The sequence below is a fragment of the Cervus canadensis genome, chromosome 13 (genome assembly GCF_019320065.1).
Source record: "Cervus canadensis isolate Bull #8, Minnesota chromosome 13, ASM1932006v1, whole genome shotgun sequence".
In the NCBI taxonomy this organism is placed as follows: domain Eukaryota; kingdom Metazoa; phylum Chordata; class Mammalia; order Artiodactyla; family Cervidae; genus Cervus; species Cervus canadensis.
The window spans coordinates 4,548,919-4,837,276 of NC_057398.1; the positions used below are offsets into that span (position 1 = coordinate 4,548,919).

The following is a 288,358-nucleotide window of genomic DNA, read 5'->3' on the forward strand; positions in this document are numbered from 1 at the left end:
ATAGAGGCATGTAGTGGATGGGCAGATCTAGGAACTGAATATATTCTGACTTTGCAGAAATATGAGTGTGAACATGGCAATGTCAGTGCATAAAACTCAGTAAAATCAAGGTAGTTTAACTTCTAATATGAAGAAAGGAAACAATAGGTTTAAACATAGAATCGGCATAATGAGATTTGCATTTGGAAAGGTAACCCCAGTGGTCACGTGGCAATGACTGGAAGAGGGCAGGTGAGAAGCATGGAAACCGTGAAAAGGACATTGTCCCGGCACACGAGAGAGCTGAGGGGCCCAGACTGCATCAGACAGTGGAGACAGCAAATAAATGAAAAAGCATAAAAGTAAACCAGACGTATTTAAAGGGCCAGTGTAGAGACTACGGCCACAGGAAAGCTCTGTTTTCCAGCTTGGGCATTGGGATAATAGTAATGCACCCAAAGAAAGGAAGAACATAAACAAGGCTTCCCAACAAGCAGCAAACACTGTCTTCCAAGTCAAACACACTGAAATATATGCATTTGGACAAACAGTAGCTTTTGTAAAAATATACAGGTGAGCTCTAAAAAGAAGGGGGAATGTCCATTTGGGACAGAAATCTCGGCTTCATGTGGGGGCCTGATTCCAATCCCCCCCGAATTGGCTACGGGATGCAAATTGGAAGCAGGACTCCTGCTCTTTAATGTGGATAGAGAGCTTCTGGTGAGAGACAGAACCCAGACCTGCCCGAAGGGTGAACCTATATCAGGCTGAGGTTTCAACATGGGGCGCAAAGTTTTGAGCCAAAAATCTTATTAAAAATAAAAGGGAAAGAGAGAAGTACTGGTTCGTAAATAGGAAAATCAATGGCACAGTGAGCAGAGCTGAACAAGAACTGTTATGTGGGAAAGCTGAAACTCACAGTTCACACTGGGCCATGGAAGGCAGCCTCTACTGAAGATGACCTCACAGTCTGAAGCCACAGATCAAACTAGAAGCCCGCTGCCATGAGAGACAGCAGACAAGACAAATGGGAACATTCATACTCAGAAGACTCCAAGAAAAGGGGAGCTGTCAGAAGAGACTTTAAAATAACACTGTAAAATGTCTATTTAAAAGTTTTTAAAGAAAAAAGAATGTATGAGTTTCGTAAAACAAGATATCATAAAAATCAATTAGACATATTAGAAAGTGAACCAAATATAAATTCTAAAAATGAAAAATAGTCATTGAAATAAAAAATTCAACTCACAGCTTAAATGGTAGGTGACGCTATGCTCAGCTAAATAGATGGTCCAGAAGAGCTCACCTGTAATAGAGCAGTGTGAGACAAAGAGATAGTCCAATGGAATGAACACTGAAGAGATGGGGAAAGTCCTATTCCAGGAGAAAGAAGGAAGAAAATAAAATGGAGAGGATATAATTCCTAAGAGCTCATGGTATATAGTTTTCAAATATGAGAAAAAAATATGGCTCCTTGAATTTAGAAAAGCCCACTGATTCCCTGCAAGATACGGTATTTAAAGTGCATCGAAAAAAAAAAAGAATATAAAACAAAGTGAACAAAATAAAATCTTAAAGTTCAATATTTGTCATCAAAGTTAAAAAGTCTACAGGGGAATGACAGTAAGAAGTACTGAAGACTTTTTATCAATAAACTAGATGTCATAATAAAAGGAATATAAGAGAAGATGAAGGTGTGTAGATAGACATAATAAGTATGGTTTTAAAATATGTTCAGTTTGAGGTGCCCACTCAGAACCAAGATGAGGATATGTGGTAGGATCTGGAAATACAACTCCGGAACTCATGACAGTGGTTCTTTTTGGTGGAAAGGACAGGTACCATATTAATGTACAAACATCATTGCGTGCCTATTGTATACCAGACACCAGAATCAACATCAGGGTCACTGCTCTTATGAATCTAATCAGGGTCACTGCGCTTATGAATCTAGGGAGCAGATGCAATCTAGTGAGAAGAAGTACTTCATCACTTAGTTACTTGAGATTTAAAATTGATTTAATAGAGTGCAAACAGTGCTGGTTATCTTCAGCTGATTACCTGCTCTGGATTGCAGATTCTTTCCTAGACACTGCGTGTTTATGGGCTCAGTTGCTCTGTTGTGCCCGACTCTTTACAACCCTGTGGACTGTAGATCGCCAAGCTCCTCTTCCCTGGGATTCTCCAGGTAAGAATACTGGAGGGGGTTGCCATTTCCTTCCCCAGGGCATCTTCCCAACCCAGGGATCAAATCTGCAGCTTCTACATTGACTGGTGAATTCTTTACTTCTGATCTACCTGAGAAGCCCTCCTGGACACTAGCTTGTTTAAAACTCACAGAATCTCCACAAAGTATATGAAGTTATACCAATTTGACAAGTGAGTGATCCAGGTCAAACATATAATAAGTGATAGAGCTCAGATCCAAACCTAGTTCTATTAACCTACTGTTCTTAATTCTTGTTATAACAGTATTTATTTAATTACATAAGTAAATTATAAATGTATTCCTATAAAAACACTCTAAAGAATGTTTCATGAGTACCCATCTCACACTCTTCTCTAGAAATAACCATTGTTATTATTTGTGAAGATTGTTTTATACCATTCTAGGCCACAGGTTGACAGATATATAGATTATTGATTGATTGGTTGATAGAAAAGTTATTTGGCTTCTTTTCATTATTTTTGTTTAAATAATGATATTATAGCATGTGTATTATTATGCAACTTCTTCCTCTCATTCAACAATATGTCTTGGGTATTTTTGCACATTATTAAATCTATCTAACTCACACATTTTTTTTTTTTTTGGTCTCCAGAGGGTTTCACTCTTGGGTGCCCGTGCTGACCACACACTCACTCTCGCCCTTGGGTGCCCGTGCTGGCCACACACTCACTCTCGCCCTTGGGTGCCCGTGCTGGCCACACACTCACTCTCGCCCTTGGGTGCCCGTGCTGGCCACACACTCACTCTCGCCCTTGGGTGCCCGTGCTGGCCACACAGTCAATCCCACCCAGGCCCTCCTCTCTGGATACCCCTCTTGGGGACCCTCTAGCCCCAGAGCCCTCAGCCTTATCACCAGGAGCCACAGGGCTTACAGGATCCAGTTGGTACCTAGATACAAGGGACTTTTCCAGCATCTGCGTGCACAGATCCATGCAGACCTGGAATCTCCTGCATCTAAACTAGCTCCAGACCAGGAGCAGAGGCTCCACCTCCAACCTAAGGCAGCCAGGGTCCACAAAGGACCAGGACCTGGCCAGGGAGGGTGGCGGCAAGGAGAAGGTGGCATTCAGCTCTCTGACTCACACTTTTTAATGCCATAAGGCAGTCCACAGGATGGATGTGCCATAGTTTAATTTTTTCATTTTCTGGGCATCAATGCTGTTCTCAATTTTCTCTATGCAAACAATAATAAAATAATCATTTTACACACTTTTTTGTGCAAATGCACAAGAGGTTCTCTAGGGCAAAGGCTTAAAAGCAGTAATTTTAGGTTTCAGCGTATCTTCATTTTTAAATTCAACAGATAGTTCACAAAATGAGGAGACCAACTTCAACTTTTCTCAGCTGTATGTGAAAAAACTTATTTCTTTACATTTCCCCAACATTGACAACATCAAATGATAAAACATATATCTAAATATCGGTGGGAAGGGGAGTGGCTATATGAAATAAGATTGGATATTTATTGATAAATTCTGAAACTGGTTATTAAGTATATGGAGGTTCATCATATTATTTATTCTACTTTTGTATAGATTTTTAAAATTCATAATCAAAACTTGAAATTTTAATTTGTATATTCTTCATACTTAAAAAAAAACTGAGCATCTTTTGAACATTTGTGTTTTCTCTTCAGTGATTTGCCAACCCACATCTTGCTTGTTTTCTATTAGCTTTCTTAAATTTTTATTTATTTTATTGATTTCTTTATAAAGTTGAATGTTAATTCTTAGTCTCCTATAAGTGTTCAAAGTATTTCTTCCTTTTAGGTTTGTTTACAGTTTTTTCTTTATGAAGTTTTAGATATTTATTTAAAAATTTGTCTGCCTTACACACATTTATCTTATTTTTATGCCCTTTTGTTTTTATCTTATAGAAGAAAAGGCTACAAGATTACTCACATAGGATGTTATTGGTATCTTATTCCAATATTTATTTTAAAATTTAAAAATGTTTATTAAGTGTTCTGTTTTATGTATTTATATGCAGTCCAATTTTATGAATGTGAAACTTATAAATCTAACTTTATTTCTAACTGGATCACCAATAGTCAAAATAATTTCCTTTGTATTTCAAATTTGAAATCATGTATAAAATTCCCATCTGCACATGAAATTGTTTTGTTTCACTATCCTTATGTGTATTCCTTTGCCAATGAACTGAGTTAAAATAAGTTTGGTATCTGGTATTATAAGCATGCTGCAGTCCACGGGGTCACAAAGAGTTGGACACGACTGGGCGACTGAACAACATATACCTTGACAGTGGGAAAGAATCTGCCTGCTGACGCAGGAGATACCAGGAACTCAGGTTCAATCCCTGGGTCAGGAAGATCACTTGGAGGAGGGCATGGCAACCCACTCCAGTATTTTTGCCTGGAGAAACCCATGGACAGAGGAGCCTAGCGGGCTACAGTCCATGGGGTTGCAAAGAGTCGGACACAATTGAAACCACTTAGCACTCACTCATGCATGAACTTGGTAACAAACGAAAGAATCCTAGTGAAAAACCTGCTGGCTTCATAAGCTGTTAACAAAAGATCAAGATCAACAAGGACTCGTTACATGGCTGGATAAAAATATTCATGACTTTTTGTCTGAAATATTATTGGCTTTAATATTTGTTTTCTAGGTATAAGGAAATCTTTTCCTTTAAGCTAATTATGACTTTACAGTAATTTGATAAATTACACCTTTGTAAGCAGATTGAATCACTGACCTTTTCTCTCTACCTGATCCTCCCAGAATTTGGAAACTCTTAGTGAGTATTCTTATCTTTATAGCAATAAAACTGTTTGCATAAGTTCAGTAAGAATCTGTTCTTCTTGTAATAGGACAAACTGGAAAGACTGACTTTGACTGGCATGTCATATTTGAGAATATGCATAGAATCATATGTGACCAGCTTTAAAGAACTAAAGTGTACTTTATGGAGCCATAAATTCCCCTGGGAAAACACTCTGCTACCCTGCCTACAAGGTTCCCAGCAGCCTTACCAGGTAAATAAGGAAGGCCACTCCTGGTAGGTACAGGAATATCAAAATATTTCAGGGACATTGAGAAGAGAGGAGTTCACCCAAATCTATAGGTACTACAGGTGAATTTGATGGCAAGTCCTTGGCATTGCTTTCCTGGCCTTTATTGGCCTCTCAAAGTTTAATCTCAGGTTCCTGATGAGAAGTTCAGGGCATTCAATTTAAAATAATCTATATGATTAATTATACTTATCTAAATAATCAGACCAAGTTTATTGAAACCGGACTCATTTTGCAAACAATTAATCTTAATTTGGCTATAGTGGGTAGAAATGAGGGTAATTTTAGAGAGAGAAAAATTTTCAGTGGATATTAAGCTCTGGTGCTGTTATTTGTCTTTGAGGTAATAAATATGTAGTAAATACATTTCAGGTGGTATATAAGCATGATACATAGACTGAGAACAACTCAGGGAGAAGGATGGCTTTGCAAGGGAACAAAGTCGGAGGCAAGCAGAAGCTTCCCATCAGGGATACAGGGTGTAAACCAGGGGCTGAAGACTTTCAGAGAGGAAGAATCCATTCAGGACTCACTAAGTCAACTCTACTCCAGTAAAAAGAAGTATAGCCACATAATTTCCAGATGCTAATTGCATGTTCATAAGCTGTGTGCTCAGTTGTTCAGCCATGTCTGACACTTTCCAATCCCATGACTGCAGCCCAACATGCTCTTCTGTCCATGGGGTTTCCCAGGCAAGAATACTGGATTGGAGTGAGTTGCCATTCTCCTCTCCAGGGGACCTCCCCACCCAGGGATTGAAACCTCGCCTCCTGCACTGCAGGCAGATTCTTTACCATCTGAGCCACCAGGGAAGCCCTGGAGACTTTCAGAGAGGAAGAATCAATTCAAGAAACACTAAATCAACTATACTCCAATTAAAAAAAATTTTTTTTAAGTATAGCCATGTAATTTCCAGGTAACAATTATATTTTATAAGCTATTTTTCAATATATGAAGCATTTTATACTCTCAACTTCATAACAACTCAGATTTGAAAATATTGTTCTACCATTTTATGGTTGAGAAAATAGAGACTAAACAATATAAAGTAAAAAATGCCTGTCACTTATTTTAAGAAGTCTGTACATCTACAATGAGTATTAATCTTTCTCTCTCTCACTATGTAGGAGTGTTGTAGTTTAAAATGTTGGAATACATTTCAAAGAAGAAGTGGGAGAAAAGAAACACTAGCCCTTAGTTGTTGACTGAGAGTGAAGAGTGTGGGAGAGGGAGGCATGAAGAATGATCCAGGTTTCTGGCTTTGCAAACTAGGATGTTTAATGAAGACAGTGGAGTCAAAGAAACATGAAATTATTTTTTAGTTTAAAGGTTAGGCAATGTTGAAGTTTAAAAGAATACAAAAAAAAAGATTACACATAAAACTCTTGCTAGGAAAAGCACACATGCACATACACACAGTAGGAAACAAATAGGATACAAATAAAGCACACAGCAGGCAGCAGAACCTATGTTTTCACAAGCTTACATGGCAGATTGTTTGGTGCAACAGTGGAGCTAAGTAAGGACTCATGCCCAGAGTTAGCATGTTCCAAGTCCCTCCGTTCAGAACAGAAATTCAGCCAGTGGTCGTGCCACGAGGCACTGGGCTAGACCACAATGGGGAGAATTCTGACATGATCTACGTAGGTAAAAAGTAGAGACATTACTTTGCCAACAAAGGTCCATCTAGTCAAAGCTATGGTTTTTCCAGTAATCATGTATGGATGTGAGAGTTGGACCATAAAGAAAGCTGAGAACCAAAGAATTGATGCTTCTGAACTGTGGTGTTGGAGAAGACTCTTGAGAGTCCCTTGGACTGCAAGGAGATCCAACCAGTCCACCCTAACCATCCTAAAAGAAATCAGTCCTGGATTGGAAGGACTGAAGCTGAAGCTGAAACTCCAATACTTTGGCCGCCTGATGCAAAGAACTGACTCATTGGAAAAGACCCTGATGCTGAGAAAGATTGAAGGCAGAAGGAGAAGGGGATGACAGAGGATGAGATGGTTGGATGGCATCACTGACTCAATGGACATGAGTTTGAGCAAGCTCTGGGAGTTGGTGATGGACAGGGAAGCCTGGCGTGCTGCAGTCCATGGGGTCACAAAGAGTCAGACACGACTGAGCCACTGTACTGAACTACTTTGGGTATTCAGGGCCCCAAACTCATGGACTCTGTTCAAAACAGGGACTCAGGCACAAAGTGAAAAAGGGAGACAAATCAGCAAGACCAGGCAGAAGCTCAAATGTGCTGAAAAGAGTGAGAGGAATTAAGGTGAAAGAATAAGCTTCAGAGTCATATGAGAAAACACTCTAAGGCAAAAAGACTAACTCTTGTTCCCAACTTGCAATGCTTTGGCAAAAATGTCTGTAGCTCCTTCGGCCTGAGTCTGCATTTTCAAGTTCCCCAGTGAATAGCTGAGATGGCCAGAGCCAAGCAATTGACTGACAGGTGAAAGGATCCTTGGTTCTCCATTAATTTAGGCCCATTTGACATGGGCTCTTCCTTACAATTACTATTGCTCATTTACAACCTGGCTCTGAACCATGACAGGTAATGAGTCGGTAAATAGTTCCCTTGGCTAGACCCTCGTCTAAGAGCTTAGAACGCACATGTTATAAGTAACAGGTAACCTAGAGGAAATTATTGGCAGAATACTTAATCCCTCAAAGGACAGGTGACAACTTAGGAGAAGAGGTTGGAATAGAGTAAAACCATGGTGATACCTCGTCATGACAATAAGAACGGCTTAACTTCATCAGGATAATACCACTCACACAAATGGATTCTAATAATTCCCCCATCCTGTCAAAGCCAAGGGAGACAGAACCAGGTGCTCTACCAAAGGAAGGCTGGGCAGTGCACCTGGATTTGCCATGCAGCACAACCAAGCTTCCCCAAATGGAAAATTGACAACTTCTCCAAGGCAACTCAGGATGAAGATGCTGCTGTCAAATGAAGGGGAAATGGATGCAGGCCACCAAAAGAAGCAGATGCCCATTACAAACCTAAAGAGAAATAGTAATCAAGAAGCCATGACAAGGCTGAGTATCCTTAAGAGCTTTTAAACTATCACAAAATCCAATGAATAAATCCAGTAAATAGTCACACGTGAAAAAAATTACTCCTCATTGAAGACAAGACCCATCACAAAATTGCTGGATATATTAAAATTTGTGTTACTGAGTTCTGCAAAGCTTAATTGAGAGATATTTTCTAGAATTGCAGAGAAAACACAAATAAAAACTTGCAAAGTCACACAATAAGATAAAGGCAATTATTTAATTTATTGGCATATATGAACTTGCTTTATTCAAATTCTATAATTGCCTTTAGAGATTATTACATTTCATAATGATATATAAAGACATCTTTTTATTGAAGTATAGCTGATTTATAATATATGAGCTTCTGGTGTGCATCCAAGTGATTCAGTATATTTTGATTATACTGGAATATATGTTTCAAATATATATATATTTTTAAATGGTTCCCTGAGTTCAGGTTGCAGTCCTGATTCTAGTTAATCCTATGTCCCTACTCAGAAATTAAAACAGATGAGGCCCTTTTGCTCCCTGTCCTCATTCAATTATCACCACCACAGAAAAGCAGAAATAGCAACAGAGCCTGGGATTTGAGTAGAAGAGACAGTATGGACAAAAAAAATTCTATTCACATCATGAATCATTGTGACACTACTAAGAAAAGAACATGAGCAATTCTGACAAGCTCACCACTGACATCAATATTAATTTCTAAAATCCTTAGTGGACTAAAACTTTCAGCACCCTCCAGTATTTCTTTCTTCTATCCTGCTATAAATAGTGATTCCATAGACTTGTGTGTGCACTGCTCAGGAGGGAGGGAGAAATCATACAGAGGGAGTCATGCGCTAACCCTGGTCTTCAAGGGGCCTGGGTACCATCCCAGGAGAGTAACTGTAAGGTTCCTGAGCCTGCAGACTCTCCAGGAGGGTTTTTGTTTCTTTGTTTGTTGTTGTTTTTTTTCTAATCAAATATATGTGCTGCGGCTTTCTTCCCAATAATTATTCTTGTATCTGTAAATAAATGTATTTAATGGGTTGGCCAAAAAGTTCACTCAGGTTTTTCTGTAACATCTTACGGAAAAGCCTGAATGAATTTTTTGGCCAATGCAATGCTTCTCTATGGAGAAGAGAAGGGATGTGTGAATTGGGAGGCTGAAGAGAACAGAGTGGAAGTTCAGATCCACAGCCGGTCCATAGTTTGGATCCATAGCTGCCCGAACCGTTTTCACCATTTGCATCCCTAGGACGTTTGGAGTGAGCTCTAAGATGATTTCTGCACCCAAGTGCTTAGGACTGAAAAAAAATCCCAAATCTCAGATTTATGGTTGCAACTTCACTGGGCTTATCTGCAAGTGGTAATAGAAGTTCTCAACACAAAGAACTGTTAATTCTCTTCAAACTTGATAGTTTTAGAAAATGTAGTAGAGCCTTAAAAATTCAAATCCACTAAGAAAAAAATCCAAAACAAATGAATTTAAGGGTGACTTTACTTTACCAAGTGAACCTCTGCTTTGCAAAAAAAAACAACCCATATACTATTTTCCTTCCAAAAATGTTAGGGTTTTTTTCCTTCTTTATAAAACACATTTCGTGTGATATATGGCAGATGTGAGCACTCAAATCCAAATTCTTTTGTTGTACCATTCAAAATCATTTGTCAGTCCCAAGTATAAATCATGTTTTGGAAGAACAAAGACAAATTCACCCAATTACTTACATTAAGAGCCCATATTAAGACTGGTATATACCACCACGAATATAATGAATTATAACATAATGAGACAAATATTTTAAAACATATCCAAAGTACTGTGAAAGTGGGAATGCAAAAGTGATTAATTCTGCCTGAAAATTCAGAGACAACTTCCTGGAAAGAGGTGCCATTTTAAGCTCAGAAGGGATACTGAAAGGTATGTCTGGAAGAGTGGATGCTGCAGATTTTGTGACCTGGAATGTCGTGCCAAGGAGTTTGGAGGGTCAGTGAAGGATCATGAGGGAGTAATGTAATCAGATGAGCAGTTTAAGTTTAAGGATGATAATTCCAGCTGTGGCATCATCTGGATAAAAGGGACTGTGGGAATTTGAAGCAGGAAAAGGGGGAAGGGGACAAATTATGGTCTGTAGAGCAATTCTCAACAGCTGCCTATTTTTATGTCACCTGCAAGCTAAGATGGGATTTTACATTTTCAAATAGTTGAACATGTTAAACGGAATAATATCTAACATATAAAATGTAAAAAGTATATAAACTTCAAGTTTCTGTGTCCATAAATAGAAGTTTTATTGGGACGCATACGTAGTGTCTATGGCTGACTGCACTCACAGTACCATGGCAGGACTGAGCATTTACAACACAGACTATGGTCCACAAAACCGTATTTATGATCTAGCTTTTTACTGAAAAAGCTAATGTCTGAACTCAGGTATGAACAAACTGGATGGCTAGGTCCACTACGAGTTATATCCAGAAAGATTCTTCAACCAGCAGTAAATCATCAGCATCACTGAAAAATATTCCTGTTTCTAGATATTAACCTAGTTCAAGTTCTGGGGACTGATAATAATCCAGAATAGAGGAAAAGATCACTACAAGAGAAAACCGGGTAAACTGGCAATAAGCAGATAATCTAAAACCTTCCTTCTTCCTAACACCACAATACCAACTGAAAATGATTAAAAAAAAAAAAACATTAAAATACTGGAAACCTCCACATTACACTGAAGACTTAGGGAGGAAGCTAGGTCTAAGAAACAAATTACAAGCAATTTTTAACACAATGTTTTTAAGACAATATTAAAGAAGCCAGGGAGAATAGAACACACAACTTCCATTCCGGAGAAAGTGGTCTTAGTTAACTGGCAGGAAATAATTAAAAGAGATATTCTGAGGAACAGAGATTAAAAGCACAGCCAGTCCTGTCTCTAACTCCGTCTCTATAACTTCATTTACTAAATGTGTATTTAATGAGTACTGTGTTCCAGGCAATTACATGACATTGTGCAAGCTTAACATCTCTGAACCTGTTTCTTTTTAAACAGATACTTACAGATCTGCTGTGAAAATCAAATAACAGCCAGTCCCAGCCCTCTGCAACAAGGACGACAACAAACACATCTGTAGTGTTTCCTGTGTGCTCAGCATTGTTCTAAGCACCTGATATATTCATTTATCTGAGTCCGCACGACAGCATTTTACAGACAAGGAAACCACAGGGAGCGAGGTTTAGTAAATTACACGAGGTTCCACAGTGGTGAGTGCAGAGCTGTGACTGCAAACCAGACGGTCTGTGCCAGGGCCATGTTCTCAACACTGGAGTGTCTATTCAGATCAAATAAAGTAGGAAAAGCAGCACAATGTCTGTTTTGATTGTTCAGTAAGTGTGGCTATTTACATATTTTATAGAATTTCTTTAATCACGGAGGTGAGGGCTACCAAGTGGACAGACTGGAGGATAGATGGAAATCACTCTGCTTGAAGACCTTTCTATCAGGGGCACTTAGAGAAGCTCGTCAGGAGAATCAAGGGAAAGAAAAACCTCATCACACAGAAAATAACATGGCCAGGAAGCACTTCTTACTAAGTGGGGGCTCTTCCCTGATGCGAAAAGCTGCCTCCCACAAAGGAGGTGCCCCGAATGGAGGCTGGTACAAAAGTCAGTTTGGGGCTTTCCCTAGTGGCTTGGTGGTAAAGAATCCACCTGCAATGCAGGAGACACGGGTTCAATCCATGATCCTGGAACATTCCACATGCCGTGGAATAGCTAAGCCCATGAGTCACAACTATTGAGCCTCTGCTCTAGAGCCCGGGAACCACAACTGCTGACCCCACACGCCTCAACTACGGAAGCCTGAGCACCTAGAGTCTGTGCTGGGCAGCAGGAGAAGCCACCACGAGAAGCGCGAGAACCGCACCAATGAAGACCCAGCACAGCCTAAAACACATAACTAATTTAGAAAGTCAGTTCAACTCAGGAAAGCTAGTGTCCAGTCATGGAGCATCACCAAACACAGGGATGAACAGAGAAAATGCTTCTCTGCCAGAACCACACAGCCCTGTCTCTATGCCCCTAATGCTGCTGAACTGGTACAATTTACATCGAGCAACCCTCCAAAATGAGATCTGAAAGGGGACAGTAACAGAATGTCCACAAAGCATCAAGTCAGGGAGTTTTATGTAAATACTAGTTTCTCTTCTCGTATTAAAAGATTAATAAAGAAAAAAGGAAGGAGTTTTGCACTATCAAAAAGTGGGAAAAAGACCTAAACAGACATTTCTCCAAAGAAGACATAGAGATGGCTAACAAACACATGAAAAGATGCTGAACAAACGCTCATTATTAGAGAAATGCAAATCAAAACTATGATGAGATTTTTTTTCTCACAGCGGTCAGAAAGGCCATCATCAAAAAGTTTATAAACAATAATGCTGGAGAGGGTGTGGACAAAAGGGAACGCTCTTGCACTGTTGGTGGGAATGTAAATTCATACAGTCACTATGGAAGACGGCATGGAGGTTCCTTAAAAAACTCGGAATAAAAACACCATATGACACAGAAATCCCACTCCTAGGCATATACACTGAGGGAACCATAATTGAAAGAGACACATGTATCCCATTGTTCATTGCAGCACTATTTACAATAGCTAGAACATGGAAGCAACCTAGATGTCCACTGAGAGATAAATGAATAAAGAAGTTGTACTACATACACACAATGGAATATTCAGTTAGTTCAGTCACTAAGTCGTGTCCAACTCTTTGCGACCCCATGAATCGCAGCACGCCAGGCCTCCCTGTCCATCACCAACTCCCAGAGTTTACTCAAACTCATGTCCATCGAGTCGGTGATGCCATCCAGCCATCTCATCCTCTGTCGTCCCCTTCTCCTCCTGCCCCCAATCCCTCCCAGCAGCAGGGTCTTTTCCAATGAGTCAACTCTTCGAATGAGGTGGACAAAGTATTGGAGTTTCAGCTTCAGCATCAGTCCTTCCAATGAACACCCAGGACTGATCTCCTTTAGGATGGACTGGTTGGATCTCCTTGCAGTCCAAGGGACTTTGAAGAGTCTTCTCCAACACCATAGTTCAAAAGCATCAATTTTTCAGCGCTCAGCTTTCTTCACAGTCCAACTCTCACATCCATACATGACCACTGGAAAAACTATAGCCTTGACCAGACGGACCTTTGTTGGCAAAGTAATGTCTCTGCTTTTTAATATGCTATCTAGGGTGGTCATAACTTTCCTTCCAAGGAGTAAGCATCTTTTAATTTCATGGCTGCAGTCACCATCTGCAGTGATTTTGGATCCCCCCAAAATAAAGTCTGACACTGTTTCCACTGTTTCCCCATCTATTTGCCATGAAGTGATGGGACCAGATGCCATGATCTAGGTTTTCTGAATGTTGAGCTTTAAGCCAACTTTTTCACTCTGCTCTTTCACTTTCATCAAGAGGCTCTTTAGTTCCTCTTCACTTTCTACCATAAGGGTGGTGTCATCTGCATATCTGAGGCTATTGATATTTCTCCTGGCAATCTTGATTCCAGCTTGTGCTTCTTCCAGCCCAGCATTTCTCATGATGTACTCTGCATATAAGTTAAATAAGCAGGGTGACAATATACAGCCTTGACGTACTCCTTTTCCTATTTGGAACCAGTCTGTTGTTCCATGTCCAGTTCTAACTGTTGCTTCCTGACCTGCATACAGGTTTCTCAAAAGGTGGGTCAGGTGGTCTGGTATTCCCAACTCTTTCAGAATTTTCCACAGTTTATTGTGATCCACACAGTCAAAGGCTTTGGCATAGTCAATAAAGCAGAAATAGATGTTTTTCTGGAACTCTCTTGCTTTTTCGATGATCCAGTGGATGTTGGCAATTTGATCTCTTGTTCCTCTGCCTTTTCTAAAACCAGCTTGAACATCTGGAAGTTCACGGTTCACGTATTGCTGAAGCCTGGCTTGGAGAATTTTGAGCATTACTTTACTAGCATGTGAGATGAGGGCAATTGTGCGGTAGTTTGAGCATTCTTTGGGATTGCCTTTCTTTGGGATTGGAATAAAAACTGACCTTTTCCAGTCCTATGGCCACTGCTGAGTTTTCCAAATTTGGAATACTACTCAACCATAAAAAGGAATGCATTTGAGTCAGTTCTAATGAGGTGGATGAACATAGAATTTATTATACAGAGTGAAGTAAGTCAGAAAGAGAAAGATAAATATTGTATTCTAATACATATATACAGAATCTAGAAAAATGGTACTGAAGAATTTATTTACAGGGCAGCAATGCAGAAACAGACATAGAGAACAGACTTATGGACATGCGGAGAGGGGAAGAGAGGGTGAGATGTATGGAAAGAGTAATGTGGAAACTTACATCACCATATGCAAAATAGATAGCCAACTGGAATTTGCTATATGGCTCAGTCCCCTGTTTGAGGGGACTCTGTATCAACCTAAAGGGGTGGGATAGGGAGGCAGATGGGAAGAAGGTTCAAAAGGGAGGGGACATATGTACACCTATGGCTGATTCATGTTGAGGTTTGACAGAAAACCACAAAATTCTGTAAAGCAATTATCCTTCAATAAAAAATTTAAAAAAATAAATGAGCTATCAAGTCATGAAAAAACAGAGGAACCTTAAATGCATGTTATTTAGTGAACAAAGGCGGTCTGAAAAGGCATAGCTGAAAAGGCTACGGGTGGCATTTCCATATGGCATTCTAGAAGAGGCAAAAACTATAAAGATATTAAAAGCAACAGTAGTTTCCAGAGAAGATTTTGTGCAGTACAGAATTTTCAAGGCAGTGAAATTGTCTGTGTGACCCTGTAATGCTCTGGGGCTTCCCCAGGGGCTCAGTGGTAAAGAATCTGCCTGCAGAGTTTGATCTTTGGGCTGGGAAGAGCCCCTGGAAGAAGGCACAGCAACCCACTTCAGTGGGAGGGCAGAGCAACCCACTCATACTGAAGTGGGAGTCCATACTCCCATGGGCTGAGGAGGCTGGGGGGCTACAGTTTATAGATAGCAAAGAGTTGGACACTACTGAAGCAACTGAGCACGTTCACGCAGGCACTGCAATGCTACATGATATGCATTTCTCAAAATCTGTAAAACTACAACACAAAGAGTGAACTCTGGTGCAAACTATTGATTTCAGTCGGTAATACACCAATACTGGCTCAACAATTGAAACAAACACCTAGTAAGGGAGAAACTGTGTTTGTGTGTATATAAGTGGGGGCACTGAGAATACCTGTATTATCTGCTCAACTTTTCTATAAACCAAAAATTGCCCTAAAAATAGAAACTATTTTTTTAAACCTGGAAAAAAAAGGTGAATAAAGAAAGAAAAAAAGAAGGAGTTTTGCAGTATCTTTAAATAGTGAACACAGACATTTATGATTACTGTAATTATTAAATATTAATTATGTAAAATTATTAATTGTATTTGTATGATCCCTAATAAGGAATCATGAAACATTAACTAATATTAGGGCCAATCCTCTTGGTTGTTTTTCCACCAGATTCCTAATTTTCTTTTCTGCTTGAGATTTCCTGTTCACTGTGGTTAAGAGCACAGAAACCTCTATCTTAAAATCTTTGCTCCAAGGACTATGAAAACCAGCATGCTATAAATGTACCAAGCTGAGAAGAAACCCAGAAGTGGGTATTTGTTTGTCTCCAGAGATGGAAGTGCAAAGTATTATACTTGTAGATACTGATCACAACTTGACATCATAGCCATAAATATTTCCAGTGCCTCCAAAAACTCAGTACAGAGTACACACAGGGAAGAGACCTCATAGCTCATTCCCTGGGATTAACATTCACCAACTACTTTTACCAACTCCACTCTTGATGGGTTCTTCCAGTCTGGACTTTGCTATTTAGAATGCCAGAGCGTTGAGTCTGCTTCTCTCACCTTGGTTGATCTCCCTGAATTTAGATCCTGACTTTCTACCTGTTCCCCAAAACATCAGTCTTCTCTGACCTCACCGTTTCGACCACCTACATCTATCACATCACTAGCTTTATTCTATCTGGAAAAATCTTGTGATGCCTTTTTTGAAAGCTCCCAACACTCCAGAGTGCAGGAAATAAGACCTCATACTCAGAATGTTGACCTTCATAAATACTATTCATTACTTTCAATAGTTCTGCACTATTTTCTATCACATTGTTAATTATCAATCCACAGCATTCAAAGAACTGGTGGTTTACACCACTCTGCTATCTAATCATATTTCTTGCTCTGCTTCACTCAGAAATGTTCAAAAACCCCATACAGGCACCATATATTCACAAAGTAAACAACTCAGCCATGCATATACATGTATCCTTTCTCCCCCAAATTCTCCTCCCATCCAGGCATGACATTGAGCAGAGTTCCATGCGCTATATAGTAGGTCCTTGATGGTGATCCATTTTAAATACAGCAGGGTGTATCTTATGTTTCTTAATTCTGAAATTTAAAATTATAGTACCTATTTAAAAATTAGATTAACAAAAAATTTCATGATCTATTCTGAGAAACCAGCTTTACCTGTGGCCTTTAATCACATTTTGCTTTAAAAAAAATAACATTTTGTTTTAATCCTGTGTTTAATTGCTGTGAAGACATTTCAATCAATAATAAAGACACAAATTACAGGTTACCTAGCTGGGGGATTTCATGGCTTGGCAAATACACAAGCAATGCTAAGTATACCATAATTTAATCCTTTACCTGCTTTTTTCACCATTTACTTTAACATCAACTTCAAAAACATTAAAATGTAATGTAATAAAAGTGTTACTATTATGAGAGAATTTTTAAGGCTTAGCCCAAGCCTCACCTCCAGGAGGCTCTCACCTGTTTTACTCAGCTCTCCACTTTTGGTGGGCTTTTTCTTTTTCTTTTTTTTTGTACTTAAAATATTTACTACACAATTTAGAGTTGGTTATAATAAGCACCAGTTATCTAACACTTATCCTGACCCTGTATGTTAAGTAGTATTGCCCTACTTTACAGATAAGGAAACTAAGGCCCAGGGTCGTTAATTAAGTAATTAAAAAAATTCAAAATCAGGTTTGTCGGACTCCAGAACCTGGATGCTTCCCACTCAGGTATATTTTGTTTTGTCTAACTTCTAATTATTTCATTTGCTCATTTTGTAACAAGTTAGCAGTAAGTTTTCTGCAGATAGGAAAATTGGTGGTGCTTAGATTTATAGTTCACAGACCAAACCTGGGAACTTAATTATTCTTGATAAAATGCTTTTACATGATGAGGGCATATTTTATTGAAAATTGTGATGTTTGGAAAATGAGCATTTTAATATACATTTATAAGTAAAATGTGCAAATATCTTTCCAGGCTTAAAACATGCAATTTTTTATTTCTATTAACGTGGTAATCTTTTGGTGTCACAAGATTTAAAAATGGCAACACTCACAAGAGTTTATAACGTTTATAACTACTACGTGGTTAACAGTAGCATATTCTCCTGGGCTTATAGGCTTAGCATTGACCAAAGCACCTATTCATGGTCAACTAGATTATTAGTATTTAAGGTGCAGATTTGTGTGATGATTGTTATTCTCAGGTTCCAAAGTTTAAGCTGTTTTTCTTTAACACGCACACTTCCCCTGAGCATTTTGCATTTTACAGACCAAGCAAACTGATTCAGAGAAGATGCTGGCTACCCTCTGGGGAGCCCCTGAAAGCAATGGTGTGTGGTACAGCTCTGCTTACTTTTGATGAATTCCTCCATGAAGAACGTGTTTCCTCTGCTTTGCCTGGGGTTGATACCACCAGGGAGCAATTCCACTGTCACTGATGAATGCTAGCTAGGTCAGACCTTGTCAGTGCAAATGAAAGTCTTGTGATTAGTATTCTGTTCCTTCTTACTAATGAACCTTCTAATCAGGAAATCTGTCTGTACTTATCATCATCTTCTAACTGCTAAGTGCCCTTGAAAGGTTAGATAAGTAGGAAATAGCACCACTGGTTTGGGGTTTGTTTTTCTTTTTTTCCTTCTTGCAATATGCCTTTCAAAATTAATTTGGTGCTTGCTGTTTAGGACTCTCAGGATTAGGATGGATCAACATTTCGACAGTGTCAACCTTGGTTATATAATTCCAATATGCAAACGGAAGTCACCAGTACACAACAGTTGTCTATAAGCATAACTAGAAAAATTTTTGGAAACATTCAAATTTTGAGAGGACTATTCTGACAGTAGAAGAAGTATTTAAGAGTATTTGTACCAGACTTTGCTAGAAAAACATTTAGTTGGAAAAATTATGAGTGAAAAAGGATTGGCACTAAAAAGAAATTTTTTTAAAAAAGGGGGTGACCCTGAGGTCAGTGTTTAAGGAAAAGTTAATATAATTCGAGTAGTTTTCAGCTTAAACTCAAAAATGTATACATTCTTAACTGCACAAAGATTTATTTGTGACTGCTCCTGATCAATTGCGTATCTCATTAAAACCAAGACATCATTTGTAAGGTGCATCCTTCTTTGGTGGCTCAGTGGTAAAGAATCTGCCTGCTGATGCAGACACGGATGGGTTTGATCCCTGGATCAGAAAGATCCCCTGCAGAAGGGAATGGCTACCCACTCTGGTATTCTTGCCTGGAGAATTCCATGGACAGAGGAGCCTGGCAGGCTACAGTCCATGGGGTCCCATGTGTCGGACATGACTTAGCGACTAAACAATCACAACAATCATTCTTTCATATATCACTAAGAAGGAAAAACGCTGCCAATTAAACTATGACAAGGTATTGATTGCAAGTCACATCAGAGATGTTAAAATATAGAGGAAAATACTTCTTAGAATTGTTGAAATAAGTATCATACAACAATAAGTATATGAAAGATATGGACACTAAGAGCAGGAGTGCAGATAACCCTCTGTCAAAGTTTCACCTTTCCTAACCAACATTTCAACCAAATCTGTATTCACCAGGGCCTAAACCTGAAGAGAGTCTATCTGAATTTATACATCCTTAATTATTTTCATGTTGATTGAGCAGGTATTGTACTCAGCTCTATTGATAAAGTTCTAGTAATTCATTCTGTTATGTGATCTGGGGGTCAGTACGTTTTTATAAAGGATCAGATAATAAATATTGTAGGGCTTTGAACCATAACAGTCTCTGATGTAACTACTCACCCCCGGCCACCATAGCTCAAAAGCAGCCATGTACAATTAAAACTTTACTTACAGACACTGAAGTTGGACTTTCATATGGTTCTCAGGTGTCATGAAATTTTATTCTTCTTTTGCTCTTTTTTCAATCACTTAGCAATGTAAAAATGTTCTTGGGACCTCTTTCAGGAAAATGGAGTAGACATTTTCTCCTATTCCTTCTGCTAATGACAACTAAGAAACGTGTACATTATACATACGAAGCAAACTTAAGGAGACTCTGAAAGACAGAAGAAAGCAGCCTGGCTACTGGACTTCAGGCTCTAGAAATGGGACTATGATAAGCTCTTTAGGTTTTGGGGGGTGGTTTTTGGCCCTGTGTATCCCAGACTTGAATCTGAAGAAGTTACAAACTCAAAAATGCTGATGGATGTAGACAAATAAAAGTTGAGCGAAAGCCTGCTTTCTTTAGCCAAAGATTAGGAAAGAGGCAACCTAGTAAGACAGACATGTCACTATTGATCAGGTGAACAATAGAAGGAAGTACGATAAACAACTCGTGTCCACCAATTTGGTAACTTAGATAAAATGGAACATTTCCTTTAGAGACAGAATATACAATATCTACACAGGAAATAGTAAATTATCTGAATAGGCCTATATCTAATAAAGAAATTAATAATCTTCAGACAATCATCTTCAAAATATAAAAGTGCTACACCCAGACTGTTTACTGGTAAATTCTAAAAAACATTCAAAGAAGAAATGATACCAACTGTCTACAACCTCTGCTAGAAAACAGAGAGACTACTTCCTAATTCTACGAGGCCAATATTACACTAATGCCTAAAACAGGTAATGGTAGTAGAAGAAACCCTTCTCAAACACCGTATGATCCAAAGATCACTCTGAGAAAAATGGACATTTATTAATGACTAGACTTTCTGAATAAAATCATTTTTTGGTGACTTGACTGGGGCCATGAGTGAAACTTGGGGATATTCTTTCTATTTTATGTTAGGCTTATCCTGAAGCCATACCCTTGTGGCTTATCCTCTGGTTCTAGCTCTGGTTTAGGTTGGAATTCTTGACCTTATCACATAGTTTTGATCCTATGAGCTCTAGTGCAAACATGTTACAGACAGAAGTAAGGTGGTGTGACTATAGCCTTATGTTTTATGGTATTTACTTGAGAAGTAGCTCTGTACCCATTGCGTAAGAATGATCTGTATGGCTTTTATTTTCTTTTATTGCCTTATTTCACTGACTAGAACTTTCAGCACTATGTTGATAAGAGAAGTAAGAGTGGGCATCCTTTGATTTGCTCCTGAGCTTCTGGTGAAAGCATTCCATCTTTCATTATTAAGGGTAATGTTAGTTGTGGGGTTTTGGGTAGATGTACTCTATCAAGTTAAATACATTTCCTTCAATCTCTATTTTTCTAAGCATTTATATCATGCATGGGAGTTAAATTTTGTCAATAGCCTTTTCTGCATCTAATGATATGCTATATGATTTTTTTTTCTTTAAGCCTTTTAATGTGGCAGATTACACTGATTTTCAAATGTTAAAGTAGCCTTGTGATGTGGAATCAATCCCATTTGGTTATGGTGTATAATTCTTTTTACATATTTTTTTGGATTCAATCTGTGAGTATTTTACTGAGTTTTTTTTGCATCTATGTCCATGGGATATATCGATCTGTAGTTTTCCTTTCTTCTAATACCATTACCTGTTTTAGGCATTAGTGTAATGTTGGCCTTGTAGAATGAGGAAGTAGACTCTCTGTTTTCTAGCAGAGGTTGTAGACAGTTGGTATCATTTCTTCCTTGCGAGTTGTTTCTACCCTCTGGTTCTGTAACAAACTACTCTAGAACATAGGTACTTAGAAAGACTATCATTTATCTAGTTGTGAGTCTGAGGTCTGAACCACTCAGCTGTCTCTTCATGCTCAAGGGGGGGCTTGCTCAAGCCCCCACTGCACTGGGCTGGTGGTTTGGCTGGTGGGTAGGTGACTACGCCTCAGTCACATGACCAGTATTTGGCATATTACTCATGGGAGTAGCACGGGTCCCGGGCCTGCCTAGTGTCCGTCATCACAGCAGGTTAGCACAGGCTGAACCGCAGGGTGCTCACAGGATTCCAGGAGCAGCGGGAGAGCCGGCCACAGAGCGCTACATACCTCAAGCCTCTGAAGAGCTGCCTTTGCTGGGTGATCAGCTCTTATTACCTCCACCAGATGCTGACGCCTTACCCGCCTGCCTGCCCCTCAGCATGAGGAACCTAAAGTGCCCAGCTGGCAACTGTAGTGGAGAGTTGCATGAGTGCTCAGTCATGTCCAACTCTTTGTGACTCCACAGACTGTAGCCCGCCAGGGTCCAGTATTCATGGAAAATTTTAAGTCAATAATACCAGAGTGGGTTGCCACTCCCTTGTCCAGGGGAACTTCCCGAACCAAGGAAATCAAACCCACGTTTCTTACATCTCCTGCATTGGCTGGTGGATTCTTTATCACTGAGCCACTTGGGAAGCCCATAGTTGGACCCAAGTGCAATTATTCCCCCTTTGAAATGAGGTCCTCATATTTCAGTATCTCAACGTCACAGGGACAGAAGTACAAGTCCCCCAACTGAAAGGTGGTCAGGCTGGGCCGCTCCTGCTTCCACTCTCAGTTCCCATATACTTGCCCACTGGGGACACAGAACCACATGTGCTCACTGGTTTGGAACAGATGCTACTTCCTGGAGGATGACGCTCCACTATTGAATTGTTTATTGAGCTGACTTCTTCAGTTCAGTTCAGTTCAGTCGCTCAGTCGTATCCAACTATTTGCGACCCCAGGACTGCAGCATACCAGTCTCTCCTGTCCATCACCAACTCCCGGAGCTTACTCAAACACACATCCTTCAAGTCGGTGATGTCATCCAATCATCTCCTCCTCTGTCGTCCCCTTCTTCTTCTGCCTTCAATCTTTCCCAGCATCAGGGTATTTTCCAATGAGTCAGTTCTTCACATCAAGTGGCCAAAGTATTGGAGTTTCATCTTCAGCATCAGTCCTTCCAATGAATACTCAGGACTGATCTCCTTTAGGATGAACTGCTTTGATCTCCCTGCAGTCCAGGGGACTCTCAGGAGTCTTCTCCAACACCATAGTTCAAAAGCATCAATTCTTCAGCACAAAGCTTCTTTATAGTCCAACACTCACCTCCAAACATGACTACTGGAAAAATCATAGCTTTAATTAGACAGACATTTGTTGGCAAAGTAATATCTCTGCTTTTTAATATGCTGTCTAGGTTGGTAATAGCTTTTCTTCCAAGGAGCTGTCTTTTAACTTCATGGCTGACCACCGAAGAATTGATGCTTTTGAACTGTGGTGCTGGAGAACACTCTTGAGAGTCTCTTGAACTCAAAGGAGATCAAATCAGTCAATCCTAAAGGAAATCAATCCTGAATATTCATTGGAATGACTGATGCTGAAGCTGAAGCTCTAATACTTTGGCCACCTGATGCAAAGAACTGACTCACTGGAAAAGACCCTGATGCTGGGAAAGACTGAAGGCAAGAGGAAAAGTGGGTGACAGAGGATGAGATGGTTGGGTAGCATCACTGACTCAATAGATATGAGTTTAAGCAAACTCTGGGACATAGTGAATGACAGGGAAGCCTGGTGTGCTGCAGTCCATGGGGTCACAAAGAGTCGGATACGACTTAGTGACTAAATAGCAACAACAGGGTCTATTGTCGTATTAGATAAATTATTACCATATATACACTTTGAGAATCCCTCCCATTGGAAACCTGACCTCTCCTTGGCTCAATGGGTTTGAAAATGGTTCAAATCCAAAAACTGGAAAAGGAATCATGAGTATTTTTTGAAGTATCTGGCTTCAGCCTCTGGTCATCCATCCTTGATTTCTTCTCATTGTGTAGACTGAGCAGTGTCCATGTGGGCTGCCCATTTCTCTTGCTTCTTTGGGGCCCCATGTATCGGGAGCCACAGCTTCTCCGTGGGTCAGTTCTGACTGCCACTCAAACCTTGCTCCTCTTTGCCATGACTGCACCCACCTGATTCCTAACTGCTAAGCACAGCCATTTAGTCTCCACTGTTTTAGGGGGTCATCCCCATTAGTAAAGTTCTTTAAAAGTGAAGTCTCTGACTATTTCCATTGTAACATAGTACCAAAAACAGTGGCTGAAAACTACACAAACTTATTCTCTTGCAGATCTGGAGGTCAAAATCCAAAACAAGTCTCACTGGGCTAAAATCAGGGTTCGCTTAGCTGCATTCCTTCAGAAGGCTCTAGGGCACAATCATTTACTTGCCTTCAGCTTCCGCAGGTTGCCTGCATCCTTGGCTCATAACCACTTCATTCCATTCCAACCTCTGATCCCAAGTCACACCTCATTCCCTAACCCTCTTTCTCTCATAAAGACCCCTGTGACTTGAGTAGGCCCACCTAATTAATACAGGATCAGCTCCTCCTATCAAAATCCTTAATCAAATCTGCAAGGTCCCTTTTGCCATGAAGGTTACATCTTCGAGGTCCTGGGAACTAGGTCCTGAATATCTTTGGGAGGCCATTATCATGCTTACCTGGGCTTCCCAGGTGGTGATGTGGTAAAGAATCTGCCTAAAAATGCAGGAGACACAGGAGCTGTGGATTCAATCCTTGGATTGGGAAGATCCCCTGGAGAAGGGAATGGCATTGCACCCCCATATTCTTGCCTGGAGAATCCCATGGACAGAGAAGCCTGGCAGGCCACAGTCCATGGGGTCACAAAGAAGTCAGACACAAATGAGCATGCACACATGCATGCTATCCTGCATACCACAAACAGCCTCTTGCTCTCCGGCCTGTGGAGGAGAACTACTCCTGAGACTCTTTCTCACCCACTTATCCCTCACTGTGGACCAAGAATCTTTCAGGCCCCCATGGAGCCAGCCCCTAGTGGGCTTCCCTAGCGGTGTATCCAGTCTAGCAGGCCCACTATGCCTAGTCGTTTGTCATCTGCGATGTCAGTTCTGGCATTTCCACCTTGCTTGTCACGGCTGCTCGCCTTCTCCCTCGTACTAATGCCGACCTTTCGGCATGGACGCATTGCTTCCCAGGGTTCTTGCTTGTCTGTATCTTGAGAGAGCGTTTCCATATTGTACTTGATCCACTTTACGATATACCCCTCTTTGGTTCCAGCACCCTCAGAATCCAGTTACAGGCTTATTCTCCTGAATAGACAAGTAGAAAACCGTATGAGACAAGTCTGGCAGCAGACAAGGTGGAGGACACTCTTCAAATTTTAAATGCAAATTGTGAAAGCATTGGTAATTAGATGGGGAGGAGACAGTCCTCTCCTACTTGCATTGGGCAAAGGTGTTTTTTCCTTCACATAAAGCCCTCAAGGGCATTCTGCCCTGTCTCATGAGTACAAATTTAGAGGTAATACAGACAACTCAGTGTATCTGCTCTCAGCCTTAGGATCCTGTCACTACAGGACTGACTATCTTAAATTTTACTCTAATTATTGAGGGTTTGTTAAATCCTACCCACCTGTGCTATCATTCAGGTAAAACCACAAATTGAGTACACAAAGTAAACCTTGTGTCTTATGTAACACTTTATGTTCCTATGTATAAACTTTACTAAATGCTCTAAAGAAACCTAACCAACAGTTCTCCTGAATCCTTGAGGACACTGCAGGTGTCTTTAATCACCATACAATGTTCTACTTTCCATATGAAATGCCCCATCCATTCCCCTCCTCACCTTTAGTCTTAGCTCTTCTCTGAAAATTATCTTCTTATCAAATTCATCTCATTTTAGATATTGATATACTGAAACTAGTGTCTTGTTGCTCTAATTTATTTAAGTCCTGGATTTTAGGTGACATGGACTCACCATCAGATACAAGTCGCTGAGGAATAAGAAGCAGAGGGCAAATGCTGAGGAGGATACACGTCATCCTTCCTACCTTTGTTTCACTCATTTTTTCACGCCCAGTATGTCTTTACCTAAGTGTTTTCAACACTTGTGTGCTCTCCCAGCACATAGTTTTAGGCCATTCTGAAAGGAGTTAATCTGAGGAGGTGGGAGAGAAAGCAGAAGAGCCCACTGGGGGCTTTCTCTTTTGTTCTTCCCTCGTGGAGGCAAGACTGCGAATGAGCTGGACTCTCACTGTAGGAGGTGAAGTGAGGGAGGGCATCAGAAACAGAAACCTAGGCTCTAAGCTCATCTTCCCTTTTATGTGAGGCTGGCTGCCCTGGCCCCGCAGAACTGGACTGACGGGACATTCAGAGCTGCTCAGCTCTGCGGTGAGGATTCCCACTCCTCACAGACTCAGGCTGAGTCTGTCCTAATCCATGAAAATGTATTTATTGGTAATATAGATAATTCAGAGAATTTGCTCTCAACCTTAGGATCCAATGGCTCTGATGGTAAAGAATCCGCTTGCAATGCAGGAGACACGGGTTTGATCCTTGGGTTGGGAAGATCCCCTGGAGGAGGGCATGGTAACCCACTCCAGTATTCTGGCCTGGAGAATCCCCACGGACAGAGGAGCCTGGCGGGCTCCAGCCCACAGGGTCACCAAGAGTCGGACACAACTGAGTGACTAAGCACACTTAGGATCCGGTTGCTACAGGAGAGCCCAACAGGTCTAGATCTCATGCTTATTTTGCAGTCAGCTCACAAAGTCTTAGATATCATATTTGTATAATTTTATGTACAAGAAATGAATTTCAGAGACAAATAGCTGAAGGAAGGTGGAAGTATTTTCTCCAAAGTATTCCATCTTAGTTGCTCATCTGCTAGTGAGAAAGTGTGACTGTCTCCTTTCATTTCCTGAGAGCCATTAAAGAATTTGAATAATGAGATGAACATACAGATTAAAAGTTTTGAACCACAAACTGTAATTTTGCTTTAAAATATTCGTGAAGAATATTATTGTCAAAATCCTTTTTAACTTTTTGTAACAGACTGAAATAAAAATGTGATAAAGAATCCATCTGCCAAGCAGGAGACACTGGCTCAATCCCTGGGTCAAGAAGATCCCCTGGAATAGGAAATGGCAATTCACTCCAAAATCCTTGTCTGGAAAATCCCATGGGTAGAGGAGCCTAGTGGACTGCAGTCCATGGGGTCGAAAAGAGTCAGACACGAATTAGCAACTGAGCATGCACAAAAACAAAATTAAAGGTTAGTTCATGAGTTTATAAATGTATGATTTTAAAATGAGCTAGGAGGAATTCCCTGGCAGTCCAGTGGTTAGGATTTCATGCTTCCACTGTAGGGTGTATGGGTTTGATCCCTGAGTGGGGAACTGAGATCCCATAAGCCATGCAGCATAGCCAAAAAAAAAAAAGGAAGCTAGCTAGGAATTGTAATCTAATTATTCAGTACTTTACCTAATAACTGAAACTTTTTATAAAAATATTTTATTAAAAAGCTATGATATCTCCTGCCTTTGTCTTGGTATGCGAACCAGTACTAAGTTGTTGGTGGCATATAGTACCTGCTTTCTATGATGGAAAACAAAATCTAATTAATAGCAGCCAAGACGCTTGCTCCTTGGAAGAAAAGCTATGACCAACCTAGACAGCATATTAAAAAGCAAAGACATTACTTTGCCAACAAATTTCTGTCTAGTCAAAGCTATGGTTATTCCAATAGTCATGTATGGATGTGAGAGTTGGACCGTAAAGAAAGCTGAGTGATGAAGAATTGATGCTTTTGAACTGTGGTGTTGGAGAAGACTCTTGAGAGTCCCTTGGACTGCAAGGAGATCCAACCAGTCCATCCTAAAGGAAATCAGTCCTTAATATTCATTGGAAGGATTGACGCTGAATCTGAAATTCCAATACTTTGGCCACCTGATGCAAAGAGCTGACTCACTGGAAAAGACCCTGATGCTGGGAAAGACTGAAGGCAGGAAGAGAAGGGGACGACACAGGATGAGATGGTTGGATGACATCACTGACTCAATGGACATGAGTTTGAGCAAGCTCCGGGAGTTGGTGGTAGACAAGGAAGCCTGGTGTGAATCGGACATGACTGAGCAACTGAACTGAACTGAACTAAATGTTTATACAGGGCTTCCCAGTTAGCCACTAGTGGCAAAGGACCCTCCTGCGAATGCGGAAGTGAAGAGAGACATGGTTTCAATCCCTGGTTGGGAAAGATCCCTGGAGTAGGAAGTGGCAACCAACTCCAGCATTGCTTGGGTAAATTATCTTGGTCAAGTTTTTTGATCAATATGGACTTTATCTTTCTCTGAAAAATACAGGGAGTATTTAATTGATTTTGAAGGAATATTCAGCACTATATGTCATTTTTTTGGGCATACTCTTGGCAGACATGGGAGTGAATTTTTTTTTTGTAACCTACAGGACAAACCATAAGTGAAGAGAACTAGATATAATCAACACCTTATCAGACTGAGTTAATTTGCTGCATGATGATTCTCTCCCAAGACTGAATCTAAACCTGACTGTAACGTCTATCTTAAAACCTGTATATAGTGAGGTCATGCATGTCATGTGTTCAGTTGTGTGTGAATCTCTGTGACCCCACAGACTGTAGCCTGCCAGGCTCCTCTGTCCATGGGATTCCCCAGGCAAGAATACTGGAGTGAGTCGCCATTTCCTATTCTCGGGGATCTTCCCAACCCAGGGATTGAAGTAGAGTCTCTTGCAGCTCCTACATTGGCAGGTGGATTCTTTACTGCTGTGCTATATATATATATAGTGAGGTCATAGAAAGATAAAAATAAAGAATTTGAATGACTACTATGAATTGTTTCCTTTGGAAATTAACTTGGTTAAAAAAAGAATTAAAAATATTAAATTATTCAATTTGATTTTAATATTAATTCAAAACGATACATACACCCCTATATTCATATATCAGTTCAGTTCAGTCATGCTGTCATGTTCAGCTCTTTGCGACCCTATGGACTGCAGCTCACCAGGCTTCCAGGTCCGTCACCAACACTCAGCACTTGCTCAAGCTCATGTCCATCGAGTCGGTGATGCCATCCAACCATCTTATCCTCTGTTGTCCCCTTCTCCTCCTGCCTTCAATCTTTCCCAGCATCAGGGTCTTTTCCAGAGAGTCAACTCTTTGCATCAGATGGACAAAGTATTGGAGCTTCAGCTTCAGCATCCTTCCAATGAATATTCAGGACAGATTTCCTTTAGGATTGACTGGTTTGATTTCTTTGCCGTCCAATGGACTCTCAAGAGTCTTCTCCAACACCACAGTTCAAAAGCATCAATTCTTTGGTGCTCAGCTTTCTTTAGAGTCCAGCTCTGACATCCATACATGACTATTGGAAAAACCATAGCCTTGACTAGATGGACCTTTGTTGGCAGAATCTTAAATCCTGTATGATGTTCTACCTCCCATAGACCTTTGGTCATCTTCTCACCTAGGAAGTTTCATGTAATTTCCCCAAACATTGATTAAACCTCAAGGAAAGGGGCTTAAAGCAAACTTCATTTATTCTTTTCCTTAAAGTAAGAGGCTGGTGGCAAGTTTAAAGAGAAGTCGGCAGAATCAAGGCTTGTTTCTGAGCAAAGAGGAAATGCTGGGAATCCAGAAAGTTAGTGAATTTCTTTATACAAAATGACTGTGTCATACTTATTCTTTACTGCCAAATCATGTTGCTAATCTTATAAAAATACTTTTAACTTCTTTGACCTCAAGAAGAGTACACTATAGTACTCTTCCTGGCTATACAAAGGGAAGTAACACTTGGCATGAATTAAAATATTTTAAATGGACAATGGTAAAAAACAAGTTGCAAATTATTACCCTGTGTAGAACAAGCTTTGCAACTAATTTTAAACTATGGGAAGAAGCAATCTTTAAAGAAATGATGGTGTAGAATTAAGCAAATGTATCACTAGCCCAATAACATATTCAAAATTAATATAGCTGAAAGGATGTAGGGTCACATCTGCTGAGAAAGGCTGTGGTTGGGTATTGACTGAGGATTGACAACATGGGCTTTTAAACCTTGCAAAAATCCATAATTGGTAATATGATTAAAGATAGCGGCCTGTAACAGAAAACCTCAAAATAGAGGCTTACAAGAGACAGAAGTCCCTTGCCTCTCTTGCTCTTCCTCCCAGCATCTTGCCTGAAGGTCTAGAACGGCTGCTCAAGCTCTCGCTGCTCTTCACGCAGACACTGCAAGGCTGTAGTAAGCAGGAGTAAGTGTCACAAGCCACAGACCTCACATCTTAAGAAGTCCCCCTGGAAGCCCTACCCAACAGTTACACTTACCATTTCACTGCCCACCTGGTCACAAGCCATGCATCTCTGAGGCTGCATGAGCTGAGACGATGCAGTCCTTTCCTCCGAGTGGCGATCTTAGTGTCCTGCCTCAGGCAGGGGAGGAGAGAAGAGCCCCTGGGGTAGACAATGAAGAGGCTGAGTCACCATTTCTCCAAGTCATGATTAAGGGAGCTCTACCAGATTTGGCCAAGGAAAACCATAATAGTTGATGGACATCTTTGAGACATTAGCTGCAAAGCAAAGTGCCTGCCTTCAAGTATCTAAAATAAAAATCAAGACATTGCTATTTGGGTAGCAGGAGTTGGCAAAGACAAGTCAAACATAGCTATTAAACAATGATCACATCTGGGCCATGCAGTCAGGCCACCCAGCTTGGGCTGTGGTAAGTATAAACTTGGGTAAATCATAAGACAATTCATATTCCTCTTCACTGAAGTTGGGGAAAATGTTACCTATTTGTTGAGGTTGCTGTGAGAACTAAATAAGTTAAAAACAGAAAGTTAATCAGTACAAAATTCTGCTGAGACACAATTGATTGGTAATCAATAAATATGGCTGTTATTAACATCTATATTTTATTAATGTTATATCTAAGGCACACATTAGAAGCCTTCATACTACATGAAGGCATATAATGAAACAAAAAATTAACTAAATGAACACATTTATTTTATGCTTATTAAATATATATTTAATTTTAGACCACACATTATTACTGCACATAGTCTAATAATCTATATTTCATAGAGAATTTTAAATAAATACAGACTGCTAAAGAAAACCACCACAAAAACTTCACAATAAGTAGGGCTGTATTTCTCTTTATTATGATTTATTAGCATGCATTTTTGCAGTATTAAAAACCAAGAAAGTCATATGTAGTATCCAAAAAAGAGAATAAAAAAATACACTTAGCTTAAAAATCACTTGATCCTAATTAAATCAAAAGTATATTATAGAATAAAGCCCAGATTCCTATTAGTGAAATTGCATTTATTTAAAGTTTCATAAAATCTACACTGCATTCCACATGGAAATAATCATATCTCTGATATTCTTTATAAAGTATACTCATTAAAGGAACTGTGGAAATACTGATACACTGAGGAATTGCACCCTCCAGTGGGAAAAAAAGTGTTTATCCATAAAAATTTAGTGTGCTTCTGCAGTGCAGGTTTAATATATTCAAAAGAATTTTTACCTAAAAAATTTAATGTAACTGTGTTTTATGACCTTCATTAATGTATATCAACATCTATTTATTTCCTCTGGGTTCCCAGGAAGTTGCTCTGAGTTTCAGAATCTATTATGTAAATAGGCCATTAGATTCTGAGAAAGTAAAAGACTTTCAAAGCAAAAATTTTAAAAGAAAAGTAAAAGATAAAATTGGACACACACGCATATATTGGATGTTTTCTAGAAGAATATCCTTTACTCTGTGTTTAATGTAGAAATAATTTAGATGTACTATACCACATCACCAGACAAATATTTCATTCCTCTTCAAAACATGTTTGATTTTTTCAATGGGAAAAATGTGAATCACTGATTGTAAAACTATTCTTTTTCAGAAAGAAGTGAAAGGCTGAGCACATCTCTGTGATTTTCACTATAGTCTGAAAAGCATACAAGCTGACACCAACAGGATTTAAGAGGTATGCTTTGACTCCAAAACTGAACTCATCCCATGATATTCTATGTCACTCCTATGGTTATCAACCCCTTGCTCCATCTTTTTCTGTTTCTCATGAATCAACAGCACACTATCAAACCAGGAGAAGGTATCACCTAAAACTGAGGTCTTTTTCTTAACTGTCATCTCTCCTTGAAATGCCTCCCTCCTTTGCTTTCTTCTCTCTGCTGCAATGTGACCTCTAAAAATCTCCTTTATTTTCCCGATTCTTCTCTAGCCTTGCCTTACACATCACACACCACACACACTAGGCAAAATGAAAGCCTGATGACCCAACTTGACCACCTTCCATCCCAACACATTCTTTAGAGGATTTACAAGTCTCTTCCTTGCAGATGGTCATGCTAAGCAATAAAATTCTCATTCCATGTTACCACTTTGCCAAACAAACATCTGATGTCCTTGACAAATCAACTTAAAGCTTTCTGGCAGAAGAAAGCAAACCGGATCTTTGTTACCCGAGGCTCTTACAGCACAGGGCCTAATTCTGACACCCTCCATCTCCTCCCTGCTTCTTTCATCTTGTCTCGTATCAGAAACCCTTCTGGAGCCAGCATAGGCATTGAGCTGTCAAGTATGATTTGTTCTCACCCCTCTTGAATACATTCCTCAACCTAATTCAGTGTGTTGCAGTTTCCAGGTTTAACTTCTACTTCTTTAAAGTGTTAATCCACTTGTTTTACTTATTACAAATATTTCTACTTTATTTTACTCAGTTCTTTTTTTTCATCCTTTAAAAATGTAACCCCTACTCCCTCAACTTTTTTTTAAACTTAAATGTAGTCGATTTACAATATTGTGCTAGTTTCGGGTGTAAAGAATAGTGATTCAGTATTTTTACATATTATATTCCTTTATAGGTCATTGGAAGATAATGAGTAGAATTCTCTGTGCTATATAGTATATCCTTGTTGCTTACCTACTTTATATATAGTAGCTTGTATCTGTTAATCCCATACCACTAATTTGTCCCTCCAGGGGTGAAGGTTCTGCCTTCCTGTGCAGGAAATGCAGGTTGGATCCCTGGCTGGTAAACTAAGACCTCACATGCCTCAGGGCAACTAGAGAAGCCCATGCACCACAATGAAGATCCCTCATGTCGAAACTAAGACCCCACTCAGACAAATAAATAAACGTTTAGGGAAAAAAACAGGATGCTTTCCTGGTGGCTCAGGTGGTAGAGAATCTTCCCACAATGCAGAAGACCCTGGTTCGATCCCTGCATTGGGGAGATTCCCTGGAGAAGGGCAAGGCAACCCACTCCGGTTTTCATGACTGGAGAATCCCATGGACAGAGGAGCCTGGTCACAAAGAGATGGACACGACTGAGCCATTAACACTCTTCTCCTTCCTTTTACCCTTTACCCTTTAGTAAGCACAGATTTGTTTTCTGTATCTGTGAGGCTGCTTCTGTTTTGTATATACATTCATTTGTATTAGTTTTCAGATTCTATATATAACTAGTATCATACAATATTTGTCTTTTTCTGACATTTTACCAAGTATAATATTCCCTAGGTCCATTCATGTTGCTGCAAATGGCATTATTTCATCCTTTTATGGCTGAATAATATTCCATTCTGTATGTCTACTACCTCTCCTGAATCCAGTCATCTGCTGATGAGCATTTGGGTTGCTTCCATGTTTTGGCTATTATAAACAGTGCTGTTATGAACACTGGGGTACATGAATCTTTTCCAATTATTGCTTTCATTTTTTTCTGGATATATACCCATCACTGGATAATACGGTAGTTCTATTTTCAGTTTATTAGGGTACCTCCATACTGTTTCACATAGTAGCTGTACCAATTTATATTCCCATCAACTGCTCCAGTATTCTTGCCTGGAGAATCCCATGGACAGGGAAGCCTGGTGGGCTACAGTCCATGGGGTCGAAAAGAATTGGATACAACTGAGCAACTATCACACAACAATTTACAAAGATTTCATTTCCTCCATATCCTATCCAACATTTGTTATTTGCAGACTTTTTGATGACAGCCATCTGATAGGTGTGAGATGATACCTCATTATGGTTTTGATTTTCATTTCTCTAATAATTAGTGAAGTTGATCATCTTTTCATGTGCCTGTGAACCACCTGTATGTCTTCTGTGGAAAAATGTCTATTCAAGTCTTCTGCCCATTTCTCAATTGGATCATTTGTTTTTTGAGTCTGAGTTGTATGAGTTGTTTGTATATTGTGGAAATTAACCCCAGTCAGTTGAATCATTTGCAAATATTTTTTCCTGTCCCATAGGTTTTCTTTTTGTTTTGTTGATGGTTTTCTTTCTTTGCTGTGCAAAAGCTGTTAAATCAATTATTACAGGTCCCACCTGTTTTTTGTTTTATTTCTTTTGCCTTAGAAGACTGATGAAGAAAATATTGCCGTGATTTATGTCAGAGTGCTTCCCCTGTGTTTTCTTCTAAGAGTTTCATGGTTTCATGTTTTACATTTAGGTCTTTAAACTATTTTGTGTTTATGTTTGTATATTGTGTGAGGAAATGTCCGAAGAGATCCATATATTTTATTTCCCTCCCTCACATATTGTGTTTTTGATGTCATTATTTTGCATCTTCATGCTTATCACTTTACTGTTCATTGTAGTTATAGTTGCTTTCACAATTTTGTTTTCTTTTTTTAAATCTACATACTGGCTTATTTAAGTGATCTTCAATCCTTCTATTTGCCCTTCCTGTTGGGATTTTCCTTTTCCTATAGATTTTTGCTTCTTTTCCATTTAAAGGGAACCTAAAGCAATCTTGAAAAAGAACAAAACTGGAGGCATGATACTTCCCGATTTCAAGCTATGTAATCAAAGCAATATAGTATTGGCATGAAAACAGATACACTGATCAATGGAACAGAATCAAGTCCCCAAAGTAATCCTGTGCATGTATAGTCAATTAACTGACAAATGAGCAAGATATACAATGGGGGAAAGACAGTCTTTTCAGTAAATGTGTTGGGAAAGCTGGACAGCCACATGCCAAAGAATGAGACTGGATCCCTTCTCTTATACTGTGCAAAACAATAAACTCAAAATAGATTAAAAACTTAAATGTAAGACCTGAGACCATAAAACATTTAGAAGAAAACAGATGGCAAACTCCTTGGAATTGCTGTCAGCAATGATTTTTTGGATTTAACAAAAGCAAAAATTAACAACTGGAACTACATCAAATTAAAATCTTCTACATAGCAAAAGAAACCATGAGCAAACTGAATAGTCAACTTTCAGGATAGGAGAAAATATTTGCAAACCACTTACCTAATAAGGGGTTAATATCCAAAATATACAAGGAACTCATACAATTCAAGAACAAATAACCCAATGAAAAAATGGGCAAAGGACCTATACAGACAGTTTTTCAAAGACATACAATGGCTAACAAGTACATGAAAAGTTGCTCAAGATCACTAATCCTTAGGGAAATGCAAATCTAAACCACAATGAGATGTCACTTCTCATCCATTAGGATGTTTATTATCAAAAAGACAAGAGATAATAAATGTTGGTGAGGATGTGGAGGAAAGGAAATTTTTGTACACTGTTAGCAGAAATATAACCTGATACAGCCACTGTCAAAAACAGTTTGGAGGCCCCTCAAGAAATTAAAAATAGAACTACCATATGATACAACAATCCCACTTCTGAGAATGTATCCATAGAAAGTGAAACCATTATCTCAAAGTAATATATGCACTCCTGTGTTCACTGCAGTATTCAAAATAGCCAAATTATGGAAACAACCTCAGTGTCTGTAAACAGATAAATGCATAAAGAAAATTTTATATTTCTTTATATGTATTATTCAGCCTTAAGCAAAAGAAGGAAATTCTGCCTTTTGCAACCTAAAGGCATCATGCTAAGTGAAATAAGCCAGACACACATACAAAGACAAATACGAATACTGTCAATACATATTACCACTTACATGTGGAATCAAAAAAAAAAAAAAGGGTCAAACTCATAGAAACGGAGAGTACAAAAGCAGTTGCCAGGGCCTGGGAAGTAGGGAGAAATTGACAAAAGGGCACAAACTTTCAGTTTTCAGATGAATAAGGTCTGAGGCTCTAATATACAGTATGGTGACGATAACAACATAGTGCTGTATGATTGAAATTTGCTCAAAGAGTAGAACTTAAATGTTTTCACTAAAAAAGTAATGTGAGGTGATGGATGTGTTGAAAACATGTGAGGTGATGGATGTGTTAATTAACTTGATGGTGTATTAACTTACAATGCATATGCATGTCAAATCACCACATTGTGCATTTTAAATATACTACAATTTTATTGTCAATTATACCTCAATAAAGTTGAAAAAAAATTTTTCTTCTAGGTAGCAGAGAAGTCCCCGAGACTATATTAAGTTTTCATAGCCCTTGTGTTTTCATAAGGTGACAATGACAAAGCTTTCTTATTCCTTGCTAAGCATATGTGACACGCTTTGACTTTGGAGTCTAAAGACTAACAGCCTGTAAGCACTACGACATTATCTGACACATTTTCTTTATGGTACTTTTTAAAAAACTTATTTTTCCTCATCAAAAAATGTTGTTGTTGTTGTTCAGTCACTCAGGCATGTCCAACTCTTTGTGACCCCACGGATTCCGTCTCCCAGAGTTTGCTCTGTCTCCCAGAGTTTACTCCAACTCATATCCATTGAGTCAGTGATGCCAAATATACATGTTTATAACAGAAGAGTTGAAATATTTTTTTAAAAAATTGAAGAAAAGAAAATATATCACGCCACAACCTATAGAGAATTTCTATTAATGCTCTGACACATTTTTCCAAACTTCACTCAGTATAACTTTTTTACACGTGACCATCCCATGTGAACAAAAAGCACTCTTTTACACATAAAAATTATATAAGCATTTTCTATGCTGTTACAATTTAAAAAATGAGTATACCATTTTTATTTAATGTAATTTATATAAAATAAAAGTTAACCTTGTAAACCATACAATTCAGTGGTTTTTCAATTCCTGAGTTGGGAAGATCTGCTGGAGAAAGAATATGCTACCCACTCCAGTGTTGTTGGGCTTCCCTCGTGGCTCAGCTGGTGAAGAATCTGCCTGCAATGCAGGAGACCTGGGTTTGATCCTTGGGTTGGGAAGATCCCCTGGAGAAGGGAAAGGCTACCCACTCCAGTATTCTGGCATGGAGAATTCCATGGACTGTATAATCCATGGGGTTGCAAAGAGTCAGACACAACTGAGCAACTTTCACTTTCACTTAGAGTATTCGCAAAGTTGCACAAGTAAACTTACAATCTCATTTTAGAACGGTTTCATTACCCCAAAGGAAATCTGTGCCCATCAGCAGTCATTCTTCTACTCCCCTTTTCCTTAGCCCCTTACAACTACTAATCTACTTTGCTTTTGTGAATTTCACTATTCATTTCATATAAATGGAATTATACACTACGTGGTCATTTACATTTCACATTTTTCACTTAGCAGAATTTTTTCAAGACTCTTATGTTATAGCATGTATCAGTACTTTTTTTTCCATTTATTTTTATTAGTTGGAGGCTAATTACTTTACAATATTGTAGTGGTTTTTGCCATACATTGACATGGATTTACATGTATTCCCCATCCCGATCCCCCCTCCCACCTCCCTCTCCACCCAATCCCTAGATGTCCATCAGCAGATGAATGGATAAGGAAGCTGTGGTACATATACACCATGGAATATTATTCAGCCATTAAAAAGAATTCATTTGAATCAGTTCTAATGAGATGGATGAAACTGGAGCCCATTATACAGAGTGAAGTAAGCCAGAAAGATAAAGACCAATACAGTATACTAATGCATATATATGGAATTTAGAAAGATGGTAACGATAAACCTATATGCAAAACAGAAAAAGAGACACAGATGTATCAGTACTTTAATACCTTTTATGACAAAACAGTATTAAACTCTATGAATAAGCCAGACTTTATTATCTATTTATCAGCATGGACATCTGGGTTGCTTCCACCTTTTGGCAATTCTGAATAATACTGCCATAAACTTTTGTGTACAAGTTTTTGTGTGAAAATGAGTTTTTAGTTTTCTTAGGTATGGTTAGATAGCATTACCGACTCAATGGACATGAATTTGAGCAAACTCCAGGAGACAGTGAAGGAAGGACAGGGAAGTCTGGCATGTTGCTGTCCATGGGGTCAGACTTTGAGACTGAACAATAGGTATATACCTAGGAGTGGAATTGCTAGGTCATATGGTAACTCTTGTAATGTAACTCTTGTTTCTCTTTTTGAGAAACTAACAAAACATTTTTCAAAGTAGGTGCCCCATTTCATGTTCCCACCAGCAGTGTATCAGGGTTTCAACTTCTCCACAGCCTTGCCAATGTTTGTTATCTATCTTTTAATAATGACAATCCTAGTTGGTGTGATGTGGTAGGTATGTAACTCTGGTTTCAATTTACATTTCTATACAGACTGTGACACTGAACAACTTTTCATGTTTTTATTGGCCTTTATATATCTTCTTTGGAAAAATGTCTATTCAAATCCAATGTCCATTTTAAAAACTGGATTATTTTGTTTTTTTATTCATAAAGTCTTTAAATAGAATCTGGATACTAGATCATCAGATTTACCATGTGCAAATATTTTCTCCCATTCTTAGGTTGTCTTTTCACTTTCCTGATAGTGTCCTTTCTTTCTGGTACTTTTACAAGATAGAGAGCTTGTCACTTTCCAACCACGCTTTTCTTACTTTTTAAAAATCTCTATTTTTCCCTGCAGAAACTAAGAGGGAGCCAGCCTGCAAATCTGAGTGCCAGCCCAGCATCACATGCAGAATTTTGAAGGGAAGACTTGAAGTTAATACACAATAACTTAACAAATGGCACACAGGAAAGTAAGAGCTCCTTATCAACTGTAAACTGCTTTTTTTTTTTTTTTTAACAACAACAACAAAAAAACTTTAGGGTTTAAAAAAAAATAAGTGGTATGGTCCAGGGGTTAAGAATCCATCTTCCAGTGCAAGGGGCACGGGTTCAATCCCTGGTTGGGAAACTAAGATCCCACATGCCACCAGAAAACTAGGCCCCAACTACTGAGCCCACGCACTCTAAAGCCTGTGTGCCACAACTAGGGGGAAGGCTCTGTGCCATGATGAAGAGCCCATGTGCCACGAGGAAAGATCCCACACACCACAGCTAAGACCCAACGCAGTCAAATATGTAAATAAGTAAATATTTTTTAAAATAAGTTTTCATTTTACTGATATCTGTTTTTGGTTGTTTCCAGTCTTATAATCTCTGGAAATTTTTTTTTTGGGGGGGGGCAGGTGCTAATTTCTTGAAATTAATGCATAGATCAAGAATTTTCAGTTTTTCTTCTAGTGTGAGCATTTAAAGTTGCCCTCTACATGATTTCAGCTATATCACATTTGTTTTGATATATATTTTTATTATTATCCAGTTCAAAATAAGTTGTAAATTATATTGTGATTATTTTCTTTTATCTCTATTATCTATTTCAGTTCAGTTCAGTCTCTCAGTCTTCTCTGATTCTTTGCAACCCCATGGACTGCAGCACGCCAGGCCTCCCTGTCTATCACCAACTCCCGGAGCTTGCTCAAACTCATGTCCATAGAGTTGGTGATGCCATCCAACCATCTCATCCTCTGTCATTCCCTCCTCCTGCCTTCAATCATTCCCAGCATCAGGGTCTTTTCCAGTAAGTTGGCTCTTCACATCAGGTGGCCAAAGTAATGAAGCTTCAGCTTCAGCATCAGTCCTTCCAATGAATATTCAGGACTGATTTCCTTTAGGATTAACTGGTTTGATCTCCTGACAGTCCAAGGGATTCTCAAGAGTTTTCTCCAACACCACAGTTCAAAAGCATCAATTCTTCCAGTGTTCTTGCCTGGGAAACCCCATGGACAGAGGAGCCTGGAGTGCTAGTCTGTGGGGTCACAAAAAAAAAAAAAAAAAAGAAAGAAAAAAAAGCATCAATTCTTCGGCGCTCAGTTTTCTTTAGGCTATTTACTATAGGCTTGTTGTTGATGTTGTTGTTGTTGTTGTGTAGGCGATAAGTCCTGTCGGATTCTTTTGTGACCCCAGGGGCTGCAGCCTGTCACATTCTTCTGTCCATGGGATTTCCCAGGCAAGAACACTGGAATGGGTTGCCATTTCCTTCTCCAGGGGATCTTCCCAACCCAGGGATGGAACCCGCATCTCCAGCTTTGATTGGCAGGTGGATTCTTTACCGCTAGCCATCCAAGTATTAATGAATTTCCAAACATTTTGGGTTTTCAAGTTATCTTTTTTGTACTAATATGATAATGTTATATATATAATTAGTATATAAAATATTATATACTAGTTATTATACTCTAGTATATAAAATATTTTATAATAGTATATACTTGTCTTCTTATATATGTAAATAAAATAGTACATATGTACACACATATGGATAGGTAGGCATTTATCAGTATATAAAATATATACATAATTGAGTACAGGCATACATATTTGAATTTGCTATATCTTCTTCATGGATTGAAGACTGTATTATTATTACATGGCCTTCTATCTTAAATGAATCATTTACGCCTAAGTCTACTTTGCCTGATATTAATATAGGTACAGCAATCTATCTTTGGTTAGTATTTGCATCGTGTATCATTTTCCAACTATATACTTTTAACTTTTCTTCAAATTTAAGCAGTCTGCAGTAATCAAGTTTTTGTAGTAATGAAGTCTATAATAGCGAGTTTTTATCTTTTTTCATTCAGTCTGTTAATCACTGTCTTTTTAATTGAATAATTTTTTCAATTTCCAGTTAAGTCATTAATTATTATATTTGACTTTAGATCTTCCATCTTACTACATTTTTCTATTTGTTTCAAATGCTGTTGCTCTTTCTCTTCTTCTTCTTTTTTCAGTGTTCAACTTCCTTACCTCTATTAGCCTACTTATTAAACATTTATTTAATTTTGCTTTTAGTAGTTACCAGAGGTTATAATAAACACCTTTGAGTTATTATAGTTATATATAAATTAGAACTTTTAACACATGCTGAGTCTGGAGCTAGTGAATCCTCTCAAGATTGGCTTATTTCAACTAGTTTTTATCTTTCTTCTCATTTGAAGGATTTTTTCTAGCTTAGCAGTTGTCTTCTACAAGCATCATGAAGATGTCTTTGGGCTTCAAAAACTTCTACTGGGAAGTCAGCTCTTGGTCTAGTTTTGCTCCTCTAATGCCAATACTCTTTTTTTTCTCTCCTGCATGCGTGCCCGCTAAGTTGATTCAATCACGTCTGACTCTGTGCGACCTTAGGTACTGTAGCCTGCCAGGCTTCTCTGTCTATGTGATTCTCCAGGCAAGAATACTGGAGTGGGTTGCCATGCCCTTGTCCAGGGGATCTTCCCAACCCACGGATCGAACCTTCATCTCTGTTGTCTCCTGCACTGGCAGGGGGTTCTAGCACCACTAGCGCCACCTGTGAAGTCCCTTTTTTCTCCTATGGATGCTTTAAAATTTTTTTCCTTACTTCCAATTTTCAGCAGTTTTACTATGACGTGCCCAATTTTACTTTTCTATGAACTTATCTTGCTTGGAATTCCTACTTTTTCTTGAATCTCTGGCTTGATATTTTTCATCAATGGGAAATTCTCAGCTATTCTTTTTAAAATGCTACGTCTTCCTCATTCTCATTTTCCTCTCCTGCTGCTGTGGTTCTATTAAGAATATGTTTGGTATTTTATGTGTTCTAAAGATTTCTTTTCCTCTTTTCTGTATTACCTATTCTTGGTTTCTTTGTGTTTTTTTTTTTTAATATTTATTTATTTTATTTATTTATTTGGCTGTTCCCAGCCTTAGCTGCAGCATGTGGGATCAAGTTCCCTGACCAGGGATTGAACCCTGGCCCCCTGCATTGGGAGCACAGAGTCTTAGCCTCTAGACCACCAGGGAAGTCCCTCTTTGTGTTTTATTCTGGATATTTCTTCTGATTTATCTTTTACTTCAATAGTTTCTCTTCAGTTCTTTCTAATCGTAGGTTAAACATACCCAGTGTTCTTAGATTTACCTATTATATTTTCCTGTTCTAGAATTTGTATTTGATTTCCATTTTTTGTTTAAAATTTCAATATTCTCTGTCAATTCCTTGAACGTGTCACTCATAGTTTATTTCTTGTTGCTGTATTGGTCTAATAAGTTCATTTTCTTCATCTTCGGTGGATCTGTTTTATCTGTTTTGTCTCTTACTTTTTTGGAAATAGCCTTTGTATGTATAGGTGTGTGTTTGAGGCTGGATATTATATATTAAAACTTAACAAGTTAGGAATTCTTTGGTGGTACAGATTATGACACCACACTTTCACTGCTGAGGGCCCAGGATGGATACCTAGTCAGGGAACGAAAATCCCACAAGTCATGTAGAGTGAGGATGATGTCATCATAATCAAGACAGGATTGGTTTTGCTTTTGGCAGGCAGGTAGGCTAAAAGAAGGAGCAGTTCCTCATTGTCTTTCTCAAATAAGGAAAAAAAAATGTTAAGAGCTTCAGTGCATGAAGACTGGTCTATTTCTGGTACATTCTTACTCATAGGTTGGGACTGTCAGAGTTCCAGGTGAAAACATGGGGTGTTTATTAGGGTCCTTTTTTTGTGAGCTTCCCTGGTGGCTCAGATGGTAAAGCATCTGCCTGCAATGCAGGAGACCTGGGTTCTAATCCCCGGGTCAGGAAGATCCTCTGGAGAAGGAAATGGCAACCCACTGCAGTACTCTTGCCTGGAAAATGCCATGGATGGAGGAGCCTGGTGGGCTACAGTCCATGGGTTGGAAGAGAGTTGGACACGACTGAGCAATGTCACTTTTTTGTGGGAGGGGTCCTTTAATTTCAATGTTTATCTCCCTGCCTCATGGCTCTGTCAAGGATCTGCTCGTGTTGTCAGTCTCTCAGTTGCTTCTTTCCAGTCAGTAACTGCTTTCAGGGAGAAGCTCCCCACCAACGCCAGATCACCTCTTTGAGCCTCTTTTTCTTGCAGTCCAGGCCCTCACAATTCCTCATATACAACCTTGGTAGCTATGCCATGCATTCAAAACAGTAGCTTTTGTCTAAAAAAAAAAAACTGAACTAGCTGTTTATAGCAAGACAGTTGGTTCCAGCTACTTAATATACCATTGCTGATACTGGAATTCTTCCATGTAAAATATTTTTAAGTTTATATAGTTGATTTAACAATTTTCTTCCCTTAATTGCTTCTAAATTCTGACTCATGGTGAGAGAGACCTTCACATTTTACTGTTATTTTGTTATAGTCCTTTTATGGGTTAGATTTTTAAATTTACATTTTTTATTCATCTGGAATTTATCTTTATTAGCTGAGGTTATATACAACTTACTTTTATTTCTGATGCCTACCTGTTTATCTATTTTCATTTATTGGACAGCCTTATATTTTTGTCACAGACTTGAAACTTTACCTTTTTAAATAGTAAACTGACCTGTGAATTTTGATCTGTGGTCTTTCAACTTTTCCATTGTTTCCTTGCATGTCTGTGTGTCTGTGACATGTTTTAATGACTTTAATTAAGATTGTCATGCAATACTCTGTATAAATTTAAGGTATATAATTTGATCAGCTATATGTATACACTAGTGAAATTATCACTAAAATCAAATTTTTCTTGTGCGCTTTCTTAATCTATATATATTCTGGTGCCACCTGCTGTGACTAAGCAAAAACTGTCATTTTAATCTGTAGTTTGTGTAGTTTTTTGATAAATCAAACCATAGAATATACTCATTTTGTCTTTTATTCACAGTTATTTTGAGATATCTGCTTTGTTGCCTTTGGCATTAGTTTGTCCCTTCTTACTGCTAAGTAATGAAAGCGTTAGTCACTCAGTCATGTCTCACTCTTTGCAACCCTATGGACTATAGCCCGCCAGGATCCTCTGTCCATGGAGTTTTCCCAAGCAAGAATACTGGACTGGGTAGCCATTTCCTTCTCCAGGGGATCTTCCCAACCCAGGGATAGAACCTAGTCTCCTACATTGCAGGTGAATTCTTTACAATTTTTGTAGTTTGAGACTCATCCAGGTTGTTGGCCTTTGGCATTACTTTGTTCCTTCTTATTGCAGTAATAGTATTCTACATATTTGTTTATCCACTTGCCTCTTATTGGACATTTGGGTTGATCCCAATTTGGGGCTATCATAAGTAAAGCTGCTATGAAATTTTGTATATAAGACTTTGTGTGGATATAACACTTTGATTTCTCTTGAATAAAGATGGAATGGCTAGTCTATATGATGTGTGATTTTCCAAAATTGTTCAACTGTTTTCTAAAGTGCTTATACCATTTTACATTTCGGGAAGAAGTGAATAAAGGACTTCCCTCGTGATTCAGTGGTTATGAATCCACCTTGCGATGCAGGGGATGTGGGTTCAATCCCTGGTCTGGGAACTATTGAGCCTCAACTATTGAGCCCTCCCACAACTAGGGAGTCCACGCGTGGAAAATGAGAAAATCCTGCATGACGAAGCAAAGATCCCAAGAGCTGCAACTAAGACTGGTTGCAGTCAAATAAATATTTATTTTTTAAAGTTAATGAGATTTCCAGTTGATGTATCATCATCAGTTGGTGTATCTATCTTCCAGCTGAAACATCTTCATCAACACTTGATATTATCAGTCAAGTATAGTTATTCTTATGGATGTACCTCACTGTGGCTTTAATTAGAATCTCCTTTAAGATGCAATTTAAAGATAATACCTTTCACATATTTATCTCTTTTCAAGAAATGTCTGATCAAGTATTTTACTCATTTTAAATATTTTTTTTTTCCTTCTCATTAGCTGTAATAGTTCTTTTTACTTGGTGGACATATGTTTTTCAAATATATTCCCCTCATCTGCCTTTTGATTTTCTTAAATATGTATTTAGCTACACTGGGTCTCAGTTGCAGCATGTGGGATCTAGTTCCCTGACCAGAGTTCAAACTCCAGCCCCCTGCATTGGGGGCACACAGTCTTAGACAATGGACCAACAAAGAAGTCCCTTAATCCCCATCTTTACAATATGGACTCTTCTAATCTATGAATATGACATATTTCAATTATTTAGGTCTTCTTTAATGTCTCTGAATTGTGTTTTAGGGAGAGTGCTCAGGTATTTCATATTCCCAGGTATTTTATATTTCTGACGCTGTCAAATAACACCTTTTATGACTAAGTTTATTTAAAATGTTACATGCAGGGTACAGAATAGTTGTTCAATGGATATTCAGTGAGTAAATGAAGAAACACATTTTCATTTTCAGAAATAAATTTGTGAAACAGCCTTTTAAAGGATGTTGAATTAAGACCATGACAGATCAGCAAAAGGAAGCTATAGGAAAGAGGTTCTCAAGAGTGTAGATTTCCTTCTGTCTTCGCTTTCTGGCTCTGCGCTTTCCTTGTGGGCACCCACCCCACTGCTACTTCCTTTGACAAAGACTTCTGACACCTTAGGGACCTGGATGTTGGTGCCACATGGTTGAGGAAAATACGAAGGCATTATTTTTCAATTTCATTTTCCTATTGTTCATTGCTAGTGTACCAGTGACGGTTCTCCAGAAAAACAGAACTGACAGGATAGATAGATATTCTAAGGAATTGACTTGCATGGTTGATTCTTGGGGCTAGTAAGTCTGAAATCCATAGGACAGGCCTATGGATAGAAGTTTCCATAGGAAACTCAGGTAAGAGTTGATGTTCCAATCTTCAGTCCAGACACTTCACGGCATCAGGCTGAAAACCCAGGCAGAGTTTTCAGGTTGAAGTCCTGAGGAGAACAACTTCGCTGGAAAGCTCAGTCTTTGCTCTAAGACGATCCACTGACTGGATGAGGTCTAACAAAGATTCTCCTTGACCAAATTTTAATCAGGCTCCTCTAAACTCCCTTCTCAGTTAGGTTCTCACTTTTGAGCTTCTGTACTTGTCTCTGCATTCCTCAATTATCCAGCTAGGTCTGTTTAGGAGGAATACCCCACCCTCTATATATCTGATACCTGGTTCCTTAACCTCTTCCCCAACCCCATCCCACCAGGTGATGTCTAACCAATCCCACCTGCCTACAACCAGAATCCTGTTGGGTCAGTTTAGCCAAAATCCCCCCACACCCCGCGTTATCTCTCGGCAGTTCTCCATCCACTGACATGCCTGCACCCCCAGGCAGCTCCTGGTCTGCAAATTCCCACTCTTCCTGGTCTGGAATTGAACCCAGTCTCTACCCACCCCAGGACAAAATCCCACTGAACAAAGTTTGCCTTACCGTTAACAAGTGTCAGGAATAACTTTTCTGTACCAGGTCCATCCAAAGGGGAACCGGGAACGGGTTCTGGAAAACCACACGACTAGGACCCTCTACTAAACGTGTAGTCTTCGGGGGACCAAGCCCGGCATCACCTGGGACTGTGCTACAAACGCACAATCCTGGACACTGGCCCCAAAAGTTAGTCTGTGGACCTTCTTTTCTCCTTGTTTCGGCTTTGTTTCCTGTCCTACCAGCTGTATGCTTATACGTACACTTTTCTGTGGACGGTAAGAAGTCAAACACTAATTTTAGGAGCAACTGCGTTAGCTGCGTCCGGCTGGGTTCTTCAGACGCGGTGCGGCGTTGGCAGAGACGCTGTCGCCAGCCGCTGAGGGGTCGCCAGCCGCTGAGGGGCCGCCGCGAACTGCCCCAGGCCGGGAGGACGCCGTCCGCTCGCGCCGCGGTGCCCCCGCCCAGTCCTACGCAACTACGCCTCGTCTTCTCCTCCGCCGGTCCCCGCAAGGCTGTCCCCCAGGGCCAGACTGGCTCGGTCACAGCGGCCACAGAACCGCCGCGAAAACCTGGACTAACGGGCTCGCGGTGTAGTCGCTGGTGTCGCTCAGGAGCGGGGGCATCACGGAGTATGCGCGGGGACGGTGAGCGCGCACACATGCGCAGGGCCGCGCGCTGGGTGGGGGCGGTGTCGGGCGGCAGCGAGGCTGCGCGCGGCTGACGTGTTCGGTGGCCGCGGCGGCGGCGGCGGGGCGACGGCAGGGGAAGGGCGGGCGGGGCCGGGGGCTGAACCCGGAAGTGGCTCGGCGCCGGAGCGAGCGCGCCCGGAGTGGAGCTTGGCGGCCGGGAGCCAGCGGGGAGCCCTGCGTTCCCGGGTAAATGGACGCGCGGGGCATCCGCGCCGGGAGCGGGTGGGCGGGCGGCGGGGGGTCGCCCTCGGTCGCGCGGTCTCGGCCCGGCAGGGGTCCGGGGAGGCTCTGCTCTGGCGGTCGTTCCCCGGGTGACCCCGACCTCCTCTCCGTGCCGCTCCCGGGGCAGTCCCGCCGGGCGCCTCCGGCCTTTGGACGCTCGCCGACCGGGATGAGGTGCGCCTCACGGCCCGGGGGAAGCGTGTTAATGGTGGGCGGGGAGCGGGGGGTGGAGAACGTGGGTTCCGCGGCCGCGACGGCCTGAGTGTCAGCGCCCCGGCGCCCTTGCATCGCGAAGGTGGCCGCCTCAACCTGTTCCCCGGGGGACGCGGGGGAGCCTCCCTTTCTGCCCCGTTTCCCGCTACTCTGTTCGGGAATAGGGCCTGCAAGGTGTGCCCTTCCTCCTTCAAAATTATTCTTTTGTTGGCTGTCTTTTTCTAACCCGGCCCTCCTCGTTCTCCGCCCTAAAATCTCAGCCACGAATGAGTGGAAGCGGTGACTTTGTCATTATTTACTTCTCGTTTAGGAAGGATTTGTTGACAGTACCGCGAGTGATTTAGGATCGCTGGGCCGTGGAGTTGTTTTACGTGGTTCTTACTCTCTTCTTCACAGACCATGCAACCCTCGGGCACGCCCCTCCAGAAGCTGTGATCCCAGACAATCTTGTTTTCCTTCATAAATCTCTCAAGACACTTATGAAGTTTCTTGTTCTGAAACCGTTGTACTGCAATGAAGAAGAGGAGAAAGGTTACTTCACATCTTGACGAGAAGATCCATCTAGGCTACCATAAAGATTCCCCGGAAGGAAATGTTGTAGCGGAGTGTGACCAAGTAACCTACACTCATTCCACAGAAAGACCAGCTCCTGAAGCCCTGCGCTGTTATCAGGAACTTCCTCCCTCCCCGGATCAGAGAAAACTTCTGAGTTCTTTGCAGTACAATAAGAACTTGCTGAAGTATTTGAATGATGACAGGCAGAAGCAACCGTCTTTCTGTGACTTACTTATCATAGTAGAAGGAAAAGAATTTAGTGCCCATAAAGTTGTCGTTGCTGTTGGCAGTAGTTATTTCCATGCATGTTTGAGCAAAAATCCGAGCACGGATGTTGTCACCCTGGATCACGTAACGCACTCCGTTTTTCAGCATTTGCTTGAATTTCTTTACACATCAGAATTTTTTGTGTACAAATATGAAATCCCTCTTGTTTTAGAGGCTGCAAAATTTCTGGATATTATAGATGCAGTTAAGCTGCTAAATAACGAAAATGTTGCCACTTTTCAGTCTGAGCTAACTGAAAAGTCATCACCAGAAGAAACACTAAGTGAATTAACTGGAAGACTATCAAGTAATCATCAGTGTAAATTCTGTAGTAGACATTTTTGTTATAAGAAGTCTTTAGAGAATCATTTGTCGAAAACCCATAGGTCCCTTTTATTAGGGAAAAAACATGGGTTAAAAATGCTGGAGAGAAGTTTTTCCACAAGAAGATCAAAACGGAATCGAAAGTGCCCTCTTAAGTTTGACGACACCAGTGATGATGAGCAAGAAAGTGGTGATGGGTCAGACAATTTGAATCAAGACAGTTTTGATAAGGAAAAGTTAGATAGAAATGATTCTGAGGATCCCGGAAGTGAATATAATGCTGAAGAAGATGAGCTAGAGGAGGAAATGTCAGATGAATATTCTGACATTGAAGAACAGAGTGAAAAAGATCAGAATGATGCAGAAGAGGAGCCAGAGGCCGGTGATTCTGTCGGAAGCATTCATGAGGGGTTAACCCCTGTAATCATTCAGAACAGTAACAAAAAAATACTGCAGTGCCCCAAATGTGATAAGACATTTGACCGCATAGGTAAGAAAAAAAAGCTTGTTTCTTGTCTCTAATAAGAAAAAAAAGCATGTTTCTTGTCTCTAATAATTTACTTTTTATGGATATTTTAAAGGTGATAATTAAAAACTAAGCTTTGAAAATAACTTTTGAAAAGTATGGAGGGTATTTGATTTTTGATCTGCATTTTATCCTATTATGATAAATTTGTTGTGACTCAGGAATTAAGTATTTACATTAGCTTTTATTTTCTCTTCCTCATGCCCTGGCAGTAGCTCATTAGTTCCTGTGTTTAGTATGAAAAATTCCAGAGTGTCATTAATTATGAATGTAGCATTTTGATTTATATGCTAATTTAATTTCATTTAAGTGCTATTTTTGAGTCATCATAGAAAATTGAAATAGGTCATATTGTATGTAATTTAATAATTCCTATACTGTTTCCCCTTGAGCGTGGTAATATGTGAGTTATAAATATAGTCACTTTTCCAGTATCCAGTACTGTTTAGAACTGGGATGTTTCAGATTAAGAATAGTTAAGGATAAAACTAAATTACTAAATGTAAGAAATGCCTTCATTCTGTAGGCAGAGACTTTAGGAAGTATCCTAATAGTATTCTTGGGTTATTATAATAATAAATCAATTTTTTCTTTATTAGAAAAGCATGTGTATGAAAAGCATATGAAAAGTGATATGAAAGTGAAAAGCATATGAAAGTAAAAGTGTTAGTTGCTCAGTTGTGTCTAACTGTTTGCGACGGCATGGACTATAGCCCACTAGGCTCCTCTGTCCATGGAATTCTCCAAGGAGGAATACTGGAGTGGGTTCCCATTCCCTTCTCTGGGGATCTTCCTAACCCAGGGATCGAACCTGGGTCTCCTGCATTGCAGGCAATCACTGAATATTTAATTTCAAGAGAGCTTACTTGCTAGTAAAATAATTTTTGGAGGTGTCTTATATGGACTTTATAATGTGAACTTTAAAATTGCAACAGTTCACCTATTTACATATAAATGGGAGTTATGAAATTGGGGAATATATTTTACCACATAGAATGAAAAAGAAACAGGTAAGTATTATTTGACCTTGTAAAATTACTTATACATTTAATATATCCCCATGTGTCCCTAGTGGGTCAGATGGTAAAGAGCCTGCCTGCAGTGCTGGAGACCCAGGTTCAATACTTGGGTCAGGAAGATCCGCTGGAGAAGGAAAAGCAACCCACTCCAGCATTCTTGCCTGGAAAACCCCATGGACAGAGGAGTCTGGCAGGCTTCAGTCCATGGGGTTGCAGAGTCAGACATGACTGAGCAACTTCACTTCACTCATTTATGTTATTGACTTAGGAGGAAATTGGTTAAATAAGGTATTGGTAATCATTTGCTCTCAAAACTCAACAGTGTAAACTATGACATAGCAGTAGGTACCTTTTTTTTTTCTTTTTTATGCCTTTGAATATTTTTCTCTAAATTAGAATGCTCTTGACAATCCAACTGAATAATTACTCATTGCTATTTTTACTGTGTTTAAATTTCTGTACAAATGAATAGAGTAACTTTTTGAGCAACTAGTCAGTTGGAAGAGTGTGTGGATACAAGTAGCTTGTTAAACTAAGGCTGGTAAATGTTCTTGTAGAGCTGTGAACATGTACTGTGAGCATTACAGGGAACAGAAGAACATTCTTGAATTGAGGTAGCTGACAGTATTTCATCTTTCCAGTTGATTCTGCTTTTTTAGACTTTGTATTCTTATCACATGCTTCCTGTATCATACCTTGTTCTCAGTCGTGCCCAGTTGCTCAGTCGTGTCCGGCTCCTTGCCACTCCATGAACTATAGCCCGCCAGGCTCCTCTGTTCATGGGATTGTTCCTGGCAAGGATACTGGAATAGGTTGCCATTTCCTTAATTTGGCCTAATTTGATTTGAGATGTGTGAGAGCAGGGTCAGTCTGCCAGTGGCATTGTGGGCCCAGCAGATAGATATCAGGCTCTTGTATCCAACACTGGGCCTGTGGGATGCATTGTGAGCAAGGGGTTCTGTGTTCAGGTAACACAAGGAAGACGATATTCAATCTCTGTTAACACTCTCAAATTCTCTAGCAGAGAAACCTGTTAATTTTACTTAACCTGTCATTTTCTTAGATAACTTTATCACGGGACATTTGGAAACCCCCCAGAAACTAGAGTTCTGTGCACACTATTTGGGAAAATACTGCCTAAGTTAGGGTCTTGATGTACTAAGAAGGCATTTTTTGGCTTTTTGAATAAAGGTTAGTTCAGATAATCAGATAAATGTGGGAATCAATAGATGACATTGTCAGCTTATTTCCAGCCTCCTTTTTGAATGTGTTTTATATTATCCCCCTCTTATTTAACCCCTCTTTTGCTTGGCCTCATTGGGGCTGCTGACTTCTCCCCTGTGCAGAGAAAGAGAGAAGAGATTGAGATTATGATTTTATCACACTGGTTACGAAGCATTGATGTAAGCTGTGATGATGTCAGACTGCCTGCATTTTTGATTCCAGGTCTTATGTGAGTTACTTCACCTGTGTGTACTTTTGTCTCTTCGCAGATAGAATGGATGATAGCTAATAGTACCTTCTCATGGGGGTTACTGTGAGGATTAAATAGGATAATCTTTGTGAAATTTGTGTGAATATAGTATGAAATTACAATACTGTGTGAAATTTAGGTGTGCAGTGAATGCTAGCGGCTCTTATTCATCATTAATATAGTTTCTGAGTGTCTGTACTATGCCAGACATTAAACACCTATGAAGTGATATGTTCTTTGTTGTCAAGAATCTTACAGATTAACGAATACATGCAAAAACAATTATATTATAATAAAGATAATCTTATCAGGACAGGGACAGAGGCTTAGGGGAATTGGGAAAGATTTCATGGAGCAGGTAGCATTTGAGCCGTTTCCTTCTCCAATGCATGAAAGTGAAAAGTGAAAGTGAAGTCACTCAGTCGTGTCTGACTCTTAGTGACCCCGTGGACTGCAGCCTACCAGGCTCCTCCGTCCATGGGATTTTCCAGGCAAGGGTACTGGAGTGGGGTGCCATTGCCTTCTCTGTCAGGGTGGGCAAGTAGGCGTAATGAGAGATGAGGATTGGCAAGTGAGCAGAGGTCATGTGTTGAATGGTTTGTATGAAGTGCAGAGGAGTTTTTATCCAGTAAGTGACAAAAAGTTGAGAAAACAGAGGAAATGACCACCACAGGAGTTTTAGAAAGGTCGGCTGGCTTCAGGGAAGAGAAGGAAGTTGGAAAGAGCAGAGGGTTATTGCAGGCTTGAACTAAGAAGATGAGTGGCATTGGGAACGGGATGCGGGACAGGCTGGATCAGAGCTGTAGGCTTCAGTGGACTGGTGATGGGTAGAATGAAAAGAAAAGGCAGATGGAGGAGACCTGTGATTCTTCAGTATCCTCCTGTATCATCTCTATCAGAAGTCCTCTTTAGGGCTACTTTCCAATAACCCTCATATCACCCACATTTCTTTAGGAGGTTTTTAAAATGTCCACCTAGGATTTTGGTTGTTATTTCCCTGCCTCATCAGATTGTGAGCTGGAAGGTATTGTCTGTTACTTTTGGTTAGTATCCTTCATGATACCCCAGGTCATTTCAAATGAAATAGTAAGTTTTCAGTAAGCTCCTGTTTAATTGAATTAAAGTGAAAGATTGACATCTGACTTGTAAGAAGCCTTTAACTTGCTGTTTCAGAGTGGGTTTATGAGAGGTAACTAATAAGCTCTGGAACCATATGTAGTTTACTAATTTGATTCTCTCACTTTGGATCTCTTATCTTTTTTGATGTGTTTCATAGATGCTCAGAGTCAGACTCCTGATCCATTAGTGTTTTTCCTGAGGCTCCAGCTGTCCTCCTGTCTGCTCATTCTCATGCAGATAAGAGTCCTTTGACCTTTCCCCCTTAAACTGAAAACCTCCGGGTAAAAAGGCAAAAATCATATAGGGAAAAGATGACAGATTGGAGTGAGAGAAAAAAAATTTGGATGATTTGTCTTTTCTGTCCTTCCTACTGGGAACTAAAATATTTCCTTAGATTAAATTTGATCTCTTCTAGAAACAGAAAATATTTTGTAGCTTTTTAAAAAATGTGACTTGTTTAGACTATCCTGACAGATTCTGGTTGGTTCTGAATAGGGAAGAGTTTTGACTTATGGCATAATTCTCTACTTTAAAGTTAAATATTTTAGTGAAGTGTTCTTCATGCCATGCCAAATGAATAAATTTCAGGTATACTTTAAGATTTGGTGTATGAGATATATAATGAGCTAATTTGGTGATGTTTCTCTTTGGAAAAGCTCCATATGAAATCTGATAATAAGTTTGCATGACCCATTTGGAATGAAACCCAAGGTCAAGTTTTGTTACGTGTAAATATGTGTATTCTGTGTCTCCTAATTTGGGACATAATTCATATTGGGATTCAGTCAGAAAAATTCTGTGGATGAAATTTCTCAATATTATGTATTTTCTATTGGTGATCAAGAATGGTTGGGCATAATTTAGTATTCTGTGAAGGAACACCAAGGGTTTTTTTGATGGAAACTTTATTTGATAATCTTGAAGTAAACACTTGATTTATACATTATTATTGAATTCCCCCCCCCACCCGATAAGAAAAGAGATTTGTTGTCTGTGTTTATGCGAGGAGAACCCCCACCCTCAACAACCTACCAGTTGATTTAAACCTGGGATTTCTTTGTACATTTACCTGACTTTGTGGTTCAGTGTTCCCTCAGAAGCTGTGTATCTTATTGTTCAGAAATTCAAAGCCATGCAGATAGCATATCCTGCAGTGCCTGTATGCATAAATTTGAGTTGACATAACAGAAATGTGTTTTTTATTTTAGAGACTCTGATTGTTACAGTGAATTATTCAAATTTATGTATTTTCATAGGTGTCTTTGGACTTTATTGAATTTATTTTAAAACAGTTTTCTTTTTTGGGGGTCAAATCCTGTTAAGTCTTCTGGTCTGTAGGCAAATGAAAGTTTAACAATCGGAAGTAGTTTTCATCTTTAACTGCCACTTATGGCTTTATTATTCAACTACATATAACTTAATTTGCAAGCAAGACTTTCTTGACTCTAAATAAAGGGGAAATTCTACTAATTGTTAATTTAACATCTTCCCAACACAGGTATTTTCATAGAAAATAAAAGGTTTGGGGGAAGATTTTTCTTATAATCTAAGATTTTTATTAAGTTGCTCTTCCCAGTCACTTGGGTAAAAATCAGGAGACTTGAATAGTAGGAGGTTAAGTTAGCTTTCAGTTCTGAGACTCTGTGCTAAGTATGCAGTCAATCAATCCCCCAGTAAGAATAGCCCTTTCCAAAAATCACTTGTAACTTAGTCATTTAAAAATCATACTGTATACTCTTGATTCATTATTTACATAATTTAAAAAGCAAGCTTATGAAAAATGTGAAACGTGAAAACTTTTACAATCACAGAAAATTTTTTTGTTTTAATTCCATAAAATGACCTCTATCTTTGCCAAATTAAAATTGTGGGTTATTAGTACATATTGACTCTTGAGAGTCCCTTGCACTGCAAGGAGATCCAACCAGTCCATCCTAAAGGAGATCAGTCCTGGGTGTTCATTGGAAGGACTGATGCTGACGCTGAAACTACAATACTTTGGCCACCTCATGCGAAGAGTTGACTCATTGGAAAAGACCCTGATGCTGGGAGGGATTGGGGGCAGGAGGAGAAGGGGACGACAGAGGATGAGATGGCTGGATGGCATCACCAACTCGATGGACATGAGTTTGAGTAAACTCCGGGAGTTGGTGATGGACAGGGAGGCCTGACGTGCTGCGATTCATGGGATCGCACAGTTGGACACGACTGAGCAACTGAACTGAACTGAACTGAACTGAACTGAGTACATATTGATAATGTTTGGATTCTGTGCCTTTTCTGATATCCCATAAATGTGTAAAAATGTGGAATCCAGTACAAGCATGCTATACTTTTTTAATTAATTTAATTTGAGTATAATTCAAGCATGCCATATTATAATAGAGAAAGATTAAAATCAACTCAGAAAACACTTCCCCCAAGAGATTATGTTATAGCAGTATTATTCTGGTTATATCCTGCAAAAAAATAATAAAAATACATGCTTTTCCAACTTTTTTTGGATAGTTCAAGGTTAGAAATACATAATTATGCTATATGCATATTAATATGTATGTGCATGTTTAGTTGGTCAGTTGGGTCCAACTCTTTGTGACCCCATGGTCACAAAGGCGCCTCTGTTCATGGAATTCTCCAGGCAAGAATACTGGAATGGGTAGCCATTCTCTTGTCCAGGACATCTTCCTGACCCAGGGATGGAACCATAGTCTCATGTGTTGTAAGCAGATTCTTTACTATCTGAACCACCAGAGAAGCAAAAGATGGTCATACGGTCTGTGCTTAAATACCTTGTGGATTTTTTATCATGTTTTGGTTTTTCTTTGCTTATAATGTTATCCTTCCCTCCTCAATTAAGGGAAATACCTTGGTTCCCTTTCTTCAGTATTGTTATGTAAGTGCAGTGCAGTTAATTTTTAGATAATACACTTTGTGTTTATTAAATTTAATCATATTTAAGTTTAATTAAGTCCCATTTGTTTATTTTTGCTTTTATTCTCATTACTCTAGGAGATGGGTCAAAAAGGATCTTGCTGCGATTTATGTCAAAGAGTGTTGTTCTGCCTCTGTTTTCCTCAAAGAGTTTTACAGTGTCTGGCCTTGCATTAGGTCTTTAATCCATTTTGAGTTTATTTTTGTGTATGCTGTTAAGAAATGTTCTAATTTCTCTCTGTTACATGTCCAGTTTTCCCAGCACCACTTACTAAAGAGGCTGCCTTTTCTACATTGTATATTCTTGCCAACTTTGTCAAAGATTAGGGGATCATAGGTGCTTTGCTTTGTTGCTGGACTTCCTATCATGTTCCACTCATCTATATTTCTGTTTTTGTGCCAGTACCATACTGTTTTGATTACTGTAGCTTTGTAATGTAGTCTGAAGTCAGGGCGCCTGATTGCTCCAGCTCTGGTTTTCTTTCTCAAGATCGCTTTGGCTATTTGAGGTCTTTTGTGTTTTTATACTAAGTAAAATTTTTTGATCTAGTTCTGTGAAAAATGCCATTGGTAGTTTGATAGAGATTGTGTTGAATCTGTAGATTGCTTTGGGTAGTATAGTCATTTTTACAATATTGATTCTTCTAATCCAAGAACACAGTATGTCTAAATGTCCATCAACAGATGAATAGATAAGGAAGATGTGGTATATATGTACAGTGGAATATTACTCAGCCATAAACAGGAGTGAAATTGAGTCATTTGGAGTGATGTAGATGGACCTAGAGTCTGTCATACAGAGTGAAGTAAGTCAGAAAAAATAACGTGTATTAATGCACATGTGTGGGATCTAGGAAAATGGTACAGATGAACCTATTTGCAGGGCAGGAAGAGAGGCAGATGTAGAGAACAGACTCGTGGACCCTGGGGTGGGTGGGAAGGGGAGGGTGGACTGGGAGGTAAGATGCACATATATACACTAGCATGTGTAAAATAGATGGGCAGGGGAAGCCTGCTGCATTGCGCCGGCAGCTCAGCATGGTGCTCTGTGATGACCTCGAGGGGTGGGGTGGGTGGGAGAGAGGCCCAGGAGGGAGGGGAGAGATGTCTGCATGCAGCTGGTTCACATGGCTGCACAGCAGAGACTAGCCCAGCCGTGTGAAGCAGCTGTACTCCAAAAGTCATGTTTAGATACATGTGATAAGTTGGTGAAGGTAGACAGATAATTATGATTATCTTTTCTCCTCAGTGGCCTTAGAATATTTTGTGTTTCATCTAATCTCCATGATACATATAGGACTTGGCATTTTTTTAAAGTGTATGGGTGAAATGTTATACTTTCCTATTAGCTTTCACCTGAAGAAAAATGTTTGTATATATATTTTTTCAGGACAAAGCAAAGCTAAGCTTATCATAGAAAATTACTCTTCATATTTATAGTGTTTTTTTTTTCTTTCTGTTGCCTTTCACTCAGAAGTATCCTTAGTTAAAATTTCTATTTTATGCTACTAGATGTGCATATTCACAACTTTGATTACAGTGTAATAATAATAGCCAGTGTTAATTGATACCTTATAATGGGTTAGAAAACAGTAGTGTCTTATGTGTATTAATTGACTTATTATTATGATAATCCTCTGAAGTAAATACTATTATTCCATTTTTATTTGTGCATATTTTCATTATTCCAGTATTATCTTTTTCAAATAAGAAAGATTTGAGGAAAGGTACTTGTCCAAGGTCAGATAGCCTGCAATTTAAAGTGTCGTAATTCATGTCCAGGTGCCTGGATCCAGGGTCTCTGCCCCTATCATTGATATTGGTCTGCCTCTAATGTGGAATTGTATATTCTAAATAATGATGCAAAAGGCTTTTAGTATAAGATGGCTCAGTGGTAAAGAATCTGCCTGCCAGTGCACTAGAAACAAGAGATGTGGGTTCGATCCCTGGATCCAGAAGATCCCCTGGAGAAGAAAATGGCAACCCACTCCAGTATTTTTGCCTGGAGAATGCCATGGACAGAGGAGCCTGGCCAGCTGCAGTCCATGGGGTCGCAAAAAGTCAGACACAGCTTAGCAAGTAAACATACCACCACTACCATAACTAGGAATATAAATAAAAATTAAGCCAAAATGTATCCTTTATTTCATTTTTTAATTGTTACTTTTCTCTTTGGACAAGCTGTATTAAATTTCTTTTTTTCAATTTTTTTTTATTGAACTATATTTGATTTACAATATTGTGTTAGTTTCAGGTGTACAACAAAATTACTCAGTTTTATATATATATAAATTCTTTTCCATGATAGGTTTGTTAGGTATGTGAGTCTGTTTCTGTTTGTAAATAACTTTATTTGTATTATTTTTAGATTCACCTGTCATATGATAGGTGACTTTGTCATATTTGACTTTCTTTGACTTACTTAGTATGATAATCTTAGGGTCCATCCATGTTGATACAAATGGCAGTATTTCATCATTTTTTTATGGGTGGGTAATAGTTCATTATATGTGTGTGTGTGTGTGTGTATACATGTGTACATACATACAACATCTTTTTAATCCATTCATCTGTTAATGGACATTTAGGTTATTAGGTCCTATAATTTAGGACATTATATTCAGAATATAATACAGATCTCACATTAATATGCCTCCAGGTGTCTGCATTATACCCATGCATTTTGTCATTTCCTTACTTCTCTTTATTCCCTAACTATGTTGGCCTTAGTAACTTCGTGTTAAGCATGCAGTCAAGTCCAGGTGATGTTCTTGTGTCCTAATGTCTAACAAGTTGGAGAAGTCTTGTATGAATGGGCTGTAGCAAAGGATACATTTTGTTGAGTAATGCCAGATTTGTAGTACCCTTTCCAGATTACCTTCTGTGGGAAGAGAGATGAAAATATGTGAGCTATATAACATATTATGTTGCCTTTTGTGATATTTTTAAAAGGTCTGCTAACCTGTAAGTTCCTTTCAATTTGTGTCTGTTAAATGTACTGTTGATCATGAGATTTTATTCCACTGTCTAATTTCAGTCACTGTGTAGTAAATGTACTGAATTTAATTTTAATTTCTGTCTCTTCATAGGGAAATATGAGAGCCACACACGTGTTCACACAGGTGAGAAGCCCTTTGAGTGTGATATTTGTCACCAGCGCTATTCGACAAAGTCTAACCTAACTGTTCACAGAAAGAAGCACAGTAATGAAACAGAATTTCATAAGAAGGAGCACAAGTGCCCTTATTGTAATAAACTTCATGCAAGCAAGAAGACTTTAGCCAAGCATGTTAAGAGGCAAGTATGATCTTGCTTCCATAGTAGACTTTAATGTGCCTTCTAATTTTAATATGTAGTGAGCTAAATACATCTATGGAGTGCTTGTCTCCAGTCCTTTCATTGCTTAAAATTTTCTAGTTGACAAATTTTTTAAGAAAAGAATAGCAAATATTAGTTCATACTTGTGAGGTTAAGTTTTTTGAGGTTGAAACAAAAACAACAATCTATACTCTAGAAGTTTAAGAAACAGCATTTTTATTATCCTTGGTTTTGTGTCTTGGGTTTTGACAAGTATATTTTCAACATATATGATTATACAACTCCAGAAAACTTATTCCTCATGCTCAGCTTTGTCTTTAGTATATAAAAATTTGTGAGAGAATATTTATATTTAACTGAGAAATTAAATTTACTGAACTATGGACTAAAGTCAAATGAGTTGCCTTGAAGATTCTCTGTGAATAGATAGGTTCCTGAATATATTTAAAATGATTACATTTTACTTTTGACTATTTCTGCATAAACTTAGGCACACACATTCATATATTAAAATGATAGCGATTCTTAAAATACTCAAATGTGCCTGTCTCTAATTAAGGAATCACTGCTTGATTCTTATAATCACTGTTAACATGTCAAATAGAGTACTGACTTAACTAATATCATCTTTTCCTAACAGTCTTTTAATTTTTTTTCTTGTAGATTTCATCCTGAAAATGCACAGGAATTTATTTCCATTAAGAAGACTAAGAGTGAAAGTTGGAAATGTGATGTAAGAGATTTTAATTTGTAGTAGAAAACCTCAAATTAAATGTAGTGTGAACTTTTGTGAAAGTAATTAAATTTTAAAGTAATATAAACTTAGCTTATATCACTTTTAGAATCTTTTATACAGTGTTATCCTAATATTTTTGCAAATCAAGCCTGGTATGAGTTACTTTTTGGATGATGGACCTGGAAAATAGAAATCCTAGATTTTATTTTTGTTGTAACCACTATAACATGTTTCTATAGTTGCCTATATAAACCGTGACATTACTGTTGCATACAATATAAAATGTTAGAATTTTCCCTCCACTTCTGATTATCAGTTGCTATATGTCAAACCACCTGAAAACTTAGTGGCCTTAAATTACTGTTTCATTTTCATCTCATCATTTTGTGGGTCAGTAATAGCAGTAGGGCAGGATTTTGCTAGGTAATTCTTCTGTTCCACATGGTTCCAGCTGAAGTCACTCAGTCGTTTTCAGCTGATAGGTGGTCTGTCTGGTCTGGTCTGGTCTGGTCTGGTCTGGTCTGGTCTGGTCTGGTCTGGTCTGGAGCTGCTCCCAAAGTGCCTCATTCACCAGGCCAGAAGCTGGTGTTGGTCTGTAGCTGGGAGCTTTGCCCGGCCGCTGGCTGGGGCCGCTTCCTGGGGCTGCTTGAGCTTCCTTCCAGTATGGCAGCTGGGCTCCAGGAGGGAAAGAGTGTTCCGGGAAGCTGAGGTGAACAGTATCAGGCTTTTTACGGCCTCACTTTGGAAGTCTCAGAGCACTACTTCCAGTATGTTCTGTTGGTCACACAAGCCACTCCAGCTAGGGAAAATTTCAGGGAAGTGGAATCAGTCTCCATTTTACAATGATAGGAGAAGCAATGAATTTGTAGGTATTTTTTATTCTTCCATACCCTCTAAAGTAGTTTTTCATTAAATAGGTAAATACTGTTTAAATGAGTCACCAGCCATCATTTTGTCTTCTTTAGTCCGAGGCTCAGTTTATGTGTATGACAGCGTTCTCACCATTTCTCTGATCTCAGCTTCTAGGAATTGAAGTTAATTATTTGGATCTTATTATAAGATGGTTTTCTTACCTTACTGAGTTTTATCATTCTCACATGTAAAATGATAATAATTGTATCTACCTCCTAGGTTTGTTGTGAGAATCACTTAGCTTTGTGCCTGGTATATAGTACATGCTGTGTTCCAGTTGATGTTTAGTACATGCCATGTTGTTACACCTGGTGTATTGTACATGTGTTGTTATTACAGCAACCTGTCCCCCCACCCCACTTTCTAAATTTTGATGTCTACCAGATTGTTTAAAAAGTTGTGTCTATTCTTTCTGACCACTTTAAGAGATAAACTTTTAAGTAATTTTTGTGAGGTTTTTTTATTCCAATTCCTAATCAAATAAATGGCTAGTATGACATATAATTAATTCTCAAATATACAGTTAATGAATTTAGAAATGTTGACCAGGATTAAGATTACTGTATAATCTGAGGAATTAGCCTATTAGAAATGTAAGATGTTGAAATTCACCTACCTTTAGTACTAATTTAAAATAATTTCTTGCTATAATTCCTCTGGGGCTTCCTTGGTGGCTCAGTCGGTAAAGAATCTGCCTGCAGTGTGGAGACCTGGGTTCATTCAAACCCTGGATTGGGAAGATCCCCTGGAGGAGGGTATGGCAACCCACTCTAGTATTCTTGCCTGGAGAATCCTCATGGACAGAGGAGCCTGGCAGGTTGCAGTCCATGGGGTTGCAAAGCGTCGTGACAGGACTGAGCGACTAAGCACAGCACACGTAATTCTTCAAGGCATTCTTTTTTTTCTGTACAATCAGTTGATTATACTTTTGGTAATTTTCCTTTGGGAGAAATTTCTAACTACTTGAATTTATATGTTTTTTTATCATCAAAGCTTTATATTTTTATTTTAGAGTCGCGTTCCCTCACATTTTATGTGCATTTTCCTTTAGATTTGTAAGAAATCTTTTACTCGAAGACCGCACTTGGAGGAACATATGATTCTCCATTCTCAAGACAAACCTTTTAAGTGCACCTATTGTGAAGAACATTTCAAATCACGATTTGCACGGTTGAAACATCAAGAAAAGTTCCATCTGGGTAAGCAGGTTACTTTTCTAGGAGCATCACAGCCACTGTTGGTGAGCACGTTTTGCTGGGGAGACTGCATCTGTGGGGCCACTTAGGAGGGGAGCTCGTGGAGTGGGGTGGGGTTCTTGGAGATGAGTACACACTGGGTTTGTTTTGTTTTTTGGTGGCAGGTGTGTTCGTGGTCAGAACTGCAATTATTCACAGTTGATTGTCGGATAGGTTTGTGAGTGCCTGGGGTATGCATTTTTGTTTCTTTTAGAAAACCCTCATTTTTCAGAGAGTGCAGTAAACTTAGTATACTTGGAATGCAGTGCTGTATTTGCTGAGTTCTCTCCCTCCTGCTTGTGGCCACAGTGGAGACTTGTGTTCCAGATAGGTACATTTATGACAGTTTAATCCCAGTTATGAATTATCATCATCCAAGTAGCCTTTTCCCTGTCCTATTCACTGTTTTTATTGACAACTTGGATAAAAGATCATATACTTCAGGTTTCATCAATAATGCAGCATGACATAAAGCTCGCAGGGGGACTGGTAGCAGAAAATAAAAATGTAAAAAAAAATCCACTGTCAAAAAAAGTTAGAACAAATTAAGTTAAAATTAATTATGAATAAATACAAAGTTGTCCATACGGGAATGATCTGACTTCCAGTCATTGGGAGTTGCAGAGCTGTAAAATGGTAGAATCCAGATGCCTCAGTTTTCAGACGGGCTTATTAGTAGCAGAGGCTTTTTAGATACTGTCTGAACCAGTAATGTCATATGACTGACAAAAGCAACTGTAGTTTTAAGCTACATTAGTGAAAACATACTGTTCAGAATTAGGAAGGTCATCATCTCACTGATTTTAAATTGATCTGGAACATCGCATTCATTTATGGATACCACATTCAGGATGGATATTGACATATATTCCAGAGGTGGGTAATTATGGCAACATAGGGCCTTAAGATCATGTCATCTGGAAAACTTTTGAAGGACCTTGAAATATTTTATTTGGGAAAGAGAGACAGAACAGCTGTCTTCAAATATTTTCAAGGCTCTCTGTGCACAATGAGGAATACAGTTGCCCCTCAGTATCCGTGGGGGTTGGTTCCAAGACCTCCCCAGACACCCAAATCTGAGGATGCCCAAGTCTCTCATATAAAGTGGGGTAATATTTGCATATAACGTGCAAATCCCCCTGCATGCTTTAAATCATTTTTTGATTACTTACAATACCTAATACAATGTATATGCTAATTAAATAGTTGTAAATACAATGTGGGTTTCCCTGGTAGCTCAGTGGTAAAGAATCTGCCTGTCAAGCAGGATACCCAGGTTTGATCCCTGGGTCAGGAGAATACCTTGGAGAAGGAAATGGCAACCCACGCTGGTATTCTTGCCTGGGGAAATCCCATGGACAGAGGAGCCTGGCAGTCTACAGTTCTTGGGGTCATAAAAGAGTCAGACATGACTTAGCATGTAAACAACAACAAAATACAATATAGATACTATGTAAATGGTTGCCAGGGCCTGGCAAATTCAAGTTTTGCTCTTTGGAACTTTATGGAATTGTTTTCAAATATTTTCTGTCTGGAGTTGGTTGAAATTGCAGATTCTTCAGGGTGGGGTTCAGTGGGCAGGGCACAGCAAGCACACCATACTTTTTCACACATCCTTTGTCTACCTTTTGGTTTGCCCTTCAGTAGAATTCTGTCTTCTCTCCAGTCATTTATTTGGTAAAATCATGGTGACGTTTTGACTCCAGTTAAAGGTCAATATTACTGTAAGAAATTTGTGCTTAATTTTGTAAGACTAAACAGAAATGTACCACAGTACTTTCAGTCTAGACAATACCGTTACATTTTTTTGGTTATGAGGAGCAACAGTATATTTCCAAACCATGAGCTCTTTTAAGTCCTGTTTATTCTTTGAAAGTTTCTTATTACCTCTTTCCCCCCCAAAATTTGGTAGTTAGCATTTTTTACTTTGACCCAGTCTCATTTCAAGCTAGGAGTCGGCCATTTCAGTTTATGAACCCATTGGTTTATTCAGCATTTATTCTTCCAGATGCCTGGTGCCATACTCATCTCTGGAGATCTAGAGATGTACCCTGTCTGCTGGGACTAAATAGAAGGAAAGAGAAAACTGTAAATAGATAATTGGTTGTGTTATATGTGCACTGGTAGTGGGAGGTATGAATTTATAACACAGGTGTTAAATTTAACTTAGTATCTGTTCTTAAACTTTAGATGCAAACTATTTCTTCCTTTGTAGGTCCTTTCCCATGTGATATATGTGGTCGCCAGTTTAATGACACTGGAAATTTGAAACGCCATATAGAGTGTACCCATGGTGGAAAGAGAAAATGGACTTGCTTTATCTGTGGAAAATCAGTACGAGAAAGGTGAGGAATTATCTAAATACCCAGAAAAATCCCAGTACTGTTATGTAGAAATGATCAATGAATATATTTTACAAAGTTTAAGGTAACATAAGATACTTGAATTATGCTTTAATTTGAAACTTAAGGATAAAAGAAATTACATAAAATGTTACGGAAGGTGATGTGAAGTCAGGATTTTCAAATTTAGATGGTGAATTTAACAAGAGACATCATTTTGTCTCTTTCTGGAACCCCACTAAATATAAATTAAAGGTTGTTTGTTCAATCATTCATTCATTCATTCATTTTGAAGACATAAGCTACAAAGACGGTGAGACAGGACAGCAACAGGAGCAGCCCAGGTTTGGAGGCGCAAAAGCAGTATCAGTGGGAACTGACCTAGCAGGTCTGAGGAAGACAGATACCAGAGCCGTTATGGAGAAATGGAGAGCCTTGTCTCCTTGCAGAGTCCACAGAAGGTGCGGGAGCCGGCGGGCCCAGAGGCCTCTGGAACCAGGGTGAAGGGCAGGCGGAGTAAGGAGCAGGAGAGTCAGAACTGCTCTACAAGTGAAGTCAGAGCCGTGGGTTCTCCTCTGTCCCCGACCAGGCCTGCTGCTGGACAGCCACCCTCCCGCAGGGGCAGAACCGCTTGGGGTCACACAGTCGGACACAGAGCAGGGAGCCCCAGACACGGCACAGTACGATGCGCTGCTTAGTGATGTGTGCTACACGGGCAGTAAGCAAAGACAGGAAGACTGACTGACACCGCTGTTTCTGGGAGGGACGTGCGGGAGAGGAGACCAAGGAGAGCACGTGAAAGTGTTGTAGTGACGGGAGTGTTCTCTGCCTCATCCTGCATACCACACTCTTCTTAAACCGTGTGTGTATTACTACTCTCCAGTATAGAGAAGTTCATTACTTTAAAACCATTGAAGTGACACTTTCCTCAAAGAACAAATGGGTACAACGGCAGGAAACTCAGTATGCTACATTTATATGAAAAGCTGTATTTACGAGGTTAGTAAAACATAAAGTATATCTTATACATTATAAATTATTTTTTCCCTTAAAGGTCTTTCTGTAGAAATAAAAAACAAACAAACTGAGAAGGAAAACAGCCTTTCCATCTTTTTACCTGTTAGGGTCTAGGAATAGTTTTCCTGGTGTTGGTGGGCTTGGTGGGGGAAACCCCCTACTGCTGGAGCTCTGCCTCCAGTTCACATTCACCTTCATGCCCACTGGACGTGGGCTGAAATAAAACCAGTGGTCATGACAGGCAGAGGCCCTCCATGGTCAGACATACCATGCTTTCCTTTCTTTCCCCTCAAGATAACTTTGTCTGCCCTTCCTCATCCTTTAGTTTATGTGTGTGGGGAATCTCCGAATATTAGAGCTATAATATAACAGTGGCTACACAGTGACCCATCCACGGTTGGTAGGACTGGAGGATTTAGGACTGGCAACAATTAATATCCTTTACATGGTTTCCCTGTGTAACATTGCCATCTGGAAATGGCAATTGTCTGTGAAGTTTTCTCTGGCTTAAAACATTACTTTAATAAGTTGTGAGCACATATTGGAAAGGAATAGTACTGATAAACTGGATTTCTTATATATTGTTAAACTCTATCCACTAAAATTTAACATCAGTTTTACTGAATTGTCACTAAAATTCAGTAGTGACATTGAGCATTTTTCATTTGTATGTCTTAGACGTTTACATAAGCTATATATTAAATCTTTGAGCAAACCACTAGTAAAGGAAGCCAAAGCTAAATTATTTGCTTTTTTTAAGAAGAGAGACATAATAAACATGTTTGTATACTGGTGCAACTAATCCAATAAAAAGCAGAAATGTTGTAGGAAAAGGGGAACAGTTGACATGTTAGCTTTAACAACTTTTTAGTAAGCTTTCTAGAAATCTTTGTTTCTGTATTAGGTTGGCATTAAGAAATTTGTAGTTGCATATTTATATGTATACTTTTTTTTAAAAATACAGAACTACTTTGAAAGAACATTTGAGAATCCATAGTGGAGAAAAGCCTCATCTCTGTAGTATCTGTGGACAAAGTTTTCGTCATGGAAGCTCATACAGGTAGGTCAAGCCATTTCCCCCCTATATTAAGTAAGATAAAATTCTATTTCCATTTTATACTCTCTTTTCTTAACATTGTGTTAGTTTTTTGATTAATTGAGACATGTTTTGACGTTTGCGATGAAGCAAAGCTGTGCAGAAAACTTTATAGACTTTTGCCTTTTCTTTATGCCTTTTAATATTGTCTTCATTCTGTAGAATGAAATGTTAATATATTTCCTTATCACTAAGAGTAATGCTTTACTGAGTCATTTTTATTTAAATATTTCATTACTTTTCTTTGAATCAAAATTCGTGAAAACTCTGGAGTTCTAAAGTTGGTGTATTTTTTCAGTCCTAATTATCAAAGAATGTTTTTGTTACAAAAATATGACAAAATTGAAAACTCGAGGATTCTCAATTTTAGAAACTTTTCTGAAAATAAGTTGTAACTTAAGTGATTATTTTTACAGCTGAATGCTGACTACTTTTGCAATTTATGAAAAGTTGTTTTTAAATGAATAAATAATAGATGACTACTTATTGTGAAATATGTATACAATTTTAAATCTTATCAGTGTTCTCAGGATTTTAGTTTTTACACTATTTATTATGTCCTGTTTTTAGGTTTAAACAGAATGCTGATTTTACTGATTTTAGTCATAGCAGAATCAACACCTGTTTTGACAGCTTGAATGGAAAGGCTGTTCATTTCACTAGGATGTATACAGATGGAATATTGTGGGGATAAAAACAGCTCAAGTTAAATGAATCCTAATTGTTATCTATGATAACCTTTTATAATCTGCTTCTGGGTGATTATAAAATGAGCCACACTTTATTTGGTTGGTGTGAAGGAAAGTAGTGATGTGTGACTGTCAGAAAGCTGATTCCCTATCGGCTTTGCTAAGTTCTCAGTTGTCAGTGTGTAAGTGGTTCAGTTGTCCAGAATAGGACTGATTCTTAGTGATTTGCTATCATCACACATCCGTCGCTTGTGCACTTACCTTGTTTGTCGACTCTGATTCCGTCCCATTCAGTCCTGCAACACCGGCTGACACCCCTAGACGTCCGGTAGGTTCCCAGAAGCAGGTTAGGAGCCTAACATCAGGAAGGAATATCATCCAGAGGTAGTGGAGTCTGTGCAGATGTTGAAGTGCAGCCCAAAAACAGCTGAGTGGGAGCCCTGGAGTCAGGTGTGAAGTGGGAAGGCCCCTAGAAGTCAGAAATGGAGCAAATAATGATGGGTGAGCGTGGTTGAGTAGCAGCCCAGCTCTCGTTATTGAAAGTTAATCAAGTTTTTCTCCTTCCTTGTCACCAGTGTCAATGGGCTTCATTTTTTTTTTTTCTTTATAGACTTCACTTACGAGTACATCATGATGATAAAAGATATGAGTGTGATGAATGTGGGAAAACGTTCATTCGTCATGATCACCTTACGAAGCACAAGAAGATACATTCAGGTGAGGCGCATTTTGTAATGATTTTTCCAGAGCACCTGAAAAACCACACCATGATTGTGCTGGCTGTAATTTAAATAACTTGGTATATTTGGTCACCCCTTTGTAAACAATGCTGATTATAAAAGCTTTTTTTAAAAAGCATCTTTTTAAGTTTTTTTAAGCATCTTTTTAAAAAGAGACATAATTTTGTGACATGTTTTTTTGGTCTCTAATTTTTAATCATTTGGTTACCCTTTATGATCACAAACTGACTTTTAAAATTTGTTTTAATCAGATTCTCAAAATTTGCATTTTGCATATTATGTGGATATGTGCAGTAATTACCATTGGCACTTTTTTGAATGAAGAAGTCAAGATTATATTTCTCATTTTAATTGGATTTGAAAGAAGCTAGCAAAACTTAGATCCTTCAAGAGTGTTATTGTAATTGGGGTATTGGAAAGTTTATGTACCAGTGAATTTTTGAAACCCTATCTTCGGAAGAGCACCTTAATAGACCTGATCAATTTCAGATCTTTATTCTGTATTTGTTATTTTTATACTCTGGGGATTTCTTTCATATTTTCCTCTCAGATTGATGTTCAGGAAGTGCTAAGAGAGCCACCTTTATGAGCACAATGATGAGAAAGAGCCATCTCTCTGAGCCCAGTAGAACAGGTGATTATTATTATTATTTTAAACATAATTTAAATGGAAAGTGTACAGCAGATGTAACGTTTTCTTAAATGATCCCAATGAGGCAGGTTGCAGTTGTTATTACCACCTTTAATAGATGCTAAAGGTCTGATGACTTTTTCATTGGAATTATGCATTTCCATTTTCAGGAGAATTTTAAATTTCTGATTCTAGAAGTCACATGGTTTGATGGCACGCGGCTGATGAGACTGATTTTTAAAGAGCAGGTCTTTGTAATATGAATATAAGAATAGAGGTGACAAATTGGACTCATCTAGAATTTTCCTTTATGTTTGTATTTTGGCTCATTGCAAATGTAAGAAATCCCCACAGATGAAAAATCTTTAAAAGTAAAGTATAAAGATCTGAAAATGTTCAGGTCCTTTTTTATAAAAAATAAGACAGCCTCATCTTGATTTATTGTATGTTCATTTGAGGTGTTTGATATCCAGACTTATATATTCCTAAAAAAAAAATCCTGAGTTTTGAAGTCCTTTCATTATCTTACCCTGTTACACTGAAAGTCAAGATTTGAAGTCTGCAGCGAAAGGCTACTGATTCCTTCTCCAACTGGGGAGGAGGATTCACATTCCTAAGAATAAGTACAGAGTCACTGAAGAAAGATAAATTTGAGTATTAATATGAGGCAAACAGCCCAGATAAAGGGAGGCAAACAGCCCAGATAAAGGGTGGCTTTACCTTTCTGGTATCTGTTTTCTACCATGGTATCTTGCTGCTGGATAATTTGTTTCTGGGGATAAAAAAGATTGGCATGCATATTATAACAAAACTATTTGGGTCTTTTTTTTTTTTTTATTTAAATATTTGGGTCTTTAAGGTGAGAAGGCTCATCAGTGTGAAGAATGTGGAAAATGCTTTGGCCGTAGGGATCATCTCACTGTCCATTATAAAAGTGTACACCTTGGAGAGAAGGTGTGGCAAAAGTAAGTGAAAAGGCAAAGTTTCTCATCATCATTACCTTGGATAAAGCGGGGTTGGAGAAAAGTTGTCTCATAGTGTATTTTATTTAATCAAGGATAGGTTAATCAGTGACCTTTCTCCAGCTTATCTAGCTTCTCTGCAGATGTAAAGGAATTGAATGTAGCATAATTTTTCATACTTGTTTTCAGTTGATTCAAACACTAGGAGATGGTAGACATTGAAGTGAATGACTAATATAAAATTGTGGCATTCTTTGGGGATTTCATTTATATTTGGTTGCAGTAGCTCTTGGAGAGCTAAGTATAAATGAACATACTGCCTACATTTTGTACTTAATATGACAGCAATTATTGGAAGCTGTTGTCAGAATTTAGATCCCTTTAATGACACTGATAAATGGTACTTTATTGGAACAAGGCATGTACTTTCTTTGAACATCAACTTTTTAATACAATTTAGATATCCAGGCTTGATAACTTGGATTGTGTGAGTATGAGATGTTACAAGAATTCATGTTCTTGGAGTAGGTATTTGGACCAAATGGTCTAAGGTGTCAGGAAACTCAGTGTAATGCTGACCTAGATAATCATGGAACCAGAATATATCTCTTACACGTTCTGCATGGGCTGCTAGGAGTGGGTCTGGAGTGGAGCCTTATGATCATTTCCACGGTGCACTTTTGTAGTCAACCCCCACTTACCCATCTCATTGATTTTTTTTTTTTTGGTCCCTATGATTTTTCCTTCTCATTTTTAAGTAGAAAATAATAATATAAAAGTTTGATGATTTAAAGCTTAAAGTGGTTTAAAGTTGAAAATCTAAAGATATCTTTTTATAGATTATTTGTTGAATATAACTAGAGGAGGAAAAACCAGAGTTAAGGTTGATGCTTAAAAAGTATTTCCGTGTTCATTTGGTGTTCTCTGCTTTTTTTTGTTGTTGTTGTTGTTTTTTAATTAATTAATTAATTTATTTTTTCAGTGGGTTTTGTCATACATTGACACAAACCAGCAATAGATTTACACGTATTCCCCATCCCGATCCCCCCTCCCACCTCCCTCTCCACCCGATTCCTCTGGGTCTTCCCAGTGCACCAGGCCCGAGCACTTGTCTCATGCATCCCACCTGGGCTGGTGACCTGTTTCACCATAGATAATATACATGCTGTTCTTTCGAAACATCCCACCCTCATCTTCTCCCACAGAGTTCAAAAGTCTGTTCTGTACTTCTGTGTCTCTTTTTCTGTTTTGCATATAGGGTTGTCGTTACCATCTTTCTAAATTCCATATATATGTGTTAGTATGCTGTAATGTTCTTTATCTTTCTGGCTTACTTCACTCTGTATAATGGGCTCCAGTTTCATCCATCTCATTAGAACTGATTCAAATGAATTCTTTTTAACGGCTGAGTAATATTCCATGGTGTATATGTACCACAGCTTCCTTATCCATTCATCTGCTGATGGGCATCTAGGTTGCTTCCATGTCCTGGCTATTATAAACAGTGCTGCGATGAACATTGGGGTGCACGTGTCTCTTTCAGATCTGGTTTCCTCAGTGTGTATGCCCAGAGTGGGATTGCTGGGTCATATGGCAGTTCTATTTCCAGTTTTTTAAGAAATCTCCACACTGTTCTCCATAGTGGCTGTACTAGTTTGCATTCCCACCAACAGTGTAAGAGGGTTCCCTTTTCTCCACACCCTCTCCAGCATTTATTGCTTGTAGACTTTTGGATAGCAGCCATCCTGACTGGCGTGTAATGGTACCTCATTGTGGTTTTGATTTGCATTTCTCTGATAATGAGTGATGTTGAGCATCTTTTCATGTGTTTGTTAGCCATCTGTATGTCTTCTTTGGAGAAATGTCTGTTTAGTTCTTTGGCCCATTTTTTGATTGGGTCATTTATTTTTCTGGAATTGAGCTGCAGGAGTTGCTTGTATATTTTTGAGATTAATCCTTTGTCTGTTTCTTCATTTGCTATTATTTTCTCCCAATCTGAGGGCTGTCTTTTCACCTTACTTATAGTTTCCTTTGTAGTGCAAAAGCTTTTAAGTTTCATTAGGTCCCATTTGTTTAGTTTTGCTTTTATTTCCAATATTCTGGGAGGTGGGTCATAGAGGATCTTGCTGTGATTTATGTCGGAGAGTGTTTTGCCTATGTTCTCCTCTAGGAGTTTTATAGTTTCTGGTCTTACATTTAGATCTTTAATCCATTTTGAGTTTATTTTTGTGTATGGTGTTAGAAAGTGTTCTAGTTTCATTCTTTTACAAGTGGTTGACCAGTTTTCCCAGCACCACTTGTTAAAGAGGTTGTCTTTTTTCCATTGTATATCCTTGCCTCCTTTGTCAAAGATAAGGTGTCCATAAGTTCGTGGATTTATCTCTGGGCTTTCTATTCTGTTCCATTGATCTATATTTCTGTCTTTGTGCCAGTACCATACTGTCTTGATGACTGTGGCTTTGTAGTAGAGTCTGAAGTCAGGCAGGTTGATTCCTCCAGTTCCAGTCTTCTTTCTCAAGATTACTTTGGCTATTCGAGGTTTTTTGTATTTCCTTACAAATTGTGAAATTATTTGTTCTAGTTCTGTGAAAAATACCATTGGTAGCTTGATAGGGATTGCATTGAATCTATAGATTGCTTTTCTCTGCTTTAATAATGAGACAGTTATGTATGAAGTTATAACTTATTTTCACTATTAAGACACTCAAATCTTTTCTTTTCTTAGATATAAAGCAACCTTTCATCAATGTGATGTTTGTAAGAAAATTTTTAAAGGCAAATCAAGTCTGGAAATGCATTTTCGGACACATTCAGGTAAAACCTAATGGATATTTTATATATATATAAATATATATATATATATATAGTGTAATTATTCAGAAGTGATAAATGGATGTTTATACTTTGTTGTTCTTGGTGAAATTGGTTTTTTAACTGCCAGTAAAATTTTTACTTATTAAAATTGGTGTCATGAATGGGCATTAGTCTGATCATTCTGTCCCATATTATGTAAGCTTCAATACTTTTGAATATTATTTTGTAGAATTTGGGAACATTTTTTCCATAGGGAATTTATTTAACTTTCAGTTCTCATTTTCTCCTTTCCTGGTTTTTTATGGTTCCTCTATATCTGCATGGCTGTATGAAGACATTTATTTTATTTCCTTATCTTTTAAAAGAATAATTCAGATATGACCTTGCTATTGCTTATCAAATCAACCATTGTATGGTTTTCCTTTTTACATACTCAGTTGTGATGTATAGGTAGTTGTAGCAGAATGATTCACTTTAGCTGCCTTCCAGGACTTGAAAGTGAAAATGAAAGTTGCTAAGTCGTGTCCAACTCTTTGCGACCCCATGAACTATACAGTCCATGGAATTCTCCAGGCCAGAATACTGGAGTGGGTACCCTTTCCCTTCTCCAGGCGATCTTCCCGACCCAGGAATCGAAATGGGGTCTCCTGCATTGCAGACAGATTCTTTATCAACTGAGCTATCAGGGAAGCCCTTTCTAGGACTTATCATTTTCTAAATCTTTCCTTTTTTCCTTTGGCAATTCTACCATATTTTGAAACATAGATTGTTGGATTTTTTTCTTATAAGTTGTCATAGTTCTTATTTTACTTCTCATGTAAATGAATCATTTTTAAAGCTTTCTTTCCTTCTTTTTGGGCTTCCCACGTAGTCGGTAAAGCATATGCCTGCAATATGGGAGACCTGGGTTCATTTCCTGGGTTGGGAAGATTCCCTGGAGAAGGAAATGGCAACCCACTCCAGTATTCTTACCTGGAGAATCCCATGGACAGAGGAGCCTAGTGGGCTACAGTTCATGGGATCGCAAGAGTTAGACCTGACTTAGTGCTATCTTTCTTTTCCTTCTTTTTAAGAAAGAAATCTATTAATACATTTATGGTTGTTTGCTTTATATTTAGGTTGGAATTTGTCAATTTGCTGTTCTGGAAGGGAAAATAATTTATTTCATATTTCTCATATTTAATGAGAATTGGAAATAACTGAATTTGGGCAATTTTAATAGCATAGAGTTACAGTAAAAAATCTATTACTGGGACTTCTCTGGGTCTGGTGGTTAAGTGGTCCCCATGCAAGGGGCCTGGGTTCGATCCCTGGCCAGCAAACTGGGTCCTGCATGCCGCATCTAGGAGCCTGCATGCTGCAGCTAAGACTTGACACGGCCAAATCTTTTTTAAAAATTAAAATAGAAAAAGGAATTTGTTACTGATACAGTACTGTGTTAAACATAAAAGTACATCTCCCTGAAAATGAAAAAGTCATAATTTGGGGGTTACATAAATAAGAGTAAGAAATGAGGAAGCTATATTAATGCTATTCTCAATGCTAGTTATAAATAATACACCTAATAAACTCGTGATTTGAAGGAGATAGTTAAAAGTTAATTTGAAACCACGGACGATTTAAGAATTTTAAAACTATAGGAATTACCTAGAGGAGAGTTACTAAGGGCTGGCTTTGTAACTGCATTAAGTTTTTTTAAAACATTGATTTGTTGTAATTACTTGATAACCAGTGATTTGGAATTCTCATCTCTGGATATCTCACAGTTGGTTAGAGCCAGGGACAAGTGCCTCTGCCCATGGAAAACTAGGGAAATGAGCTCTGTTACAGATTAAGACAGTACTTACGGAAGTTACGAAATGAGATGGAGGAATCATTTGAAGCAGAGGTCCACCTACTTTTTTGGTAAAGGACTAGATAGTAAACATTAAAGGTTTTGTGGGCCCAACATTCCAGATCACAAGCACTCAGCTCTCTGTGGTAACATGAAAGCAGCCACAGACAAGGTATAAATAAAAAGAATGTGACCACATTCCAAGAAAATATTAGTTACCAAAACTGTCATTGTGCTATTTGTCCCCTCTGTTGCTTAATGCTTTTTTCCCTTGTCTTCACTTCCTTGTAATTGTGAAGTATTTTTATTACCCATTTTCCCCTTAGTTTGTTAATTGCATATTCTTTCAGTATTCTTTTAGTAGTCACCTGTAGATCACAATGTGTGTTCTTAGATGATTAGACGCTATCTCAAGTTAGTTCATCATCCCCTTTCAGACAATTCAGAGACCTTACGACACCTCATCTCTCACCCTTTATGCATTGTATGTGTTTTAATTTTACATATACTTTAAATGACATAAGACATTATTGTTTTGTTATTTTGCTTTAAATAACTTGTATTATTTATTTTTACTCTTCACTCCTTCCTGCATTACCATTCTTCGACCTGGAATCATATTCTTTCTGCATGAAGAATTCCCTTTTGTGCATATCTGCTGGCACCAAATACTTTTAGGTTTTGATTTTCTGAAAATGTTTTTATCCTTTTTACTTTATGAAGAACATTTGGCTGACTGTAGAATTTATGTTAGTGGTTATTTTTCTTTTAATATTTTAAATGTCATTTTTTCCTCTTTGACCTCCAGTTTTTGTTGAAAAATATACTGTCAGTCTTATTGTTGCTCAGTTAAAAGGAATTTCTTTTTAATTGGCTGCTTAAGATTTTTCTTTTATTTATTTTTGATAGTTTTTTATAGTGTGCCCAGATGTGCTTTTTTTTTCTCTTTTGTATTAGTATTTTTTGAGATGTGTAGAACTTACTGCATCTATGACTTTATGCCTTTCATTTAGTAAGATTGTCAGCCATTTTTTCTTTCAAATTCTGCTTCTGAAGTATACTCTGTTTTCTTTCTGGGGCTCTGGTTATATGTATATTAGACTGTTCACTTTGTCTTGTGTATCTCTCATGAAAGTGGCTTCCAGTACAAGCTTATGATGTTACAGCTCTATAAGGTGAGAAGAATGACCCAAGCTAAAATGTCGGTGTTAGTAGGGCTCCATTTCTTTCTGGAGTTGCTAGGGAAGAGCCTGTTCCCACTCGGTTGGATTATTTATTGACTTCCAGGAGTAGGACTGAGGTTCTAGTTTTGTAACTAGTCGTAAGTGGAGATCTTCCTGGCTTCCAGAGGCTGGCACATTTCCTGAGTCGTGGCCTCCTCTTCCTGTTTTCAGAACCAGCAGTGTGGGTTTGAGTCCTCTTGTCACAGCTGTCTGACCCCTTAATCTTCAGTTATCACCACTTTTAAAGATCTGTGTATTAGATTGGGCCTACCTGGTTAATCTCCCCACTTCAGGGTCTTTAAGCTTAATCATATCTTCAAAGTCCCTCTCTCCATGTAAGGTAACAAAATCATTCCTTTTGGGGATTAACCAACCACCCTGGCTACTTTAGGAATTTATAATGGTAATAGGAAGGAATAGTAGGAAGTCTCCAACTACAGTGTGAGAATCTGACTCAGGGACAGTCGAATACTGGCTTCCCTATTCTAGATCCTGATCAACTCTCCTTATTTTAATCTCAGGCTATAGACACCAGTATTATGACTTCTTGTTCCAATCCAAAGACCCAGGTTAATCAGAGTTGCTGTTTTAGTTTTTATCCTTCTTGATAGGAAGGCATCAAATGCTCTAGTTTTACAACTTCTTTAGGGGCTATAGTGAGAGCAAGCCTTAGTACCAATAGCCTGAGTTTATCAGGTCCTCACCGTGAGCCAGTATAATGCTAAGCACTATTATGTACATTTCTCCTTCAGTCCTTTCACCAAGTCTGTGAGGCAGGTACTGTTAACAGGTGAGGAAATTGTGCTTGGAAGTTGGGGAGTTTGCTCCAGGTTTGCCTGGTAAGTGGTACTGCTGGAATTCAAACCCAGATCTTTCTGATGTTTGACTTCATTCTCTTTACCAGTTACTATACTGTCTCCACTTTGTGATAGCATGTATTAATTGCTTTTATTAAGTTCTTGTAAGTATTCACATGGAAAATTTACTGCTTAATTAATATTATTGTCTTAACTGAATGTATTTTACAGTTAATTTCATTTGTGTTCAAACAGGTGAAAAACCATACAAGTGTCAAATTTGCAATCAATCTTTTAGAATTAAGAAAACTTTAACAAAACACCTGGTCATTCATTCTGATGCCCGGCCTTTCAATTGTCAGCACTGTAATGCAACATTTAAACGGAAGGACAAGCTGAAATACCACATTGACCACGTTCACGGCATCAAGTCTCCCGATGATCCTCTCAGTGCTTCTGAGGAAAAACTTGTATCCTTGCCGGTAGAGTACTCATCCGATGATAAAATCTTTCAAACAGAAACAAAACAATACATGGACCAGCCCAAAGTCTACCAGTCGGAAGCCAAGACCATGCTACAGAACGTGCCTGCCGAGGTGTGTGTCCCCGTGACGCTGGTCCCGGTGCAGATGCCCGACACGCAGGGGGACCTGGTGCGCCACACCACCACCCTCCCGCCCCCCGCGCACGAGATCTTGTCACCACAGCCGCCGGCCGCCGATTACCCTCGAGCTGCCGACCTAGCTTTTCTGGAGAAATACACGCTTACTCCTCAGCCTGCAAATATAGTTCACCCAGTCCGACCCGAACAGATGCTGGATCCTAGAGAACAGTCTTACCTCGGAACGTTACTGGGCCTTGATAACTCCACTGCTGTCCAAAACATGTCTAATAGTGAGCACCATTCATGAGCAAATCCAAACATTCCACAGACTTCTTCAGTGGCTATGCGCAATGGTGGCCTAGCGCTGACGGCTTTTAAATTAGTGGGGCTGCTATTTTTTCATTTTCTCTAGTTTCTCAAGTCCTCAGAAGCTTTTCCAATCAAGAAAAATATGTATCTCTGTTTACTGAACATATTTGAATATTTCAACCCATTTTGAGGTATATAATATTTGAAATGGACATTTTGTGATTTTTTTTAAAAAAAATTATTTAGTGCTAATTTTTAACTTTTAACTCTTTAACTTTTCAAAACTATCAGCTGTTGACATTATGGGGGTATTTGTTTTTAAACATCAGTGGAAGTTTTTATTCTCCTTTAGTCTCATTCCTCTTTTCTCCTTTCCTCATCTTCCAAACAAGTGTTAAGGAACATGTAGCCTTTAAGAAAGAATGTAAGAGTGTACTGATAATTGCAACTGTTCCTTATCCTGACTTAAGTTTCATGATTATTTCTTCCAGATTTTTAAGAAATGAAATTAGGAATTTGAATTTATAAGAAAGTCTTGAAATAGATCTGTGTTGTTTTTTCATCTGGCCATAATTTCAGTTTATCACTATTCTTTAGTCTTTTGACAGACTCAAGACCAGAAAGCTTACTAATGTAGGATTAGCTTGTTAAATGTAGAACTGAAATAATTAATCCAAATGGTTGGTTTTTGCCTGTGCTTCAATTAGTATGAATAAGAAATGCAAATACAGATGTAGGCATTAAAATATACAAGTTGAAAATGTGTTAAAAGCAAAATATGGCAGTTTTAACTAGATATTTTTTAAAGTAAGTTCACCGTTTGTATTTTGCCATTTATTTCAAAAACATTAACAGTATATCAGCATATATCATCATCTAACTAATTAAAATTCAGTTAACAAGCCACTTTTGGTCTCATTTACCTTGACCAGCTGTAACTCTGGGAAATAGAATCTAGAGATTTTTGTTTAATGATTAGAGCTGGTGCCACACAAATTATAAAATTCTTGTCTAACTGAACTGAATGTTCATTTACTTTAATTAGAGGGAACCACTCCTTGTATACAAATATACATGTAACCTAGATCTTTATTTTTGCTTTACACATAACCCTAATGTCTGTGATTATCCTTAATTTTTATTTTTGTATGAGACAAAAGTTGAGGACTTGGTAAAAGGAAATAGCAGTTGGAGCAAAACCTCACTGATTAAAGTTAAATGAGGAAAAAGTCAGTCAAAATTGTGAAATACCTTAAAGATGTGCACTTTCCATACTCTGAAGTCAATTTAAACTTAAACTAGGATGTTTCCTAGTGGAGCTGCTTGAAGGATTAGAGACTAGGCAGGGTTGATTTATTATTAGCATGTCATTATGTAAACTACTGGAAAATAGCAATTTTAAGAGTTTTCTATTTCAGTTTTGTTTACACTCCTAATTGCTTTAAGCACTTTTTTTTGTGTAAACTGTAAAGTCTGGCCCAGCCCTTGTGAAAAAAAAAAATCACAAATAAAATAATGAAGTTTAGTGAAAAATTTTAACCACTTAATAATGTGGAAACTTGTTTGCTGAAGCACTTAAGAAATAAAGGTACTTTGCAGGAATATTTACCAGACTAGAGGAAATTAAAAAAAAAAAAAAAAAAAAAAGTTGAGAATTGGGGCAGTTAACCAAAGTAGCTCATATAACTAGTAAAGCCAACCTGAGTTTTGCCTCATTTGTTGAAGTTTGGTTATAATTCTCCTATAACTGATAGATACAAGCAATGTATCAATATTCTTTTAAAAGCATTCTTACTTTTGTGTGGAAATGTTGTGTCTAGGGTACTTAACATGATAGAACTTGACTATATGAGGTACTATTATTTTGTCTTTCAAACTGACTTTTAAAAACATATCTCTTTATGATTTTTATCATAAAGACTTACAAGAGTTTTAACTAAAAGACTTACTATGATGAAAAGAAATCATTTCTAAAAATGTACCCTGCCTTGAATATAAAACAATGTAGAAAAGTTTGGACTTACACAAAGGCAAATAGTATATATGTGTATGTGTGTGGTATTATTATATGTTCGGTAGCAGAAAAAGAGGGTGTTGCATTTTCACATTCAAAAGAATACTTTACTTTTTGAAGGTATTGACTTTAGGGTTCTTTTAATAATAATCTCCTAATGCTTTAAATATATAATTTGATTGTAGGAATTGGTTTACAGTATAGAACTTTTCTTGAATACATCTCTTATATAAGGTGAAACATAATTATATTTACTTATTATTGTAGATAACTTAAACTTGAAAAGTAGTTTACTGTTTTATAAAATGCTTTCACAGTTATCTCATTTAAACCTCATAGCCAGCTCTGAAGTAGAAAGGGCATGCTGTATTCCCATGTTAGAGATGAAGAATCTGAGGTTAAGCCTGCATCGTTAATAAGTGGCAGAGCTACTAACAGGCGAAGAAATAGAGCATTAATGAATGCTCTCCAGGTGCCAGGCACTGCATTTTCTCATGTAATCTTAAAAACAGTCTGGGAGGTAGGTGGTATGATTCTTATGAAGAAATAGTCTCAGCGGGCAAGCGAATCTGCTGCCTCTAATCTCCAAATCAGAATATAAGAAGTCTTACAGTTGTGAAAACCTCATGGATTTGGGCAAACTGAATGTATATATATAAGTTTTTGAAGTTGGCACAAAAAATATGAAATGAGGCCTGCTCTTTTCAGTTAACTGTTTGTCACATTTGATTTGGAGTATTTGGGACAAATGCTCCATTAACTCTAAAATCCATGAATTCTGTAACTATACTTAAAATTTTGAATCTTGCAACTAAGGTCAGCCTCATAAAGAATTTTTTATTTTATGAGCATAATTTATTGTTTTAAATTAATGTTGTAGCTGATAGCAGTTAGCACTTATGTAAATTGAATAATTTATCAAATGTAGAAATTTGTTAACCTAATCCATTTTTACTTAAATGCGCCAAAGATTTTTAGTAGGTTTTAAAATAGTTTAAAAGAATTTAAATTCTTTGTTGTTTGAATAAATATTTGTCCAAAGAAGCACAGTTGAAGTCCTAGGATTATGGATTTTCTAAAAAAAATCATTAGTTTGAATACTAAGTTTAAGTGTTTGTGTTTATATGTATTAGAAATAAGAACAGAAGAAAATACTCTGGGAATAGTCATACTGACAAACCAATTACAAGTAAGAATACTCTGTTTTCCTCAGTTTAATTAATTGAATGTTATCTTTTAAGTGGACACTATTAATTGCTAAATAATACTAAGCTTATTTTTTACACTACACTATTAAAATAATTTTGCCTTAGAATTTTTTTTAGGACAAACTGAAGATTTTTTTTGTAACAAACCCCACCTATTTTTTTGCAGCCTAAAATACCATTTAAGATTAGGGTTTATTCTTCATGCCAGCAAGATTTCACTAGCTATGAAGGCAGTGATCTTTGCATACTTTTAAGTAACTTAGTCATTTATTGAAGAAGAGTAGCAAAAATAGGGTTTTAAACTGGTGCTTTATTAAGTGACTTCCTTTAAAGTGATGGTACATCATGAAGTAGGTACACTAATAATTTTCTGTCAACCTTAAAATTGTTAAAACATCTTTGCAGAGTGAGTGACTATAAGCTATTAGTTAAGGGCTAGTAGGTATTTAAATATCATTCATTGCTTTCACTCTGCAATTGACAAGCAAATTAAAGACACCATTAACTGGTGTGTGTCCGTGTAAGTTTGCATTCCCTTCTAGCAGATCATTCTGCTGTATCATTGGTGGAAAGTCAGATGTGGAGTGTCAGCTCTGTGACAGTGTCCTTTCGTCCACGCCCAGTCATCCCTGGATTGAATGCTTCGTGCCTTTTCAGTTCGAGGTAGCAATTTGTAGTAGCTTGGAGTTGACTCTGCTGGCTAGATTGTGCTGGTTAATAAACGATTGTGGTTGTTTTGTTATTGTTATGAGTCTTGTGTTTGTGTTGCCTGCTGGTCAGGCAACAGTATTTTTTTTTGGTTTTTTTTTTTTTTAGATTGCTTTATAATTTTGTAGGGAAACTGGCATCAAGTACTAGTATGATTTTTTTTTTTTTAATCTTTACTATTGTGGCCTTTCTAGTTACTGCACAGCCACTCCTGGGCCTGTCTCTAGATGATCACTAGAGGAATCTGACAAGTAAAATGAGCAGTGTGTCTGCCTCTCCATCTCCTCCCATCTCCCACCTTTTCTTCTGAATAATCCATTACCAAACCACCCTGCTCTAAAAAGCAGCTTCTTTTCTCAGTTTGCCTAAAACTGAGCCAGAGGTGATGGTTTGAGATGAGTCTCTAAAAAGCAGCAACATCCCAGCCAACTGACAACTTGAGTTGATGAACTCAGGAAAAATTAGGACTTTTGAAGTCATACGTGGATCATTCTAAGATCAGTGCCAAATTTTAAATGACTCAAAATGTATTTTTTAATAAGGAGCAAGTCGCATTTCTAAAACCTGTAATAGTGTTAACGGTAAATGTCACTTACTATTAGGCTGAATAATGGATAATGTGAGAATAATTTTCTAGTAATTTCTAGGAACCACAGACAATTGTTTTTAGGTCCTCCCCTTTCTTTTGCACATTCCTCTCTGTAAAGTCTATAGTGGATTTTTGGGGAGGGGGGACCATTCCCTGTTTCCTCAAAAATTATTTCTACTTCAGGTACTTTTATTCTGGACTAGTAGCATGCTTTCTGTGCTTCCTCTTTGGCAGTGGCCTTAAGAAGGCAGAAGTAACAACAGTAGGTCACGTGGAGGATGAGGGGAAGGGCTGGTGGAAGGAGGATCTGCCCTGTATTTACTCTTCATCTTTCAACTTGCTGTGCATTGATCTTGAGTCTTTGACTGTTGAAAAATCCCCAAATAGTTTGAATTGAGCCTCTATAGCCATTCGTATAAAGAGAAAATAAGAATTATATTCAGAGAATAGAGGTTATACAAAATGGATATGTCTTTTTGTTCCGCTTTTCCCCCCCTAACTTCTTAGGTAAAGAAGTAATTTTGGTGCTCTTATAACTGCTAGAGATTCTAAAATATGTCTTGAATGAAGAATATGCACACTTATTGTTATCTCACCCTGCTTGGTATTCCTGCTTTATGATTACACAATTTTTATTCCTTGTAACAATCGGACTTTTCTTATCCCTGTGGATAAAACTGTATTACAGCTGATGAGTGAGGCTGCCAAAAATGAGCACAGAGGTGGGCACTTGGATTATGAGGTTTATGATGAACATTAAAGTGGAAATGCCTTTGAACCCTGTTTCCAGTCTCCAATCTTAAATTTTGTTTTTAATCATTAGAACTTTTAAAAGCAATTACAAAGAAAAATCTAAAATACCGAGATTCATTATTTTGTCAACTGTGTGTAAAGTATCTTGTGAGTTTTATAGATATTTTGACTGTCTTGTGTTTCCTGAATACCAATGTCTTTATAGAAAAATTCAGTTCTCTGTGAAGACTAGGAAGTGTGTTGTATGCTGAATTAGTTCTTTGTGTTGTTTTGATATTTAAATAAAGTTCTTTGGTCCTAATAAAGCATGTCTAGGTTTTATTGAACACATTTTCACAGCATGACAATGCAGAGTGCCTGGCCTGCCTCCTGAAAAAGTGAGTGAAAAGACAGCACATAGAAAACCAATCTCTTGGAGCACAGGTATTAAAATTTTATTCACTTTCATAAGCTAGATATAATTTCAAATATTTTATATGTTAAATGTATAAATCATTAATATTTAATGGTTTTTAATCCAACCAGTCCATCCTAAAGGAAATCAGTCCTGAATATTCATTGGAAGGACTGATGCTGAAGCTGAAACTCCCAATAGTTTGGCCACCTGATGCGAAGAATTGACTCATTTGAAAAGACCCTGATGCTGGAAAAGATTGAAGGCAGGAGGAGCAGGGGATGACAGAGGACAAGATGGTTGGATGGCATCACTGACTCAATGGACATGAGTTTGAGTAAACTCTGGGAGTTGGTGATGGACAAGGAGGCCTGGCATCCTGTAGCCCATGGGGTCGCAAAGAGTCGGACATGACTGAACTAAATTGAATTGGCTAATTAATATATATTCAAACATTAATAACATCTATTATGCTTGAAGCAGCCACCTGCTGTTTTTCCCCAAGGAGTCTTAAGTGCAGAAAACCTCATGGATGGGCTGTCCCCTGTGACAGTGAGGGCCATTCTCACCACTGCCCCTCACTCCCACAACTGTACACTCTGGTCACGGGAGGGGGCACTGCTGGTTTATAAAAGGCACAAGCTCTGTCACAGGACATGCCTGACCTTGCCAGCTGCTGTCTACATCTGACACCATAATTCAGCCTCCGCGGGCAGCTGGTAGCTCAGTGAATTCCACAGACAGGAGTTCATTTCTGCGAAGCATGTCTTCCCACTGGAGTCAGTGCTGTGTGAGACACCTAATTCTCTACTGCTGTGTAACGAATTAGACCAATTATAGCAGACAGTGTCTTAAAACAGCACGCGTTTATTGCCTGCCAGGTCCGGTGGGTCAGGAGTCTAGTGACTGAGCTGGTGGCTGTGGCTCAAGATCTCGCCTGGAGCTGAGGTCAAAGTTCATGGCAATGCAGTCTCTAGAGGCCATCCTGGAGCAGACTTCACCTCCGAACTCACATCTGGGCCAGAGTTCCTCCCCACAAGGTCTCTCTCCACAGGGCTGCATGGTGATAGGCAGCTGGCTACTCCCCCTGCAAAAAATACAAAGAGTGAGAACACAGGATTTAAGCTGCAGGCTTTTATAACGTAATCTAGGAAATAGTATCATCACTTCTGCCACTGTGAACTCCTCTTAAGTCCCCACCACTCAAGGGACACAAATTAAGCTTCCCCTCTTGAAAAGAGGAGTGGCTGAGAATTGAGACAAATTTTGAAAACCACCACAGATTCTTTGGTTCCAGAAGAAGAATTCTACAGGTCCATGGGGAGGTATAGCCCCCAGACTCAGCAAATGCATCTACGCCAGAGAAGACAATACCACCTCATCCATGACAGAAGGGGTTTAACGTAACCCACACACCACAGGCAGCTGGTTGGTACTGGGTAGGGGTGTTACATTGGGGGTTCTGCTTGGCCTTTGTTAGTAGAAAGGAGATCCTGACACCTGAGCATGACAGGTTGTCCTGTTTGCTTGAGTTGTGAACTCCTTCTTGGCCATGGATGCTCTCTGATGGGCATTTACTTGGGACAGAATTTTTTTTAACTTCCTGTCCCTATATTGGGAGGCCCTTTAACATATCTCTCCTCCCCAGACCTACTCGTCACCAACTTTTCATTTTGCTTTTTCCAAACCTTTGACCAGCTGCCCAATCTGTTGGCTGCTGCCTTTGAGTCAGCAGAGAGCCGACTCACATCTTCTCCCTTTTGAAGTGGACCAGATGCATCAACGCAAATCCTGCTCTTGAGAGTGTTGTCATCTACTCCTGAGAGGAAGATGAAGTGTAGCTCTACTCACATCTGGCCTACCACCCACATCCATACATCAGTTCACCTGACTTCAGTCACTCAGTTGTGTCCAACTCTTTGCAATCCCATGGGCTGCAGCATGCCAGGCCTCCCTGTCCATCACCAACTCCCAGAGCTTGCTCAAACTCAAGTCCATCGAGTTGGTGATGCCATCCAACCATTTCATCCTCTGTCGTGCCTTTCTCCTTCCACCTTCAATCTTTCCCAGCATCAGGGTCTTTTCCAATTCATTGGATCTTCGCATCAGGTAGCCAAAGTATTGGAGCTTCAGCTTCAACATCAGTCCTTCCAATGAATATTCAGGACTGATTTCTTTTAGGATTGACTGGTTTAATCTCCTTGCAGTCCAAGGGACTCTCAAGAGTCTTCTCCAACACCACAGTTCAAAAGCATCAATTCTTCGGTGCTCAGCTTTCTTTATAGTCCAACTCTCACATCCATACATGACTACTGGAAAAACCATAGCTTTGACTAGATGGACCTTTGTCTGCAAAGTAATGTCTCTGCTTTTTAATATGCTGTCTAGGTTGGTCATAGCTTTTCTTCCAAGGAATAAGTGTCTTTTAATTTCATGGCTGCAGTCACCATCTGCATTAATTTTGGGGCCCCCCAAAATAAAGTCTCTCACTGATTCCATTGTTTCCCTATCTATTTGCCATGACGTGATGGGACCAGATGCCATGATCTTAGTTTTCTGAATGTTGAGCTTTAAGCCAACTTTTTCACTCTCCTCTTTCACTTTCATCAGGAGCCTCTTTAGTTCTTCTTTGCTTTCTGCCATAAGAGTGGTGTCATCTGTGTATCTTAGGTTATTGATATTTAACCCAGCAATCTTGATTCCAGTTTGTGCTTCATCCAGTCTGGCATTTTGCATGATGTACTCTGCATATAAGTTAAATAAGAAGGGTAACAATATATAGCCTTGACGTACTCCTTTCCTGACTTGGAACCAGTCCGTTGTTCCATGTATGGTTCTAACTGTTGCTTCTTGACCTGCATACAGGTTTCTCAGGGGCAGGTAAGCTGGTCTGGTATTCCCATCTCTTGAAGGATTTTCCACAGTGTGTTGTGATCCACACAGTCAAAGGCTTTGGCATAAGCAATAAAGCAGAAGTAGATGTTTTTCTGGAACTCTCTTGCTTTTTCGATGATTTGAATGAAATCAAATGTTGGAAATTTGATCTCTGGTTCCTCTGCCTTTTCTAAATCCAGCTTGAACATCTGGAAGTTCTTGGTTCATATACTGTTGAAGCCTAGCTTGGAGAATTTTGAGCATTACTTTGCCAGCATGTGAGACGAGTGCAATTATGTGGTAGTGTGAACATTCTTTGGCATTGCCTTTCCTAGGGATTTGATTGAAAACTGACCTTTTCCAGTCCTGTGACTACTGCTGAGTTTTCCAAATTTGCTAGCATATTGAGTGCAGAACTTTCAGAGTATCACCTTTTAAGATTTGAAATAGCTCAACTGGAATTCCATCACCTCTGCTAGTTTGCTCGTAGTGATGCTTCCGAAGGCCCACTTGACTTCGCACTCCAGGATGTCTGACTCTAGGTTATCTGGGTCACTAAGATCTTTTTTTGTGTGTAGTTCTTCTGTGTATTCTTGCCACCTCTTCTTAATATCATCTGCTTCTGTTAGATCAATACTGTTTCTGTCTTTTATTGTGCGCATCTTTGCATGAAATATTCCCTTGGTATCTCTAATTTTCTTGAAGAGAGCTCTAGTCTTTCCCATCCTATTGTTTTCCTCTATTTCTTTGCACTGATCACTGAGGAAGGCTTTCTTATCTCTCCTTGCATGTCTTTGGAACTCCACATTCAGATGGGTATATCTTTCCTTTTCTCCTTTGCCTTTAGCATCTCTTCTTTTCTCAGCTATTTGTAAGGCCTCCTCAGACAACCATTTTGCCTTTTTCCATTTCTTTTTCTTGGGGATGGCCTTGATCACTGCATCCTGTACAATGTCACAAACCTCTGTCCATAGTTCTTCAGGCACTCTATCAGATCTAATCCCTTCAATCTATTTCTCACTTCCACTGTATAATCGTAAGGGATTTGATTTAGGCTATACCTGGTCTAGTGGTTTTCCCTACTTTCTTCAATTTAAGTCTGAATTTTACAATAAGGAGTTCATAATCTGAGCTACAGTTAGCTCCTGATCTTGTTTTTGCTGAGTGTGTAGAGCTGCTCCATCTTTGGCTGCAAAGAATATAACCAATCTGATTTCGGTGTTAACCATCTTGTGCTGTTCATGTGTACAGTCGTCTCTTGTGTTGTTGGAAGATGGTGTTTGCTATGATCAGTGTGTTCTCTTGGCAAAAGTCTATTAGCCTGTGCCCTAATTCATTTTGTACTCCAAGGCCAAACTTGCCTGTTACTCCAGGTATCTCTTGACTTCCTACTTTTGCATTCTAGTCTCCTGTGATGAAAAGGACATCTTTTTTGGTGTTAGTTCTAGAAGGTCTTGTAGATCTTCATAGAAGGGTTCAACTCCAGCTTCTTTGGCGTTAGTGGTTGGGGCATAGATTTGGATTACTGTGATATTGAATGGTTTGCCTTGGAAATGAACAGAAATCATTATGTCATTCTTGAAACTGCACTCGAGTACTGCATTTCAAACTCTTTTGTTGACTATGAGGGTTTGGTTCTCCTTGGACGGCAAACATCCTTCCATTAACCATGCTTTTTATTCCTTTATGAAATATTCAATGAGGACCCCCACCTTCCCAAGGTACAGACTGAGGCAGCATGGGAGGAGGAGATATTACAGGACCAAAGTCATCTTTGCAGGTTGTGAACTCTGGGCCCACTCAGCTCCAAGCTGTTGGACACTGCTTTGATAACAGAAGTTTATTTGTCACAACCAGTGGTTTGGTTCTTTGGATTAGATCCCTGATGGCAAACTTCTTTGAAAAGGACCAGATACCAAATAGTTTAGACTTTGGAAGCCACACAATTTCTCCTGGAACTGTATTGTAAAAGCAGTCATAGATAATGTGTAAATGAATGGGCTCATTTACTGTGTTCCAATAAAACTTTAGTTGTATAAAATCTCAGACTCTCACAGTACCTGACAGCTATTTCTTGCTCATTAGATTTAATCAGCAAACGTCATCAATATAATGGACTGGCATAAGGGGCTGACTCTGTTGGTAAGGGAGGTTTGTGGAAAGAATTACAAGTTCTCAGCCTTTAAAATTTTACCCAAATAAGATACATTTTCACAGGGTTCCACTCTTTCCCCTCAGCTAAGAGGCTGGCAGGGCTGGGTATTTAATTAGTGCTGCCACATTTACCAGAAGATGTGGGCTTGGTCCTTGGCCATACATTCCCTGAGACCAAAGGACGTGAGGGGCTTCTTCAGAGCTCCTGTCCACACATTCTTGTTCTCAATATATGTTCTTAGTGGTACCTTCATTTTCTCTTTCCCTATGTATTCTCTCTAGGGTGTTAGGCAAAACCAGATGACACTAAGCTTGGACAGTGTCCAGTGGATAATTTGAGGACTCAGGATGATGCTATCCCACCCTTTGGATTGTCATGGTGTGTTTCTTGCTAGTAAGAGTTTATCCCTGTGCTCCTCAAATATGAACAACTCAATTCAGAATTCTACCTGAAGAGGCAATTTCCCAAGGCCACTGTTGTATCAGTCAAGGTCACTAAGGAAATAGTTGGCCGTCTCCAATTTACTGTAATTCAAGGAAGCTTAATAAAGGGACTATTCACAAAGATAGGTCTGGGTTGCAGAGAAACAAGCAATAGGGTCTTATCCTGGGCCTAGTGACACTGTGGTGTCCCCACACCCAGATCTCCAATAGATGAGGGCACTTCTCCAGCTACTTGTGACTTTAATGTGGAGATGGAGCCAGCTCAAGGTGGGTGGGGTAGGGGGAGTACCCTGGCTTACCTCTTTGAGTAAAACAGACGTCACAGAGTAAGAAACCGTGGAGGGCAAACAAAAAATATTCAGTATAGTTCATTTTGGGTTTTTAAAAACTGTGCATCAACAGCATTGCTTTGTGAAGAGAAACCTGTGAGGGGAGAACATATAGAAACAAAATGTGTTCCTATCATGTTAAAAAGAGTTGAGACAAATATTTCAGTGACAAGATTAAGAGGGCCTATATTTGCAATGTTAATTTGATGAATAACATTCACTGTACAAAATAATAAATATAAATTAAGTGTATTTAAAAGTTACTGTCATTCACTTAAACATTTTGCTAAAAATGTATGTAGTAGCATTCTCCTTGTGCATCAGTCCTGAAGGATTTTTAAGAAACCTACATAAACACGTTTGATTAAATATCGTTGAGGTAACAGGGCTACTTATTTAACTTATATGCAGAGTACATCATGAGAAATGCTGGGCTGGAGGAAGCACAAGCTGGAATCAAGATTGCCAGGATAAATATCAATAACCTCAGATATGCAGATGACACCACCCTTATGGCAGAAAGTGAAGAACTAAAGAGCCTCTTGATAAAAGTGAAAGAGGAGAGTGAAAAAGTTGGCTTAAAGCTCACCATTCAGAAAACTAAGATCATGGCATCTGGTCCCATCACTTCATGGCAAATAAATGGGGCAACAGTGGAAACAGTGGCTGACTTTATTTTTCTGGGCTCCAAAATCACTGCAGATGGTGAGTGCAGCCATGAAATTAAAAGACGCTCACTCCTTGGAAAGAAAGTTATGACTAACCTAGACAGCATATTAAAAAGCAGAGACAAAAAAAAAAGCAGAAACATTACTTTGCCAACAAAGGTCCGTTTAGTCAAGGCTATGGTTTCTCCAGTGTTCATGTATGGATGTGAGAGTTGGAATATAAAGAAAGCTGAGCACCGAAGAACTGATGCTTTTGAACTGTGGTGTTGGAGAAGACTCTTGAGAGTCCCTTGGACTGCAAGGAGATCCAACCAGTCCATCCTAAAGGAGATCAGTCCTGGGTGTTCACTGGAAGGACTGATGCTGAAGCTGAAACTCCAATACTTTGGCCACCTGATGCGAAGAACTGACTCATTGGAAAAGACCCTGATGCTGGGAAAGACTGAAGGCAGGAGGAGAAGGGGACGCAGAGGATGAGATGGCTGGATGGCATCACCGACTCAATGGACATGGGTTTGGGTGGACTCCGGGAGTTGGTGATGGACAGGGAGGCCTGGCGTGCTGTGATTCATGGGGTCACAAAGAGTCGGGAATGACTGAGGGACTGAACTGAACTGAACAGGGTTCAACATCAGGTCAGATTGGGTGTCAGTGAATACAATTTCCTATCTCACTTTCCTCATTTTGATTTTCCATTCAGGGAGTTTTCATGTATTCTGTGTAGCTGTAGCACATCCACAGGTTATTTTTTAAGTCTCCTCCTGTCTTTAGAGGCAGCGCGGGGCAGCGGGGACAGCAAGAGGAGTCGAACCGCCAGTGCCCCTCCTGGCCTCGCCACTCCCAGCTGGCTGGACGCCCGGCCTCTCTCTTCTGTGAATCACGAATAACGGTCCCTTCCCCCAGGGTGGAAGGGAAGCTGGAGATAAATACGTGCAGGGCTTAACACAACCCCTGGCAGAGAGTAACATGTAAGCTACAATCATTATTATCAGATATCTACAATTAAACTGAAAACCGAGAAGTTATCTGTCGAGGGCCATGCCCGTCAAGACCACCACTTATGAATTACTGGGAATCTCAGTTTTTGTTTGTTTACCTGGTTTTGCTCCCAGAATCCCGAAGTAAGAACCAGCAGGTAAATTACTGAGCCGCTGAACCGACACCACGCACTGATATCAGCACGTTCACACTAACTGTACATTTAATTTCCATTTTCCTCATTTTCTCCCTTTTGGGCCCAGGCAGTGGCGGAGCGATCCCGGGCGAGTATGTTGATCTCCCTCAAAGTACTGTGAGGGAATGACTGTGCCGGCAACCGCCAAGACAGCTGCATTTCCGGTGGAAGTGCTGTGACTCTCTTCGCTTCCACCAACCTGTTCACAAAACCGAAAGGCGAATTCTAAGCCTGAGCCCCAGCCTTCAGAGGCCGCCGAGACCCCGCTGCCATCGCAGCCTCCTCAGCGAGAGCGACCCGCCGCCGTCGCCGCCACGTTTAAATAAGGCGCCGTCTTCTCATTGGCTGGCACTGCTGCTCAGCGATTGGCCCCGCTCGGAGGTGGGCGGAACCGGGGAAGCCCATTGGTGGAGACAGGAATTTTAAACGAGGCAAAACCCTTTCTCGGTTCGCTTCTCTCTCCAGTTTGAGTTTGTGCGTCCGGACGCCTTTCTGGGTCCTGGCAACTGGACGAGAAAGGGGGCGAGTTCTCTCTCGATCCCCGCAGCTCCTCGAGGGGAGGCGGTGGGCGTTCTTGCGGAGGCCGCTCGGAGCAGCCGGGTGTACCCAGAGGCTTCGATGGCTACCTGGCAGCGGGGGCGCGGCTGCTGGGAGTGGAGCCCGCCGGAGCCGAGGCCGCGGGCGGGGCCGAGGGGTCCCCGCACCGAGGAGGAGGCGGCGTCCCCGGCCGTCCTGTCCCTCAGCCACTTCTGCAGGTCGCCCTTCCTCTGCTTCGGGGACGTGCGCCTGGGAGCCTCTCGGACGCTGCCCCTGACCCTGGACAACCCCAACGAGGAGGCGGCCGCCGTGCGGCTGTCCCGCGGCCCCGCCGCCGAACGCGGCTTCACGATCTGGCCGAGCGCCTTCGTGCTGCAGGTAGGAGAGGGGTGCGGCCTCCCCGCCACGCTCCGGGAGCCGGGCTCGGAAGGGGCAGGAGCGGACCTGAGTAAAAGCCGGGTGCTTCCCTGAGATGCTGGTGAGCCCCGGTCCCCGGGGCAAGAGGAAGCCCGGGTGGGCGGGGACCCGGCGGTGACAGCGCGCGCGCCCGCGCCGGGCATCCTTCAGAGCCCTTACCTCCCTTCTGTGACAGAGAAGCGTTTCTCATTGACTTAGGGCCTCGAGAAGATTGGCAGTTCTAGAGGAGTGGATGGCACGTTTACAGTTAATATTCTTATCTCTCATCTATTCATCCATCTATCCATCTACCTGTCTGCATTTAAGATTGCCAGGAGTACTCTGTTTAGAGCAGGGTTTTTAAATTGCTTTCTGTCAGTCATCTTAATACGCGCTTTAGTTTCTGAAGGGAAACTGACTCCATGGAGTGTCAGAGTAACTACTCTGGTGAGCTTTGTTTTGGCCAAATAGCAACAAAACCAAAAACACTTTCTCAGGGTTGTTTTCAACAAGTATGCACACTTTATTATTTTAGTCTTTTTTTTTTCCTTTGCCGTAGTGTAGTTTTAATGGTGATTCAAATTTAATTTTGTGACTGCTGTTTCAAGGATTTCCAGGGTAACTTTTCTGCATTGCACTGGCCACAGTAAGGCTCCCATTCCTGTCATAAAAATCCAGAGTATTTACATCCTTATTTGGCTGCAGTTAGATTGGTTAGAACCTCTGAAAGTGTGAGAAGAAAAAAAAAAATTAGCTGAGGGAGTCCCACTCCTTGTCTAAATAACCACTTCCTAAAGCAGTGATAGGGAGAAGGAAATGGCAACCCACTCCAGTGTTCTCGCCTGGAGAATCCCAGGGACGGCGGAGCCTGGGGGGCTGCCGTCTATGGGGTCGCACAGAGTCGGACACGACTGAAGCGACTTAGCAGCAGCAGAGCAGTGATACAGGGCTCTGAGCTGAGGCCCATTGACTGAAGCACTGGTTCAGCTACAGTTAAGAACCTGCCGTTCCCCTCTAGTTTATAAATGCTTGCTTTTCTTTTTGTGGGAAAACAAATACTTATTTTTTCTATCTACACTATACTTCTGCTTGTTCTTTTTTGTTTTATGGGACTAAAGTTTTTTAACTTTGTTTTTTAGAATTGTACTTTTATATTGTAAAAGTTAACTGTTCTTTTAAACTATATGTTTGTGGTGTTTTATGGTTTCTGCTTTAAAACAAAGCTTGTCTTTTATTAGCTTTTGATTTCCCTCAGCTTCAGGTTTGGATGTGCTGATTCCACTCAACCACTAAGAAAATACATACAAACGATAATGTTTACCTTTTACAGATTGTTCTCAACTCTGTTGCCTTATTTAATCCTTACAACAAACTCATAGGGTCATTATTGACATTAGAGGATAAGGTACCACTGTCAAAGGGTTTGTGTGCAGTGGATCGGAGTTAGGCAGCTCGGTTCACTCTTCTGAGTCTCTATTTTCTCGTCTGTTAGTTGGAAGTAATGCCAGCTGAAGCTGTGCATGGTGCTCAAATGAGAGAAAGCTTCAAGCAAAGATCCTGACTGTGACCTGAATAAATGTTCCCTTCTTAATTTTTAACGAGGACATATGCTCAGAGGGTGAAAACATTTACACATATAGTTTTATTCTTGGCAATTGACACAGTTGGGATTCTCATCCAGGTCTTTAAATCTCGTGCACTTTTGCTTATATTGATTCAAAGACAGGAGGCATAGTTCCTTCCTAAAGACATATGTTAGGAGGATGAGGGGAAGTTCTAAGAACAAGGAGAAATTGCATCAGATAGGCACCAGGAAGGATGGGATGTTTTGAGGAGACTGGTGGTTCTAAATTTGAGGGCATCAGAATCACCTAAGCGCAAAATACTTTGGGGCCCCTCAGAGTCTGATTCCATAGGTGCAGAGGACAACTAGAATTTGCTTTTCTCAGAAGTTCCCAGGTGATGCCTCTGCTACTGGTCCAAGGACCACATTTTGAAAAGCACAATAGTAGAAAATACCTATGTGAACTTCCCTTATCTAAAACACACCCTTGGTGAATTAGCATGTCACCGTAGGCCTAAGCAGCATTTCTCTGAGATGCCTCAACCACTCACATCAGATTTGTCTGGATTGCTTGTAATATGGGAGATTTCTGCTCATCACTCCACACTTGCTAATGTGAATCTCTGGGGTTAAATACAGGAAACTGCATTTTAAACAAGATCTTTTTTATGCAGATGGCATCTCAAGAACCACTAGGTAAAGTGTTATACCTGCCAGAGAGTGACTTCACAGTTGGTATAAAAATAGGTCTACAATACAATGTATCTAGGCCTGAAAAGGAATGAAGGACCAGAGACTCACTCAGGATGTTTTTTGTGGAGCAAATTTATGGATGGCCCTTTTCAAGGAAAAAACTTTTTTTTTTTTTTTGCATCCTTCTTTGTATTCTTATCTATTTTTTTTCCATGATACATTAAAAACTGTATTTTTCACACACCTACTTTTTGCCCGGTACTGTGTGAGACATTCAGCTTATAAAATTGAGGACAAAGGAGAAAAAAAATTTAAATGATCTTTTGGGTTTCTCTTACTCTCCTAATCATGCTTTTTAAAACTGTGATAATACCGGTGTGCTAGAATCTGCCCATGATGGCTGTCATGTAGGGGTTGTGTCATTTGGGTCTGAGTCTTCATAATGACAGTCAGTTAAAATCACCACCCGCCACACTGACCGCTTCCCTTGTAGCTCAGTTGGTAAAGAATCTGCCTGCATTGCAGGAGATCCGGGTTCGATTCCTGGGTCCGAAAGATCCCCTGAAGAAGGAAATGGCAACCCACTCTAGTATTCTTGCCTGGAGAATCCCATGGACAGAGGAACCTAGCAGGCTACAGTCCATGGGGTCACAAGAGTCAGACACGGCTTAGCGACTAAAGCACATCACACTGAATGGAGTTAAGCTGTGTGTCCGTCCTGGCTGTGTGTCACCTCCTGGTGAGCTACGAACAACCACAGGTACCAGGGCCCCGCTTCAGCATCACTCCTGGGACGCCATGGGGAGGACCAGGGCATCTTTACTTTCCACAACCCCCTCAAAGTGATTCCTGTAGCCAGGTGTGCAAATAATTTAACTGGATGGTTTAACAGACTCATTGGTGCCAGTTATAGGAATATGAGTTTCTGCTACAGATGAGTAGAAACTAGCATGAGGCCACTTGCACTTCTTTAATAAAACAAGCCATCCTTCTTCTGTCTGCAGTGAGTGTGATGCTATTTTGATCTGACTGGAAGACTTGGATGAACTGGCTTAATAGCAGCCCCAAAACTGACTCTGCCCCTCCCTCTCTTCACCTCTGGGCTTCTGAGACTGCTCTGCCCATTGCACTTATGGCCACCAGGGGGCGAGCCAGATCCTGTTAATAACCACGCACCTTCCGTTGTCACTGACTACAATTGTCATTTTCTGATTTGTCACTAATAAGGGTGTAAACAAAAACTGCAGAATCTTAGGACTTGAGGGAAATGACAAAAGATTTTGTTCACTGATTCCCAGCTTTAAAAAATTTCCTCCCCAAGAAGAGATGCAGTACACATTTTAAATTGCTATCCTGACTTTATAATGTCTCTCTTAGAATCCAGATAAAATAGTACCACTCTTCTCTCAGACACTTGGCAATGCTTCTGTTCAAAAAAATGAACAGTGATGCATAGACTGACATTACTGAAGGTATTTGAAAGAAAATATATAACAGATCTGTTCCCTCATTTGTTTTGTTTGAGTTACTAAGAGGTTGAAAGCAAGGGGGAAATGGGTAGGGAATCCAAATGAAGACTTACCAAGGGGAAAAAGCAAAATGCTTCATGTTTTATCTCAGTTTTTACACCTCTGAGAGTATTTGTCTCCATAAAAAGTCAAGTTTTGTAGATAGACTATCACCATCACAGTCCGAAAAGCAGGTATCAGTTATAAACCCCTTTTAAGTGTCTCTCAGAACTGACTTGCTCTCAGTGGCTTAGTCTATGAACTGTTACAAATTAAAGAAGGACTTCCTCATGGGAGAGTGGATGGAGGAGGAGAAGGTAGGAAAGAGGAAAGGGGGAGGAACATTTTGAGCATCTTTTTTCCCAATGTACTCTCCTGGGTTACAGGATTAAGCCTTCAATTAAGGATAAAAAGACTTGAACTTCATTTTGGTATGCCTTAAAGAAAATAGGCAAACAAACAAAACAAAACCTCTGAAGCCAACTGTACACCTAAGTAATGTTTACAATGTTTAGATGTGCTAGATAGTTTTCAAACATACAGCAGTCCTCTGCTTCTCTCTCCAGCCTCATGTATCTCAGGTCATTTGCCTTCTCACTACTATTAACCACACTGGTCCTCTGTCTGTCTGGGGTTGTCCTACGAGGCAACCCTAACCATAACCCTGACCCTCTGGTTCCAGGGCTATGCATGTGCTCGTACCTTCTGAACTGCTTCTCCCTGACAGCTCAGTTGGCAAAGAATCCATCTGCAATGTGGGAGACCTCGGTTCAATTCCTGGGCTGGGAAGGTACCCTGGAGAAGGGATAGGCGACCCACTCCAGTGTTCTTGGGCTTCCCTGGTGGCTCAGCTGGTAAAGAATCCACCTGCAATGCGGGAGACCTGGGTTCAATACCCGGGTTGGGAAGATCCCCTGGGGAAGGGAAAGGCTACCCACTCTAGTATTCTGGCCTGGAGAATTCCATGGACAGTCCATGGGGTCGCAAAGAGTCGGACACGACTGAGCTACTTTCACTTAGCTCTGTGTGTCCAGCTCATTCTTATACTTTGTTTTAGCTTAAATATTATAATTATTATAATCTCTGATCAGGCAGTTAGAGATTATAGTTCCCTTCACTATTGCTGTGCCTCTCAACCTTTTTTTGTTTCATTGATGACAGTACTGAGGACTTGTATTTTTGTACTTATCTTTTTACTTAGATTTTGTCATTTCTTTTTATTGAGCAGAATATAGTGTCCATGAGACCAGAGGCCATGTGTGTTTTTCATTCATTCAATAATTTTGTCACTTAAATATTTAACATACGCCACCTCTGTGTCAGGCACTATGTCTGCCATTAGGCACTCAATAACTGTTTGTTAAATAGTTCCTTTTTTAGAAGGAGCTCCCCCTTTTAAATTAAAAAAACAATTTTTTATGTATAAATTGAGAAGCAAGTAGTAAGAATTCACACTCTTGAATTTATCCTAAATAGATAATTTCATCCAAATCTCAGTGACAATGAAATTTGAAAGATAAGCCCTTTAAGTACAAGTGGATCTCAGATATTGTGGGTTCTCATCCAGACCACTGCAATAGAGTGAAAATCATAGAAAAATGAGTCACATGAAGTTTTTGGTTTCCCAGTGCATATAAAATTTATGTATACACTATTCTGTAATTTTTTAAGTGTACTATAGCATCATGTTGAAGAAGATGCTATACATATCTCAACTAAAAAGACTACTACTAAAAGATACTAACAATCAATTGAGCCTTCTGCAAACTATACCTGTTTTGTGGTTGTAAGGTCTGACCTTGATGTTGGTGGCTGCTGACTGGTCAGGGTGGTGGTTGCTGAAGGCTGGGGTGACTGTGCCAATTTCTTAATATAAGACAGTAGTGAAGTGTGCTGCGTTGATTGGCTCTTCCTTTCATGAATAATTTCTCTATAGCCTGCAGTGCTGTTTGATAGCATTTTCACCACAGCAGAACTTCTTTAAAAATTAAAAGTCTCTCCTCTTCAGCCTTGTTCTGCTTTTCCAACTAGGTTTATGTAATATTCTAAATCCTTTGTCATCATTTCAATAATCTCCACAGCCTCTTCACCAGGAGTAGATTCCGTCTCAAACCAGTCTCTTTGCTCATCCATAAGAAACAACTTCCCACCCATTCAAGTTTTATCATGAAATTGCAGCATTTCAGTCACATCCTCAGACACTTCTAAATCTGTTACTGAGTCCACACTTGTACTGCTCACCACACAATAGGCTCTTAATCCTAGAGACAAGCTGTTGGGGCAAGGAGTAGTGACTTTATATGGAAATGCAAGTGACCAAAAAGACGGTGGACTAGTGTCCCAAAGAATCATCTGACCCTAGTTAGAATTCAGGCTGCTTCTTCTTTTGTTTTTTAAGAGGAGGGCACGTGGTCTGTTGTTACAAACTTCTTGGTGTCAGAATCCTTTGTTCTTGCAGCTGTCCCTATAGGTCAGGTCATGATGTTCCCATAAACCCCCAAAGGACAAATGCTGTAATGTATTCTACAACTTTTTAATCTCTATCTTACTGGGAAAGTGTAACACTTAAGGGTCAGAGCCTTGAGAGTGGGCTCTCCTGTATGTTTCAAGCTACCTGCAACATTCTTAGCTTGTACAAAAGCAATGGAATACAAAGTTTAAAGTAAAAGAAACAGATCTACTGTGGAGTGCGATTTATTCTTCCCTATTACAACTCAAGTTCTCTTGCTATTCCTCCCACATCTGCACCTTTGCTGAAGTCTTGAACCCCTCAAAGTCATTCCGGAGACTGAAATCAACTTCTTCCAGATCCCTGTTGATGTTGACATTTTGACCTCTTCTCATGAATCATGAATGTTCTTAATGGCATCCAGAATGATGGATCACTTTCAGAAGGTTTTCAATTTACTTTTCCCAGATCCATCAGAAAGAAGAAGCACTCTCCATGGTGGCTATAGCCTCATGAAATGTATTTCTTAAGGCTGAAATGGAAACTACTCCTTGTTTCTCTGGGTTGCAGAAGTCGTAAAGCTTCCTGAACCTTGATTACTACTTCATCTATAAAACATGCGTCATGAAAGTATCTGCTTCCTACAGATGTGAGATTCAGACTAGTTATGTTAGATACCTGAAACTAGGCCTGGACTATCAATAATGGTGCTATGGACTTTAGAGAAGCTCGTGGGGAGCAAGGAATTTAGCTGATCATTTTTACATTTCTTTCCGAAAATGTCTTTCTCATATAAGGTATTTATATTTGAAATGGAAGTTCTGTACATAGTCTAAAGAAGTGGAAATAATGTGATTAAATTTTAAAAAAACCACTGAACTAAAATAAAGTGATTCGTAGACTCTCTGTTCCACTGCTTTCATATACAATTAAGAGTTTATTATAATTTTATTTTGTTGTGAACTTTGTTATTACTGGTAGCCTTTTTCCTTAGAATGAAATGAGCTAGGGTAGGAAGATACATTTGACTTGTTAAATGTTGGTGACTAACAATTATTAATCCTCTACTGTATTCTCTCTATTGATAATGGGGGTGTTAGTTGCTCAGTTGTGTCCAACTCTGCAACCCTATGGACTATAGACCACCAGTCTTCTCTGTTCATGGGATTCTCCAGGCAAGAATACTGGAGTGTGTTGCCATGTACTTCTCCAGGAAATCCTCCTGACCCAGGGATCGAACCTGGGTCTCCTGCATTGCAGGCAGGTTCTTTACTGTCTGAGCCACCGGGGAAGCCCCATTTGTAATAATATGTAATATGTTTGTGTTGTTATACCTCACTACTGTTATAGTCACTTAAAATATGTTCTTTTGGTTATAGCCTAAAGAAAAAATTGTTGTTTCTATTACCTGGACACCGTTAAAAGGAGGCCGAGTAAGAGAGACCGTGACATTTCTTGTAAATGATATTCTGAAACACCAAGCTATATTACTAGGAAATGCAGAAGAGCCGAAAAAGAAAAAGGTAACAGGTTTTCATCATTCTATAATTTACTCTAGGAAATAATATGTAAAATCATTTTGTTCACAGATCTCTTGAAGTAACATACATAATACTGCCTATAAGTAGTATTAAATAGTTATCAACTTAATCTGTATGTTTTGCTTATCTTTGCAGAGGACTCTTTGGGATGCTATTAATAAGAAGAAAGTATCAGCGTCTTCAAGTCATAACAAGAAGGTTTCAAATATTCAAAATGTGAATAAAACATTTAATGTTTCCCCCAAAGCTGACAGAGTTAGGAGCCCACTACAAGCCTGTGAGAATCTGGCTACAAATGGAAACTCTTCCCCACCAGAAAGCAGTCCTTTAATCCTTGAAGAAAATAAACTCCCCATATCACCTATCAGCCCCGCTTTCCAAGAGTGCCACAGGGAGACCTGCTTGCCACTTCCTATTCGTCGATCTACGACCTACACATCCCTTCCTGCTTCTGAAAATGGGGAACTGGTGAAAGCAGACGGTGCCAACACTGCAAAAGATTTTCATTTTAATGAGAAAGGCATAACTGAAACTTCCTTTGACTCCATAGGTAATGGTAATAGTCAAATTGAAGAGAATGGTAAACTTACTCTTACCCCAAATTATTCTTCAAGTCTGAACATCACGCAAAGCCAAGGACATTTTTTAAGTCCAGATTCTTTTGTGAATAATAGCCATGCATCCAATAATGAACCAGAATTCGTGATGTGTCTCTCACCAGATACGTTTGTGAAAGGTAATACAAGGCCTGTGCTTTTGGAATCAAAAAGGGTACATGAAATCTGTCGGAAAATTTTAAGTCCAGATTCTTTCATAAATGATAATTATGGACTAAATGAGAATCTAGAAACAGAGTCAGTCAACCCAATTCTATCCCCAAATCAATTTTTAAAAGATAATAGGGCATATATACATATATCTCAGCAAACATGTAAATTGTCACCATTATCTACTGGATGTTTTCAGGACTCACAGCCTCCTCAAGATGAGAGAAAAAATGCAGCTGTACCTTGTATTTCTGAATGTCAGCAGTTAGAATCTTCAAAAGCTACTTTTGAAGCATCCAAAGCTTTAGAAATGATGTCAAACTGTTACACTTTTAAAAAACAGAACCAGCCTAAACTTTCAGCAGTTCAGGATATTTCTAGTTGCAGCCGTGATAAACCTATTAAGAGACGCCCAATACTTTCTGCCACTGTGACTAAAAGAAAGACCACTTGGGCTGTAGAAAACCAAATGGAGACTGTTAAACCAAAGGCAAAAAGATGTCTCAATGTCGTAGTGGGTGACTGTGAAAAAGAAACAGATGATCAAAAACAGAAAGATGATTTTCATCCTTTTCTTCCAACTAGAGATTTAATATCGAGTAGACCTAAGAGCTCTAAAAACACAGTAACTCCTCCCTGCAAGGTAGCTTCAGTTGCTCATAAAAGAAAGAGTGAGGGACACACAGGAGATGAAAATGTGACAGTGACAGTTACAGAATGCACAGAAGTACAAGAAGTCAAAAGGATCCATTTTTCTCCTGTGGAGTCTAAAACATCAACTGTTAAACACACAAAAAAAGTGGTAACCGCCTCCTTGAAACGTGTTAGCCACAGAGAGAAATTAAACCTGAAGAAGAAAACCGGTGAGTCTCGTTAATAAAATCTTTCATGAACGTATACCTGTATGGGGGATATTTTCTATTTCTTTTGGTTTAGTAAATTGCTATTGAGAAGCTTGAATCAACTTGTACTTTTAAGCCACCACTTGGCTTAGTGGAAGATGAGTCAGACGTAGAGTAGGGCCGAATTCTGAAATCACTGTGATCTCATTCTTATTTACATTTTTGATGTTTTGTTCATCATGATTTTTCTGCAGTAATTTTTAAGAACTATTGCATTAAAATACTTGTCTTTCCATTTTTAAAAAATATTTTAACATATTTGTTTATTTGGTTGTATCGGGTCTTGGTTGCAGCATGCGAACTCTTTTTTTTCCCCCCCAAACTTTAAAGTTTTATTTTGTATTGGGGTATAGCCGATTAATAATGTTGTGATAGTTTCAGATGAAAGCTGAAGGGACTTAGCCATACATTTACATGTATCCATTCTCCCCTAAACTCCCCTCCCATCCAGGCTGCCACATAACGTTGCGCAGAGTTCCATGTGCTATACAGTAGGTCCTTGTTGGTCATCCATTTTAAATATAGCAGTGTGTACTTAACCTTTCCAAGGTCCCTAACTATGCCTTCCCTCCCAGCAACCATAGTTCATTTCCTAAGTCTGTGAGTCTCTCTCTGTTTTGTAAGTTCATTGATATAATTTCTTTTTAGATTCCACACATAAGGTATGTCATAAGATATTTCTCCCTCTCTGTCTGACTTACTTCACTCAGTATGACACTCTCTAGGCCCACCCATATTACTGCAAATGACATTATTTCAATCTTTTTAATGGGTTGAGTAATATTCCATTATATGTATGTGCCACATCTTCTTTATCCATTCCCTGTCGATTTAGACTGTGTTTCCATGTCCTGGCTACTGTAAACAGTGCTTCAGTGAACATCGGGGTGCATGTATCCTTTTGGATCATCGTTTTCTCTGGATACATGGCACGCAAACTCTTAGTTGTGGCAAGTGGGATCTAGTTCCCCAACCAGAGATCGAACCTGGGCCCCCTGCACTGGGAACATGGAGTCTCAGTCACTGGACCATCAGGGAAGTCCCTACCTGCTTGTCGTGCTGACAGTTTTTTGCTCCCCCCGCCGTGTCACACCCAGGGAAGTACTGAACGTGCCTCGCCTTAGTCCAGGCCCCAAGGTGAGGGCCCAGTGCATGCCTGGCCCCATCACACTGTCTGAGGGGGCGCAGAGGAGGCCTTCACCCAGGGACGGCATTCTCCTTAGCCTGTACTTGGCCGTTATTTGGGATGAAGACAAGGCCCCGAGCTCCTCTTTCCTTTAGGAGGAACCTCACTGTTCCTTTCCCAGCCCTCCCCCGTCCCACCCCTCTCTGCCTCAGAAACTGTCAGGACTAATCCCAGACTGCCTCGGATGCCAGTCAGGGTCCAGGTAGGAAAACAAACCACACAGGCTACGAAACAGATAATTTAAAGGGACTCCGGGACTCACAGGAGATGTCACGGCCGAGCACTTGAGCTCACTTCTCCTTGTGCGCTCCCCAGGGGGAGCCCCCTTCTGCATCTCCCCAGCTCTCTGCAGTGCCTGTGCGCTCTGGACTCACTGCCTTCCTTCGCATCTGTCTTTGCTGAATGCTCCCTCCTCCTGTTCCCGCCCTGACCTGGCCCTCTCCCGAGAACACACCTTCTCTCCTCCTCTGGCCCGGAACCTCCTGGGACCATGGACCACCCACCGTCTCATACCTGCTTCCAGACTGTTGCTTCTTCTTTCTTCCTTGGAAATAGATGACAAGAAAGCAAAGGGCCACAGACAGCTTGAAGCTCAGTTTCCATACCACCCCACCTTGAGTTCTCCTTGTTGTACAGAGAGACGACTGAGAATTTTAACATTTGGCTCATAAGACCTTCTCTAAAACTTCTACTTTATGATGTGTCTTTATGATTTCAAGATCCTTGAAGGAGATCCTTCCAGTACTCTGGCCGTGAGTTCCAGCCTCCTTAGGCCACACTCTTAGAGCGTCTCCCTCGCCAGAATTTCAGCATTTTCTCTAAAAGCCAGTGAATCCGCCTCCATTTCCCCAGCCCTCACCCCTGACCTGTCATCATTTTCTCACTTGGCTTGGCCTCCACGGCTCATCGTAGTCCCTTGTTCCATCTTCGTGCTTTTCTGGCACATTCCAGTTCCCAGGCCAGCTCCATGCCTGAACCTTGCTGCTTGAGCTTTAACTCCATGACCGCTCATCTCCAGGAAGCCCGCAGCTCTTCTCGCCTCTGTCGTCCTGCTTTGTTGACTTTATCTCTCTGCTGCAGACTACTGCCCCGCCTCCCTTTTTGTCCTGAAACCTTGAGCACCTGCTTCCTCCTCTGAGGACAAGGTAACAGTAGCCAGTGTTTGCTGCCTACCTTCCCCGCAGCCCCCGCTGTGAGTGCCTTGCTGTTAGCTCCTCTCACACCTACAGCAGTCAGACAGAGTAGACGCTGTCATGAACACATGTTCAAGTCAGGACACCTCCGCATCCAGAAGCTGAGTCTTTGCCTGAGGTCAGGGGGAGTAAGTGGTCAGGCTGGGGCTCCCCCAGGCAGGAGGCTCAGCAGCTGGTGCTCTGGGTCCTCACCTTCGCCAGCAGCCTGCTTCCTACCTCCCTGAGGACGCAGAGGTGCCTCGGCAAGTCCCACAGCATCCTCACCCGCTGTGCTCCCATCCCCTGCTGCCTGCCCTCCTGTGGCAGCCTGAGAGGTCTGTGCGCCTGAGGCAGGCTCTTTACTAGCAATAGTAAAGACCCCAGCCGTCTACACGGTTGTTGTTTTAGCAGCTGCCTTTCCCATGTCTCCAGGGTTTTACTCCCTATCGGGTCATTTCTGATTCATGCACAAAGCGCTGTTCTTACTTCCATCTCCCCCAAAAAACAGACTTCTCATTGATACCACATATCCATTCACACCTGGCATCTTTCTGCTTTTTTGTAAACAACACTCCTTGAAAGAACCTACATGTTCATTTTGTGATAGTTCACTGATTCTGTATACTTTTCCATGTAAACATTATGCTTGAATTAAAAGGTGCTTTTTAATGTAAAAAAAAAAAATCACTTTGAAAGATGCTTTTATTAGCTGTTTCTAGTTCTCCTGTTTGTTGAAGTCACTTCAACCAGATTTTGATGACTCTAGTAAAACCTTTTTTTGTCAAGGTCATCAACACCTCCACACTGAATCCAGAGGTTATTTCTCAGTCTTCATCTTGAACTATTAGGCAACCTCTCTCTTCTGGGACCGCTTTACCCTGCCACTCCCACTTCCTCCTGGTTCTCTTCCTGCCTCCCTGGGGGCGCCTCTATGTTTGTCGCTCCAGCCTCTAAACTTTGAGGTACACGAGGACTCAATCACTGAAACTTTTTCACACTTTTGCTCATTCCCTTAATGCTTTCAGGCCATCTCACAGCTTTCAGTACTGCCTCTACATGGAGGCCTTCGTTTTACATCTCTAGGACGGACTTCTCATCTAGACTCGTTTATCCAACATCTTTTATTTCCACTTGACTGTCTCGTGAGCATCTTTACTTTGTCCAAAAGCAGCCCTTTGCCATCCCCAGTCCTGTGACATCTGTCCCCGGTGTGTCAGTCCAACACACTTCTGTTATGATCTCCTCGCATCTCAGGCCCCAGACCTTGGGGTGTCCCTAAGTATGTATCTCTCCTACCCTTTCTCTAGAAATTCAGACAGTCTGCCTGATTCTAAATTCAGCCCATCAACAAATCCTGTCTTCTTTCCAAGTGCATTCAGAACTGGGTCACTTCTCACCATCACTGACGGCCCCATCCAAGCCTATGTCTCTGCAGGTCCCCTATCGGATCTTGCCTTCACCCTTGCCTTCTCTGGAGTCTATTTTCCACTTAGCTGCCAGGGTGATGCTTTTACAATATTCATCAGTTGGATTCTAACCTGCTCCATTTCTATACCCCCGATGGCCTTTCATCTCACTGGAAGCCAGATTCTTACAGTGACGTGCAAGACCCTTTAAGGTCTCCAGAGAAAGAAGTCAGTTTTTCAAGGTGCATTGATTCAACTCTGATAAGGAACCTACTGTGTGCTATGCATTGTTCTAGGCTCTGTGGATACTAGGAGAAAAGACATCATTCCTGTCCTCAGCAGCTCCCAGTCCTTGGAGCTATGCCCAGGGAATCATACTTGGCTTTATGGGAATGACACGAAGATGTGAGACGTTTCCAAGGAAGTCTCCCACAGAACAAAATGGTTGTAGGCGGAGGGACTAGCTTTTGCAAGCCTTCAGAATGAGGAACTCCTCATATTTTTAGTTTTTTAGTACGTTAAGATGGAAAGAAACTTATAACCTAATAGACGTTATGTAACAAATTGGTCATATTCCTTATTTTGACCATTGGCGTGGATTTGCAATTCTTCTAAGTCAAAGCTAAGCAGACTCTTTCTCTGAAGGTCCAGACAGTAAATATCCAGGTTTTGCAGCATATGTGACCTCTGTCACAGCCACTGGGCCCTGTCATTGCTGACGGGGAAACAGCCACAGACAATGTGGACATGAGCAGCTGTGACTCCATGCCAAGAAGACTTTATTTATGGACACCGAGATCTGAATTTCATATCGTCTTCATGTGTCATGAAATAAAACTGTTTGGAGGTCTATTTTGTTTTTAAGTAGTGTTCAAAAATGTGAAAACTTCTTAGCTTGCAGATATAGTCCGCAAACAGCTATGGGTTGGATTCTGCCCTGGGCCTTAGCTTTCCCGCCTCTGGCTTTATTGTTAATATTAGCTCCTGGTTTGTATGGAGCATCAGTGCAAGCTGGTGTGAAACCCACCTTTGAGGGAGTGAACTGCGCTAGGACAGGTTATTTTCCTCTGTGACTTTCCTGTACTTTCCCTGTAGGTGCCCACCCCCCACCCTCTACCTCCTGTAGGTACCCCCACCATCTACCTCCTATAGTTACCCCCACCGTCCACCTTCTGTAGGTACCACTCACCATCTACCTCCTAAAGGTACTCCCCGCCGTCTACCTCCTGTAGTTACCCCCACGGTCTACCTCTTGTAAGTACCCCCCACCGTCTACCTCCTGTAGGTACCCCCCACCATCTACTTCATCACCTGGATAAGGCCTGGGAACCTATCAGGGTTCTCATTCTCCATCATGCGCCTAGTGAGTTGACATTAAGCCCTGTTACAAGTTCTGCTATGAAAACAGCTCTTCTATGGTTTTGTCTCCACTGCTTCTGTGTTCCTTTAAATTCTCACCATAGCTGACTCAGGCCCCTGGGATTGCTTCATTTTCGCTACCATCTCTAGTCTTGACTCCAGTCCACTGTCCATTCCATCTTCTGAAATACATGTGACAGTGTGACTGCCTGGACCTTAATCCTTCACTGGCCCACCAGGTACTTGGAACTGAACTACAGTGCAAGCTCTGAAGCCATACTGTCCAGCTCAGCCACCTACTAGCATGCATGACCTTGACCAAGTAGCATAGTTGCTCTAAGCTCCATAAAACATGGAAAATGACAGTGGACTTCTGATAGATTTCTGGTGCTGACTATATCAGGTAATCTAAATTACAAGACTCTGATAGTGCCTGGCGCAAGTATTCAACTACTAGCTATCACTGTTATTTTTCATATTTTTGAATGCCTTTCTTCCTCTTCCAACCTCTTTTTTGTCTTGCTTTTCTTGTCTGTGTTCTTGGCTCCAGTACCACCTTGCAGTTCAGTCAGAGGCCCCGTTCCTGGTGTCATGTCCACTACAGGGTCAGCTCAGGGGCGCTCCCTCCAGGAGGCTGTCTGCCTTCCAGTGACTCAGCTTGGCCTCCCCTAGTCCTGGGCTCCTCGTATATTTCTAATGTAATGTATTGTGATCCTTTCTACTCCTCTGTTCTGGACCCAGAACATCCTGAGAGCTGGGACCACATCTTTCCATTCTGCATTCTCAGCAACTAGTTGTACACACACACACACACGGAGCTGGTTGACTCTCAGTCATAGCTTCTGTCGACACAAAATACATTGTAGTTTCTGGTCTGTAACTTCCAGACGTAGGTTTTATTTGCCCAAGTTCATACCCTGGAGCATAGTGGTTACTCAGATCTGCTAAATGGAGATGATTTTGGAGAGTGCAGATTTTAAGTTGATAGTAGTTCATTTGCAGAATTTATTTTACTTTTTAAATGCTATTCTTTTTCTCATGATTGTAGATTCATTAGGATACAGAACTCCTACCTCTAAAACAAACAAAAGGACAAGACCCTTTGTTCCTGTGGCTCAGTCTAACTTGACCTTCATAAAACCACTAAAAGCAGGCAAGTGTTTAATAACTTTAAAGTCTATGAAAAATTGACACTGAATGAAGCAATAATCGCATTTCAAATGAAAATGAATTGATTTTTTTTTTTTAATGGAATAAAAGCCTTGAATTGTTAAAAGGTATGTATCCTAGTAACAATTAGGATATTTTCTGAGTTCAATGAAGTTGACTCACTTTTCTTGGGATTTTTAATTAACCAGGAGGTACTGCCTTACTTTTACTTTTACTACATTTTACACCCCAAAATGGGTTTCCCTAGTAGCTCAGCTGGTAGCAAATCTGCTTACAAGGCAGGAGACCCCAGTTCGATTCCTGGGTCAGGAAGATTGCCTGGAGAAGGGATAGGTTAACCGTCCAGTATTCTTGGGCTTCCCAGGTGACTCAAACGGTAAAGAATCCGCCTGCAATGCAGGAGACCTGGGTTTGATCCCTGGGTTGGGAAGATCTCCTGGAGGAGGGCAACCCACTCCAGTACTCTTGCCTGGAGAATCCCATGGACAGAGGAGCCTGGCGGGCGACAGTCCACGGGGTCACAAAGGGTCGGACAGGGCTGAGTGACTAAGCACAGCACAGCACACCCAAAATGCTTTCAACTGCTTCCAGCAAGAAGTAGAAACGCAAACATTGTTCAGTGTCTTAAGGTGATTTTGCTGACGATAGTCTATTGCTATAGATGGTATAATAATTTAAAGGAAAAATTTTTATGCCTTAACCTAATTGTATTCCTAGGTATACCTAGACATCCAATGCCGTTTGCTGCAAAAAACATGTTTTATGATGAACGCTGGAAGGAGAAGCAGGAGCAGGGCTTCACTTGGTGGCTAAATTTTATATTAACTCCTGACGACTTCACTGTAAAAACAAATATTTCTGAAGGTAAACATGAAGTTAATGTTTAAATTAGATAATACTTTTGTTTTAATGGGTCATTTTTAACATGATTTTTTCATTCTTTAGTTGTACAGATTTATTGGGCTTCCCTGGTCCCTCAGATGGTAAAGAGTCTGCCCATAATGTGGGAGACCTAGGTTCAATTCCTGGGTCAGGAAGATCCCCTGGAGAAGGAAATGGCAGCCCACTCCAGTATTCTTGCCTGGAAAATCCGATGGACAGAGGAGCCTAGCAGGCTACAGTCCGTAGGGTCGCAAAGAGTCGAACACTACTGAAGTGACTTCACTATCACTTTCACAAGTGTATCATAGAGTAGTTAGTGGCACAGCACACTAGGTCATTAAAACAGATGCTCATTATTGTGCAGGTGAGAGAATTTTGTGCTGTTAAGAACTGAACTTCTTTTTTTGTTCATCAGCCAGTGTGATTTCCAGCCTTTCCAGTGAATGGGTTTTATTGTAAGACAGATGCAGTCGGCATTAACAGTGAGACACGGCTGCCTAGAAACCCAGTCCAGTCTTAGCTGCACCATAAAGTGGAATGTCCTGGTGGATCATTTTGTCTTGTATGGCCTGTTAGGGATATTGTCTCCACTGGACCCTGTTTAAGATGTTTGTGGCCAAGTATATAATGATGAGGGGTCTAAAAACCAGTGGCTATGAGGAATTTTTAAAATATTTCACTGTAGTTCTGGAAGAGAAAAAAACTCAAAGTATGGAATGTGATGAAAACACGGTGTTCTTCAAATATTTAAAGGGTTTTCTCCTGAGAGAAGGAGGGTTCACTTGGGCTACTCTCCCATAGAAGTTACAGAGATCAGTTCAACTCCAGATAAGGAAAACCCCTTTAAAATACTTAACTTGCCCAGGCGTCGCACAGGCTGACTTTGGGGGGACGATTTCCCTCTTGCTGTAGTGCTCCAGCAGACACTGGTCTGCATTTGTTAGAGAAGTGTGCATAGGAATTCTACCTTTGATTAGGTACTTTTCTTTTTCTCCAAAATTAAACAAAACATGGTTTTAGTTCTTTCCTTGAGAGAAGATGTGCTCTATGAAAATTCAAGTTGCATTTCAAAATTTAACTTTAATAAATCACATTCTTTTTTTTAAACCTTTATTAATTTATTTTTAAATATTATTTCTATTTCTATTTGGAATAGAGAAATATAACTTTTTAAAAAATGTATTCAAGCATATTGACTTTTTACCTTTTTTATATTTCCCATTACTTTTTAAATTATTATTCTTTTTAAATTTATTTTTGTAATTGAAAGATAATTGCTTTTAGTATTTTGTTGGTTTCTGTCATACATGAGCATGAATCAGCCATGGATATATGTATGTCCCCTCCCTCTTATACTCCCTCCCAACAAATCCCATCCTTTAGGAGCTAATCTTTTGATAAAGTGTATGGAAGCAGAGAAGCCAGCTAGGAGCCTCACTCATGAGTCTGGGTTAGAGGAGATCACGTGGGAACCTGGACGACAGTGGTTATGAGAAATGGTTAGACTTGGGACACAGTTTGCAGGTACAGTCAGCTTGTTGTGACCATAGGACAGTGTAAGCTGAGTGAAGGATGACACCTTCACTTTGAGGTGGGAAGGAGAGGAGCAGGCTGGAAGGCACAGGGAATAGATCCCGTCTTGGCCACCTTCAGCTGCATTCATTGCTAGATTTTAAAGTGTATGCCCATATTGTTTAACCAGACCCGTCCTTTCTTTCATTTTGACCCAGTAAATGCTTCCACTCTTCTTCTGGGAGCAGAGAGTCAACGTAAAATAAGTGTCCCGAAAGCTCCTACCAAGGACGAGGTGTCTCTCAGAGCTTACACTGCTCGGTGCAGGTTGAACAGGTTACGTCGTGCTGCATGCCGCTTATTCACTTCTGAAAAAATGGTTAAGGCTATGAAAAAGCTTGAAATTGAAATTGAAGCTCGGCGGTTAATTGTTCGGAAAGACAGGCACCTCTGGAAAGATGTGGGTAAGAAGATTATAGAAATCTTGAGATTAATTCTTTAAAAACACTCTAGAAATTTTTTGTTTCAGAGTCAAATATGTACGTGGTTTCACTTGGCTGCCTAAAATTCCATAAACTTAAATGAGATCATGTACATATATTAAAGAGTAGAAGTATACTTAAACATATTTCATATATATGATGTTCCTTTTTGGTCTCTGATTTCTCTCCATGAAATTGTATTCACTGTCTCATATATGATTAGTGGCCTGAGCTTACTTGGTTTTATATGCGTTTCAGGAGAACGGCAGAAAGTCCTGAACTGGCTATTGTCATATAATCCTTTGTGGCTACGAATCGGCCTAGAGGTAAGTACACCTTCCAGTTTTTGAAAAAAGATACTTTTTTTAAATATATATATATATATACTTTTAGTAGATTCTTTAATAAAATGATGGTTTCAGTTATCAAATTATTTGGTTACTTAATCTCTCAGTATGAAATTTAAGGTCCCTTCATAAATGCTCATTAGGTTAATAGACCCTGTCGTTCTATATTACTGCTATTTTGTTACATAGCTGTTTTCCCATTAGTTTCTTATATATATAAAATTTGGTACAAGATGTGATAGCAAGTATAGTTAACTCCTTTCTGAGCATTTACCAATGACAATACTAGATTGTTTAAAACACATTAAATACATTTTCTAATTTAGATCTCTATAAAATCCAGTGAGGTATTTATTGTTATTCCAACGTCACTGACAGAACAGAAGCTGAGATGGTAAGTGACTTGCTGAATGCCAATGAAGGGGCAGGATTGGAATTCACACCAGTCTGAAGTCACCAGAAACATTTAGATGGAACACTACTCATGAAAACATCAGAGTTTGAGTTTTTCACATGGTGTATGGTTCAATAATATTTAGAATGATAAAGCTAACTGAATTAGAAAGCCACTAGGAGTTGACTGTTAAAATATTCTTTTATTCCAACCCTCAGTGTTTCCATTCCCTTTAGTCTTTTACTGGTGAACTCTTGTATCTTGTTTAGGCTTTTTACCTAAACGTGGGATATCCCATTCTTCAGTTTTTTCTAAGTTTTTGAATAGAAAAATCTTTTGTACTAAAAAGGAATTTTTACAATAATCTGGCTATTTATCAGAAAATTGAGGTGTTGAGAGAATGAATGATAATCCCACTATGGTCACCCAACTAGATAGTGAACTTGTTAAGATTTCTTCCCTTAATTCTTATTTCAATTGATTTGAAATTCAACGTCTCATTTCTTTCAATGAAAAGTTAATCAGAAAATTGCATATCAACTGGCTATGCTTCAGATATCAAAGAGTTCCAGAACCTCAATTAAAGTAGAACCTGTCTAGGGCTTCCCTGGTGGCACAGATGGTAAAGTAGGACCTGTTTATTTGGGGCATAGCTCTTTTGTGGCAGAGGTAAAGCGTAGCAGAGTTAGAAACATGCAATGCCCTTTGAAGCTTCCTCTTAGACGTAGTGTGCATCACTTCATCCATAGTTCTACCCAAAGTGCATTATCTGTTCAGACACAGATGAGGCAGAAATATTTATTCTTCCACAAGAGATACAGCAAACCTAGGCAATTGGGTGGGAAAGGGGACTTCTAAAGGGAAGGGAGGAATGAATAATTATAAACAAAACATTCTACCATCACACCTTAGAATTCTGTTAGGGGGCACGACCTTTGAGGATCTTAAGAAAGCATCACATGCCAAAAAATAAGTAAATAAAGATAAAATGTCTCTATTTTGGCAGATATTAGTATTTTTCTATGCTTTTCTCTAGTTTTATCAATATAAAGTTATAAAATACAATTTGATGTTTTTAGTTTTTTCTAATTGCTTTAAAAACCATTAACAATCACATTGATGTTAAATTAATGACATACTTTAATCCTTGATTATATACAGATCTGAACATCCCAAGTTACTGTGGTAGATGGTTTACAGATGGTTTTCCATTTGTTAACTGCCAAGGCATTTAGAGTCATTTAGGTGTGTGTTGTACCTTCATGACACACTTGCAGGATGTGCGTTCCTGTGTGCTGAGTTGCTTCATTCGTGTCCAACTCTTTGTGACCCCGTGGACTGTAGCCCACCAGGCTCCTCTGTCCATGGGATTCTCCAGGCAAGAATACTGGAGTGGGGTGCCATGCCCTCCTCCAGGGGATCTTCCTGACCCAGGGATTGAACCTGTGTCTCCCATGTCTCCTGCACTGGCAGGTGGGTTCTTTACCACTAGTGCCACCTAGGAAGCCCACTAACAGGACAGTTGTCATTAAATTTGAATAAGAGGGCTACATTTGATAGTTCTTAAAAGAAAAAACTGCAATATAAATATCACTTGTCATATAATTTTTAAGAACTTATCTTAGTCATGAACTTTCCTCTCTTCACTAAGAGTGCACTAAAAATTGCAGAGAACATACATGTTCATCCCAAAGAGCCTGGGCGAACATCCCCGTCTCTCCCAAAGGAATCAGAACCTCGCCAGTTCTTAGGCCAGCGTCGTCTGTCCCTCCCCTCTGCATCCCTGTGCCCCAGAGAGACAGCACGGCCCTGACTTGGGCTTGGATTTCTTTTCAGACGATATACGGAGAACTGGTGCCTCTGGAAGACAACAGTGACGTCACGGGGCTGGCGATGTTCATTCTGAACCGCCTGCTTTGGAATCCTGACATCGCAGCCGAGTACAGGCACCCGAGTGTCCCTCACCTGTACCGAGATGGTGGGTGGCTCTGCCTCCGTCATGTGCTCCCCACGCTGTGTGCAGAGGGCGTCTCGTCCTCATTGCTGTCTCTGTCCGCCTTCACCTTCCAGAGAAACCGGTGTAAAAGGCCTCTGTCTCCACTGCCGTCTAGTTCTGCGGCCCCGCCATCCCCCTTTCCCGCCTCCGCTCTAGCCCTGTCCTCCTTTGCGCCTGTCGTCTCTCCTCTCCACCTCACACGTGGGCCTCACGCCCTGCGGAGGTCACGTCTGGCTTGGGCTGCCGCTGGCTGTTTTAGTATTCTTGGCCCCTAGGTCGGTGCCTGCATGTGCCTCGTGATGCGTTTGTCCTCTGAAGCGAACTCAGTCTCTTGCTGTGTCTGTGCCCCAGTTTCTTCCATCACCTGGAAACGTTCAATAGTACCTGCCCCATAGAGCCGTCGTGAGCCTGAAATGAATCTGTACATGGAAGGCCTAAGAAAGACACGCAGTGTGCTCCCCGTGCTCATTATGGCTGTTTTGTTCTAGCAGATTGTAACTATCCTACTTTTACATAAAACTTGTCTTTTTATCTTTTTTTAAATTGAAGTAGAGTTGATTTACAATATTATAGAAGTTTCAGCTGTTCAGCATAATGATTCAAAATTTTGAAAGGCTGTACTCCATTTATAGCGTTTATAAAATATTGGCTATATTCCCTGTGTTGTACAATATGTCCTTGTAGTTTATTTATTTTGTAAGTAGTAATTTGTACTTCTTAATCTCCTACCTCCGTCTTGCCCCCACCTTCCCTCTTCTCACTGGTAACCACTAGTTTGTTTTCTGTATCTGCAAGTCTGTTTGTTTTTATCATATTCACTAGTTTGCTTTGTTTTTTTACATTCCACATATAAGTGATACCATGCAAACTCTTTTTACCATACAAACTCTTTTTAGTTTTTTGAGTCATCTCCATACTGTTTTCCATAGTTCTTGCTCCAATTTACGGTCCCCCGCAAAAAAAAAAAAAAAAAAAAACCAGAAAGAAAAGGTAAATAAATATAAGGAATTTTATAGACTTACAAAGAATTCCAAGATAATTTGACTTGAAAGTATAGGACACATCTCAAGAATCCTTAGCAGGAATACATAGACCAAAAGCATATCAGAATAAATAAATATAGAAAAATATTTCAGAAACCGCCCCCCCCCAAGAAAAGAAAACCAAACTTGTCTTGCATAGATGAACGTGCTATGCCTTTTTGTACTTTATTTCAGGTCATGAAGAAGCTCTGTCTAAGTTTACATTGAAAAAGCTATTATTGTTGGTTTGTTTCCTTGATTATGCTAAAATCTCTAGACTTATTGATCATGATCCTTGTCTCTTCTGTAAAGATGCAGAGTTCAAGGTATGGTTTTCATCTTATATTTTTTATTTCACGTATAAGACTTTTGTTTGTTTTTATTGTGTATTTTCTCCTCAGAAAAAGTGATTTTCCCAAAGAACACTAGTCTGATTCTTTGCAACCCCGTAGACTATATACATACAGTCCATGGAATTCTCCAGGCTAGAATACTAGACTAGAGTGGGTAGCTTTTCCCTTCTCCAGGGGACCTTCCCAACCCAGGGATCTAACCCAGGTCTCCGGCATTGCAGATGGATTCTATATCAGCTGAGCCACAAGGGAAGCCCAATAGTGTTTATCCTATATTTTAAATTTCACATATAAAATTTTGTCTGTTTTTATTGTATATTTTCTCCTCAGAAAAAGTGATTTTCCCAAAGAACAGTACTCTGGAGTAGAACAGAAATGCCTGCCCAGCAGTTCTAACCCTGCCTAGCTTGTTGGTTGACATTTCACCAGTGCATCACCCTGTTCTTAGCTTTGCTTTGAGAGTGAATATAACGGTGCTTCTGAGGAATTAATTTGGGAGAAAATTTCTTTCCTAATTTAGTATGCTATCAAATTAATTCTAATTTTTAGAGTGTATTATTATTTATGAGCCCTTTCTTAAAAGGTCTTAAATTGGAAATATTGGAAATATATGAGGTTTGCATTGTTACCATATGAAACTGTCTTTTTATACTACTGTTAATGGTACTTTATTTCTATATGTGCAGAATGATTTGAAACATTTGTTTTTATTATAAGCAGAATGATGATCCTGGACTATAATACCTTCTGCTTGTTTCTCCACAGGCCAGTAAAGAAATCCTTCTGGCTTTTTCACGAGATTTCCTAGGTGGTGAAGGTGACCTTTCCCGTCACCTGAGCTTACTGGGATTTCCTGTGACCCACGTCCAGATGCCTTTCGATGAGTTTGATTTTGCTGTTAAGAATCTTGCTGTAGACTTGCAATGTGGGGTGCGTCTCGTGTGAGTATAAGAAATGGAATTATGTCTCTCCCTAGAATAGACTAAAATTTTCTGGAAGACACTTTTTTCTATACATACACAATCCCTCTTGCTCCTTTATGTAATGGGATAAATCTAGGGTTTAAAAAAGTTGGGGTAAGTTCAGGAAAATGGTGTGAATTTTAGGCCAAGAAACCTTGTCCCCTATCCACATTGTTCCCTGCTGGCAGGTGATGAGGTCTGAGTAGGAACCACTGATGCCCCAGAATAGGATTTGGGGAAAGCATGGGGCTAATTAAATAGCACTTTATCTGCAGTGGTTTCATGACTTCTACATCATTTGAGACCAATTTTATTTGTGTTAACCATGTTGCACATGTAAGGATGCAGCCCTGAAATTAAAAGATGCTTGCTCCTTGGAAGGAAAGCTATGACAAACTTAGACAGTGTATATTTTAAAAAGCAGAGAATCACTTTGCCAACAAAGGTCCATATGGTCAAAGCTAAGGATTTTCCAATAGTCATGTATGAATGTGAGAATTGGACCATAAAGAAGGCTGAGCACCGAAGAACTGATACTTTCAGATGCTGGTGCTGGAGAAGACTCTTGAGAGTCCCTCAGACAGCAAGTAGATCAAAGCAGTCCATCCTAAAGGAAATCAACCCTGAATATTCATTGGAAGGACTGATGTTGAAGCTGAAATTCCAAAGCTTTGGCCACCTAATGCAACAAGCCAACTCATTGGAAAAGACCCTGATGCTGGGAAAGATTGAGGGCACAGAGAATGAGATGGTTGGATGGCATCACCGAATCAATGGACTTGAGTTTGAGCTAACTCCAGAAGATGGTGAAGGACAGGGAAGCCTGGCATGCTGCAGTCCATGGGGTCACAAAGAGTCGGACAAGACTTAGTGACTGAACAACAACACCACTTGAGGAGAAGTGAGATGAAGACATGGTATGGTTTGCCCAGGTTTCACACGGCTGTGGTAGTGGGCATCAGCTCATGACGTCCAGCTTCACATCACACGCGTTTCCTCACTAACACACTAGAGTCCTAGGCATTGGCTTTGATGTTACAACTGTGAGTCACCACTGCCTTCTTTGGAAGGAGCAGCCTTTACACTGTACCTCAGGTGGCTTCTTTACAATGTGTGACTTGAAGGCATCCTTCTTGTTTCTAAGAAACTCTCTATAATAATATAATGTCTGACATTTGTGAGGAAGTTATCCCTGTATCTTTGTGAATCCCCAGTTCTTCACAAATAGCATACATGGGACTTCCTTTGGTAGTTTAGTGGTTAAGAATTTGCCTTGCAGTGCAAGGGATGCAGGTTCGATCCCTGGTTGGGGAACTGAGATCCTACGTGCCTTAGAGCAGAGAAGACCCAGCACAGCAAAACAAACAAACAATAACAGCACATGTGTCTCTGGTTGCCTTCTAAATTAAATTTCCATGAACCTTCTTTTCTTTTCTGATCATATATTCTCATGACAAAGTAATAGTCTTGAACTTTACTGTAGCTTCCTCTCTTGAGTAATTTCTAAATGGCTCAAGCATTTGCTGTGAATGTTCTCCACACTATTTTTATATTTAATTTTAATTTGTTCATTTCATAAATCCAAACCAGCACATCTGTTTTCTGGCCAATAGCAATTCACAATTTGAAACTTTTTCCAAAAAAAGAAAGAAACTTTTTCCACTGTTTGGGAGGAGCAGTGATTGGCTTCATGTTCGGTGTAGTTTTGTGATGATGGAAGACATTTTTTTGTTCTTTTATAGGCGCTACTGAGGACTTCCCAGTGTTGGGTGTAGATGCTTTGTCATTGTCGGGAACTCTCACTGGTTAAGAGACTCGATCTTGCTTGACAAGCTTCTGTTTTCTTGTGTGTCCCCACAATAAGCATAGGTCTCAGAGGTCATTTGAGGTCACTTGGGAAGGGTTAATCCACTGACGCTGTAGGTGACAGTCAGTCGGTCAGTCTAGTGTTGCAGAAATGCTTCAGACGCTGATTGAGTGGTTGGCCTACACTGATCTTATGTTGCTTCCTGACGTTTAGAAATTATGGTTCTGTAAACAAGTCTGCCAAAATTTAACCAGACACAGTCATTTGTTGGGCTCGAATTTTCTGTGGAAACAATGATTTTTGTCTAGTGTAAAACACTAGATGATATTAGGAGTTTGAATTTAAACTGTGGTACAAATGATTTTTTAAGGTAAGCATTCAAATAATTTTGCTTTACCTGATATAAATATAAGAGAATGGCTTCAGAAACTGTAAAAGTAGGGTTTAGTTCTGATCTTAGTCCTATCATTACTAGTTGTAAGATCACGGGAAATTTATTTTACTTTGTGGGCTTTGGTTTCTTCATCTGCCAAAAATGGGATAATAATTGCCCGACTGTGGGATTTGCCATGGACAAAATAAGAAAAGAAAGGACTAAAATAAGAAAAGATGTCCGTTTTCCTTTCTTTTCCCTACAGAACCTTATTCTGTTTCTGTGTGCATTTGTGTGTGTGCATCTTATTTTCCATTCTTATATTGTGTTCATAGACCTTAACCCCCAGGTTTAAATGAGAAATAACTCTATTTACTTAACTATGGAGTAACAGTTTTGAGGTAACATTTTGGGATCTTTCTAACCTAAAACCCTTTAACTCTGTAAGATTGATATGGGTGATTATTTAAATGAAGTTAGTTTTTCCTGCATGTTTTTTTTTTTGTTTGTTTGTATTTTTTTTTTTTTTTTTTTTTTTAGTTGGAGGCTAATTACTTTACAATTCCTTCATTGTTAGGCGAACTATGGAACTTCTCACGCAAAACTGGAATCTCTCAAAGAAACTCAGAATTCCTGCAATAAGTCGTCTTCAAAAGATGCACAATGTTGACATAGTTCTTGAAATTCTTAAATCACGAGGAATTCAGTTGAATGATGAGCATGGTAAAAACCAAGTAACGATAAAAGTTTTCTTCTCACTGAAAATCAAGTTGTATGTACTTTGTGCTAACAGACTCTTTCCGTTTGCAGGAAATGCAATCCTGTCTAAGGATATTGTGGACAGACACAGAGAGAAAACCCTGGCATTGCTTTGGAAGATAGCATTGGCTTTTCAGGTGCTGTACATTTGGTGCATTGTGTACTTTTTGTCAGTTTTCAATATTGACTTATAAAAGTCTTTTGTGTCAAACAAAGACTAGCAGTAGTAGCTATTGCTCGCTAGACTTACTCTGTCCCAGGAACTGCGCTAACGGCTTTGTGTACACTCCGATCTAATCTTCACAAGGCCCCCAGGAGGTCGCTACTGTCATTTCTTTATAGGGGAGGAGACTAGAGCTAAAGGTTCCTCACTGATCGGACACAGAGACGAGATCAGATCCCTGACTTAGGTGAACACAGATCCCATGCACTCAAGCACTTACACGTTCCATGACTTCCTTGTAGACTGTGTTTGCCCTAAAAACATATTGATAGTAGGAGACTTGAACTTTTGTGGGTCAAAAATAATGTATGAAAAATATGATATTTATCCTCTTTTTGTATTCCAGGTGGATATTTCTCTTAATTTAGATCAGTTAAAGGAAGAAATTGACTTTTTAAAGAACACACAAAGTATGAAGAAAACAATGTGTGCACTGTCCTGCCGTCCTGATGCTATTATCAGTAAGAAAAGAGACGAAAGGCATAGTGGTCCCTTTGAACAATACAGTGAAAGTGTAAAGCTACTGATGGATTGGGTAAATGCTGTCTGTGGCTTCTATAATAAAAAAGTAAGTTCTGTGTTTTTGTTTTAGCCTAATTTCTTTAAGCAAATTTTGGTTAAAATCAAATAAACAGTGCATGAAATATTTTCTTTAATTTCTTTTCTTTAATTTCTTTTCTTTAATGTCATATAAGGTAGTAGAATTTTATTACTATATAGATTATTATTTATAGGGATATTTTATATGATGTATTTATATATGTATATATTAATACATAATAATTAACATATAAACACATAACTATAATGATACATCTTATTGTACAGATTTATTATATGATAATACAGATGCTAATATAATTTATATTATAAACAATATGGTGTTAATACCAATTAAAAATTATAATAATAATGATGCTGATGAATTTCTTTTTTCCTTGTTTTTCTTATTGGCGTATAATGGCTTCAGTGTGTTAATTTCTGCCATACAGCAAAGCAAGTCAGTTACATGTATCCCCTCCTAGTTAATATGTACAAGCAAACTTTTCTTCTAATGAGTAAGGGTGCCGTCACATACCTAGTTTCATCAAATCTGTCACCAATTGTGTAATACACGGCTATTTTATGTCTCACTAGGGGAAAAAAAGTGCCCTAGTTGGTAGTCTTAAAAGGAGATGCTTGCACAGAACTAGGGCGCCAGAGGATCATACCCATATGACAAAGTGAAGTCACTCAGTTGAGTCTTTGCAGCCCCATGGACTGCAGCCCCCCAGGCTCTTCTGTCCATGGGGTTTTCCAGGCAAGAATACTGGAGTGGGTTGCCATTTCCTTCTCCAGGAGATCTTCCTCACCCAGGGATCAAACCCGGGTCTCCCACACTGTAGACTGACTCTTTACTGTCTGAGCCACCAGGGAAACGCTTATTACAAAGGTGAGTGCAAATAAACCCACTATGCACAATAGGACATTAGAGAATTTTGCCCCACTGGGTAGAGAGGGAGGAAATAGTCTCCCTCTAACAAGTAATCATTTGTTAGATTGATCCTGCATTGCTATATGAAATGTATGTTTTGTTTTTTTTTTCCCTCCTTTATTTATTTATTTATTTTTTCAGTGGGTTTTGTCATACATTGATATGAATCAGCCATAGATTTACACGTATTCCCCATCCCAATCCCCCCTCCCACCTCCCTCTCCACCCGATTCCTCTGGGTCTTCCCAGTGCACCAGGCCCCGAGCACTTGTCTCATGCATCCCATCTGGGCTGGTGATCTGTTTCACCATAGATAATATACATGCTGTTCTTTCGAAACATCCCACCCTCACCTTCTCCCACAGAGTTCAAAAGTCTGTTCTGTACTTCTGTGTCTCTTTTTCTGTTTTGCATATAGGGTTATCATTACCATCTTTCTAAATTCCATATATATGTGTTAGTATGCTGTAATGTTCTTTATCTTTCTGGCTTACTTCACTCTGTATAATGGGCTCCAGTTTCATCCATCTCATTAGAACTGGTTCAAATCAATTCTTTTTAACGGCTGAGTAATATTCCATGGTGTATATGTACCACAGCTTCCTTATCCATTCATCTGCTGATGGGCATCTAGGTTGCTTCCATGTCCTGGCTATTATAAACAGTGCTGCGATGAACATTGGGGTGCATGTGTCTCTTTCAGATCTGATTTCCTCAGTGTGTATGCCCAGAAGTGGGATTGCTGGGTCATATGGCAGTTCTATTTCCAATTTTTTAAGAAATCTCCACACTGTTCTCCATAGCGGCTGTACTAGTTTGCATTCCCACCAACAGTGTAAGAGGATTCCCTTTTCTCCACACCCTCTCCAGCATTTATTGCTTGTAGACTTTTGGATAGCAGCCATCCTGACTGGCGTGTAATGGTACCTCATTGTGGTTTTGATTTGCATTTCTCTGATAATGAGTGATGTTGAGCATCTTTTCATGAAATGTATGTTTAAGTATAAATACATGAAAACAAATGGTCCTGATGCACATGAATAACATATCCTGTAAGGAATGTAAGACAGAAAAACTGTCAGATATGTGATCGTCTATGTTTTAAGTAAGTACTGGAGAGGACCAAAGACCCTGGTACTGCAGTACTGTGTCCATGCCTTTCTCTTGACTCCAGGCCCTTGCTTTCCTAGATCTGTAGACACAGCACTCCATTCACTGCCTGTCTTCGCCTGGCATTTTCCCTCTGTGTCTTGTCTCTGTGTCTCTCTCCCTTTCTCATAAGGGCAGCAGTCATATCAGATTAAAACCTCATCTTACTCTAGTGTGATCCCATCTTAACTGTTTATATCTGCAATGACTCTATGTCCAAACAAGATCAAATCCTAAGAGTCTGGGAAGGACATGAATTTTAGATGAACACTATCCAACCCAGCACAATAATATTTTAGAGGAGAGGATTTGGCCATGAATGTGGTAGTATACAGTATAACTTCCCAGGTGGCTCAGTGGTAAAGAACCTGCCTGCCAATGCAGGAGACGTGGATTTGATCTCTGGGTTGAGAAGATGCCCAGGAGAAGGCAATGGCAAGTCCTTTCCAGTATTCTTGCCTGGGGAATTCCATGGACATAGGAACCTGACAGGCTACAGTCCATGTGTTCACAAAGTGTCAGATACACCTGGGTATACACGTGGTATTATACTAGGTGCTACTATAAATTAGCCTGCTAGTCCTAGCTATTAAAAGGAAATGTGGACTGTAAAACCATCAGTATCTGTATTCTTACCTAAATACAATCCATTCTTTTTCTAATATTTCTCATCAGGTGGAGAACTTCACAGTGTCTTTCTCAGATGGCCGGGTGTTGTGTTACCTGATCCACCACTACCATCCTTGCTATGTTCCTTTTGACGCCATATGTCAGCGAACCACCCAGACCGTGGAGTGCACACACACTGGTTCCGTGGTGCTGAATTCATCATCTGAATCTGATGGAAGTTTTCTGAATTTGTCTCTTAAATCACCTGATCAGGGTTAGTCCCTTTCACTTAATTTACTTCTCCATTGTTTTCATTGGCCTGTCTGATTTCTGGCCATCACAGTCTAACCTGATCGGTTTTCCTTGCATTGCAGAAAATAGTTCAGAACTATACAAAGAACTCCTAGAAAACGAAAAGAAAAATTTTCAGTTGGTTAGGTCTGCAGCTAGAGACCTTGGTGGAATACCTGCCATGATCCATCACTCAGATATGTCAAACACAATCCCTGATGAGAAGGTAAAGTAAAAGTTCCTTAACAGTAATAGCTCTTAGTAATCAGAGTCTCAGATGATAGGCAGTTTCATGCTCTCTGTCTCATAGAAACTTCTGTCTTCATCTTTCATGTTCTCTCGTAGGTGGTGATTACCTATTTGTCATTTCTTTGTGCAAGGCTTTTGGATCTTCGTAAAGAAACGAGAGCCGCTCGACTTATACAAACAACTTGGAGACAATATAAGCTAAAAAAAGATCTAAAACACCATCAGGTACTCCTCAAAAATGAAGTGTGTGTGCGCTCAGCCACTCGGTCGTGTCCAACTCTTTGAGACCCCAATGGACTGTAGCCCACCAGGCTCCTCTGTCCATCGGATTTCTCAAGCAGGAATACTGGAGTGGGTTGCTATTCCCTTCTCCAGGGGATCTTCCCCACCCAGGTTCCAACCCATATCTCTCGTATCTCCTGCATTGGCAGGTGGATTCTTTACCACTGAGCCACCTGGGAAGCCCAGTCAGTAATGAAATACTATAATGTAAATTGTTCATGAAATGTCAGCTGAATGATTCTTGATATTGTGTTTACATTTTACTGACGTAGGAAATTACCAAGGTAATTTTCATGATTGTGTGTGTTTCGAGTAGGGGATGAATATTTCTCCCTAATCGCCAATGTTTCCTTCATTGGGTATTTTTTCCAGGCTTTGTCCTTCCTTTCACTGTGCTCCAGGGGACATGGAATAACTCAGGCACATTGTGAATTTGTGAAAAGTAAACTGGGGTTGTCTGACTCATCTTTTCCCTCCTTCCTCTTGAATGCTGATGTGCCTCCAGGAAACAGGAGCTTTCCTTTCGTTTTTCCTGCTGTGCTCTGGGAGGCTTGCCCTCAACCAGTGCCTCTCTGGCCTGGGTGTCACCTGCCGGATTCTGCAGTTCAATTAGCCAAGCTCATTCTGTCTGCCATGAAACTATCTTCCAGGCTATCCTTTGTTAGTTTAAAAGTGGCATTTTGGTTTCCATCGCTTAATTTCTCAGAACATTTAGGACCTGAGCACAGGGAGAAGGGTGTCCCTCTGTGTCCCTGATACTATGAATTTTGCATTAACATAAAATAAGTGTTTTCTTGAGTTTGGGAAAAAATGTCATTTTTAACAATATTAGAAATGGTCTCCTTGGCCAAACTGAATAAACTATTTTAATCCTTTACTTTTTTCACTAATAATGCTGTATTTATTTGGAGAAAGCAAAAGAAGTATTCATGTTTAATAAATCTTAGCAGGTATTTCAGAAATATATTTCACCCACGATTGCTCCTTAGTTCTGAATTACAGTGTATTTATGATAACGTTTTTAGTACCTGTAAAGTAGCTAAATTTTGGTGATTCATATCATACCATTTATTCTCTTGCACCATTTCAGACCTGGGTTGTTGTCATTGTTCAGTCACTTAGTCCCATCCAACTCTTTGTGACCGCATGAACTGCAGCACGCCAGGCTTCCCTGTCCTTCACTATCTCCTGGAGCTTGCTCAAACTTATGTCCATTGAGTTGATGATGCCATCCAACCATCTCATCCTCTGTCGTCCTCTTCTTCTCCTGCCATCAATCTTTCCCAGCATCAGGGTCTTTTACAATGAGTGGGCTCTTCGAATATGGTGGCCAGATTTAGAATGGTGCACTGTCCCACACAGCAACACAAAGGGTCGTCAGACAGCCTGTAAGTTGTTCCTTTCCACCAGAGGAATAATTTATATTTATATTCCCGTTTCTAATTCAAGTGAAGGGAAGTAATAAATCTAGCCTTACAGAGTAGCAAAGTGATTAGGAGCACGAACTCTGAAGCCAGACTGCCTACGTCAAATCCTGGCTGGCTGACCCCTGGGGGACCAGCTGTCTACTTGACCTCCCTGCCCGGGTTTCCTCACGGCTGTGAGGGTAGGGCCGGTTCATCTGTTCTCACGGTTGTTGTGAGGTTGGACGGCTCATGCTCGCAGTGTTTAGAATGGTGCCTGGTACCTGGCATTTAACCTGTTACTATTCCCTGTAATTCATTATTAGAAGTAGAGATATGCAGGGTGCTGGCCTCTGGGGCTCCCAGGCAGTCAGCTCCTCTTCGGGCACTGACACCGAAGGCAGTCCTGACACCACTTGTCACAGCCCCGAGCTCTGGCCTCTTGAGCCTCTATACTTAAAGCCACAGTGTATTCTGGGGGTAAAAGAGGATATTTTGCCTCTTTTTTTCTTTTTTGTGAATTCCTTTCTTCAAATTGCAGCAAAACAATACTTCCAGGACTTCCCTGGCGGTCCAGCGGTTAAAACTCCTAGCTTCCAATACAGGAGGTGTGGGTTCAATCCCTGGTTGGGAAACTAAGATCCCACATGCTGTGAGGTGCAGCCAAATAAGTAAATACACATTAATAATAAATAAACATAGTACATCTAGTTAAAAACAAAAAACAATACTTCCTTGTCCTATAAAGCATTTTGTTTGAGTCTCTTTTTCCTTTGTTTTTTCTCCTCCTTTGTTGTTCAGTCACTCAGTCATGTCTGACTCTTTGCAACCCCATGGACTGCAGCATGGTAGACTTCCCTGTCCTTCAGCTGTGTCCCAGAGTTTGCTCAGACTCATGTCTACCGAGTTGATGATGCCATCCACCCATCTCATCCTCTGTTGTCCCCTTCTCCTCCTGCCCTCAATCTTTCCCAGTATCAGAGTCTTTTCCAGTGAGTCAGCTCTTCACATCAGGTAGCCAAAGTATTGGATCTTTGGCTCAGCATCAGTCCTTCCAATGGATATTCAGGATTGATTATCTCCTTTAGGATTGACTGGTGTGATCTCCTTGCTGACCAAGAGACTTTCAAGAGTCTTCTCGAGCACCACAATTTGAAAGCATCAATCCTTTGGTGCTTAGCCTTCTTTATAGTCCAAGTCTCATATGTGAATATGACTATAGCTTTGACTATATAGCCCTTTGTTGGCAAACCCTGTCCCAAAAATCAAGCATGAACTCACTCCACCATAATCTGAAACACTGTTTTGCTACTTAGTTGCTCAGTTCTCTGACTCTTCTGACCCTGTTGACTGTAGCCCACCAGGCTCCTCTGCCCATGCGATTTCCCAGGCTAGAATACTGGAGTGGCTTGGCATTTCCTCCTCTAGGGGATCTTCTCCACCCAGAGATCAAACCCACATCTCCTGTGTCTCCTGCCTTGGCAGGCAGATTCTTTACCACTGAACCACCTGGGAAGCCCAATCTAACTTCTTACAAATAATAGCTTAGGGTCTCAAATGATTGTTTAATTCATATTTGCCTTTTTTTTTTCTTTTAGGAGAGAGACAAAGCTGCAAGAATTATTCAATCAGCTGTAATCAATTTCCTCACTAAACAACGATTTAAAAAGAGGGTCAGCGCAGCATTGGTCATTCAGAAATATTGGCGAAGAGCCTTAGCAAAGAGAAAACTATTAATGTTGAAAAAGGCAAAACTAGAAAGAGTTTATAGTAAATCAGCATCTATTATTCAGGTACGGTATTCTGAATTTTTAGATTTAAAAAGGTTTAATGACATTTTTAAGAGAGTAAAATATGATAAAGTTTTAAATTAAATTTTAGGCTTCTATATTTTATCTAGCACTTTAACAAATATTTGGTATCTCCCCACCACATGTAAAACTCCTGGCTGTGTTCAACCTGAGGACCAAACAAACGGAGCAGCTGCTTTGCTCTGACAGAGGGAGCAGTTTAATTCTGCACCCATGCTGGTTTTTTTGTTTTACATTTTGCCGTTGCTGCTCAGCTGCTCAGTCATGTCCAGCTCTTTGAGACCCCACGGACTGCAGCACGCCAGGCTCCCCTGTCCTCCACTCCTTCCTGAAGTTAGCTCAAGTTCATGTCCATTGAGTTGGTGACCCCACCATCTCATCCTTTGTCGCCCCCTTCTTCTCTTGTCATCATCTTTCCCAGCATATGATATCCTCCAATTTACTCATCTGTTCTATTGTTGGTGGATATCTGGGTTTCTGGTTTTGAGCTGTATAACTAAAGGCTTTATGAACATGCCTTTTGGTGTGAAATATGTACACTCTGTTTGGCGCATACCTACGAGTACAGTAGTTTGCCTTAAGGCATATGTGTTTCAGTTTTAGTACATACTGACAAGGAGTTTTCTAAGGTGGTTGTAGGACCACCCGTTGTTTAAAATACTTGGAGGTTATCTCTTTAATTTCAGTGATTCTAGTCAGTGTGTAGTGGTACCCTAGAATAGTTTTAATTTGCATTTTGTTGATATTGAATGACATTGAACACCTCTTCATATTGAAAATCTTTTGTGAAGTGTTTTTTCAAAGATCTTTTTTTTCCATTTTTTATTTTGATTGTTTGCCTTCTTGTGGATTTGTGTGAGATCTTTATATATTCTGGTTATTGCTCCTTGTTGGATATGTATGTTGTAAATATCTTCTCCCAGACCATTACTTATAGTTTTATATCTTTCCAGTGAAAATTCTTAATTTTCTTCTGTGGCTAGTGGGTTGTATGTGTGTTTTTTGTTTTTTCTTTTGAACCATTTGAGGAGTACTTGTTTAACTACTAAGACCTTAAAGATATTCTCCTATACTATATTCTATTCTGAAAGCATTAATGTATTGTCTTTCATTTTTAGATCTCTCTTGAAATTCATCCCTGCATCTGATTTGTGCTAGGGACCCTATTTCTTTTTGTATATATGGATAGCCGTTGTTTCAGCTTCAGGTCACTGAAATGACCACCCTCACCGCACTGCCGTGCTACCTGCAGTGCACATCAAGTCTTCTTTCCACTGCCCAGTGCAGTGTGTGGGGTCTTAGCCCCCCAACAAACTGAACCCCCGTCCCCAGCAGTGGAAGCCAGCATCCTGACGGCTGCACTGCCTGGGAATTCCCCTAGGCACATATTCTTACACGTGTGGTTCCGTTTCTAGAATTATTTACTATTTCATTGTTCTTTTTGTCTACCATTGAACCATACACTCTAGCTTTACAAGAAATCTGAACGTCTGGTAGACAAAGACTTCTTTTGTTTTCTTTAAGAAGTTTTTAGCTATCCTAAGTCCTCTGCATTTTCTTACAGATTTTGAAACTGAAGTTTAAAAAATATCAGAATTTGAGATTTAACTGAATATGTCAGTTTAGTTAGAATTGATACCCTTAGCTACTGAACATGGTATTAATAAATACCTATTTATTCAGGCCTTCTTTAAAAGCCTCCTAAAATGGTTTTATTATCTGATGCAAGAACTCTTAAATACCTTTACTTAGACATAGTATCCATTTTTTAAAATTTAAATTTAATAAATTTTAACTTTATGCAGATCAAAATTAAAATTTTAATTTTCAAATTATTAATAATACTCAGTAAAATGTGCATGTCTTTTTTGGTGTGCAGTTACACAAATTTAAACACACACACAGGTTTTGAACAGTCCATCTCCCAGAAGAACTTTTGCATTCCATTTCTCTGTTGTCCGTTCTTCCTCTACACCCATGCACCAAGCTCTGTTCTCTATTACTATAGTTTTGCATTTTAAAAAATATCGCATAATGGAGCCTTACAATAGGTAAGCCTTTGAGACTGGCTTTTTTTCTCTGTGCAAGAGGCCTCTGAGCCTCATCCAAGTTGTCGCATGTATCAGTGGTTTATTCTCCTTCATTGCTGAGTAGTGTTCCCTGGTATGGTTGTCCCACAGTTTGATTATATATTAATCTGTTGAAGGATATTTGCATTGTTTCCAGTTTTAGGTGATTTCATTCTGTTAGGGTAAATATCTAGGAATGGGATTGCTGGGTCTTTTGGTAAGTATATGTTTAGCTTTATAACCAACTCTTTGTGACCCCACAGACTGCAGCACGGCAGGCCCTCCCTGTCCCTCACCAACTCCCAGAGTTTACTCAGACTCATGTGCATTGGGTCAGTGATGCCATCCAACCATCTCATCCTCTGTCGTCCCCTTCTCCTCCTGCCTTCAATCTTTCCCAGCATCAGGGTCTTTTCAAATGAGTCAGTTCTTCACATCAGGTGGCTAAAGTATTGGAGTTTCAGCTTCAGCATCAGTCCCTCCAATGAATATTCAGGACTGATTTCCTTTAGGATTGACTGGTTGGATCTCCTTGCAGTCCAAGGGACTCTTAAGACTCTTTTCCAACACCACAGTTCAAAAGTATCAGTTCTTTGGCACTCAGCTTTCTTTATGGTCCAACTCTCACAGCCATACATGACTGCTGGAAAAACCATAGCTTAGACATCACCAGACCGTCTAGACTGGCTTATTCCCTTTTGCACGCCTACCCACAGTTCAGTTAGAACCCAACTAGTAAGAGTTCCAGTTGCTCCGTATCCTCAGCAACGCTGATCACTTGTATTTCACCCATTCTGATAAGTGTGTAGTGGTCTCTTGGTTTTAATTTGCATTTTCTCAGAGGCTATGTATATGTTTTCAAATGCTTAACTGCCTTTCAGTCATCTTCTTTATAAAGTGTGTTGAAATCTTTTGACCATTTTTATAATTAAGTGCTAATCTTATTGAGTTTTGAGATTTCTTTCTATATACTGGATACAAGTTCTTTGTCAGTGATTTGTCTGCAAATGTTTTACAGAAAAAGTTGGTCCTTGGTCTTGGTGAATGTTGTGTGTACTGGAAAAGAACATGTATTCCGTTATTGTTGGGAGTAGTGTTCTATAAATGTCAGGTCGATAGTTCTTTTATGTCCTTACTGATGTTCTGTTAACTTATTCTTGTGCCAAGAAAGCAGTATTTAAGTCTCCAACATAATTGTGGATATTGTCTTTCCCTCTTTGGTTTTATCTACATGTATTTGAAGATGTTTTGTTAGGTGTGTACACATTTGGAATTGTTCTGTCCTCTAGGTGAGTTGAGTTTTTTATCATTGTTTATTGTTCCTTTTTATCCCTCATAATTTTCTTTGTTCTAAAGTCTACTTTGCATGTTCTTACTATAACCAAACTAGTTTTCACTTGATTATCATTTGCAGGGTATATTTTTTTCCTTTATTTTATTTATTAGTTACTTAAATCATTATATACAGCTTGAAGTCTTGAGAGCATTTAGTTTTTATGTTTTGAAAATCTCTGTCTTTTAATTGGTGATTTAGGCCATTTATATTTCAGATATTTATCAATATGTTTGGGCTTTGGTCTGTCATTTTATCATTTACTTTCTGATTGTTAGCTTTCTTTCATTTTTCTCTTTCCCCTTTCCTGTCTCTTCAATTATTTGAATACTCTTTAGTGTTTCATTTTAGTTTATCTTTTTTTGTTTTAATTATTATTTTATTCCTTTGTACAGGGATTTGTTTGGGAGATTTTTTGTGTTTTTTGGTTTTTTGGGGCGGGGGTCTTTTTTTTGTTTTGTTTTTTGGTTGGTATAGGCATTTCAGTATACAAAACTTTTACTTAGAATCAATACTTTATCACTGTTAAATGGAATGTAGAAAACTTTCCACTATCTAGATCCCTTTGCTCCCCTCCCTCATTTTTATGTTTTAGCAGCGACTTAGCAGCAGTAGCAGCAGCAGCAGTTTTATTTATTAAACTTATATACAACTGAAACCACCTTAGGCAATATTATAATTTTTCCTTTCAATCATAATAAAATTTTAAGGAGTACATGAGAATCATATTCTATTTGTGCAGATTTTTATCATTTCTGTTGCTTTGCTTTCTTTTTTTATGGTATAGTATTTGCAATTTATGAACCAACAATGATGCATTATAATTAACTGAAGTCCTTAGTTTCCAAGGGTTTCACTATTTATGTGGTATAGTTATGTGTTTGACAGAAATCCTGCCCTAATAATCCTTTCTGCTTTACATATTCATCTCTTACCCTTCCTCAAAATCCTTGGCAACCACTGTTGTTTTTACTGTCTCTCTATTTTTGCTTTTTCCAGGATGTCCTATAGTTTGAATTCAGAGATATATAGCCTTTTCAGATAGATTCTCTCACTTCACAAACACACATTTAAGTTTAAATAGTCTTTTCCTGCCTCAGTAGCTTATTTCTTTTTATCACTGAATGCCATTCCATTTTATAGATATACTACAGTTGTTTATCCATTTGCCTATTGAAGGATATATTGGTCGAGACAATTTTTTCCCCAATCATTTTTTTTTCCTTTCTTGTTCCGCATTGATACTTTGCATTGATCTTCAAGTTCATTGACTCTTCTGTCATCTGCATTCCACTACTGATCCATCCCAGTGAGGTTTTGCTGTTGTTTTGGTTATTGTGTTTTTTAGTTCTGATATTCCCATCTGGTTCTTAGTTGTATCTTTGATTTTTTTGTCTGAGCCTTTTAATCCTTCCATTAGTTCCCACCCCATCGTAGCAATATTTGGAGTGTTTTGGACAAGAGAGTCATCTTACAGCTAGAGCAGACTGTCCAGAGCTTGACGACCAGCAGCCAGGATCTGCTCGAACTTCCCAGCTTGCACACTGCTGGGATAATTACAGGGTTAGGGAACAGGGGGTGCTGGGAAGGAAGCAGACAGCAAACGGCTTCTTACTCCTCACGTCTTTCCAAAATTACACTTTTTAACCATGTAGCTAGAATTCCTAAATTTTATTCTTAATGAAAATACTGACTCAGAAAGTGATCTGGCTCAATTATTTCTCAAAACTATTTGTTGACATTTGTTGTTGTTCAGTTGCTAAGTCATGCCTGATTCTTTGTGATCCCAGGGACTGCAGCACGCTAAGCTTCCCTGTCCTTCATTATCTCCCAAGGTTTGCTCAAACTCATGCCCACTGAGTCAGTAATGCTATCTCACCATCTCATCCTCTGCTGCCCCTTTCTCCTTTTGACTTCAGTCCTTCCCACATCACTCTTCTCCAGTGAGTCAGCTCTTTGCAGCAGTTGGCCAAAGTATTGGAGCTTCAGCTTTGCATCAGTCCTTCAGTCCTTCCAATGAATGGGCTTCCCTGGTAGCTCAGACGGTAAAGCATCTGCCTACAATGCAGGAGACCTGAGTTCAATCCCTGGGTCGGGAAGATCCCCTGGAGAAGGAAATGGCAACCCACTCCAGTATTCTTGCCTGGAAAATCCCATTGACTGAGGATCCTGGTAGGCTACAGTCCATGGGGTCACAAAGAGTCGGACACGACTAAGCAACTTCACTTTCTTTCTTTCCTTTTCCAATGAATATTCAAGGTTGATTTCCTGTAGAATTAACTGATTTGATCTCCTTGCTGTCCAAGGGACTCTTATTAAGAGCTTTCTCTAGCACCATAATTTGAAAGCATCAATTCTTTGGCTCTTAGCCTTCTTTATGGTCCAACTCTTACATCTGTACATGACTACTGGAAAAACCATAGCTTTGACCGTATGGACCTTTGTCGGCATTACCAGGCCTGTAATTCATGGTTCCTCCTATGAACAGTTTCCAATCATTATAAGATATCTTATCAACCTTGATAGAAGGGGGAATATAAGAACCAGAGATATATTCACAGGAACTTACTTAGAATCAATAGATAGCAGAATATTACTATAGCTTTATTTTTCTAATGTTATTCTAATATAACATAAACTTATTTATATTTCTTATGTCTCCTGAGTACAAATGCCATGTAAATATCATCAGTGTTTCAAGAAAGATTTCTGGATTGGCTACAGTTGTATCAACACAGAAAAAAACTGTAAACAAAAGAGACAAGTATCTCCTTCAAAAATATATTGCTTTTAAGTTTAATATGTTTGTTTTTAAGCAAAATGTTAGAAAAAATGATACTTTCAAAGGTCTTAAGCATAGAATGTTGTGTCTATTTTATTTTCTGTTCTTTCTTACTTTTTTCAGAGACACTGGAGAAGATATTCCACTAGAAAGCAGTTTCTGAAATTGAAATATTATTCAATTATCCTGCAATCTAGGATAAGGATGATCATTGCTGTCGCTTCTTACAAACGATACCATCGGGCTACCGTGACAATTCAGAGGCACTGGCGTGCTCATGTGAGAAGCAAGCAGGATCGACAGAGATATGAACTGCTAAAATCATCCACCGTTGTAATCCAGTCCGCCTTCAGGAGATGGAGGCGACGTAAGAGGCAATCACAAATAAAAGCTGCCATAACATTGCAAAGAGCTTTCAGAGAATGGCGTGTCCGGAAACGTGCTCAAGAAGAAAGAGCTGCCGTGGTCATACAATCCTGGTATAGGATGCACAGAGAATTACAGAAGTACTTTCACCTTAGATCTTGTGTTGTCATCATTCAGGCAAGATTTCGGTGCTTTCAAGCCCAAAAGTTATATACAAGGACCAGAAAGTCTATCCTGACTCTGCAGAAGCACTACAGAGCGTACGTGAAAGGAAAGGTTGAGCGCACAGGCTATTTGCAGAAACGGGCTGCAGCCATCCGCCTGCAGGCCGCTTTCAGGGGAAGGAAAGCACGTAAGTTATGCAGGCAGATCAAGGCCGCTCGTGTCTTACAGTCGTACTGGAGAATGAGACAGGACAGACTCCGATTTCTAAACCTTAAGAAAAACATCATCAGGCTGCAGGCACACATAAGGAGACATCAACAATTACAGACATACCAGAAGATAAAGAAAGCTGCCCTCGTAATTCAGATTCATTTCCGAGCTTACATCTCAGCCAAGGAAGTTCTGGCCTCTTACCAGAAGACACGTTCTGCTGTCATCGTCCTGCAGTCTGCGTGCAGGAAAATGCAGGCCAGGAAAAAGTTTCTTCACATCCTCACATGCGTTGTAAAGATTCAATCATATTACAGGGCTTATGCTTCCAGAAGAAAGTTTCTGAGGCTCAAAAAGGCTACAGTAAAGTTACAATCCATTGTCAGGATGAAGCAAGCCCGCAAACACTACTTACATTTAAGAGCAGTTGCACAACAGAGAGAAGAACGCCTGCGGGCCTCTTGCATCAAACTGCAAGCTTTCCTCAGAGGGTACCTGGTTCGGAAGCAGGCGAGGCTGCAGAGGAAAGCCGCTGTTTCGCTGCAGTCTTACTTTAGGATGAGAAGGACGCGGCTGGACTACCTGAAGGTCCATCACGCAGCTGTTGTCCTTCAGCGTTACTATCGTGCGCACCGAGCACGGGCCCAGCAGAGGAAGCACTTCCTGCAAGTCAGAAGAGCCGTGACCTGCTTGCAGGCAGCTTACAGAGGGTACAAGGCCCGCCGGCAGCTCCAACAGCAATCTGCAGCTGCTCTGAAAATTCAAGCTGCCTTTAGAGGCTACTGTCAGAGGACGAAATACCAATCCACGCTTCAGTCTGTGCTCAAGATTCAGAGATGGTACAGGACACGCAAGATCGTTTCTGCCGTAAGAAGCCAATTCTTCAAAACAAGGACAGCTGCGATTTCTCTCCAGTCTGCTTACCGTGGCTGGAAAGTTCGGAAGCAGATCAGAAGGGAACATGAAGCTGCACTGAAGATTCAGTCTGCTTTCAGAAAGGCCAGGGCCCAGAAGGAGTTCAGGGTGTTAAAAACGGCTGCAGCCGTGATCCAGCAGCATCTGAGAGCGCGCGCCGTGGGGCGGAGGCAGCGGACGGAGTACAGGGCGCTGCGCCGGGCGGCAGTGACCCTCCAGTCCGCCTGGAGGGGCCGAGCAGCCAGGAGGCGGATTCAGAAGCAACAGAGATGTGCCATCATCATACAGGCCTACTACCGGAGGCACGTGCAGCGGAAGAGGTGGGAAATCATGAAAAAAGCGGCTCGCCTAATTCAGATGCATTATCGGGCTAATTGTACAGGAAGAAAACAGCATCATTTGTTTTTGAAAACCAAAGCAGCTGCAATAATCCTACAGTCAGCTTTCCGAGGTGTGAGAGTGAGGAAGAAAGTGAAGGAGATGCACCAGGCAGCCGCCACCATACAGTCTAGATACCGAGCATACCAAGCCAGAAAGAAGTATGCCAGCTCCAGAGCAGCGGCCGTCATCATTCAGAGGTGGTACCGAGCGGCTAAGCTCACAGGCCGTCAGCGTGAGGAATATCTTGCAGTAAAGAAGGCAGCACTGAAAATCCAGGCCGTCTATAGAGGAGTCAGAGCGAGAAGACAGATCAGGCGCATGCACACGGCAGCCACTCTCATCAAAGCCGCCTTCAAAATGCAGCAGTCACGGACAAGGTATCTGCAAATGAGAACAGCAGCCGTTGTAATTCAGGTAAGGTACAGAGCGTACCTCCAAGGTAAAGCTCAGCGTGCAAAGTACCTGACGACTCTGAAAGCCGTAGCTCTCCTCCAGGCCGCTCTCAGAGGGGCAAGAGTTAGACAGAGCCTGAGAAGGATGCGGACCGCGGCCACGCTCATCCAGGCCTGCTACAGGGGGCGCCGACAGCAAGCCTATTTTAATAAGTTAAGGAAGGTGACGAAAATGGTGCAGCAGAAGTACCGGGCAGGGAGGGAAAGGAACGCACAACTGCGAAGGTACAACCAGCTGAGACTCTCCGCGATCTGCATTCAGGCTGCTTTCAGGGGCATGAGAGCGCGAAGACGCTTAAAAGCCATGCACTCCGCCGCAGCCGTAATCCAGCGGAGGTTTAGGACTCTGGTGAGGAGAAGAAGATTCCTGTCTCTCAGGAAGACCACCGTGTGGGTTCAGAGAAAATACCGTGCAAAGGTTTGCGCAAGGCATCACTTACAACAGCTCCAGTTGCAGAAGGCGGCTATCAAAATCCAGTCCTGGTACAGGGGGTGGGTGGTGAGGAAAAAGATACAGGAGATGCGCAGGGCGGCCACGGTCCTCCAGGCAGCGTTCAGGAGGCACCACGCTCAGGCGAGGTACCAGGCCTGGAGGCGCGCCTCGCAGGTCATCCAGCAGCGATTCCGGGCAGGCCGGGCTGTGCGCCTGCAGAGAAGACAGTACCTCCAGCAAAGACACTCTGCCCTGGTCCTCCAGGCTGCGTTCAGGGGTATGAGAATCAGAAGACGTCTGAAAAGGATGCATGCCTCCGCGACCCTGATTCAGAGCAGGTTTAGGTCTATAGTGATGAGGAAGAGATTCCTTTCCCTCAAGAAAGCTGCTGTTTTTGTTCAGAGGAAGTACCGAGCCACTATCTGTGCCAAACATCACTTACACAGATTCCTGAAGTTACAGAAGGCAGTCATTACAATCCAGGCATCTTACCGAAGACGGATGGTAAAGAAGAAGTTACAGGAGATGCACAAGGCTGCAGCCCTCATCCAGGCAGCCTTCAGAATGCACAGAGCACGCCTGACCTTTCAGACCTGGAAACACGCCTCGGTTCTCATTCAGCAGCGTTACCGGGCCTACAGAGCTGCAAAACTGCAAAGAGCACTTTATGTCAGATGGAGGCATTCTGCAGTGGTCATTCAGGCTGCATTTAAAGGGCTGAAGGCAAGGCAGCTTTTAAGGGAAAAGCACAGAGCAGCTGTCATAATACAAAGCACGTACAGGATGTACAGGCAGCGTGTTTTCTACCAAAAGCTTCAGTGGGCTACAGAAGTAACACAAGAAAGACATAGAGCGGGTAAAAGGAAAGCTCTTCAACACGATGCACTCAAGGCAGCAACCTGTGCCCAAACTGACTTTCAGGATACGGCCATAAGGAGACTGATTCAGGAAAGGCGGCATCAAGCTGCCATTACTGTTCAGAAGCATTTTAGAGCCTTTAAAACACGGAAGCACTATCTCCACTTTAGGGCAAAGGTAGTTTTTGTTCAAAGAAGGTACAGAATGCTAATGGCAGTGCGAACCCAGGCAGTCATCTGTATCCAGTCTTGTTACAGAGGCTTTAAGGCACGAAGGGGTATCCAACGCATGCACCTGGCTGCCACACAAATTCAGTCATGCTACCGAAGGCACCGGGCCAGAGCTGATTATCAGGCCAAGAAAAGAGCAATTGTTGTCATACAGAATCGCTACAGGTCGTACGTCAGAGTGAAAACGGAGAGGAAGGAATTTTTAGCCATTCAGAAATCTGCACGAACTATTCAGGCTGCTTTCAGAGGCATGAAAGCTAGACAGAAATTAAAAGCCATGCCAGACAAAAAGATGGCAGCCCCCACTCCCCAGCCTGCATTCTACTGTCACAGGACTGAGAGCCGGCATGAAGCTGGCCAGAGTCCAGCACTTGTGGCTCAAGGGCTGTATAAAGCTTCTCTGGTTGGCCCTTCACAGGAAACAGAGCATCATTCTCAAAGAAAGGCTGCGGTCACAATTCAAAAAGCTTTCCGTAAAATGGTCAGAAGAAGACTGGAAAAACGGAAGCGTGCTGCCATGCGAATTCAGTCCTTCCTTCAGATGGCCGTGTATCGCAGAAGATTCCTTCAGCAGAAAAGGGCGGCCCTCACGTTACAGCGGTGCTTCAGGACACGGCAAAGCAGAAGACAGTTCTCACTGTACAGAGAATCAGAAGTGGGTTTGCAGAGTCCCCACAGAGCCTTTCTGCCTGCGAAACATCAAAGAGAACTGTACTTACAAATGAGGAGCAGTGTAATCATTATTCAAGCTAGAGTGAAAGGATTCATACAGAAACGGAAGTTTCAGAAACTTAAAGATAGCACCATAAAAATCCAGGTATTTATGCATTTACGTACAAAGCTTTCATTCATCCTTTGACCAGTATTTCTTAGAATTTTCAAAATGAGCTGTATCAGGTTATAAAGAATAAGAGGTAGTTTATGTAACCATTTCTTTTACCTTCCAAAATGGAAGGTTTTTGAAGTTGGGTAAAAAGTTCCAGTAATTGTCCACCCAAGACAGCACAGAACAAGATTGTTCTGGACATGATCACCCTAAACTTAAGTTATGACTGCATAGTTAAAAGCAGAGACTTTGATTCCATACGGTTGCAGCTGGCAACCTTACATGTTTTGAGAACATCTAGTGGTGTCCTTGAGTCTAACATAAAGTTCAAGTTCTCAGTGATGCTGAAACATGTCAAACCACATCCACGATAACCACTTGGCTCCATTTCGGATGCCCGAACCACAGTTAATCCATTTTGATTTTTAAATGCTTTCTTTTCTGTAACAGCTAAAGCAGATATACAGTATATGTTTAATAGGCCACAAAACAGGCTGTTCTAGTTAACATAAAGTTCAAGTTAAATCCAGTGATAGCTGGAATGACTTCCCCATACATCAATATATGGAGATTTCTTCATCATAATACAGAATGAGAAATGTATGTGGCTGGGAACACAGAGAAGGGAAACCTAAGCTGGTCCCAGTGATCAGAGAAGGCTTCTTGGAATAAGTGGGGTTTAAGATAAGTGTTAAGCTGAAGCTGAAGGAAATAGCCTAGTAAGCTGTACTGAAGGAGTATTCCAGCTGTAGGGGGTAGCATGGAGCTCTCAACTGAGAGTGAGCACAGGTGTGCAATAAAGGTGATCTGAGACCAGGATGGCGGTCCATGGAGTGAGAGGTGGGTGCTCTGTAAGACAGAAAATGGTTAGCCTTCATCCTCTGGACTGAAAGAAGTTCTAGATGAGTTTAAGGAGAGGACCAGAATCCTAGTTTATTTTTTTAAAATTACTCAGGCAGGGTCTTGGAACTGCAATCCCACATGCCCCGCAGTGTGGCAAAAAAAAAAAAAAAAACTCAGGCAGGAATGTGGAAGATGGACTAGGCTATGGGCGGCCAGTCAGGAGGTTGCAGGAAGTAGGTTGGGAAAAAGTGAATTACACTGAACAGAGGGCGATGACAGTAGGATCTTCAGGGTCCGCGTGAGCGGAGGATGGGACTGGCCTTATATAGAGCCTAACTAGAGCCAAGCCACCTTTGAGGCCGAGGAGACAAAAAGACTGATACCTGGCTCCCACTAGGCGATGTCTGTCTACATGAAACCATATAGAAACACTCTGAGTCAAGGACACCACAGGAGTCAGTTTGACCATACATATCACTCTCGCCTGTCAACTAAATTTAGAAACCAACCCCCATGTAGGGTGTAGTTATCCTATTTGTTGTAGGTATTTTGAAATCAGATAGACTCAGGTTCAGATTTTGACTCTATTCACTTACTATGAGGTAACAAATCTGTTAGTGTTAATTTCTGTTTTGTGAAATAGAGAGCTTAATTATCATCTCACAAGATATTTGTCAAGATTAAATAAGATAGGTCTGCCGCTTATTACCTCTGACATCAGCAAGTTCTTTTACTGGTGTCAGTTCCTCTGGGCCTTCATTTCCTCATCTCTAAATTAGAGGTAATAGTACCTACCTGTGTTCACATAAGGACTTGTAGCGCTGAGTATAGTGCTAAGCGCTTAAGAAGTTGTAACTCTCACTTAAGCTTTTAGTCAGCTGCAGGGTTGCCAGAATCGGAAAGTCTGATGGCCCCGGGTAGAGGGACGCTGGGATTCCACAGCCGGCTGGCCTGAACCCAGGTGCGTCTGAGGAGGGGGGGATCCCCGTCCTCTCCCCGGAAGTGAGTCAGCGTGTGCATTCACTCTCTGTTCCTTTACAGGACTGAGAGGGTGAGGGCAGCACACACACCTGGCTTCCCCGGCGTGTGCAGATCTCACAGCTTAAATACTTGCTAGGGTTGCGTGAGGCCCAGCCGGAGCCAGCCCACTGTTCTCAGAGGGCTCACGTGTCAGGAGTGAGCGAGCCTCACAGAAGAGTCGGGATGTGACGGCGTTTCTGCAGTTGATCTTGTCTTCCTGAACTTATGTTAGTTGTTTTCCAATACCGACTAAAAAAAAAAAATTAGACATCTCATTGCATATTTGTTATATTTATTTGCTTAACAGACTGTGTGGAGGAGACACAAAACCAGGAAATATTTACGAGAAGTGAAAGCTGCCTGCAAGATTCAAGCCTGGTTCAGGTGCTGGAAAGCACGTAAGGAGTATCTGGCTGTGTTAAGAGCTGTTGGAATCATTCAGCGTTGCTTCTGCACCCAACAGCAGAGAAGACGGTACTGTCTCAGCTGTGTAGAGGGCAGTGTGGTGTGTGTGTGTGTGTATAAAATAATACCGCTTGTTGGATTTTCTTTTGAATAGTTGCTATGCTTAATTTATATTGTTTGTTGATGTTTTCTCCATTATTGTAACAAAATTATCTCTGAGATTGTCTTATTTTTTGAGACAGAGCCTTGATGGTATAATCCAACTGTTGTTGTCCAGTTGCTCAGTCATGTCTGATTGTTTGCGACCCCATGCACGCCAGCCTTCCCTGTCCTTCACTGTCTCCCAGATTTGCTCAAACTCATGTCCACTGAGTGAGCGATGCCATCCAACCATCTCATCCCCTGCCGCTCCTTCTCCTGCCTCCAACCTTTCCCATCATCAAGGTCTTTTCCAATGAGTCAGCTCTTTGCATCAGGTGGCCAAAGTTTTGGAACTTCAGCTTCAGCATCAGTCCTTCCAATGAATATTCAGGCTTGATATCCTTTTCAGTTGACTGGTTGGATCTCCTTACAATCCAAGGGACTCTCAAGACTCTTCTCTTAGCATCACAATTAGAAAGCATCAATTCTTTGGTGCTCAGCCTTCTTTCTGGTCCAACTCTCAAATCTATATGTGACTACTGGAAAAACAGCTTTGACTATATGCACCTTTGTTGGCAAAGTGGTGTCTCTGCTTTTTAATATGTTGTTTAGGTTTGTCATAGCTTTTCTTCCAAGGAGCAAGCATCTTTTAATTTTGTGATTGCAGTCACCGTCCACAGCAATTTTGGAGCCCAAGAAAATAAAATCTGTTACTGTTTCCACTTTCCCCCCATCTACTTGCCATGAAGTAATGTGAAAGTATTCACTTAAACTTGATTAACGCAGGTTCTTGAGGATAAGTGTAGGGATGGAGGAATGGGAAGTAGGTAAATTGATCTAGTTATGTTGTTTTCCTTGTTAGTGCACTGGTCCATTTTGTTTGTTGATGTAGTTATTGGCAGCATTTCTTTCCTTTTTTTTTTTTTAACCTTATATTATCACCTGTTCTCTATCCTTAATGATGACATAATTACTAACTTGTCTATGTTAACTCTATTTCCCTCTTGCTACTTCATTTCTCTGAAACACATTTTCAGAAGCTGTTACCAGAGTGTTCATATTATTGTTTATTCCATAGTGTAAGAATTTTTTCTTCAGTTCCCAGAATTGATGAATTATTGTATCAGTGGTTTAAAGATTGTTTTAGGAGAGCATATTCGTCTTAGAAGCATTTCTTGATTAATTCCATGGGTAGAGTAAGGCTTAAGAAATAAATGTGTAGTTGCTGCTCTCAGCTATTAAGGACCAGTATCTAGTTTTCCTGTTGACATTCAGCCTTATTTTCTAGGAAAAGTGGTGACATAACTTAGTTAATCTCTATCTTTTCCACACAGTTGTGAACAAGCAGATAAAGAACCTGCTTATTCTCAGTTGTTGCCTATTACTACTATATTGATGCTAAAGTTTAATCTCTAGCCCTCACAGTTTAAATTTTTCTCCAGTTCTGCCTTTTTTAGATCGTTTGATGGCGCTCATCTTGTCTCTCAGTTGAGTGTCCGTTTCTCATTTGCTGGTGCTGTCCCACCCTCCCAAGCTCTCTTCCTGGCCGCTTCTGTCGCCCAAAGACTTGATCACAGTGTGGACTCGGGTTTACTCTCTGCCATTCATTCTACCACCACCCCTTTATTGAGGTTTTGTCTAGATCTGGCTAATCCTGCTTTCTTCTGGTCCGGTTCAGAGTTTTTTGTCATTCTAGAACTTAATGTTTCTTGCCCACTGAAATATTGCCAACTGTAACATTTCTCTGCCTGTTGTTGCCCTGTGTGTCTGAGTGTTGGTGCTGTCACGACCCCTAGAGCCTGACGTAAATCGCTCGTCTCCACTTCTCACCTGTTCCCTCGTTGCCTTTCTTACGCCTTCTCTCTCCTCTGGTATTTATGGGGCGGCAACAAATGCTTACTAAATAAGTTGATTTGAAATTGCTTTCCAATAATCGCTTTGCAGGTTTTTGAATGTGAGAGCCTCAGCAGTCATCATTCAGAGAAGATGGAGAGCTGTACTCTCTGGAAGAAAAATTCATGAACAATCCTTAATGACGAAAGTAGGTGTTTAAAAAAAGCAATTCATGTGTAAAGAACTGCTTTAGAAAACAGAAAACAAAAAGAGTAAAGACCTAACTATACATTTATTTTATGCACGTCATTGCAGTCAGTTAAAAATTATATTCACTCATAAAAATACTGTTTGTGAATATTTTGTGTGTGTGTGTACCTGTATTTATAAAGTATTCTCAAACCCAAGTTTGAAGTGATTTTTTTGGAAAAAAGTCATAATAGATGTAGCATATCCTATCTGTATGAGTCAAACACATACTCTTTCAGCCACAATTGGTAATCTATTTAAAATATTTAGCATCAGTTTTAGAATAGTAGTGGTACCTATGATCTTTTAATAAGGAAATTAAAAGTTTACTTGTAAATTTTTACATTCATGTAATATTCACTATGTATGATTATATACCCACTATTATTATTACACCTTCTATTATATATTTACTAAGGGGATTCTCATGAGATAGTTATTGTCAGCATTCCCATCTTATAGATGAGTAAAGCAAGGTCTGGAGACGAAAAGGGATTTGCTAAAGGTCACTCAGCTAATATGTGGGGGTCTGTGTCATAAAACAAACCTAGTTCCTGTTTCAATCCAGAGATGTTACATGTCTTGGAATTTGATTGTAAGGATGTTCTGGAATTGAGGAATCTAAGATAGGCTGGGACTACACCATGGTTCTTAAAGCTGCCGACAGCTTCCCTCATAGCTGCTTACATCCATTCTCTTCTCTAGAGTGTAACTAGCTGTTTTATTAAATGCACTTGTCTTGTAGTAATATTAGTCCTGTGCTCATTAACAGTGAAAAGTGTTAAGAGGAAGAGAAGGGAAGAGTACCTGCTATCTATGTTCCTGGTTTACAGCTTCATAAAACTTCACTTTCAGCTATAGACCTCTATGGGTTTTGAAATCTATGAAATATGACATCTTAAACTAAAAAATATACATTTTATTTTACCTTGAGAAATTACAGAACCTCCAGTGGGTTGAAGTATTATTTCTATATGTTAACGTTACTCGCAAATATTTCCTTATAGAAACATCAAGCTGCTTGTTTGATCCAAGCACATTTCAGAGGATATAAAGCAAGGCAGGTGTTTCTCCAGCAGAAGTCAGCTGCTTTGACCATACAGAGATACATACGAGCCAGGAAGGCTGGGAGGCATCAGAGGATGAAATATGTCGAATTAAAAAAATCTACAGTTGTCCTACAAGCACTGGTGCGTGGTTGGCTTGTAAGAAAAAGGGTGAGTATTTTTAAGTAGGATACCTGTTTCCCTTAGATGCTCCCCAGAAATACAAAATAGATTCTCCTGTGTAATAAATCTTAACAGAGGAGCTGAAGTCTGAGTGAGGGCTCCAAGTGTGAAGCAGGTTGCTGTTACCCGAGTCGTCCTGTGCTACCACCAGGCAACTCTCTCAGGCGTTGTAAGATCATCCTGAGATGACTTCCACACCTTCAGCAGGGACGAATCCTCCCTAGGGAATTCATAACGTCCTGGGCATCCTGTATATGCAGCACTGGCAAACAGGAAAAAAAAAAAGAAAATTAAAGGAGAAATCTGTGTTTTGTTCATTGAGTATAAGCTGGAACTCTGAAGGCCAAAGGCCCCTGTAGGGAGCTTCTGCTCCAAGAGTCTGCTCCATGGTGACACTGCCTGATACTGGAGAAATCAGATCAAATGTTTGTCCCATTTAATATCACCATCTCCAGCCATTCTGCTTGGAACATGCTACCCCTTCCTGAGTTTAATATTCCTAGACCTCTCCTGTTACAATTAGTATATTTTAAACCTTAACTAGCTGCTATTGGGTAGCCTAATTAAATTCTTGAGTGAAGTGCCCAAATATAATTTTGCTTTCTATACCCTGAGTTAGGGGTTTCACCATTGAAAATATTGTATAGTAAGGAATATAATTGAGGGCTTCCCAGGTGGCTCAGTGGTAAAGAATTCACCTACCAATGCAGGAGATACAGGAGACGTGAGTTCAGTCTCTGGGTTGGGAAGATCCCCTGGAGGTGGAAATGGCTCCCCACTCCAGTATTCTTGTCTGGGAAATCCAATGGACAGAGGAGTCTGGTGTGCTACAGTCCATGGGGTCGCAAAGAGTCAGACACAACTTAGTGACTGAACAACAACAGCAAAGGAATATAATTACTTCAAGTTACAATGTAGATAATTTTAATAGTTAAAAGTTAACTTACTATTGCTAATTTATATAACTTGATATTGAAGATATACAGAAATAAGCATTGGTTGATCATCTCAAGAGTTAACTATTTGATTGTTAATCTTTTTTTCTCCTTCAGATCTCAGAGCAGAGAGCCGAAATTCGGCTTCTTCACTTTGCAGCAGCTGCCTTTTATCACCTGTCTGCTCTTAGAATTCAAAGAGCCTACAGACGTCACATAGCTCTGAAGAAGGCTAACAGTAAACAGCTTAACTCAGCCATCTGTATTCAGGTTAGCTTTCCTTTCATTAAGACTATGACCTAATTTTTGTTTAGAGTTTTTTCATATTTCATAAGCAATTTCCAAATACCTCTAGTAAGGTTATATAACATTTAGCTTTGGCCACACAGCTATTAGGATGTCTTGATGGTTTAGAGATAAGTTGATGTTTTATGGCACAGTACTGAAGCTATGAATTATTCTCTGGTACTTTGAACTCATTTGACCTTCTGCTAGCAACATCTGAGGGTACCTGTTTCTCTCTCGACATTCTTGCCAACTTGTGCCTTTGGAAGACTCTGTGATTTCTGTCATTTTGATGAATGGCAAATTATATCATTTTTGTTTTGGATTTCCTTTGACTGCTAACAATTCTGAAAAAAAAATTTCACCTGTGTTAATTATTCAAATTCTTATCTGTGTATCAGTTCAGTTCAGTCCAGTCACTCAGTCGTGTCCGACTCTTTGCAACCCCATGAATCGCAGCACGTCAGGCCTCCCTGTCCATCACCAACTCCCGGAGTTTACTCAAACTCATGTCCATTGAGTCAGTGATGCCATCCAGCCATCTCATCCTCTGTCGTCCCCTTCTCCTCCTGCCCCAATCCCTCCCAGCATCAGGGTCTTTTCCAACGAGTCAACTCTTCGCATGAGGTGGCCAAAGTATTGGAGTTTCAGCTTCAGCATCAGTCCTTCCAATGAACACCCAGGACTGATCTCCTTTAGGATGGACTGGTTGGATCTCCTTGCAGTCCAAGGGACTCTCAAGAGTCTTCTCCAACACCACAGTTCAAAAGCATCAATTTTTCAGCGCTCAGCTTTCTTCACAGTCCAACTCTCACATCCATACATGACCACTGGAAAAACCATAGCCTTGACTAGACGGACCTTTGTTGGCAAAATAATGTCTCTGCTTTTTAATATGCTATCTAGGTTAGTCATAACTTTCCTTCCAAGGAGCAAGCGTCTTTTAATTTCATGGTTGCAATCACCATCTGCAGTGATTTTGAAGCCCCCCAAAATAAAATCTTACACTGTTTCCACTGTTTCCCCATCTATTTCCCATGAAGTGATGGGACCAGATGCCATGATCTTAGTTTTCTGAATGGTGAGCTTTAAGCCAACTTTTTCACTCTCCTCTTTCACTTGTATACTGTATTTTAAAAAGATTTTTTTCCATATATCTTGCTAGTTTTTCTGTTGAGTGTTTTTTTTTCTTAATAAATTATAGGAGTTCTTTATGTATTCTGAATAAGAATCCCATATGTGTATATTAAGTAAAAAAAGTAATTGAAGAATAATACACAGCTTGATGAGATTTATATAAATTTTGAAATGAGGAATATGTTGTACAGGGTTGAATTCACATGCACACACTTACGCACACACACACACTCACATACTGTGTCCTGGAAGGATCTACACCAACTTGAGTGGAAAAGGAATGCCACTGGGGAGGGTTGAAAGATATTCAATATAATGTTCTATTTATTTCATTTGTGTATATATGTATGTATTTATTTTAAAAAACCTGAAATAATAAAGATCTTCATCCATCTTAAACAGAGATGGTTTCGAGCAAGATCACAGCGTAAGAGGTTTCTTCAGGAATACAGCATCGTAAACACTCAGCGTGAAACTCAAGAATGTGCGAGCCGGCGCAGCAGCGCTGCATCCGTAATACAGAAAGCTGTCCGCCGCTTCCTCCTCCGTAAAAAGCAGGAAAACTTTAACAAAAGAATCTCTAAAATTCAGGTAACTGAAAATATTATGATTTTGCAATTCATCCTCACGATACCTAACATTTTATTTTATTTTATTTTTTGGCCCTACATCAAGGCTTGCAGGATCTTCATCCCCAGCCAGGGCTTAAACTCAGGCTGCAGCATGGAACGTGCTGAGTCCTAACCACGGGGCCGCCCGGGGATTCCACATCTAACATTTTAAAAAGCACAGTCGCACTCATTCTAGAAAACTAAGGCTGGCCAATAGAAGAATTCATAAGCACTATGCTACCAGAGTTTCACTGCTAAGCCCTTAATTTTCAAATTCCCTGTAGGAAGTTGATGACTGAGAGCTGCAAAAGTATTTTTGCATTTTGAATACAGTTAGCCACCTTTGACCAGTGAATGCTACTTTAGCTCATATGCAGGAATATGATAACATATTTCTTCTTGGAGAAATTTATTTTGCTCTTTATTAGAACCTGAATTGAAGTTCTACTTGCAAAGTGTCTGACTGCATCATACAATTTTACTGAAAATATTTACTTTGTTTGGAAGTAGATACAGATATAAATTCACAACATCAGGGGTTGCAACCTTCAAGTTACTGGTTTGTCTCTTTAAGGCACTATGGAGAGGATACTCTTGGAGGAAAAAAATGATAGCACAAAAACTAAAGCCATTCGACAGAGACTTCAGTGTGTTAACAGGGAGGTGCGAGAAGAAAACAAGCTCTACCACAGAACGGCAGTGGCCCTGCACCATCTCCTGACGTACAAGTACCTCTCCAGCGTGCTGGAGGCCCTGAAGCACCTGGGTCAGTTGGTTTCAAGAGTATCTTGTAGAAGGTTAGAGATGCACTTTTACCTCAGAGTAGACAAGGAAGGGGCTCCCCAGGAGGCGTTAGAGGTGAAGAGCCCGCCTGCCAGTGCAGGAGACGTAAGAGACGTGGGTTTGATCCCGGGGTCGGGAAGATCCCCTGGAGGAGGCATGCCAGCCCACTCCACTATTCTTGCCTGGAGAATCCCCATGGACAGAGGAGCCTGGTGGGCTACGGCCCACAGGGTCACAAAGAGTCAGACACGACTGAAGCAACTTAGCGCGCACCAGTAGTTAAGATGCTGATTTTGTTGCTGTGAATGTATCTCTTTTTCTCTTCCTCTTTCAGAGGCAGTTACTAGACTGTCTTCAATTTGCTGCGAGAAGATGGCCCAGAGTGGAGCAATCTCCAAAATATTTGTCTTGATCCGAAGCTGTAACCGGAGTGTCCCGTGTATGGAGGTCATCACATACGCTGTGCAGGTCTTGCTTAATGTCGCCAAGGTACTTTCCATCCTGATTGGGAAGCGTCTCGTGGTCCAGAGCTCTCCTCCACAAGTTAGGTCTATGCTTGCTCATCACTATAGCTGAGATCTCCAGGTTACAGTGCGTTTACTGCGTGCCAGGGTCTTAGGAAGATATGTTGACTCTTTTCACATAGCTGTACATAGAAACACTGTGTGCTTTATGATTTTATTTCTTCTGTTTTTGTAGTATTCATAATGGTGATGGCAAGCATTTATCAAGGACTTGCTAACTATGTGCTAGTGCTTTTCATGCATCATTTAATTAAGTCCTCATGTTAATCTCTAGGGTGGTTTGTATCATCCTTCCCATTTTGTTTTTGTTGTTTTCTGTTCAGTCGTGTCCTACTCTGCGGCCCCATGGACTGCTGCATGCCAGGTTCCCCTGTCCTTCACTATCTCCCACAGTTTGCTCAGATTCACGTCCCTTGAATTGGTAATGCTATCTAACCATCTCATCCTTTGTCACCCCCTTCTCCTCCTGCCTTCTATCTTCCCCAGCATCAGGGTCTTTTCCAATGACTTGGCTCATCAGAAATTAGGTGGCCAAAGTATTGGAGCTTCAGCATCAGTTCTTCCAATGAATTTTCAGGGTTGATTTCCTTTCAGATTGACTGGTTTGATCTCCTTGCTGACCAAGGGACTCTCAAGAGTCTTCTCCAACACCACAGTTTGAAAGCATCAATTATTTGGCACTCAGCCTTCTTTTTGATCTAACTCTCAGATCTGTACATGACTACTGGAAAAACCGTAGCTTTGACTATATGGACCTTTGTTGGCAAAGTGATGTCTCTGCTTTTTAATATGCTGTCTAAGTTTGTCATAGCTTTCCTTCCAAGGAGCAAGCGTCTTTTAATTTCATGGCTGAGTCACTGTCCCCAATGATTTTGGAGCTCAAGGAAAGAAAATCTGTCACTGCTTCCACTTCTTTCCTATTTGTCATGAAGTGATAGGATCAGATGCCACGATCTTCGAGTCTTTAATGTCGAGATTCAAGGCAGCTTTTTCACTCCCATCTTGTAGTGAAGGAATAATCATCCTTACAGGAGGGAAGGTCCCAGCCTGAAGACCAGTGTGTGGTCAGTGGTGGGGCCAGACATGGGCTCACGTCCATCCCCAGCCAGAGCCAACCCTCCACACGCTGTGCTGAACCAGAGCAGCAGCACCTCTTCCTATCACATCCGGCAAAACAGGGTGGTACCACCGCTGTGCCGGGAACAGGGTGATACCACCGCTGTGCCCGGGAACAGCGTGATACCACCGCTGTGCCCGGGAACGGGGTGATACCACCGCTGTGCCCGGGAACGGGGTGATACCACCGCTGTCCCCGGGAACGGGACGATACCACTGCTGTGCCGGGAACAGCATGATACCACCGCTGTCCCCAGGAACGGCGTGATACCACCACTGTGCCCGGCTTCCTGGGACACTCTAGGTGCGAATGTCAGTCTTTGGCCTTGGGCTGCTCGAAGTTGTCTCCATCAGAATCTCACATGTAGAGATGTTGACATGGCAGGTTCATCCTCCTCGCCCGATCCATCAGCCGTAACTTCGAGACTTCCCCTGGGCTTTTTCTCTTTGAGGAGCAGTGGTTGAGACAGAGACTCTGATGCCAGACTGCCTGGGCTTGCATCCCAGCTCTGCAGCTCACCATGGGTTACTCACCCTCTCTGTGCTTCCCCTTTTTTAATGTAAACTGGGGGTAGTCATCGTATCTTTCTCCTAATGTTATTGTCAGAATTAAATGAATCCGTGCACATAATGTGCTCGATCCACAGATGTGCCAAACAAGTGCAAAGTGTTCATATTGCTTTGTTGTTTTTATCTTAGTACCAGTAGCATTATCTTTTACCATGCAGATGTCAACATGAATCTAATGATGTGATTCACAATTGAAGCATGAAAGATATATTCTTGGCTAATGATCATCACATTTATTTATTTTAAAGCAAGCTCACCTTCTTCTCGGGAAGCATGAGTAGGGTAACAAGCAGTCAATCTTGTCTTTATGGTTATCTTAACCTATGATTACCTGTCACAGATATGTTATATTTTTCTGAGAGGGTGTCTCTAAAATGTCCTTGTTTTTTACCTTGTTTTCATGTACATCAAGGTGTGCATTTTCAGAGATTTCAGATTTGATTCATTTTTTGTGGAACTTTAAAGTAGGTTGGGTAAAAAAACATTAAAAAGGCACATGAGCATATAAGATGGATCCCGAAATGACCTCGGAAAGTCATCTCATAAAGTCCTCACTCTTGATGCAGATGGTCCACAATTTGGCTCTAAGCCTCCTTCTCAGTTGGTGTTTCTAAGAGACTCTGCGCTCACTGTAACTCGTAACTTGGTTCTGTTCTCCTCCAGTATGAAAAGACGACTTCGGCGATTTATGATGTCGAAAACTGTGTAGATACCCTGCTGGAGCTTCTGCAGATGTACCAGGAAAAGCCTGGTGACAAAGTTGCCGACAAGAGCAGAAGCATTTTCACAAAAACCTGTTGTTTGTTGGCTGTTTTATTAAAGACGACAACTCGAGCTTCGGTGAGTATTCACCAGCTTTTTTTCCTTTGCAGTTATTTTTGCATGTTCTTAAGCCCAAGACTTTCATGCGGTAATTATCATAACTTCAATAGGGTTTTGTGTGTGTTCACACTGGCTTTTTGGGCTGATTGTCTGTCGCGTGTCAGGGGAGCTGAATTCTAGAAGTAGAATTTATTACAGCCCTTAAAGTAGGAAATGGAACCCACTCCAGTATTCTTGCCTGGAAAATTCCATGGACAGAAGAGCCTGGTGGGCTACAGTCCATTGGACCGTGAAGTGTCAGACATGGCTGAGCACAGACACAGGAGTAACCAGCTTCCATGTATACTTGAGGGAAGTAAGAACCGTGCCAACCAGGAAGCAACCCAGTGTGTTGACTCCTCATCCTCTCGCTGTGATGTAGAGACGTGTCGAGCGCATCCCTGGTGAGGTCTCTGCATTACCCTCCCTGTGTGCAGTCAGCAGGGCTCACCACGGACCGGGATAGGATTGTGACCTTTATCCTGAGAACCGTGGGAAGCCACTCAAGGTTTCTTAAGCAGAGGAATATGTTCCAGTTTAAGTTTTAACATCACCTTGGCTGCTGCTTGAAGAATGGATTTGGGAGAGCGTGTGAGATGTAGGGAGACCGTCAAGGAAGGAGGCAAGTGTAAGCACTCAGTGGTCTGGGCCAGAGTCTGTGCTTGACCTGGGGCTGCTTCTGTGAGAGGTAGACGGGTAACGCTGGAATCGTTGAGGAGGTAAAATTCACGAGACTTGGTAACTATATATAATAGGTATATTGACTTTAATGTTTGCTTTTTTATTCAGTATGGAATTAAGTGTATCACTTTTGAATATTTGCCCTCTTTGTAATTCTTTTTCTAAACCAGTCTAACTGCTGCACTTGGAGAGCATAGCTTTTTATTGTTTAAAGCTTGTCATTTACTGCACAGTGTTTGTTAACTGTAATTGATTTTGGCAATCAATCCCTTCTGGCAAAGAAGGGATATGAAGTTTAATCCTAGTTACTATTTTAATAAACATACATTTTCTTTTTTAGGATGTTCAAAGTAGGTCCAAAGTTATCGACCGTATTTATAGTCTCTACAAACTTACAGCTCATAAGCATAAAGTGAATACTGAAAGAGTCCTTTGTAAACAAAAGAAGAATTCTTCTGTGAGCCTTTCCTTTTTTCCAGAAACACCTGTAAGAACCAGAATGGTTTCAAGGTGAGCAGTAAATGTACCCTGCAGTTTTGTGTCGCCAAACATGCATTTGTTCATTGAGCCAGGGCTTCCCAGGTAGCTTAGTGGTAAAGGATCTGCCTGCCAAGCAGGAGATGCAAGAGACGTGGGTTCAATTCCTGGGTCGGGAAGATCCCCTGGAGGAGGAAATGGCAACCCACTCCAGTATTCTTACCTGGGAAATCCCATGGACAGTGGAGCCTGTCGGGCTACGGTCCACAGGGTTGCAAAGAGTTGGACGCTACTGAGCACCACCACCACCTTTTCAACGTATGATTTTTATTTAAGAACTTGGTGTATTTTAATATGAATTACGTTGTAGAATTATTAACATATTAGTGAATAGATTCTACCCCCCCCCCCACCTCCCCCTTTTGACATTTGTTGTTTAGTCGCTCAGTCGTGTCCAACTCTTTGCGACCTCATGGACTGCAGCACACCAGACTCCCCTGTCCTTCACCGTCTCCTGGAGTTTGCTCAAACTCATGTCCATTGAGTCGGTGATGCCATCCAACCGTCTCATCCTCTGTCATCCCCTTCTCCTTCCGCCTTCAATCTTTCCCAGCATCAGGACATAGTCAGGGGTTTGTTTTTGGGGGGCATTGTTGGGGGAAGTAGGCGGGTAAAACTCCAAACAGTATATATGCACCTTTTCTAAGATAAAATATTTCTGTCACAACAAAGTTCCCTTGTACCCCTTTCAGTCAATTCTCTCACGTTAACCCTGGATTCTGGAAACTACTGCATGATTTCAGTATCTTTAGTTTTGTCTTTTCTGCTTTGTCCCATAAATGGGATCGTACATAGCCAGCTTTCTGTGACAAACTTTTCTACTTAGCTTAATAAATACACCTTGGTGAGGTTCATCCACATCTTATGTGGCCTAGATTTCATCTCTCTTCACACAATGCTCCTCCATGATAGGGAAACACCCACTCTGTGTGACCACTCCCCTTCCCCCCCAATTAATTGATATTTGGGATTTTCACTGGAAAGAGTAAGAAAATGGAATTGTGTATAGTGGTAGGGGTTCATGTGAGGAAGATGGATATGATTCTGTTTTCTCAGTGAAGGAGATTATAAACATTAACTCTGCAGCATAAAATAGTCATCTTGGGGAAAGAGGAAGGAAGCAATTTCTAGGTGGTTTCAGTCGCTGCGGTACAGTCAGCCAGCCTGGTTGTGTAGTTAGTTTCTCTTTAGCAAGCTTGCAGGAATGAAAAAGGCAGATACCTGGATTCAACTGGGAATCCGACTAGAACTTTCCAGCAGAATTCAGTAGGAAAGAGCGACAATAGCATTAGCAGCATTTGCAAAGGAGATTATACCAGGGCACCCAAGGCAGACGGGAGAGAAAGGTGTGCAGTGCTGTGCTGGGCGCGGGCTTGCACTGAGGTCCAGGGAAATAGGCTCCCAGCGGGCGGAGCCAGCGAGCATCACATGTTAAGTCCAAGGACGCGGATGAATCCCAAGTGGCGGTTGGGATGGACGGCCGGGCACCTTCTGAGGGCCGTGCCAGTCTATCGTGTGGTCATGTGACAAGGAGTGGCCCTGCAGGAAAGGGGCAGAAATGGACAGAAGAGGGGTCATCCCTTGGGCTGCAAGGATTTGGAGTTCTGAGATGGGACAGGAGTTGAGCGGAGGCCGGAAACCAGGTTTACAGACAAAAGCCTGGAGTTTCATGGCTGAAAAGCCTGAGCTTCAGAGGAGCCACCATCATCCTTCGGGGAAGATGGGGAGAAACGATCTAATGTCGTAAACGGCGATAACAGGAAGCTTCCCACCTGCGTGAGGGGCCGGGAGGGGGCGATGTGCCCAGGAGGGGCCACATTTCAGTTAAGAAAAAGCGGTGGACATGACTCTTTTAAGAGAAGAACTTGATTAATGGAAGGTTTTTGTTGTTCTCACAGACTCAAACCAGACTGGGTTTTGAGAAGAGATAATGTGGAAGAAATCATAACTCCTCTGAAAGCTCTTCAGATGGTGATGGACACGCTCAGCCTTCCTTATTAGCAGAGGCAAGCGTCTCGGTGTGTACAGGAAGATCAGAAAAGCTCATCACGCAGATGGAAAGCGTTTTTAGGTTTCTTTGTACAATTTTTAAAAATCTGACTTTGTGTTAAAGTTAAAAAGATATATGTAACAAATAAACTTTATATTCTTTCTTTCTCTTATTTAATAGCTTTATTCGAGTAACAAACTAATGTCATGACATGATTCCGACACTGTTATCTGCGTCTGTCATCTTAAAATATTGTATTAGTTTGGATATAATCATATTCCTAAAGGGAAAACATTAGCTTAGTGTTCCTGTTTTATAGGTATATTGAAGCATTCGTCCAAAATAAATGTTGAAAAGTTAAGAGTCTGCCAACTCAGGTAGAAGTGAGAAGAGGATAAAATAACCCCACAAATGCCATCGACCCCTGCTTCCTGACTGAGGACCATCCAGATGGGCAACTGAGCCCCTCCGGGCACATTGGGCAAATTCAGCCCACCTCATCACATACTAAAAACCCTAGAGTTTGAGCTGAGTGGGGCTATAATTTGACCTGGGGAGAGCAAGGTTGTAATAGAAACTAGTCCCTGAGCACAGATCTGAAGATGGTTCATTTACAAAACACAACCTGTTTTTCATAGCTTTGGGTTGCTGCTGCCAGCTCTGCACCCGTGGTTCCTGGGCTGCAGACGCCTACCTCCAGTGGCTGTTTGCAGTCTGATCAGGTCCCAAAGTCTGTCTAGAAATGGGGGCCAGGACAGTTCTTAACTCTTAGAAATAAATCAGTAGTAGCCAGAAATGGAAAGGCCATTTAACTACTTGTTGGAATAAGGATTAAACATAATTAGTCAGAAATTGTCTGAGACCTAGTTGGAGTAGATCTAAAGACCCTATTGATGAATATATTGTAGAATATGTTGAAAGGAACTGGAGAATTTTTGTTTTTTTTCCCTCTTCCAATAAAGTATTTTGGGCACTCTTGGTACTGAGAATTTTCCAAACGGTGTGGTTTTTGTTGACTCTCCCAAATGCTTTGTTTTTCATTTCACAGAATTTTAGTATAAACAGTTTATTTACTTGGTAAATTATACTGCTAGGATATAGTCAAGCAGCATAAAATGTTATTGGTATTCATTTCTTCTAAGATGGTTATGACCAATTAGTATTTGCACAAGAAATATTTCTAGCAAGTTATACATGAAAGGTGATTTCCAGACTTTTACTGATTAAGAAAATGATGTCTTTTTGATTACTTTTTAAAGTTTTATATTGTTCACCTGTCACTGATTCTCGGTATAAAGAAAGCATAAGCTGTTATAGTTCTACTTTCAACAAAGGAAGAATTCCAGTGAAAACACTTTGCTTTAACTTATTCACAGGGGGTAAAATCAATGCAGATAAACATTTGTTTACAATCTATATTTGAAGGCATGTGTATTTGTGGGTGCATGTAAAAATTTCCAACCTATGTAAAGAAAGAAGGAAATAGTCTAAAAACCTGCTTATTTCAAGAAATGCTTATGGGGGTTACATGAAGTAGTGTTTCTAAAGCTATTATGGACCATTTTTTTCCCTCCAATTTTACAGAAGCCTATTTCAGAAACAAATCTTAAATGAACAGTTTTTTGGTTTTTTTTTTTAGTTTTAAAAATCTAATTTTATTCTGATTTGTTTTTGTTTTTTCACCTTTTGGTCTCACCACGTAGCACGTGGGACCTTAGTTTCTCTACTAGGGATCGAACCCACACACTATGCTTCAGAAGAGCAGTCTTAACCCCTGGAATGCCAAGGAAGTCCCTAGTTTTATTCTATGAATAATACTCCATTATTAATGAAGATAACTTGTATTTGGAATAATGGTTTATTTTGGATTATCTAAAAAACAAAATGAAATTTTTTCTGAACTTTGCCCTTGCTTTGCTAAGGCATCATTAAGTTTCATACCTGCTGAACATTATTGGAAACAGATTCTTCCTCCTATCAATAATTGTGATTGATCTTTATTGTGGTATGTTGGTACATTAATAGTCCAATAACATCTATATGCATCAATATGCCAGCAAATCTGGAAAACTCAGCAGTGGCCACAGGACTGGAGAAGGTCAATTTTCATTCCAATACCAAAGAAAGGCAATGCCAAAGAATGTTCAAACTACTGCACAATTGCACTCATCTCACACACTAGCAAAGTAATGCTCAAAATTCTCCAAGCCAAGCTTCAACAGTACATGAACCGTGAACTTCCACATGTTCAAGCTGGATTTAGAAAAGGCAGAGGAACCAGAGATCAAATTTCCAACATCTGCTGGATCATTGAAAAAGCAAGAGAGTTCCAGAAAAACATCTACTTTTGCTTTAATGATTATACAAAAGCCTTTGTGTGGATCACAACAAACTGTGGAAAATTCTTAAAGAGATGGGAATACCAGTCCACCTGACCTTCCTCCTGAGAAATCTGTATGCAGGTTTCGAGTAAATTCCAGGAGTTGGTGATGGACAGGGAAGCCTGGCGTGCTGCAGTCCATGAGGTCGACTGAGCGACTGGACTGGACTGAACTGAACTGAACATCTATATTTATCTTAACAATGTTATTGAAGACATAGGATACTTAGTGTCTTTCTTCTACTGTTACTTTCTCTCTGAGGCTGTCTGGGTTCCATGGCCTCTTTTCTACAAGCCCTCTCAATTCCACATGTGTCCTCTCTGCTCTAAAATAAGCGATGACCATCTGCTTCCCTCACATGCAGGCGGCTTTTGAGTGAAAACCCACCCTGATTCATAGCCTCGCTCTCAGAGCACGAAAGTTTGCTCTTCAACAACCTCCTGAAGTGTGTCTAGCCAAGCTCCTCTGACTATTTGCATGTCACATAATTTTGTCTTGTATTCTAGACTCATTGAATGTTGTATTGTGGAGACTAGACTCTCCTGTATCTCTCCCTCCCCCCAAAAAATGTTTTTAACAACTTGGTTGGCTCAAGCTGAACACTGATTTTGCAATGGCAGCTCAAATCTTATTTCAATTATTCTTTATCCTTAACTGAGTTACTTTGAGTTTGCACAGCACATAGATATTCAAGAGTCATTCGGAGGGGCTTCCCTCGTGGCTCAGCGGTAAAGAATCCAGGAGCCAGGGCAGGAGACATGAGTTGGGTCCCTGATCCGAGAGGATCCCACACGCCTCGGGGCAGCTAAGCCCGGGCGCACAGCTACTGAGCCGGTGCTCTGAGCCCAGGAGCTGCAGCTACTGAAGCCTGCGTGCCCTCGATTCCGTGATCCGCATCAAGGAGCCCAGGCACCGCAGCGAGGGCAGCTCCCACTCTGCACAACTGGAGAAAGGCCACGCAGCAAGGAAGACCCAGCACAGCCGGAAAAAAAGAAAGGGAAAAAACAAGGATCATTTGGAGATTTACGGAGAAATCACACACAAAAGTCGGGGCCCTCTTTTTGCACTCTCCAGCCTTATCTACCCATCGCCCCCTTTCTCAGTGGACATTACTGCCCCCACCGGCCTCACCGGTGTCTGTGGGCTTTTTCTTTAAACCCAAGGTTTCACTGCATTGCAAAGTGCTGAGTGCAGAGTTCTCTCAGGCCGTAGCCTGTAAAAATGGGTCTGCCTGAGAGAACTGACTTCCTTGCCTTCTTTCAAGTGAACTGTCCCATCCAGAAAAGGTCTGCTGCTTTCCATTCTGCTGTGCGTCAGTGTATCTGGTTTTCTGGTTTTCACTGGGGGTGATTTTGGATTTTGTTCAGAGTTGCTCTCTGAAGTTTACTTGTGAATATTTGAAGCCGAAGTTGAAGAGGTGTTTTATCGTCCGTTTTATTCTCCTTCCCAAAAACACACCTTTTACTTTTAAAAAATTAATAAAGGACATTCAAGATGAAACCTTAGACACAGTGTAAGGTTGTGAATGATGTCATTTCCCCCCCCAGAGAATTTATTTTTGGTCCTGACTGACAGCTAGCCTACAAACACCAGCTGCTGCACGTCACCTTATCCAGTTTGGACTGAGATGGTTTTGAGGTGGATTTGGGTCCCGAGGCAATCTGTACCTGCTTCTCACATACTCTTATTCGTCAGGGCCCAAGAGCTTCCTACTGTCTTGCAGGCTCTGCAAACCACTGCTGGTTTCTAACAGACCCCCAGGGTCTGTTCATAGCTCTGCAGTTCATCTTAGTCTTTTTAGCATCACTCTCAGATCAAAGATTGCTATGAGAGGAGAAAGAAAGAAAGTGAAGTTGCCCAGTCATGTCCGACTCTTTGCAACCCCATTGACTGTATAGCCCGCCAGGCTCCTCTGTCCCTGGGATTCTCCAGGCAAGAATGCTGAAGTGCATTGCCATTCCCTACTCCAGAGGATATTCCCAATCCAGGGATAGAGCCTGGGCCTCCTTCATTTCAGGAAAATTCTTTACCACCTGAGTCACCAGGGAACATATACACACGACTATAAATAAAATAGAGCACTAATAAGGACCTACTATGCTGCACAGGGAGCTCTCTCAATCCTCCAATGAGCTGTGTGGGGAAAGAATCTAAGGAGAGTGGGCGGATGTGTGCGTATAACCGAGTCACTCTACTGCACACCTGAAGCTAACACAACATTGTAAATCAACTATACTCCAATAAAAAGTGAGAAAAAACACACGTCTTGCCGGCTCTCCTTTTCTTAACTGGAGTGCCTACAGGTGGACCTTTCAGCTTCACGCCAGCTTCTCTTTCCTTTTTGGCCTCTGACTTTTCCTCTGCCGGCTTCTCTTTACCTGCTCAACTTCTCTCAGTCGTGAATCAGGCACAGTGCGTAAAAATAAATATCACGGCCTCCAAACAGTGCCTCTGAAGCCCTTCTGACTAGGTTGGAAGGAATGGGGAGTGAAATTCTACTCACCTCGATTACCTGTCAGAGGCTTTCTCCTATTTCCGGTCTTCCTCCTGTTATGTTTTGATTTTGACTCCTTCACCTCGTGGGAGAGAATAGTGAGCTACACACGGCAAACCTTACCAGCAAGCAGGGCATCGCTGCTGGCCAAGCACCTTGCTTTGCAACATGTGCCACAAAAGAGTTTAAGAAAGAAAGAAATTCTCAGAAACAGAGAGAGAGCATCCAAGTTTAAAATACTGTTTCCTATTGTGCTCTGAATAAAACATTTTTATATGTATTTTGTTATTCTCAAAATTCTAAGTAATAGTCCCAGTTCAAGATTTCCCCCTCAATACTGAGGAGGAGAAATAAAACTTCTATTAATACCTGCTTCCTTCTAAACTAGAGGTCAGCTGTTTTAACAGCAAGTGTGATTTACACATTCTTATTTTTTTAATTCAACACCACCAATCTTTGAGTTAGTATAAATTCCTCATAGATTTTGATACTGTCTTAATTTTTTGTTTTTTTACATTCCCTGTGTTTCTCATTGATTTAAAATTGTTGACCACTATTTTTGAAAACACCTTTATTGAGGTAAAGTTCACATCCCATACAATTAGCCCATCTAAAATGTACAATTCAGTGTTTCCTGGCATAATCACAGAGTTGTGCAATCATCACCATAATCAATTTTAGAACACTCATCACCCTTAGCTTTCAGTCACCAGCCCCTCCCCAGGTCTAAGCCTAGGCGACCATGAGTCTACCTTGTGTCTCTCTGCATTTGTCTACTCTGGGCACGCCATGTCGATGAAGCACATGGTATGTAGTCTTCTGTGACTGGCTTTTGACAGTTGGCAAGTGTCTGAGGTTCATTCATGTTATGACATGTAATAATACTTCATAATATTCCATTGTTTCTATGTAACTTTTGTTTAGTTCCTGTGTATATTAATGAGCATCTGGGTTGTTTTTTAGTTTAATTCAGTCACTCAGTTGTGTCCTACTCTTTGCAACCCCATGGACTGCAGCATGCCAGGCCTCCCTGTCCATCACCAACTCCCAGAGCTTGCTCAAGCTCACGTCCATGGAGTCGGTGATGCCATCCAACCGTCTCATCCTGTCGTCCCCTTCTCCTCCCGCCTTCAATCTTTCCCAGTATCAGGGTCTTTTCAAATGAGTCAGTTCTTCGCATCAGGTGGCCAAAGTATTGGAGTTTGAGCTTCAGCAACAGTCCTTCCAATGAATATTCAGGGCTGATTTCCTTCAGGATGGACTGGTTGGATCTCCTTGCAGTCCAAGGGACTCTGATGAGTCTTCTCCAACACCACAGTTCAAAAGCGTCAATTCTTCAGCGCTCAGCCTTCTTTATGGTCTGACTCTCACATCCACACATGACCACTGGACAAACCAGGGCTTTGACTGGACGGACCTGTCCTTTTTGCTTTCTGTCATAAGGGTGGTTATCAGCTGCATATCTGAGGTTATTGATATTTCTCCCAGAAATCTTGATTCCAGCTTGTGCTTCATCCAGCCTGGCATTTTACATGATGTACTCTGCATATAAATCAGGGTGACAATACATAGCCTTAACATACTCCTTTCCCAATTTTGAAACAGTTGTTTTTACCTTTGGGCTATTATGAATAATTCTCTAGGAACATTCACATGTAAGTTTGTGTAGATAAATGTTTTCATTTGTCCTAGGAATTTATTAATATCTAGGAGGACTGCTGAGTCAATGGTAACTCTATGTTTAACCTTCAGAGAAACTTACAGGTTGTCTTCCAAACTGAGCGCACCACTTTACATTCCCTTGGGCAGTGTTTGTGGGTCTCCATTTTCCACATCCTTAAGAACTCCTGTTATTATCTGACTTTATCACCACCCCAGTTTGTGTGAAGTAGTATCTCATGATGATTTTTATTTCAATTTACTTAATACTCTGGTCACCTGATGCAAAGAACCAACTCATTAGAAAAGACCCTGATGCTGGGAAAGATTGAGGGCAGGAGGAGAATGGGGCAATAAAGGATGAGATGGTTGGATAGCATCACCAACTCAATGGACATGAGTTTGAGCAAACTCCAGGAATTAGTGAAGGACAGGGAAGCCTGGCATGCTGCAGTCCACGGGGTCACAGAGTCACACATGACTGAGCAACTAAACAACAACAGAATGATTAATGATGTTAAGCATCTTTCAATGCGCTTACTGGCCATTCATACATCTTCTTCAGACAAATATCTATTTAGATCCTTTTTTTTCATTTTTAAATTGGATTATTTGTCTTGTTCTTTTGAGTTGTAAGAGTTACTTATACATTCTAAATACAAGCCCCTTATCAGATATAAGATTTGTAACTATTTTCTCCCATTTTGTCTGCTGTGCTTTCATTTTTTTTCTTTTCTCTGAAGCATGAATGTTTGTAATTCTGATTAAGTCCAGTTTATCTATTTTTTTATTTTCTTTCTTGTGCTCTTGATGTCATATCTAAGAATCCATTGTCAAATCCATGGTCATGAGGATTTTAAGCCATATTTTCACCTGTATTAGTAGTCATCTTTTTTATAGATATTTAAAAGAAAGGAAAAAAAATGCTATCTACAATAGAAGAACACCCAAAGTATATTCCTTAAACTTTTTGATCAGTATTTTCCAACCTACGGTACATCAGAAAATAAAGGAGTTGTTGCATGAAATCAGCATCACGACCCAAAGGGTCTTTATATTCTCATTTTCTATGTTCTTGGTCTAATAACTCTTTTCTGACTATAAAAGCAGTATGTAATGTTAAAATATAGGAAATACAAATAATTTGAAAGTATTCTGATTTCTTAAGTCTATTCATTCAAACCACATAGACTGATTATAGCCAGCATTTTTATTTATTCTCATTTTTTCTTTATCCATTCATGCTTACCCAGACAATTCAATACATGTACTATTGTAACCTAATAATTCTCACTTAAAACTATAGTTACCTTTTTGTTTGTGTATATTGCCTCTTGACTGCATTAGAAGTACCACACTAAGATTTGTGTAAGTTTCAAAGTCTTCCACTGATTTGTAGAAGATGGTGTATTCAATCCTTTAAGGCATATGCATGGCCTGATGAATCGTTAGAGTCACATTAGAGACTTATAAATACTTACTAATGCTTGCTACAAACATAAGGGGTGACAGCGTTTGTATTTTTATGAAATGATAATGATGTAAAGAAAGAGATTATCCGAATAACTCCACTTCCTCTGAAATAAAGTTGACTCAGAAAGCCTTGAAGTTGTAAATTTCAGACAATGAGAAGAGGGTGTGTGGAACTAAGTGCTAAAGGTGGGCGTGTTTCTGCGTGTGTTACAGGAGAGGGGGACTCAGGACGGATACGCATGGTCCTCCTAATAAAAGAAGACTTGGCTACTCAGCTTACAAATTTAAGAAACTCTGAGGACCCAGAGTTCTAATTAAAACTGTGATAAACCATCCCTGAAAGTCTAAAGACAACAACTGTAGCGGTGACTACATAGCAAATACTTAATAGCCCACCTGTAAGGTTACTTCTAAGAGTCCATCCAGGGAAGTTGTGCTTGTTTCATTCACAAGTGGGATATTCAAATTTCCCTTCCTGACAGAGGACTCGAAATGATTGTATGGGTGTTTTCTCTTTATGTGAACGCTTACACTCAAATTCAATGAAGTCCCCTGTTTTAGCGTATCTTATTGGGGGGGTTCTCCATTTTAACTGTATGTTATTTTTGTTCATTCTATCTTCAGATATGATACATGCATCTGAAAGAAAAAATAATAAAGTATTAATAATAAATCTTTCCTTATCCAAGAACAGTGAAATTGCATTTAAGAAAATCTTGAACAAAATTAAATTATAAAAGAATATTAAAAGTTAATATTTATTCACTTGTACCAGACATAGTTATTAGCATGTTGTATGTATCATTTCTAAATGCTGGGCATTATCTCCCCAGGCTACCCATGAGGTGATGGAGGCTCAGAGAAGCAGAATAAATTTTCCAAATTCACATAATTTAGTGTTTTAAGCCAGAATATGGAAGCCAGGCTTCCCTGTCCTTCACTGTCTCCTGGAATTTGCTCAAACTCATGTCCATTGAGTCAGTGATGTCATCCAACCATCTCATCTTCTGTCACCCCCTTCTCCTCTTGCCCTCAATCTTTTCCAGCATTGGGATCTTTTCCAGTGAGTCAGCTCTTCGAATCAGGTAGCCAAAGTATTGGAGCTTCAACTTCAGCATCAGTCCTTCCAATGAATATTGAGGACTGATTTTCTTCAGGAATGACTAGTTTGATCTCCTTGCAGTTCAGGGACTCTCCATCACCACATTTCAAGAGCATCAATTCTTTGGCTCTCAGTCTTCTTTATGATCCAGCTCTCACATCCGTACATAACTATGGAAAAACCATAGCTTTGACTAGATGGACCTTTGTCAACAACGTGATGTATGAACCCTAACACCACCAAACAGCTTAAATCAAATACAAAGGTGTTCTGTGCATCGTTCCTTCATTCACTGACACAGGTTGTTAATAATGCAAATCTCATAAGACTACTGATGGAAATGTCAATTCCATTTCTTACTGTGCTAGACAATGTGGCTGTGCGTATCCTTGCACAGATTCTTTTACACTTGCAAGAGTCTGTGTATAGATTAGTCTTCCAGAAATAATGAGGTCACAGGATGTTTGTTTTTAAAATCTGAGGTTTATTCCCAAACTGCTCTTCAAAGAGTTTGCCCTACTTTATAATTTCTTTAAGAGAGTCAGAGGGACTTCCCTGATGGTCGAGTGGTTGACAGCACACTCTCACTGCAGCGGCACAGGTTTGATCCCGGTTGGGGGACTAAGATCCCACACGCCCCAGAGCAAATAAATAACCTGGCACACACACCACAGCCACTGAGCCAGAGTGCCACAGCTAGGGAACTCGTGCCAACGAAGGCCTGACGCAGCCAAATAACCATTAAAAGAAGAAGAAGAAATAGTGCAGATTTGGGAGGCAACCTGCACATCTTGCCCCTTTTTCTATTTCCCTGCTAGAACTCCCAGCCACGTGGGAGTAAAAATCCATGTGAGCAGCGGTCTGCAAAGAGTTCTTCCAGGAAAAGCCTTCAGGTTGACAAGTAGAATTTTGCATACTGATAAAGAACAACTCCCGGACCAACATTTCACAAATGGTCTCCCGAAAAAACCCTCAGATGTTTGTAACATGAAAATACTTTGTGATGTAAGAGTATGCCTGTGGTTAAATGACTTGGGATATTCATGGAGTTCTACAATGCACCGTATGTTGGGGTCTCTTTAAAGTGTGTTTATATCATCGTTTTTGTTTTGTTTTTAATGCATTTATTTTTGGCTGCCCTGGGTCTCGTTGCTGCGCGGGCTCATCTCTGGTTGCAGAGAGTAGCGGGGGCTGCTCTCCCGCCGCCTTGCACGGGCTTCTCATTGCAGGGGCTTCTCTTGCTGCAGAACAGGGGCTCTGAAGTTGCAGCCTAAGGGCTTTCATTGTTGCTCAGCATGTGGAATCTCCCCGGATCAGGGATCAAACCCATGTGCCCTGCATCCGCAGGCACATTCTTATCCACCGTACTACCAGGGAAGTCCTGATTTATCATTTTTAAAGAAACTTTCTTCCACTCTGTTTTAAAGCAGATTTTAAAAAAACGTTCTGTTATATACCTACACTTGTTAGACAAGTTTTCGGCTAAGTAAAATTTAAGTAAAAATTATCTTACAAAATTAGTCCAAGTTTCAGACTCTGAGAGAATATGAAGAACTCACTGAAAGGTCGGGGCATGCCCCGGGAAAGTGCCGCAAGGCAAATTCCGGAGGCTGGCTAAACTTCCGGGGACTGACCCCCTGCAGCCTGGTCCAATCAGGTACCGACCCGGAGCCCTCGGACGCTGACCGCCGCTGTAGCCCGCGGTTTCTTCCTTATATGAAAAGACCTGGCTTGGACGCCGGCCCTGGCTATAAAACCCCTCCCCACCCCTCATACCTCGCAGACTCCCTTTGTCTCCTCACTCACCCGCCCCCGGGAGTTCTGCCCGAGAGCGACCGCTCAATAAAGGCCTTTACCACCGGTCCTTAGAGGCGGCTTTTTTCCTCCCGCGGCGTTTTCTAACACTCACCAATGCACGTGGGTGGTTCTGACCACCGTCCATTTGTGCAGGTCACAGTCAGGTTTCCCCGGAGCTCATAGAAAGATTGGCAGCGATACTGGACCACCGCCCCTGGAGAGTACGCGGATGAGGGGGAGGAGGTGATGTCTCCATTGTCAATAGGCGGAGGGGGCCCACAGTATTGTGCAAGCTCTGGAAGACGACATGCAAGTGTTAAAAAAAAATCAGTATTACAGTGTAAATGGAATAATGCAAAGTTCCATATATCATTATCTTCAATATCTTATTTACATGATGTCCAAGAGTCCAAATAGCTCATTATAAAATTTCTATCATGTAACCTGATAACTAGAATAGAGCTATAATGCTTTCTTTCACCCTAAAATAAAACACACGAAAAATAGGTATTAAGTATATATAAGGGCATGCATGCTCAGTGACTACAGTCGTGTCCGACTCTTGGCAACCCAATGGGGCCTGCCAGGCTCCTCTGTGCATGGGATTCTCCAGGCAAGAATACTGGAGTGGGTTGCCATGCCCCGCTCCAGGGGATCTTCCTGACCCAGGGACTGAACCCATATCTCCTGCATCGCAGGCGGATTCTGGACTGCTGAGCCACCGAGAAGCCCATATATAAGGTTATATAAGTATTAAAAACTGTTTTTACTTAAAACCTGATGGACTGGTGAGTAAACCTCTGGTCTATTTCACCTTTCCCCATAAAAAACGTTTAATTACAGAGTAAAGGTAAAAATAAGTAACGCCCTTCCCATTTTTATTCTCTGGAGCAACTGTTAATGTTATGCAAACATCATGTAGCTATCAGTTATGGTCATGAACTTTTAATTTTACTGAAATGACTTGTAGACATACTCCTCTGCATTTACTTTTTTTAACTCCAAGTAATAATAAAGGCCTCTTTCTCTGTCCATCATGTTTCAGCTTCATGTTAAGATCGGCTGGAATAAGTTCCATGGTACTGACTGATCTCCCTACACGGTCACAAAAGCTACAGGTATGTGAAAGGTCGGGGCATGCCCCCGGGAAAAGTGCTGCAAGGCAAATTCCGGAGGCTGGCTAAACTTCCAGGGGCTGGCCCCCTGCAGCCTGGTCCAATCAGGTACCAACGTAGAGCCCTCGGACACTGACCGCCGCTGTAGCCCGCGCTTTCTTCCTTATATGAAAAGACCTGGCTTGGACGCCGGCCCTGGCTATAAAACCCCTCCCCACCCCTCATACCTCGCAGACTCCCTCTGTCTCCTCACTCACCCGCCCCCGGGAGTTCTGCCCGAGAGCGACGCTTAATAAAGGCCTTTACCACCGGTCCTTAGAGGCGGCTTTTTTCCTCCCGCGGCGTTTTTCTAACAATATGGAGTGACCAAATCAGACATCCGATCGCAAATAATTTGTTCTCTCTCCTGTTTCATTTGTTGTCCCTGCTCTTTTCTCAAACCACCTCCTTCATGTGGACTTTGGATTCTATACCCTTTACACCAGCAAAGGCCCTGCCCCATGAATTGTCCTCTTTCTGCTGTGTCACCAATGTCGCCTCTGCTGAATCAGTAACCAGCTTAGAAATGCGCTGAAAAAGTCACAGCTTCATCAGGTAAAAGCAAAGTTACCACTGACTTTCAGGTAGCTAAATCCACTGTTTTTTTTGTTTTTTTTTCATCTCTATCTCCACTTACTTCCCTTCTTCCTATGTTATTATTATTAACTTTTTTTAATTGGAAGAAAATTGCTTTACAATGTTGCGCTGGTTTCTGCCACGCAACACAAATCAGCCATGATGATAGGGATATCCCCTCCTTCTGGAGCCCCCCTCCCCTCCCCCCAACCCACGGCTCTAGGTCATCACAGAGCACCAGGCTGAGCTCCTTGTTAAATCCACTGTTCAATTCTCAGGCATCTTGCCCAGTCCTAAGCAGTCTTTGAAATGCTTGCTGTCCTATCAAATAACATTTTAAAGTAAGGTTTTTTTGTTTTTTTTTTTTTTGGCTTATACCACTGGCATTGCTTCTGGGACACAAGCTGCGGTGTTGTGATTTTTAAAAAGAAGCAAACACTTGATCTGACTCCTGCTTCTTGCACAGAGCTCTGAAAACCCTCGGAATCTCCTAAAGATGGAAAGCAATCCAGGTGCCTTTTGTTTCATCAATGAGGCGATTTTTGGAAAGCCCTTTGATAACGCAAGGATGCGCTGGTTGCCAGGAGAACCACCATGTGATTAGAAGGCTGAAACTTTCAGTCCCACCCTGACCTGCAGGGAGGGCAGAGGAGCTGGAGGCCAAATCCATCACCCAAGGCCACGGATTTGACCAATGGTGCCAATGTACTGAAGCCATAACCCCCCCAAAGACAGGGTCCACAGGGCTTCCTGTGGGAAGATGCGGGAAGAGCCTTGCCTGGAGGGGGCATGGCGGCTCTGCACCCTCCGCCACACTTTGTTCTGAGCCTCGCTTTCCTCTGGCTGTTCCTGAGTTGTCCTCTTTGTAATGCAATGGTGATCTAGTGAATAGACTGCTTCTGAGTGTGGAGAGATGCTCCAGCAAAGTAACGGAACCCAAGGAGAGGGTCACGGAAAACTTCATCTATACCTGGTCGGTCAGAAGCACAGGTGACGACCTGGACGTGCAACTTGCATCTGAACCAGGGCCGCAGGGAGCAGTCTTGTAAGACTGAGCCCTTAGCCCGTGAGATCTGAGGCTGTCTCTGGGTAGACAGTGTCAGAACTGAGTCAAACTGTGGGACACCTACTTGTAGAATGAGGGGTAGCACTCCCACATTGCAGTTGGGTCCTGGAATTATCTTAGCAACCTTCCCTAGTTTATCTCCTGCCTTCTTGTCTGGCTGTTCCTCTTTGCCCACCTCTTTCTCTCTTGTTTAGATATGTAAACTCTTCATGTGTTCCCAGCCCATCCCAAAACTTTCATATCTCTCCAGCAGCGATTACCAAATTCAAACCCTAGCCTTGACCACTCTCAGATTGCCCGCTCTACATCTTAACGCTGGATATTGAGTAATTCTAATGAACAAAATTGAGTTTCCAGTGAAGGTCTCAAACCTGTTTCTTCTCTGGTCACTGTTGGAGATACATCTTAGAGAAACAGTTTAAAACATGGACAGAATTGGGTAACTAGATGACAATTTAATGCTTCAGAATATTGTGTAATAAATATGGCATAAGTTTTTTTTTCCTGTTCTTTAGATAAAGCGAAGATCAGAAACCTCTTTTTAAATAACATTTTTTAGAAACAAATACTGACCCACACATTGTGGTAATGACTGCCATTGTCCACTTTTGCACACAAGTTCTTTTGCTTCCAGAAATGCATAATTTTCTTTACAGAGAACAGTGACTTTTTCCCCGTCCTGATAATTCACTGTGGTTTGCATGTTCTGAGCATTAGGGATCTGAGGTGGAGGTGGGCACAATTGTTTCTTTTTTCCTACAAAAAAAATTGCATTATTTGATTAATAAAAGCTAAGGAAAAACAGTTCAACAAGATGACATTTCAGTATAATGGGACATCCAATAACTAACTCTCTCTCTTTTTCTCTGCATACATATATATACACATACACATACATATATATATGCATATACATATAATGTATACAATGCTGGGCTTTCTGGTGGCTCAGTGGTAAAGAATCTGCCTGTCAATGAATGAGATTCAGGTTCAATCCCCGGGTTGGGAAGATCCCCTGGGAGGGTATGGCAACCCACTCCAGTATTCTTCCCTGGAGAATCCCATGGACAGAGGAGCCTGATGGGCTACAGTCCATGGGGCTGCAAAGAGTCAAACACGACTTAGCACCTAAACAACAACATATCCTGTGCTATAGTAATACCCGTATTTTATGTTAACATAGTTTTTGGTTTAAAAAGCACGTCTGTGTTATAATAATTGATTTAAAATTTCTCAGGTGCCTCTTTCTATCTCCTATTCATTATGCTGTCAGTACTCTTGTATAATTTTTCAAATTAACCCTTTTAATTATTTTTCTAGCTAACCCACATGATTCAAAAAAATTATGTGCATGTGATTCAAACAAGTTAGAACAAAAAAAATATTTAAATAGCAACAGTAATGACAGAACCAGCCAAGGCTTCCCTTGACCACCTATTCCTTTTTTATTATTTTTTAATTGAAGAATAATTTTAAAGAATTTTGTTGGTTTCTGCCAACATCAATATGAATCAGCCATAGGTATACATATGTCCCCTCTCTCTTGAACCTCCCTCTTGGGATGTGTGGAGTTAGTAACATGGAGACGTACAATACCATCTGTAAAATAGATAGCCAGTGGGAATCTGCGATAGGACTCAGGGAACTCAAACCCGGGCTCTGTAACAACCTAGAGGGGTGGGGTGGGGAGGGAGATGGGAGGGAGGGTCAACAGCCTAAACTTTGATGGCAATAAAAGATTTTCATAATCTGCATTTTCTTCTAAACAGAACAGTGCCTGCTGATGGATGTGGCTAGCATGCCTCTGTCTGACCAGGAACTGACTTTTTTTTGGTCACTGGACTTGTTCTTAGGGAAACACCTTAATGCCAGAGCACTGTGAGTCAGAGCCACAGACCCACCTCCTAACCAAGACTCATGGGGTGCCCTCCTTCAGCGCATCCCCACCCCCAGGGCAGAGGCTGCTGTCTAATTGGTGCTTCTCTGCAAAAAAAAAAAAAAAAAAAAAAATTTTTTTACTGCACCACATAGCTTACAGGATCTTAGTTTCCCAACCAGGGGTTTGAACCTTCACCCTCAGCAGTCAAAGTCCAGAGTCCTAACCCCTGGATCACCAGGGAAGTCCCTAAATGTCCTTACTTTAAAAACTGGTATTCTCCTATTTCCCTAAACTTGTATTTTCATCTACTTTTTGGTTGCAGAATACTTTTTTCAGACTTCCCACCATTCTTCTTGATTAGAGTAAAATTGGTTAGACAGGTCTGCTTAATCTTTTTAAGAATTAGTTTTACTTAAGGAATCAACTGTAAGTAAAATACTCTATTTCATTCACTTCCTTCTGCCTATACTTTTATTATTTCTTTCTCTTCTTCATATCTGAAAGGTATGTTTTCCCCTAGCTATATATTTATTTAACGTGTACACACACAAGTTTATTTTTTCCTAAAAAATATGCATTTAAGGCTCTGAATGTCACTCTAAGTTTTCGTTATTGTACATCTCATAGGTTTTACTGTACGTTTTATAATTATAATACACTTCTTAGTATTTTAAATATTATTCCATTAGGTTATTTGGAAGTGAATTATTTCACAAAATGAAAGATAGATGAGGAGGTCAATTTCATTATTACTTTTAAATATTACTTCTTTGTGGTTATGAAAGTGATCTATAGGGTCTTAACACTGGGGATGTAACAGTCAACTATAGCTGGTAAATTTAAGTAGACATTCCACAGGCATATAACAAGTTCATGAAACTCTCAGAACAATATTCACTTCCTAATATAAGAAAATGAAAATATGTTGAAAAATAAAATATTTGACAAAAATGAAAAATTTTAGTTGTTTTAGACAAATTATAGTTAACTTATCTTCTTAAAATCATTATTTAAATTTAATTATATATTCAAATATTTTTCTCCTTCACAATTTCTAATGCCATCATACCCAGAAAGTTTTTAAGGTTTTTATTGAATTTGTTACAATATTGCTTCTGTTTTATGTTTTCTTGGCCCTGAGGTATGTGGGATCCTAGATCCTGGACTGGGTTTGGAACCCATATCCCCAGCATTGGAAAGCAAAGTCTTAACCACTGCACCACCAGGTAAGTCCCAGCCATTAGACTCTTTCGTTAGGAGTTAGTATTCCATCATGTATATTTGATATGATCTCTTTTGAAATGAGTCTTTAAGTGGTAAATTCTCTTGGTCTGTCCTACATTTCAAATTTTCTTTATTCTGTAATCATTAATGAGAATAATATTGGTATTTAGAAAAATTGGCCACCAGTTACCTTCTCTAAGCACCTGCCAGGCTCCTCTGTCCATGGCTATGAGCAGTTCTAAATTTACCTTCCAATTTTATGATTATATATCACAGTAAATAATTTAATTTAAAAGCATGTTAATTTTCAAGAGCATTTTTCTGGTGAAGAAGCAAAGGATCTGCAAACTCTTTCAAACCAATCTTACCTAAGCAGTCCGGTTCAGGGTCCCACTTCCCGTTGATGCAGACTGTTTGTATGTATGTACTCTTCCCAGCACACTTGTAACTTACTCTGGCATTGTGATTAAATTCATACATATATGAACTTAACTGTCCTCTTACATAAAACCTTGGTTTTTCACACCTCTTAAGTTGGTTTGTTGCTATTAAAAAGGAAGATATCCATACACAATAAGACTATTAAACAGAATCTAAGCAACATTTCAATAAAATATCTGAAATATTTATGGTATCATTAAATTATGCTTGATACATTTAAGTATCATCCTATGAAATTATTCTTCATTTCATTGCATGAGGTAGGCTGTGCTGTCAAAAAAAGTAAAAGAAAGCAAAAAACTATAGCCTGTGTTTGAACGACAAAAAAATGGATCAGAAAGTCTTTTGGGAAATGAGAGTGCAAGATGGGTTGCTTAGGTCCAGGGGTTTGACTGAAGGTCAGTCCTTATGTAGCTACATTCAGCCTCATGCTTAAAGGCAAGAAAAGGTACCCACCATATCATGTTGAAGAAATATTTTCAAGGCATTCAAGGAATAAAAAGAAGTGATGCACAAATAAGTCTATAGCAGTATCGTATTAATAAAGAGAGATAAATCTGGATGTTCCTTGAGGTTCAATTATTCCCACATTTCAGAAGCTTAGCAAAGACCCAGAGTCAGAAAGTCAGAGCATGTGCCAGGGAGAACTTCTCTGATATAACACTTGGTTGTTGTTCAGTCACCAAGTCGTGTCTGACTCTTTTCAACCCCATGGACTGCAGCACGCCAGGCCTCCCCTATGGACCCTCAAAACACGCACTTCCAAACGGTCTCTTGCTTGTGGAGGTGGTTTGTAGTATTACACTCCCCCTGCTTTTGTCGACAAATACATAGATCGCTATGGGACCTTCCCCTTCGTGTGTCAAAGGACAGAATAATGAGACACGGAAGGTTCTGCTTCTTCTCTGCTAAGTCCTTTTTCTCCACTAATTCCTACTTTAAATGTACCCCAAGTGAGCTGCTGATCGGAGGTCTGTGTCCCACTTCCACGTGATTGGCAACCATGAGCGCATACAGTTTACACCTTCCTGGGGGTGGGAGACGGTTCCTCTCAGTGGGTCATCACGGAGGGCCAGTGACCAGGGCTCTGCCAGACTCAAAGGGGTTCAGCAGCTAACCTGGGAGTTTTCATCCCCAGGAGTAAGGGGGCCAGCTGATGATCTGAAAGCCAAGGAGATGGGGAAGGAGTGGCCCTGGGTGATCTACTTTAGAATTTGGAAGAGCAGCAACAGAGAGTCTGCCAGTCTTTAAAGGTGAAAATTAAAGACTTCGCTATACTGAGATTGCTGGAAACGGAGCAAAGTAGCCAGGATCTGACTTTGCTGGGCTTCCCTGGTGGCTGAGTGGTAAAGAATCCACCTGCAACGCAGGAGACTGGGGTTAGATCCCTGCGTGGGGAAGATCCCCTGGAGGAGGAAATGGCAACCCACTCCAGTCTTCTTGCCTGGAAAATCCCATAGACAGAGGAGCCTGGTGGGCTACAGTTCATGGGGTCACAACGTGTCAGACACTACTGAGCAACTGACTTTGTCAGGAAAAAACTTGCATTGTGGCTGAAAGTCCACAGACTGCTGGGATACAAGAGAATAAAGCAGACAGACCAAAGGGAAAATCTTGGAATAAAACTTATGACTTCTGTGGAGGAAACATGTCAGCAAGCTAATCTGAAAATCTGGGATAGAGTTAAGGAAATTAGGAAAACAGGAAGAGCAGAGATCAGGCCTGGCTCCTGGTCTTTCTTACCCTAAGAGGAGATGCCAAACACCCCAGAATGTACTATAACTCAGGCTACATAATTATAATTTTGGTTCTTATTTTGGAACCACACAGAGGTATTTTCCAGGCTGATGCAATGAAATAAAAAAAGATCAGATAGTAATTGTTTATAGAAATGCTCAGCTGCTCAGCTGTGTCTGACCCTTTGCAACCCTAACGCTATGGACTGTAGCCCTCCAGGCTCCTCTGTCCATGGGATTTCCCAGGAAGAATACTGGAGTGGCTTGCCATTTCCTTCTCCAAGAGATCATCCTGACCCAGGGATTGAACTGGCATCTCTTAAGTCACTGGCATGCAAATTCTTTACCACTAGCACCACCTTGGAAGCCCATTTATAGAAATAAAAAAATCCAAATTTATTCTGGGAAGTAATAAAGGAATTCAGCAAGGTTGCTAAAAACAAAATTGACATTAAAAATTCTGTTGTTATCTTGCATATAAAAGTATAATGCTTCAAATATATAAGGTAATAAAAGGTCCTCTTTACCAATAAAACCTCAAAGAGACTGGGGAAGAAACTAATGCAGAAAATGGTACTAGTGAGAAGCCTATAAAACATATGTAGAAGCTTAACATAAGACCTGAGTGCACAGATTGATGTATTCAGCTAAAAGGTCAAGTAAAGCTTTACAGACTCCCTATGTCTCTGAGAAAGCCTAGACTAACAGAAAGGAGGGTGCAGGAGTGTGATATAAGAAAGAAGGCTGGCACCTTCTGGACCACGCCCTAGAGGAGGAGCCTTTGCAATGCCAATCAAAAGCTATTGCAAAAGAGTTACTGACACATAATCTTAAAATGTTTTAAATCTACGCAGACTGAAGTGGTTACCAAGGCTCTGAATTAGGCATTGGGTCCATGCCCATGGGCTCGGCTATTCTGAGCCCAAGTGTCTTAGGTACAAGACATGGAATAAACGCTACATAATAAATGTACAGGCAGATAGCACAGTGAAGAAGCTCTATCATTCTACTGCAGTTTCAGGATGAGCCTGTGGGTAGATGAAAATGAATAAGAAAAGGTTTCACAGGTTAGAGCATTTTGAGTTGAGTCTTGAAGGTGAATAGTTTTACATGTGATTAAAATGGAGAAAGACACTTCAGGAAAAGAGTAAAGAGGGAAGAGATGCACAGAGTTTTCAGAAAACATGGCTTTGAAAGTTTGTAACTGGAAGGTTCGTATGTAAGGGACTTACGTACCCTTATATCTATTGTTATATTGCCTTGTGGAGTCACACTGTAAAGTTCTACCCTGGTTTATGTAAGACAGACAGTGTCCCACTGTACAGACGCACTGTCCTTTATTCAGCCAATCCTCTTCGGCTCCACCATCTCCCGACTCCTTGCCTTCCACCACTCAGGAACTGTTCTTACCTGTCCGCTCAGTGCCAACCCCTGTATACCAGCTGTACTGCTATACTTTTCAAGGTACTCTGTTGTTTTCTTTAAAAAAAAAAAAAGGAAAGCATGGCTTTCTAGAAGCTTAAAAAACAATCCGTCTGCATGGCTTCATCATGTGGTGAAGGTGGGATGATGGAGCAGAAGATAGCTGGAAAAAACAGTCTGGGATTCATCTAAAGCAGAGGTTGCATATGTTCTTGATACACAGATACTAAGTGTCTCAGTAATTTCGCACAATATTCATAGATCAAAGGAAATCCTTAACCATTAAGAGTTATTAAGAGCAAGCAATAAGTGTCTTATGTCCTAATAATTTAATATCTGGTGGGCACCAGCATGTGCTGATATATTTATTGATTTTAAAAAGTTATATACAATCAAATGTAAAATGGAGAAACATATACTCACCAACACACTTAGGAAGCTCGGTCCATATTCCATCAATGCATGAAATTGTAGTATTTCCAATCATTGTATATGCACTTCTGCAACTTAACACCACTGAAACTCCATGTCGATAGGGAGGGACAGAGGGCTGGCTATAGCCATTCTCAAGCTGAGGTATAAATCTACATGCTTTCCCTGGTTCTAAGAAAATGTCATGAAAAATATGCTTACCTTTAAAATATTTTATCTTTTTACATATGTATTTATACATACAGACAAAGTAAAAGTAACTGTCCTATTTAAAAATGAATATCTATTTACCAACACACGTGGGCAAAGTTGTCCATTCTCCATCCATACATTGTATTTTCTTAGGTCCCTTCATTACAAAATCAGGGTTGCAATCATATTCCACCATTTCATTGTGTTCGTATTTTTCTTGTTTTTTGTGTTTCATTTTTCCATTGGGCAGTTGAGGAGGTTGACCACATGATCTCACTTGCCCTAACACAAAATAAACCTTGTAAATAATGCTTAAATAGTCTTAAATATTGCAAATTATGCAGTTCTATTTTGTTTGATCCAGAACTAAATTACATTTATACATCATTCTTATTTTTTTCAGGTTTGTTTTTACACTGTATATAGGGTACTGACTATTCTCTTTCTCAAATTTTGACTTTTTAGTAAAAATAATTCTGAACAAATTAAAGAAGAAAAATGCATAATGAAAACATATACTAATCACCTAGATATAGAAATGTTACATTTTGCACAGTTTGCTGTGATTGTTTGTGAAGTAATTTAAAATAAATGATAAACAGTGAGATTTTACTTCTAAATTCTTCAGAATCCCTATATAAGAAATAAGAACATTTACTTACATTTATAAAATATCTTATTACACTTCTTCAAACTAGCAATAATTTTTAGTTTAATCTTTTATTCTTTTTATATCCAAATATCCTGGTTGTCCTCAAATCCCAATATATTGCAAGTTATTTATTATAGAACCAGGTTATTACATAAATAAATATCAAGTATGTGGTATGATATACACATACAATTTATGACATAATATTTATAAACACCTGGGCTTCCAGGTGGCTCAGTGGTAAAGAATTTGCCTGCCAAGCAGGAGACCAGGAGACGTGGGTTTGATCTCTGGGTCAGGAAGATTCCCCTGGAGAAGGAAATGACAAGCCACTCCAGTATTCCTGCCTGGGGAATCCCACGAACATAGGAGCCTGGCGGGCTACAGTCCAAGGGGCCGCAGAGTCAGACACGACTTAGTGACTAAACAGCAGCATAAACACTTAAAATAATTTGATCAAAAACTTGATGAAAATAATGTCATCTGAAGCAAGCCACAAATTGTCATTGTTTTATATCTAGTAAACCATTTTTACAATGATTTGATTATTCTCTTAATAAAAATGTAACAAGGACCATGCAATATTTTTTAAATTATATTTTTAACAAGACTAAGGAGAAAAAACACTAGCACTTCTTAACCTCAGCTACAGTATTTTTATCTTTAAAACCCCTTCATATATTTCAAAACACGAGGCAGAATTACCCCTTGACAAAAATAATTTAAACAAGCTGTGCAACTCAATTACTATGGTCTATCACCCCTCCTCCTGCATTTTTTGCTGTTTGTCAGATTATAAATACAAGAGCCAATAAAATACACAGATTTAATATAAAAATCTAATTCTTATTTCATCAATCCTGAAATAAACATTGACCTTTGCATGTTGGAAAATTAGGTGACCATCCGAATTGGTAGCATTGAACCGAATCTGGCCCAACTCTTTTAAGTCTTTGTCTGCAGGAAAATTTCAACACATCTCCAACTTTGTATTTTTCTTGCTTTGGATGAGCATCTACGTTTGCTTCTAAAAATGGAAGATGACATTCTATTTCTAAAAGTAGAAATAAAGTAAATGAATATATGTGAAATAATCATTGCAAAAACGAAGTTAACATTTTCTATGTAAAAATAAGATTCAGGGGGCTTCACATACAGAGCAGCATATATTCTTGCCTTTTAAAAGATTTATATTCAACAAGTATATGTAAGACCCTTTGGAAAAACTAGTCAGTTGAACACCCAGGTAAAAGTTTGTATAAGAGTCTCTTCAGGATTGTTATAGACAAGTTCTGAGAAGTTACTTATAAATTATTAATATTTACTTTGCTTAGTTAACAATAAAAACTTAACTTTTATGATTTATTTATAGAATAGGAATAGTGTTCACAAAATACATGAAAATCCAATCTTTTGAGAAATAAAAATTAAAATACAATATATTTCACTACACTTTCACATAAAAGATGATAATTATGTTTAAAAAGTAGATAGCTAGACTGCCTGAATAAAACATGTCTACATTTTAAGCAGGAGGGAACATTAAAATGCAATTCATAATTTTATAAATAAAGAACTAAATATCAAAACTTTTTCAAAAACACATGGCTAAGTTGCCTCTAGGTTTTCTGAATCTTTCCATTATACCCTGTATAATGTAAAATATTATATCACTTGTTAAATATTAACAGAAACCTCAATTCAATAAAGCCAGGAAACCAAAAGTTTCTCATGCTCCATGAAGATAGCAGAGCCCATCAGGAAGAAGAAAGGCTTTTCTTTCCTGCAAGGACTCAGCCAATGAAAAGCCACAGTCTACACAGCCCTCCTGCTTCCTTTTCTTCTCCATCAAAAAAATTCTCCTTCTCTTGCTATGCAGGGACTTGCATGTGACTCTTCATGGTTGCAGACCCCAAGGTGAAATTCTCTGCTGATCCCAAATAAACTCATTGATGGAAAAATAACTGATGTCCATTTATTTCAGGTCAACCTACTAAGTATATAAAAACTAAAACATTGTGAATACCTTCTGATTCAATTAAAAATGGATATATAAATGAATATATGTGTGTGTCTTTCTCTTTTAACCTTCTGTTATTAATGGTTCATTGGTAGCCCAGAGGTTAAAGCATCTGCCTGCAATGCGGGAGACCTGGGTTCGATCCCTGGGTCGGGAAGATCCCCTGGAGAAGGAAATGGCAACCCACTCCAGTATTCTGGCCTGAAGAATCCCATGGACGGAGGAGCCTGGTGGGCTATAGTCCACGGGGTCACAAAGAGTCGGACATGACTGAGCAACTTCACTTCACTATAAGATTCTATATTGAAATTCACATGTGAAAATATGAATGACAAGACAAAATAAGAACTCTCAATAGATCAGGCACACATCAAAAAAGTATAGTGGAATATTTTCTAATTAAATAATCTCAGAAATATTATTTAATCTACCCAGTTTCATGTATTGTTATTGGCCATTTAATGGTTTAATAACAGCATATCCGTGCATATCCCCCTGGAATTTGGCTCACTCAGCTTCTATAAGATTTTCAGCCTTGTATCTCTGTATTTTATTCCAATATTTGCTCGACAGTTCTTTACCAGTTGTTAACGTTATTTCTCTTATCCAGTTGTTAAAAAAAAGTTATTTTGAAAATAATTGATTTTGGATGATATAGGATTTTCAACCTAGTTTATTCATGTATAGTTCTTGTATGGTGTTGTAGACAGTACAATAGCAACCAAAGATGTATATCTTCTAATCCATGATATCTGCAGATGTGTTACCTTACATGGAAAACGTACTCTGCAGATGTAATTAAGTTAAAGACCTTGAGATGGAGAGGGTGTTCCAAATTAACTGTGTGGTGGTGGGTCCAGTGCAATTACAAGGGCCTTTATAAGAGAGTCAGAATCAAAGTAGAAAATATGACAACAGAGCCAGAGGCTGAAGTGATTTGAGGAAGTGGCCATGAGCCCCAAAATGCAAATGACTTGGAGAAGTGGAGAGGGACTTTTTCCAGAAGGAACTTTGATTTGACACCTTGATATCAGGACTTGGACCTCCAAAACTCTAAGATAATCTGTATGTGTGTGGCATACAAGCACCCTTATTTTGAGCGGGTGATGTGCTTGTCAGTGATCTGTTATTCAATAACTGGTATTCAACTTTGTCTTCTTTAAGCTACATGGAAACGCTTTGAATTCTGATAGTTGCTACTTAGGAAACATCTTTCTAGAAAAGTGAAAGTCGCGCAGTCCATGTCCGACTCTTTGCGACCCTGTGGATTTTAGACAGTCCATGGAATTCTCCGGGCCAGAATACTGGAATGGGTAGCCTTCCCCTCTCCAGCAGACGTTCCAACCCAGAGATTGAACCCAGGTCTCCCGCATTGCAGGCAGATTCTTTCCCAGCTGAGCCAACAGAGAAGCCCAAGAATACTGGCGTGGGAAGCCTATCCCTTCTCCAGGGGATTTTCCTGACCCAGGAATTGAACAGGGGTCTCCTGCATTGCAGGCGGATTCTTTACCAACTTAGCTTTCAGGGCAACTCTTTGTAGAGAGCCTACTAAAAAGAAACCTATCCATCATTGTTTTTTTTTTTTTTTTTAATTTTCTAGAGAAGCAAGTACTTACCACGGCACATGGGCAGATGGGACCAGCCGTCTTCACCACACACTATGGAGCCTGTGCTGCGTCCGTCTTGGTTTTCATACCCGGCGCGGCATTCGTAGTCCAGCCTGTCGTTGAGCTGAAACCACGTGACATCACTCTTGACTCTGGCATTCACCAGTGCCGGCCTGTCACAGGACTCTGGGCAAATTAAAAGTCAAAATTTTATATCTGCTTCCAAGCACACAACAAGCCAACACTGATCTTTAATGATCATTATGTTCTGATAAATAAATGACCTTATAGAAAATGCCAGTAATAATAATTTAATAAAAATTGGTTTTAGTTGCATTTTCCTTATATATCTATTCCTGGATAAGTTTTTGTTTAAAATATATATTATATATTTTATATTATATCTATATATTTCAATATAAATACATTTATATTATATAAATATATACATAATATATAATGGTTATAATATATTATACATTATTATATATTATATAATTATTATATATAATTAAATTATATTATTATATAATATTACATATTATATAGTAAATATATATATATATATATATATATATACGGGCTTCCCAGGAGGTGCTAGCGGCAAAGAACCTGCCTGCTGATATTGGAGACTAAGAGACGCAGGTTCGATTCCTGGGTCAGGAAGATCCCCTGGAAGAGGGCATGGCAACCCACTCCTGTAGCCCACCAGGTTCCTCTGTCCATGGGATTCTCCAGGCAAGAATACTGGAGTGGGTTGCCATTTCCTTCTCCAGGGGTTCTTCCTGATCCAGGGATCAAACTCAGGTCTCCTGACTTGCAGGCAGATTCTTTACCATCTGAGCCACCAAGGAAGCCCTATAGAACTTCAAATTCTACCAAATTTAAGGTTTTTTCCTATGCCTGTTAACTTGATTATAGAGTACCGATTTATCATTTTTTATCCCTAAGAAAAACTGTAAAAGTCAGAAATCCATTGTTAGTGTAAGTTTCCCAGAAACCAGAACCTGAGACGTACCCATACCTCTCAAATTTTCACAGATTACAAAACTTTCTAGACCTGTTCCTTCTCTGAGCATCAGATCATGGATTCAAAAGAGCTCAGTATTAGTGTCCTTGGACCAGTACACCGTGGATGCAGCTTATTCCTCGGACTCACAACTTGTATTAAAAGGAACAAGAAATCAACTACAGGAGACTGAGAATTTGAAGATGGAGAAGGATAAATGCACAAAGATCTCAGTCTCAAACAAATTCAGCTGTGCCTGAAGCTCTGTAATGGTGTAGGATTGGCAACCCACTGCAGTATTTTTGCCTGGAAAATCCTAGGGACAGAGGAGCCTGGAGGGCTACAGCTCATAGGGTTGCAAACAGTCGGACATGACTGAGCATGCAGGCACAAAGCTTTGTAAATCTAATTAGGTTTTTTTTTTTTTTTTACCCGTTTTCAAAATAATGGCATTTGTTCTAGGAAAAAAAAAAATAGACTTAGGAGAAAGATTATCTCTTTTGAAGACATGGAAAAACATAACTAAAGAAGTTAAATCAATGATGCCATCTAATCTCTGAAGAAGCAACAACAAAAAAAAGGTTGAAGTAAACTTCCATGTTGCAGGTTCAGAAAGGTGCATAGTAAAGCGTAAAATTACTTACTAATACAAGTGGGTTGACTTGACCATCCACCTTGCAAACATTGAACTGTCCCTGATGTTTTTCCATCTGCTGTTGTATATCCTGGTTTACACTTATATTGTGTTTCTTTATTTACAGAATAAGCATATTCTGACTCAGACAAAAACCCATTGGCAACTACAATATCTGTTTTTAAACACTTTTCTGAAAAAAAAAAAGGAAAATATAAAAATTTATTAAAATTTTTCATAATAAATCAATGAATATGACTATAAAAAGAAAGAACATAAGCCGCCTTTCAGGAAAACCACAGCCTAGAATTATTCTTGCAATCCACATTTTTAGTTTATTAAATCCTCAAAGAAAATATTTTGGGAAACTATATAAAATATTTTACATAGAATAAGGCACATTAAAATTAAATGTGTTGCTCTAGAAAAAGCGAGCAAAGAACTCTGGCCGGAGCGTTTTGGTATGCCCAGGAGAAATCCAATTCAGTTATTTAATAATTTCCTACAGAGAATTATGAATGATTTGCAATAAACTGAGCCCTTTGCTTAGGTGTCTACACTGGTGTGGACTTCCTTGTCAGTTTGCAGTACTCAGACGGAGCTGTCAGGCTTTGAAATTCAATTCTTGGACTTTGGTTGCCATCACCCCATTAAATGGGTTACAAAAACATTTGAGCCATACGTGAAGCTTATACAATATGAACCCTGCTTGGTCACTGGACATTTCAGATATGTCAATAGATTTGTTCTTTTATTTTTTTGGCAAATATTGGTCGTGTTTAAGCCCTCTGTAATTGTAAGAAACCATAGCCTCACTGTTTACTGAAACACCGTTGTCATTCAGACTGTTTTAGAAAGAGTCTGTCTCCTAAAAGGGTAAATTTAAATACTGAAGATGTGGAAGGATTTTGCTAGCATAATTGCTTTTTTAAAAAGCATACCGGAAGACTCCACTTCCTGGTAAGATGAAGTAGCTGGTATCAGCGTTTCGTCCCACTGGTTAAAAAAGCTATAAAACTGGACAAAACGTATTTCCAGGAAGCTGGAAACTAGACAGTGTGGGTTCATGATGATCAAGAGAAGGGAGATAACAAAGTCCAAAGCCCAAAGCGGATCTTTGTGAGCCTCCCAGCTCCCAGCGGGGAGAAACCAGGCAGAGTCCTATGGTTTTTCTGAGACGAGAAGAGGAAGATAAGGGTTTTGGAGGACCTGGTGACTAGAATTTATCTGGCTGAGTAACAAAGAATTGGCGCTATGATGAGAAACAGCTAAAGAAGTTTTTATGTCTCCTTGAATCTCTGGCTGAATACTACACTGGAAAGATGATTATAAATTATTGTAGATTTTATATAATAGAAAGACGATTATAAATTATTATTATGATTCCAGAGGTCTGGAAGATGCTGCCATGTTATAGAGTTTCCAAGGAATTGTTTTCCAGATTTTAAATCAGTGACAAACAGACATAACTCTCACAAGCACAAAATTTTTAAAACATAGAAATTGTTTATTGAATCAAGCATGTGAATTTAATATTAACACAAAAGGTTAATTATTAACAATTGTCTTAGTTATAAGACATTTTAACTGGCATTGGACTTTTTTCTCCTTAATATTTTAGTTTTCTAGATATTTATTCTCAGCTAACATAATTTTAATGCACTGTACACAAAAAGTGGGTGTTACTTTAACATAAAGGTACTATCTTCAAGTGCTTGTATTCTTGTTTAATATTTGTTTTTATTAAATACATTTGATTTGTGTAGGCAGGCAAGCTATGTTACTTGTACATCTATTCAGAGACAGCTGTAACTAAAAAACAAATGTGTAAAATAAAAGCAAGTGGTGAAATCTCTATTTAAGACGTGACAATAGATTTATTTCTTTTTAAAAAAATCACAACATGTTCCAGGATTGAAGAAGAGGGCATTTCACTTACTGGTGGAGATGCATTCCGGAGGGGAGGACCAGCCCGCTTCGGCACAGGTAATGCTGCCCTGGTCACCCGGGAGGCTGTAGCCCTTATTGCAGCTAATTCGAACAGTGTCGCCTTCTAGGTGTGTTTGTCCCGAAGATGCAGAATGACCGTTTTCCACAAAAGGAAAGAAACACACTCCTAAGGGCCAAAAGTTGTTTAATGTACCAGATGGAAGCGGTAAAACAATAGTAAAATACACTTGCATTTTACAAGATTTTTTAATGGAAAGCTTTGAAAGCTAAAATTAAGTATGAAAATAAAATTTAAAAGAAGTTAGGTTTTGCTGCTGTATTGACGAAATATATACTTTTCATACATGTTTCATACACAAAAGGAAGTTAACATTTCACTCCATTGTTCTATGGTTTTTATAATAAAATATTTTATTTTTATAAACTTTTCTAGGTATAAATAGTATTTTAATGTATGTTTCTCTCTTAATTCTCATAAATATTTTTTTATAGAAAGACCATTAATATTACCTTTGTTGGCTCATTTATTCTGCGCCCCCCCGACATTGTTTTTCTGTTTTAGTACACTTGTTATCTCCTGAGTATGCTCTTCACATTTATTGAAGGATTAATATAGACATAATTTTAGGCACAAAAAAAGTAATCTCTGGAAAATGTAAAAGTGTAGATGCTAAATCTTATGTGACCCTTTCAATATTCAAGAGAATGATACATTTCAAAAGAGAATGGATATGTACAAAGACTTTTTTAAAGAAAAAATTATGACCAGGCTGATAAATGAATATTAGGACATAAATATTAGGAGTGAAATATATTAATGATCAGTTTTAAAACTTAGAACATGAAAGAAAGTTCATGTATTTAGTCTTCATTTGGTTTTCAAAAAAGGCTTCTCAAAACATGAATGACTACATCTCTCATCTTTGCTGGCTCCTCTGGTCCTGATCCCTGTGACTATCTGTCAAGACCTTGTGACCCCACCTGCCACATCCTTCTCCACTCCCCGAACAATTCATCCACATCAGGCATTTACTCACTGAGACATTTTGGTGTCGGTGACCATCCTCCCTCTGTGCATGTTATGGGAGTCCAAAAGAATTTTGAAGGAGACATAAAATTATATTCACAGGAATAATAGAAAATTTTCCCAGGAGAAACTGGGAAAGATGCCTTGTATTTCTTTTCATTGTATAGAATTCCATGGTTTATTTTTGGAAAATCACAATGTCTCACTGTGAAAAATAAAACAAAACTGAAGAATTAAATATGAATCTACATTTATGAATCATTAAATTGTATTTTAATCATCTTATCAATATTTTTTATTTCATCTAGCTTAAATTCCTTTAGCTTAATGCCTTCCAGTGTCCTAATTAGTTAAGAACAAAGAAAGATCTCTAATGATGAGTACAGGTGATAGTGGTAAAGAACCCATCTGTCAATGCAGGAAACATAAAAGACTCAGGTTCGACCCCTGGGTCAGGAAGAGCCCCTGGAGGAGGAAATGGCAACCCACTCCAGTATTCTTGCCTGGAGAATCCCATGGACAGAGGAGCTGGCAGGCTACAGTCAATGGGGTCGCAAAGAGTGATACGACTGAGCGATTTAGCACACAGCACATTGTCAATGAAGGTAAAATGTAGATGTTAGAGTCGTGTGAAATATAATGTCCTTGGCAGTATCTTCAAGAAGAAAATTTCCCACAGGTGAGGAGCCGAGCAGAGCGGGTCAGCAGTAAGACCTCACTGGTGCACAGGACGTGCTGGCATCTCCACTCACCTCCTTTCTCTAGTCTGAATCCTAGCCCTGGGTAACTCCACCTGAGGTCTCTGCCTTGTCTGTATTTTCCTGATACATTGAAGATGAAGTGTTTTGTGTGTTTTTTTTTTTTCTCTTTATTTGGAAAAAGAAAAAAGCAACTTACAGAAACTCAGCTCACAAATTAGTTAACCAGGGAAATTTCCCCTTTCCACTTATCTAGAGGTGATTTTCAATGTTGCACAATATTTGCAGCTAGTAATTCCCATAGTATTTCACCTGTGAAACCTGAAGTTGCTTATCTAAGTGTCTAAAATTTCACATTAAATGGTTTTGGAGGAAAAAAAACAAAACCCTCACACACCGATAGTGAAAGTGTTAGTCACTCAGCGTGCCCAACTCTTTGCGAGCCCATAGACTGTAGCCCGCCAGGCTCCTCTCTCCATTGGAATCTCCAGGCAAGAATACTGGACTGAGTTGCCATTTCCTCCTCCAGGGGATCTTCCCAACCCAGGGATGGAACCCGGATCTCCTGCATTACAGCCAGATTCTTAACCATCTGAGCCACCAGGGAAGCCTTCACTTATCTCGCATAATTCTTTTACGGGTATTTCTTGTCTGCCTGTCAAACTATAGTATTCGATTTCCATGCATTTTTACCTACATATTCTTCGCTATGCAGAATAGCCTTGCTTCCATCCTCCAAACGCCCCTGTTTTATCCACCCTTCAAAGCTCATTCTTCAACGTTTAGCAAATACTCTTGTGCCTCAGCATTGGCACTAACTCAGTAACTGTTCTCCATAGATCTCCTTTACCCAGTCACGCACTCCAAAAGGAGAAAATGATTTCTCAAGGTTCGGCATTCTGATAAAACCTTGTGAGGACATTTCCTACAGGATACACATACACACACACACAATCTTGCAATCTATTTACTTATTTACATGGTTTGCTTTCCTCATGTAAGTACCTGAGGACCCTGGGCGTTGTAATGAGACACCGAGTCTTCATTTTCTTTTGAACTTGTTGCTGCAGAGTGTAGTGTTTGATAAATATTTTACTACTGAAAGCATGAAGAATGTTGAATTATGCAGGTGTTACTTTAGAGTGGTTCTTTTGCACTCCGGCCAGTCTCTCAATAGGTAAATGAACAGCTGTTGCTGCTGTTCAGTTGCTAAGTCATGTCTGACTCTGCGATCCCATGGATTCCCTGTCCTTCACTATCTCCCAGAGTTTGCTCACACTCACGTCCATTGAGTTGGTGATGCTATCTAACCATCTCATCCTCTGTCACCCCCTTCTTCTCCAGCCTTCAATCTTTCCCTGCATTAGGGTCTTTTCCAAGGAGTGGTCTCTTCTCATCAGGTGGCCAAGTTTTGGAGCTTCAGCTTCAGCATCAGTCCTTCCAATGAATATTCAGGGTTGATTTCCTTTAAGATGGACTGATTTGATCTCTTTAGAGTCCAAGAGACTCTCAAGAGTCTTCTCCAGCCCCACACAAACTTCTGAATCACTTAACTGTACAGCAGTCCCCAACCTTTTTGGCACCAGGAACTGCTTCTGTGGAAGATAATTTTTCCATGGCTGGGGGTGAGGGGTGATGATCTGGGAATGATTCAAGTGCATTACACTTATTATGCACTTTATTTCTGTTATTATTGCACCAGCTCCACCAGAGATCATCAAGCATTAGATCCTGGAGACTGGGGACTCCTGACTTAGTATCTATACAACTTTTGATAGAGCTTCTCTAAAAGCTCTACGGGAGACTAGATTGAAGCTTGAACATCTTTTTACATTTTTTACACAATGTTGTCATTGTGCAGTCACTAAGTCATGTCCAGCTCTTTGCAACCCCATGGACTATAGCTTACCAGGCTCTTCTGGCCATGGGATTTCCCAGGCAGGAATACTGGAGTGGGTTGCCATTTCCTTCTCCAGGAGATCTTCTCAGTGCAGGGACTGAACCTGCATCTTCTGCTTGGCAGACAGGCTCTTTATGACTGAGCCACCTGGGAAGCCCCTCAGATTTCAAGTTGTCAAAATTCTACATATGACTATATTTTATACTCATCTTCCTCTGCTTTTCCCCCCAATTTAGAAATCCCCTCTTAATGTCCATTCTCGATGGTATTCAAAACAATATGTACCAGCCACATAGGTTAAAAAGAATCAAATACACCCATACATACAGTTTTTAAATGAGGATGTTGTAAAGGTCTAATCCTTACTTTAGGCTAACCAGAGAAGTTGGCATTTTTAATCGACTAAGCAATGTCTGTTATTGGAGAAAAATACTTTTTTCCCATTAGCTAACTGTAGTCCTCTGATTATAATTCTGTGAAAAATGTATAAACAAACTAGAGTAATTTTCAAGTCTGTAGAAATAATGTTTTGCAACTTTTATAATGGTGGATCATAAAAGAGGGAATTTTATAGTTCTTATTTTTTCTTATGTTAGGACTGAAGAGATTTTCCCAAAGAGAACAACTATGTGCAAAAATTAGCATCAAAAGAGCAAAATAAATACTTTCCGAAAATCAAATGGTAAAGCTCATGACTAAAATCCCATTTCCACATACAGTTTAATCAGTTACCCTAGATCTTGTAGGATATTCCATTTGCAATTACTCAGATGTGATGGATTTTATTTCAACACAAAACAAGATGTGACATTTTTAAAAATACTGTGAGACATAGTGTTTTGTATTAAAGGAGAAGTGGTGTACAATATTTTTTTTTCATTTTAAACCTTGCTGAAAAGCTCAGAAGAAGCAAATAATTTATTGGTATCTCACTAGTTTTACTACATATGAAAATAAGGATATGCTCTATAGTTTAATTAAAAGAGATGACACTAATTCAGAAAGACAAATGCACCTCAAACTTCATAGCAATACTATTTATAATAGCCAAGACTTGAAAGCAACCTAAGTGTCCACAGATAAATGAATGGGTAAAGAAGATGTGGTGTTTGTATATACCATGGGACATTACTCATCTGTAAAAAAGAGGAAATCTTGCCATTTGTGACAATGTGGATGGACCTGGAGAGCATTCTGCTAACTGAAATAAGTCAGACAGAAAAAGACAAAAACCGTATGACCCTACTTACATGTGAGGATTTCAAAATCTAGAAAGCAAAACAAACAAAGAAACAAGACAAAACAAAAACAGACTCATCATAGAGAACAAACGGGTGGTTGCCAGAGATGAGGAAGGTGGAGAGTGGGCAGGTTAAATAGGTGAAGAACATTAAGAGGAACAAACTTCCAAAATAAACAAGCCACAGCATAAAGAATAGAATTGATACTATTGTAATATCTTTGTATGGGATAAATTGTTATGAGAATTATCATACATTTCATAATGTATGCATGCAAACGCCAAATTACTTTGTAGTACACCTGAAACTAACATACTATTGTACATCAAATTATATTTTAGTAAAAAATAAAAGATTTTTCTCTGTCAAGTGATGATTAGATTGAAGTAGGAAATTCCTGAATTTAATAATATTCAAACCTTAAATTTAAAAAAATCTATGAAAATTCAAACACATTGCAGGTGTCCAGATTTCCTTGGTATACTTTTCCTGGTCCGTGGCATTGCAGCATTCATGCAGAATTACACTGGCACTTCACCTTTTTACCTTCATCATATACAGATTTTTCAACATACGATTTCTATATTTGTATTTTGTATTTGGTGGCTACTTATACTTCATAACTTAAAGATCATAGAAAAATTGTTTCATTCTATTTTCCCTTAATTGCATATTAGAAAATATTTCCATTAAAAACAAAAATGGTGGTCCTTCATTCCCAATATTTTCACCCCTGTATTCATTTAAAAATATATGTACACACACACACACACAAAATATATGTACACACAACCAACACACACATTTGACAGAGGAACTCAATATTCAGAGCTGTTTTCAGGCTTTCAACTTACCTTGTCCCCCCACAGTAGAAATCCATAAGATTAGAAGGACATGAATTAAAAGCAACATGCCAGTTATGGTAGCAGCATGTAGTTAAGAATGGTCCTGAAATGATGATGTTTCTGTCAGTGCTGCTTCATTTACAGTTATGAGCATGACTGTGAATTCCGTGCATTACCAGGAAGCCAGTGTAGTGAAATCCTTTTGGTAAATATCAAAGTTCACAGAGGGTAATGTGAAATCTCTAAATAATATCTCATCTGTGTTTTCATGTTAATACTCTGATTCCATCATTTGATATTTGAGCACAGTGCTACTAATAGCTGTGCAACTTCTTTGTGGTTGCACTTACTAAGTTTCCCAGTTTGAGGGGTTCAGAAATGGACCCCTGAGGAGGAGAGATGAAGCCCCTTCTTTCTTCTTGCTGGCCAAGAAGTGAGCTGTTTCAGGGCCAGCCAGGTGACGGCCACCAATCTTCATTTTAACACAACATCAATCTGACAGTCATACATTCCTCTTAAAGAGGCACAAAGAATTAATTTCCTTCTTGATAGTTTTCATATTTGTAGACATTTTGAAAATCTAGTCAAGAATAAGTTTGTCAGATAAAGCTTCCTGAAAATCTTGAGCAGATTATATTTCAAAGTCATTTTGTTTAGGAAGGACTTTAAGAATGGCTATGAGAAAACCTGAACATATTCTCTCCCCAAAGATAGAAGTAAATAGGGGGAGAAAAACCCCAGCCTTTATAGTTTCTGGAAATGGATCGAGGATAATACTCTTGAGAAATGTTTATTCAGTAAAAAAAGAGTGACTGCTCCCTGGCTCCTCTCTCTCTCCCTGGGTCAGAAGTTGCAGGTTGGGCAGCCAGGCAATCCCCATGGACTGGAGGTTTTGCTGCCTGGAGGGAACACAGAGCTAGGAAAAATCCAGCCCCAGTGACATCATAGACTGCAATAGACAGTATATGTTTGTTATATAAGCAATCCAGGAAGACCAGCATCTCTAGCGGGTACTATTTGGGGCAAGTAAGAAAATGGCAGCTCAGCCAGCCATTTAACAGGGTGATTTGGAGAAAGGGGCAGCCCAGAGGTCCCTGCTAAGATGCCCCTTGTTGCTGGTGGTCAGAAGTCAATGGATATGCACACGACTGCTCCATCAGAGAAATCAGAGAGAGACATTAGTCCTTGGCTAAATGTGGAGCAGACTTGTAAATTCCCTGAATTTTGTAAGCATTTCCCCAGGCCACACACTGTTCCAGAGATAAAGGTGAAATCCTCACTTGGTCAATATGTTTAAGCAAAACATCTGACCAGTTATTGTCTGACTACTAAGCTATGCTGATTCAAGGATGACCCCTAGAAAGTCAGATTAAAAAATAAAAAGCTAAGCAATGTCATCAAAATCTACACACTGTGAGAAAATCAGACTCCACAGAATTAGTCCACACTGGTCACTAAACAAATAAACAAACGCTAGCAATTGCAGAAAGCCCTTGATTGGAGAGGATTCAGAATTCATATGTGTCATCATATGTTATCTAAAATATCTAGTTTTCAACAACAATCAAAAAAATGATGAATTTTCAAAGAATTTGAAAAAGAATAGGTACATTTATACGTAAAACTGAACCACTTTGCTGTACATCTGAAACTAATACAACATTGTTAATCAACTACGCTCCATATAAAATTAAAAGTTAAAAAATATGATGAGACACGGAAAGAAATAGGGAACTGTATGCCATACACAGGGGTAAAAGCTTATTTTATTCACAACCAAGTTATTCCAGTTTTACTTCCCAACATGATGAGAGAAAGAATTGTCTTGCTCTCATTGTGTAATATCCTGAATTACATACAAGGTCAATAATATCTCCTGTTTTTGCACAAAGTTTGTTTATTTCAAGTTTCCATTTTAATCACATGTTATTTTTATTCATGTTATCTTCAGGTATTACACATACATCTAAAAGAATTAGCATAGAATGAATGAATTAGTCACCTTAACATTTTCTTTTATACACTAGTAAAATTTCACCCAATGAAAATTTTAGGATTGAATAAAATAAATCATAGTAATATCCAACACTTACTTAGTAGTTCTAGAACTTGTCTTTGCAATTGTTATCTCTTTTAAACCCCAAAGTGCCTTCTTCAAAGAAGGCATAATTATCTCATAATTACCAGTAGGAGAAATTAAGTAAAACTTTCTCCAGTTGCTATTCATCAAGGGTAGGAGAAGATTATGGACCTGGCAGTCTTGACCTAGAGCTGTGCCAGTTCTGTCTATTTTATAGTTTCTGTATTACAGATTACATATCAAATAGGATTATGGTAAAAAGTATTTTACATTTGGATCATGGGTATTCACCATTCTTGCTCCACTAAGGCTACCTTCAAGTTAATAATCACTATAAACATTTAAAGTTTGTTTATATCTTGTGTTGTTATTCAGTCACCCAGTCGTGACTGACTCTTGGACTACAGCATGCCAGGCTTCCCTGTCCTTCACCATCTCCCTAAGTTTGCCCAAGTTCATGTTCATTACATCGGTGATGCCGTCCAGCAATCTCATCCTCTGACACCATCTTCTCTTTTTGCCCTCTATCTTACCCAGCATCAGGGACTTTTCCAATGAGTCATCTGTTCGCATAAAATGACCAAAATACTGAAGCTTCAGCAGCAATATAAACATTTAAAGTTTGTTTATATCTTATTATAGCTGAAATATTTATGAATATCCTGCTCTTAGATACACATGGCTAGCTGTCTTCCAGGAAGGGGGAGGTAAAGTGAAAGTTTGTTCAGGCTTGTCCAACTCTTTGTGATCCCATGGACTGGAAAGCTCTCCAGGCTCCTCTGTCGATGGGATTCCCAGGCAAAACTACTGCAGTGGGTAGCCACTCCCTTCTCCAGGGGATCTTCCCCACACGGAGCTTGAACCTGCATCTCCGGCGGCTCCTGTGTCGCAGGCAGATTCTTTACCATCTGAGCCACCAGGGAAGCCCACTCTGAACTTAAATTTCCAGGGATGGGAGAAGAGCTGGAGGTTAAATCAGTTGCCGGACGTCAATGAGTTAGTTAGCCATGCCTATGCGAGGAAGCCTCCAGAAAACCTAGAGACCAGGTTCTAGAGCTTCCAGGCTGGTGAGAATTTGGAGGTGTCAGGAGACTGGCCCCAGGAAGAGCCTGGAAAATCTGCACCCCACCCCTACACCTTGCCCTGAGCGTCTCCTCCATCTGACTGTTCCTGGGTTAGATCCTTTTGTAAGAAACTAGGATTCTAACAGATCAAATGCTCTGCCTTTTTGTGAGCCACTTTAGCAAAGTAATCGAACTTGAGGAAGAGGTCATGACAACCTCTGATCTATAGCCAGTTAGTCAGAAGGACAGGTAACAACTTCAACCTTCAGTGGGTTTCTGAAGCGGGCGAGGCAGGGGGGGAAGCAGTCCTGTGGGACTGTGCCCTTAACCCGTGGCATCTGGTGCTGCCTCCAAGTAGACAGTGTCAGAACTGAGTTGAACTGTAGGCCATGCCGCTAGTATTGAAGTGTCATTCGGCTGTGTGGAAAACACACACATCTTAATAAGAAAGTTTCTTGAGCTACTCAAGCAGCATATTTCAGTCAGGATTGCAAACAGACTTACCCTCAGTGGGAGTAGAGTGAAAGTCAAACGTGGTAACAGAAACTCTTTAGTTTTACAGACCTGGTTTTGCACAAATGAACCAAAGCTAGTTTTTTGTTTCCCCCTGACTTTTGTTTCATTTTTTTATACCATCCACACACCTGACAACTGACCTTGTCAGGGTAACCAAACTGTGTCACCTTCTAAAGTATTATGAGAGAACCATAGGTTGACTTGCTTCTTTTGATGTATTATTATATTGTGTGAAGTTACATGGAATTCTATATAAACTATCCTGTAACTTTGAGATGCACTATAGCATTGCTGTTAATGGCACAGTCTTTAGAGACAGACTAATATGAATTTAAGTCCTGGTAAGAATGGATAGATGTGAGGTCTTCAGTGATATATGATGAACTGTGTGACTTCTATCTCCTCATCTGTGAAATGTTTGCAATCATATTGAAGGAGGAAGCAGACAGAACAGGCTCCATCTTGAGAGCTTATCCTGCTTATCCTCACCTCCCAGTCCACACTGCTCCCTTTTACTATGATGCTTACTGCCACGCCCACCCCCCTCATGTTTCTGGACCCTCCGTTTCTTCCTCAACGTGCTCTTGTCTTAGTCTCACCTTGAATAATGCTGCTCCTCTCCCAGGGACCTGTAACATGCAAGAAGCATCTCCAGTCCTCAGCGTTCCTGCTTTTCATTCCACCAGTCCAGTCCTTCCCCGTCACTTTTCTTTGTTAGACCTTTTTCTATAGCCAATTACCAAACTCTGAATACCCTCCAAGTCCTGAACTAAGCATGCTTCTAACCTTACCCTGAAACACTCACCCGTTTCATTAGTTTTAATAGACTTCTACTAACTGATGATTCCAGTTCAGGCCTAAGGCTCTGCTGTGCTATGTAGGCTTGTAAGTCGCTTGGACTGCAAGGAGATCAGGCTGGTCAATCCTAAAGGAAATCAATCCTGAATATTCATTGGAGACCCCCTCGCCTGCTTCCTGAGAAATCTGTATGTGGGTCAAGAAGCAACAGTTAGAACTGGACATGGAACAACAGACTGGTTCCAAATTGGGAAAGGAGAATGTCAAGGCTGTATATTGTCACCCTACTTATTTGACTTCTATGCAGAGTACTGCATGTGAAATGCCAGGCTGGATGAAGAACAAGCTGTAATCAAGATTGCTGGGAGAAATATCAATAACCTCAGATATGCAGAAGACATCACCCTTATGGCTGAAAGTGAAGAAGAACTAAAGAACCTCTTGATGAGAGTGAAAAAAGCTGGCTTGAAACTCAACGTTCAGAAAACTAGTATCTTGGCATCTGGTCCCATCACTTCATGGCAAATAGGGGAAACAATGGAAACAGGGATAGACTTTATTTTGGGGGGCCTCCAAAATCACTGCAGGTGGTGACTGCAGCCATGAAATTAAAAGACGTTCGCTCCTTGGAAGAAAAGCTATGACCAACCTAGACAGCATATTAAAAAGCAGAGACATTACTTTGCCGACAAAGACCCATCTAGTCAAAAGCTATGGTTTTTCCAGTAGTCATTTATGGATTGTGAGAATTGGACTATAAAGAAAGCTGAGCACCGAAGAATGATGCTTTTGAACTGTGGTGTTGGAGAAGACTCTTGAGAACCCTTGGACTGAAAGGAAATCCAACCAGTCCATCCTAAAGGAAATTAGTCCTGAATATTCTTTGGAAGGACTGATGCTGAAGCTGAAAATCCAACACTTTGGCCACCTGATGCAAAGAAATGACTCATTTGAAAAGACCCTGATGCTGGGGAAGATTGACAGCGGGAGAAGGGAGGATGAGATGGTTGGATGGCATCGCCGACTCAGTGGACACGAGTCTGAGTAAACTCTAGGAGCTGATGTTGGACAGGGAGGCCTGGCGTGCTGCAGTCCATGAGGTCACAGAGCCAGACCTGATTTAGCGACTGAACAACAACAATAATCACTCTCAGACCGGGTTTCTGGGGAAGCAGGCTATGAGGTGGAAATTAGGAGCAAGAGGATTTGGGGGAGGACTCTTAGAATCCATACCTGTGGGAGGGAAAAGGACGAAGCAGACACGAGAAAATGAGCTGCAGTGAAGTTGCCACTAGTGGCATCACCTAGCTCTGTGGGGAGCTGTGCAAACGAGTGACCCTTTAGCTTTGTCCTGAGCTGGAGTGAGGGGAAACTTTAGAACTCCTGCTGACTGGTCATTGGTGCAGGCACCCCGGGGAGAAGCTGTGGCTTTGGGAGGGAAGGCGCTTCAGCTGAGGCAACCCCCTTGGGGAGCTGACAACCGAGAGCTCTCAGGGGCTGAGAGGTCCATCTTGTTTCTGAAAGCAGTCTGGGTGGTTCATCACAGCACTGACAGCCAGAATCAACCGCTTGCTTAGTATTTCTACCTGACTACTCCACAAACACCTCAGAGGTAACATCTCTGAGACCCACATCTTCATGCTAACCCCTCACATAGCCTCTCCTGCCATCTTCACATCACACTTAGATGGACATTCGATTTGCTTAGTCAAGACATGGACCACAGGGCCCTCCTTCAACGCTTCTGTCCAGCCCACAGGACTGCGTGCCCAGGACTTGGGTTGGTGTGTGCCATTCCTGCTACTTGGAATATCGTCCCAGTTTTGTAAGCCTCAGACTTAACTTTTTTCCAGGAATTTTTCTGCAGCTTAGTTATACCAAAAAAGTGAATTACTTCTCCCTCAAAACCACTCTTTTAAAAGCTCCATTGCTCTCCTTTACACACTTTTCTTTCTTTACCATTAGAAGTTTACAAAATGGCAGCTGATAAGCTACCTTGCTCACAAAATTTTTGGCCCCCCACCAGGGGGGACAGGGAAGCCTGGCACGCTGTAGCCCATGGGGTCACAAACGTTTGGACACGACTTAGCAACTAATGAACAACAACAAATATAAAGATCAATAGATTTCACAATTACCAAATCAGAGGACATAGCTATACTGGATACAATATCCCCACATGACTATTATCCACCTTGATTGAACCTTCTGTTTCCTGGAATAAAGCAAGGTCAATATTGTTCATAAATACAACAATTGCTGAATTAATAGAAAAAGGTTAATACCTTTTTTAACTTACGAAACTTTAGGTACCATTGCTAAATTACTTTTAAAATGCAGAAACCCACATTTAAAAATAAACTGCTTGGAAGTAAATCAGGGAGATAGGAAGCTACCCAGGTTGAACAAAACTTACTGTGAGCAGTTCCCTACAAATACCCCTAGAACTCCGCCACCCATTCACTTGTTATGTCTGAATTAATGACAAATAATACAAGTTTAACTCTTGTACTAAATTAAATAATTCTTCTTTTGTGAGTTCCTTGAAATAATGAGCTGAATTTTATTCATCTCTGAATCCTGCATTAGCTGCAACACAGCACATGATATCAATATCATTCTTAATGGATTAATTGATGAATTAATTGGAAAGGATTGATACTTTCCTATTGATATTGTTGAGAAGGTCCCCTGGAGAAGGAAATAATAACCCACTCCAGTATTCTTGCCTGGAAAATCCCATGGACAGAGGAGCCTGGCAGGCAACAGTCCATGGGGTCACAAAGAGTCAGACACAACTTAGTGACTTAACAACCACAACAACAAACCATGTGTGTTTTAGAACTCTCCTTCCTCGAGTCCATATTCATTATTTCCATCAATCTCCAAGAGTAGCTCTTCAGAGTGGATCTCATAAAATTGAAATTTGGCTGAAATATATATGGTTTAATATCAAATGAACCCATGTTTAATCCACAGAGTTAAGTCCAACCGTGGCTTCATTCCCAGAGAAACTCTCCTAACCCAGCAGCAGGAATTGTACGTTGGGACCGAAGAATGTCATCATACCGGAAAAATTACTTCTTGAGTTAGACGAACTGTACAGCTTCTAGAGAGGAAAATGTGTGGTTCTGGTAACAACAACCAATCCTAACAAGGGACTGGAACCAGAGGTGCTTGTGAATAAGCTGCAATAGCGATTGGACAAATAACTTTCCTTCACACTGAAAAGTGACCTTGTGGTGTTTTAGGACTCCAATAGATCCTAGTATTACAGACACACTATCTTTTGGTGCTTGTAGGTCTCATTGATCTCAGATTTTCAAATCTGCAAGGTTCCAATAATGACCTGATCTAGAAAATAATTAAAATTATGTAATATAAAAATAACAAGTGTTGTTCTTTTCATAACTGTGTTCTGTGGGCAACATTTGAATAGGTGGATGGGTCACTAACTCACAATTTGATTACTAACCTTGTAGCTAATAATACAGTTAATTTTAAAAGTTCTTTATCCTTCGAAAGTCTGAAGGGCAGTCTCATCTGCATTTAATAAAGTAAATCCTCTAACATAATGTATAGTTTCACAACTCTAGTCAGGTTGGTTCTTTTGTACTGACATAAATATTGAACTAAAAGTAACAGAAAACTCTAATATAACAAAGATTACAAAGACAAATGTGAATTCCTGCACATATATTGAGGACAGTATAGCCCAGTGAATGGGCTTTAGGAACCAGAAATATTTTGATGTGTAGATCGATTTTTTAATAGATGGAAGACATTCAGCAAAGATGAAGTCACATGGAGAGTCAACCAAACGAGAAATAAAACAATATATCTGGCTTTTATTTATAGAAAATATCCTGTGTAAACAGTTTAGAGTCAAATCTTCATGAAAGTAAAAACTTAGAGGTTTTTATTCAACAGTTTTCTTCTAACAATTATGTTTTATAAAAGACTTCATAGTGTGTCAAAATGCTGTTCCTCTTATGCCGTTCATTTTTATGTCCTTAAGGGTTCTTGATGAGACAACATCCTTGATAAGAATGAAAAAGAGAAAAGGGGGAGGGAGTTGAAATAAGCATCATTTCTGGTCAAGTATTTATTACAATCTTAACCATTCACTATTTCACATAATTGGTCCTTGTTTTAATGAGGTACTGATAAAAGCAGGTAACCATCCTTGATAAATTATACCACCAATTTCTTTTTAAAAACTCAATGTCATTAACTACACTAATACCATTTTCTGCTATTTTTCTAAGTTGCATATTCTTTTTTGTCTTAGAAATGGGAAATGCAATATATAATAAAAAATTTAACTAGCACATACATTTTTCAACTCTCATTTTCATTGCAATAAAAAATAAAAAAGTTTTACACCTGTGTGTCTTGTGAATGCTTCTTATGTAGTTCATATAGCTCATTATAATCACTAGAAGAGTACCACATGTACTTTGCCATTAAGTAATTTAAAAATATTCTTAGTTGAACATAGAATATAATTCCCATTTTACAATGTATCTCAAAATTCTGACCTGATAAAATTAATTCTATTATTTTATTGCATTATTGTAACATTTTTCTGAGAAAAAAATGGGATTGTTTTCCATTGATCAAGTAATAGAAAATATATTTTAAAATTGCTATGTAACAGCATGTCAGAAAAAACTTCCAAATTCTTATATAGAAATGTGTTCCTGAAAATAAATGCCATAATCTCATCATTGTTATTAACATGCTCCTCCCTCAGTAGAAAGTTTGTCCAGCTATGCTTCCCATCATTGTTGCTTATACATGCACTTCTATGGGAAATGGTAGAAAATGTGGCAGAGAGAATATGTTCTCTTATCTCAGAACATATAGGTTAATTTTTCCACATTTAGATGTGACTCATATAAATTGGTTTATCTATCCAATGGCCAAAGAGACACAAATACCAAATAGCAAACAGGACTTTGATCTTAGACCACCCAGAAAGCTTGTTGAATTAGCTAAAGCTTCTTGGAGTTCTCTTGCTTTAAAAAAAAATAAACATTTCCCCCCCTCTATAATGACCATAAAGTAGGAGTGTTGCAGGACCTAATATGTCTGAAATTTATAGCATAATGAATCTCATGAATAACAATCTGAACAGAAAGAAAGAATAGTTGGAGGCACAAATCTCTTCTTACCTTTCTCTTTGAACACATCTTGGGTAATTAAATTGTCCTCTGTCACACTGCACTCGGAATTCAGATACAGGACCCGGAAACCCAGCTATGTAAGTATCTCTCTTACAAAGAAACTCAACATACTCGCCATGGAAAATATATGGTCTGTTGTCAAAATTCCATTTCAGGAGTAAATTATTATTTTCCATTGTATCAAAAGATAAAGTGCAAGGCTCTGGGGGGAAAAAAAAAAACTATCTTGATGCCTTTCAGTATTAGCCACTGTATTGCTTTCTCATAATGACCTTAAAATTCCCAGGCATTAGAGCAGTGAGTAAGTTAGAACTAACATTCAAGTCAGAAAATATACACAAAGGTCACAGAAAGCAGTCTGTTATTTATCTCTGTTGCCTTGAATTTGGAAAAAGGTTACATCCTACCAGTTTACTGAGTTTTATGCCATTAAGTTTTTCAAAGACAGCAAAATAAGATGTTTTTAGAAAATATTGATTAGTAGTAATAGTCATTGAAATAGTTTTTCCCCCCCTCTTTCTTCTTCAGAAAGTACAAATAAAACATTCATGGGACAAACCATCAATTGCTGGACAGATAGTATTTTATGGAAAGGTAGAAACAAGCTGGACTCTCGACATTGACTCAATCCAAGAAAGTGGAAGAGAGGAAATAATAAAGACAAAAATATTTCTCCATCTATTTGTGTCCTCTTTGATTTCTTTCATCAGTGTTCTGTAGTTTTCTATTTATAGGTCTTTTGTTTCTTTAGGTAGATTTATTCCTAAGTATTTTATTCTTTTTATTGCAATGGTGAATGGTATTGTTTCCTTAATTTCTCTTTCTGTTTTCTCATTGTTAGTGTATAGGAATGCAAGGGATTTCTGTGTGTTAATTTTATATCCTGCAACTTTACTATATTCATTGATTAGCTTTAGTAATTTTCTGGTAGAGTCTTTAGGGTTTTCCACATAGAGGATCATGTCATCTGCAAACAGTGAGAGTTTTACTTCTTCTTTTCCTATCTGGATTCCTTTTATTTCTTTTTCTGCTCTGATGAAATATACTGTGTTCATGGATTGGAAGAATCAACATGGTGAAAATGAGTATACTACCCAATGCAATCTATAGTTTCAATACAATCCCTATCAAGCTACCAACGGTATTTTTCACAGAAATAGAACAAATAATTTCACAGTTTGTATGGAAATACAAAAAACCTTGAATAGCCAAAGCAATCTTGAGAAAAAAGAATGGAACTGGAGAAATCAACCTGTCTGACTTCAGGCTCTACTACAAAGCCACAGTCATCAAGACAGTATGGTACTGGCACAAAGACAGAAATATAGATCAATGGAACAAATAGAGAGCCCAGAGATAAATCCACATACCTATGGACACCTTATCTTAGGCAAAGGAGGCAAGAATATACAATGGAGAAAAGATAACCTCTTTAACAAGTGGTGCTGGGAAAACTGGTCAACCACTTGTAAAAGAATGAAACTAGAACAATTTCTAACACCATACACAAAAATAAACTCAAAATGGATTAAAGATCTAAATGTAAGACCAGAAACTATAAAACACCTTGAGGAGAACATAAGGAAAACACTCTCCAACATAACATCACAGCAAGATCCTCTATGATCCACCTCCCAGAATATTGGAAATAAAAGCAAAAATAAACAAATGGGACCTAATGAAACTTAAAAGCTTTTGCACAACAAAGGAAACTATAAGTAAGGTGAAAAGACAGCCTTCAGAATGGGAGAAAATAATAGCAAATGAAGCAATAGACAAATAATTAATCTCAAAAATATACAAGCAACTCCTGAAGCTCAATTCCAGAAAAATAAACGACCTAATCAAAAAATGAGCCAAAGAACTAAACAGACATTTCTCCAAAGAAGACATACAGATGGCTAACAAACACATGAAAAGATGCTCAACATCACTCATTATTAGATAAATGCAAATCAAAACCTCAACGAGGTACCATTACACGCCAGTCAGAATGGCTGCTATCCAAAAGTCTACAAGCAACAAATGCTGGAGAGGGTGCGGAGAAAAGGGAACCCTCTTTCACTGTTGGTGGGAATGCAAACTAGTACAGCCACTATGGAGAACAGTGTGGAGATTCTTTAAAAAGCTGGAAATAGAACTGCCATATGACCCAGCAATCCCACTCCTGGGCACATACACTGAGGAAACCAGAACTGAAAGAGACATGTGTACCCCAATGTTTATCGCAGTACTGTTTATAATATCCAGGACATGGAAGCAACCTAGATGCCCATCAACAGATGAATGGATAAGAAAGCTGTGGTACACATACACAATGGAATATTACTCAGCCATTAAAAAGAATTCATTTGAATCAGTTCTAATGAGATGGATGAAACTGGAGCCCATTATACAGAGTGAAGTAAGTCAGAAAGATAAACACCAATACAGTATACTAATGCATATATATGGAATTTAGAAAGATGGTAATGATAACCCTATATGAAAGACAGAAAAAGAAACACAGATGTATAGAACAGACTTTTGGACTCTATGGGAGAAGGCGAGGGTGGGATGATCTGAGATCAATCAATAGCATTGAAACATGTATAATGTCAATTGTGAAACAGATCACCAGTCCAGGTTTGATGCATAAGACAAGTGCTCAGGGCTGGTGCACTAGGATGACCCATAGGGATGTGATGGGGAGGGAGATGGGAGGGGGATTCAGGATGGGGAACACATGTAAATCCATGACTGGTTCATATCAATGTATGGCAAAAACCACTACAATATTGTAAAGTAATTAGCCTCCAATTAATATAAATAAATGAAAAAAAGACAAAAATACAAATTAATTAAACAGCAACATATGAAGAAAGTATCAAAAAAATGAAGATATTGGCTCTTGAAAGGACTAATAGAGTTTATAGACCTGTAGCAAGATATGTTCTGGAGAAGGCAATGGCACCCCACTCTTGCCTGGAGAATCCCATGGACGGAGGAGCCTGGTGGGCTGCAGTCCATGGGGTCGCACAGAGTCGGACACAACTGAAGCGACTTAGCAGCAGCAGCAGCAAGATATGTCAAGAAAGAGATACATCTTCACAGCACTAAAGACACATCACTAAAGCACTAAAAAGAATGTAAAAGGATGTTATGAACATTATGCCAACACATTTGGTAATTTAGGTATAGTGGACAAATACAAACCACTTCCTACTGAAACTGAGAGAAGAGATAATAACCTGGTATTTTTTAAACAAACTGAAGCTGTCATTGAAATCTTTCCTCAAAAAAAAAAAAACCCCAAAATCCTCAAGGCTCAGGTGATATCTCTGATAAATTCTTAAAATTATTAAGAAAGAAATAGTATCACTCCTAGACAAAGTCCAGAGAATTGATAAGAGGGAATACTTTTCAACTCATATGAGGTTAGCAGAACCTAACCCCAAAGGAAAATAACAAACCAATCTCTCACATGAAAAAGATACATTAATCATACGTAGAATATTAGCAAATAAAATTCAGCAGTATATAAAAAGCATAATTCATCACAATTATGTGAGATTTATTACAGAAATGCAAACATGCTTTAACCTTCAAAAAGAAGCAATGTAATTCCAGGGGGAAGAAAGAGCAAAGATAATAATTATATGATTGTTTCTACAGATACAGCTAAAATTAAAGTCACTGAGGTTTTTTTTTTAAACTTTTAACAAAATAGAAATAGGTGGCTTCTGTATCTTTAATTTGATTTTTATAAGTATTTGTAACACCATATTTCAAGAAGAATACTGGAAGATTTACTTATAAGATTGAACACAAGGATACTCACCACTTCTGCTATTCAGCATTGTACAAAAGTCCAAGACAGTGAAATAAGAAAATAAATGAAAGTCAGATATAAACACAAAGAAATTTTTCTTTTTATTTAAAAATATGCTATTTTATGACTCCTGAGAATCTTGGGAAATATTGTTACTTCTATAGGATGCCTTGCTAACGAGGCATGAACGTGTTTCATCTTCTAGATTGAGGAGGCCATTCCTATATTTGCTCCTGCTGTCCTCATGTTTCCTAGCAGCACCAATAACACACTGACTGCAGTTAGCCTGGTTACACACACCGCATGGCTTATACACCCTGTAGGTCCTGCTAAGCCTGTAGCTGATGTATGGTTTGTACTTAAAAAGTACGCATTAGGAGGGCTGGATTTCCGTTATTGGTGATCTAGAGGATCACCTGGGGCTTCTCAGGTGGCACTAGTGGTAGAGAATCTGCCTGCCAATGCAGGAGACGCAAGAGACACAGGTTCGATTCCTGGGTTGGGAAGATCCCCTGGAGTAGAAAATGGCAACCTGTTCTGGTATTCTTGCCTGAGAACAATCTCATGGACAGAGGGGCCTGCAGGGCTACAGTCCATGGGTTGCAAAGAGTTGGACACGACTGAGCGAATAAGCACATGTAATAACCAAATCTAGAGCAAAGAGTAGAAACCAGTAAATAAACAGGCACACTAATTAAATAAAACAAATGCAAACTTAAGTGTTATATTAGTGTTCAGTTAAGTCACTCAGTTGTGTCTGACTCTTTGTGACCCCATGAACCGCAGCACGCCAGGCCTCCCTGTCCATTACCAACTGCCAAAGTCTACCAACCCATGTCCATTGAGTCGGTGATGCCATCCAACCATCTCATCCTATATTAGTGTTATATCACCTCAAAGAGAAGAGAAAGTGGAAAATATGGCTCAATTTGAACAAATAGAGACACATGTAGCACTACATACCCAAACACGATGGTGGTGTAGTCCACACGCCCTCTAAACAATAGGACTCCTTAGCTCCTTGAAGGAAATGGTGCTCAAAACATATGTATTCCACTGAAGAACCGTTTTCATAGGCGTTGAGTATTGAACTCTTAATAACTCCATTTTTAATAGCTGGGGGAGATGCACACATTCTTTTAGATTCTGCAAAAACAATTGTTAAAGTCCACAATGAATTGCTACAGTAGGTGGCCAGTGCTTTTATAACTGTTACAGAAATAAAACAAGATATTTCATGTCCAAGCATTTTTAAGACAACTCTCAAGTAGTTTTTAAATATCAAAAACATTTTGTGCCATCACTTCACACATAAAATTTATGATTGCAATTAGAATCTCATAGCATTAAATACACATTTAAAATTAGCAAAGTATTAACCATCATGATTTTACTTTTCCCCTTTCTGTCTTCCAAAAGTGAAAGCAAGTAAGATCTGTCTCAAAGACATGTTTCTGAATGCATTCTCTTCCTTTTTTCCTTACTAAAAGTGACAGTCTCCTGTCTAAGGAGTCCACAAATTCTCTCCCTCTACTTCAAGTTCCCTTCTGAGACAACGCTCTCTAGCTCACCCTGAGGTGAGTTTTACAAGCTTACTGATTGCTCACAAGAAAGTGATCCATCCTCTGAAAGTCTGGTGACATTTGCAAAATCTCATGATTTCTCCTTTTATAAAATTGACTTATGAAGTTAAAAGACGTCTTCGTTGTCATCCTATTTAAGGGTATGTACTAACTGGAAATTGATCAGCTCATTCCCAGTTTTATAGATTGGATGGTGAGGGTAGTAGATAGCTTAGGGTCTTATCCTTTGAACCATATCGATCACCTGTGATATTGGTCACCTAAGAAATTATCAGGAAGCACTGTTTGCTTTTTTCCTTGGCTGCAGCACGCAGAACTTTCCTGGACTAGGGATCGGAAAATGAGGCCCCTGCAGTGAAATTAACAAAGCCTTCACCGCTGGACCATCAGGGAAGTCAGGAAGCACTGTTGTTTTACCTTTTCTAATACATGAAGGATATTTCACTTCTCCTCTATTACACTGCACAGATAATTCAGAGGGTGGGGTTGATGGAGACAGCTCATATCCCTGCTTACATACAAAATCGATTAAATCTCCATGTAAGATCTTTCCCTCATAACTCCACTTCATCTGCACGTTATTTCTGCGCATGTCACCCATGTTAACAGTACACGGCTCTGTAAAACAAAGACTGTTTTAAATTCTTTTCTTATCTTACAAGAATGAGAGTGATATATTTTTACAATAAAATTATGATGAGCATCAAAAGCAGTATTTTATACTTACCGGTTTGCATTATTAAAGCTCTTCACATACACAATAAAGTATCCATTACATTACTATCAAGTGAATTTATATATTTCATATAACTCTGTTATACCATAAATTAAAACCAATTAATTTGAAATATTAAAAATATTGTTTAGGACCAGCAACCACTTAGATCTGTCATGATTTCCTTTCTATAAAATAAAAACCTTCAAACAGAAAATGTACTTATTGTGTTATATTTGTGGGACACCTGTCACTTGATATTTATCAGCAAATAAAACAAAGCTCCTTGACTTCATGAAGATTGCCTTCTAACTGGGAGAAATGCAATACAATAAACAATAAATGTACTAAATATATGGATCTTATTTGTCCATCTTTAAACGACATATATAAGTGAGGTAGAAGAATGAAGAGTGGAGGGGAGGGGCTGTCACAGAGCTGAGGGAAGGGAGGTTATGCTTCTAGGTAAGGTGGTGGAGATAGGCTTGGGTGTGCATGCATGGTAAGTCGCTTTGGTCATGTATGACTCTTCACGATCCCATGGACTGTAGCCTGCCAGGCTCCTCTGTCCATGGGGTTCTCCAGACAAGGATACTGGAGTGGGTTGCCATTTCCTCCTCCAAGGGATCTTCTTGACCCAGGGATTGGACCCACATCTCTTATGTCTCCTACATTGGCAGGTGGGTTCTTTACCTCTAGCACCACCTGGTAAGCCCTGTGGTGACTATAGTTAGCAATATTATTTGGTACCCTTAAAAGACACCAAAAGAGTGGACCTTAAATGCTCTCATCATGACAACAGCCCCCTAAATTACTCGAGGTGAAGGATATGTAAACCAACTTTATTGTGTAATAATTTCACAGTGTGTGTATAGAATCATCACACTGTACACCTCAAATCCATACAATGTTATATGTCAACTGCATCTCAATAAAGCAGGGGGGAAATTTGTTTTAATTCAATGTGTTCTCTATCTTACCTAAGCAAACAGGTGGTGATGACCATCTTCCTTGTTCACAATGAGATATTTTTGCTCCTCTCAATAAGTAATATTCATTGCATCTATATTCCACAGAGGATCCTGTTGGGTAGCTTGCCAATAATTCACCAATAATAGCCCCATTTATTACATCAGGTGGAGGATTACAATTCTCAGTATTTTCTAAGAAAAGAGGTTACTTTTAGATTAACATGAACTTATAATAACATAATGACATAATACAGTTGCCCACACAATCGTCCTTCAATACTTGTACTATGTCATTTAGGACAATTGATTTCTGAATTCATCAGAAATTAGAGAAACATCATTCAGCTATGTATTATTACGATTTACTAAGCAAAACAAAATAGAAAATGTTTTGCTGAAGAACAAGTATGGGTCTTTTTCTGGCTTACAAAGGAATCATGCTATAGATATTCTTAAGATGTGTGGAAAGGTAAAGAGTGTTCTTTGACCTAAAGATTATGGTCTGTTCTAAAACTGTCATTTGTCATTATCCTGTTTTATTTTTTCCTTCTCCTCCTCTTCATCTCAGATCTCAATCAACCCATGGATAAAAAGTTTCATTTTTCTGTCTGTAAGAGTTTTGCTTTTACTCCGCTAATTTCTCCAGCATCCTTAGTAGCTTTTCTCTTATGCAATAGTTATCCTTGGTAAACATGTGGAGGTCTCTCCAGGATCTGGACAAGAAATGAGGAAGACAGGAAGGGTAGCATCCCGGAGTTGTAACCTGGTCGTGTCCTTGAGTTAAATGAAAGGCCAGGTACATGGCTCAGAGGGTGGGGGAGTCAGAATGCACAGATGCAAAAATATCAGAATCAGGACATTCAAAAATTGTTTTCCTATTCTTTATATTGGATTAAAAATACGAATCTACAGAGAGCTTCATATGCTCCAGAAAAATGGCAGAATAGGTGCTCTATCTGTGCATGTCAAACTCTTCTAAGCAATGGACTATTGCTATAAGCGTGTGGATTAAACAAAGAGAATGAAAATTCTACACGCTAGGCTTAGCTCTGGATATGACACGCAGCACACATACCAACACACTCAGGGGGAAGGGTCCATTTCCCACGGTTGCACGTTATTTCCCCTGGTCCACGGAGGTGATACCCCCTCTCACACACGTATGTCACCTTATCCCCGCTGTGATAAACCTCGGAGGTTGGGTTTGCTGAGCCGTTCCCCACCGAGGGTGGGGCCTCACAGGTCACCCTCTGCTTGTCCTCTGAAAAGGGACGAATGAGAGAGAAGAGACCATTTAGCTCCACACGCAGGTTTCACGTCAGGGAAAGCTTATTTGAGGTGCTGCTAACCAGCGCATTTGGGAGGCTCCGTCCATTTCCCGTTTTCACAGCGTATCTCTTCTGCTCCCTGCATGGCAAAGTTAAGTCCACATTCTATACGAACTGTTTCTCCATGACGGTAGGAGGCTGAGTACGTTTGAAGTTTGGAGTTCAGAGGCAGAGGGGGAGGAGGACACCGGTTTCTTCTTCCTTATGGAAAAACATCAGGATGTTTAGTTGTATAGTCACCAGAAATAACAGTTAAGATCTCACAAGCACATTGGCTGTGCCAAAGGCCCTAAGAAGTCTGGCAGGCAGACTGGGGTCACCCCTGGGGTCCCCACATCCTGAGAGTCACTTCCTTGAGTCACGCCCTCCCCAGGAGCAGGAACTGGGACTTGCTTCTAACTGATGAACACAGCGGAGATGATGAGATGATGTGACTGTGTTTAACACAGCCACAAGGATGCAGGTGTGATCACGCACACATGTTCATGCAACACCGTGTGGCAAGGCCCTTCTTGCCGAGAGACTCTGTCCCCCTACTGATCTGGAGGAGAAACTGCCTTGTCTGTGAGCTTCCAAAGAGGGAGGAGGACCACGGGGCAAGGGGCACAGGGCTGCCTCCAGGGGGCAGCCAGCAGGCACTAAGACCCTCGGCTCAGTAGCCGCCAAGCTCCAAAACCTGCCACAGATCACAGAAAGCTTGAATGCAAGGTTCTTCCCCTGTCCAACCTCAGATGACACTGTGGCTTGCCTATTGCTCCACCAGACATGGACACACAGCTACAGCTGACCCACACTTGTGTGTGGTTTTAAGCTGTTGCTCAGTCACTCAATCATGTCTGAGGGACATGACTCCATGGAAAGTAGCCCACCAGGCTCCTCTGTCCATGGGATTTCCCAGGCAAGAATACTGGAGTGGGTTGCCGTTTCCGTCTCCAGGGTTTAAGCTGTTAAGTTCATGCAATAGAACACAAAAAAAGAGAATTTTACATTCATTATCTCCTTTAATCTTAAAATAACTTTGTTAAGTGGGGACTATTTCATCTCCATGTTATAGACAGAGGATCTAAAACTTAAGAAGTAAGTAAATTATTAATAAGTGGTGGATCTTGGCATTCCTGAACCTGTGTCTATATGAATTAAAATCTCCTCCTCTTAACTATTCTAAAATACTGACTATATTCATTTCCCACGACTGCTGGGACGAATCACCACAATGGAGTGGCTTCACATACCACACGTTTATTCTGTTACAGTTCTGGAAACCCAAGTCCAGAATCGGCTTCACTGGGCTGAGATCTGGGGGTTGGGAGAAGCTTTAGGGAAGAAGTGGCTTGTCTGCCTCTGCAGCTCCCGGGGGCTGCCAGCTCACCTCGGCTCGTGACTCCTTCCTTTTCCACTCCAACCTTTGCTTCCCCTGTCACCTTTCATACTTGATCCTCTGTAGTGAAATCTCACTCTTCCTCTTTTAATGGTTGCGATTACATTTAAAGTCCACATGGATAATCCCAGATTATTATCCCCATCTCAAGATCCTTAACTCCATGACATCTGCAAAGTCCCCATTGTTTCATAAGGGAACAGTCACTGGTTCCAGGGAGTCGTATATGAGTATCTTATCCTCTCAGGGATGGGAGGGCAGGGAGGCATTATTCAGATTACGATACTGCCCATCTTACATCTAAGGACTATTTACTAGAAAAAAATAGCATGGACGTTGGCATCTGACTAATTTTCGGTGCGGGGAGAGGAGGGTGGAATAGGTGATAAGTAGGTAGGTTTGCCCTTTATTATTTTTTTTAATGTTTATTTATTTTGGCTGCATTGGGTCTTAGCTGCAGCATGCAGCATCTTTTCATTGCTGCGGCTCTTAGTCTTCCCTGTGGCACTTGGGCTCCTAACTGCTCTGTGGGCATAGTTGCCCCAGAGCATGTGGGATCTTAGTTCTGAGATCAGGGATTGAACCCACATCTCCTGCATTGGAAGGCAGATTCTTAACCATTGGACCACCTGGGAAGTCCCTGCCATTTAGTTCTGAAATAATATGCTACAGGAAATTTGCCAACAATCTTTCTCTCTACTGTTAGACCAAGGCTTTTAGGCACCACTGCAAAATTTTAGAAAGAATGTTTTTAATTTAAAAAAATTAAAAATTGTTGAGTGCATTTAGAGAACGCTGGCCGTTTGGAGCAATCCCTCTACACAGCCCCTGGTCACTCGGTTTTCATTCTTCCCAGCAACTGCTTCCAATCGTCACCACTCTCTTTCCAAGCTTTCCCTTCCTGCCTTTCTCCTGCCTGTTAGTCATGACTGCATTTTCTACATTACAGAGAAAACAGAGGCTATCAAGACCTTTATGTCTCCCCATCCCTCCCAATCCTCCAACTCCTTCCTATCTTTTAAGGCCCAGATCAGACATTATCCATCACCTCTGTAAATGTGGTCTCAGTCAGAAGCTTCAGTGCTTGTTTGAACACCTTACACCTGACTTTATGATACCATTTTTCACATGGTATCAATTACTCTTTTGTATCTGTGTCTTCTGCTAGACCAGAACGTTCTCCATGGAACACTGCAGTGTGATTACATGACTATCGAATTGCTGTCTCCTAACAGGTAATCATCCCACCTGCCTGAACACAGCCAGCGACACAAATGGAACCACCGCTGTCCCACGTGAGGGCAGCTCCTCCTGGAAGCCTTCAGTTTTCCTCTGCACTCTGGGTAACTTCTTGCTGCTTTTTCTGCACTTTGTCCCACTACTTTGAAGCCTGTGTTTTTACATCAGGGAATGTGTGGCCCAGGAATAAGAAAGTACCTTTACACAGCTTCCACCCTGGCACAATTGATGTAGTTAATTCCCAATAAGAAGAACGATTCATTACGATAAAAGATTTATAATTTACTACAGATTTTTAACAATATATTTAAAAGCTATATCCACTCTACAGACTAACATAAAAATTAAGCATATTAATTATATACTCAGATTAAATGTATTAAAGATTGCTGAAAATAGCAGTAATTTAAAAGACTATATTTATTTTAAAAAATAGGAATTGGAAGAATGCTTACTTATCATCAGAGACATTTTTTATAGAAATTAAAGCTGATTCAGACATAATATTTTATTTGTGAATGAAATTTTAAAAGTTACCTTCACAGACAGGAGATTCTGGGTACCAACCAAAGTTATAGCACTGAATTAAGTCAGAGCCACTTAGATAATAATTTTTATGACAGAAAAACTGAACTACATCTCCTTCTTCATAGGTTTGCTTTACAGGATGAAAATAACCATTTTCTATTACTCTTAAAGAAGAGCATTTTAATTCTAAAAATGAAAAAACAAATAAAAAACAAAGACATGTTATTTTTCCTGCTAGAACAAAATCCACTTATTACTTACATGCCATATCTGAATTAGAAATCAGCAACTTTGCTATTATCCACAGCAAAGTTTGTCAATTTATACATTTATTAAATATCAATAAACTCATTTTAAGTATCTGAGCTAAGAGGATTCTTTCTTCTTTGAGAGATTGAAAAAAGGAAAGCCATACTGTCAACATCTTTAAAATCAGAAGCAAAAAAGCAAAATTAAGGAAAAAGGAACATAATTAGCCTAACAAGTCGCATCCATTTCTGGGAGGGACTTTTTCAGAGTGAAAGCAGTTGTCTTCCAAGGGAGAACCTACTGGTACATTGTGGGGTGAGGGCCCATCCATACGGGCGACACTCCACCTCCTCCGTCCTCTTCCCAGAAGCCGTGCGGTACCCAGAGGCACACTCGTATCCAACTTTGTCCTTCACTTTGAATGTTTTCTGTGCTGTGAAATAATTTCCATGATGCAATTCAGGGGCCAAACATGCTTCTAAAACAAAACATTAAAGTCATTTGTTTTATGGACTTCATCCCTGAATCTAGAATATTAAAAGGAAATCTCAAAAAGTATTTTCAACTTTTACTTTCTTTGAATATTAACAAACATATGACAGAATCAACTCTCAGCAAAACTGAAAAATAATCAAAGTTTGCCTTTGTCCACTGAGTCCCTTTTTTATGCACTCTGCGTCCTAACCCTACCTGTCTTCTGTCCTTCAAATTCTACTCTGGTGTATTTGGCCAAAGGTCACAACTCAACAGAAGGCTTGTGCATTAACAATTTTTTTATAATGTCCCATCTGTGCGTTTGTATAATTTAAATATAAATATATATATTAAGTATATATCAAATATATATTATATATTTATATATTATATAATACATCATTATTATATATTATATATTTATGTATATTTATATATAATTATATAATACATATCATATAATGTATTATATATTTATATATTATGTATTATATTTATATTAGATTATATCTTATATAATATACATTATATTATTATATATTTTATAATTACATATTAAATATAAATTTTACACATAATATATATCATAGTTCTGTGATAATAATAATAATGATATATTATATATCATTATATTATATATTATTTAAATATAATATATTATAACAATATATAATTTATAATTATGTAAATTATATGTTATTGTATTGTATATATTATATACTTAAATATATATACATTTATATTTATATATAGATATATATAATTTTGTGATAATTATATATATAACACATATAATAACATATATTATATATCATATATAACATATAATATGTTATATAGTATACAACATATAATATTATATAACATTATATAATATAAAATATGCATCATAACTCTGTGATATATATTATAATTATATAAAATATATAATATATATTATATATAATTGAGAGCTTGAAATTTATATAAATATATATTATATAAATTATCACACATATTATTGTAATATATTAATATATATTAAATATATATATACTCATACACATCAGTTCAATCACTCAGTCATTTCTGACTCTTTGCAACCCCATGGACTGTAGCTCACCAACTCCCAGAGCTTACTCACACTCATGTCCAGTGAGTCGGTGATGCCATCCAACCATCTCATCCTCTGTCATCCCCTTCTCTTCCTGCCTTCAATCTTTCCCAGCATCAGGGTCGTTTCAAATGAGTCAGTTCTTCACATTAAGTGGCCAAAGTACCAGCATTTCAGCTTCAGCATTAGTCCTTCCAATGAATATTCAGGACTGATATCCTTCAGAATGGACTGGTTGAATCTCCTTTCTGTCCAAGGGACTCACAAGAGTCTTCTCTAACATCACAGTTCAAAAGCATCAATTCTTTGGCACTCAGTCTTCTTCACAGTCCAACTCTCACATCCATACACGACCACTGGAAAAACCATAGCCTTGACTAGATGGACCTTTGTCGGCAAAGTAATGTCTCTGCTTTTTAATATGCTGCTTAGGTTGGTCATAACTTTTCTTCCAAAGAGCAAGTGTCTTTTAATTTCATGGCTTGCAGTCACCATCTGCAGTGATTTTGGAGCCAAAAAAAAATAAAGTCTCTCACCATTTCCATTGTTTCCCCATCTATTTGCCATGAAGTGATGCGACTAGATGCCATGATCTTAGTTTTCTAAATGTTGAGCTTTAAGCCAACATTGTCACTCTCACTTTCATCAAGAAGCTCTTTAGTTCTTCTTCGCTTTCTGCCATAAGTGGTATCATCTGCATATCTGAGGTTATTGATATTTCTCCCAGCAACCTTGATTCCAGCTTGTCCTTCATCCAGTCCAGCCTTTCTCATGACACACACATACACACACACACACACACACACACACACACACACATATATTCAAATGATTGGCTTATCTGATATTGGCTGGCAGAATAAAGTAATGTGCGTTATTTCAAATTCTTGTCAAATGAAGGAAATCATTTATATATGTTGCAAAAAACAGGTTCATTAAGGTTCTTTTCTTTTATCTTATGTCAGTTCTTTTTTTTTTTTTTTACTAGCAGAAAGTAGGAATTCCTGGAGTAAGTGTGTTGTGGAAGATGGGATCCCTTGGGTGAAGGAAACACGTAACATTTGAAGGAAACAACATAATAACTTCCTGCATTGGTAGATATACTAAAAACTAAACTATATTTAAATAAAAATACCTGCCAATATAAGAAAGCACTAAACTTACTAAACTCCCAAGCTCTTTCTTGTCTTCTGGTTTAGGAGATGATTCTTAAACACGTACCATGTTCCTTCCTACAGGTTGGCTGGGAAGACCACCCGTCAGCAAGGCATTGAACCACTTCCTCATCCTGCCCTGTGATGGTTTTGTATCCTGATGCACAATGATAACGCAGGTTCTCTTGTATTTTGTAGGATAATTTTGTATCAAAGATGTAACCATTCTTCAGGTCAGGCTTAGGGCACTTTTCTGTGGGAGAAAAATATTTATTTTCTAAATTGATGAAATTAAGCTTGATTTTTTTTTTAGTAAGTTGTAAAACTAACAATGCAAAAGTTTAATGTTATTCTTGGAGTTTTAAGGAGAAAAAATATTCACTTTCTTGTGAATTTTAAATAAGGAATTTTTAAATAAGGAATTCCTTGATTTATTTTAATTTTGGAAGTATCTCTTTAAAAGCTGATTCAGTTTAACACTGAAATTCTTGGTATGCACTGACTTCAATTTTCACAGTCAGCCCAACCCCTACCTCATCCACTTTAGAAAATATATCCAGAGATCTTCTAACCACCATTAATGGGAAATAGAAGGATTTGCTTTTAGGTTTACTTCCTAAAACTTTGAGTCCACTGCATTTGATAATATTTAACACCATGTAACTAAAGCACATGGACCTACTCTATAAATCCTTATATAATCCTGCAGACAATTTATTGTGAAAATCGTGTTCATTTATTTTTTCAGCCTCTGATTGCCTACGAGCACAGTAAGACTCCTTAGTCAGTCTATGTAGACTGTGACTGAGTCACAGACATGCTACTTCGAGTTCACAGAGCTAATTTTTAGTAAATACTTGGGACAGTGATGTGTTGAATAGGACATTTATCTTAGCGTCGAATGGAGTTCAATCAGTTTTTGAGCATGATTAATGGACCCTCATAATAAACCAATTCAGAAAGGTGAAAGAGATTTGTCCAAGGTTAGTATTAGTTTAAATATGTCATACTTGCTGTGTGGAACCGCTCTATAGGGATTACCTCGCTGAAGTTGTGTGATTTCCATTTTATAGATGAGAAAGTCCAGCCCAGAATGTTGAAGCCACTTCCCAGTGGTAGAGCCAGATCCCCCAGAGCAGTCTGGCCGCAGAGGGTATGTCTTAACCCTGACCCCACAGTGCTGACCCTCTTCATCCTCATCCAGCTCCTACTTCACTGCTCTCACAGCATCTCATCTCAGATGTTTAATTTACTTTTTTGCTCTAGTTATGAATGAGGTTCATTTATTGCAGTTAATCTATGATCCATGTTAACACTAAAAGTGTAACGCTTAAATTTGGTGGTCTGTCCACAAGTCATGGAATGGATAATTATCCCACATGGATATGTTTACTGGACATATCAACCACTGTAAATAAACATCATACTTCTTCTAAATGAAACTGACACAACCAAAGCCCCTTACTCTGCAGAACAGAGCTTGGGAACTGTGTCATCAGAGAGAGGTCACCTGACCCCCTGGAAACCAGCTGACAGTCTCTAGTGTTTCTAGTGTAGCCTGACATGAAATATTGGGTTCTGCCAATCAGATTTCCTTTCCACAAATTTGAACTCAAAATTCAGAAAAACAGATTGTTCAATGGATATTATTCAAGGTGAAGTCATACAACAGAGGGAGGAGTCTTTCAAAGGATAAAATACTAGAGTAATAACCTTATACTTCTAAGCGTCAGATAGTTTTCTGGCTCCCGAAGAATTCTGTGTAAGTCCCTCATTCCTCAAAATAACTAGATGGTGTGTCTGTTCCTTGCCATGGATGACAACAATTTCAATAATTGCCCTTATTCTCTTCTCAGAGTATTATTAAGAACAGATAAGGAGGCTTCCCTGGGGGCCCGGCTGTAAAGAATTCACCTGCCAGGGCAAGAAACATGGCTTTGATCCCTGATTCGGGAAGATCCCACATGCCGAGGAGCAGCTGAGCCCATGAGCCACCGCTTGAGCTTGTGGCCTAGAGCCCCGGAGCCTCAACAGCGGAGCCCACGTGCCACGACTAGAGAAGCCCGTGAGCCCAGAGCCCGGCTCTGAAACACGAGAGGCCACCTCCACGAGAACCGCACGCGCCGCAACTAGAGAGTAGCCCCTGCTGGCTGCTAGAGAAAGCCCAGGCAGCAACGAAGACCCAGCACAGCCAAGAATAAAAACATGGATAAAACTGCTTTTAGAAAGATAAGGAAGATGGCATTTTAATGAAAAACACGACTTATAGAATTTCAGAATATGCTTTCATTTTGTAAAAAAGACCGAGGGCCGATAGTTTTGTCCCTACCTACCGAAAGGTTCAGACACCTGCCCTCTGGGGCCCCTAGCTTTACCGGCTAGTCTGTTTGAGAGTTATCACATGAGACTGGCCCCACCGCCAACTTACTGAAGCACTGTGGCTGGGGAGACCAGCCTGCCTCCGTACACGTGGTCCGCGCCTCGCGTTTGCCGGTTGCAGTCGTATAACCAACCAAGCAGGAAAATGACAGATTTTGGTTTATCCTCATCGGAAAGTAATAACTTTCAAAAGTGTAGTAATATTGGGCAATCCTTCCATTCTCCACACTAGGAAAACCACAGGGCTTCTCTGAAATGAGTAAACAACAAGCTGCGCACTGAAAAATACATTTAAAACCATGCAATTTGTGATCAAGTGACAATACATTTTAAAATTGAAAGTGGTTGCAGACACTTTAGCCAGTACTTACTTCCTATTACTTAACGTTTTAAGGTACTTTTGTGACAATACTTTTCAATCAGAATTAATCTGCTAGCAACCCCAACTCCCAATCTTCAGAATTAGTGTGGGTAGGCCACTTCCTCAGAGACGCTTCCCCTAACTTTGTCAAGCAGCATGCTCTAATAGAAATAGAACACAGCTGACATTTCTTTGTGTGAAAGAAGATTATAACCACACAATAATTAGAAAATTAGCTAGAATATTGCAATGTCTCATGGTATAGCTAATAGACAATTATATCAGCTGTTTTTTCCCTATTTAGACAGAAAAATAAAAGGAAACTATTCATATAAAAGTTATCTTATTGTAGAATTAAATGCATCAAATCAGATGATTCTATTTCATAATTTTAATTGCAAAACCTCTTTTGGCAGAAAATTTGTAGTAAGCTATTCAACTAAAAGCAGTTATAGATAATCTGTAGGCTATTTTAGTCGGCAAATTCCCTCCAGTGTTTTAAAAGAGCATTATGGCTGTGGTTTCCTACTCTGTATATTCCTCTTGCTGACACTCAGTGACCTGCCTGGTCTCCCATCCCTGCAGCCCGAGAACACCGTGAACTACTCCTAAGGGGCCCACCCTTGTGCACTGCCCGCCTCACTCACACTCACTCACGACATGAGTCAGACTGGGCAGGATGATTTCTAACAGGGAGTCCACCCGCACCCTTCTCTGGACAGTCCTGAGTAAGCCCTGCCATCCTGAGTGTTACTAAACCCCGCTTTCATTCTCAGACATGTCCTTGTTTACATATTCAATTGTATGGTCCTACTAATTATTTGTACTACCTAATGTATTCAATCAAGGGCTTCCCAGGTGGTGCAGTGATAAAAAAAAAAAAAAAAATCCACTTGCCAGTGCAGGAGATGCAAGCAATGTGGGTTCAATCCCTGTGTCGGGAAGATCCCCTGAAGGAGGAAATGGCTACCCCCTCCAGTATCTTTCGACCAAAGAATAAATTAGGATAAAAATTAAGGCATCAAGAATCAAAAATCTTGCTTATGATTTGTGGTTTGTTCTTTTTCAAATTTCCCACATTAAGCTCTCACTAAGGACAGAGAATTAAAATTATACAAGCTTAGCGGTGTTAGGAATGGATTCTAGTCTAAAACTAGAATTAAGGTTAACTTAACTTCAAATGATGATACTTTTAGTCTAAAATATCCTGTAAGATATTTATATCCTGATCTCTTATGCCCTCAAAACTAGAGATGCTAAAGGTTTTCTTTTTTCTTTTTTTTGGTCTTGTTTTGGATTTCTAAGTTATGTTACTTTAGGAATAGTTTAGTAGTTTTTCCCAAAACAAAAAGTTTGTCTAAATATTATAACAAATTATAAGAATCTTTTTTATAAAACTGGTACATAAAAATGAAAGACTATATTCAAAATTTCAAAAGAAATAATGTTAGAATTTCCCTTTATAATTTTTAGAGAATAAAGAATATTAAAAATTAGTTTTACCTTCTGCATGGAGTTCTCCTGAGATGATTAATATGATAATCAAAGCCAAGCCTTTTGACCTCATCTTCTGTGGTGTGTTTTATAAAAGTTTTAACCATTCAAAAGTACTTAGGGACTCCTCATTAAGTACACAATACTTCTCATGGGAAAAAAGTTAATTATTTACAACATCTAAGTCCCTTTGTAACAACCTTTATACTTGATTTAAAATAGATTAGGATAATACTAAAAATACCCAACCATGTTAATGGACAGTAGTTTTCATGCCACAGACCAATTAGAACATGATCACCAATAAGGGTAACAGTAAGAAAAGAAAAATAATTAACCCAAGCTGCATAGAAAGCAGGCTAAGTTTTCGACTTTAATTTCCCATTGTAAGTCCATGGACTAAAGCTCACTGGTCGCCATTGATTTCTTCACCACCATTGATCAATTGACGGATTGAACTTAGGTCTGTGAGTTACTGGATCCCTGATATGAAAATAGTGTTGTCTAGACTGAGCTGCTAAAGGGAAAAGTGGCCTTGTTTCGAGCGGTGATAGAATATTATTATTGCTTGTAAAGTCTCATGTTGAGAGAGTTTGTATGCTGTGGCAGGTGATGAGATAAGCAGTGTGCTGAATTGTCATTTACGAGAAATGCTTTGAGAGTCCGGTGTTTACCAGGACATGCTTTAGTCTTGCGTTTGTAGTGTCAGCTACAAACTGGTACTTGCCATGGGCATTTGCCCTCTGCCTCCACAAGGATTAAATCCTGTGTTACTGCAGCGGCTGACTTGCAACACCCCTGGGAGGGAACTCAGGGTAGAGAGTAGAAATGAGGCACTCTGTGCTCTGGGAAAACTGGCAGAACACGTCTTCAGATAGTTAGATATTTTCAAGAGCTGATTTTATGAGCCCAATTCTTATATCTCCTCATATCTAGAAGTACACTGAGATCCTTCATGGTGACATCTACTCCTCGTGACTAGCAGAAATCTTCTGCAAAAAATATAGGCTTGATTACATGTACTCTCCCTTCACCAAAAATCACATATATGCTCACCTTCCTCTCTACCTGTTCGAAGCAGCTTCCTGGAACTGTCTGAGATGCTGTCTCCTGGGCTGTAGTCCTCATTTTGCCCAAATAAAACTTAACTTGCAACCCCCACATTGTGCATTTTTTTTAAGTCAGCAGTAACAGTAAAAAAAAACAGATTCTTATGACTGCCCTCATGGAGTTTACATTCTAAAGGGCTTTAGTTTAAACTACAAAATAATACTGTGAGGTGGGAAGTCCTATTATTTCAATTTTGGAAATTTTAATTAAAATACAATAGGAAAGTGCATGAACCATTAGTACACAGATCAACGGATTCTCACTAACTGAACATACATGTGAACCTGCACCCAGAACAAGAGACAGGATACACCATCCCTCTGACTCCCTCCCACCCCAGGTCACTGGCAAGGTCCATTCCCAGGATAAACACAATTTTGACTTCTACCAGCATAGGTCAGTTTTGCCTGGTTTTATTTTGTGATGGCTGTTGTGCATGTGTGCTCAGTCATATCTGACTCTTTGCAACTCCATGGACTATAGCCCGCCAGGCCCATCTGTCCATGGGATTTTCCAGGCAAGAATACTGGAAATGCGTTGCCATTTCTTACTCCAGGGAATCTTCCCAACCCAAGGATAGAACCCTCATCTCTTGTGTCTCCTGTGTTGAGCAGGCAGATTCTTAATCAATTGCACCACCTGAGAAGCCCTCAGTTTTATTCTATATATATGAAATCCTAGAGTATTTTTTTAAATATCTGGCTTCTTTCACTTAACATTCTGCTTGTGAGATTCACCCTGGTATGAGGCTGTAGTGAATAACTCCTTCCCTGAGCAGTTTTCCACTTTGCTAATGTGGCACAGATTACATACCCATTCTACTCTTTCTGTACATTTGAGTGACTTCCAGTTAAGGTATAAAGATGGCCTCTGCCTATTTTGATTATTTTTTAATTTGAAAAGTTTCAAACATAACCTCCCCCACTAGATTCTACCATCAAAATTTTATTAAACTTATAAAATCATCTATCCACATGTCCGTTTTTGACACATTGAAAAGTAAATGGTATTTGTGTGTGCTCCTCTAAAAAATAAAGCAAATATATCATTAACTCAGCATTTTTGCAGATTATTTTTTGACATGAAATTCACAGAGAAATGTAGAAATTTTAGGTGTACATTCTGAGCCTTGGGCAAGGCAAATACTGTGTACCTCAAACCCTGAAATAAAGAGCATCTCAAAATGTGGAGGATGGAGGTTGTGGAAGAGTGAACATCTGCACGCTGACAGCAAGGCTATGAATCAGGGTGGAATTTGACTTGAAAGCCTCCTGCGCGTGAGGAAGGCAGATGGCTTCTGCCTGTCCAGTAGATCATCACCTATTTTAGAGCAGAGAGGACACACGTGGAATTGAGAGGGCTTGTAGGAAAGTGGCCATGGAGCAGAGGTAGCCTCAGGGAAAGTAACAGTAGAAGGAAGACACAGAGCAACCTATGTCTTTAATAGCATCGCTAACATAAATATAAAAGTCATTGGACTATTCTCTGAATGTACCTTGATAAAGATCAATCACGACTACTGACCACAGGAAGAGCCTGTTTCTAATACTTCTACAATGCTCGACAGGTTGAAGCTTAATGATGCTTTGGCAAAGGAAAGGCAAAGTTTAGATGAAATTTTGTTTTGTTCTCATTTAGGTGCATGTGTGTGGGTGCTGAGTGGCTTCAGTCATGTCTGACTCTTTGCGACCCCAAATACTATAGAATCTGTCCATGGGATTCTCCAGGCAAGAATACTGGAGTGGGTTGCCATGCTCTCCTCCAGAGGATCTTTCCCACCCAGGGCTCAAACCCATGTCTCTTATGCCTCTTCATTTAGGTGAAGTGAAGTGAAGTCGCTCAGTCATGTCGGACTCTTTGCGACCCCATGGACTGTAGCCTACTAGGCTCCTCGGTCCATGGGATTTTCCAGGCAAGAGTACTGGATTGGGTTGCCATTTCCTTCTCGAATCTTCATTTAGATAATTGGAACTAAACCACAACTATCCTAAATATAAAAGTTATCTGTAGCAATGATAGAATGTTATTCACAGAATAAAACTCTACCCTCTAAGACTTGTTTCTGAAGTAGGCTTTTGCAAAATTGGAGGAAAAAAAAAAAGGGTCCATAATTTATGCAAGATGCAGAAGCACTATTTTGGGTAGACCCCCATAAGTATTTCTAGAAATAAGCAGGTTTTTGGACTATTTCCTTCTTCCTTTACATAGGCTGAAATATTTTACACATAGCAACAAATATATATACCATCAAGTAAAAATTATAAATAAATATTTATCTGCACTATTTTTACCTCTGATAAAGAAGTCATAAGTAAAGTACTTTCATAGGAGTTTTCCCTCTTGGTTGAAAGCAGAACTACAGTAGATTATCTTTCTTTCTTGACTGAGTGAACAATATAAAAATTAAAATAAAGCCTGTTAGCAAGTCTAGCTACTAGCAAAAAACAACCCAAAAGGCAGTATTTTCTTAATCAGTAAAGATTTTTAAATGTCTTAGTCTTTCATTGCTATAAACAAAAATTAGATGCTATACAGACAATAAAACTTCAAAAAAAAAATCACTTGCCTACTGAGAAAAATTCAGCAATTTCAGTATAGAATGCACAATGTCAATTTCTTCCTCTCAAGCATAAAGTCAAAAAAATGGTATGGACAATAAATTACATTCAGTTCAGTTCAGTTGCTCAGTCACGTTGGACTCTTTGCAACCCCATGGACTGCAGCATGCCAGGCTTCCCTGTCCATCACCAAACCCCAGAGCTTGCTCAAACTCATGTCCATCGAGTTGGTGATGCCATCCAACCATCTCATCCTCTGTTTTCCCCTTCTCCTCCTGCCTTCAATCTTTCCCAGCACCAGCGTCTTTTCCAATGAGTCAGTTCTTCCCATCAGGTGGCCAAAATACTGGAGTTTCAGCTTCAGCATTAGTCCTTCCAATGAGTATTCAGGACTGATTTCCTTCAGGATGGACTGGTTGAATCTCCTTTCAGTCCAAGGGACTCTCAAGAGTCTTCTCCAACACCACAGTTCAAAAGCATCAATTGTTCAGTGCTCAGCTTTCTTTATGGTCCAATTCTCACATCCAAACATGACTACTGGAAAAACCATAGCTCTGACTAGACGGATCTTTGTTGGCAAAGTAATAGCCCTGCTTTTTAATATGCTGTCTAGGTTGGTCATAGCTTTTCTTCCGAGGTGTAAGTGTCTTTTAATTCCATGGCTGTAGTCACTATCTGCAGTGATGTTAGAGCCCCCCAAAATAAAGTCTCACTGTTTTCATTGTTTCCCCATCTATTTGCCATGAAGTGATGGGACCAGATGCCATGATCTTAGTTTTCTGAATGTTGAGCTTTAAGCCAACTTTTTCACTCTCCTCTTTGACTCTCATCGAGAGGCTCTTTAGTTCCTATTCACTTTCTGCAGTAAGGGTGGTGTCATCTGCATATCTGAGATTATTGATATTCCTCCCAGCGGTCTTGATTCTAGCTTGTGCTTCATTTAGTCCAGCATTTCACACGATGTACTCTACATATAAGTTAAATAAGTAGGGTGACAATATACAGCCTTGACATACTCCTTTTCTAATTTTGAACCAGTCTGTTGTTACACATTCAGTTCTAACTGTTGCTTCTTGAGCTGCATACAGATTTCTCAAGAGGCAGATGAGGTGGTCTGGTATCCCCATCTCTTGAAGAATTTTCCACAGTTCGTTGTGATCCACACAGCCAAAAGCTCTTGTGTAGTCAATAAAGCAGAAGTAGATGTTTTTCTGGAACTCTCTTGCTTTTTCAATGATCCAGTGGATGTTGGCAATTTGATCTCTGGTTCCTCTGCCTTTTCTAAATCCAGCTTGAACATCTGGAATTTCATGGTTCATATACTGTTGAAGCCTGGCTTGGGGAATTTTGAGCATTACTTTGCTAGTGTGTGAGATGAGTGCAACTGTGCAAACTGTGTTTGAGCATTCTTTGACATTGACTTTCTTTGGGGTTGGGATGAAAACTGACCTTTTCCAGTCCTATGGCCTCTGCTGAGTTTTCCAAATTTGCTGGCGTATTGAGGGCAGCACTTAAACAACATCATGTTTTAGGATTTGAAATAAGTCAGCTGGAATTCCATCTCCTCCACTAGCTTTGTTCATAGTGATGCTTCCTAAGGCCCACTTGACCTCGATTCAGGATGCATAGATAGAAATTTCCAAGAATGTAAAAGTATGGGTTTTATTTGTAAAAATCATAGGTTGTAACATTATGTATGTATATATTTAAAACTAAATTAAGAATGTCACTCTATTGTTATCATGGCATCTACTGAAATTTTGGGTTAATTACAAGTAACAAGAGAGTGAATTTGAAATTTACCTAACTTCACCGGTAATAAACTCATCCAACATAGAAGTAGATTGGAAATAATACATTATAGTCTTTCTTTAATATAGTGTAATCTTTCTTCTGGGCTTCCCTGGTGGCTCAGTGGTAAAGAATCCACCTGCCAATGCAGGAGACCTAGGTTCAATCCCTGGGTCGGGAAGTCCCATGGAGAAGGGAAAGGCTACCCATTCCAGTATTCTTTCCTGAAGAATTTCATGGACAGAGGAGCCAGGCAGGCTACAGTCCAAGGGGCCACAAAGAGTCTGTCACAACTGAGTGACTAACACACTCGAGATACACCTGCAAACTGCATCTCAAGTTTAACCACTCCTCATAGCCTCCACTGCTGTGGTCAAACATGGTCAAACCTGGTCACCTCTAACCCAGACTAGGGTTTCCCAGGCGTCACACTGGTAAAGAATTTGACTGCCAATGCAGGAGACTCAAGAGACCCGGGTTTGATCCCTGGGCCGGGAAGATCCCCTAGAGGAGGAAATGGCAACCCACTCCAGTATGCTTGCCTGGAAAATTCCACAGACAGAGGAGTCTGGTGGGCTACAGTTCATGGTGTGGCAAAGAGTCAGACAAGACTGAGCACATCACACACACAGACACACACAGCTCAGACTAACGAGACAGCCTCCTATCTGGTCTCTCTGCTTCCCTCGCTTCATAAATTAAAAACGTAAGCTCTTAAAGAATATGACTTGTTAAAATTAAGTTTTGAAATGCAATTTGAATTTTAATAAAACACTTATTTTCTTCTCTCAGGACGTTCTGGGTCTAGTACAGAGAAGTAGAAAGAATCACAGCACGCTACATCAGGAGGAATATATGAGCTGCCCAGGAGAGGGGGAGGGGAAGCTGAGTCATCTGGAAGGCAGACAGCCTGCCGGTGGGAGTGCCCCTGAGCTGACCCTGTACACACCAGGCACGACACACCAGGAACCCGGCCTCTGATTGAACTGAAAGGTGGTGCCTAGAACCAAGAACACAGACAAGAAAATAAGACAAAAAAGAGGCTGGAAGAGGAAGAAAGGAATTCAACAATATTAAAAATGACAGTGATGGCTAATAGTTGAATATTTTGTGTCAGGCACTGTCAGAGTCTTGTTGGAAGAGGAAGAAAGGAATTAAACAATATTAAAAATGACAGTAATGGCTAATAGTTGAATATTTTGTGTCAGGCACTGTCAGAGTCTTGTATCTTAGGTCACCTCATGCAGTCAGCACTTAAGTTGTTTATTACGGCTGTGATTGGAGGTATCCTGAACTGCAGAAACTTTAGTTCTGGTTCTGTTTATTTAAAACTGTAACAATTATACTTCATTTCTAAAGCTTTGGGTTTTTCAAAAATAGCTTTTGGAGATTTTGAACCCTGACATTCAGGAATCAAGGTAAAACTTCATTTTTTGTCTCATCTAGAGAAGGTTGTGATGAGAAGTTTGTTGATGGTGACAATTTACATATTTGCTGAGATATACATATATACATGCCATGTTATCTTTTACACATTGACTTGGGGATAGAACTGGATTAATTTACTCTGATTCTAGATCCTAATTTAGTCTGTAATTATCATTTATGAAAGAATCTGGACATAAAATTGTCCAGTGAATCTCATGCACACGTTTTGATTCCAAATGTAGTCTTTGAATAATTTTTTACAAATATATCTGGTGAAAGACACTCCACTAATTCTGATTCATTATTAGTTGCACAGCTATTATTCATTAAAAAAAAATCTGGACTTAGAAAATGTCCTTGACTTTGTATGATGTTCAAAGTTGAAGAATAGTTTGGGGTAAGAATAAGTTTACTGTTCTCTTTAATTTGGCCATTATCTATGGAGTCAAAGGAAGTTTCAGTTATGACTTTCTCATTAAAATGAAAACCTTTCAAAAGATTGAGTGAGTGAGTGAGTGAGTGAAGTAGCTCAGTCGTGTCTGACTCTTTGTGACCCGGTGGACTGTAGTCTACCAGGCTCCTCTGTCCATGGGATTCTCCAGGCAAGAATACTGGAGTGGGTTGCCATTTCCTTCTCCAGGGGATCTTCCAGGGATAGAACCCAGGTCTCCCGCATTTCAGGCAGACGCTTTAACCTCTGAGCCACTAGGGAAGCCTAATTCAAAAGACTGGGGACATGTAATTTAGCAGATTTGAATTATAAACATTACTTAGGTGTATGTTTGGGGGCTGCAAAGGTGTTTAATTTTTAGTTTGTCTATTTTCTTTTTTAAGGCACGACAAAATGTAGTACTATTCTTTTCTTCCTTAAGTAAAAGTGCTAGTCACTCGGTCGTGTCCCAACTCTGTGACTTCATGGACTGTAGCCAGCCAGGCTCTTCTGTCCATGGGATTCTTCAGGCAAGAGCTGGAGCCGGCTGCCATTCACTTCCCCAGCAGATCTTTCCCACCTCCAGCGATTGCTCCCTCCCACCTTCCCTCCAAGGATGGAACTCCTGTCTCTAGCATTGCAGGCAGATTCTTTACTGTCTGCAGCTTCCCTGATAGCTCAGTTGGTAAAGAATCGTCCTGCAATGCAGGAGACCCCCTGGAGAAGGGATAGGCTATCCACTCCAGCATTCTTGGGCTTCCCTGGTGGCTCAGCTGGTAAAGAATCTGCCTGCAATGTGGGACACCTGGGTTCGATCCCTGGGTTGGGAAGATCCCCTGGAGTAGGGAAAGGCCACCTACTCCAGTATTCTGGCCTGGAGAATTCCATAGACTGTAGAGTCCATGGGGTCGCAGAGTCGGTCGCGACTTTCACTTCATTTCTTTACTGTCTAAGCCACCAAGAAGCTGAAAGTTTAATTGACTTACCCAGAAGAAGAGCACATCTGCAAAAAAGATGCTCAAAGTGCTCCTAGAAGTGGCTGAGGGACAGGACCGGCGGGGATGCCGCCTTCTTCTCCGCCCTGGGACCTCTCTGCCCCGCCCGCGGCCTCGGCCCTGGCGGGCTTCGCTCCCAACAGCAGCGCCCCGGGTGCCAGGTCGCCACCGACGGCTCCGGGTCCGCCCGGATGCTCCAAGCGGCCTCCGAAGGAAAGCGCACCGCGTCCCCTCGAGCAACTGTGGGGATCGAGAGAGAATCCGCCTCTTCTCTCGGATCGCCGAGTCCCAGGAAGATAGCCTGGCGTAGAGACTCTCAAACTGCTAGGAGGAACTAATGGCGCACGGGCATCGCCCAGTTAAAAATTCCCGCCCCCACTAGGGGGCGCGCCCGGTACCGCCCACTTTCGCGCGGAGCCAATCAACGAGCAACAGCGCCAGCCAATGAGGGGACAGCACGTTATTTAAACTTGGCGCGTTGCTCTCCCTGAGGAGGCAGCGAGGGCATCGGGGTCTCCGCGGCCTCTGAGGACTGGGGCTCAGGCTCGGAATTCGCCTTTCGGTTTTGAGAACAGGTTGGTTGAAGGGAAGAGAGTCACAGCATTTCCACCATAAATGCAGCTGTCTTGGCTGTTGCCAACACGGTCATTCCCCTCCTTCAACACACTCGCCCGAGATCCCTCCGCCACTTCCTGGGCCCAAAAGGGAGAAAACGAGGAAAATTAAATGTACAGTTAGTGTGAACGTGCTGGTGTCAGTACAGCGGCTCAGTAATTTACCTGCTGGGTCTTACTTCGGGATTCTGGGAGCGAAACCGGTTAAACAAGCAAAACCCGAGATTCCCAGTAACTCATACGTGGTGGTCTTGACAGACATTGGCCCTCAACAGATAACTTCTTGGTTTTCATTTTAATTGTAGATATCTGATAGTAATGATTGTAGCTTACATGTTACTCTTTGCCAGGGGTTGTGTTAAGCCCTGCACATGTTTATCTCCACCTTTCCTTCCACCCTGGGGGAAGGGACCGTTATTCGTGATTCACAGACGAGAGAGGCTGGCGTCCAGCCAGCTGGGAGTGGTGAGGCCAGGACGGGGGACCGGCGGTTCGGCTCCTCTTGCTGCCCCGCGCTGCCTCTAAAGACAGGAGGAGACTTAAAAAATAACCTGTGGATGTGCTACAGCTACACAGAATACATGAAAAGAAAACTCCCTGAATGGAAAACCAAAATGAGGAAAGTGAGATAGGGAATTGTATTCACTGACACCCAATTTGACCTGATGTTGAAGCCTGTTAGCTTAACAACACTTACCCCAAAATTTTTATATGGATGTTTTTGAATCCTTTAGGACTGATTCACAATGAGAAGACTCCATGCTAAGTCGTTTCAGTCTTGTCTGACTCTTTGTGACCCCATGGACCACAGCCTGCCAGGCTCCTCTGTCCATGGGATTCTCTAGGTGAGAATACTGGAGTGGGTTGCCACTTCCTTCTCCAGGGAATCTTCCCAACCCAGGCATCTAACCTGTGTCACCTGCTTTGGCAGGTGGATTCTTTACCACTAGTGCCACCTGGACAATACTTACTCAAAAATGTTTATAAAGGTATTTTTGAATCCCTTAAGACTGATTCTTGATGAGAACACTACTCTATAATTTATAAGCAAAATGTTAATGTGAACAATGATAACTTTCTAATACACTAAATTTATGTTTATTATTTCATAATGCAATGTTATTCATCAAATTAACATTGCAAATATAATCCCTCTTAAACTCAAGTCACTGAAATGTTTGTTTCAACTCTTTTTAACATGATAGGAACCAACCAGCTACTTGTGGTCTGTGGTTTACTTTAAACCCTTTCTATGATGGACGAGGTGGTATTGTCCTCTCTGGAGTAGATGTATTTGCTGAGTCCGGAGGCTGTACCTCGCCATAAACAATAGAATGCTTCCTCTAGAACCAAAGAATCCTGGTGGTTTTCAAAATGTGTCTAAAAAGTCTTAGCCATTCCTCTTTTCATTCAAGAGGGAAGACAATTTGTATCTTTGGGTGGTGTGGACTTAGGGATTCACAATGGCAGAAGTGACATGGTATCACTTCCTAGATTAGGTTATAAAAGCCTGCAGCTTAAATCCTGCCTGTGTTCTCACTCTTTCTTCTTATTTTTTCCTTGGGAGTAGCCAGCTACCCATCACCAGATAGCCCTGTGGAGAGAGGCCATGTGGGAGAATTTGGGCCCAGAAGTGAGCTTGGAGGTGAAGTCTGCTCCAGGACAGTCCCTGGACACCTCACTGCCATAAACTTTGACCTCAGCCCCAGGGGAGATCTTGAGCCAGAGCCAGCAGCTCAGCCCCTAGACTCCTGACCTACGGACCTGTCAGGTAATAAATGTCTGTTGTTCTAAGTGGCTACAATTGGTCTAATTTGTTACACAGCAGTGGAGAATTAGGTGTCCCACACAGCACTGCAAATAGTGATAGTTTTACTTCATCTTTTCCAATTTGGATGCCCTTATTATGTTGGTAAATGTTCCCTCTATAACCACATTGTTGAGTTTTTTTTTTTAATCATAAATAGTTGCCTACAGACTAAAGAACTTTTTAATGAATTTTATTTGTGCCTGGCATTCTGAACTATTAGGACAATTATAAAACAGTCTTGCTTTTTCTACTTTTGCTTCTGCAAACTTGCTATATGTAAAATAAATTAGGCCCCACAGCTTTCCTACTTCTTAATGTGCTCAGTCACTCAGCTGTGTCCAGCTCTTTTGCAACCCCATGAACTGTGGCCCACCGGGCTTCTCTTTCCATAGGATTTTCCAGGCAAGAGTACTGGAGTGGGTTGCCATTTACTACTTAATAACCTTAGTCAGTGCAGTCTTACCTGGAGGTTAGGAGATAAGACTGAGTGTTCTGATCCTCTGATCATAACGTTGGCTCTGCCAGCCAAAACTGGCAGCCAGCCCCAGTTTTAGGGGCTTTCCCAAAGTCACCTTGTTAACATAGCAATATACACAGTTATCACTCTCAGCACTTAGTAAAAATCATATGATCATTGCAGTAGATGCAGAAAAAGCATTTAACAAAATTCCACATCCGTTTATGTTATGCTAGTGTTTGGAACTGTGAAGCACGAACCTTGTAGGGAGACTAAATGTATGAGAAATATAGTTCGGTCATTTGAATGTCAAATTATACATACATTTTTATAAATCACAATTTCACAGAAGGAAACTCTTCCAAACTCATTTTAAGAGTCCAACATTACTCTGATACTAAGACCAGATAATGACACCACAAGAAAAGAAAATTGCAGGCCAATATCCCTGGTAAATATAAATACAACAATTTTCAGTAAAATATTAGCAAACTGAATTCATTAACACATTAAAGGATCATAGGCTGTGATCAGGTAGCTTTTATTCCAGGGATGTAGAAATGGTTCAACATTCACTAACCACTGTGATATAACACATTAACACAATGAACGATAAAAATCATAAGATCATTGCAATAGTTGCAGAAAAAGCATTTAACAAAATTCCACATCCATTTATGTTAATGCTATCAATAAAGTGGGTATACAGGGAACGGCCATACATGGCACAACTAATATAATATTTAATGATGAAAAGCTGAAAGTTTTTTGTCTATCATCAGGAAGGACAAGGATACCCACTAAAAGAATTCCTGGACCCCATTCCACTGTGATTGTGTGCCTGTGTGAAGCCTTTCTAACACCAGTAAGCAGTTCCCAAATGGTAGCAGGGTGTCCGAGAAATCAATTTAATTGTGACACTATCCGGAGATAAAATCAGATTCCACAGGTAAAGGGCTCAGTCCCATAAGATCACCCTATACTTCAGACACTAGTTATAACCCAGTTTGTTACCGGTGCTTCTGACCAACTGCTACAAACTGGAGGTTCCCACAACCTCCTCCAACTCAGGATGCCAGTCAGGGTCCAGGTTGTCACATGTACTTCTGACTGACTGGCTATAAATCAGAGGTTCCCATTTTCTGCTTCTTGGGTTTGATTAATTTACTAAAATGGCTCACTCACTGGATTATCAGCTTGTTACAAAGGACATTTAAAAGACTACAAATCACAAGCCAGATGAAGAGATCAAAACCACAGTGAGATGTCACCTTAAACCTGCCAGAAAGGCTGTTGTTAAAAAGACAAAGTTAACAAGTGCCAGCAGGGGTATGATGGAGAAGGAAATGGCAACTGACTCCGGTATTCTTGCCTGGAGAATCCTGTGGACAGAGGAGCCTGGTGGGCTGCTGTCCATGGGGTTGCACAGAGTCAGACACGACTGAAGCAACTTAGCATGCATGCATGCGTTGGGGAAGGAAATGGCAACCCACTCCAGTGTTCTTGCCAGGAGAATCCCAGGGACAGGGAAGCTTGGTGGGCTGCCGTCTATGGGGTCGCACAGAGTTGGACACAACTGAAGTGACTTAGCAGCAGGGGTATGAAAAGAGAAACCTCAAGCCCTTTTGGTAGAATGTAAACTGGTTCACTGGTTGGGCTTCCCAGGTGGCGCTAGTGATAAAGAACCCGCCTGTCAGTGCAGGAAATGCAGGTTTGATCCCTGGGTCAGGAAAATCCCCTGGAGGAAGGTGTGGCAACCCACTACAGTATTCTTACCTGGAAAATCCCATGGACAGACAAGCCTGGCAGGTTACAGTCCATGGGGTCGCAAAGAGTCCAAAATGACTGAAACAACTTAGCACACACACAAACTGGTTCAGCCACTATGGTAAATAAACAGTATGGAAGTTCCTCAAATAATTAAAAATGGAACTACTATATGATCCAGCAATTCCGTTTCTGAGTGCTTATACAAAGAAAATGAAAATACTAATTCAAAAAGATACATGCGCCCCAGTGTTCACTACATTATTTACAGTAGCAAAGATATGGAAGCAACCTAAGTATTCATAGATGGCAGAATGGATAAAGAGAATGTGGTATATGTATTCAGAGAAATATTATCCAGCCTTAAAAAGAATGAAATTTTGCCATTTGTGAAAACATGGATGGACCTTGAGGGCATTATGCTAAATGAAATGTCAGAGAAAGACAAAGAACATATGATCTTACTTACATGTAGAACCAAAAACAAAACCATAAAAACAAATAAATAAACCAACCAAAAACTGAGCTTAAGGATACCAAGGATTGATTAGTGGTTGTCAGAGTCTGGAGGTGGAATAGGGAGTTGGGCAAAATGGGTGAAGAAAAAGTAAAAACTTTCAGTTGTGGGGAAAAAAAAAGTCATTGGGATGTAACATACAGCAGGTAACCACAGCTAATAATGTGTTAAAATAATATATTTTAAAGTTGCTTAGATAGTAGATCTTAAAATTTCTTATCACAAGAAAAAAATTTTTATAACAATGTATAGTGATAGATATTTAAACAAAAGAGTAACAAAGTATTACCTTAAAATATTTTCACTTTATTTATATCTTTATTTTCATCTTTCAGTGTTCATGTTTTTGTAGAAATTTGAAATGTTTCTAAGCAACTGATTTTTTAATTGGAATACAATTGCTTTACAGTGTTGTGTTGATTTCTGCTGTACAACAAAGTGAAACTGCTGTATGTTTACACATGTCCCCTCCCTCCCCCCAGCCCGCTTCATCCCACCCATCTCGACTGTCCCAGAGCCCCGGCTGGAGCTTCCCATGCTATTCAGCAGGTTCCCACTAGCTCCCTGTTTTACCCATGGTGGTGTATATATGTCAATCCTCACCTCCCGATTTAGTCTACCTTCCCCTTCCCCCACTGTGTACACAGGTTTGTTCACAACTGTGTCTCTATTCCTGCCCTGCAAGGAGGTTCATCTGTACCATTTTTCCTAGATTCCACCTATATGCATTAGTATATGATGTTTTTTCTCTTTCTGACTTACTTCACTCTGCATGACAGACTCAAGCAACTGACAAAGGATTCATCTCCAAAATATACAAATAGTTCATGCAACTCAATATAAAAATAACAAACAACCCAATCAAAAAATGGGCAGAAGACCTAAACAGACCTTTCTTCAAAGAAGACATACATGAAAGAGGCACATGAAAAGATGCTAAACATCACTAATTATTAGAGAAATGCAAATCAAAACTGCCATGATGTATCACTTCGCACCAGTCAGAGTGGCCATCATGAAAAAAGCTACAGACAATAAATGCTGGAGAGGGTGTGGAGAAAAGGGAACCCTCTTGCTCTATTGTTAGGAATGTAAATTGATACATCCTTGTGGAGAACACTGTGGAGGGTCATTTAAAAGGTAAAAATAGAACTACCATATGACCCAGCAATTCCACTGCTGGGATATCCCTGAGAAAACCAGGGATTTAAAAATTTATAACTTAAAATGACACATGTACTCCAATGTTCATTGCAGCACCATTTACAATAGGCCAGACATAGAAGCAACCTAGATATGTATCAGTGGATAAATAGATAAAGAAGATGTGGTACAAAAACACAGTGGAATATTACAGAGTCATAAAAAGAAATGAAATCTAATTACCAATATAATAAACTAGATCTAATGACTAATGTAGGTATGACACACAGGTTTTTACGTGTTTGTGAAATGATATTTTGAGAATGGAGATAAGCATTTTTTATGAAATAAAGTCTCAGAAAACTTCAGAAGTTATGGAGAATATTTTAGAAAGTTAGAATGATGGATGGAAGGAGGCATTGAAGTTGTTACATCTAATTTCTTCCCAAATTTCTTCTTTCTTCTTTGTTTTATAAATAGGACATGTAGCATTTTGATTTTCCAAGTGTTAATGATGTGCTTTTAAGAAGTGATTAGTTGGTCACCTGGATTATAATTGCACCATCCACATAATATTTAACACAAATTCTGATTTACTTGATAAAATGAGAATTGGATGAATAATGAAAAGTTCAGTTTTGTGACTGCATTTTCACCAATGTTTCATTCACAATGAGGATACACCAATTTTCCTTTCTGACAGGTTGTTCGAAATGTATGATTTGGTGTCCTTGGGCGATATCCACGTTTACACGTAAATTCAATAGTGTCATCTGTTCTAGTATAAATTTTTTTATCATCTCTCCATTTTAACTGTATGTTGTGTTGTTTCATCATTTCTTCTGAAATTACACATGGATCTGAAGTTAAAAAGAAACATAGAACATTAAGTAGTATACAAATATTTCCTTCAGGATTTTAGACTTCCAAGAAGAATCTTCTACACTGGTCCAGGATTTCATTCTCAAAATCTTTTCCAAGCCAATTCACTGAAAATCCATTATGTAGATTCCAATTAATGATATAAAAGTGAGGTACTACATTTAATTTATTAAGGGTTATAATGAAGGATTCAAGAAATCAATATCACATTGAGTTTATATTAAATAATCTTTCATTGCTATGATTCCTTGAACAATAATTTTTCAGACTTTATTTTCTCATATATTATTATCTTTTAGTCACACATTCAATGGAATTGTTGTTAATCCATAAAATTTCTATTCTAAACAGCACAATATTATACCAATTACACTGATTTTCCCAGGACCCATGAGAAGGTGAAAATATTACCTAAGCACTTTGGTGGTTCTGACCACTCTCCATTCCGACACACTATGTATCTGTCTCCCTGAAGTACATAGTAGGCCTGGCACTGGTACTCAACAGCCGATCCCGGAGGATACTGTGTTAATGGGAATGAGGTAGTGTCTCCGTTGTCTACTGGCGGAGGAGGCCCACATCTTCCTTGAGGGTCTAAAAACATAATTCGACTTATTGAGAGATCAAAGAAAAACAGAGGTTAAAGAAAACAAATAAAAATATACCACGATATGTGACATCAAGATTTATGATTTCTGATGACAGAAATGATTCGTTTAAGGAATTTTAATCACTTAAACAGAGTCAAATTTTGAGGCCTTCCTTTCACCCCATGTGAAAGCATACATTAGACATTAACAAACATGTCTGCTTTGTGATATTCTGGTACTTAAAAATGTTTTCCTTAATGAACGTATGCTAGAAAGATGGATTGCTACCATAAACAAAGGAAGTTTCTTGGTCTTATGTATTAAGCATACTGCAATGGCTATTGAATCTTTGGTAACTTTTAAAATTGATTTTCATTTTTTTTCCGAGAGAAACATCAACTTCCTAAATAAAATTCAAGGAATTACAAATGTGTATAATGTGAAGGGAATTTCAGGCTTTCTGTCTGGACAAAATGAGAAGGGAACATTTCTGCTTATTTCTTCTGCTACATATTCCCTCTGTTAACTAAAAATACTGAACAGAATTATAAAAACCAACATAAGAGGTTGTGAAGAGTGTAGAAAATAAGTAATTAACCTCCAACTAATAAAAATAAATGAAAAAAAAAAAGTAGATTGTTTTGAGACCTTGGGATTGAAGGAGTTAGGCTGCACTGGTTGGTGGAGCTTTCCCTTTGCTTTGTATGTATCAGGACTGGGCACTGAGATTGCAACCCAGAAATGATCTCACATTCAGGCAAAATTAACAAACGAAAAGGTCACAAGAAGGTTCTGCTTTCTTTAGGCACAGGCCCAGGAAGGGATCAACCTAGCAAGACAGAAACATTTTTTTTTCACAGGACTTAGTCTAAAAAAACACCACAGAGTAAACCTAAGACCAACCTTCTCTTCACTTTGATCAACAAGGGCCAGTTGATGAGTCTAGACTTTTCACCCACACTGGAAGGGAACAAGATGCCTGTCCTTGTGTTTGGACTGCACCCTGGGGGTTTCATGGTCTCCTGGAACCTGGATCTTGCATCTGCCGTAAAGGTACTTTTGTGGATAGATGCTAAATTTTTATTATTGAAAGTGGAATACCAGGAGGAGCATCTTATCCTTTATCTTGCTGACATCACTCTCACCTCTGTGCTATTTTTGTTTGTATTTCATAATTGTTCTCTTCTTTCTGTTTGGAATTTCTTGTTTCTAATAATTTTGTATATTCTCTATTTTATTAATCTCTGCTTAGCAGATTGCTTCTGCTTCCTTTCTTCAATTAATAATTCAATCACATTACAATTTTTTGGACACCTATATGTTTGGTTTGCAAATGTTCATTTTTTTAAAAATTTATTCTATATCGGAGCATAGTTGAGTAAAAATGCCGTTCTAGTTTCAGGTGTTCAGTAATACATATCCGTGTATCGCTTCCTGGAAATTTTCTTTTTATTGCAGTATAGTTGATTTGCAATGTTGTGTTAATTTCAGGTGGAAAGCAAAATGAATCTCTTATACATATATCAACTCTTTTTTAGATTCATTTCCCATAATCACCCAATAAAGGTGATCTTTTAAAATTGTTAAAATCACCTCTATTCAGATTTGAGTTACATACAATAAAATCCACGTGTCAGCCAATGATGTGACAATGTGTAATTGTCACAAACCCAGTCAACTAGAGGCAGTTTGCTTCTCCCCTTACTATTCCGCCGTTCCATTTCTACCCCACCCCTGCCCCACAACTCTCCTCCGCTTGGAAGCCCGTGTTTTCCGTCCCTGTGGAGCAGTGCTGCCTCCCTACAACTTTGTTTATGGATTCATACAGTGTGCGTTCTCTTACATCTGGCTGCTTTATGGCATCAAATGTCAGGCCCCGTCTGCTCTGTGGTGTCTTGCATCATTAGCTCACTCCTTTTCATTGTGAAGCAGGGTAGCTTTATATAAACATAAGTACGTTTATCCATTTTATCCTCTGTTGACTGTCTTTTGAAATGTTTCCCGTTTGTGGCAGTTATAATTGAGCTATTTATGAACATCTGGACTCAAGTCTTTGAGTAAACATGTATTCACTATTTCCTGATGTATAGTTAAAAGTGAAATTGCTGGGCTATCTGATACATGCATGATTAAATCTATAGGAAACTGCCATACTGATATTCAGGGTGATTGTACCATCTTACATTCCCACCAGCAATGTATGAGAGTTCCAGTTGAATCCTTACGAACAAACAGGATAATTGGGTTTTTTTAAACTGAGGTACAATTGGTTTCCAATACTGTGTTAGTCTCAGGAGTATAGCATAGTGATGCAGTACTTTTATAGATTATACTCCCTTATAGTTTAAGACAGAGACTGTAATTCCCTCTGCTATACCATATACCCTTGTGGCATATCAGTTCTATATAATACATGGTAGTTTGTACCCTTAATCCCATACCTCTAACTTGTCCCCCCTATTTCCTTCTGTCTTTTGGTAACTATGATTTTTTTTTCTATATCCGTGAGTCTGTTTCTGTTTTGCATGTACAATCAGTTGTATTATTTTTTAGATTCCATGTATAAATGATATCATAGAATATTCGTCTTTCTGTGTTGAGTGCATTTCACTGAAGATAATATTCTCTGGGTCTATCCATGTTGTTACAGATGGCACTATTTCATTCCTTTTTTGTGGCTGTGTAGTATTCCATTGTATATACACAATGAAAACCACCTGAGTTGGTTGCCAGGGGAGCCAACCTGTGATGAGAAGATTGAAAGTTTCAATTCCACAACCCTGGCCTCCAGGGAGGGAAGAGAGGCTGCAGATTGCATCAACTGCTGATGGGTTAATCAGTTTGCCCCATCATAGAACCTCCATAAGAATAAAAGGATGGGATTCTGATAGATTCCTGGTTGGTGAGCATGTGGGTGCTGGAAGAGGGGCTATTATAAAGGCCTGGAATTTCCACGCCTTCCACACACCTCACCCTGTGCATCTCTTCCATCTGAGTGTTCCTCAGTTATGTTCTTTATATTCTTTAAGCTGGGAATATGGGAAATCAAATGTTTCTTTCAGTTCTGTGAACCACTCTAGCAAATTAATTGAACCTGAAGAAGAGGTCCTGGGAACCTCTAATACATAGCTAGTAGACAAAAGCATAGATGACAAGCTAGACTTGTGACTGACTTGTGAAGTGGGGGGTGGGAGGAAGAAGTCTTGGGGGCCTGAGCTCTTACCTGTGGGAACTGACAGTATTTCCAGGTAGACAGTTTCAGGGAATTGCTTGGTGGTATGGAAAACATGCATCATCGTAATAGGAAAGATCATTAAACAACTGGAATGGCCTATTTCAACAGAATTATAAATAGGCTTATCCTAAGTTGAAGTAAAAGCCACGTGTGGTAACTGAAAAATATTCAATTTGACAAATTTGGTTTTGACATTGAAAAAGGCTAGTTTTCTTTTCCTTTGTTTCCTCCCTATGTATCATTCACTTACTTGCCAAAGGACCTTGTCAGAGTCAGTTGGCTGCCTTTTAAAGTTCCATGAGAGAACCATATTTTGACTTGCTTCTTTTGATGCATTGTTATATTATGTGAAGCTATTAGGATTTACATTAAAATGCTATATATTCAAAAGCAGCACAATATGTATTACCAAGATTTGTTGATTCTGATGAAAATCATTCACTGAAGCAACTATATAATGTGAGAATTATAGTTTTTCACTGTGTTCTTGGCTAGTGTTTGCTATTATTACCTACATTTAATTTATGTAAGTAGATAAAATGATTTTTTAGTGATGACCCAGGTATTTGCAGCTCTACTTAGGCAGAGTTGGAACCTTGAACTGAAAAGGTGATGATAGTAGCAATAGCAATATCACCTGTACTTAATATTGTTATTTCTCTATAAAATATAAATGAATACCAGACTCAAGAACACAGTGTGTTGTTACTCACAGACACGACGGCATTCAGGAGGGGAGGACCAGCCTCTTTCTCCACATGTGATGTTGCTCTGACCATTTGGGAGACTGTAGCCAGCATCACAGACAATGTGAACAGTGTCACCTTCCTGGTGTGTTTGTCCTGAAGACGTAGATTGACCATTTTCCACCCAAGGGAAAAAGCACTGTCCTAAAAGGCAAAAGATGACTGGTACTCATCTTGCAATGAAAGAGTATGACATTTTGCAAAGTTCCAAAGAGAAATCAAGTACAAAAAATTTGCTTCTTAAAAATTAGGCCATGCATGTAAAAAATTAGTATGCCGTGTCATTAATTCCAACTTGTGTAATGAAAACATTTTTCATTTGTGAAGTTACTTTCCACAGACATCTTTTCACAATGACTGTCATAGGTCGTCTTTGCTGGCTCCTCTGGTCTCCATTGCTACGACTGTCCAGACCCCGCGATTCCTTCAGGCACAGCCTCTCCACCCACCGGACACACTGATAATTCATCCCAGTGATGAGGAGGGTGCTTACTCACTGAGGCACTTTGGTGCTGGGGACCATCCTCCCTCTGTACAGTTTATTCGAGTCCAGAGTGATTGTGAAGGAGTCACAAAGCTGTGATCACAGGTGTAGTAGAAATATTTCCCTACATCAGCTGGGAAGATTTTTTTATATTTATTTTCATTATATATGCTTCCATGTTTTATTTCTGGAAAATCACACATTCTTCCTTAAAAAAAATAGTTATCCTACATTAGTGAATAGTTCTATGTATGTTAATAATCCCATTGATGAATTTATTATTATTCTTAGCTTAATTATCCCACTTGTAGTAGTGATAGAGATCTGGGACAGTCTATAACTAATAGGGTGTAAAGGTCCTGGAGAAATACAGAATGTTTATGTTCTTTGGAAGTGTTTCTAATATTGACATTATATAGGCGAAAAGAGGAGAGAGAAAACATAAGTTATTTTCTTTTTCCTTAGAGTATGAGGTAATTTCCCTATAAGTTGACTCTCCATCATGATGACACAATACAGACAATTTCGACAAGTCGCCTATTAAAATATAAAGACACATGAAAGTAGATAAAACATGAAGTTACACTTAAGAGGGAAGCTGAGTGTTCAGATCTGTTTCAACTTACCTTGCCCATGAGCACAGCAAACCCACAGGGTGAGGATGACATTGAGTAGTAACAGCTTGTTAGACATTCTCAAAGGCACGTTCATGCAAATATTCCAGTTGTGTTGTTTGGTCGTTTAGCAGCTCATCAAGTGTGACTCTGAATTTAAGGGGATATCTATCAATGTGATGCTAGTTAAGTGAGGTCACTTAGTATCAAAGTTCAAAGAGCTTTGCCAAATCCCTGAATTCCCGGTAGTCGTTTCAAAACACTTGAATTCATTCCCTGATATGTACTTGTCTGTTGGGAAAGACAGAAGGGAACACCAGAGGACAAGATGGTTGGATGGTATCACCAGCTCAATGGATATGAGTTTGAGTAAGCTCTGGGAATTGGTGAAGAACAGGGAAGTCTGGTGTGCTGCAGTCCATGGAGTCACAAAGAGTCGGACACAACTGAGTGACTGAACAACAACAAATGTACTTGTATGAGTTTGTTTCTTTTTAAGGAGAGTACTAGACTGGCCTCCAAAGTGATATAAAACACTAATTTTTAAATTAAACGCGTCTCAAAAACACCATTTCTTTCTCAGCCAGATGAGTAACCGAGTCCATGTCACTAACACTTTCTCATGGCCTTTACTTACCTTCTCCCAGCTTTGCGTAGGGTAGGGATTTATAAAAATTGATGTGTATTTGAACCTTACTCCACCCTCTATATTTTCTTGTGCTTAGGGAAGCACCAGTTTTTTTGGAACTCACTTGGGATCACACTAATAAGTACAAGAGTTTCAGTGTATTCTGGGCATTAAGTATTTAATGTGCTTTGCATGTGTGCTCCCTTGAGTCTGACTCTTTGTGACCCCACAGACTGTAGCTACTAGGCTTCTCTGTCCGTGGGATTTCCCAGGCAAAGATACTGGAGTGGGTTGCGAAACATTTCCTTTTCCATAACGTACTTTGAGGCACCTTTTAATTTTAAAACATATTTAGATGCACACAGTGATAATCCTCTTTTTATAAGAATATAACTCAAGAATCTTTATCTGTTCTTTCACTAACTTATTAATTGCTTTTATTATTTATTTTGTTTATATGTGTGTATTTATATAGCGAATTATATTTGTCATCATTTAAAGTGCAATTCTTTAGTAGAAGAGAATTTCTATTATCAAGAAATTCTATTATCTAATTACCAAGCAGATAATTAACATGGAAAATATAATACTAGTATAAAGGAGAAGAAAATAGATCAGTCACCAATGTGAGAGAGTTAATGCACTGAAATTATTTATTTCCTTACATAATATTACTATAGTAGTTTCAAAATACTAAATTATTTATTAATGTAATTAAGACTTCCAGAATAGAAAAATAGCTTATAGAAACTAACCCTTCTATAAAGAAATATTATAAACTAATACAAACTACAGCAATGAGTACTTGACAGACTGAAAGAAAGCAGAAAATGTTCAGTGTCCAACCCTTGAAAAAATGGAACCAAACCGAGACCTATATTTACCCACTTTCGGAGAAATTCCCCCAAATCTTCATATTTCTCCTTAAGTTATCTACAAAATCCACATGAGGATTTATGGGGTGAAACTCCAAAACCAGATAAAATAAAATAAAAAGAGAATTACCATATAATAATGAAGAGTGTTTTATAATAATAAATAGTCCAGATGATGTTGAATTCACTAAGGCAAAAGAAAAAAAGCCATTACGATGGTAAGTGGTAAGGGCAGAGTAAAACATAATTATAGCATGTAATGTTTACAAATTAAGGATTCCACCAAAAAAAAAAAAGGCTATTAGACCTATTATATTAAAAAATTCATATAAAAACAAAAATTGAAAAAATATTAAAAGCCACACTGACTTAAAAAAAAAAAAAAGAAATGCATTTAAGAAAATGTTTGAAGAGTGCTACACCGCAAATTGTAAAACAAAGCTGAGGAAAATGTTAAAATGCAAATGAAGGAAGAAGTAGATGATAAACCTGGAATAGAACATTTAGTATCACCAAGATGTCAATTTTCCTCAATTAATTTATGTTTTGAACATGACCCTAGTAAGATTCTTCAATTTGTCCTCCAAAAGTTAATGATATGATTTAAAAATGCATGTGCCAATGGCCAGATCAATCTTGAAGATAAAAGAAGATTCGTAATACCAGCTATGTAGATTTATAATTAAGATATTGTGTTTATCACAGTTTGGTAGTTGGCTAATGATAGTGAAATTGATCAGCAGAAAGAAGAGAGTTCAGAAATACATACCCACCCAGAGATTACGTTTTGTGCACCAATGTAATTAGGCAGGGAAGAGAAGTTTTCCCCAGAAAGGGTGAGGTGACAGTTGTCTTTTGGTTGGTAAACAAAATAGAACCCTTTAAAAACTACTTCTTATTGAAGTATAGTTGGTTTACAGTGTTGTGCTTATTTCTGTTGTATAGTAGAGCAGTTCAGTTATGCATCTATTCCTTTTCACATTCATTTCCGTTGTGGTTTATCTCACAACACTGAATGCAGTTCCCTGCGCCATACAGAACAGTTCTGTTGTTTATCTTTCATACATGTAATAGCTCGTGTCTGCTAATCCCACTCTCCCCATTCTTCCTTCCCCCACACCGTTGGCGACCACGAGTCTGTTCTCCATGTCTGTGAGCCTGTTTCTGTTCCATAAATAGGTTCCTTTGTGTCATAGTTTAGACTCCACTTGTAAGTGATATCATATGGTATTTGTCTTTCTCTATTTGCATAATTAGTATTGAGAGTCCTTTTGATGTGAAACTCAAAAAAACCAGAAAACTTAATTAATTAATTTATTTTCTTTTTCCTTAGGAAAGTATAAGGTAATTTTCCTGTAAGTTTACTTTCCATCATGATGATACGATATAGACAATTTCTACAGAGGCATATGAAAGTAGATAAACATGAAGTTACACTTAGGAGGGTAATCTGAACTGAATGTTCAGATCTGTTTCAACTTTTTCCATGAGCACAGGAAAATCTCACAGGGTGAGGATGACGTTGAGTAGTAACAGTATGTTAGATATTCCCAATGGCATGTTCATATAAATATTCCAGTTGTGTTGTTTGGTTCTTTAGCGGCTTATCAAGTGTGACTGAATTTAGGGGATTTCTGTCAATATGATGCTAGTTAAGTGAGGCCACTTAGTAAATATCAAAGTTCAGAGAGCTTTAAAAACCCCTGATTTCCTAGTAGTGGTTTCACAACAGTTTCTTGAATTCATTCCCTGATATGCACTTTTACAAGTTTGTTTTTTTTTAAAGACAGTAACAGACTGGCTCCAAAAGTGATATAAAAATCTAATTTTTAACTTAAAACTTCTCAAAAATCATTGACATTCTCTCTCAGCCAGGTGAAGCATATATGAATAGCTGATTCCATGTCACTATCACTTTCTCTTGTCCTTTCACCCAGCTTGGCTTGTGGGGGTCTATGGAAACCAACGTGTCTTTGGACCTTACTCCGCCACGTATCCTTTCTTGTGCTTAGAAAGTGAAAGTCACTCAGTCGTGTCTGATTCTTTGAGACCCCATGGACCGTAGCCCACCAGCCTCTGTCCATGGGATTCTCCAGGCAAGAATGCTGGAGTGGATTGCCATTTCTTCCCCAAGGAGATCTTCCTGACCCAGGAATCAAACTCAGGTCTCTCACATTGCAGGCAGATTCTTTAGTGTCTGAGCCACCAGGGAAGCCGGTGCTTAGGGAAGCACCAATTTTTTAAAAAACTCACTTGAGACAACAGTAGTGAGTACAAGAGTTTCAGCATATTACTAACATTAAATATTCTTTAATGTGCTTTGAGGCACCTTTTAACTAATTAATTTATTTATGTATTTATTTTCATTTATTTTTATTAGTTGGAGGCTAATTGCTTTACAATATTGTAGTGGTTTTTGCCATATATTGACATGAATCAGCCATGTGTTTACATGTGTTCCCCATCCCGATCCTCCCTCCCCATCCCATCCCTCTGGGTCTTCTCAGTGCACCAGCCCTGAGCACTTGTCTCATGCATCCAACCTGGGCTGGTGATCTGTTTCACCCTTGATAGTATACTTGTTTCAATGCTATTCTCTCAGAACATCCCACCCTCGCCTTCTCCCACAGAGTCCAAAAGTCTGTTCTGTACATCTGTGTCTCTTTTTCTGTTTTGCATATAGGGTTATCATTACCATCTTTCTAAATTCCATATATATGTGTTAGTATGCTGTAATGATCTTTATCTTTTTGGCTTACTTCACTCTGTATAATGGGCTCCAGTTTCATCCATCTCATTAGAACTGATTCAAATGAATTCTTTTTAATGGCTGAGTAATATTCCATGGTGTATATGTACCATAGCTTCCTTATCCATTCGTCTGCTGATGGGCATCTAGGTTGCTTCCATGTCCTGGCAATTATAAACAGTGCTGCGATGAACATTGGGGTACACGTGTCTCTTTCAGATCTGGTTTCCTCGGCGTGTATGCCCAGAAGTGGGATTGCTGGGTCATATGGCAGTTCTATTTCCAGCTTTTTAAAGAATCTCCACACTGTTCTCCAGAGTGGCTGTACTAGTTTGCATTCCCATCAACAGTGTAAGAGGGTTCCCTTTTCTCCACACCCTCTCCAGCATTTATTGCTTGTAGACTTTTGGATAGTAGCCATTCTGACTGGCATGTAATGGTACCTCATTGTGGTTTTGATTTGCATTTCTCTGATAATGATTGATGTTGAGCATTTTTTCGTGTGTTTGTTAGTCATCTGTATGTCTTCTTTGGAGAAATGTCTGTTTAGTTCTTTGGCCCATTTTTTGATTGGGTCATTTATTTTTCTGGAATTGAGCTTCAGGAGTTGCTTGTGTATTTTTGAGATTAATCCTTTGTCTGTTGCTTCATTTGCTATTATTTTCTCCCATTCTGAAGGCTGTGTTTTCACTTTGCGTATAGTTTCCTTCATTGTGCAAAAGCTTTTCAGTTTCATTAGGTCCCATTTGTTTATTTTTGCTTTTATTGCCAACATTCTGGGAGGTGGGTCATAGAGGGTCCTGCTGTGACTATACTCAGATGCACACAAAGATCCCCTGGAGAGGGGCGTGGCACCCACTCCCGTGTTCTTGCCTGGAGAATCCCCACGGACAGCGGTGCCTGGTGGGCTGCAGTCCATGGGGTCACACAGAGTCGGACACGACTGAGCGACTAAGCACAGCACAGCACAAGAGTGCGTCACTCCCATTCCCACTGGATTCCTGGTACTGTTAATCTTGCCCAAGGAGACACAGCACCATATATCAGATGCTGGCTTAGAGCAGAGGGGAAATGGCCACAACCTGGCTAAGGACTGACACCTTGGAAACTCACGGAAACTGAGTTTTCCAACGGCTCAGCCACTATTCTATCAATCGAACCGCTTCAGGTTGCTGGGGCCTATATATTCATTGCTGCTGCCGCTAAGTCACTTCAGTCGTGTCTGACTCTGTGCGATCCCATAGACAGCAGCCCACCAGGCTCCCCCGTCCCTGGGATTCTCCAGGCAAGAACACTGGAGTGGGTTGCCATTTCCTTCTCCAATGTGTGAAAGTGAAAAGTGAAAGTGAAGCCGCTCAGTCGTGTCCGACTCCCAGCAACTCCATGGACTGCAGCCCACCAGGCTCCTCCATCCATGGGATTTTCCAGGCAAGAGTACTGGAGTGGGGTGCCATTGCCTTCTCCGATATTCACTAGTGAATTCCAAAATTCACTAGGCTACTGCTGCATTTCTTCTGCTGTGACATGAGTTCCTCGATCAGAAGCTTTGTCCTGTGGATCACCGCCGTGTGGAAAGGTCCACAGAGGGTTGTTTTGGCAGCTGCATTGTGCAGGGAAAGCACATCCATGACTGAAGTGTCAGAGGAATCACCTGCCATTGGGGGCGGGGCCTCACCCTGGGATTGTGCCACACCGGAGACTCAGCTGGTCTCTGCTGCCAGCAGATGGGACACTCAGCAGTGGCCCAGGGGATAGGCTTTGTGGAGTGGAAGTCATATTTCTGAGCCCATAAATAACTTCCGTTCTGATCACCATGGCCCATTTGTACGTGAACCCACCAGGACATAACAGCAGTGGCTGGGGACAATCTGCCTGTATCCACCAAACACATCATCTTACCCACTTGACTTTTAAATGTGCCTCTGCTGAAATCAGTCTTTGGTGAGGATCACCTTTTTTACTCATCAGAGAGATCTGTCCACATACATCTTTCCATCTCCTTGTGGCCAATTTTCCAACCATTTTCATTCCAATTCTTGGACCCCATTCTTTCCAACTTTAACTGCAGACATCCTAGTGTGTTTGAAAACATAATTTTCACTGTAATCCAGCTACTGGTAGAATGAAATTCTGGGTTTCCTTTTCAGTGATCTCAGCTCAGTGGGTACAGGAGACAAGGATTTTATTCAAGGATCAGCAGGGAAATTTTAAGGGCATTTGTGCAGCATCTGAACTGTTTGAATTCCCGAGCTCATCTCATTTTTTCTTCACTTTGTCTCTTGCAATGAGGATCAACCAGTTCACCCAATCCTACTCATTAGTTTCACAAAAATGCTCTAAGATATCAAATACTTGTCTCCTATAAATACAATTGGAGGTATCAACTGTTGATATTTTATGTATCTTTATCGTCATAGCACGCCATGGACTATTAGTGTCATCTTCCTCTGGGCAGTGGATGTATTACTGCTGTTAGAAATGTCAGATTTGAGGAGACTTCCCTGGTAGTTCACTGGTTAAGATTTTGCCTTCCAACCCCGGGAGTGTGAGTTTGAGCCTCAGTTGAGGAGCTAAGATCCCACATACCTTGTGACCAAAAAACCAAAATGTAAAACAGAAGAAATATTGTAAAAAACTCCATAAAGACTTTAAAAATGGTCCACATCAAGAAAATATACATTAAAAAAATCAGATTTGAGAATTAATTCCAGAAATTCCAGAGCCAATTTTGAAAAGTTATCCTAAAGGTTTTCTTCCTTTGGGATCTCTCATTACCAAAGTCTATATAAAGAATTAAGAGTTCTTTTTAGAGGAATAGAAGCATATTCTAAATTAGTATAATACACACACACACACACACACACATACACACACACACACACACACACACATGGAGAGACAGAGGGACAAACATACATGGAGAGGTTAAGATTTGTTTTAAGGAATTGGCTCATGTGATTGTGAGACTAGCAAGTCTGAAACATGCAGGGCAGGTAGCAGCATGGAAACCTAGAAAGGGTGTGTGTGTTGCAGTTTGGAGTTTGAAGGCTGTCTGGAGGTAGAGTTCTTTCTTTCTGGAAGGAGCTCAGTGTTTTCTCTTAAAACCTTCAACAGATTGGATGGACACCCACCTTATGGAAGGTACTTTGCTTTGTTCAAAGTCTGTGATTAAATCGTAATCATATCTTTAAGATGCCTTCAGAGAAACATCTAGGTTGATAATTTGACCAAGCACTTAAGTACTGTAGTCTAGCCAAGCTGACACAAAATTAACCACCACACAAAATATTTAAGATGAACTTGGATATTAAGTTCAGGAGATTCGCAAACCAACTATGGAAGATCCACCTGATTTCCTCTTCCTGCCTGTAGTAAAATACATGCGATAAGATGTAAATTGAAGGATGAACTGTCAAGCCAAAAGAAATCAGCATGAGATGATTTGACATTTCCCAGCCTATCCACAGAGTATACTCACCAATCAAGCCCAGAGTGAACCTGGCCAGTCCTTGGCTTAAAAGGTTAGGCACATGACTTGAGATCCAAAAAACTGTCTCAGCCTAAGCCAGAAATAGAGATGCTATTATCCAGGAAAGATCTGTGATGTGCCTGCATAGCTGAGAACTTGCACCTGTTATTGCACAAGAGACTGACAAAGTTTTGAGAATGTTATCCTACTAGAAATGCTTCCAGCCTGAACTGAAAGTAACACGCATCATACAAATAAAGGAAGAACGTCTTCCAAGATAGAGCCCTGCACCCAGAAGTCTGGGCCAACAGGGCCTCTTCCAGTTGAGAAAGGAGGCTCACCTGCCTGGTGGTCCAAAAAGCTAGGGCTGCCCCCCAGTGGCCCAAAGACAGAACATCAACTTCACCATTGAGTGTTCTCTGTTCTTGTAACCTAATGACAATTCTCCTGGTGGATTTTGAGTTTGTGATGTGTTACCCTTTATTCAAAATTTTTCTGTTGGTCCATTCTTGAATGGTAATATCTATCCTATGTCTGTTTTAATTTTGGAAACACATTACTTATTTTCTGGGTTCACAGAGTCACACATGAATAGAAATTTTGCCCAAGAGTGGACCTGTAACTGAGTCTCACTCATGACTTATTTAGAAGATATTTAAGTAAAATTTGGGCCTTAGAGTTGATGCTGGAATGGATTAAAACTTTGAGGGCTGTTGGAAGTGGGTGAATATATTTTACATGTGGGAAAGGTAGGAATTTGTGTGCCACAATGTGAACTGTTATGTCATGATTTTTAGAAATGAAAAATGTTTATATCAACTGATTAAAGCTAACTATGCTGTTTGTAATATATGAACATAAAAATCACATTTTAGACTTTAGTGGTTTAATGTTTCAAAAACTCTATACCAGCAAAATCATGAAAATGTTATTAGATCTGAAGATCATTACAAAAGAGGGCTCTAGAATTCCCAACACATGTTATCTTACTTTGTATGTGTGTTCAGTTGCTCAGTCATGTCTGACTCTTTGGGGCCCCATGGGCTGTAGCCCACCAGGCTCTCTGTCCATGAAATTTCCCAGGCAAGAATACTGGAGTGGGTTGTCATTTCCTACTCCAGACCATCTTCCCGACCCAGAGATTGAACCCTTATCTCCTGCATCTCTGCATTGCAGGTAGATTCTTAACCACTGAGTCACCAAGGAATATATACCCTTACTTTGTATATGTCTTTATGATAAAATAACATATTCTATGTTTCAAAGGTGATACACGTTAAAGACAGAAAAATTCAAGAATGCATGTATGCAAAAAGGAGTTAAACACCACATTTTACCCCATTATCTCTAAATTCAGCTATAGTTATTCTAAATATTCTATTACACTTCTTGCCAATATTTTTTATAAAAACACATTCAGTGTTTAAAGCATAGTGTCTTTATGTGCATGTGTGTTTATACTAGATGTCAAATGTTTCTAATCACTTGTCATGTTATAATCATTATGTACCCAATTGGATTCTAATTCCTCTTTCTTTGAATTATTGTGTGTTAGATATGCATATTGTAAATGGTCATGTATTTCATCACTTTTTGGTATATTTATCTTTTGGTAGATAAGCAAAAGTAAGAAATATCTACTTACATCTTGTTACTATCATATGTATGACATAGTTTGCTGTTTACGTGTTTGGAAATGATATTATTTTGAAGATACCAACAAGGATTCTTTTCATTTTTCTTCTGAAAGAGTCTCAGAAAACCTCAGAAGTTATGGAGAAATCTTTGAGAAAGTTAGGAAACTGATCGATAGAAGAGGCACTGAAGTGATTGCATTAATTTGCTCAGGTATTTTATCAACAGGACACAAAGCACTTTGGTTTGCCAAGTTTAATGAGGTGCTTTAAAGAAGTGATTCATTAGTCTTCCTGACTATAATTTCATCATCCCCATAACATCTGATTTATGAATCAAAATGATTTAAACAATACTTGATAAAATAAACTGAGAATTGGATTAATAATGAAAAATTCTCAATACATGTACATACAACTGCATTTAACCAGTGTTTTGTCCACAATGAGGATACACCACTTTTCCTTCCTGACAAGCTGTTCGAAATGTATGATCTGGTGTCACTGGATGATACCCACTTTTACATATAAATTCAATACGATCCTGTGTTTTAGAGTAAAGTTTTTTTGAAGTTGTCCATTTTAACTGTATGTTATATTTTTTCATCATTTCTTCTGAAATTTCACAGGCCTCTGAAGATAAAAATATAAACATAAAACATTATATAGTGAGCAAATATTTTCCACAGAATTTCAAGCTTTCAAGTAGAATCTTCTACTCTAGTCCAAAAATTCCTTCTCAAAACCTTTTCCAAACCAACTCATTGAAAATCTATTATGCAGGTTTCATCATTTTAAATGTAAGAATGAGGTACTATATTTAATGTAATAATTAAATGTTATAATCATAGACTTACAATGTCAATTACCTTATGAAAGATTTCATTAAGGAACCTCTTGTTGCTATTGTTCCTGACCAGAAAATTTTCATACTTTATTTCCACACACAGTAATATTTGGTAATCAAGCATGCAACAGAATGGTTTGTTAATCCATGAAAGCTCTATTATAAACAGCTAAGCCTCATGCTCAGTACAAGGATTTTCCCAGAATCCACGAGAAGACTGAAGCATTTGCCTAAGCACTTTGGTGGTTCAGACCACTCTCCATTCTGACACACACTGTTTCCGTTTCCCTGAAGTTCATAGTAGGCCTGGCACTGATACTCCACGAGTGACCTCAGAGGATATAGAGGTGTGAGGAGTGAGGTAATGTCTCCATTGTCTGTTGGTAGAGGAGGCCCACACTCTCCTTGAGAGTCTAAAAAATATGTTGTTTGATTTATTGAAAAACTACCATGCCCCGCAGTTTAAAATAAAGGAAAAAAATGTAGCCTACTATGTAATATCAAGACTTGTGACTTCTGATGACAGAAATGATTTATTGAAGAAAATCCAGTCACTTAACAGAAAAGGCACATTTTTATGCTTTACTTTTGCCCCACTTGAAAGCATACATAATACATTTACAAATATGTCTTCTGTGCAGGGTTCTGGTATTAAAATATGTTTTCTTAGTGAATATAGGCAGATGGATACTGAAGAGAAATAAAGCATTTCTTTCATCTTTATGTGCAACATACTGCAGTGTCTTGAATCTCTAGTCATTTTAATTGATTTTCAAATTTGTTACAAAAGAAACATTAGCTCCGCTGGCTCCTTAAATAAAATTCAAACAACTACAGATTTGAATAGTGGACTTCCTTTCTTGGACAAGCTGAGATGCTTATTACATCTGTGAAGTATTCCTTCTGCTAATTAAGAATCTTGACATATTATAAAAACCAACACAGGAGATTGTGAAAGATGTAGAGAAGATGTCAATCTGATTAGAGACCTTGGGATTCAAGAAATTGCACTGCAGACAGTGTCTTGGGTTTTAATTTGCTTTCTGTGTATCTTGGTCAAGTCACTGACACGACAACCTAGAAATAATAACAAGTTCAAGCAAAAAAAAATATCTCAAGAAATACTTGATCTTTTTCATCAGAGACCCAGGAAAGTGGTGTGTGTATGCCTGCTAAGTCACTTCAGTCCTATCCAGCTCTGCGACCCTATGGACTGTAGCCCGCCAGGCTCCTCTGTCCTTGGGATTCTCCAGGGAAGAGTACTGGAGTGGGTTGCCACTCCTTCCTCCAGGGGATCCTCCTCCAGGGATCAATCCTACATCTCCTGCAGCTCCTACATTGTAGGTGGATTCTTTACTGCTGAGACATTGGAGAAGCCCAGAAAGGGAGCAGGCTAGCAAGACAATGGATTTTTGTAATACCGACTTACTCTAGAAATACACCATAATGGAAACCTAAGACTAACTGTTTCCCTGCCTTGATCAGCAGGGGCCAAGGGAGGAGCCCAGACTTCCACTCACGTGGTTGAGAAGCAAGATCCCTCTGCCCTTTCTCCTTGAGTCAGTGGAGGCCAGGTGGGAACCTTGGACTTGTACCCTGCATGGCAGTAATGGAGGCCTGATAAAGATTCCAATAAAATCTAGGGTCTCAAAAATCATAATACCCCAAAAGTCTAGAATACAAATCATTCGTAATACCAAGGACCTCAAAGAAAGCCTCAAAAGAAAAAAAAAAAAATCCACAGAAGACAACACTGAGATGACATAGATATTGAAATAATTGGTAAATGGTTTTTCTTAATGGAATTGAATTTATAGGACTAAAAAAATAGACTAATATAATTTAAAAAACACATTAGATAGGCTCAATAATACACTGCAGGTGACAGAAGGATAAATAAGCTTAACTACAGTCTAACTTTGAATAGAGACTGAAAAAAAAAATGGACAGAGCTTCAGGCACCCATAGGAAGATAGTAAAAGATTGGAGACCCCGAAGGTAAAAAGAAAGGGGATTGAGATGAAAAAATAACTATAATGACAGAATATTTCCCAAATAGGGCACAAGGCACAAATCTATATATTAAAACATCTGAAGAATTCCAAACAGTATAAACCCATAGAAATTAATGTCAAGATACATCAAAACTAAATTGCTGGAAACCAAAGGAAAAAACCTCAAAAGCAGCTAGATAGATATTATGCAATACTTATATGGAAAAAGGATCCAAACATCAGTAGGGTTCTCATCCATGACAACAGAGCCAGGAAAAATTGACATCATTTTTCCAATCCTGGAAGAAAAAAATCATCAACCCCAAATTCTATATCCAGTGATACCATCCTATAGGATTAAAGGGAGAAAGAAAGACATTCCCAGACAAAGGGAAACAGAATTTGTCCCAGCAGACCTACTTAAAGAATTGCTAAGGGAATTATTAAGATAGAAAGGAAAATAGAAAAGGGATTGAGACTTTAGGAAGGAAGGAAAAATAATAGAATTGATTTTTAAAAATTCAGGGGTAAATATAATAAGACTGTCTTTCCCCTGATGATTTTATTAGATCAGGGTCATGCAAAATTATGTCATTTGATATGGTGCTCAGTGTATGTTGAGGGAATACTTAGAATTTATGTTAAAAATGCGGGGAGGGTAAATAAATCTAAAGGGAAGTAAGGTTTCCACATTTCACCTGAGGTGATAGAATGTCAGCAACAGTAGGGAGTGATAAACTACCTATGTGTACCTAATACCTAGAGCAACTACTAAGAAAGCCCTGCAGACGAAGTATATACTTGAAAGCAATGCAGATGTATCGCAGCTAAATTATTTTATAGTGTTCAAAACCCCACAGTGAAGAAAAGGAAATGGAGATGAGAAACAGAGAAAACACACACAAAATGAATAATAAAATGGCAGACACTGCCCCTAAGAGTAGTTACTTTAAATGTAAATGGTCTGAATACTTCAGTCTAAAGACTGAGAATGGCAGGTGAACACAAAACCTGTATGCTGAGCTGTATGCTGTTTTATTTATTTATTTTTAAATTTATTTTTATTTATTTATGTATTTATTTTTTGTATGCTGTTTTAAACATGAAAACATATGCAAGTAGAATTTGCTAAAAACTCACACCAGGCAAAAATTAACTTGATAAACTAGAAGAAGACTCTTGAGAGTCCCTTGGACAGCAAGGAGATTAAACCAGTCAATCTTAAGGAAAATCAACCCTGAATATTCATTGGAAGGACTGATGCTGAAGCTAAAGCTCCCATACTTTGGCCACCTGATGGGAAGAGCTGACTCATTGGAAAAGACTGTAAGGCTGGGAAAGATTGAGGACAGGAGGAGAAGGGAGGCGACAGAAGATAAGATGGTTGGATGACATCACCAACTCAACAGAGATGAGTTTGAGCAAACTCTGGGAGATAGTGAAGGACAGGGAATCCTGGTGTACTGCAGTCCATGGGGTCGCAAAGAGTCGGACATGACTTCGGGACTGAACAACAACAATTTCTTGTTTAGATTCCCTTCCTTTCTGAACTCTAAACACTAAAGCATCCCAAGACCAAGTTTCAGACACCTATTTTTTTTTTTTATGTGTACACTAATTCCCTGAATGAGTTCAACTCATTCATACCTTTAAATATCACCCATATGTGAAGATGCCCAAAAGACGCCACATTCTGTTACCAGGACCCAGTTGCCTATTCCATGTCTCAAAGTGAAATTCCTTGGGCTGTCACATGTACTGATGGTATCTTTAACACATTTATTCTTCAAGAAATAACTGTCTTAATATTTAAGACAGGAAATGTTCCATGATTCCAACCATTCAAATCTGGTCAACAATTTCATAAAATATATATGTGAGATATTTATTAATTCCACAAAAGAACTGGATGTTAAGCACCATCATTTTCTTTTCATCAAAAACTTATTCCCTAAGAACTTCTTCAATATCTATTTATATCAGCATGTTTTATTCCTAATACTTTCTCTTAAATCGAGGAGGGGGTAGACAAGATACTCTACCTTTGCACTGAGGTGGTTTTGTCCAAGTTCCATTTAAACATGTCACATCTACGTCCCCTAAAATGTCATAAGTCCCGATGCATTCATAACGTACTCTTTCACCATTTAGATACCTAGGTCTGTCATTTTGTATAACTGCATTTTCCACTCTGGGTGGATTCACACAGGAAACATCTGAAAAAAAGAAAGAAAGTATTTCTAATATAATGATCCTAATGAACAATAAGCCAATGAGTGAATGTCAAATATATTCCATTGTTACTTAAATTCAATAGGTAATCTGTCATGAAAGACTGCTAAATTCAATAAGTTTACATATAAGATTAAGGAAAAGGAGATAAAGCAATATTTTTCAGTGCAAATTAAGCTTTTTTACCTTAAATCTCTGCCCCAGCCTTCACTAGCAGGTTAATAACATGATTTCAGGCCAGTGAAAATGAGAGCTTTTCTGGACAATTCTTTCTGAGTTTAGTAAAATCAGTGTTATAAATTATATAAATTCACAATGAATTTATAAACCATAAGAAAGTCATAATAATAATATCATATGGATTTGATTTAAATCATCAGGATTTAGTTTACAATCATTCTGTTTATTAACTGTAACTTAAGACACCTAGAAAAATAAACACAGTAGATACTTCTTTAGAAACTTGATCAAGAATTAGCACACTTTGAAGAATACCATTGTTGAAGGAAGAAGATGATTAACTAAAAGATCCAAACATATCTGGGAAACAAAACTATTCTTTGATGATATTTTTTGGAAAATGCTTAAGGACACCATAGTGAGTGATGGGTCATCCCTCAGTGAGATTCAGGGGATGTAAGATATGAGAGGCTGTAGCCTTGACTCCTAAACTGAAATGTGCACAGAATCCCTTGGGATTCCTTAAAACCATGTCAGAGTTGCAGCCCCAGAGATTTTGATTCAACAGGTCTGAGTGAGCCTGTGAATCTGCTTGCATATCTAAGAGTTTTCAAGAATATGCTGAGATTGCTGTGCCAGGGATGTGCTTTTAGAATTATTGGGCTACAACTCTAAACGCTGAGAACACAATCCCATCTCTTTTTATGTTGAGACAAACTTTTTTGACCTGTATGCGGGTCAAGGAGCAACAGTTAAAACTTGACATGGAACAATTGTCTGGTTCAAAATTGGGAAGGGTGTACGACAAGGCTGTATATCATTACCCTGCTTGTTTAACTTCTATGCAGAGAACATCAATCATGTGAAATGCTAGGCTGGCTGAATCACAAGCTGGAATCAAGATTTATGGGAATAATATCAACAACCTCAGATATGCAGATGATACCACTCTAATGGCTGAGAGTAAAGAGGAACTAAAGAGTCTCGAGAGTGAAAGAGAAGAGTGAAAAAGCTGGCTTGAAACTCAGTGTTCAAAAAACTAAGATTGTGGCATCCAGTCCCATCCCTTCATGGCAAATAGAAGGGGGAAAAGTGGAAGAAGTGACTGATTTTATTTTCTTGGGCTCCAAAATCAATGTGGACAGTGAGTGCAGCCATGAAATTAACAGACGCTTGCTCCTTGGGAGGAAAGCTGTATCAAACCTAGACAGCGTATTAAAAAGTAGAGACATCACTTGGCCTACAGAGGGCAGTATAGTCAAAGCTATGTTTTTTTTCCAGTAGTCATGTATGGATGGGTGAGCTACATCATAAAGAAGGCCAAGTGCTGAAGAATTGATGGTTTCAAGCTGTGGTGCTGTTGAGAGTCCCTTGGACTGCAAGGAGATCAAACCAGTCAACTGTAAAGGAAATCAACCCTGAATACTCACTGGAAGGACTGATGTTGAAGCTGAACCTCTAATACTTTGGCCACCTGATGCGAAGGGCCAAGTCACTGGAAAAGACTCTGATGCAGGGAAAGAGTATTGAAGGCAGGAGAAGGGGGTGACAGGGGATGAGATGGACTCAATGGATGTGAGTCTGAGCAAACTCTGGGAGATAGTGAAGGACAGGGAAGCCTGGTGTGCTGTAGTCCATGGAGTTGCAAAGAGTCAGACACGACTTATCGACTGAACAACAATAAGAACAACGAATAATCTATGACCATTTAATGATGGTGAATATTATATTACTTAAGATACTTTAATAATAAAATTTAAGAATTTTACCAAAGTACCTTTGCACACTGGCCTTCCTATCCATTTGCTCTTAACACACTGTATAGTGTTGGATCCATTCAGCTGATAATATGGTCGACATTTAAAAGCCACTTGTTCTCCTGATCTATATGATTTCTTCTTCTGGCCTATGAATACAGCATCATCAAAGCTGGGCAAGTTAAAACAATCTGTGCCTGAAAAAAAAAGGAATATATATTAGTTTAGTCCATCTTTAAAAATACATAGTAACCAATGATTATATTCCAGAAAAATAGATAGGTACTTATCAAACCAATGAATATTGTGCAAATTTCTCTTATAACTTAAAACAAATGTCAGACATCTTGACCTTGTCACATTGAGTGTCTCTATATTCATCAGAAGTACAACATGGGAATGGTGATATTCAAAGAGATAGGGCTGCATGTGATGCTTGAGAGCATACTTCTCACATTTAAATTCTTTTTCCCCATTGCAGGCCACCTACATTATAAATGTGTTTCTGTTTCTTCTATCGAAACCTGTTACCTTGAATTGTGTCACATGTCTTAGAAATTATATATTATAAAGAAATGATTGATAAATTAACAGTAAATTGTGTAGTGATAAGACTGATGAGCAGAGGTCAACTGTGATACAGTCGTGTGGAACAAAGACTAGAAATCTGAGAATGTTTATCAGAGGATGTTCAAACTGCACCCAAGTTGATGTGAAAATGAGATAATTTAGCTCCTGTTTTCAAACTTTTGTTATTACTAGGATTGTTAATTCTCTACTAGAATTGAGAACTTTGACAAGATGCCTTGTAAAGTTCTAGAATTACTGCTTAATTTCATATTTGTACCATTTATGCTCTTAATTAAAGATATTTGTCAGCATTAGAATAAAATGAAATGCACTATACTTATGCATTTTGGTGTACGGGACCATTTTCCTCCTAAACATCTTATAGATGCAAATCCATAAATCCTAAATCCTTTGTTACAGGTGTATCTGACTTTTTCTCCGTATTGATAACTGTCTTTCTTGTGACGTACAACACCATTCTGAACTGAAGGTGGAAGTCCACAGGGAAGTCCTAGGAATAAATGAAAGAAAGATTTTATGTTTCACTAACTCTGAAATTTAACTTATGTACTGCTTGTCATATTTGATAGTTTAACTGAAAGAAATAAATGATTTTACAGGAGCTTTCATGATATCACAGAGAAGTGCACACATGTGTCCTAATATCACCATTCTGATGTGTGTCCAGCTGCCCACATAAGCAAGAACTTGAAACCAAAAGTACCAATATATGAAAGAGACTATCTGTGCTCTCTGACCAATCATGAGTAATTAAAGGAAAGCACACTGAGATGTCATCATCTTAGAGGAAGTGCTATATATTGTAAGATATTAGAAGCGACATTGTAGGAAGGACAAAGGACATTTTTTGGAAAAAACTCAGTGACAATGGAAACACTGCAACTTCTATGAATAGTCGGACTCTGAATACGTTTACTGATATGAATAGGAAGGTTTAATTTTGTTGTACATCCAGCGTCAACACACAAAAAAATTGCCAAAATTAAAAGTGATTCCATATGGAACCAATGCAATTAAGAAAAAGAATGATTTGAACATGCAAAAGTTAATTAAATGCATTAATATAAAAATTATATATAAGTGCCACAATATATACAAAATGTGATATACTGAGTAAAGGAGTCTGTCTCATGACTTTGTTGCCAATTCATTAGTTTAAAAAAGTGAAATTAACACACATTGAAGAGTAACACAGTTGAAGGAAGAAGATGACCAAAAGATCCAAAGAGAAAATCTGACAAAATAACAGAAAAATAAATGTATAATTTACAAAACTACTCTTTAATGATATTTTGGGCAAATGCTTAAGGACATCGCAGTGAGTGAGATTGACGGGATGTAAGGTACAGAGGCAGTAGCCGTGGCTCCTAGACTGAAATGTGCACAGAATCCCTTGGGAATCATTAGGACAGTGTCAGGATTGCAGCCCCAGAGTTTTCCTTTGAACAGTTTTTTACATTTTCAATATTTTCAGTGCTCTCTGAAAACAATTTTAAATGAACTGGCATTTACATGTACTGGCATTACAGTGGAAATTAAGAATATATTCTACATTTTGTGAAAAGAGATATGCCTAGAGCTAATTTTGTTAAAACGTTAGCATGAAAGCATTGTTAATGACTTTGAAATATAGTCAACTGAACATATTTAAAATATAGGAGTTGATGAGGTTTGAATCTGCAAAATCATCACCCTATGCAAGATTATGAAAATAACCATTGTTTCCCAAAGTTCCTTCAAATTACAAACAAGAATCCCCCAAACATGTTCAAGTCATACTCTAGCTTTTCTGTGACTTATTTTCTATTCACATTTTCATGAGCATATTCACATGACCTCATAAGCAATATTCAGTAGCCTTTCACACTGTGGTACTCAGAACATAGAAAACAATTCATTTTATTTCCCCCTTAGGTGAACATGTTACTTTTTTCATTAAGGTATTATTTATAGGTATCTCACCTTGCAGGCTATTTCTTTCTACCAGGAGAGTCAATCAAAAATGAAAGTAGATAAAATTATATTTAGGAGGAAGGCTGAGTGTTTGAATCAATTTCATCTTACCCTGTCCTTAAGCAGTGGAAAACCACAAGGTGAGGAGGACATTGATTAGTAACAGCATGCTAGATTTTCTTGATGGTACAGTCACACAATGTTCCAGTTGCACCATTTGAGGTTTAAAATCTGCCTCATTTGCAGTTCCCAAATGTGACTCCGAAATTAAGTGTATTACAGTGAAGCTGGTTAATGTGTCATTTAGTAAATATCAAAGTTCAATGTCTTACACTATCCCTAAATGTTTTCTGTTGGTAGTTTCATGGTAAGTTATTTTTTTCATCACCTGACAAGTATGTCCATAGCTTTATGTGGGACCAGGTATGAACTGGCTCCAGAAGTAATATAAAATACTAATTTTCAGTAAAACATCTCATGATAGTAGGTGAAGTTCTTTCTGCCTGTTGAATCATCTGTATTTTCATGGGCTATGAAAACTGATAAATTTTTTAAAATTACAGTAGATCTTAATATGTACTACACAGGTTATGGGGTGTTAAACGTGGCGATAGTGTTAAAGAATCCACCTGCCAGTGCCGGAGACGTGGGTTTGATCCCTGGATTGGGAAGATCCCTTGAAGAAAGGCATGGCAGCCCACTCCAGTATTCCTGCCTCAAGAATCCCATGGACTGAGGAGCCTGGCGGGCTACAGTCAACCGAGTCGCAAAGAGTCGGACACAACTGAAGTGACCGATCACGTACAGTGTAATGATTTGACTTATATATGTATATATAAGTCAAATATATATATATATATGAGAAGTCATATATATATGTCAAATCATATATATATATATGATATGTTTACAACAGTAAGTTTAGTGAATATCCATCATTTCATTATTTGATATCAGTTACTGTATAATTATTATGTTCTTCTGTTTGTGTTAGAGTCCTTGATTTTTGTGTTCCTTATAGTCTCATGTTTGTGTTGCGTTTAAAGCAGCAGTCTCTTCCTCTAGTCTTTACAGGCTTGTCTTGGGGTGAGAAGTTTTGAGGCTTTCCCAGACCTCTTTAAGGATACACCTGGCCACAGATCTCAGTTCCTCTCAGGAGAGATTTTTGAAGCTCGTATGCTTCTCTCAACCTAGCAAAGCCAGTCTCTGTGCAGACAGCTTCCTGGCTGCTTCCCTGGGGCAATGCTGAATACTGTTTGTGTGCTTTCTCACAGTCCCACGGGTCAGACTGGCTTCTGGATGTCTCTCAGATCAAAGGCTTGGATCACCACCGTGAGGACCACACAGGGAGCGGGCCCTGGGGCAGGGGCATGTGGATACGTTGCTGCGCCCTTGGGTGAGCAGGACCCACAAGCAAGGCGTCTGCAACGCCTAGAGGGCGGGCTTCCTGGCAGTGTCTCCAGTGTGGTCAGGAGGATTCACGTCCCTCAGTGAGTTCTAGCTCTGGAGGCTGTAACAGCTGGCCTCTCCCCACCCCTCAGCCATGCAGGTGGCCCCAGTGTCCTGGACAAGGGGAGAGAGAAGGGCGCCTTCTCATCAGTGTTGGACGCTGAGGAAGCCACCCTTGGCCAGATGCTCTTATTCCCCCCCAGGTAACATCCTGTGCTGAGGGGCTCTCCTGGCACTAAGCTGTACCACTTTAGGGGACGGTGACGCACATAAAGTGAGGCTGTTCCTCTAACCCTCTATGATGTGCCAGGTCTTGAATATTTGCTGTAATTTCTCTGCTAGATTCCTTGCCTTCCACAAAGATACTGTCATTCATGGGTGACGGTCAAAAGTCTGTGTTTGTATCGGGAGAGACAGTAAAACTCCTATTCTGCCATCTTTCTAATGTCATTCTGTCATTACAGGTTTCTTCTTGGTGGTTCTTTTCATTTTCTTGACTAATGTCCATCAATAGGCACATTTATTTTGTTATACACTTATCTAGGAATCTGTACACTCACACACGCTTGTTAAAGAATAAAATTAAATAGGTCCTTTGACAAAATAAGAGGCTGATCTAAACATTTTGCAGTGGATGATACAGCTGAGTCTTAGAAACATATGAACATACTGGGGTCTCAGCCCAGCTTACTCACCGACACGGACGCATATTGGGGGAGGGTACCAGCCCTTCTCTGTGCAGGTCATTGTGTTCTGATTATTGTGAAGACTATAGCCATCATGGCAGCGGACTCTTACAGTTTTACCTTGTAAATACTTTTCATGGGAATTTGTGTAATATCCATTTTCCAAATAATTGAAAGTACATTGTCCTAAGGATCATAAAACCAATAGAATAGAAAAATAACATTTGGTAAAAGAGCACAGTAAAAATTAACTTTATAGTATTTACCTGACAATGCATTAGTATTCTAAAATAACATATAACTTAATAAAAATGAAAGTTACTGCCACATTTGTTTAAAAGGAAAAAAAATGAATTTCATTTTTAGTTTTTTATAATTTATTTTTAGTTTTTATAATTAAAATATGTATAGATGATGTAGATATTCTTGTAAGGTCTCTATTCTCCAGTGATTTCCATGAAGAGCTCCTCATGAAAGGAAGACCTATTTGGATCTTTTTACTCAGAGAACTTGTCCTTCAGCCTTCCTGTTGTATACAAGACCTAATTGTACTCACTTACTAGTGAGTACTAGTGTCTCTTCACACTTTGAAAGATTTATACACATAAAATTAAAGAGGTTTACTTACTGAGGCAGGGCACTTCTGGAGACCATCCTTTCAGGGTGCAAGTCATGTAGTCCCAGGAACTTTGTGAAGGAGTCACAAAATGCCGTTTACAGCGATAGGAAAACTGTTGACCTATACTTGCTGGAAAGTATCCTTTAAATGCATAATATAACTTTCCATGTTTTATTACTGGAAAATCACAAGATTTCACTTGAAATGAAAAAAAAAGTATAAATACTATTTTATCTTAATAATCAAATTAAAATGGTTTCATCTATTAATTATATTCTCTTATTAGCATAATTACACTCATTGCACTGGGGATTCTAGGACAAGAAAATTTATAAAAACTTCAGATGACTAATATACGTAAGGAGATCCACGCTAATGTAGCTGCTATTCCACGGTCTGGGTTCTCCTTGCCTGCCTCTGGGAGGTCCAGCATTTCCAGTTTCCTGGGATTACAAAGAACGAAGTAGCAGTTGTGAATGGCTGTGCCAGCACTTCTCACAGGTCATTTCCCAGCTACATGTGGAGTGAGCAGCTCCCAGTTTCTTCATGGAAGAGTCACACCACACATCTAGACCCTCATCTTCTTCAGCTGCTGCCCGAGCAATTGGCTTCTAGTGAACCCGTCCCTGAGAGCTGATGAAGCCGAGCTTGCTCGGTGCCTGGGGACTCCAGAGAGCTGCTTCATGGTTTTGGAGAGCACAAGGTCTGAAGGAGCGCGCATGCATTTGCACAGCTCCTCTCCCCGGCTCAGAGCAGAGTGAATGAAATGACAACCTCCAGTTCCCAGGTTTACCAACTATTCTGGCTTCTAGCTCACCTCTCTTAGGACACTAATGGGAGCTGGCATACTCTAGACCCCTGAAAGGTGCGAAAAACGAAGACAGTGGTTTGGATGAGCATAGAGGTTAGAGAGGCACCCAGAATCTCTGGCTAGGCTGACTGATGAAAGGGTTCTACTTCTGAGGCAGGTCTGTGAAGACTAGGAAAAGTGGACATTTACTATAATGCACAGATATCAACACAGAAAGTCAAGGAAAATGATAAAATGAGAAATATGTTCAAATCAGAAGAATAAGACATCCGTTATTTTTGCTTCTAACCCAACAACAGAAATTAGACATCCATCCACAGAGAAACCTTCCTTGGACGGAGGTGTCTCAGTCAACACCCTATGCCAAGGGACCCAGAAGGGGTCTCGCCCACACATGCATGAGGCATGTGGGCAGACAGACCTCTGTCCCGACTGTGGTGCCTGCAGTGGCTCATGAACCAGCTTTCTCCCTCTCAGCCACAGTCCAAGAGCCCCTGTAAACACTATCTTAGAAAATCAAGCATGGAGCTAAGTCCTTATGTGAAAGTCCAGTTTCTCACAGGAGAAGCTCTGTCTGCCTCACTCACACACCTTCCCACGTTATAGCCAGCTCCCTGTGGGTTCAGCTGACATCAGAGGCAAGAGCAAGCTTTGAGAGATCACCAGTGAGTATGCACAGGGAATCTGGCTCAAATCTGCGGACAGGAGGAGAACACAAGTTTAAGGTGTAGTGCTACTTTTGGGGAAACAAAAGATAGGCTGTCAGACCCTTTCTTGTGCATTGTAGGATATAGACAAGGCGTAGAAGCACAGAAATTCTGGGGAAAGAGGGATAATAAGTGTCAGAAGGTGCCCCATAGAAGATCTGAGATAGTTTGAGAGTCATTAGAAAGGTTGACTATGTTTTATTGACTATGCCAAAACCTTTGACTGTGTGGATCACAACAAACTGTGGAAAATTCTTAAAGAGGTGGGAATACCAGACCACCTGACCTGTCTCCTGAGAAATCTGTACGCAGGTCAGGAAGCAACAGTGAGAACTGGACATGGAACAATGGACTGGTTCCAAATAGGGAAAGGAGTCCGTCAAGGCTGTATATTGTCACCCTGCTTATTTAACTTATATGTAGAGTACATCATGAGAAACACTGGGCTGGATGAAGCACAAGTTGGAATCAAGATTGCCAGGAGAAATAGCAATAACCTCAGATATGCAGATGACACCACCTTTATGGCAGAAAGCTAAGAAGAACTAAAGAGCCTCTTGAAAGTGAAAGAGAAGAGTGAAAAAGTTGGCTTAAAGCTCAACATTCAGAAAACTAAGATCATGGCATCTGATCCCATCACTTCATGGCAAATAGAGGGGGAAACAATGGAAACAGTGATAGACTTTATTTTGGGGGGCTCCAACATCACTGCAGATGGTGACTGCAGTCATGAAATTAAAAGATGCTTGTTCCTTGGAAGGGAAGTTATGACCAACCTAGACAGCATATTAAAAAGCAGAGACATTATTTTGCCAGCAAAGGTCCACCTAGTCAAAGCTATGGTTTTTCCAGTAGTCATGTATGGATGTGAGAGTTTTATGCTAAAGAAAGCTGAGCACTGAAGAATTGATGCTTTTGAACTGTGGTGTTGGAGAAGACTCTTGAGAGTCCCTTGGACTGCAAGATCCAACCAGTCCATCCTAAAGGAGATCAGTCTTGGGTGTTCATTGGAAGGACTGATGCTGAAGCTGAAACTCCAGTACTTTGGCCACCTCATGTGAAGAGTTGATTCATTGGAAGAGACCCTGATGCTGGGAGGGATTAGGGGCAGGAGGAGAAGGGGATGATAGAGGATGAGATGGCTGGATGGCATCACCAACTTGATGAACATGAGTTTGAGTAAACTCCGGGAGTTGGTGTTGGACAGGGAGGCCTGGCCTGCTGCAGCTTATGGGGTTGCAAAGAGTCAGACACGACTGAGTGACTGAACTGAACTGAACTGAAGTGACTTAGCATGCATGCATGCACATATCCACCCAAAGATTGGAGACCTGTGATTTACCCAATGAAGATTTCAAAACAGCTGTTTTAAAAACTCCATGTTCTATAAGAAAATACAGTAACACAGTCAAACAAAAGCAGGAAAACAATAAATGAACAAAATGAGCAGTTTAATAAAAATAAACAAATCATATAAAAACCCCAGAAATTGTGATACTGAAGGATCCAAGGATGAAATGAAAATGCTTTAGAGAGCATCAATTACAGAATGAAGCAAGCAGAAGAAAGAATTTGTGAGATAGATGACATATTGAAGTTATCCAGTCAGAGGAGAATAAAAAGAAAATAAAACAACAACAATAAAAATAAAAAACAAAAAAAGAATGAAAAAAGCCTATATGATCTAGGGAGCAGCATCAACAGAAATAACTTGTGAACTATTGAGTCAGGGGTGTGATTTGGATATCGAAGTTCATGAAGTTTATATGTGACTAAACAAAATCAACATTAAAATGCATCTACAACACATGCTATAATGAAGCTTCAAAAATTAAAGAAAAACAGAGAAGTCTTAAAGGCAGCATGAAGAAAAAAACAAAACAAAAACATCAAAACAAAACAAAAAAGCTGGAAACTTACAAAGAACACTCATATGTCTCTAAGCATATTTCAAAGCAGAATCCTAACAAGCCAGGAGAAAGTGGGATGATATATTCCAAGTGCTGAAAGAGAAAACTGCCAATCAAGAATACTGTTATTCCGAAATGAATGGAAGATAAAGACTTCTCCAGACCAACAAATACTGAGGGAACTGAATACCTCTAGACCTGCCTTACTAGAAACCCTGAAAAGAGTTATTCAAGGTGAAATGAAAGCATGCCAATTAATATCATGAAAATACACAGTACACTGGTAAATATAAGTGTACAGTTGCATGCAGGATACTCTAATGCTGTAACATGTTGTAATGTTAGAATTTTTTTCCCCTTCACTGTGGCTTCCGTATTGGGAATAAACTACTAATTTAATCTCATTCCTTTTGGTTAACATTTTAGTGTATGTTTCCAACACTGTTGGAGATTTGGAATAATTATTCTTTACACTTAGATTTTGCAGTTTTCAGCATATGTCACTAACAAGTGTGATTTCATGATGAGACTGCGTCATGAACAACAGATGATGAATCTATTTCTGTAATTTTGAGTTTCAATTAAGAAAAAGATATGACTTTCTATTTCTGTTGGATGGGGAAGTAGTTCTTATAAGAAGTCTACAATTGTGAAGCACTTATTTATTATGAAAAATAACTATTCACAGATATTCAGAACATTTATCTCTAAGGCCACTTTTAGAAAGAGTTCACTTGTTAATGAGAAGAGTAGTTTTCAACTGGAATATCAGGCAAGGATTTGTCAAAGTTCCAATTTTCTCTTTCATGCTTGCATACTCCTTCTCCTCTGCTATCTCTCTTACTTAGAAATATGCCTTTAATGTTTTCTCTGACTGATTAATAGACCGTCTCCCATATCCCTGAGAACCAGAAATAAACTGAGTAACACATCTGTCTGCCCTTCAGCAAGCACTCTGGTAATGCAGCCATTCTTATAGGTGACCTGGGACCTACGGTGCTTTTAACTGTTACCCTTAGGACTGGACAGGAAGCTTTGTTGTGTTGTAAACATTGTTTATGAGGAAAATTGACAAATTGATTTAAATAATATGCAAAACCCAACATGCAACATATTATGAAATCAATAATGCACAGCAATGCATATTATAGTCACACCTAGTATTTAGTGAGATACCATAAAACTCATTAGAAGATATATTCACAAGAAAGAAAGAAGAGGACTGGATTAGTTTAAAAAAAAAAAAAACAGAAGAAAAGCATCATAATGAAGAACTTATAAATTTCAAGATAGAAGTGATTTAAATTTTTTTTAAAAAATTTCACAATTTCCAATGCTCTCTGAAAACAATTTTAAAGTTTTGGCATTGCAGCAGGAAAGAATACTCTGAATTTTGTTAAAAGAGATAGGCCTGTTACCTATAGCTAATTTTGTTAAAACATTGATTTGACAGTGATGTTAATGACTTTTAGTAGCTTTACTAACATATAATTGAAATACAGTCAACTGAACCTACTTAAAATGTAGTATTTGATGAAGTGTGAATCTGCAAAATTAACACCACATGTAAGATTATGAAGCTATACATTGTTCTCCAAATTTCTTGTATTACAAATAAGAAACCCCTAAACATTTTTGAGTTATACTCTAGCTTTTCTGTGACATATTTTCTGTTCACATTTTCATGAGCATATTCACATGACCTCACAAATCAAGATTCAGTGGCTCTGCCTACGGTGGTACTCAGAGGGTGTAGAAGATAATTTATCTTATTTTCCCCTCAGGTGAATATGTGATCATTTTTTCATTAAGGTATTCTTTATGGTTATCACATCCTGCAGACTATTTCTACCAGTTGATTCTATCAAAAATCACACATGAAAGTAGAAACGAAGTAGGAGGAAGGGTGAGTGTTCATACCTGTTTCAACTTACCTTGCCCATGAGCACAGGAAAACCACAAGATGAGAGCAACATTGATTAGCAAAAACATGTTAGATTTTCTGATGATACATTCACACGAGTGCCCCAGTGGTAGTCTTGGAGGTTTGAAATCTACTTCCTTTGCAGTTAGCAAACTTGACTTCGAATTTAAGTGCCTTACAATGAAGCTAGTTAATTAGTGCCATTTAATAAATATCAAAGTTCAATGTTTTACAATATCCATAAATGATTCCTGTTGGTAGTGTCACAATAAGCTATTGTGTTCAACACCTGTTATGTCCGTGTACAACTTTATGTGGGACTAGGTGTGTACTGGCTTCAAAGTAACCTAAAATATTAATTTTTATTAAAACACTTGTAGAGAATAGGTGAAGTTTTTCCCAGTCTTTGAATTATCTGTATTTTCACATGCCTAGGGAAGTGAGAAGATTTTCTTAAAGTTACATTAGATCTTAATACGAAGTACACAAGTTATAGTGAATTCTTTTTATTTATATGCTACTTATGTATAGGTATTTTATGGTTATTATTTTTTCCAGCTCTTTTGACATACAGTTGACATGCAGCACTGCATAAATTTAAAGTGTGCAGAGCATAATTAGTTTCTGTTTTGTTTTACATTTTTATTTATTTTAATTGAAGGATAATTACCTTACAATATTGTGATGGTTTTTGCCATGTATCAGTATGAATCGGCCGTAGGTATACACGTGTCCCCTCCATCCTGAGCTCCCCTCCCACCTCCCTCCCTACCCTACCCCTCCAGGTTGTCATAGAGCACTGGCTTTGTGTGCCCAGCTTCATACATCAAACTCGCACTGGTTACCTATTTTACATACGGTAATGCATATGTTTCAGTGCTGTTCTCTCAAGTCGTCCCACCCTCGCCTTCTCCCACTGAGTCCAGACATCTGTTCTTTACATCTGTGTCTCCTTTGCTGTCCTGTATGTAGGATCGTTGGTGCCATCTTTCTAGATGCCATATACAGAGCATAACGATTTAATTTATATGTATCTTGAAATGATGACAAGTTTCGTGCATATCTATCATCTCATAGGGGCTTCCCTGATAACTCAGGTGGTAAAGAATCCGCCTGCAATGCAGGAGACCCCAGTTCAATTCCTGGGTTGGGAAGATGCCCTGGAGAAGGGATAGGCTACTCACACGAGTATTCTTGGGCTTCCCTTGTGGCTCAGCTGGTAAAGAACCTGCCTGCAATGTGGGAGACCTGGGTTCAATCTCTGGGTTGGAAAGATTCCCTGGAGAAGGGAAAGGCTCCCCACTCCAGTGTTCTGGCCTGGAGAATTCCTGGACTGTCTAGTCCATAGGGTCACAAGGAGTTGGACACGACTGAATGACTGTCACTTTCAGATCATCTCATGTAAATACAAAATTAAAGAGAAAAGGTTTTTTTTTTTTTTGTGAAGAGAACTCGTAGGACTTACTGTTCTACTAACTTTCATACATAAGATACAGCAATATTAACCATATTTACCACATCCTTGGTTCTAATTTATCTCACACCTGGAAGTTGTTACCTTTGACTGCCCTCATCCAATTCCCCCATCCCCAGCCCTAGCCTTGATAACCACATATCAGATCTCTTTTTCAATGTGCTTGTTGTTTTACATACAATTGACCAAGAACACTGTTATTTCCTGTTTACCCAGTGTAGTGATTCCATGTTTCTGTTCATTTCAAAATAATCACCACAATAAGTCTAATTACCATCTATCGACATTTAAAAATTACACAATTGTTGATTATATTCTTTACATTGGCTATTTCATGCTCCTGACTCATTTATTGTGTACTGGCTGTTTGTCCTCCTTAACCTCCCTCACCAGAGGATTGGGAGTGCATGCCCATAGAAAGACACATACAGAATGGTTCACGGCAGCTTTATTCATAAATGGCAAAAATACAAATTGTTCCCATGAACATTCGGAGACTGGACAAAGCATTTGTAGCATTTTCATACAATGGATTAATATTCATTAATTTAGAAACCAAAATGAAGTACAGCTATTGACAGCAATTTTGCAAAATCTCACAGCTCTCATGCTAAACCAAAAAATCGAACACACTCACCAGGTTAATCAATTTATTATTGATATAAATTTTAAAATGTGGAAAACCTGACCATAGGGTAGTTGCCTGTGGAGATAAGGTGTGGTACAGAACGGGAAGAGACAAAAGGAAATCTTATGTTGTGCTGGACATTTGCTCTCTTTAGTTCTAGGTAGTAGTTATATGGGTATATATATATGTGATTAAAAGACATCAATCAGAAAGAACACTTGAGGTTAATTTCAGTTTAAGTATTTAACTATTCATATGTTTACTTTAGCTTTAAAAATACCATTTTTTCTGAAGAATAAAGTTAAAGTTTTACTTCAAATGTTCATTTTTCATTGAACTCAAACTTTTACCCTAAAAAAATAATAATATAATTATGGAATAGGAAGTGACTTCAAAAGGCATGAAGGAACATTTGGGATGATGAAAATATTCTACATCTTGATAATAGGGTGGTTATATAACTATACATATCTTATCTTTAAGATGCCTTCACACAAACATCTGATAATTTCACCAAGCATCTGAGTACTACTGTCTAGCAAAGTTGACACAAAATTAACTACCACACAAAATATCCAAGTTCATCTTGGATATTTAGTTCAGAAGAGTTCCAACCCAACTATGAAAGATCCACCTGATTTCTTCTTGCTTCTTGTAGTAAAATACATTCAATGCGATGAAAATGGAAGAATGAACTGTCAAAGAAAAAGGAACCAGTGTGAGATGATTTGAAATGAATCAGCATATCCACTTACTATACTCACCAATCAAGCCCATGGTGAGGCTGAACAGTCCTTTGTTTACAAGGTTAGGCATGTGAGTCGAGATCCAATCAGTTGTCTCAGCCTAAGCCAGAAGAAGAGATGCTGTTATCCAGGGAAGATGTGTGATGTACACACACGACTAAGAGCTGGCATGTATTAGTGCACAAGAGACTGACAAAGGTTCTGAGAAGGTTATTCTAGCAGAAATGCTTCCAGCTAGGACTGAAAGGAGCAGGCATCTTACAGGTAAAGGAGGAACGCCTCCAAAGATAGCGCCCTGCACGCGTAGGCGGGGCCAACAGGGCCTCTTCCCCCTGAGAAAATAGTCTCACCTCCCCTGGTGGTTCATAAAGCTGAGTCTGCCCGCATAGGGGCTGACATGGAGCATGACTTTCACAGAGGAGTGTTCTCTGTTCCCAGAATCTAATGAGATTTCTCTTGGTGGGTTTTGAATTTGTTTAAGAATTTGTGACCCCTTTCTTATCTCTTTCTCCATTTATGAATAGTAATTTCTATCCTATGTCTGTATTAACATTGTACTTTGGAAGCACATTACTTGTTTTCTGGTTCACAGGGTCACATGTGACTACAGATTTTGCCCAGGGATGGTCCAGAAACTGAGTCTCACTCATAACTTATTTAGAAGACATTTAAGTAAAATTTGGGCCTTCCAGTTGATGCCGTAAAGAGTGAAAACTTTGGAGGATGTTGGGATTGGGTGAATCTATTTGACACATGGGAAAATAGGAATCTGAGAGATTGCAATGTGAAATCTTATGTGTCAAACAGGGTCCCTTTCGGCCAGGACCTAAAAGTGTTACCTTATTTGGAATTAGGGTGTCTACCAGATGTAATCGAGTTAAGATGATGTCATTATGGTGACCTGCAATGAAATGTGACTGACATTGTTGTAAGAAGAAGAAAATACAAGTAAAGACAAAGACAATCGGGGAGATATTTTTGTGACCAGAGAGGCAGAGATTAGAATGATGCACCTGCAAGCCAAAAAAACCAAAGATAGATGCCCACTCCTAGAAGCTACAGAGCAGGAAAGAAAATTCTACCAATTCCCAGGGAGAGCATGAAATATAAAGAACAAATGGAAGCAAAAGGAAGCACATGCTATTGTTAGTCTTCAGGTGACCCCAATCCTGTTCATAAGTGCTCCATCCAAAATACCTCATCTAATCCTTGTTGTTGTTCAGTTACTCAGTCACGTCCGACTCTTTGCAACCCCATGGACTGCAGTATGCCAGCTTTCCCTGTCCTTCACTATCTCCCAGAGTTTTCTTAAATTCCTGCCATTGAGTCAGTGATGTCATCCAACCATCTCATCCTCTGTCATCCCCATCTCCTCCTGCCCTCAATATTTCCCAGCATCAGGGCCTTTTCCTTGAGTAGGCTATCCCATCAGGTGGCCACAGTATTGAAGCTTCAGCTTAAGCATCAGTCCTTGTAATGAATATTCAGGATGGATTTCATTTAGGATTGACTGGTTTGATCTCCTTGCAATCCAAGGAACTCTCAAGAGTCTTCTCCAGAATCTTTGTCCTTACCTTTTTCATGCATGTAAATTGCACCTTCAATAAAACTTAGTTGCTCAAGGACAGAGGCTCCATGGAGTTGAGGTCTCTTATGCTAATGATCCGTGTAAATAATTTACCTTCCCAGGAGTCCTTTTCTGGGAGCAGAGGGGAAACTAATTGACTAGCAGTTGGGAGAGCAATGGCCATACCTTTCCTAATTCTGAAATCTATCGGGCCACTAGAGGCTTCAGCAGCCACGGAAACAGTCAACCACGTAAACCTCAGCTATTGTCCTGAATTATGCCTAGATAATGCCAAAGACTGAGCAAGGGCCCAAGTGTCGGGACAGTCTGGAGGGCCCCAGGTCCAAAATAGAGTCCTGAGAGGTGTCTGCCCCACAGGGATCCACTGACTGTTTTCAGGTGGAGGCGCTTGATTCTTTTTATTTAGTCCAGCGTTCTGGAAAAGGGTCAACGATGACCGCACCTGCCCTTGATTCCTTCCCATCCTTCCTAAGTAGGGCAGTGACAGTGTGTTCACGAAGAGGCGCTGAACATTTCCCGCGAGCCGCTGAGGTTCTCCTTTAGGTCTGCAGACGAAGAAGTGATGTCCTGGCAGGGTCTGAGCAGGAGGTGCAAAGCAGCCCGCGCGCTCACAGGTTAGACCTGGGCTGGGGCCACACCCCGCCTCTCCCGGCCTAAGGACCGCCCCCGGCCCGAGGCCCCGCCTTGCAGCCCGCCCATTGGCCGGCGGTTCCAGGCCACGCCCACCTCCGTGACCGCACTGGACTCTGAATCCGCCGATTGTTGCGCGCGGTAACTCAATTCGGAAAGGTCTGTCCCGCGTCGGTCTGCGGTGTCCCGCGTCGGTCTGCGGTGTCCCGCGTCGGTCTGCTGTTTCCCGCTGAACATCCCGAAAATGACAGCGTCTTGCGCGCCTCGCCAGGCACCTCCCGCTCGCCCCGAGAGTCCCCTCTTCCCTTGGTGCTGCGTCGGGACGCTTTTGGCGGCCCTAGTGCTCCCGTTACCCATATTCTCCGGTAGGAGCCTGGAGACAGCGTGCGCCCAGGCGGCGAGTTGGAATGGGTCGGGGGCGGGCAGGCCAGAACCGGGGGCGGGGTGCTTTGCTTGGTGGTACGGGGCGGTGACACGGAGCTGGATTCAACGGGGGTCCTGCGAAGTTGGGGTAGAGGGCGGGGCGGGTGTTTCCCGGGTCTAGCTGTGCGGGGTCCTAAGGAGAAGGCTTGCTTGTTGCGGGGCACTGAGAGCTGCGCGATGGTGGGCTCGGCTTGGATTGACCAGGGCCAGGCTGGTTCCCTGGCAAGAGCTGGTAGGGTGTTTACAGGACAGAGCCTGGTGAGGACAGGTGCAGGGCCCGGGTGTTGGTGGGGAGGGCTTGCTCAAGTATCTGGGGATGTTGCGAGGGGAAGGGTTTGCCCTGTGTTCCCTGCGCGGTTGGGGGAATGGGGTTATGTCCCGCTGGGGGAGCCGGGAGAAATATACCCCGGTATATGCTTTCTGGAAGTCCCCAACACAGTAGTGCCCGGTGTGGGACTAGAAAGCTTATTGTTTGCTTTGCGTGGGGCTTACCAAAGCAACCGAAAACACATTGGTAGCCAAACCTAGTGAAAAATGAGTATCCTGGAAATAAACTATAAATGGTGTTCACCTGGTTTTCCCTTAAAGCTCATAAATTAGAGCTGAGACCCCGTCCACTAAGTTTGTGTGTTTCATTGAATCAAACAAATACTTTAAATATGTACAAAAATGCATGCTTATTGTATAAAACATAAACAAGGAAAACCATTTTTTTAATACATTGGTATATTTCCTTGTCTTTGTCCACAGATGTGTTTCTATGCCCAGGATATTTTTAGGATCTATTCCATGTAGTTTGTTTGCTGCAGTTTTTCTTAGCAGCATTCATTCAACAAATACTTGTCTTCTGTATGCCAGGTCCTGTCCAGGTCCTGAGGATGCACTGGTGAACAATAAACACAGCATTCCTATTTTCACTCTCCTGATTTCACTGTCTATCTGTTTGCCTCCCCTTCCGCACACACATGTGAGTATATGCAGGGACTGAGTTTTGCTCACTGTTACACCCCCAGTGCCAGGCACACATTAGGAAATCGAATATTAATATTTGCTAGAATTTATTGGGAGTGGCAGACGGTAGCCAACACGTAAGACTAATGAATATGCTATAACCCAAGAGAAGTGCCCAAGAGCAAAGAAGCGTGATTCTCTGATGGCATTTAACAAAGGACTGATGGGAGGGAAGACTTTTCTGCTCAACGAACAGGCTAGACTCTGCCACCTTGTCTTCTGCAGTTGTTGTTTCCTCAGAGGGCTTAGAAGATTCTTCTGCCTTATACATAATTAACTCTTTCTTATTCTTCAAGCTCTGTGATGTCACCTTTTCAGAGGGACCTTCTCTGACCTACCATTTCCAGTGGACGCACACACACTTCAGTTTAATTCCCCTGCTAACTGGTAGTCACCCACCCAAACTGTGTTTTCCATTCTCTCCTCACTAGAACGCAGAGATCTTGGCTGTCTTGGCACACTTGTGGTTTGAAATGCCCATTTTGTTTTTTTTTTTTTTGCCTCAGTGTCAACACTCTCGTATAACTATCGAGTACCAGTTAGAGGTAACTTTCAGCTGGGGCTTAGAGTCCAGGAACAACTTCTTTTGCTTCCAGGAGGAAGGTTCTCTAAAGAGCCACACTTAGGATGGCCTTTCTGTGGTGCCTAAAAGCTAAGGCAGAGGCAGCTGAGGATCAGAAAGGATTTATATGCCCCTGATAGTAGACTACTCAGGGCTCACACTACTACAGTCTTGCTTGTTACAGATGGTTTTAAAAGTTTATTTCTCTGCAGGAGAGGTGTGAGTGATGGAACAACAGTGCTAACAAGAAATTAAAAGGAATTCTTTAATAATGTTTAAAATATGCTTAAGGCTAGAAGTTGAATGAGATGATAAGAATTGTTCAAAATAGAGAAAAAAAGGATAAAATGAATAGGATATATCAGGGAAGATACCAACTGGAAATGAAGAGGATGAATAGGTTATGTTTAAGGTTGAAAGGTAAAATCAGAATAGGTAGGAAAGTTAAATAAGGTATAAATGGTAACTCACTATACTGGGCATGGGGAGTATGTGGATACTACAAACAGTCACAGAAGCGGCTCTTGAGGAGCAGGTATAATAAGTAGTCATCGTTGTGCCTGGAAGGCTTGCCAGCTCAGAGGTAGTTGCCCAATGGCAGGAGCCCACAGAAGGGACCAGTCTCATTCCTCCAGAGCAGGGTCTGCTTTTTGGGACAAAACCTATAATTTCCTTTTGTAAGTGATCTCTTCTGCCTATATTAAGTCTTTTCTTTCTTCCTGATGAAAGAAACCAAGATCAGTAAATGCTTACATGATACTGTCTTAGTTTTCTTGCTCTTTGTATTACAGTGCAAGAAGAACAGTCCTTATCAGTCAGTTGCTAGGTTACCATACTACTGGGAGATAGACAACAAAAGAAATTACGTGGTCAAATATTTCTCCAGTGCATAAAGTTTTAAGATGATTATTTTCAATGGTTGGATTTATTGTACTGTATTCTTTACCATTGATTTCTGTTTAACAGTAGTGATACTTTGAAAAGCAAAGTGTTTTGAAGCATGACTGTGACAGACATGCTGTGTGAGATGTTGTTGGCCACAAGGATGAAGGGAGTCCACTATATTATGTGTTCAACATAAAAGCATGTAATGGTAAGCATGCAGAGGAAAGTCCAAGTGCTGCTGAACTCAGGTTGGACTTCTTACCACTCAGAAAGTCAATACTTCAGAGACAAGTGCCAGTAGGAATGGAAAGGTTGCTTTAAGCAGAAGGCTGGCATCTGGGGAGAAGGGAGACCTCTGTCCCAGAACCTACTCTGAAGATTCTACTTGGCCCTGAAAGTTTTTAAAGGGAAAAAGGGGAAGTAATCTCCAAAGTTAATCATTGTGATGTGCGTGCATGCTCAGTCGTGTCTGGCTCTCTGTAACCCCATGAACTGTAGCCCGCCAGGCTCCTCTGTCCATGGGATTCTCGAGGCGAGAATAGTGGAGTGGGTTGCCTTTTTCTACTCCAGGGGAATCTTCCTGACCCCAGGGATTGAACCCACGTCTAACGTCTGCAGGCAGATTCTTTACCACTGCACCACCAGGGAAGCCCAGTCATTGTGATAGGGAGTCACATTTGTTGACATCTCCAATTGCCTGCAGACTTCTTGACTCCTTGTGATCTTTCTTTAGATGCTCTCTCACTGAGTTTGCTCTCAAGATTACTGAAGGGAAAACTGGGGGAAAGAGCTGGCCATCTCTTAATTATTCTTCATTTCCATTTCTTGAACTTAGAAAAGAGACAACAGGTTAGGCAGAGTATTGTGTGATCAAAAGATGTGAAAGGTATGCTTGTCCAGAGGTTAGTTAAAATATAGTTTTGATAAAGTGACAAGACAAAGGGGACCTCCTGCAGATAGCTCTTTCCTACAAAAAGCTGCTTGTACGAGAGAAGGGACTGATCACTGCCTCCCCAGGGAAGCAGAAACTACTTGCCAGAGGAGATGTTGAGTGAACTAAGGTCAAGGAAGACAAGAGCTGAAGGAGTTGCTCCAGAGCAGGAAGAAGGTGTTCAGAGCAGAGGAAGGAGTGTGAGCAAAGGCTCAGAGAGGTGGTGTGGCTCAGGGCAGTGGTGGCCTGTCTAGCCACCCTGCGTGGTGGCAGTGGGGTGAAGGAGGCAAGAGGAAGGCAGCAGTGTAGATCACAGAGTGAGTGATTGTGGAGAAACAGGATAGTTAGGAATGAACAATTAAAATCAGAGAAATCAGACTATGGTATTATTACCTGTTCTTTCTGGGCACCTTGAGACTTTTTGTTGGCTCTAGCAAATGCACATCTAAACTCTGTGTGTGTATACTCAGTTGTGTCTGACTCTTTGCGACCTCTGGACTGCAGCCTGCCAGGCTTCTTTGTCCATGGAATTTTCTAGGCAAGAATACTGCAGTGGGTTGCCAGTTCCTACTCCAGGGGCTCTTCTGATCCAGGGATCTAACCGGTGTCTCTTGCATTTGTAGGCGGATTCTTTACCACTGCACCACCTGGGAAGCCACATCTAAACTAGGTTGCTTTAATTTCCCCAGGCTCAGTATAAGACCATTTCTTAAAGACTAAATACAAACGTTGCTGTCATTACAATATGAGGATTTCAGATGACCAACTGATGGAAAGCAGTGTTGGTAATAGAACCAAGATTCCTGGCTTGACCCTGGGTGTGCTACCTACTAGGAATGTATTCATGGGAAAGTTCCTTCACCTCACCATAGTTCAGATTGCTTATCTTAAAGAAAGGAAAATAGTACCCAATTCATAGGAAGACTGTGAAGGATACATTAGTTTAAAAAACATGAAAACAATGATTGGCACAGGTAATGCCTGATTTGCTATTTCTAAAATGATTGATATCACCAATGATTTTATAAGAAACATGTTCTGGAATTGTTCATTGCTAATCTTTAGGAAAAATATAACCTACAGTCTTTGGAGTTTACTTTTAATGTTAAAATACGATTTCTAGTCATAGAAGTGATATAAAATAGGTTTATAATAAAATATTAAAACAAATATTTTGACATGAAAAAAGTGAAAAATTCTGATTAAGTAAAATTTTTGTAAAGAAACTCCCAAAAAATGGAATCTGACAAAAACAGCAGTAAAAAAAAAGTGATGGTTTGAAGATATTTCTGGAGCAGTTTGGCTGAAGAGTAAAGAATTTTAATTTTATCAAAAGTATGTAAAACTGATAACAGTGCTCCTTCAACTGTGGCTCTAGGAGCTCGAAATGCAGCGATGAGTGAGACACGGCCCCCAGGAAGTTACCATGTCCCAGGGAGTATGAGCAATGAGCAAGTACAGTATGAAAAGTGCTACGAAAGAAGTAAATTGTGGCACCACAAAGACGCTTGACCCAATTTTTTGAGTGAGAAATGTTAAGAGCCTCAGGGAAAAAGTGGCATTTAGGATGAAACTGAAGGAGGGATGGCAAGGTCTCTGGTCAAAGCTGAAGTCAAATGATGCATGGAGGTCCAGAGTGATACAGGAAGCTGAGTGAGTTAATGGGCAGTACTGGTGGAATTGAATGTTGCCTGGAAAATCCCATGGATGGAGGATCATGGTAGGCTACAGTCCATGGGGTTGCAAAGAGTCACACACGATTGAGCAACTTACTAGACGAGTGTGCAAGAGTGAGCAGATACTAAAGCTCTCTTAGCCGTATCAAGGAGCCTTAGACATTATCATGAGGGAATAGGGGAGCCATTGAAATATATCTAACTTGGAAGAGCCCTGGTCATGGTATTCTATCAGTATTATATGGTGGCGGTGTGTAAATGAACTGAATGAAAGGTAGCAAGACCAGTATGGAGACCTGTTCAAAAACTCTTGCAGCAGTTCAGATAAGAAATGATAGTGGCTTGAATTTTTAGCAGAAGTAAAGGTGGAAATAGAGAGAGAACAGGCATTTCAGTTGTGGAAACTTGGTATGAAGAGTCAAAAGAGACCACACACTGGCTTCATTATGTTGCTTGAGAAAGTGCAACACCTTCCACGTGGAGCTGTGTTGGGAGGGAATTGAATACGTAGACTTGGCACCCCAGCTAGAGACCTAGGATGGACAGAGCAGTTTGGGAGGCAGCTCTTAGCAGTGTTAATGATGTCATGAGAGTATGTATTCTCACCCAGGGGGATTTGCAGAATGAAAATTAGGAACGTTCCTAGAATAACCCATGAGTAACGTCACAGAATGCAATCAGACATAGGAGGAAGAGTAGCCAGAGGACAGGCTGAATATCAAGGTCATTTGTTTCCTGAAAACCAAAGGGAAGAGCTTTTCGGGCATGAAGGAGCAAAGGGAAAATGATCAATCGCTCCAGATGTTATAGGCAGGAAACCTAAAATAACTGAGGGAAAGGGTTAGGGTGAATTTATCTAGAAGGAGGCTACTTAATGACTTTGAAAGTACATTATAAATGAGTGGAAATTTAGAAGTAAAATTGACAGATTATGTGTTAGAATTTGCACTTTGAAGAAGCAAAGAAATTTTAAAAATAAATAAGATTTGGGGAAATTATGTCTTGGGTCAGAGACCATGATTTCCTGAGGGGACTACATGAGAAGGGATATGGATGTGTGCTTGTGTCAGAGATTTATTTTTAATTTTTGCAAGTGGGTAGAGAGTGAGTGCATAATTTTTGCAAGTGCAGAGAAAGTGAACAGTTCTCTTGATTCATAGCAGGGTACTATTTCACTTTTCTGTCACTTACCTGGAGCACTGGGGAATTTTCTGAATGCAGCCTATTGTATTGTGTAATAATACCTATTTTTAAAGTATAATATTGCATTTCTTGCCTTGTTTTTTGCTAATGACTTATTACTTGATATTTAGTTTGTATTTATTTGAGGCTATAGAAGAGATGTTAGACAAATTTGAGTGAATTTTTATTTGAGTTCAAAATGGGTCGTAAAGCAGTGGAGACAACTTACAACATTAATGCATTTGGCCCTGGAACTGCTAACAAACGTACAGTGGAGCAGTGGTTCAAGAAGTTTTGCGAAGGAGACAAGAGCCTTGACGATGAGGAGCATGGTGGCCAGCCATGGGAAGTTGATAATGACCAGTTGAGAGGATTATCAAAGCTGATCCTCTTACAATTACACAAGAAGTTGTCGAAGAACTCAGTTTCGACCATTCTCCAGTCATTCAGCATTTGAAGCAAATTGGAAAGGTGAAAAAACTTGATAAGTGGGTGTCTGATGAGCTGACTGAAAATCAAATAAATCATCATTTTGAAGTGTTGTTTTCTCTTATTCCACACAGCAACAATGAACCATTTCTTGATCAGATTGTGACATGCGACGAAAAGTGGATTTTTCTATGACAACTGACAACAACCAGCTCAGTGGTTGGACTGAGAATATCCAAAGCACTTCCCAAAACCAAACTTGCACCAAAAAAGGTCATGGCCACTGTTTGGTGGTCTGCTGCCCACTTAATCCACTATAGCATTCTGAATCCTGACAAAACCATTATATCTAAGAAGTATGCTCAGCAAATCAATGAGATGCACCAGACGCTGCAATGCCTGCAGCCAACATTGGGGAACACAAAGGGCCCAATTCTTCTCCACTACAACACCGAGCCACACATCACACAATCAACACTTCAAAAGTTGAACAAATTGGGGTAAGATATTTTGCCCCTCAAAATATTTTGAATATTTTGCCACATTCACCTGACCTCTCGCCAGCCAACAACGACTTCTCCAAGCGTCTTGACAACTTTTTGTAGGGAAAATGCTTCCACAAAAAGCAAGAGGTAGAAAATGGTTTCCAAGAGTTCTTCGAATCCTGAAGCATGGATGTTTATGCTACCGGAATCAACAAACTTATTTCTCATTGGCAAAAATGTGTTGATTGTAATGAAGCCTATTTTGATTAATAAAGATGTGTTTGAGCCTATTTATAATGATTTAAAATTCAGTCTGAAGCTGCAATTACTTTTGTATCAACCTAATATATAAAGTGAAGTCATATTTTGAAATACATAGTCCACATCTATTTTGATCTTTTGAAATCCACAATGCTTATTTAATAATCTCTTCTTACTACAGCAAGTCTTGAGCACCCAGTGTGTACAGAGTGTAGTAGAAAAAGAAAGTATATGATCCTTTCCCTCTAGAACCTTGCCTTCTGAGAGGAAACAGCCTGAATTGACAAGTGATCATATGCTTGTGTTTCCAACTTTGGAAGTGTAATCTGAGCAGAGTGTTATAGACTATAAAAGAACTTTTAAGATGAGAGGTGAGTTTTGAAATAAATTTAGGGAAAAAATGTGTAAGGAAACACATGCTGTGCTGTGCTAAGTCGCTTTAGTCGTGTCTGACTTTTTTGTGACCCCCTGGACTGTAGCCCGCCAGGCTCCTCTGTCCATGGGATTCTCCAGGCAAGAATGCTTTAGCGTGTTGGCATGCCCTCCTCCAGGGGATCTTCCCAACCCAGGGATTGAACCCGCATCTTTTATGTCTCCTGCATTGGCAAGCGAGTTCCTTACCACTAGCACCACCTGGGAAGCGCGTGAGGATACGTATGTATATTTAATACCCAAAAGATAGATTTTGTGTCCTTGAATTTACTGTTGAATGAAAATTTAGCTTATTCCTCAACAAATTAAAAGTTAATAGGATTTTTTTTAGTAAGCAAGACACATTCTCCACTACTACCATCGCTTGGATAAAACCATGGATAAAGTCATTAAAAATCTTGCTAAGAAACTTTCTACTTATTCTGTACTACCTGCTTGCTGCTAAGCCACAGTGACTGATGGGAAAGATTAAATTCCTAATTTTCTGTTTTTATTCTCTTATTCCTAGTACGCTGCATTGATCCACCAGTATTGGAGAGTATGAAGCTTAAGGGTGTCATTAAACGCCATTATTACCCTGGGGACAGAATAGACTATGAGTGTTACCGAGGATACTTTTATGTGTTGCCTTATCTCCTCTCAGCTACTTGTGAGCCTAATGGCTCATGGAGCCGTATTGAAGAAGCATGTTTAAGTAAGGAAACGAAACCATTTTTATTTCTTGGGTTTTTTTTTTTTTCATTCTCTAGAGATTTTTACACATTTTAAGAGTTAATTTTCCACTATAACAGTAATGATTTTCTCATAAGAAACTAAGTTGTAGATCACAATCCATTTTTTCTGGCTTTGAGAAATCTCCAGGGAATCTTTCTTGGGGATTGATCCCTAGATAAATGTGAATTTCAAGTTTGCCCTTATAATAATTAAATAAAGAAAATGATATTTCATCAATACAAAAGAGCAGTGTAGAATTTTGATCTTGATTTAAATGTTTTGAAATTGGTATGAAAGAACAAATTTGAAAATTTTCTTTTAGGAAAATCATGTCCAGATATCAAAGTAAAGCATGGTAAAGTCGTTGCCCCAAATGAAACATTTGAGTGGGAATCAGAAGCTCACATTTCTTGTGATGAGGGGTAAGTAAGTTACCCTTTAGAAAGGAAGAAGGTAAACATTGTGAATTTCATTTTGCTTTGCTTCTCAACTTGATCATTTCCTTAAAGTTGATTTCATGTTTCTTTCTAGGTGGTAAGTGGCACTTGAAATGATGTGTTATACTGAAATGATAAGTTACACTGAAAAAAATGTGTAATTAATAGAAAGAAATTTAAATTGAAGAAAAGCAAGATTATATGCTTATTATATGTGAGAATAAGCCTATTGGATGTGTCAAAAATGTAATAATCATGATAGCTTTATCCTTAACTACAAAGGACACCTGTTTAAAATGGCCGTTCTCAGAGTTGAAGGCAGGTTCACAGAATGACTGCCATCAGCAGGGTAGGAGGGCTCCTTTCTCTCCACACCCTTTCCAGCATTTATTATTGGTAGCCTTTTAAATGATGGCCATTCTGACAGGTGTAAGGTAATATCTCATTGTAGTTTTGACTTGCATTTCTCTAATAATTAGCAATATTTAGCATTTTTTGTTCATGTGCCTGAAAAAGACACATATGCTTCTTTGGAAAAATGTCTGTCTAGTCCTTCTGCTCATTTTTTTACTATGTTATTTTTGGTATTAAGCTGTGTGAACTCCATATATTGGAAATTAATCCATTCTTGGTAGAATCATTTTAGTTAGAATATTTTCTAGATATTTAGTTAGAAATTTTCTCCCAGTCCATAGGTTTCCTTTATTTATGATTTCCTTTGCCATGCAAAATGGCTTCCCATTTAGTTAGATCCCAGTTTTTTATTTTTGTTTTTATTTTCATTACTCTAGGAGATGTATCCAAAAAAAATATTGCCACAATTTATGTTAAAGAGTGTTCTGCCTATGTTTTCCTTGAAGAGTTTTATAATATCAGATCTTACATTTAGGTCTTTAATCCATTTTGAATTTAGTTTTGTATTTATTTGTATGTGGTGTAAAAGAATGTTCTATGTTCTATATGGTGTAAAATGTTCTATATGTAGAATGTTCTATATGGCATAAAAGAATGTTTCATTCTTTTCACATATAGCTGTCTAGTTTTTCCAGCACCACTTATTGAAGAGACTGCCTTATCTCCATTGTCTCTTCTTGCCATGTTTATTGATGGTCTTTCTAGCCTATTCTGTGGTTCTACACGTCTCCTTTTCAGCCAGTACCATACTGTTTTGAAGACTGTAGTGTTATAGTATAGTTTGAAGTCAGGGACCATGGTTCCTCCTGTTCCATTCTTCCTTCTCAAGAGTGTTTTGGCTATTAGGGGTCTTTTGTGTTTCCGTACAACTTAAAACATTTTTTACTCTAGTTCTGTGAAAAATGCCATTGGTAGTTTGGTAGGGATTGCATTGAATCTATAGATTGTCTTGGGTAGTATAGTCATTTTGACAATGCTGATTCTCTAAATCCAAGAACACAGAATATCTTTCCATCTGTTTGAGTCATCTTCAGTTCCTTTCATAGTATCTTATAGTTTTCAGAGTATAGGTTTTTTGCCTCCTTAGACAGGTTTGTTTCTATATATTTTATTCTTTTTGATGCAGTAGTAAATGGGATTGTTTCCTTAATTTCTTTTTCTGATATTTCATTGTTAGAGTATAGAAGTGCAACAATTTCTGTATATTAATTTAGTGTTTGTCAACTTTTCAAAATTCATTGATGAGCTCTAGTAGTTTTCTGGTAGTGTCTTTAGGATTTTCTATGCATAGCATCACATTATCTGCAAACAGTGATGGTTTTACTTCTTTTCCAATTTGGATTCCTTTTATTTATTTTTCTTCTCCATTTCCCATGGCTAGAACTTCCAAAACTATGTTGAATTATAGTGATAGGAGTGGGCATCCTGGTATTTTTCCTGATATTAGAGAAAATGTTTTCCATTTTCACCATTGAGTGTGATATTAGCTGTGGATTTGTCATATATGGCCTTTATTATGTTGAGCCATGTTTTCTCTAAGCTCACTTTCTGAAGAGGATTTTTAGCATCATAAATATATATTGAATTTTATCATATTATTTTTTCTGCATCTATTGATAGGATCACATGGTTTTTGTTCTTCAGTTTGTTAATGTGGTGTAATGCACTGGTTGATTAATGAATATATAAAAATCTTATATTCCTGGGATAAATCTCACTGGATCATGATGTATGATCCTTTTAAAGTATTGTTGGAGTTGGTCTGCTAGTATTTTGTTGAGGATTTTCATTTATATTTTCATCAGTAATTGACCTAAAATGTTCTTTTTTGTGTGATACCTTTGTCTGGTTTTGGTATTAGGGTGATGCTGGTCTCATAGAATAAGTTTGGAACTGTTCTTTCTTCTGCAAGTTTTTGGAATAGTTTCAGAAAGATGGATGGATGTTTGGTAGAATTCACCTGTGAAGTCATATGGTTCTGGAATATTTTGCTTGTTGGGAGTTTTTAAATTACTGATTCAATTTCTGTACTGGTGATTTCGTCTTGGTTCACTCTTGGGAAATTATCTTTTTCTAAGAATATTTCCATTTCTTCTACAGTAGATTGTCCATTTTATTGGCAAATAGTTGCTTGTAGTAGTCTTTTGTGATCCTTCATATTTCTGATGTGTTGGTTGTAACTTCCTTTTCCTTTCTGGTTTTATTGATTTGGGCCCTCTCCCCCTTTTTCTTGATGAGTCTGGCTAAAAGTCTATCAATTTCTTTATCTTTTCAAAGAATCAGCTTTTAGTTTCATTGGTCTTTTCTATTTTTTTTTAATTTATTTATTTTAATTGGAGGCTAATTATTGTACAATGTTGTGGTGGTTTTTGCCATACATTGACATGAATCAGTCATGGTTGTACATGCATCCCTCTGGCCCGAACTGCCCTTTCACCTCCCCTCCCCCATCCCATCCCTCTGGGTTGTCCCAGTGCACTGGCTTTGAATGCCCTGGTTCATGCATCAAACTTGGACTGGTCATCTATTCCACATATGGTAATATACATGTTTCGATGCTATTCTCTCAAATCATCCCACCCTTGCCTTCTCCCACAGAGTCCAAAAGTCTGTTCTCTGTATCTGTGCCTCTTTTGCTCTTTTGCATATAGGTTCATTATTACCATCTTTCTAAATTCCATATATATGAGTTAATATACTGTATTGGTGTTTTTCTTTCTGACTTCTCTCTGCATAATAGGCTCCAGTTTCATGCATCTTATTTTAACTGTTCTCAAACTTCTAGTTCAAAGTTTCATTTGTTGCTGCTCTGATCTTTATGATTTCCTTCTTTTTACTGACTTTGACTTTTATTTGTTCTTCTTTCTCTAGTCACTTTAAGTGTAATGTTAGGTTGTTTATTTGAGATATTTCTTGTTTCCTGAGGTAAGTTTGTATCACTATAAAATTCCCTCTTACTACCGCTTTTGCTGCAGCCCATAGGTTTTAGATCATGTTTTCATTTTCATTTGTGTCTAGGTATTTTTTTAAAATGTCCTCTTTGGTTTCTTCAGTGATTCATTGGTTGTTCTATAGCATACCATGTAGCCTCCACATGCTTGTGTTTTTTGCAGTTTTTTTTTTTCTTTTAGTTGATTTCTGACCTCACAGGGTCATGGTTGAAAAAGATGATTGGTATGATTTCAGTTTTCTTAAATTAGCAGAAATTGCTTTGTGGCCCAGCCTGTGATCTACCCTAGAGAATGTTCCATGTGTACTTGAAAAGAATGTGTATTCTGCTGCTCTTGGATGAAATGCTCTATAAATATTAATTAAGTCCATCTAGTTCAATATGTCACTTAAGGCTCTTGTTTCCTTATTAATTTTCTGTCTGGATGATCTATCCATTGATGTAAGTGGGGTGTTAAAGTGCCCTACTATTATTGTATTACTGTCAATTTTCCCTTTTTGGCTGTTAGCACTTGGCCATATGTACCAAGGTGCTCCTATATTGGGTGCATATATATTTAAATTGTTATATTTTCTTCTTGGATTGGTTCTTTGCTCATTATATAGTGTCCTTCTTTGTCTCTTGTAGTAGGCTTTATTAAAGAGTATTGTGTCTGCTAGAAGTGTTGCAACTCTGACTTTCTTTTGATTTCCATTTGCATGGAATAGCTCTTTCCATTTCCTCACTTTCAGTGTGTGTGTGTCTCCAGATCTGAGGTGACTTTCTTATAGACAGCATGTATATAGGTCTTGTTTTTGTAATCATTTAGCCAGTCTGAGTCTTTTGGTTGGAGCATTTAGTCCACTTACATTTAAAGTAATTATTGATATGTATGTTCCTTTTGTCATTTTGTTGATTTTTTTTTTTTTTTGCTTTTTTTCTCCTTTCTTTCTCATCTCTTTTGATGACTATCTTCAGTGTTATATTTGGATTCCTTTATCTTTTTTATGTGTACATCTATTACAGTTTTTCTGTGGTTACATGAGATTCTTGTATAGGAGTCTATATTCATACATGTTTTAAGTTGCAGATTTCTTAATTTCAAATGTATTTTAGATATCCTGCCTTTTATTCTCCTCCCCTCACAATTACTGTTTTTGATTTTATATTTCACATCCAATTGTTTTGTGTATCCTTTAACTGCTTATTGTAGATACAAATTATTTCATTGCTTTTTTCTTTTAACTTCCCTACTAGCTTTGTGTGTGGATGATTTTCTAACTATAAGTTTGCCTTTACCTATAAGCTTTTCCATTTTATAATTTTCTTCTTTTTATTTGTGATCTTTTTATTTCCACAGAGAATTTTCTTTATTGTTTGTTGTAAAGATGCTTTGGTAATAATGAATTATTTTAGCTTTTGCTTGTCTCTAAAACTTTTGATTTCTCCATCAAATCTGAATGAGAGAGCTTTGCTGAATAGAGTATTCTTGATTGTAACTTTTTGACTTTCATTACTTTAACGCCTCTTCTTTATGGCCTACAGAGTTTCTGCTGGAAAATTAGTTGACAGCCTTATTGGAGTAATCTCATATGTTATTTGTTGATTTTCACTTGTTGCTTTTAATATTTTCTCTTTATCTTTAGTTTTTGTCATTTTGATTATTCTATGTCATGGTATATTCCTCTGTGGGTTAATCCTGTATGACACTCTCTGCATTTCCTAGACCTGGGTGACTGTCCCTTTCCAGGTTAGGGAAGTTTTTCAGCTATTATCTTTTCAAATATTTTCTCAGGCCCTTTCTCTCTCCTCCTTCTAGGACCCCAATAATGCAAATGCTAGCATGCTTAATGTTGTCCCAGAAGTCCCTTAAATTGTCCTCATTCTTTTTCATTCTTTTTTCTGTTCCATGGCACTGATTACCTCCACTCTGTCCGCCACGTCACTGATCTGTTCTTCTGCCTCATTTACTCTATTGATTCCTTCTGGTGTAGTTTTCATTTCAGTTATTGTATTCTTTAATTGTATTTGGTTTTTCTTATTAATTTCTAATTCTTTGTTAAAAAACTTCTAATTTTTCACTTTGTGCATCCATTCTCCTGAGTTCTTTGGTCATCTTTACTATCATTACTCTGAACTCTTTCTTGGGTCGATTCCATTTCTCCATGTCAGTTAGTTCTCCTGGGGTTTTATCTTGTTCCTTCATCTGAAATGTATTTTTCTGTGTCTTCATTTTCTTTAAATTGCTATTTGTATTTTTTGTATGTGGTAAGTTGGCTACTCTTTTTTGATTTTGGAGAAGTGACCCTCTGTAGGAAATGTTCAAAGCATCCCAGCAGTGTGCTACCCTCTCATCACTCAAGGGCCCAGGATTAGCTGGCCTGCATTTGTAGACTCAGTCTGCAAGCTGCAGGGCTGTAATTTTCTTGCTTCTAGTGTCAGCCCCACGGCCACTGGAGGGATCTTGGTCCTCTGTTGTGCAGGGTCATGTCTAGTGAAGTGAAAGTCGCTCAGTCATGTCTGACTCTTTGCGACCCCTGATCTATACAGTACATGGAATTCTCCAGGCCAGAATACTGGAGTGGCTAGCCTTCTCCTCCTCCAGGGGATCTTCCCAATCCAGGGATTGAACCCAGGTCTCCTGCATTGTGGGCAGATTCTTTACCAGCTGAGGCACAAGGGAAGCCCAAATGTGGCTGTGGGCTCAGGAAGTCTTTAGGCAGCCTGTCTGCACATGCTCATTTGTTGTTTGGCCTGAGGTGTCTCCAGCACTGGATCCTACAGACTGTTGAGGGGCCAGGTCTTGGTGCCAAAATATCAGCCTCTGGGAGGGCTCACACAGATGAATGCTCCCTGATATATCTGCCATGCACGTGTGCTCAGTCGTGTTCAACTTTGCAACCCCATGGGCTGTAGCCCTCCAGGCTCCTCTGTCCATGGACTTTCCCAGGCAAGACTACTGGAATGTGTTACCATTTTCTTCTCCAGGGGATCTTCCCAACCCAGGGATCAACCTGCATCTCCTACATTGACAGGCAGATTCTTTACTGGGCCATCTGAGAAGTCCTATGTATCTGCCACCAATGTCTATATCCCCAGAGTGAATCACAGCCACCCCCTGCTTCCTCAGGACACCTTTCAAGATCAGTAGGTAGTTCTGATTCAGGATCCTATGAATTTATTGCTTTTGCCTTTGTTCCTGGTGTCTATGAAATGTTTGTGTACCCCTTTAGAGTGAAGTCTCTTATTTCTCCCAGTCCTGTGAGCTCCTGTAATCAAGCTCTGGTGGCTTTCAAAGCCAGATGCTCTGGGATCTCCTCTTCCTAGTGCTGGAGTCTTGGGTTAGGGGCTTCACTGGGACTCAGAACTTGCTCTAGTGGTAAAACCTCTATAATATAATTATTCTATAATTTGTGGGGCACCCACCTAAGGGAATGGGATTTGCCCTCCTACCAGTCTCTTTGTGGTTCCATCTTTTTGTTTCTAGCTATAGGGCACCTTTTCTGGTAGGCTTCAGTCTTTTTCAGTGATGATTGTCCTGTAGATTGTTGTGATTTTGGTATTCTTGTTAGAGGGGGTGAGTTTAAGGTCCTTCTACTCTGCCATCTTAGCTGCTCTGTCTTTGTCTTTTGAGAGTTTGATTATTATGTGTCTTAGTATGGACTTCTTTAAGTTCTTTTTACCTGGAAGTTGTTGAATTTCTTGATTGTATTTGTGTTTCTCATCAAATTTTGGAAGTTCTCTGCCATTATTTTTTAAAATGTTTTCTCTGTCCCTCTCTGTCTCTCCTCTGAGATTCCCAAAATGTGTATGATCCTCTTGATGATGTCACACAAGTCCTTTAGGGACTGCTCATTTTTCTTCACTCTGTTTTCTTTCTGTTGTTCAGATTCAACAGCTTCCCCCATTCTATATTTAGATTCACTGATACCTTCTTTCCGCGTGCTCAAATTTTCTTTAAATCCCTCTACTGAGTTTTTTTGTACCAGGTATTGTACGTTAAGCCCAGAGCTCCTTCTTGATTTCTTCTTAGGTTATCTGTCTCCTCATGATGGGCTTCCTAGGTGGTGCATAATCTGCCTTTCAATGCAGGAGACACAAGAGACGAGGGTTGGATCCCTGGGTTGGGAAGATACCCTGGAGTAGGAGATGACAACCAACTCCAGTGTTCTTGCCTGTAAAATTTCACGGGCAGAGGAGTCTGGCAGGCTGCAGTCCATGGGGTCCCAAAGAGTTAGACACGACTGAGCAGGCACACATGAGCATTCTCCTTAGGATTGTTCTGCTCTGCTCTTGCATGATTTTCTTGATTTTCTGCACATCTTTCTTTAGTTGTTTGAGCATATTTAAGATAGTCCTTATCTAATCTATCTGTCATCAGATGTTTTTCAGGAGCAGTTCCTGTTCATTTAATTTTATTTTTATTTTGAATGGGCCATACTTTCCTGTTTCTTTGTATACCTGGTGATTTTTTGTGGAATACTGGACATTGGAATTTAATAATATGGTAACTTTGGAAGTCAGATCCTCCCCTTTCCCTTGACATTGCAGTTTTTGTTACTGTTTTTTGATTGCTCTAGGATATTTCTCTGCCAGCCATCAGCCTGAGTTGTAAACTGAAGGTCTTGTCAGGCTGTTTCTGAGTTTTCCCCTGAATATGCACACTTACTTTCTAAATTTCCCCTCATATGCAGTTGTTTTTGAATGTCTAATCTTTATTTATTGACTTCTAAAGCATTAAAATGAAGTTGAAGGCAAAAATCAAATTGGAAGCAAATGGTGCCCGATCTTTAAATCCCATGTAATTCACTTCAGCCAACAAGAAAGGGGCTTGCAAGCGTCTGCAAGACATGAGAGCAATGGCTACCCACCGTTTTCTGTGGTCAGGAACCAAAGTCGGCAATCAGAGTACATGCCCTTGGTTCTTGGAGGGCAGCTCTTTCTGGGTCCTCTGCCTCCTGCAATCTGTGTGTGAGCCGCTCAGGAACACATGCCCAGCTGCCTGCGACACTGCTGAGAGTGGGAATGGGTAGCTGCTATTTTCCTAAGAGCTGAAATTGACTGAAATGAATGTGATTTTCCTGTCTGAGCTTTCCTCTGGAACTTGGAATTCTTCAACAGACTCCAAAGTTCAAAAATAGTGACATCAGGCAGACTCTACCATTGCAGTTTTTGTCTAGTTATGGAGACAGATTCCTAGTGCCTCCAACTCTGCCACCTTCCACAAGTCTTCTCCTAAAACACTACAATATACAAAAAAATGAGGGCAACTTGATGGAGAAGTCGACTAGAACCTTGTGCAAGCAGTTTCACTGATTATTTTTAAATTCGTTAAGTAAAAATATTAGAACGTTCTGTCATAGATATAGAGAGCCTATTAAGCACTTTGAAAGGTTCCAAAAACTTAAAGCATAGACTCTTCTTAAAAAAAATTAAAAAATTGAAACAATATATACTAGTATAATATATTAAAGCAAAATAGTAAATAAGAAGTGCCGAATACATACAATTATTTATGATCATTACAATGAGAGTCCAGAGGAAGGAGAGAGCACTGTGAATTTAAATTATCAGAAAAGATTAAGAGAAGATTGCATTAAGTAGCAGTCCTAAGCTGTTCCTAGGGAGATATTCTGACCAACCTAGATAGCATATTAAAAAGCAGAAACATTACTTTGTCAATAAAGGTCCATCTAGTCAAGGCTATGGTTTTTCCAGTAGTCATGTATGGATGTGAGAGTTGGACTATAAAGAAAGCAGAGCGCTGAAGAACTGATGTTTTTGAACTGTGTTGTTGGAGAAGACTCTTGAGAGTCCCTTGGACTACAAGGAGATCCAACCAGTCCATCCTAAAGGAAATCAGTCCTGGATGTTCATTGGAAGGACTGATTTTGAAGCTGAAACTCCAATACTTTAGCCACTTGATGCAAAGAGCTGACTCATTGAAAAAGACCCTGATGCTGGGAGGATTGGGGGCAGGAGGAGAAGGGGACGACAGAGGATGAGGTGGTTGGATGGCATCACTGACTCTATGGACATGAGTTTGAGTAAACTCCGGGAGTTGGTGATGGACAGGGAGGTCTGGCGTGCTGCAGTCCATGGGGTCACAAAGAGTCGGACTCAACTGAGCTACTGAACTGAACTGAACCGAAAGAATATTAAAAAGAGGTAAAACTTACCTAGCAGTATGTGTCAGATGCTAACTTATTCTCAAAACAATCCCATGAGGTATGTCCTATTGTGTCATTTACATAGATGAGGAAATTGAGCGAGAAAAACAGTAAAAGGCTTTCCCAAGCTCAAATAACAAGTCCGTCATGCAACTAGAACTAGAATCCAGGCAGGCAAGCTCTAGAGCCTGGTCTCTGTTTCTCAGTTCTAACTGAACAGTGTGGAAGCAAAAGCTCAGAAGTGAAAGTGTGATGCATTTTCCAGAGAGAGCAAAGATGCCAGCATGACAGAGTCATGGAGACTTTTTGCTGTGGGCCAATGTGTGTTCACAGGCAATAACTCTTTATTTGACTAAAATTGCAGATTTGGTTAGCACTTTCATTTTTATCATGTCACTTAAGAAATGTCTCCCTCAAAGTACTATAGTATAGAAAAACAACCATATAAAAGTTTTCACTATTATGTGTGCTGTTAAAGAAACAGTAACCTCTTCTTTTCTCTATTTAGTTATTTCTTAAGAGGAAAACCTATTATAGTTTGTAACCTTATTGGAGAGAATGTGTCTTGGAGTGATACGATTCCACACTGTGAAAGTAAGTAAATTCTCACTTTAGAATTTGGATCAAGAACGTTCAAACTTTTTGGCTTCAGAATCTGTTTTTGCTTTTAAATCAGCAATGATCCCAAAGAGCTTTTCTTTATGTGCCTTGCAGTGCTAAGTTGCTTGAGTCGTGTCCCAACTCTGCGATCCTATGGACTGTAGCCCACCCTGGGATTCTCCAGGCAAGAATACTAGAGTGGGTTACCATGCCACCCTTCTTGGGATCTTCCCCACCCAGAGAATGAACCCGCATCTCTTATGTCTCCTGTGTTGGCAGATGGGTTCTTACTACTAGTGCCATCTGGGAAACTATTTCTTTGTGTGGTTTATGTCTACTGGTATTCATTTTATTGAAATTAGAATGAAAGTTTTTTAAATAGTTTTTTATTAAATCACTTTTAAGACTTGTATAAAGTCAATACATGTTAATACATACACCATATTTTTATGAGAAAAATTAAAATTTTCCAGAATAGTGGCATTTGTTTTACATTTTTTGCAAATATCTGGCTTAACAGAAGACATCTGGATTCAGTCTGTTTCAAATTCACACAATTTGTAGATTCTGGGAAATTTCACTATACAGCTACAAGGATGACAGTGAAATAAGACAGTATTTTGGTATTATTGTGAACCTCTGATGTAGTGAATGGATATGTTTATAAATTATAAAGCATTTCTTAGCTAGTGGTGGGTTTTACTATTATTTTAAAATTAATTTATTTTTTTATTGAAGGATAATTGCTTTACAGAATTTTGTTGTTTTCTGTAAAACCTCAACATGAATCAGCCATAGGTATGCATACATCCCCTCCCTTTTGGAACTCCCTCCCGTCTCCCTCCCCGACCCACCCCTCTAGGTTGATACAGAGCCGCTGTTTGAGTTTCCTGGGCCATACAGCAAATTCCCATTGGCTATCTATTTTACATATGGTAATGTAAGTTTCCATGTAATCACAAGCATATTTTCTTGCTAAATTTCCATCTCTTATGATGTCTAGAACAAAACTTTGCATGTCCTTATAAATAATATAGGAATTTCATATAGATACTTTAATAGGTATTTAAGGAAGTGAGTTTGGTTCTTAAAAGTTAATTTCTATGTGAGTTAATTTGGGAGAATACATT

General features: G+C 39.7%; 7 protein-coding genes and 1 long non-coding RNA gene across 11 annotated transcripts in view; 3 read left to right on the forward strand and 5 right to left on the reverse strand.

The window, feature by feature from the left end:
- Positions 1–46,218: 46,218 nt before the first annotated feature.
- Positions 46,219–81,881, forward strand: ZBTB41 (zinc finger and BTB domain containing 41). 2 transcript variants are annotated; one of them, XM_043485248.1, is made up of 11 exons: positions 46,219–46,357; positions 47,234–48,473; positions 58,142–58,349; positions 59,034–59,103; positions 61,070–61,217; positions 63,469–63,598; positions 65,577–65,672; positions 67,008–67,114; positions 68,628–68,733; positions 71,456–71,544; positions 75,654–81,881. In XM_043485248.1, the coding sequence occupies exons 2-11, from the start codon at positions 47,351–47,353 to the stop codon at positions 76,307–76,309; spliced, it is 2,733 nt and encodes a 910-aa protein (XP_043341183.1). In that variant the 5' UTR covers positions 46,219–46,357; positions 47,234–47,350; the 3' UTR covers positions 76,310–81,881. The 2 variants fall into 2 exon arrangements, with proteins under 2 accessions (XP_043341183.1, XP_043341184.1); XM_043485249.1 differs by lacking the exon at positions 46,219–46,357 and adding an exon at positions 46,470–46,588.
- Positions 81,882–82,332: 451 nt separating this feature from the next.
- On the reverse strand, positions 82,333–89,919 carry LOC122452039. Its single transcript, XR_006272574.1, has 3 exons — positions 89,543–89,919; positions 87,749–87,872; positions 82,333–83,064 (listed from the first exon to the last, which is right to left on the reverse strand). It is a non-coding gene; the product is annotated as an uncharacterized LOC122452039 (long non-coding RNA).
- A 130-nt stretch (positions 89,920–90,049) lies between these two features.
- ASPM (assembly factor for spindle microtubules) lies at positions 90,050–151,592 on the forward strand. Its single transcript, XM_043485345.1, is given in 29 exon segments — positions 90,050–90,535; positions 98,147–98,290; positions 98,444–99,938; positions 106,149–106,253; positions 106,988–107,134; positions 108,883–109,128; positions 109,405–109,472; positions 111,724–111,865; positions 113,101–113,231; positions 114,024–114,199; positions 116,978–117,123; positions 117,211–117,296; positions 117,729–117,950; positions 120,681–120,888; positions 120,989–121,131; positions 121,251–121,379; positions 124,438–124,632; positions 130,958–135,661; positions 137,841–138,007; positions 140,024–140,120; positions 141,169–141,378; positions 142,443–142,595; positions 144,150–144,338; positions 144,933–144,957; positions 144,960–145,124; positions 145,476–145,630; positions 148,015–148,191; positions 149,234–149,403; positions 151,329–151,592. Coding segments are annotated over 29 exon segments (10,395 nt in total). The 5' UTR covers positions 90,050–90,238; the 3' UTR covers positions 151,432–151,592.
- A 7,557-nt stretch (positions 151,593–159,149) lies between these two features.
- LOC122452038 (complement factor H-related protein 5-like) lies at positions 159,150–186,199 on the reverse strand. 2 transcript variants are annotated; one of them, XM_043485346.1, is made up of 12 exons: positions 186,041–186,198; positions 181,358–181,552; positions 180,310–180,486; positions 178,381–178,563; positions 176,737–176,913; positions 173,978–174,154; positions 172,548–172,730; positions 172,248–172,427; positions 168,594–168,770; positions 165,696–165,878; positions 162,439–162,621; positions 159,150–160,066 (listed from the first exon to the last, which is right to left on the reverse strand). In XM_043485346.1, the coding sequence occupies exons 1-12, from the start codon at positions 186,096–186,098 to the stop codon at positions 159,870–159,872; spliced, it is 2,070 nt and encodes a 689-aa protein (XP_043341281.1). In that variant the 5' UTR covers positions 186,099–186,198; the 3' UTR covers positions 159,150–159,869. The 2 variants fall into 2 exon arrangements, with proteins under 2 accessions (XP_043341281.1, XP_043341282.1); XM_043485347.1 differs by lacking the exon at positions 168,594–168,770 and having other exon boundaries at positions 186,041–186,199.
- Positions 186,200–194,312: 8,113 nt separating this feature from the next.
- F13B (coagulation factor XIII B chain) lies at positions 194,313–214,565 on the reverse strand. 2 transcript variants are annotated; one of them, XM_043485349.1, is made up of 12 exons: positions 214,445–214,565; positions 212,630–212,830; positions 210,269–210,454; positions 207,782–207,958; positions 207,241–207,417; positions 204,108–204,287; positions 203,834–204,019; positions 202,768–202,950; positions 201,490–201,690; positions 200,453–200,635; positions 195,667–195,880; positions 194,313–194,528 (listed from the first exon to the last, which is right to left on the reverse strand). In XM_043485349.1, the coding sequence occupies exons 1-12, from the start codon at positions 214,506–214,508 to the stop codon at positions 194,495–194,497; spliced, it is 1,986 nt and encodes a 661-aa protein (XP_043341284.1). In that variant the 5' UTR covers positions 214,509–214,565; the 3' UTR covers positions 194,313–194,494. The 2 variants fall into 2 exon arrangements, with proteins under 2 accessions (XP_043341284.1, XP_043341285.1); XM_043485350.1 differs by lacking the exon at positions 207,241–207,417.
- Positions 214,566–229,346: 14,781 nt separating this feature from the next.
- LOC122452103 (complement factor H-related protein 2-like) lies at positions 229,347–235,755 on the reverse strand. The gene is made up of 5 exons (XM_043485471.1): positions 235,619–235,755; positions 235,006–235,200; positions 234,476–234,652; positions 230,349–230,531; positions 229,347–229,915 (listed from the first exon to the last, which is right to left on the reverse strand). The coding sequence occupies exons 1-5, from the start codon at positions 235,701–235,703 to the stop codon at positions 229,719–229,721; spliced, it is 837 nt and encodes a 278-aa protein (XP_043341406.1). The 5' UTR covers positions 235,704–235,755; the 3' UTR covers positions 229,347–229,718.
- A 9,447-nt stretch (positions 235,756–245,202) lies between these two features.
- LOC122452201 (complement factor H-related protein 1-like) lies at positions 245,203–262,745 on the reverse strand. Its single transcript, XM_043485686.1, has 7 exons — positions 262,632–262,745; positions 257,279–257,467; positions 256,660–256,836; positions 252,879–253,052; positions 251,992–252,168; positions 249,845–250,018; positions 245,203–245,594 (listed from the first exon to the last, which is right to left on the reverse strand). The coding sequence occupies exons 1-7, from the start codon at positions 262,687–262,689 to the stop codon at positions 245,386–245,388; spliced, it is 1,158 nt and encodes a 385-aa protein (XP_043341621.1). The 5' UTR covers positions 262,690–262,745; the 3' UTR covers positions 245,203–245,385.
- Positions 262,746–267,931: 5,186 nt separating this feature from the next.
- LOC122452312 (membrane cofactor protein-like) overlaps positions 267,932–288,358 on the forward strand; it is a 32,372-nt gene continuing 11,945 nt past the window's right edge. Inside the window, 4 exon segments of the mRNA XM_043485820.1 lie at positions 267,932–268,052; positions 276,473–276,658; positions 277,001–277,100; positions 287,137–287,222. Of these exon segments, the coding sequence (XP_043341755.1) occupies positions 267,932–268,052; positions 276,473–276,658; positions 277,001–277,100; positions 287,137–287,222 (493 nt within the window).

Excerpts from the sequence above, each read along its gene's own strand:
- ZBTB41 (XM_043485248.1), top strand. The coding sequence starts at position 47,351 with ATGAAGAAGAGGAGAAAGGTTACTTCACATCTTGACGAGAAGATCCAT. Across the intron at positions 65,673-67,007 it reads CGTCATGGAAGCTCATACAG|ACTTCACTTACGAGTACATC; the intron begins GTAGGTCAAGCC and ends TTTTCTTTATAG. Across the intron at positions 67,115-68,627 it reads GCACAAGAAGATACATTCAG|GTGAGAAGGCTCATCAGTGT; the intron begins GTGAGGCGCATT and ends TGGGTCTTTAAG.
- LOC122452038 (XM_043485346.1), bottom strand. The coding sequence starts at position 186,098 with ATGTTGCTTTTAATTCATGTCCTTCTAATCTTATGGATTTCTACTGTG. Across the intron at positions 178,564-180,309 it reads TCCGGAATGCATCTCCACCA|AAAAGTGTTTAAAAACAGAT; the intron begins GTAAGTGAAATG and ends TTTTTTTTTCAG. Across the intron at positions 172,428-172,547 it reads AACTTTGCCCACGTGTGTTG|AACCAGGGAAAGCATGTAGA; the intron begins GTAAATAGATAT and ends ACATTTTCTTAG.
- F13B (XM_043485349.1), bottom strand. The coding sequence starts at position 214,508 with ATGAGGTCAAAAGGCTTGGCTTTGATTATCATATTAATCATCTCAGGA. Across the intron at positions 202,951-203,833 it reads CCTTCCCCCTGAGTGTGTTG|AAAATACTGAGAATTGTAAT; the intron begins GTATGTGTGCTG and ends CTCTTTTCTTAG. Across the intron at positions 200,636-201,489 it reads TCCTTCATGTATTAGAAAAG|AATCTAAAAGAATGTGTGCA; the intron begins GTAAAACAACAG and ends TTGTTTTTGCAG.
- LOC122452103 (XM_043485471.1), bottom strand. The coding sequence starts at position 235,703 with ATGAACGTGCCTTTGAGAATGTCTAACAAGCTGTTACTACTCAATGTC. Across the intron at positions 235,201-235,618 it reads TTGCTGTGCTCATGGGCAAG|GAAGAATGTGTGATTTTCCA; the intron begins GTAAGTTGAAAC and ends ATTTTTTTTAAG. Across the intron at positions 229,916-230,348 it reads AGAACCACCAAAGTGCTTAG|ATCCATGTGTAATTTCAGAA; the intron begins GTAATATTTTCA and ends TTTTAACTTCAG.
- LOC122452201 (XM_043485686.1), bottom strand. The coding sequence starts at position 262,689 with ATGTTTTTGCTAATCAATGTTGCTCTCATCTTGTGGTTTTCCTGTGCT. Across the intron at positions 256,837-257,278 it reads TCCAGAAGTGCCCTGCCTCA|GACAATGTACTTTCAATTAT; the intron begins GTAAGTAAACCT and ends TATGATCCTTAG. Across the intron at positions 253,053-256,659 it reads CCCAATATGCGTCCGTGTCG|GACTTCCCTGTGGACTTCCA; the intron begins GTGAGTAAGCTG and ends ATTTATTCCTAG.